The following is a 287,789-nucleotide window of genomic DNA, read 5'->3' on the forward strand; positions in this document are numbered from 1 at the left end:
ACGAAACTTGTATGAAAATTTTTTAAATCTGTGAAGGCAGTCGATGTCTGCTGTTATATTTTTGTACTTCAGGGCCAAATGAACATCAATTTATAAAATTTTTAGGTTATAAATTTTTCCCAAAAGCATATTTAAGAACCAAAAGTAGTTTTTGGTATATTTTTGCACCGATTAATATACTTACAAGCTCCTAAATACGATCAGCAAACATTTTGTTTGCTGTTATGCCTCAATTCGATAAATATTCAGATTTTTGGTCACATTCTATAGATATTCATAAAATATTGTTTTAATTATGTTAGGATAGCTCCTAAGTTGACATTTTTATTTGTTTTAGCCAAAATAAAACATATTTTAGAGTAATCGAGCTTCAAAAATAGCAAGAAATGTTTGCTATTTCAGCAAACAGTGACTGCTGTCCTTTTTTCAGCAGACTTTCTGCTGTTTTAGCAGACTTTTCTGCTGTCCCTACTAACAAATTTCTTTGGGTGTAAATACATATTCCAATATTTTAGCCATAAATTTAGCCGTTGGAAATAAAGGTAGTGAACAACAAATAATGGAAAACCTACAAAAAAGTATTGATGTTTTATTGAATTTACAAAACTGTGAACAAGTAAAAATTTTAGAATTTTCTATTGGTTAAAATTTAAAAAAAAAATAACGTAAATGTTTTAAAATGCGCTGAATTTTACTCTTTTAATTTAAAGTTTGTTGATGAAAATTGGTTAATTTTAGTTAAATTTTACCAAGTGTATATTTTAGTTAAAATTTCCTAAAATAAACCTACATGTCCTTTCATGGGTTCAATTTTTTTGGGTGTATGTTACCATAAACTACTAAGCATCGTGCGGACAGCTTTGTAATTAGGATTGCAAGCAGGAATTATTGTAAGTTGCACGAAATTTGTCTTTCTCATAGAACTAAAAATTAACTAAAAGTAAAGAAAAAATCATTAACACCAAATCATTACTATATTAATTCTTACTACTTTTGAGAAGTGTACGAAATGTTTTTCTGCTATAGTTAACAACGCGGTCATTGAAATTTATATCGATGTTTAGTTCATAATATGTTTACGACTTAAGGTGGGTACTATGTTCGGTTTTCGAGTTGAAAATCACTATATTTTCGCGATAACTTTTACTGAAGTAATCAAAATTATAAATGAAACATATTCCTGTAAAGTCTTCCCAAAATCTCGAGGAACAAGAAAATGCGCACCAATTGAGTTAATTTATCTGATTTATATTGAACGAACATTTCAAGTCGAAAAGCGAACGTAGTATTTATCTTTACTTGGAACAAAGAACATTTCATTAGACTGGGGAAAGTTTCTTCACAAATTTTGAAAATAAACTAAAACAAAATATCTTTTGCAGTACAAATAAGTACATTATAGCATCAGGTTACAGCAGATTTTTTTTCTTTGTAAAGACATTCTATCCTTGGAATGAGTGGATTCCGCTTTGAAATGGGTCAAAGTGAAACTGTCTTTCACAAATTTGTAACAAATCTTCAACATCATTGAGAATGTCTCAAATTTCAAATTAATTTATGTCGCAGAATTTCTTAATATCATTGATTAATTTTATACCCACCACCATAGAATGGTGACGGGGGTATAATAAGTTTGTCATTCCGTTTGTAACACATAGAAATATCGATTTCCGTCTATATAAAGTATATATATTCTTGATCAGGGAGAAATTCTAAGACGATGTAACGATGTCCGTCTGTCTGTCTGTCTGTCTGTCTGTCTGTCTGTCTGTTGTAATCACGCTACAGTCTTCAATATTGAAGCAATCGTGCTGAAATTTTGCACAAACTCGTCTTTTGTCTGCAGGCAGGTCAAGTTCGAAGATGGGCTATATCGGTCCAGGTTTTGATATAGGCCCCATATAAACCGACCTCCCGATTTGGGGTCTTGGGCTTATAGAAATCGAAGTTTTTATCCAATTTGCCTGAAATTTGAAATCTAGAGGTATTTTATGACCATAAAGAGGTGTGCCAAAAATGGTGAGTATCGGTCCTTGTTTTGGTATAGCCCTCATATTGACCGATCTCCCGATTTTACTTCTTGGGCTTATAGAAACCGCAGTTTTTATTCAATTTACCTGAAATAGGAAATCTAGAGGTATTGTAGGACCACAAATACGTGTGCCAAAAATTGTGAGTATCGGCCCATATTTTGGTATAGCCCCCATATAGACCGATTTCCCGATTTTACTTCTTGGGCTTATAGAAACCGCAGTTTTTATTCAATTTATCTGAAATTGGAAATCTAGAGGTATTGTAGGACCACAAATACGTGTGCCAAAAATTGTGAGTATCGGTCCATATTTTGGTATAGCCCCCATATAGACCGATCTCCCGATTTTGTTTCTTGGGCTTATAGAAACCGCAGTTTTTATTCAATTTACCTGAAATTGGAAATCTAGAGGTATTGTAGGACCACAAATACGTGTGCCGAAAATGGTGAGTATCGGTCCATATTTTAGTATAGCCCCCATATAGACCGATTTCCCGATTTTACTTCTTGGGCTTCTAGAATCCGAAGTTTTTATCCTATTTGCCTGAAATTGGAAATCTAGAGGTGTTTTCGGGTCATAAAGTGATGTGCCTAAAACGGTGAGTATCGGTCCATATTTTAGTATAGCTCCCATAAGATCGATCTCCCGATTTAACTCCTTGGATTTCTAGAAACCGTAGTTTTTATCTGATTTTCCTGAAATTGCAAATATTCTGGTATTTTAGGCTCACAAAAACGTGTATCGGATTAAGTTTTTATCGGTCCATTTGGTAATGCCTCCATATAGACCTACTTCACTTCTTGAGGGTGTAGAAGGCGCACTGATCATGAAAATTGCTTGAAACTGAAAATTTTCAGATTTTACTTCTACAGATTTAAGATTTCAAATCAAGACGTTATTTTATAATTTTCTTGCACACTTACAAGAGATGTTAATGATTTCTCTAAAACTCAAACAAAAATGGTTCTTATAAATCCAGAATCTGATATAGTCCTCATAGGTGAAATCTTTAAATTTATCTTCGGGAAGTGTCCTCAAGTCCTCAAGCCCTCCTGAAATTTCAAAGGAAACCCTAATATTTGGTTCATGGTGGTGGGTATTTAAGATTCGGCCTGGCCGAACTTACTGCTGTATATACTTGTTTAATATCATTTAGAGAACAAGTGGATGGTAACCTGTCCTCAATTTATCAATATCTATCATTCATTCAATGCCACCGATTCAAGTAATTCCTATCATATGGTCTCATTAAATAGTATCTACTTTGGCTTCAAGGATAAATGACCACCAAATTCAAGGCGCAATCCACAACGAAATATTTTTCCCACCATAAAAATGTTACAATTTAACAGGATATCGATTACACGGTGACACTTCTGCCAGTTATAAAAAGTGTCATGTGATATTCACTCACATGTCTTCAATGATTTATTTTCGTATTATACGAGTATTTCGATAAAAGTTCATAGTTTTTCGTCAATTGTTTTGTGTCGTGGTTGTGGTAGTGATAGTGCCGTTGGCCGCCCACTTACCACCCCCTTGGATGACATCTAATTTGTGTCAAATGTTTTCCACCGTTGTTTTCTGACAATTTAAATGTCAAACTTTTAATGACTGTATTTATCTTTGTGTGAGGGGCTGTGCTCATGCATATCACTATAACACCTGAATGTGATAGATTTCAATTCATTTATTTATGTTTGTTTGCTACATCTTGATTATTTTATTTAAAGGCTCATACCTCCGAAAATTTATTGGCCAAGTAAGCAGCTTTTGTTTTCAAAGACGAATAGAAGTTTGCATTCATGCAAATAAATAAAACTTTTGAAAAACGGGCGTCCAAACGTTGTTCTTTCGTTACAGAATTCAAGAATTAAAATTTTTACCACCAAAAAAAGGAAAGGAAAATGGTATCGGTCCATGTTTTAGTACAGCCCCCATATATACTGATCTCCCGAGTATACACAGTTTTACACAAGTTTACATACCCCTGAGTTTTTAACCTTCTAACTAAAAATGTTTCTTGTTGTTGGTTATAAACCACTCTTAAAATTTTTTCTTAAAAATTAACAAATATTTTGTTTTTGAAATTATTATACTAAAATTAAAGCATGTATATGCATAGTTTATAATATTTTATCATTTAAAGAAAATACAAATTCTGTAATCGTATGTAAACTTGTGTGAGACTGTGTACTTCTTGGGCTTCTAAAATTCTAGTTTTTATCCGATTTACCTGTATCGGATTTATTTTTTATCGGTACATTTGGAAAGGCCTCCTTATAGATCGATTTCACTTCTTGAGGGCATAGAAGGCGCACTAATCATGAACATTTATTGAAACTGAAAGAAAAATTTAAAGATTTTACTTCTCGTAATCATTTAAATAATGGCGGTAAAAATCTACAGTTTTAGATTCCAAATTAAGGCGTTATTTCGTCATTTTCTTTCACACTTACACGAGATGATTCTTCAAAAACTCGAACAAAAATTGTTCTTATAAATTCAGAATCTGATCGAATACTAGATAATCTAGGTATAATCCTTAAATTTCTCTCCCGGAGGCGTACTGGCTGAACTGATCTATTTGGGAGATTATCTGTCGTCAAACCGTCTTGAAATTCTACACGCAAAGAAAAAAAACGTTTGGAAAACGTGTACCGAAAACGTTTTTCTTTTGTTAGAGTTTTTTGAATTGCTTCGAAAATTTTAAACTTTTATCACCAAAAAAATTCGTTTGTTACAACATTTTTATTTTTTCAATAAAAAAAGTTATTTTTGAAACAACAACACAGTCCATTTCGTTTATATCAAACACTGTTCTTTTCTGACTTTTAGTCTTTAATAAGACACATTTTACAGTTCAAAATTTAATATACTACAATGTAATAATGAACATTTTTTCGGAATCTTCCGAACATATCTGGAATATATGTAAAAAAAAAAACAAAAACCAAAAAAAAAACTTTGGTCGAAGTAGGGATCGAACCCACGACCCTTGGCATGCAAGTCGGACGTAGCAACCACTGCTCCACGGTGCCAAACTAAATGTTTGTTTCTGTTAAATAAACTTTGTTTATTCGGTTCGTGGGCGCCGCAAGCTATGCTATATAAATATAACATATATGGATATTTATCTATTGATGACCATAACAGGTACATAGCTCAGTGGTTAGTGTGTTGGCTTACAAAGTGCATGGTCCGCGGTTCGATTCACCATCCAGGCGAAAGGTAAAATAATTTTAAAAATTTATAAAATCGTATAATTTCTTCTACATTGTTGGTATTACAGGAAAAGGTGTTAAGAACTAAAAAACCTCGTGGATGTGAGAAAGATGTGAGGGAAAATACAATTAGCAAGAAAACAATGTTTTTTTTTGAGTTTGTCTTTATGAAATCGTGGAAAAGAATAAACGTTTATCACAAAAAGTATATACTTTTCTTCCAAATACACTTCCTTACAGCGAAAAGCAAATTAGAAACGAACTTTGTTTGTCTAAAATTTCGTTTGGGAGGAAAGAATTATTTTTTTGCGTGTATATATTATTAAACTACCCGCTACAACGAAGGGTTTTCAAAGGAAACTATTATATTTGATTCACGATGGTGGGTATTTCAGATTCGACCCGGCCGAACTTACTGCTGTATATACTTGTTTTTAATTCATGTTAGTTTGGTCGAAGGGTGAGCGATTTCAATAGGAGTGTACCAATTTGACCTTTTACAGTGAAAACAGAATTTTGTAAGGAAGGAAATTTTATACAAACGAAGATAATAATTTTGAGTGTTTGAATACTTCGGCCGATGTTTTTTTCACTTCGAAGTGTTTGAGTTCATCAACATCTCAGACTCAAATTATTTTAATTACTTGTAAAAACTACACACAAAAAAAGTAATTCTTTCCTCCCAAACGAAATTTTAGACAAACAAAGATCGTTTCTCATTTGCTTTTCGCTGTAAGGATGTTTCTTTGGAAGAAAAGTATATACTTTTTGTGATAAACGTTTATTCTTTTCCAGGATGTAAAAACAATTTCATAAAGACTAACTCAAAAAAAACAATCTTTTTTGGCTAATTGCATTTTCATCTAACAAAAGAAAATCGTTTTTGGTACACGTTTTCCAAAAGTTTTTTTCTTTGCGTATGTGAGCTGGCAACAAAACACATATAATGTAGCTGTAATTTCTATTCTAACTGATATACCTATGTGAACTTGGTGACACTAACGTGTTAGAAACCCTATATGTACCGTTTGGTAAATACTGTTATTTGAACAATTTTTTTTGTTTAATTGTCTTAATATGTCACCTACACTGTATTTACGTTGAATAAAATGAACAGTTACAAAAAAATAACCTTGTTCCGCAAGCAACAAACAAAAACTCTCACACAATTTGTGGCTTCTCCCATATGACAGATCTTGGATGAGAAAATCGCTTGCGCTTAAAGGCTCTTAACCCAATGAAACATGCAACGCCTAAATAGTAATTCGTTAATACTTTTCTCACCTCACTACTCGTCCACTTTAAACCACAATTGTCCCTTAATAAGCATGTACTTATATTTGAGCTATACAGAGGAATCCCAAGGACCAGATGCATCCAACGTTTTTCTGCTTTTGTGGCTTGAGTCTCAACATGCCATTGGTAATGAAATAATAATGGTGTGAGGTAGAATGCCCGTTCATTTCGACATTGGATACCCAAACATTGATATTGGTAAGGACCCCTCAATTACTGATTGTGGTTTGTAGGAATCTAAAACTGCCGTTAAACCTGTCACCCCATGACGTTTTAATATATGCCTGATACACGTAGCCAACCTCATCTCCTATGCCACTGGAATATACTGAAATTAAAATATAACTTAACCTCGTCTGACTTACCAGAATATATATTTGGCCAAATATATTCGATATTATTAATTCTCTATATATTCCAGAATAAACTATAACACACAAAAGAAATTTGTTAGTAGACACAGCAGAGAGAACTGCTAAAAGAGCGAAAGGACTGCCAAATGGTGAAAAAACACGCAAGAGAGGAAGAGGTGTGACGCAACCATGTTACTTTCTCGGCAATTATGTATCTGATTTCCGCAAGTATTTTATGTTTGCGAGAAAAAAAACAAAATGTTCCATGTTTCAATCCAAAAACACCATTTTGCTCTCGAAGGGGATCGTATTCCCTCACTGCGTGTACTAATAAATAATGGCTTATTATTTAGTCCATTTACGAAATTCGTCCTTCACGATAAGCAAAAATGAACTAAATATAAAAAAAAAAACAAATCATAGGCGCCTGATCATTACCATTTTAAACACGCTGTAGTTCATTCTTACTAGAAAAGAAGAGTACGAAAAAATTATTCTGCTTCAGTTAGCGTTGAACTCATTTACACTCAACAAAAAGTTTACTTGGATCCAAAGGACTTTGGTATTGATTCCGAGACAAAGATGCGACTTCTTTAAAATAAAGACATTTTTTAGCGATCTATTTGGCTTTAAATCTAGGCCCCAATAAAATTAAAATTAAGATACAGATAACATTTATCGAATTTTCATTCTCTTTTCGCGGTAAATTAATAAAGCTATTCAGGTGCCAGTTTAAAAATCCAACTTATAACGGATACTACAAATTATTTTTTTTTTGTTTTGAAATCCAGAATAACTTTAAACCAAAGATGCTTAATCCTTCAAATAAGTCTAAGCCTATATTTGAAGGATTTTTATCTTAAATCTAAAGATTCAATATTTTAGTTAATTTAAGGACGATGTCTTTAAATCAAAAATGTGTTACTTTATTTTTAGCAAAATTGTCTTTAGTTTAAAGACATGCGACTTTAGCGGAGGGACAAGACAACAAACTTTACTTTAATTAAAATTTCATTGTTTTAAAGAATGTTGTCCCTAATATTTTGTAAAACAAGCACCCTTTAGGTTGTGTAATCATTAATATCACGTAAATATTTTTTTCGGTGTATGGTCACTGAAATTTCAGAGACATTTAGTTCATAAAATTTTTGATACATACTTGGGAATAGATTTTTTTGCAATATATATAAGTTAATTTTACCATCAGTTTAACAATGGACTTTTTTCGGTGTATCAGTACTGTTTTTTTATGGTATTATGGAAAGATAAAAATATTGTCCAAAGTGGTTGGAAAGACAGCCGTTTTGGATTCCCACATCCTCAACAGTTCCCTTTATTGGACGATCTACGACTTTAATTCTTAAACTATTAACAACAATTAGAAGAACTTATTACCAATATTGGGAAAGAACATTAAAATGTCAACGTTACCGTTGAAAATTTCTAGTAAGTGGCACAAAAAGTGTCATAAGCGTTAAACGCATTTATATCATTGTATTATATAGCGTAGTGAAATATTTTTATTTTGTTTAAAGATCTTATGCATTAATTATATCTCCATTTAGTTGAAAATCTTTGAAATTTAATTTCAAAAATCCGATTCGGATTATATTTTGGAGGTTTGGTTGATATTACAGAAGATTACCTAGTGCTAAATTTGGGTATAATCGGTTAATAAATGAGGCCACTATTGTCAACAATAAGGTTATTAGGGAAATTTTAAAAATCGGGCCATACAATTATATGGGAGCTGTATCTAAATCTGACTCAATTTGGATCATATTTTTCAGGTTTGGTTGATACCACAGAAGGTTACCTTGTTCTAAATTTGAATAAGATCGGTTAGTAAATAAGGCGATTATGACCAAATTTTAGAAAATCGGGTAATGATATATATGGGATCTATATCTAAATCTGAACCGGTTTCCATGATTTTTCGCACATATAGCACTAGCCAACAGTCGTTTTGTGAATTGGTTCTAGCATAATTTTTCTCATTGATTTTGACCTACTAAACACGAAAATGAGTTTTAAAAAATTTTCTGTCGATTGGTTTTCGAGATACGAATTTTTGAACTTTTTTTTTAAATGTTGGAGGCAGGTATGCCATGTGGAAAACCGCGTTGATTTGGTCTTTTCGGTCTTTTACCAAAAAAATTATAAGTCCGCTATTTGCTGTAAGATTTTGTTAAGTAAGGGCTTATTTTCTTTGTAAAAATTTCAACTATACGTTAAAAAAAATTGCTGTTAGCATCGTGTTTTATATTTTATATGAATTTTTATATGGTTTTTTTCTGCCACATTTTTACTAAAAAAACGCCGTTTTTTAACTTTTTAAGCCGCCAACATCCAAACTACTTACCCGATTTGAAAATTTTCTGAGAATGAGTTGTAGACGGCTCAATTTTCTTTAATTTGAGTAGCACTAGGATCAAATAGGTCAAAGAAGACGAAAGATATGCTCAAAATTGTAAGTGTACCCCCAACAATTAAAAAAAAAGTTCAAAAATTTGTATCTCGTAAACCAATCGACAGAAAATTTTTTAAAACTCATTTTTGTGTTTAGTAGGTCAAAATCAATAAGAAAAAATATGCTAGAAACAAATCACAGAGAAAATTTTGTTATTTGTTACCTAGTGTAGTTAGTACTATAATATATTAGATTAAGCCAACTTTGAGTAAGATCGGTTGATAATTAAGGGTTTTACTGCCAAATTTGGAAAATCGAGCGATACCTATATATGGGAGCTAGAACCGATTTCGATGATTTTTTGCACATATTGTTAGTACTATAGAAGATTAGAATAAGCCAAGTTTGAGTAAGATTGGGTGATAAATAACCGTTTTATGGCTAAATTTAGCAACATCGGGCGATACATATATGTATATGAGAGCTATATATAAATCTCAACAGATTTCGATGAAATTTTGCAGACTTGAAAGGTGATGAAAAATATTACTTTGTGCCTAATTTGACGACGATCGGTTGATAAAAACACGCAACGTGACCCCATTTGTCGAAATCGGGAGATACATATATATGGGAGCTATATCTAAATTTGATCCGATTTCTTCCAAATTCAATAGCATTCGTCCTTGTGCCCAAAAAACTCCTTGTACCAAATTTCATCAAAATCAGTTAATAATTGCGACCGAAATCCTGTGAGCATCAAATACATGGACAGACGAACGGACACCAAGCGCTAGATCGACTCAGGAGGTGGTTCTGAGCAGGGATCCGGAGCGATCCATTTTTTTCGCTCCGCTCCGGAGAAAAGAAAAACCGCTCCGCTCCACGGTCCGCTCCGAGAAAAAAAATCGCTCCGCTCCTCTTCGAGAAAATTATAGTACAAACATTGTATTATACTTTTAGACAAGGAAAAAACTTTATTTCAGAGAAATACGTCTTCTATTCTAAGCAAAATTCGTATTCGTATTTTAAGCATGTGAAATACTTGGCCTCCCGACAATATTCTTTGCGGTGCACCATCTACTATTTAATATGTGATAGAAACCAAATTTATGAAAATGGACCAAAATGGACCAAATTCTGTTTGGTCCGACCATCGGGCCAAATTTAAAAATTAGAAATCTTTTGGACCAAAATTGGTCCGATCGGACCAAAACGGCAACGCTGATTGGAATTGAAAGTCTATACACAGAGTAGAAGTAACTACTCTCCGAAAGTTTTTTTTGTTTTGCAACAGACGTAGAGAAGAGGTTTTGTTATATTTGTAATGTATGTGTGTATGTTTATGTTTGCAACAACCTCCATCGAAATCAGCCCGTGGTATACCTACGAATATTCTTTATTGTAAAAATACATTTTCGAACAGCGTTTTTAAGAAATGTTCGTTCTCAAAAAAAGTAGATAACATGCAATAATACAAATCAAGTCATTAGTTTTCAATGTGAGAAAAATTAAAATAAATGTATATGCGCACATGTTTCAACCAAAATTGAAACTATCCATAATTTTAATTAAATTTTCGAGAACTAATATCAGAAATAAGAGAATGCTAGGATATAGTACAATAGTAAAGCAAATATGAATGTCCTTACACTGAAAAAAAGCATGCCCGGTTCCAAAGATTTTGTCTTTACTTTAACAGTTTGGGTATTAATTCCGAGCCAAAGAAGCGGAGAATACAAGTAAGAATACTTTAAAGACGCAATTCTCTTTTAAATTTGGGAGTTACGTACTTGCTTCTAGGAAGCAAATGTTAATTTTTCATTTTTTAAATTTTTCGTATGTTGTTATCAAAATCCTTTAAAAACGAGTTAACGACAATTTTATTTTCCATATTAAGACTCGACTTCCAGTAGAAATTATGCTATGTTTCAAGTAAAAAGCGTCTTTAAAATAAAGTGTTGAAAAACATGTCTTATTTTTTAACGATTTTTTGCTTTGTAGGCAAGATGCAAAAAGGAAACAAATTTAAAGACAATTTTATTAATTTTAAAGAATTTTTCTTAATTATTAAAGTCACGTTGATCTTACCTCAAAAAATTTTTCTTTCATGTTATGATACACATTTTTAAGTAAAATCACTTAATTATAAGGACATTACAACTTCATTCAAAAGTTTATTGGCTTTTGGACAAGGAAAAAAACTTTATTTTAGAGAAATGCGTCTTCCATGTTAAGCAAAATTTTCATTCTTATTCTAAGGACATGAAATCTTTGACTTCACGACAATATTTTTTTCAGTGTAGAAAACTAAAAAATTAAATATAAATAAGATCGTTTAATTGCATTTATTTGACGTTTATTACAAACATCTTTGTAGTAATACGGGATGAAATTGATCGAAAGTACTGTTGTTACTTTTACAACACATACTAGAGATATATTTTGTCATTTGCCGTTTTTGAAAACAATTACTAAAAAAACACGTTGTGTTTTCCCCAATGTACGTACGTACAAAAATACATATCGTACATTTTAAACGTTTATTAACACTACGCTAAGTACTAGCTATATTTGAAATTACCTACACAGTGTAATTTCAAAGTTACACATTTCGTTCAAGTAATATTTTATTCGGAGCGGTTTTTCATTTGGAAACCGCTCCGCTCCGGATTTTAGAAATGCCGCTCCGGCAAAAAAAGGACTTGCTCCGCTCCGCTCCACGGTCCGGATCCCTGGTTCTGAGTGATCGGTATATATTTTATGGAGTCTAAAATCAATATTTCTGGTAGGCGCATTTTTTGGCAGATCAAAGTTATTATACCCTGACCACTATGTGGTTATTATGACAAAAAAGTGGCGCAACTAGTAAAAAGAATCACATATAGTGGCCCAAAAAACAAGTGGCACAAAAGTAGTGGCAAATATTGTAACACTGATTCGGGATTACCAGCATAAATGGCTTAATTCAAGTTATCCCAAACTTTGAATTAAGTACTCGGTTTCTTAACAAGTAGAAATAGAAAATTTGTAACACGGCTTCGGGATTAACACCAAATGGCTTAATTCAAGATATCCCAAACATTAAATTAAGTATTCGGAAGTTCACCTCTGCGGTATCACAATAGACCACGTAGGATAAAACCAACCCGAAAGAGAAAGGTGAAACTATACCTAACCTAACTTATATTCTTACGTTACGTTATGTATGTGTGTCTGTTTGTAGAAATAGGTTTACAATGTAGATTTTGTGGTGGATATAGTGTTGCACATAATCACTTTGTCGGGTTTGATTTTTTCCCCATAGCATAGACATAAACCATTATATTTGAATGATGGAGGAGCTAAAAACAGATTCGTTATAAACACAAATATTTGTTGTACAATTTCATTGAATATTTATTTGTGCCGAATCTCGCCGCCAGTTGTTACCGGTCGACGCTGCCGTCGAATATGTCGACTTAAATTTAGCCGCCAATTAATGAAAAATATTGATTTATATTAGAAAAATGTATTGCATTAAATCTCTGTATTTGTGTGTGTGAACTGTCCATTTCTCGGGCAGAAGAAAAAACTTTTGTATTTTGTATCAAATAAAAAATAGAGGCAATAGTAATGAATTGATTAATAAAAAATTAATACATATGTTTACCATATTACGCTGTAAAACTTGTTTAAGCTAAATTTAAATAAAGATCAGGCAATGACTATCACCTCACCCAAAGAAATTTGTTAGTAGGGACAGCAGAAAAGTATGCTAAAACAGCAGAAAGTCTGCTGAAAAAGGGACAGCAGTCATTGTTTGCTGAAATAGCAAACATTTCCTGCTATTTTTTAAGCTCAATTACACTAAACCATGTTTTATTTTGGCTAAACCAAATAAAAATGTCAACTTAGGAGCTATCCTAACATAATTAGCACAATATTTTATGCATATCAATAGTATTTGACCAAAAATCTGAATATTTGACGAATTAAGGCATAACAGCAAACAAAATGTTTGCTGATCGTATTTAGGAGCTTGTAAGTATATTACAGTGCAAAAATATACCAAAAACTACTCTTGGTTCTTAAATATGCTTTGGGGAAAAATTTACAACCTAAAATTTTATAAATTGTTGTTCATTAGGCCCTGAAGTACAAAAATATAACAGCAGACATCGACTGCTGTTTTTAGCAGACTTTTTTCTATGAGTGCTATTTTTGTCGGCGGCAGTTTTACGAACAGTTATGAGGTAAATTATCCAAAAATTAACAAGAATTGATTCAGAAATTGATATCCTCAATGGGGGATATATCAAAGTACAAAAATATAACAGCAGACATCGACTGCTGTTTTTAGCAGACTTTTTTCTATGAGTGCTATTTTTGTCGGCGGCAGTTTTACGAACAGTTATGAGGTAAATTATCCAAAAATTAACAAGAATTGATTCAGAAATTGATATCCTCAATGGGGGATATATCACAAATAAAACGCACTGTTGTCTTAAACATGACATTTTGTTTTTCGAATAAATTATTGACTTTATTGATAAATATTTTCGTATGTACCGTTCGAAGCCGAACGTACCGGTTGATTATATCCGTATATGCTATACCAAATACTTCGCTAAGTTATAGTGGGAAATTGCAAAATCGTTTTTTTTTTTTTTTTTTTTTATTCGTCTTCTTAAACCTTTTATCTTTTTCAATGTACGAGTCATTTGAATTCATATTGCTTTTTGGTTAGATGAAACAAATATTTTTGTTTATATATTAATGTAATTATTATTATTATTTAAGTAGATTTTTTTCTACATAAAGTGTGTGATATAGCGAGAGCGAGAGATTTATTGATTTAATGGTAATATATAGATATTATAGTCCTGGCAAAGAGAATGAATTATAACAGCGAAAAAAGATATCCTTAATAATTATGGTATATGCAGATGTGTGTGTGTGTGTTTGATCCATTACAAGAATTGTTGATTTTAACAATATTCTTCTTAGCATGTTTTAAACAGAGTTGAGTTGAGTCTACATACTAATCAACAAATGGTTAAACCCTTGGGGTTAGTATATACTTCAAATCTCATTCAATCATTGACTGAATGTTTCATTAATCTGCGGCTATCCAATATTTTAATTTAATACTTCTTTATAATTTCTATAACTTTGTTTTTCATGAACTAGCTTAATAATTGTGTGTGTGTTTCAAACGGAATCTCAGGTTTATACTCAGGAAGTTTTGATTTCTTTTATAAGAGATTAAAGTAGTATATATAACCTAATTCCGGCCTATTGTAAAAAAATTGCATTTCGGTTTGTAAATAGTTACAAAGCCAACATAATTTATACTATGGATATAGAAGTTGGAAGTGTGTGTGTGTGTAAGCCGACCATAAATTTTGGTTTTTCTATTTTAATCCTGAATGGGACCAATCACATATTGAAAAGACACGTAGTTAAAGGGCAACAGTACTGCCCTTTTCAGATTAATTGTTAAATACCTCTCATTAACGCTGATGACATTTCTGAGTATAGCAAAGCTTCTTTAAATGGATTTAAGAAACGAGATCAATTCACCATCTGAGTTATCACAATTAACGGACGATGTGTGTCTGGCATAATAATGTCTATGTACCGTTTAAAATAATACACATTGATATTAGTTCGTGCCACCATCACTATTTACGACTTACAAATTCACGAAAAACTGATAATTAGAATAAGCCATAGTTGACCAAGTTCATTTAACTGCACTATAAAACTGGCCACATAATGGGAGACCTTCTACTATCACAGACATTCAATTGACCTGTTTGCCATTGCAGTTTTCTTTTAATCAATGTTATCAAAGGAATCGACAATGATTGATTGAAATAATTCAACTTTAAAAGCGACAAATGGAATAAAGACAAACGTGGTATTCTTCACAACTTTCCATAGAAATGAGAGATTTTAAACTAATAAGGCCGGATTTTGCACAAAATGAAGAAAGTAATAAAACAAACAAAATAATAATTTTAATCATTTCAGAGGATTATAATTTCTTTTCGTATATATCTGTTCTTTTTTATAAATAATGTATATATATAGCGTATGTATACTAAACGAGCCGTAAACTGAAGTTCAGTTTTTTATTTAAATTAAAAAAATAATTTAACTATTAAACAATGATATTAACATTTTTGATTCATATACTTAAACCAAGAAGAAAATTAACTAAAGCTAATAAATTCCTATAAAGTCTCTGATGTTTGAATTTTTTTTCTTGATTTGTTTTTCCTAGTCAGAGATCAGAAAATAAAATTATATGCAATAAATTTATTATAAATACCGTCTATATAATTGTTCTAGTATGGATATGTGTTTTTTGTTTTTAATTTGATAAACTCTTTTTTGTTAGGCTAATCATAGTTAGTATTAATTCACAACGACTTAAGTTAAGGAGTGGGGGAAGGGATAGCTTAAATAAGATACTCGCGAATATAGTAGTATTATTATTAGATTATATAACTATTGTAAACTTAATTATCGTATCAACACTTTGGCTGCGAACATAATGTATATGCATGTATTTTTTTTTTTGCACTTCCATTTATTTGAATGCATTTCTTTAAGAAAGAAAGACAAAATGGTATAATCGAAGCTCACACTGAATCTGTAAGAGTAGTCAACATCTAGGACGTCTTTTACAAAATTTTAGTATTGAAACATATTCAAAAAATATTACAAAGAAAAAATATCAATAGCCCTACAATGAATATTACTCTCGCCAGAATGAAATGCGTAAAGGGTAATGGGCTATTGCCAGTAATGATATCTTTGCCTTTTCATTAGCAAAATCTTGTTATATTCTATTGTATGTTTAGCACATTCGACACGGCAAAAAGTAGCCCAATGTATGACTGATACAGAGTAATCCGAAAATAATTCGATTTAGGTATTTATTGTTTAGCATTTGTAAAGAAACCCCCGAGAACAACAATTATTAACTGAAGAATGGAAAAAGTATACACAACAGCAAAGATAAAGTGAAATTCGTTAAAAATTTTGTACGAAAAATACATCTGGCGAAGAAGCGAGAGATATAGTATAACACAGACTTTAAAAATGGTGGTTCCTTAACGGATTTACATACACACATGATGCATGGGAAAATATTCATTTTGATTCTGAATACACAGCCATCGAATAATAAAGCAACTTAGCATTGTAAAATCAATAGGCCCACGACGAATGAATATAATGGACGAACAGTGCTTGTTTTATATGAAATTTGGCAAACTTGCTATAAAATAATCTCAGTTGAACGTCTTTCCTGGGCGGCATTCAATAGGGGATCACAGTTGAATGCATCACCAGCCAAAGGAGAAAACTTGGAATTACGTTTCAATCGACCACTATTTGGTGCTGAGGTGGTAGTGGTTGTGATCACACTGGAACCATTAGTACCGCAGATGGCGGTGACGGCTGATAATGATTGCACCGATGAGGGATGGGAGGACTTCGATGAGAGCGATTGAGATTTTGCACCCTGCATGGACAGAGGAGGCGGGAATTTCGCTATGGTAATTATGGAAGTCAAAGTTGCGGAAGAACTGTCATTGCTTCCTGTACTTAGCTCTTGTGGCTGTGTTGGTAAACGCAGTTGCTGTTTTCTTTTGGTCATTGATTCCAAGCCGTCATCGTGATGTTGTGTGGTCTCCTGGAGTATGGCTGATTGGCGTATGGTCTGTTGTAGCAATGAATTCACATCAATCGCTGGCCACGTGACCAGCGATACGCTTCGTCATAAGTAGGAGTCTATGGGTGACTCGGACCTTTTATGTTTATGCCGTTTGCCGTAGTGTTTGCATGACTTTCGAGTCTTGTGATCGTCGGATTCTTGCGTTTGAGCCACTGCCTCCATTTTGGCCACCGGCTGATCATTCTGTAAACTAGGTACATGTTTTGGCGATTTAAAAGGCGTTCCTTGTGATTGCTGTTGATTCGATGATAGCGAATAGTAATCGGCAGAGTGACTCTGGGACGAATTCTCATCAGTCAAAGCCTGACTTAAACTTCTCATGGTAACGTCACCATCCACTGGTGTTGACACCGCTGATGATGGATTAGTTAATGGCGTCAAAGTACTTGAATGCTGCTCCTCTCCCTCCAAGCCACTCGGTTTACATGCGGAAAATGTTGTCGCCGTCACATCTCGCGCTGTGCAAAGAGCTGCTGAGTCATCGCAACAACAGTAAGTGTTGGAAGTGCACGAACAAAAACTGGCATTGACACTACTCCTCCGACTGGTGTTGGCGGAGCTATCGGTGGTTTCTTGGATTAGAGGTTGAGGAAGCACTTCCTCGTCCACATATAGAGGATCCTCTGTGCCCATATATCCCGAACTCGACGCAATAGAATGTCTTTTTGTACTACAATGATGACAGTCAACCGAAACTGTAAATGGACGAGAATTTGTAGTTGATCGTGGCCAATCTTCAAAACTGCTGCAGCTACTTGTATGGACATGTGAACACGAACAAGTGGAACACCTGGAACAACTGCTGCAGCAATCATCTGCAGCAATAAAACGCTTTCGCTTTATTTTCACGCACTCGTTTTTGGGCTGTGTTACCAAGCTCATAGCAAGGCTTTGATCTCCTTCCTCCAACGGATGGTCACAACATCGACAATATCCTCTCATGGGTAATTGATAATTATAATTTGGATGATGGTGGCCACATTTATCATCTAAATCCTCATTAGATAGTTCATCGGTCTCAACAGTTGTGTTTGATATGAGAGAGGAATGTCGCTTTAATCGTCTCCCATGATTGTCTACATCAGAGTCGACATGAATCGGTGCTCGAATAATGGGAGCGATTGTGTTATCAGTGGCCCCCTTGAAAGCAAAATTGGATGTGGCTGTAGTGCTATTATCTTCGGTCATTGTCGCGGCATCGATTTCTATTGCTATCTCGTGCAAAGCTGTCGAAGAAGACAATCGGAGATGATGATTTGGATCATCGCTAGAATCAAGGGAAGACTTGGTACATGTATTTGGAAGGTGGTCCATAGAGGAGCATTCTATTTTGTGCATTGGAAAATTCAAGTGTCGTCTATAATGGAAATGGGTATCGCCTGTACATCGCTTATGCTTCCGGCGAAGGCTACGCTCATTCGTATTTAGCGCTTGCTGATGATGTAAATCGACATGTTTTTTATGGTCTGCGGAACGCGATCGGGCACACCGGTTCTGATAATGCTGTGAAGATTGACAATGACAGCAATGTGAGGTAGAGGTAAAACGATGGCAGTGGCAAGTTGCTTCTTGCGGATTCATATTACCAGTAAAAACGCAACAGCCAAAATTTGTTCGCTTGGGGCAGCTGTGGTTGCAACAACAACTTAACCTATTTGTACGGCATGCTATTGGACGCTGTTCCCAATTAATCAGTGATGTTGGTGTCTGGGTGGCATTGTGGCGTTTTCTTGGTTCACTAATCGATTTATTAGATATCAACTGGTTTGTACAAGAGCACACTTGGGTTGTTGGTTCTGCCTCATCTCCTTGGGGAGGTTTCCTTAGACCTTGATGTACTATCACCACATCCAATTTATCACAAACATCTTCGATTTTATTGTCGATTCTTTTCTGACCAACCCCGTTGCTGGCTCCGGCTTTTTTACGGGTTAACGTATTATTGTTGTGGAATTGAAATGCTCGATTGTCGTGATAAGTTTTATATTCATCATCTGCGTGGGCAGTTAATAAGTGGTCATCACCACTGCCGCTACTCGTTATTGTGTTATGTATTGATTGACTAATACTGTCAGCTGAAATGTTGTTGGCGTGGGAACCTTGCTGTTGTGTTTGTGTCTGTTGTTCTTCGGGGGCAAACTGCTAATCTCCGCGGTGGGCATCTCGAGGTTTAGAATTATGACGATAAATCCATACTTGCATTAATATGGCCAAGTCCAAGCTCACCTGTAATAGTACATAAAAGTTAAGTTGGTAGGGAAATATCTCTTCAGCGGTTTTATGGTAAACGAAAATAAAAGAAAGACTGTGATAATGATTTTACAAAAAATTATTTTAGGTTTGAAAGTAGGTACATCCTGGCCTTTGGAAGGTGCATTCCGGCATCGAAATGATCCAAATCTTATAAACTCGAATTTTCTATCGGTAAAAAATTAACAGAATTGAACACTTTTATGAATTTTCAAAGTCATACGAATTGAAGGGAACAAGAGAAACGTTGAAATTACAATGATTGTCATAGCATGGTCGAGTTTTCGATTTTTCAATTTTTAAAATTTTGGATAAGTCCACCTTCGACTTTTGTAAAGATTTAGCTTTCGACTGTTCAATATTTTAAAGAACCGCGTTTTGTTGATAAAGCAAAATGTCAAGCATTCAACGTTAGTTACGGCCAGAAAACAAACAATTTGGTGAAATTTGTGAGTGCTTTATGATGGTTTCATACGCAACGTGAATATTTCACAAACGTTTAAGGATGATATGACGCAAGAGGACTTTATAAATTCTTTTTCAATGGTGGGTTGATAAAACAACATTGCTGACCGAAATATTGTGCTAAAAAAGTGAACACATTTATGTTAAAAAAGATTTGGTTTGAAGTTTCTGTATACATACTATGAACAATCTTAACTTATAAGGCCAAGGACCAAAACGTCGACCCACAATCTTTTACCGGAGAAAAATGTTTACAGTTTTTCGGTAACAATTAGACAACTTAGATTTAATCTTAAAATATGATGATTTGATATACCAACATGACTCACCTGTAGAGTTCCGCATATCCAAAATTGGGACGGCGCTTTTCTAGCAATAAAGTAACCAGTCTTAAACATATCCCCCAGGGTCCACATTAATACCATATGGATACTCATCCCATATGTCGATTTATTTTTGAAATTTCGAATAAACTGTGGTGCTCCTAAAACAGTTGTATATATTTTTAATTTGTTCATAAAATTAATTCGCTGGGTAAACCGATAAAATCTCATTTATACATTTGTTTCAATAAAATCACAAATATATTGCACTATACGTTTGGAAAATAGCAAATTAATTTTTATATATTACAATGTATGTTATATACAAGGAAATAATTTAAATATATTTTTAAAGGGTGATTTTTAAGAGCTATAGAAAAATTAACATAGCCCGAAAAAAATAGCAAAAGGCGTTGAATAGCACAATATGGGGCCAATTGAGCGGTCCCGAACGTGAAGTAAAATGTTCACAGAACTCGCCTCTCAATAACTCCATTGTTACGCTTCCTGTATGGCATGTGGCACCGTCTTGTTGGATATCATCTCATCATCTCATGGTAGTGCTCACCATTCACACTTACATTACGATTCAGATCATCTTTGCAGATGTACGGTCTAATGATGCCACCAGCCCATAATCCGCACCACACTGTGACTTTTTCTCGATGCATTGGTGACTTCTGCAATGCTTCTGGCTGATTTTCACACGCATTTTGATAATAAGACTCATGGTTAAATTATAGTCCAAACTGAAAATGTTTGACAATGAAACAAAACACGAAAAGTGCGTCAGCAGCTTAAACCCGTGTTGCCATAAATATAATAGATAAAAAATCACCCTTTATAAATGAGCCCTTTTTTGGCAAATTAGTTGAAAATGAATCAGGTTAAACCCAGGAATGTTACACATCAAGTAAAACTGATTATGACAAACCTAACATGGCTTCCGTAAATACGGCTACAAAACCCACGATCTCCATAAACCATTCTATGGAGAGCATTAGATACGTTATTGCAGCGCCAACAGCCCAAACAACCAGCATGAAATCCAAATATGACTGAAAATCTGTCCAATTCCAGAAGTATTTTAGGTCGAGATCTGAAATAAAAATTTTTCACATTTTTCTTAGAGAAACTTTTTATATTGCTGCATTTGTATTTGTATTACCACTTAAATAATGCCGCGACCGCGACCGCTTCAATGGTCCAGCTTCAGTGGATATGGATACTGATCCCGCGGTATCGGTATCCGTCAACATTGTTTTGGGTAGTCGGAGTTCATCATTTGCTGAAAAATTTGCCATACGTTAGAATTTCAATTAAAACTGTTATGTACTCTAGGCCTCCAGTCATTGCAAATAAACGACAAACAACAATGTATTAAAGAAGTTCCATATTGGTCAATTTTTCATTAAATTACAATGTAAAGGGTGATACGGTCAAAATTTGGTCAAGGGAAAACGCGTGTAAATCGGTTGTTGTTGTTGTTGTTGTAACAGTTTATTGTGATCTCATCCATTTCATGTTATACGCTTGGTACATCAGCTTGTTGGCAGATCAAGGAACTCTGCGACTAAGATGGGGTGTGTCCAGAGATCTGGTGGTAAGTCGGGTTGGTTTGGCTGGGCAAGAGAAAAGATGACGCGTGTCGTGTGGCCCTTGGTTGCAAATTGGACAAACGTCAGCTACGCTGCTATCAATCACCGATAAGTAGGAATTGAGTGTGTAAATCGGTGAAATCGTTTATTTAAAAAATCAAATTAAATTTCTTTTTCAAGTTCAATTAGTATAAAATTAAGGAAAAATATTCAGTTAGGCTTTCGCTTTTCCAAATCCGAATTGCCGGGCCTCACGCTTGACACCTGCCATCAGATTTTGTACAGCCACCTTGTCCACCTTCTTCGCCGCAGAAAGCCAGTTTGCCTTGAACTGTTGCTCGTCCTTAGCAGTTTTATTGGTCTTCTTTAGGTTCCGCTTGACAATAGCCCAGTATTTCTCAATTGGGCGGAGCTCTGGCGTGTTGGGAGGGTTCTTGTCCTTGGGAACCACCTGCACGTTGTTGGCGGCGTACCACTCCATGGCCTTTTTACCGTAATGGCAAGATGCCAAATCCGTCCAAAACAGTACTGAACAACCGTGTTTCTTCAGGAAAGGCAGCAGACGTTTATTCAAACACTCTTTCACGTAAATTTCTTGGTTGACAGTCCCGGAAGCTATGAAAATGCTGCTTTCAAGGTACAGATGGCTTGCCAAACCAGATATTTCTTTGCGAACTTTGACAGTTTTATGTGCTTGAAAATATCTGCTACCTTTCCCCTTCCTTTTGCCGTATAAAACTCCTGTCCCGGAAGCTGCTTGTAGTCGGCTTTGACGTAGGTTTCGTCGTCCATTACCACGCAGTCAAACTTCGTCAGCATCGTCGTGTACAGCCTCCGGGATCGCGCTTTGGCCGTCGTATTCTGTTTATCATCGCGATTTGGAGTCACTACCTTCTTGTAAGTCGATAGTCCGGCTCGTTTTTTGGCTCGATGCACGGTTGTAGACGATACGCCCAGCTTATTTGCGGCATCTCGGAGAGAGAGGTTAGGGTTTCGCTTGAAACTACCGCCAACTCTCTTTGTCGTCTCAGCGGCTTCCGGTTTTCGATTTCCCCCCGATCCAGACTTCCTGGCTGTCGACAAACGTTCCCCAAACACTTTAATTACATTTGTAACGGTTGATTTGGCAACTTTTAGCGATTTTGCCAGCTTTGCGTGCGAGTAGCTCGGATTTTCGCGATGCGCGAGCAAAATTTTGATACGCTGCTCTTCTTGCTTGGACGGCATTTTGACAACTGAAGAGTTAATTCCAAAATCAAAATGGGAGCAACATTCTACACATACACACCTTCAAAATGAGGGGTGTTCAGGTTTTTTAAATGCAAACTTATTGCTTCATACCTTACAGGTAGAAAGCAATATGTACAGATAAATGGAGAAAGATCAAATATTTTGTCGGTAAGGAGTGGAGTCCCACAAGGCTCAATTCTTGGGCCTATGCTTTTCATACTATTTCTTAATGATTTATTTACGAATCTTGATATGTTTTGCTCCCCTTTTTCGTACGCCGATGATGTTCAGTTGCTTTTTCGGGGGGATGTTAATAATATAGATGTCTTACAAGCCAAGATTGATTTTGTAACTAATAGTTTATACAGTTGGATGTGTCTCAATAATCTTTCCGTCAATGGATCTAAGACAAAGGCATTAATTTTTTCATCTCATCCTGATATTGGACTAACTCTTTCTTATAATGGGTGTGATATTGAAGTTGTTCACCATTTAAAATGTTTGGGGGTTACCATTGACGATAGACTTTCATTTGATCTACATATAGACAATGTTATTAGTCAAACGAATTTGACTCTACGCCAATTGTACAACTCTGATTTGATGCTGCCTTTTTCATTCAAAAAGAGACTTGTACATGCTTTGGCAATGCCCAATATTCTATATGGCATTGAGGTTTTTTGTGGCACAAATGCTGGTAACATAAGGAAAGTCAAACTAGCAATTCATAGAATAGTCCGTTATCTACATTCATTGCGTCGATATGACCATATATCTCCTCATGTCCAGGATTTCCTGGGGTGCCCATTTTCGAGTTTTATTGACTTCAGATCACTTGTTCTTTTCCACAAAATTTTCAGTGCTCAGTCACCTCGATTTCTCGTGGACTTATTTTCATTTGGCCGCTCGCGGCGAAATCAGATTGTTGTGCCACTTGCCAGAGGTCATATGGACAAGTCATTTCAGGCTAGAATCGCCAGATCTTATAATTGTCTCCCTGCTATTTTAAAGGATTTCTCGATTTCTGATTCGACATATCGTAAAAGATTACTCGATCATCTTGGATCACCTGCATGAAGCTTATCCAAACTCGAGTTAGTAGTGCGGCTTTGTTGTGCTTGGTTGAGTAAATAATGTTTTCTTTCGTCTTTTTCTTCAATTATAATGGGAACCAAAAATGTTTTGTCATATTTCATTTTTTATCATATTATTATTTATAATTGTTATATGTATTTCATTTTTTATCATATTATTAATTAATCTATTTTATACCATCTTATATACATATTTATACTTTTTATATACTCGCATATATTTTCATATTGCCATAACTTAAATTATACTTTAGTCACGGTTAGTAGTTCATTGTAATTTACATATATTGGCCGCTATGTGGCTTCAAATTACATAATGAAAATAAAATAAATAAATAAAATTGAAAGAAATACGTCAAGTTTATATTGACCAAATTTTGACCGTATCACCCTTTACTAATTCATGGCTATATAAAATCAGTCTTAAATTTAGATGTTAGACACCTGAAGAGGCTTAAGTTTAAGAAGCTATTGCGAAACTATTTTTATATCTCTTACGTATCCTAATGACGCACAAGTCATATTCAGCATTACTGAGGTGGGGCATGCTAACCCAGTTGTGGAGTTTATAATGAATTACTTTACTAAGCTTTATTGCAAATCACATTAGTTATACCCTGAACATTCTGTAAATTAGGATAATAAGTCTATTTATTTCCGTATAATCATTTTTGGTAAAATTTTCCTAATTTTATTTGCTCTTCCATATGGGTCATAGGTACAGAAGCTAGCTAGGTATGTCTATATAGAAGTTTCGAACAAAACAATGAAGTTCATGTCTGTATAGCATAGAAAAATTTTTTAGTTTCTTTCCTTATTTAAAAAAGAATTAACACTAATTAATGTTGTTAATTTTATCAAATAGCACATAGCCAATCTTAATCCTACAGATAAACCTGGTCCCGCACATCTGCACACGATTCAATGGTAACATCAACAATACAAACCTGATAAGGCGCGTTCTCTAGCATTCGCATTAACCCGTTTCACTTTGACGCATAAATGTATCATTAGGAACATTGTCACATTCATCACAACGCTTTGTACGAGAAGCGGAAGCTCATATCGTTTAGAAAACCTTAAAAGAGAATATAGAGAAGAAAAAAAAATAGAATTAAAAATAGAAAATGCAAGACTTAACGAAGGCATTTTAGAAAATTATTCCCTCCCATGGACATTTCCAATGTTCATACAGATAGACAAAAATTAGCGAACATCAGCAACATTCAAATCTGTGCAATATATCCAACTTTTCATTGCCTATTGAAGGAAAATGATTAGTTCCGTGCGTACTTTTAATGTAAATGACCATATTTTTTGGAGCAAATAAGATGTAAAGCATCATTCATTGATCACCTAGGTTAGGTTAGGTGGCATCCCGATGTATCGGGCTCACTTAGACTATTCAGTCCATTGTGATACCATATTGGTGAACTTCTCTCTTATCACTGAGTGCTGCCCGATTCCAATCTAAGCTCAATGACAAGGGACCTCCTTTTTATAGCCGAGCCCGAACGGCGTTCCACATTGCAGTGAAACCACTTAGAGAAGCTTTGAAACCCTCAGAAATGTCACCAGCATTACTGAGGTGGGATAATCCACCGCTGAAAAACTTTTTGGTGATCGGTCAAAGCAGGAATCGAACCCACGACCTTATGTATGCAAGGCGGGCATGCTAACCATTGCACCACGGTGGCTCCGTACTATAAGATAATAGAAGATTCGTAGCTTTGTTTATATATTCTTTCATTTAGCATTTGTATGATAAGTCATTTTATATTAATTTCATTAGATGGACCACAGCGACATTATAAACTAAAAATTATGCGTACATTCATTGTATACTGAGTGACCATCAATGTCAGTATACCCATAATGAATGCATTCATATAAGCTGTTGTCGGCTGAAACGCAAAAACGCAAAACCATTGTTTCATTTCATTGCTTTGTCCGCGTTTCCTTTGTATTGTCAGAGAAATGGGTATGCATCAAATCTTGCCATCACTAAATTATGTGATATAGGTCATTGAACCGTATGAGGAAGTTAAAGAAAACATTAAGTATTTTTTTATTTCAAGTTCCAACTTCGTAGTGCATCAAAATTGATATCGATTTGTGATAATAAATTGTGTGTCCCATAACAAGCAAGAAAGCTAAAATTTTCATGAAGCTCATGAATGGTTTAGAGTGGATGAATTAACCTTCTTAATACACATAATTCTACTAAGTATTACTGATTTTGCTAAATGTGGCAACATATGATTTTAATAATACGAGGGCAGTTCGGAAACTTCTTAGCCTAGAACAAAAAGCGCGGTATAAACAGAAAAAAGTTAAGTGTTTTGGAAACTTCCATCTCTGTTATGAACACATGTTAAATTTTGTTTCGATCTGGAAACTCCTTCATATAGAAACAGGTATTCAAAAAAGACGCATCCGCAATTTTTTTTACAATGGAAAAATTAGAAATGCGTGGTGTCATTAAGTATTTACATAAAAAAGGTTTATCGGGACAAGAAACTCATAATGATATGGTGAATGAGTTAGGTGAAGTGCTCCTTCATATGCAATAGTAAAAAATTGGGTTGCTGAATTTAAACGTGGTCGTACAAGCATTGAAGATGAACCACGTAGTGTACGTCCAAAAACAGCAACAACAACAGAAATTATGGCCAAAGTGCATGATATGGTTTTAAATGATCGACGAATAAAAGTGCGTGAAATTGCTAATATCGTGGCCATCTCAAATGATCGAGTACATTTAATTTTGCATGAAGAACTACAGATGAAAAAGCTTTCTGCAAGATGGGTGCCGCATTTGTTAACAGTCGATCAAAAACGCATAAGAATGAACATTTCTCAAGCTTGTTTGGATCGTTTTAAGCGAAATAAAATGGATTTTAAGCGTCGTTTCATAACTGTTGATGAGACATGGATCCTCCTCCAGAGACAAAAGAACAATCCAAACAATGGACTGAAGCTGGAGGAAGTCCCCCAAAGAAGGCAAAAACAATTCAATCGGCTGGTAACGTTATGGCAACGGTTTTTTGGGACTTCAAAGGTATTTTATTGATTGACTATCTGCAAAAGGGTAAAACAATAAATTCAGAGTACTATTGCAAACCTTTTGGATCAATTAAATGTACAAATTCGAGAAAAAAGTCCTGGCTTACAACACAAAAAAAATAATTTTTCATCAAGACAACGCACCAGCGCACAAGAGTGTTTTAACAATGGATAAAATCAACGAATTAAAGTACGAGTTGCTTGACCACCCACCTTATTCTCTTGATTTAGCTCCCAGTGACTTTTACTTGTTCCCAAATCTAAAAAAAAATCCTTACTGGCAAGAGTTTTACCTCAAATGAAGATGCAATTACAGTTGTAAACCACTATTTTGAAGACCTTGAGGAAAACTATTTTAATCAATGGATACAATTGCTAGAAAAGCGCTGGACAAAGTGTATTGAAGTTGCAGGAGATTATATTGAAAAATAAAAGTATTTTTGAAAAACTAACAATTCTCTTTCATTGATAGGCTAAGAAGTTTCCGAACCGCCCTCGTAAATAATAGTATGCTAAATGAGTATAGGACATTTTAACACCGCTATATTTGATAGCAGTATCTGCAGTACGTTTCCGGTAGGCATATTTTTAAAATTACCTAGACTGTTTGTTCTTGTACTCTTGTACACAGTGGCCGAAGCAATGTACTGGCGATAAGTGTCAAATAAGTGACTACAATCTGCCGTGTTTTTTTATTTTATTTTTATATATTAATTAGAGCAAGTTAAAAACACTGAGCACTGAAAATTATATACAGAATCCAACGAGTTTGCGAATAATCGATTTCGATCAATCACTCTACCTACAATGTGTAATCGATCTCGTTTTTGAAATCGATAAATTTGCGTCTATTGCACACTTATTTTACCAAATAATAGTATTTTTAGCATTGCTATCCTGCACGCGGTAGATATTGCCAAACCCTATCGCGATGGTGATGTATACTATTAATTTGGGCAATATTTAATTTTCTTGCTTCTATTTCCACGTATAGGTATTGTCAATCCTTTTGATTAATAGAACAAACAAATAGTTTTCTTCGCAGTATGCATGCTCAGCTAATTATGAAATAAAAAAAACAGTGGCACCGCATCCCTGGTCGTTCCATAGAAATGGTATTTTTCTACTTTTTGACCTCTACAAAATGTAGGAGTGCCCATGCGAAATGTTCCTATTAAACACGAAATCTTACATGACCAACATAACTTAGTGGACATGCCAAGTTGTGACGTATAGAACAAATAGCAATAAGAAAAATTATGTTCGATGTGAAAAGCGGCAAAATATATTCGTGGCCACTTGTTAATTTATGAATAAAAAGCAAATGAGACGCAGAAATGGAATCAGAATAGTATTTATTAGAAATGTATAACACTTCATCTCATAATATCCTATTTACATGTTTATCTATGTTAAAAAATAAATTGACAAAAAGAAATTTTCATTCCTATGGGATATTTGAGTGTATATATATTCAAATTAGATCACATTATAAAAATAATAATAATTATATTCTTTTGCAGTTCAACGTAGTAGTATAAGGAACTTATACTCAAGAAAATAAAAAAATGATAAAGTAATCAAACAACAGCACCTAAATGAAGCAAAATACAAATAAAATAAAATATGAAATTACAATAAAGCAAACACTTTGGATAGATAAAAACTAATAATCATCATATCGTTAGTAAAGGTGCTATCAAATTTTTGAAATTTTACAGGAGGGACAAAAAACTTAATAAATTGTGAAATAAACCTCTTCTCCAAAAACTGTAAATGTAGTTATCATAATTGCATCCCTGTTCAACATCAACACTCTAAAAAAAAATACAACAAAACAACTTTTATTGTCTTCGTTACAGTTGTTTTATAACTTAGCACTTTTTCTGATGTTAAAAACAATTTTTTTTTTGACTTAGCACTTCTTTATTGTCATTTTGGATCCAAAGATTTGGATTTTGAGCCAAAGATTCGGCTTCTTTAAAATAAAAACAGTTTTGAGGAACCTCTCCAAAGAAGTTTGTTAGTAGAAACAGCAGAAAAATCAGTAAAAGTCTGCTGAAAAAGGGAAAGCAGTCACTTTTTGCTGAAATAAGAAATATTGTCTGCTATTTTTTAAGCTCGATTACACTAAAACATGTTTTAGCTTGGGTGAAATAAGTAAAATGTCAACTTAGGGGCTATTGTGAGACAATTAAAACAATATTTTATGAATATCTGTAGTATTAGCCCAAAAATCTGAATATTAATCAAATTGGGGCATAACAGCAAACAAAATGTTTGTTTATCGCATTTAGGAGCTTGTAAGTATATTACAGTGCAAAAATATACCAAAACCTAATTTTGGGGGAAAAATTTATAACTTAAAAAATGTATAATTTGTTGCTCGTTAGACCCTGAAGTACAAAATTTTAAGATCGACGACTGTTTTTAGCAGACTTTTTTCTATGAGTGTAGGATCAATAAAATGAATATTGGATACATATCTCATAAATTGAATCTTCAATCTCTTTTTCCGATATATCCATAAAGCTATTCATGTATAAACAAATTACAGTTTAAAATCCAAATTATAAGATACTTCGAAGTCAACGGGGATTTTTTAATTCCTAAAAAACTTTAAAGTAAAGATCCAAATCCTTGAACAGAACATGTGCTTTAATTCATAGACCTCCGACCGAATTCAATGAAAAAAATGTTTGAAGCAAAGATTATAAACTTTCTTTTAATTAAAATATCTTTATTATAAAGGAACAAGTGAGTAAAGCAGAAAGTAGGGCGTGGCCGACTAAACCACCCCTACTGAATTAATAAACATTGTCTGTGGGGTATCAATGGTATAGGTTTGGGGAAAAACCGCATTTCCACATTTAAGAACATTAAGCGGTACATGGGAGTTATATCAGAATCTAAACAGAAATGTCTGATGGGAGCTATAGTTGATTCTGAGCCTACAGAGTTAGTATGCCACTAATATTGAGTCCATTATTAAAAAAAGATGAAATCGCTCAATTAGTGTGGGTAATTTCTGAAAATAGGATAATAGATTTATGTAAGAGCTACATGTAAGTCTAAACACGATCAGCTCGTACATGTACATTTGAAACTTGAGCAACATTGGTTAATAAATAAGAGTATTATGGCCAAATTTGGGAAAATCGATCGATGCATGTATATCGGAGCTATATCTAAATCTAAACCGATTTCGATGATATTTGCCAGATTTGGTTGATACCACAGAAGGTTACCTTGTGCTAAATTAGAGTAAGATCGGGTATTAAATAAGGCTATTATGGTTAAAAAAAAAATTTGTACGGGGTAATCTTTTAAAAACGGGAGCTATATCTAAATCTGAACCGATTTGGATTATATTTTGCAGGTTTTGTTGATATTACAGGAAATTACCTTGTGCTAAATTTGAGTAAAATCGGTTTATAAATGAGGCCACTACGGTCAAAAATAAGGTTATAAGGGGCAAATTTTTGAAAATTGGGCGCTACATATATATGGGAGCTATATCTAAATCTGAATAGATTTGGATGATATTTTGCACATATAGTAAGTACTATAGAAACTTAGATTTGGCAAACTTTGAGGCAGATCGGTTGATAAATAAGGGTTTTATGGCCAAATTTCTGAAAATCGGGCGATACATATATATGGGATCGGTATATATTTTATGGGGTCTAAAGTCAATATTTGTGGTAGGCATATTTTTTGGCAGATCAAAGTTATTATACCCTGACCACTATGTGGTTTAGAGTATAAAAATGCTTCAGTTTGGTCACGTCAGAGGCCGATCACGAATTTTTGTCCGAATGCTGAAGCCGGTCGTGTACAATAAATTAGGATTTCAAATGAAGACAATATCTTGACAGTATATGCCAAAACCGATGCCGTTAGAAAGATTCTAGGAAAATAACATTTGAACATAGCTTGTAAGGAGCAGGGCTGTGGAGCCGTAGTCGGAGTCGTAGTCTTGGAGTCGGAGTCGTAAAAATTTTGCTCGACACCGACTCCGGCTAAACCAAATTTTTTAAAACACTTCACATTTTTGTAACTAAGCAAGTTTTTACGCAAATTAGTTTCCATTGCGTTATTCATTCGATCAATGTACAGCATGATTGTAAATGAAAATCAACTTCCAATTACGGCTATCTTTTTATGTTTCCTAGAATGTTTGACTAGCAGATGGGCTGGATCGATCAATTTTAATGCCCATATCAGTTTATTTGAAATGTTTCGAACAATCGATATTATTTTTATTTTATTTTAAGGCAATATACATATGTGGAATATTGGCAGAAAATTTTTTCAAAGTTGTTTTTATAGAAAATTTTGTCAAAATGTTATTTCTATAAAAAGTTTTGTCAAAATTTTATTTCTATAGCAAATTTTGTCAAAATTTTAATTCTATGAAAATTTTATTCAAAATTTTATTACTATAGAAATAATTTTTTCTATAGAAAATTTAGTCAAAATTTTATTTCTATAGAAAATTGAGTCAAAATTTTGTTTCTATAGAATATTTTGCAAAATTTTATTTCTATAGAAAATTTTGCAAAATTTTGTTTGTTACACAAAATTTTTTTTTAAATTTTATTTCTATTGATAATTTTATTTCTATAAAAATTTAAGTCAAAATTGTATTTCTATAGAAAATTTTGCCAAAATTTTATTTCTATAGAAAATTTAGTCAAAATTTTGTTTCTGTAGAATATTTTGCAGAATTTTATTTACTACATAAAAATTTTTCTAAAATTGTATTTTTATTGATAATTTTTTCAAAATTTTATTTCTATAAGAAAAAATTGTCAAATTTTATTTCTATAGCAAATTTTCTCAATTTTTTTCTTACTGATGCTCACTGATACTCACTGCTATAAAAAATGTATTCAAAATTTTATTAATATAGAAATATTTTTTTCTATATAAAATTTAGTCAAAATTTTATTTCTATAGAAAATTTAGTCAAAATGTTGTTTATATAGAATATTTTGCAAAATTTTATTTCTATAGAAAATTTTGCAAAATTTTGTTTGCTACACAATTTTTTTTAAATTGTATTTCTATTGATAATTTTTTCAAACTTTTTTTCTATAAAAAATTTTGCCAAATTTTATTTCTACAAAAATTTTATTCAAAATTGTATTTGATTTCTATAGAAAATTTTGCCAAAATTTTATTTCTATAGAAAATTTTGTCAAAATTTTGTTACTGTAGAAAATTTTCCAAAATTTTATTTCTATATAAAATTTTGCAAAATTTTATTTACTAGACAAAAATTTTTCCAAAATTGTATTCAGTGAGCATACAATTTTGGAAAAATTGCTGCTAAGTCGAAAACTTGTAGAAATGATTCAAATTTTCAAATTTTTCAATGAATGAATCATAAATGCATTTTTGCGAAATTGTCGTAACAATTATAAATATTTCCCAAAAATTGCCCGAGTTTTGTGGAAGTCTGATTTGAGATCTAATACAAAGTTGCGCAGAGTATATTATAATCGGCCCGCCCGACTTTAGACTTTCCATGCATTTTTATTTTTCGTTAAAATTGTGTTACGTCCCATAACGTTAGATTTAAATTTTAAGTAAGAAGTAAATTTTAAGTAGAAGTATATACAATTTTGTCTAAATCGATTCAGATTCAAATTCATGCATATGGAAATATAAACCTTTATATAGCTCGCAACAAATTTAAAGGATTTGAAATAGTATCAATAATTTTGATCCACAAATACATATACAGTTGGTATATTCTCATATTATGATGGGTATTTATATCATTATTTTATTTTTTAAACATTGCCATAAATTTGAAATATAGAATTCAATTGGCATCTAATGTGAAATTAAGATCTTTTTTGGCACACATAAATAAACACGATACTTTATATCGTCCACTTACGGTACCCCCACAATAGAACTACAAATTAGTGGTATTAAAATGAGATTTAGTTATATTACCCGGAGTCGACTCCGGAGTCGGAGTCGAGCTGATGAAAAATGCTGGAGTCAGAGTCGGAGTCGAGCAAAATTGGCTCGACTCCACAGCCCTGGTAAGGAGGCGAGTTGATCTTACATCGATATTGGAAGCCGATATTTCCACACAGCTCCAAATACGAATATCATACAGAACGAATTTAAACTTCTACAAATGGCTTCATTTTGGAGAAAATTACCACTCAGAATGCTTTGGTCTCAGGGTATATTCCAAATTGCTTCACACATGAAAAACATTTTCAAAACGACCTCTGCAATGATTGATTGTCAGAAATGCTACTTGGGGAAGCATAAGAAACTTCACCCGACCTAGTTGTCGGCGTGTTATATTCTTCACAAACTCAATGACATACCTTCCAATATGCTGAATCAGCACAATCAACTTAAAGAATACTGTACGCAGCGCCGAGACATTGGAAATATCTTACCAACAGATAAAGTACTCACACATTGTTATATTAAATATAAATTGTGATAAGTGGCAATTAATTACCACAATTCGTAAGTAAGTGTGACATATCGACCACAGATAAGCAACTATAAATACACACACACACACTTGTGTTCATGGTGTTTGCGGAATAAATATGAAAACAAACCATTACCATAAAAAGCAAAACAGCTAAAGTAATTGCAATTTAAACTTTCAAAATGATTGATACAAAGGAATTTTGGTCCAATATGTATTTTTTCAAGCATTCACACAAAACAAATTTTGTAATTCAATCACGAAATTAATAGATCCAATTCATTTTTTAATTGAAATGTATCAATCACGATTTTAATTGGACATTAAAAAAACACTTGATTAAAAAATTGATTTCATTAGCAAAATTCAATTAATTTTTTAATTGATTCAATTAAAAATTAAATTGATGTTGATTGCAAACCTCAATTAATTTTTTCATTAAAAGCGTAACTATTTTCAATTACTTTCTTGTCTGACTTACCCCCATTTCCGTTAGTGCTACGTTAGCTAACGAACTTTTAAACCGTACTATGGACATGTCTGTCATCTTGTCTATATACTCCATATGCCAGGTAGGAACTTAACTGCTAAAAATGTTTCAGTTAAAGTTAACCGGAGAGAAGATATTTCGATTTTTCTTTCTGTTAACTGGGAGTTATAGTCTAACGGAGATACATGAAAATGGCCGTTAGTGTTTTTAGTTTCATTAAAAAATGAATTGTTTGATATAAATTTCTAGTTAAAAATAAAAAAATTTCCATCGCATTTTAATTGACTTAATATGATTAAAAAATTAATTGTGTAATTAAAAAATTTAAAATGCTCAATCATAGACTTAATCAAGATAATGTTTCTATCTTGATTAAAAAGTTAATTGTACCAATTAATTTATTAATTAACAAAATTTTCAACTTAATCAACATTGGAAATATCTTGGTGATATTTTACTGTGATTGTTTTAGGACATAGGTTAGATTAGGTGGCTGCCCGATTTATTGTTAGTCTATTCAGTCCATTGTGATAAAAAAAACATAAGAAGATTTCAATCTAGATAATAGTAATTTCCACTAATAAAATAAAAGTCTTGAAACTCTTTCTCTACATTTTGCACAAAATGCTACACACCGAAGACATATATGAGGGATTTTAACTTGACAGATATAATATCAAGTTAATACTCGTTTTTTAGTTAGAAATTCTTATGTGGCGAACAATTTTGCAATTAATTACTATCACATTGTGTTAATCATTTAAATGAGCTGAATCCTTGTCTCTGGGCCGACCTTTTAACATTTACAACGTACACAAATTAGTTTGCATATTAGTATGGGATATGTATCATAACGATCATATTATCAATTCAACTCTTAATCATGTAACATTGCTAAAAGAAGTCTTGTTTAACACCAATTCACTTCAACAGCAAGAATGCTTCATAAGAGAATCCAATGCAATTTTTGTAAATAATAAATCGCAACCCACTGTTGTGACAGAATTCCTAACTGACCTCATTTAATATAGCCAACATAATTGTAAAAGAGGAGAACATGCGCAGTCATTTCGCTGACGGGGAAATTTTGAAGAGAATAGAAAATAATCTGTGTTAATGCAACCGCTTGTTATGGGCTTTTCGTTTGTTCTCCATGCCTCGAAGATTTGTTTTCATCCCGCTACCTTGGATTCCCATTTGTTGTTTGCCTTGAAGGCATATAAACAAAGCGACATTATGGCATTTTGAATTGTCTATGGAAAGTGTACACAAGTGACATTGCACTTGACCGAACAAATCAACAACATTGTCATTGTATTTGATTACATCCAAATATTGCAGGCCAATAACTCAATTGACCAGTATAATGTATTTCACATATTTATATCGGCTCACAGCTACTTCCAATTTGCCTCCACCAGACACAACATATGTGCTAGCGTTGGCTATGTCTTGTATTTCTTTGCTACTCCATACCTACTACCGCTATTAAACTACGCTGACGCCACTTAATTCTAAGCAAGAAAAAGCAAAATGACCAATTATTTGTTATTCATTTAATATTCCGATTTCGGTTACCGGAATGTCGCGAAATAGAAAAAAAAACTCACACTCGCAAAAACTTGTTCATGTATCATACCTGTTCAACCACAGGGTATTAATTCAAAATATGTGTTTTTTGTGTCTTTCGATATAACCGACTATAGTCAAATTTGGTCAGTTAACAAAAGCTGTATGCAAAAAGCAACTACACAATATGAGACAACTTTGCAATAAAAAAAGATTTTTAATCTTCATTGAAGCAACTATGAAATTTCTTTTTCTGATCGATTTTGATTGCTTTGATTGTGTGCTTAGAGAGGTACAAAATCATCGGTATATTAATGATGGCAATATTTCGTGTACAGAATAATATATCGATTCTATCAAAATAAGGTGTCCAACTCGAACGGTTATAATTCGTAAGTGAAAATATATAAAAGAAGACATGTATTATTATTTGCGTTATATATGACAAAATTATATGTTTTAGAACTTCTACAGGGCACTGAAAGGAAATATTAACAAGTTGTGAATGTTGTAAAACATTCAAGGACTACACTCAACTGCATAATCGTAAAGCTGGTGTTGATAGGAGAAGAACACAAATATAGTGACGATGATTTTGTTTATTTTTAGAGGGTCCAGTAATGCCAAAGACATTTGTACTCACCTCAACACCATAAAAAGAAGACGTTTGTATGGTCACGACTATCAGAAAGAGCTTCCCATTATTGAACTAAATAATTATTCCTGCAAAACTTGTGGTGTCATAATAGTATGCTATTAATAGATTGGCAGGAATTTATATTTAGATAAATTATGCCACAGCCATTTATTCTTGAAACAAAAATGAAAACAAATTTGTTTATTTCTTTTAAACAAAAAGCAACCAAATGTTTACCAAATATTTGATTTGCTTGTTGCTTCTATATGCCATGCAATGTTGAGGATGTGCAAGACACGCTTCCGGCATATTTAAGCAGGACTAATGCATATGCCTCTAATTGGCTTCAATATTCATACACGCACATAGAACTTATAGACAAAGACATCCAAAATTATCAAACTCTCATGACGAAGGAATATCAAGTTCAATTCAGTGGTAAGCATATAATCACCTAAGGGTGACAGACAGTAAAAGTTATAATTGAATTATTGATTTTAAATATATTCCGGCAAAGCTTCACATGTTATTGTATTCAGTTCAATCACTGTCTGGTTTATGTCTACCAATGAAATAGACACAGTTGTTGAAAAGTAGGTTGTGTTGCCTTTTGATCGATTGAAACAAATGCACGACTTTTATGATGTACAAATTGGTGTATGGAAATCGATTTATATATATGAACATTTGTCTTATACTCGTACATTTACTCATCAAGGTGTTTATGCACGAAGAACTATGGTGAAAGAGCTAAGAAAGGGTACTCCCCTTTTTAGCAAATATTTAATCCCTAGCGAATATGACATTTACAATTCAATTGTCATTAACATTTACTTACCCTAATGACAGTAAACAACCACATTAACATTCTAATTGCATAGTATGCCAAATTGAAAAGGCTATAAGTTATTTAATGCAAAATGTTCCATTTATATTTTTGAGGCGGATGTGGCGCTCAATGAAATGCGAAGGTCTACGAGTCATCCAATTTTCGAAGATCCGTGGTTGTTAGACGACATAAGTTAGGTTTGAAAACAAAAGTTTTGTTTTGCTACGAGTGTTAACTTCACGTAGTGGATTATATCTAAGTATGAATCAATTTTCCGAGGGATTGCTAGAGTTTGAATACTATATCACTATATCCATGACTATGAACAAGAAATCAAATTTACAGACCGATATTCTTCAATTGCTACACCCAGCTGTATACTGCAATTGACATTGGCAACTTGCCTATTATTTGGAACTACAAATTTAGCTTAATAAACATTAAACAATTGATTTTAGATTTCATAGTATGGACAAAAATTTTGTTTCTAATAAAAATTAGAAATTCGTCAATTCAAAAAATAAGAGGAAAATACAATTACTTCAAGCAGTACTACAACAGGTTCAGATTGTTAAAAACTGCTTTGCTAAAATGTATACATTCCTCCATCTAAATTTCTTGCTTTGCATAAAATATACCATTCGTCATACACTAAAGCTCCTTATAGGTTGCTTGAAATACATTCAGTGCAAGTTTTTATTTTAACAAGCTTGATTCCCACTAAACGTACCCAGCAACGAAGCATATTTTTATGTTTCTAGTTAATATTATAAATATGTAGTGAAATGAATTAATTTCGTTATAATGCTGAACGAGAACTTTTAACATTCTATAGAAACAATGAAAGGAGTGTTATCAGAACCAATTCGATTATGTGGAATGGCCTTTTGATAACCCAACCGTATACTCTAGAATAGTGCGATTCATGGCATGTCATAAAGTGGATCATACCACTCGCCAAAAACAACTCCAAAAGGCATAATTGGAGCGAATATATTAGGGAAATATCTCGGATATTGCCTACATCTATACATACCATTAACTTTTGAAATGCAAAAAAGTTTTTTTTACTATTTTTGCAAATTAAATATAAAATTAGAAGGTGAACGGTTAGTATTTTATTTTCATTTAATTTCTTGCTATTGCGTTATTTTTTTTAAACAGTAAACAAATAAAATACCTTTGCTTTTGGAGTAAAGTACGTAATTTGTACCCACCTTAACATATATACTATAAAACAAGGAAATTGTGCTTGACTGGTACAATGTAATTTTTGTACAGCGTGATCAGCAAAACAAAAATGATAAGAACTGAAAACATTGATAGATAACAAGTTTATAGACTAACATAGTAAAATGTAAATTATGTTTATATTATTCAAAGAAACAAATGCTAAGAACCTCAGCACCATTAATATTTATTTTTCTAGTATTAGGCCGAAGGACGTGGCAAAAATTGGTTTTAATATATACATTTGCACTCAAAGAATTTTTTTGTAGACACAGCATGAAGTCTGCTGAAAAAATGGAACTGTTTGCTGAAATGCTATTTGTTAAACTCGATAACAATGAAACAAGCTACATTTTGGGGAAAATAAACAAATCTAAATAAATAAAATCTAATATTTATTTAAAAATAAACCTGCGTTGGTAGGCATTTGAGAGTTGTAACCAATTCCTATTTTTTATATTCATTATATCTGTAGGCAGTTAGATCGAGAATTAGAATCAAACAGATTCTTTTAATTGAGAAAAATAGAAGTTCGACTTTTGCCCGATTTAAATAACTATAAGTGCATTGTAAGCTTTGGTTTCATATGATAATAAATAATATAAAATTAATTAAACTTTTCCCGAAATGTTTTGGTTGACACCCCATTAATTTAGACAACTTTATTTTAATACATATATCTAACTTCTACCTCTTAGATGAGACCCAGGATTATAAGTTCGATGAGGTTAGGTTTAGTCACAGCCCATTATTTTTAACACAATTCGATTATTCAGTCCAATGTAATACCACAAAAGTAGAATTTCCTGATACTATGTTTAGCTCATTAACAAGGGAATTCATTTTCCGTATGGCGTTTCAAATTACGACGAAAATCTCAACATTGCTGAGAGGTGAAAATACTACCGAAAAACTTCTTGGTATTCGGTAGAAACTTGGACTGAACCCAAAGGGGTAATGCTAAGCATTCCTAGAATGTGTTGTTGGAGACCTAGAATGTGTTGTTGGAGAAGTATTTATATAGACTCGGTCAGCACCTTAGCAGACCCACGCCATTTATATCTTCATTAATACAGCAAGTGGGCTACTTGATACAGTAAACTACGGATAAATGCAACACGGATAAGTGCAAAAACCGCATAAGTGCACGACAACCTGAAGCCGTTTCATTTTTTGGTATTTTTTCATACAAAAACAGACGGATAAATGAAACACGCATAAATGCAAAAATTGCATAAATGCAACATTTTTTCAAGCCTGAAAGTACATCTTTAGTACCTCTTTGTGTGCATAAATGCACATTTCTAATTTCTCAGTTCTTTTCAACCACACTAGAAAGGAGCAACAAAAGGAAATGGAATCAGCTGATTTCATTTAAGAAAACAAAAAACATTCGCAAGACGTTTCTAGCGCTTGGTGGAGGTGGCATTTTTATATTGTGAAAGTTATTATTATTGTTTTTATTTACTTTTGATATTATAATGTTTTGTATATTTAACAGACAATCATGACCTCAAAAATCACACTAAGCGTAAAAGAAAAGATAAAATTAATTGATTGTTTTAATAACGGATCCAGTCGGAAGGCGCTTGCTGAAAAGTTTAAGATCAGCATTTCTACAGTTTCGCGAATCTTAAAAAATAAAGAGAAATATGAAGCAGTAAGGATCAGTCAAGAAAATATTACCCGGAAACGGTTTAGACCAGGTCAATATGAGCATATTAACAAGGCCGTTACATTGTAGTTTAAGGATATGAGGTCTAAAAATGCGGTGATCACTGGTCCTATGATTTGCGAAAAGGCTAAACAATTCGCTGTTTCAATGGACGTAAATGTTTTGAGGCAAACGATGGGTGGTTGCACCGCTGGAAAAAAAATCAAAACATTGCTTTTCGTAAAATCTGTGGTGAAAAGGCTGATGCTGATTATAGAGCTGGTGAAGGGTGGGTAAAGTCAACCCTCCCAAATATAATTAAAGACTTGCCTCCTGATCAAGTTTATAATGCCGATGAGGCAGGCCTATTTTATAAAGCTTTGCCTACAGGAACATTTGCTTCAAAAGGTGATCGAGTCTTTGGTGGAAAAATGTCAAAACAAAGAATAACATTACTATTTTTGCGTAATTGTGATGGGTCCGACAAGCGCGTTTATGCCATTGGAAAAGCAAAACAGCCACAATGTTTGAGAGGAAAGACCGTACCAATACCATATACCATATTACAGCAACAAGAATGCTTGGATGACTAGTTCAATATGGGCTGAAATTTTAGCCGATTTCGATAAAAGTCTACATAAGGACATTGTACTCATTGTTGACAACGCTAGTTGTCATAAAATATATAGTTGCTTGTTTAAACATATAACTATACATTTCTTGCCACATAATACCACCTCTCTTATCCAACCATTAGATCAGGGCATCATTCGAAACTTTAAAGTACATTATCGCACAGCTCTAGTAAGAAAGCAATTATTGGCCCTGGAGGCAGGGATGTCCATTGATGAGTTTGGTAAATCCATAAATGTGTTTCAAGCACTGAAAATAGTTAAGAGCCTGGTGGCTTGTAACCCCGACAGTTATCAATAACTGCTTTAGAAAAGCCGTATTTATAACCTGCCCATATGATTTCATTAATTCTGATAATCAGGACTTTGAAACTATTGAGGTACCTCCAATACCTGAAGAAATCTTCGCCCTTCTTGTAGAGTGCGATGATAGTTTAGAATGCAGTGGTACTCTTACAGAAAATGATATTTTAAATGAAATAGGTTGGGAAAACGAAGCATCAAATCCAAAAACAAATAATGAGCAAGATGAAGAACAAGAGGAAGATTTTGACTGTTTGGAAAATCCTTGTCCCACTCGCACAGAGGCTATTAAAGCGTATCATACTCTGAAGAGCTACGTTGAAGCTAAAAATTTAGACTGTGACTTAGACAAAATAGAGGAAATAATATACAAGGTAGAAACAGAAAATATGATACAAAAGAAAATTTCAGATTTTTTCACTACAAGGGAATCTGAATCAAACTGATTAATCATCGCTGTCGAACTTTTGAAACTAGTTTTCATATGATTTCCAGAGCTGTAAGCAAATCAAATTACAGGTCTAGCACTGAACTAATTTTTATATGCTATATATATATATATATTTTTTATTTTTCAATGTATAAAATACTGAAAAACTAAGCCAATGAATTTCATAATATCATACTTTAATTAATAAGTGCCTAATTAAAAATTTAATTTGAATTTGTTATTTTTTTTTTAATCCTGTAACCAAATATATCTACATATATAAAAATATAAAAAAAGACATTATTTTTTAAATTCTTTTGGAAAAATATTTTTAAGAACTGTTTTCACAGATTCATTAATAAATGCAATATGCTTAAATGCAACAGTTGTGCACTTATCCGAGGTTTCTGTAAATGCAAAAACCGCATAAGTGCACAAAAAGCTGGGAAAAAACGTATTGCATTTATCCGTTGTTTACTGTATAACACTTACCAGAATAATATCCTCAAAGAATTTGCAATGAGCAGAGCGAAGCATACGTGCAATGAGAATCCATCAGCATCTTGAGTCTTCTTGATTTCCAAGTACTGCGGGACGTAGGGAATAACACCACCAATCACCATAGCCGAAGCGGCCGCCCATCCCACCACATGCCCCACAGTCAAACCCATTTCATCATTAATTATCCAATCCATTTTGAAATGCGTGTGTTAGTCTGTTTTCACGTCTCTCTCTCAAATAGCCTTGCAAATTGATTGCTATCAACAAATTTTCCAATATGTTTGTAGTATTTTTCAACCGTTAGTGTTTATTGGGATGAAACAATTGGTTCATCGTGCAACCAATATAATAGCTAGCCCCTGCAACCTTTTTTGAATTTGACGGCACTACTGAGAATCTCCACCACGTCGATAACTATCATATACGACGATAATGAAGTGCTGAAAATATAGTTATTTCGTTTAGAATTGTGAAAGGTGATCTTAGTACTAGGCTTAAATACAAAAAATAAATGCTAAATGCCACACTGAAAACGACTAGTATTGGGAAAGTAACGACCCTATTGGAATTTCTCGAACTCACTCAAGATCAAACTAACTTCTTACTGACAAATTTGAGACGACTTTTAGCTAACTCAATACCCTGTCAACATTCATGATCAAACGTATCTCTCGTGCAAAATTTGAAGCAAGTCGGGCTTTAGAGGCCATATAAGTCCATATCGGACGAAAGATATATATCACAGCTATATATATGACAGCTATATCTAAATCTGAACCGATTTTTTCCAAAACCAATAGCGATTGTCTCTGTCCCAAAAAACGACCCTATGCCAAATTTTAGGACGATCGGACTTAAATTGCGAGCTGTACTACAAAATTACATATACAGTCAGACGGACAGACAACGGACATCGCTAAATCGACTCAGAATTTAATTCTAAGCCGATAGGTATACTAAACGATGGGTCTATGACTACTATAAAGGGTATAAAAACCTAGTTATGTCTTATAAATTTTCTTCAAATGGTCGAAAAATATTTACTTGCCTAATTTTAAATTTTACTGCCATTTGGTATAAAGAAAAAATCTTACATAATTCTAAAAATAAACTAAAACAAAATTTTTTACTTCATTTTAGCAGCACCAGTTTTAAAACTTTTGTGTTTTTGTGTGTAGTACAAAAAAATTGGCAGGTAATTAGTATTAAATAGAAATCTGGTAACCGACTTTTCAATTGAAAATAATTTGAACAATTTCGTTATTGAAGACAAATTTAACTATTGACTATTAATATTAATATGAAAGAAAAGAAAAGTTTTAGAAGAATTTTATAATGAAATATATATAGATTCATATATATAGATTATTATTTAATTGGTGGTAAATTAGTTTTTAGAAAAGAAAATGTTTAGAAATATAAACATAAAATAAAGAAATATAAAAACATAAAAATAAAGAATATTTACTTGGTTTTGATGTTTTGATGTACGGAGGAATTGTAAGAGATGATTTGGTTAATTGTTAATTTGGTTAATTGTTAATTGCCGATGTTATCTTGATGATGATCACAAAAAATGCGATTCCTCAAAAGCCGGACTAAAAAAAGTTTACGCCTTCAGAGAGAGAGATGAGAGAGCGGGACGATTGAGCCAAACAGGAAGATATAATCTATAATCTCGTCAACAATCTAAATTCTTATCTTGTATTTTACGTCAAATTTGCCGTTTGGAAAATGTCTTTCTTGAATTGTTCATTGGACAACGTCAAAAACATTTTTAACAAAATGCAAAATCAATATTTCATATTTTTTTCTTTTTGTTCTATTTTTGCACCGACACAATTTTTTGATTTTGCTACACACAAAGAAGAAGGAAGGGGAGATGTAACTGCGAAACTTGCAATAGGAAAAATTTGGAAATGCTATTGAAATGCAAATGTTATGGAAGCCTTTTCGAGAGTCATACTTGAATTCACATCATTATCATTATATACTTCCTCTGAAATCGACTTCTATATATATGTACATACAATTTTATTTTTTTTTTATTTTGTTTTCTTTTTCTTTCCTTCCACTTTTGACGTTTCAAGTTAATTGCATTGGTCGAATATCTTCTCAAGTCCCTTCAAATTATGTCTATTCGAGAGTTTCACATAGTCTTGGGCAAAATCGTTCACCATAGTGATTCGGACTCGTCGTTCCTTTTGTACAAAGGAACTAGTTCCTTCAAATCGTTCCATCGTTCCTTTTCGTTCCAGCTTTTTATATTTGTCATCACTGTCATCTACTAAAGACACAGATGACATTGTTTTACTTTGTGCAACGAAATTCGTGGTCAAATGAAAGATACAAAAAAATATTAAAAATTGAGTAAAATTACTCAAAATAGTTTATTGAAATATAGGAAGAAAAAATAATGAATGGAAAATTTAAAGAAGTAACTAAAGTCATTGCAAGAAATTAAGATTTTTTTGTGTATTGTGAAGAGCCTGAAATGGAACTAATGATTCTTTTGAATAGCAGCATACTAATCAATGATTTAATATACATACGCGCCAAAATGAATAAATTATCATATAGCTCAAACAAAAGTCAAAAAATCAAATTTCGATCCGCGGAACTATGGAGCGTAAGTTGAACATAAAACTAAATGACAAAAGGAACGATGAGGATGAAAGAGATGGAACTAGTGACAATCGTTCCTTTTAGTGAACCGTTCATTGGAACTAGTTCGTTCCGGAACGACACAAGACTAGTTTCACATTTCTTCGCATGAGATTATGCTACAAATTCAATATAATTTTTTGTTTTAAACACTTTTAATTTATTTACGCGTCGACTTCTTTATTTTCGAGACAATCCGGCCGCGAGGCCACTGCGATTCGGAATTGACTATACTGCGATAACTCGTAGGTTTAACTTTTGCTAGCTGTATGTGTTCTAAGTATTTTTTTTTTTTTTGACACCTCAATATCGATATTTGCTGATTCGATAATTGAATCGGTTTTTTGTGAAAAGACTACCCAATAAACACAGGATGAGCGTTTTTCAAATGCAACAACTTTTCAGTTTGAGGGTAAATATAATTTTCAACATAAATTCAACTTGACTTGAAATAGCTCATCTTCAATAAATCTTCAAACTGTTTGCGAATTACTTCCAATTTGCCAAAATGTTGACGAAATCTTTGAAAAGTTGTTGAAGATAATATGAGAAAACTTTGACAAAACACTACCCTAAAATGCAACGAAAAACCCATGTGCAACGAAGTTCGTGGTCAATTGCAAGAAATAAAAAAATGGAAAAATTTAGACAAATAACCAAATAGTTTATAAAAATAGGTAAGTGAAAATAAAAAATGAAATAAAACTTTAAGGAAGTCACTAAATGTATATCTCTTTGCAGAAAACTAAAATTATGGATTCTACGTTCTTGAAAACATTAAAAAGCAGACCGATGAAAAAATGGTGGACAATTAACTGGAACTGCTTCAAATAGTTTATAATAATTGGTACGTCAATATGAAAAATTAAATCAACACTTTAGAGAAGTCACTAAATTTAAATCTCTTTGCAGAAAACCAAAATCTTTGGATGCTACATTCTTGCAAACATTAAGAAGACGACCAATGAAAAATGAGTGGCTTATCGACAAGAAAAAGTTTCCAGAAACATTACAAGTGCAACCAATTAAAATTGTTAAAAACAACAAATTGTTGAAATCAACAACTTCTGGATGAAAATGGGCATCACATCGTCAGTTTAATTCATATGCTATTATCAGTTTAAAATGGATATTTTGTGAATTCCTTCTGCTGGAAATCAATTCTAACACGCGGTCCAGTACGTTCCTAATTTCAAATTGCCCGCTTGTTAATAAATTTTAATGCTGTTTTATGACACCAAAAGGAAGGAAAACGAATTATCAATGTAAAAGTGTTTACTAATAATGTTTAAGATATTTAAAGTTTTGTTGTTGTTTTTTTTTTGTTCTTATTTGTTGATATGTTTAATAAGATTATTATTTATCGATTGGTATTGTAGTGTATTATGTAGTGTAGTGTATTATTATATATTTTATTTTGATGAAAATGAATAAATTATTCAAAATTCATAGAATTTTGGCTTTGACTTTCAATTTGAAGTGGGGATATCATTCATACAAATTTAGGTTGAAAAGTATTTGCAACGATGTTAATTTTGAATTTGACTCGCATCGAAAATTGTTTGACAAATTATTGAGTAGCGATGCATTTCAATTTTAGGATAACACTTGAGATATTATTGCTAATGTGTTGAATTTCACTGTTGAGGGTAATGTCTGTTTTTTGTTGAGAACGCGATTTTCTCAACAATTTCTCAACTTGAATATTACACTAATCCTTTGAAAAAATGTTTGAAAAATTGTTGAAATTTAGCATTTTTCAAACGTTTGTGTTTATTGGGTAATTACTTTTTTTTGGAACCGGGTTTGTGTTTGCTACAAATGCCAAACTGATTCTTTATGCGCTTTAGTGTGTAAATATAACCATAGCGATAGGCGGTAGGCGAACACTTATTTACGTGTATTTCTTATTATTATTTTATTATTTTTTCTTGAAATAACTCTACGAATAACAAGCCATTGTATGTTTTTATTCAACTTCATTGTTTAATGTTGTCAAAGCATGCTGTATTGACAACAAAAACGCTAGGAAAAAACGTTAGTGTGTAAATATAACCATAGCGATAGGCGGTAGGCGAAACATTTTTGCCGCAACGGCAAATACCAAGCAAGGCATATTAATTAAAGGTAAAGTCACGAGCAAACGTGTGTACACCCCATGATATTTAGAAAGTCAAACTAAAATGGCAGGTCACTTAAGTTGACATTTTTTGTATGTGTAGTGTTCCCTGCCAACATTTTTTGAATTTGGGGACTCTTTTGAGAATCCCCACTACGTCGAAAACAATCATATACGACATCAAAAACTCGTCGGAAAAGCGCCGTCACTATTGAGAAGTTGTACCACGCCAAGTTACTACAAAAATGTTTCGCATGAGTGCAATTATTAGGTGCCTTTATAGATCAATTTAGAACGACGCCAATAAGAGACCCTCCAAACAATCAGAAAAAGCATATTTTAAGATAGTGGTAAAAGAATCGTTGTGGTCGAGTAAAACACGTTTGTTTAGATATTTATTAATTTGATTAATCATTTACAAATTTTTAAAAAATAACATTTATACCACTATCACATTACATTTAACATAATGTTTGGCATTAATGATGATGTTGAGTTACAAGTAGCGAGTTACATGTTGCTGCGTCTATCAACCAGTGTTTTTATTCCATGGAGGCAGCGTGTCTGTAAAATATCTGAAAAACAATCACTTTATTCCATTTGGAAAATCACCAAATTGTTCACCAATATACCTTTCACAATTTTAAGCGTATAATCTATGTTTTCAGAACTTTATTTTCGTTTTTATTTAATTAAAATATAACAAGCTGGTTGCGCTTGGCGTTTCACAAAAAAATGGCTTTTTTAACAGTAGGGATGGCAAATTACTTGCATGTACTTTTTGATGTACCTTTTCATGATGGTTGAAGTGACATTTACGAGTCTGTGGTAACGATGAGGTTGAAATGGAACTTTGAAATGCTGGCAGGGGTTGTTGTATTGTAATATTTTTGTACACAAAGAATGTAAACAAACCTACTAAACGTAAACAAAGCCTTTGACAAGATGAATGTCGATATTAGTCACCTGATTGCAAGACTTTACCTCTTTAATATGCCTTGAATACCAAGGAGTTAGAATAAGTTTTAATTTAGCGACACGCCGCTAGCCGTCACGTTATTCCGTCGCGGATTTTGAGCTTCCCATAAGAAATACACGCAAATAAGTGTTCGCCTACCGCCTATCGCTATGGTTATATTTACACACTTACAGATTATCAGTTATTCCGGACGGAATGTCGGTGGCGGTTATAAAGAGAAATATATCGATATAAACAACTTTTATCACATATTTGCACCAAAAAGCGTTAATCAATTTATCAATTATTAAGTTTTTCTCTATTTATGAATGCCTTTTTCTACAAAACGAAAGGTTTGTGCAAAGTGAGTGGATTTGACATTTCTGTTCGAAAAAATGCGAACGAATGGAGTTAGAGTAACCCAATTTTAGTGGTAACGTTACGTTTTCGTTCGCATTGATTTTCGTCTCACTTGTCGTTTGGATAGAGCTTAGAGAAACCGAAATCAGCTGATTTTCATTTTGTATGCGAACGAACAACAGAATTCGGATATCAGAAATAGGCTATAAGTTCGAGTTTAGCGGCTAATTTTCACTAAAGTCATAAAATTGCACATATTTGTTGGAGATTTCATTATAACTTGATGGGGAATATCCCAAAGCAAATTTTCACAAAGTTCCTTAAAATGGATTATTAAAGAGAAGTAATCGTGAAAAAATGACTATTTTAGCGGCTAAACTTGAACTTAATATCCACCTTTAAGGTAAATACTATATTCGCTTTTCGCGTTGAAATTTTCGTGGTTACTTTATTAAAACAGTTCAATATAAAGCAGATAAATTAACTCAATTGATGCGCAGTTTCTTGTTTATCTAGATTTTTACAAGACTTTACGGGAATAAGTTTGTTTTCATTTATAATTTTGATTATTTAAGCAAAAGTAATCGCGAAAATAAAGTGGTTTTCAACTCGAAAATCGAACATAGTACCCACCTTTACCATGGAAACTATAAATTCACATTTACTCTAAAATCACATATATGTCCAAATAATTACCGCGAGCGCGAAGGAAAAAAATTTTTATGTTATTTTCACATGTCCATGTTCTTAAAAGCCTATGTGTTTTCTTTTTTTCTATGAAACTCATTTCAATATTTTGACATATATTTTGAATATATTCCAAATTAGGTGGGTTCACAATCTAAAATTGTTGGTGGTTGTTGCTTGTTTTTACAAAATAACATTTTATTTTTCCTTGGGCAATTGATCTGCTATTCCTTTGATCCTTTGTATAGTTTCGGAACAAAAATATGGTCCGTGTTTGATTTATAAACCCGCACAAATAGTTTTTAATAAATAAATTATTTCTTAATTCACATTGCAAATGGCGCCGTGCTATAAACGCCAGTTTTTCAACACGAAAAAACAAAGTATCACAAATGGAAAAAATTTCGCAAATTTTTTGGTTGTGTATGGAGTTTCAACGCGAAAACCGAACAGAGTACCGGCCTTAAAGGGAAAACATCTCAATGGTACTCTGTCTACATGGCTGAATAAGGAGGTTGAATCACGATAACAAAAAAAAAACAAATTTCAATATGTTGTTTACAATTTTAAGAAGTCAAAATCAGCTGAAAAAAGAATCGTATGTCATTGGTAAAAGTGGCAATTATTTATTCTTTCAATTGTCCTGAAAAAATAATTCAAATCCAGAGAAAAATAAAGGTTCAAATTTAATTGCGTCACCTATGAGTTATTGTGAAGTGGATAATTCATCCGAGGAACGCCGATATGAGACCAAAGTTAAGAATGGAAGTCAGTCAAATGGATCTTCGCCATCTATTAACAAAAACAGTTTATGATGCAGTTTAAAAACTGATATGCGTGGTATTTTGGGTCTGGAATATGTTATCAAGATACTCAAGTCATCTTTGAACAATTCTCCAGCTATGAATGCGCGAGTTTGTTTGAGATGCATTTGCTATGCAGTGTCATTTGGAGAGCTGCAATCACCATAAACATATAATTTTGACATCTTAAAATTTTGTCGAAATAAAAAAATTGTAATCATATGGGGCCATGATTTAACCTTCTTGTTCAGCCATGTCTGTCTAAATATCGAAGTAGATTATCGACGGCTCAAGTGTTGCCAGGTGATTTTTGAACCTTCCCATCAAACCTTAAGAAAAAAAAAAACAAATTGTTCTAGATTTTTTCAGGTGATTTCTAGTGATACACTTCACAAATTCAATTCAACAAAAAAATATAATAATACAATATCTATATCAATTCAAAGAGCTAGTAAAACAAATTAATTCAATCAGTTTACAAAGTAGAAAAATAAATCATATACGTTATTCGCCAAATTGCAGTGTGTAAGTCGTTTAACATGTAGTTGTAAAATTATGACATCTATAATTTAAGAAATGTTTAAATATATACCCCTAAAAATCTCCCCAAACGTAAAAAAAAATTGGGGGAAAACCCCAAACCTGACAACACTGCCAAGAACAGCTGATTGGCCTTAACGCCTTTTGTACATCGTTCTAATTTTCTGTCGTCGTTACAACAAAGTGACCGGAACTGATGTCTCTCGCATCGCGAGGGGGGGTGTTGTATGAGAGGCAGTGTGCGGGGTACACGACCTGAGGCCGTGTGATCGTCGAAGGGAGGGTGTTGTACGAGAGGTGGTGCGCGGGGTACACGACCTGTGGTCGTGTGATCGTCGAAGGGAGGGTGTTGTTGAGAGCCACTTGCTCCTTCTCCACTTCACCCGTGTTTACTTGCTCCATCTCCACTACTTCACCCATGTCCACTTCCACCTTGTGCACAGCTTCAACGTATTCGATGCCTTCTGAAATTGCGCTCATTTTAATTAAACAAGTAAGAGAAGAAAGTAAGAGGTGTCTATCTTGCACCACCTTGTAGATCCATAGATCCACGTTTTCGAACTATTCAAACATGTTTGACCTTACAAAAATGTGTTCACAGCCAGACGGACAGACATGACCAGACGGACAGACAGGGACCGATTTTGGAGGACCATGTGCGCGTCTCCTGCACTAACTTATAATACCCTGTTGAGTATACATACCTCCTCCACAAGCGCCCTCATTGGCGTACTCACAAGCGCCAACGTCGTAGTCGTCCATGTACTCTACTTCCATTTTTTAAGTTTTTAATTATTTTTAAGTTTAAGTTTTTTTAAGTGAACGTTAATTCAACTGTCCAATTAAATTTCAACTTGCATTTACCGTTATCTCATAAAAACAAAAGGCGTTCCACCGCGTGTACCAATAAAAAAATCGATTTTCAATATTAATCGAAATTAATTAAATTTCGACAATCGCGAATAAAAATGTACATAAAATTGTACAGATTACACTTAGATGAAGACGCTATTGGTTTTCTTTTTAATCATTTTTGGTATTTTACAGTATTCTTTTGAAAAGTATTCCTCGTGAAATTTTAAATAGAAGTTCATACTCCCATGTTCTGATTTACGAATGCGCGAAACGCAAAACTTTGCATTTGAAATAACTTATGAACTATTCCAGGTTTTGTAGTGAAATTTCTTCCAAATAATTTTCTTATTAATAAGAACTATTTATACAAATGTCATATTATATATCATTATGGTTCACAAAATAGAGAAAATAGAAATAAAAGCGTGAAATTAATACACAAAGGTTTTTTTTGAGAGCATTCCCAACAAATACAAGGATGAGCATTTTTCACAGATAACGCCATATCAATTTGATAATGAATCCCTTATTCAACATTAATTCAAATAGCCTTGCAAATTCCTTGCTTCAATAAATTTTCCAATGGGTTTGAAGCATTAAAATGAAATTTAGATTGAAAAGTTGTTGCTAATATGTTGAAAAATCTTTGCTAAAGTGTTGAATTCCACCGTTGAGGGCAATGTCTGTTTTTTGTTTCTCAACAATTTCTAATATTGAATATTACCCTAATGCTTTGAAAGCATGTTTGAAAAATTATTGAAATTTAGTATTTTTCAAACGTTTGTGTTTATTGGGTTGAAAAATATTTTTGTGTGAAAACCCGACATTTTATTCACATTAGTTCTTTGAAAATTGTTTGAAACTACATTGAATACAAGCATTTTTCCAATCTGTGCGCTTAAATAAAAGTTGTAAAAAGAGACCCGGTTCGTTATTGTTAAAAAAGTAAACCGGTTTTAAGAAATTACTAAAATTTCGATAACTTTAATGATTCGATGATGCATACATCAGATTTTGTTTGTGGGAAAAAAGTATTAGTGTTGTAAATTTTGATTACTTTTGTCTGCTCGTTTTTACTCTATACTTTTGAATTGCGAAACGAACAGAGGAAGTATATCAGTCATTGAATAACTTAACAAAGGAACAAAGAGGTATCCCATCGATTTTTAACTCATGGGGCTGTAAGTAGAAAACTTTGATGTTATTTTCGTATATCAAGTTATCGTGTATACATTAGAGGTGGTAATACGAAAATCCGTACTCGCTCACAAAAAATATTTTACAGACTCCCACTCACGAGTGGAATTATTCACGCATACTCGCGATCAGCGTTGCCACTACGAAATTTTATTTTGGACCAAAATTTTTCCAAAATCGGACCAAAATTCCCTCCAGCGGACCAAATTTCCAATTTCGAAGAAAAATGCGTTAAAAAATAATTTCATTCTTCGTTGAGCCTTTGCTGTGTAGACATCGTTCCTTGCTTGTGAAGAGAAACCTTTTTGATTTTGTATTCAGTTCTAACTGTGTGCATTGATTTGAATACTGTTGGACAATTTCATTGTCTTGTTGGTGGTTGTTATTTTGTGTATCTGGTGTGAGTGGTTGTGCAAAATTAACCGCTGGCCTTAGTGGTGGCCATGGAAAGTGGTGTGGAGGAGAAGGCTGGGCCTTCTAAGTCCATGATTGTTTGTCATATTGATACTGACAAAAAATGTGACAATAAAAAGAAACTGACGAAACCTATAAAAGGCAGAAATGTTAGACCTGCGATTATTAATAATTGTGAAGTAGCTGAAACGGGGGTTGACGAGGCTATGAATGTTGATGTGATTGTTAATGATGGTGATGGTGGTATTGCGGCGAAAAATGCGAGACCGCGAGAAGAAATGGTGGTACATGAAAGCAAAAAAAGAAGAGTGAATGATTCGTTGGTGAGATATTCGAATAATCATAAAGGTGAGCCACACGTATTGGTAGACACCTCTGAGGTAGATAATGGTACTAACAAAAAAGTTAAAAATGGTCTCTATTTTGTACAGAAAATAAGAGACATTAAGTCTGACGAGTTTGACAAGATCAAGAAGATCGATGCAATTGGTGTTACGTTATATAAATTAACGTTTGAGGATGTTGAATCAGCCAATAAATTTTTAGACAATGAAGAGTTGAGGAAAAGAAAGTTGAGGGCCTTTGTCCCCAGAAACTTTGTTGAAACTTTCGGTGTCATTAGAAATGTGCCTTTATGCTATAGTGAACAAGAGATTTTAGAAAATGCAACTTCAAGTATCAATATTACTTCTGTTAAACGTTTTACCAGGCGCGATGAAAAAGAGGTGGGTGTTTTTCATCCAACTGAAACAGTCAAAATTGGCTTTGCGGGTGATGATCACCCTAGTTGGATAGTGTTTGAAAAGTCTGTTCTGGTTGTCAGCACATACTATCCTGCTATCAGACAGTGTTACAACTGTGGTCGCTTGGGCCATACTAAACTGGGTTGTCGGTCGAAGAAACGATGTATAAAATGTGGTGCTGATAGTGAAGTCTGCAATGGCCAATGTGGTGGTAAAAAATGCATTCTGTGTAAGGCTGAAGGCCATCTTGCTAGTGACAAGGAAATTTGTCCGAGCTGGATAAAAGAAATAGAAACCAACAAGATTATGACGCGTAAAAAGATGTCAAAACGTGAGGTACTTCAGAAATACAACAACCAAAATCGTTTTGATCTTTTAGCTGATGATGACAGTTTTCCGGAATTATCTAATGGAAGGAATAGAAAGAAGACTGCCCCAGTGAGGGAGGATATGAGAGACAGAGATGTTAATCAAATTTTAACCCCATACACTTATAGCTCTGTGGCTAAGAGGCAGAGAAAAGAATATGTTCATCGCACCGGTGTGCAAACTCATCCGAGGATGTTTCCGGAAACGCAGCCCTCATCGCCTGTTTATATGACAAGTGAGCTGAGAGTCAGTGAACTCGAGAAAGTCACCAGTGAGATGCTGGCTTTCATGATGGACTTTTTCAAGATGTCTGGTAACACTGTTGCTATAGATGCTGCTAATCATTTTAATTCGCGCCTGGTAAAATGTGGTTTGGTGCCTCAATCTTCTAATTCTAGTCTTTTATCTAATTCTTCATTTTATGGTAAAGATACTACAGTATAATGTGCAGTCGTTTACAAAAAACAAGAATTATCTAGAATTTTATGCGAATAACTACAACTTTGACATTTTAGTGCTGTCTGAAATTTTTTCTGAAAACAGAGATAATAGAAATAGAATGATTAATTTCAATCTTGTTCAGAAATTCAGACCTGATGGCTATGGGGGTGTAGCCATTGCTCTGAGGAAATATATAAAATTTTCCAGAATCGTATTTGAAACTGAATTTGACATAATAATTGTCAAAACCAGTAATCTTCATACAAATTTTACAATTGCGTCGGTTTACTTCCCTCCGTCTATGCCATTGTATATTCTGGCTGGTGAAGTAGGAAGACTATGCAATTTTTTAGATAGACATGAGAATGTTATTCTGATGGGAGACTTCAATGCTCGTAACACTGTTTGGGGAGATAATATCTCCAATAGAAAAGGGAAAGAACTGGAAACCATTTTTAGCTACTCTAGATTAAAATGCATCAATTCCAATAACATCACTTTCAGAAGGAATGACGAGTCTGATGGTTCGGTGCTCGATCTCACTTTCATTAGTACATGTTTGGAGGGAACATGGACTGTGAGCGACTGTTATCTTGGTGGCAGCAGACACTTTCCCATTACGGTTGTCATAGATTCAAGGAAAAAATCAAAGATGAAATTTCTATCCAAAAATAAACTTCTGATGTCGCTTTCGAAGTTGGAGCTTGAGCCGGATTTGGATAGTATACAAAAGTCTATGAAAGATGAAGTTGAGTATGCCTCATATGTTGTTCCAGATGGACGTAGCCCAAAGTTTTGGTGGAGTGAGGAACTCAAGGTTGGGTTTCGCAGGCAGTGGGCGGCTGCTAAGAAAGCCAGGCTTTTTCCCTCGTATAACAATCTTGAAGATGCTAGAAAAGCGACTGAGCACTGGAAGAATATGGTGGCTGAGGCCAAGAAAAAGTGTTATCTTGCCAAACTAGATGAAATCAACAAGTCTCCCAACACTAAAAATGCCTGGAAGTTTATTAATAACATCCGTGGAAGAAATAATCCTACTAGATCTATTTGGAATGATGAAAATAATGCTGTATACTTGGAGCACCTTAAAAATCAAGTTACTGGTGAGAATGTGATTATTGATTTTCCTTTGGTTAATCACTTCATTGAACCATTTGATTTTGAAGAGTTTATTTTGTGTCTATCTGGAAAAAGGTCTCAGTCGGCTGGAGGACATGATGGAATAACGTATAATATGATTAAATCTCTCTCGGGCATTTCCAAACGCGCTTTGTTAACAGCTATGAACAATGCTTTTTTGACTAACACCATTCGAGATGATTGGAGAATTATAAAAATTGTGCCTATACCAAAACCGAAAAAGAATCATAATGACCCTAAAAACTTTCGGCCAATATCATTGATATCGGTGTTTCTAAAATGTATTAATTTAATGGTGAAAGAAAGAATCTCAGTACACTTTGACAGTGTGGATATTATACCCAGAAGATCATTTGCATACAAAAAGAATTCTTCCACAAGTACATGTATTAATGAACTCTTGCATAGAGTTGCCTTGCTTAAGGCCAACAACTTCAAGGTTGTTATTCTGTCTCTTGATATATGTGATGCTTATAATTGTGTCAAGATTGATATGCTACAGAGAAAACTCATCCTTTCAGGTTTGGATACTGCGTACTGTAACTGGATCATTAATTTTCTCTCTCACAGAATACTGAAGTTGAGTAATTCGGAGGTGTCTGTGTACAATGGGTTGCCACAAGGTAGTTGTCTGTCGCCACTGCTGTTTAACTTATACACTGCCAGTCTTCATACCCTTGAGGATGGCAATACAACTATTTTTCAATATGCAGATGACTTCATCATAATGTCGTATCACCGTGATTTTGCTGAGGCTAGATCGAACCTTATTGACAAGGTAAGAGAATTCATGGACACCTGTAGAAATCTTAATTTATCCTTTAATCCATCCAAATCGAACACAATGTATTTTGCTAAAAATGGTTTTAAAAATATTGATATGGTTATCGATGGTACTAGAGTTGAGCAGACGAAAAAACTGCGATTTCTAGGCAGAATTGTCACGAATTCCTTGTCGATAAAGGACCATTATGATTCTATTTCAAAGGAGACGCAGAATTGTGTAAACATGCTTAAGTGCCTCACTTCTATTCGAGGGGGTTTGCATCCCAATGTTGCGTTGAATGTGTATAAAAGCATTGTTAGATCAAAGATAGAATATGTGAGAACCACAGCGGCAGATGCCCCGAAGAGTATTAATAAAAGAGTGGAAAGATTACAGACTGACATGTTAAGGAGAAGTCTAGGTGTTGCCAGATCTTCCCCCACACATATTGTTTATGCATTGGCTCATGAACTCCCCCCAGAGTTTAGAGCAGTGTACCTGACAGCGAAAGAACTCATTAAGGTGCAATCCAGAGATAAGGTGCTGTATGATCTAGTGTCTGATAATCCAAAAGTCAACTCCAGCTACAGTTACGTATATTATGAATTTCCTCAAATTTTTGATAGTATTGAGCACATTTCTAACTCCTTGACATCTAGAAAAGTTACTGTCAGACTCAACCTATTGCCTAATGGGAAGAATAACTATCCCATAGATATATTAAAGTCCATCTACCTCAGCGAAATTGATGGCTATAAAAATTTTAATTTTACTATTTTTGCTACTGATGCTTCTGTTTCTACTAACTCTATTGGCTGTGGTATTGTCAATGTATCCACAAATCAACGATTTCTTTTCAGAATTGGTTTTGCTGCCTCATCCACTTTTGGGGAACTATGGGCATTAGTCAAGGCTCTGGAGATTGCCATTGAACATGAAGATGACAAGTGTGTACTGTTCACGGATAGCCTTGCTGCATGCAAGATTATTGCCAGTGAAAACACCAACAACTACATTGCCGCTACATTTCATCAAAAACTTCAAGATTCTAACATCAATAAATGCCATATTGTCTGGATTCCTGGTCATAGAGGACTGAACATAAATGAGTTAGCAGATGAAACAGCCAAACTTGCTGCAGAGTGTGGGGCACCCCTTAACCCTAAACTCACTCCTGAAGAAGGCCTAAACAAAATCCGAACAGCTCTATGGAATAATTGGAATTTAGAATTCAAGAAAATTTCTCTCTGCAAAAGCATCAAAGCCAGCAAATTATTTGAAGATGTTAGAATAAAGCCGTGGTTTTCGAAGTATATGTTCAACCCCCAAGAAACCAAAATCATCAATCGATTGCACACAGCCCGTACGTATGACAAACCTTTTCTTTTAAAAATTGGAGCTATCAGCTCAGATGTCTGCAACGAATGTTTGGATGCGGAATCAACACATCATACAATTTTTGATTGTACAAAATTCGATGCTCTAAGACTGAAATACAATTTAACTAATCGTTTTACTGATGTTTATGACATCCTGGCTACAAAGGACATAGATTTATATAAATCTCTCGTTAATTTTATTATTGAAACTAACGTTTCAATTTAATTACTTGATTGAATCAACAAGACTGATATGGAATTCATCTGTGATATTTTATGGCTTACGCCTAATCGATTTAAACTAACAACAAACCTAACCTGTGATATTTATAAGCCTGATACATTTATGCCGTCGTCACATTTACAATAATAATTGACTAATTGACTATCATTTATATTTTGAATAACTGATCCTAAACTTTTGTCATGGCGAAACATATGCACTATTTATACCACTCACACCTGATAATTAGAGTCTACTCATATCGGGTTCGATAGCTTCTAATCGGGGCTTTTTTGGCTCAACGAAAGTGTTCATTTGTTTATTTCCGGTGTAGTTTGGGTCTACATCGATCGGTGTATATAACCTGGCCTTTTAATGTCGAAGAGACATTGCCATTAATTAATCAAAACCCAAAAAAAAAAAAAAAAAAAAAAAAAATAATTTATTGTTGTACATAGTGCTTTTATTAAAAAAGTTAAATACTTTTCAATTTAAAAAAATAGACTTTTTGAAAAGGTCGAAGTCAATTTTAGTTGACATCAACACAAAATTTTCATTCGATTTTCTGTGATTGAAATGGTATCTAATCCCACACTGAAAAAAAGCATTCACGGCTCCAAAGATTTTGTCTTTACGCTTATGATTTTGGGATCGATTCCGAGCCAAAGAAACAGGGAATAGAATACAAGTGAAAACTATTTTATGTTTCAAGTAAAAAACGACTTTAAAACGACTTCCTATTTTTAAAAGCTTTTAGTTTTAAAGTCAAGATACAAAACGTCAACAATGTTTAATTAATTTTGAATATTTTTTCAGGAGTATTAAAGCCATTTTGACTTTAGTAAAACGAAATTTTTCATTTTAGGATACCTAATTTTATGTCGAATCACTTAACTATAAGGACAAACCGACTTCATTGAAAAGTTTATAGACTTTTGGATAAGGAAAAAATTTTATTTCAGAGAAATACGTCTTCTATGCTAAACAAAATTCGCATTCGTATTTTAAGCACATGAAATCTTTGGCCTCCCGGCAATATTTTTATATTTATTATTGAATATGTGATAGATTTTTAAATACTAGAAAAAATTTATAAATTTTACCAAATTTATGAAAATGGACCAAAATGGGCCAAATTCCGTTTGGTCCGACCATCGGACCAATTTTAAAAATTAGAAATCTTTTGGACCAATTTTGGTCCGATCGGACCAAAACGGCAACGCTGCTCGCGATCCAAAATGCTCTCGCGTTTAGAACTGTTACTCACAAAAACTTAAAATCAGTTTTTGACCCCAAGGTAGTATTTTAGGGCCTTTACTTTTTATTTTATTTATTAATGACATAGGTAAATGTTTTCGTTTTGCTAAGTATTTGATCTACGCAGATGATATTAAGATATTTTTGAATGTATCATGTTTAGAGGACACGTTACTGCTTCAGGATGACTTGAATAGGCTTGTTGTTTGGTGTAGTGAGAATCATTTGCCGTTGAATGTTGAGAAGTGTTATTTTCTTCCTTATTGTCGGGGTAATATGCGCGTTTCTTCGAATTATTGCATTCATGATCAGTCTTCGAAAGTGATTGATAGGATCTTAGATCTAGGTGTTTATTTTGATAGTAAGCTAAATTTCAAATCCCATATTGATTATATCTTGCCTAAGGCATATTCTACTTTTGCATTTATTAAAAGGAATAGTAAGGATTTCATCAGTCCATATACCCTCAAGATTTTATATACTTCGTTTGTCAGATCAAAGTTGGAATATGCGTCAAAATTAGTACATTTTTAAGTAGAACATTTTAGAAGTATATATACAAATTAGAAATTAGCGAGTCTGTAAGGATTATATTGTGAATTATCCAAAGACTGAATAAATAAATATAGATGCGAATAAGGTATAAAAATGGTAAGTCGCCGTTAAATACAGGGTATACTTGGCGAACCTGATTAAAAACGTGTGTTTCAAATCGTGAGCGTTATTATTTGGAAGCGAATTGAGCGTGAGTATTTTCGTGAGCGAACAGATTATTTTCGCATTTGAAGAAGATTTAATATTAACAACACGCATAATCCACTGCGACCATCAGCGTGATTTGTTTAGGTTTTTATTACATAGAAGAAGATTTAATATTAACAAAACATTTTGAAAGATTCGGTTTCGGCCGAGTTTCGCCCAACGTCATTTCGGTTCGGTCACTAAAATCTACTTCGATCGAGATCTCACATTTCTAAATTTTCGGTATACCCACATTTCTAACTTTTAGTAGTATTAATAATATTAGAAAAATAGATTCGCGCAGTCATATCGAACAATAGTTTTTATTTGGAAAGCTCCAGAACAATTATTGAATGTATGGTGTTTACTGAGAGTTTCTTTACACTTTGAAACGAAGAAAAAATCTAACATCAGTAAGGAGTCTCCAGACACCCCAAGTCTGATTGAATCGAACTCAATTGAAAAATAAAATTAAAAATAGAAATTATGAAAATAATTGAAGTATTTATTAGTCGACTTTTGTGCCCCAAACGTTGACACCTTAGCGCCGATATGCATTGCAAAGGCATAGAATGCAAACCCACCTATTTTATTGAGTTGATTTTCTCGATTTCGTTAACTGTGAATCTATCGAATATCTATTAATTATAAATTAAATCTGGTTTAAATTTGTATTAATATTGTATTGTATTAATATTAATATATAATTGAATACGATTATTATATGGACATCAGAGAAAAGAAACAGTACACCGATACCTTCCGGTGAACTGGGTATTTACTTGCATTTGCAGTGAAAATGTTACTTCTTAGTTCCGATGTGAGTGACAACAACGGGGTAGGAAACCACCCTTTACAAAATACTTCGTGTTGCCCCAGATTTCTTTCTTTCTCTCTATCTGTCTATCAACTGATGACATTTCTGAGTGTTTCAAAGCTTCTCTAAGAGCTTCCACTGCAATGTGAAACGCCGTTCGGACTCGGCTATAAAAAGGAGGTCCCTGTTATTGAGCTTAACATAGAAACGGGCAGCAGACAGTGATATGAGAGAAGTTCATCACTGTGGTATCACAATGGACGAAGCCTGCAATGTCGGGCTGCCACTATACCTGACTTAACCCAATCTTATATTTATACTGCTGCGTATAGTACATTGAGTTAGAAAACAGATATAACTTTGATTGTTTCTGGCGAGCTGGAATTCGCCAATAGTGAAGTTATGTCAGGTTGCGGTTAAAAGTGCACGTTCAGTTTTAGATTAGTGGGGGATTGTTGAATGAACTCGTTATATTTAATATGCATGGCCGAGACAAATAGTGTGTATTAGATTAACTTTTTAACCTTATATTTTTTTTCAAATTTTGAATTAATATAATCGGAAAAATTTCATTTTATAGACATCTGGTGAGATGCGCCATCTAAGACTGAATACAACTTAACAACCATTGCCTACAGAGGAATCTTTAAAAGCACGTTTAAATCTAATAAATTTTAAGCTTATTTGCTTCTTGTAACCACCGACAGGCGTACGAAATTACTTCGTTTTATAGGAATTGACGTTTGGTTGTAGCAAATAATGTCACGATCAAAGGATAAGGTCGTATCTTCACTGCGAAAGATTTTTAAGAGCAATAACGTTTCCAAGGATGAAAACCCTGAAGAGAAGAAAAATATAGACGCCGACGCAACAGCTAAAAAACCAGCCCCATTTCCCGAATCTCCAGGAAAACGAATGCGTCGTATGGATAAAAAGTAATATGTTTTGTTATTGCAATGCAACACTGTTTAAACCTCCATGATATTTCAGAATTAAGCCAATGCCAATGAATCCTACACCGGATTTTAGTGTACGGGCTCGCAGACTCATGAAAGAATACAAGGAAATTCAAAAGGTTCAGAGTTCCAGAAACGATTCTGTTTTTACAGTAAGTGAACTTAATTTAAAATAAGCAATATTGAACGTGGTGCAATGCTTAGCATGCCCGCCTATCATACATAGGGTTGTGGGTTCAATCCCAGTTTGGACCAAAATACCATAAAGTTTTTTTTTGTGGATTATCCCCTCTCAGTAATGTAATACCATTTATTACTTACAATAATAGGAAAAATAAGTCTGACTTTTGGTCATATCTAACATATAATGTAATGCTTTTATTTATTGAAACTCTCCCCAAAAGTGTTATTTATTTGATTTGCATGCTAAATTTGTATTAAAACGAAACAATAAAACATTCCTCGCATCGGTATAGCTAAAGATACCATTGTGTAATTCTTAGAATTAAATGTTGTTGTTCCCAATTTAATCTTTACTTACCTTATTAACAGGTGGAACTAATTAATGATAACCTCTACGAATGGTATGCTTGTTTACATACCGTTGACCCGGACTCTAAGTTGGCAAAAGATATGGTAGAACTTAATGTACCATTCATATTGTTGCATTTGACATTTCCCGATAACTTCCCATTTGCCCCACCGTTTATGCGCGTTGTAGAACCGCATATAGAAAAAGGATATGTAATGGATGGCGGAGCTATTTGCATGGAACTTTTAACACCACGTGGATGGGCCAGTGCATATACAGTGGAAGCCTTGCTTATGCAGTTTGCAGCTAGCCTGGTAAAAGGACAAGGCCGCATTATGCGAAAAACCAAAAATACAAAGGAATTCAGCAGGTTCGTACAAAATCACTGATATTTAAAACAGCATATTTTACGTGTATTTTGTTTTTAGACGCAGAGCTGAAGAAGCTTTTCGTTCACTGGTAAAAACCCATGAAAAATACGGCTGGGTAACTCCATCATTATCCGATGGATAAATAATTTGAATTAATAAGGTTATGATTCATATACCAATGCTTTATGCGTGTAAACTTTTTTCTTTATGTCGCATAGGTTTTCACCCCAAATTTGTCCAATTCATTTCTTTATATTGTCATAGCTGTTTGAACATTCTTTTTATATTTATAAACCTGTTTCCTTCGATATAACCCTGTCATTTATCAACATCACGTGGCAATTCCACTAAGATCGCGTTCTTTCTCTCCCAGCCTAATGGCAAAGTTATTGAAGTTGAGTAGGAAATATTTTGTGCTTCCAGGCTGAGGCTGTGCGAAGCCTCCATATAGTACTGTTTTATCTAAACTCTCGCATTCACAAATATATATCTATATTTGTAAGCTTTTAATATAAGTAACATAATTTATATGACAGGTATTGGAATACCTCAACTTTCAATCAAAAGTTTCTTTTTCTCCATTTAGTGTGATATTAATGGAATATGTCTATGAATTCCAAACAAAAAAAAAAAACAAAGTGTGGATTGATTTGCTTCCCACAACTTGTTGAATCTCATATACCAAAAATATTAGTATATTAAGCGCCCTCCATGTCTTAGGTACATATATGTAAGTCATTTAGATAAAATTAAAAATCAAATGAAAAATCAAAATTGCTCACATTGCTTAGCCCACTCATTTTAGGATTGTCATGGGGCAATTATTTAAGGAACAATACCATTGCAGAAGTCCCTGAGATGGTTATTTCACATATAGCAGTATTTTAATTTAAGTTTCCACATTCATCAAACCAAAGAACGAATGAAATTGAAATTTTGTTTTCATTTACTCAGCATACCTTTTTAAATATCCACACTCATACGATTGCCAACATGACCAACAATTTGACACATTAACGTTGGAGTCTAATCAACTTATTCCAATGACCCTTACTAACGTTTGCGACCTTTTATAAGTATGAATATTCTGGAATTTACTGCAATTGCATTTTATGCAATTTTTTATTATTAAAAAATACGATAAAATTTACTCTTTCGAATAAAAAGTGAAGCCAGATTAATCAATAGCTGTTGAACTCACGTGGTTATATAATCATACTTAGTCAAATATTTAAAATAAAGAAGAAATTTCGAGAGAACATTTTGCGGATGTGGTTTCGACTCACGTAAATAATTTAAAGAGTGTAAGGTAGTACTTAAGGTATCTTTTTCTTTATTCTTACTGGAGTCTTTATTTTTTGTGATTAAAGTTTTAGTTTTGCAATAGAAAAATTGAAATGTAAAATATTTATTAATTTACTATATATGTTATGCAGATTCCATGTGAAATAAAACTTTTTGTAATAGAATAAAATGTGTGAAGTTTCAAACGAGTGTCTCCGATTACCTTCTCTCGTTCTGTAGAGAAATATAGGAAAAGGTTTGTATTTAAATTCCGATTTAATCTTTATTTTTACTTGGGCTTTTTGGTCAATTTGTTTTTTATTTTTTAGTAAATAAAACAAATTGTTTTCATTGTATTTTTCTCGACCTTTCGCTGCCGTGAATTTTCAGCTTCTTCATCAGGAGAGTGTTTATTTGGATTTTCTGGAGATAATCTCAAAGGAATGGAATAAATTCTGTGGACTTTTGACAAATGTCTTGTTTCTGTATGTCGAATAAAAGCTTTCTTTCGTATTTCAAACGAAAGAAAATTGATTTTGGTTTCTCTATGTCGAAAAGCAAGTCACTTCAAATTTTGTTGTCGAATTGGAAACGGACGTATATCATAGGTGTCAAGGAAAGAGTAAAAAAAAATGTATGGTAATTTTTTAAGAAAATACGATATAAGTCCTCTTGCAAGAAGTCCTAGCCTGAGTTTCGTAGAACTTGTGAGTATATCATAATCATTTTTTGATGTCATTTTTTGGCGATGCGTTTTTTTGTGTGATTTTTTTAACCTTTTTTGGTATGATTTTTTGAACCGTTTTTTAATGTGAATTTTTTTTTCGATGCGTTTTTTTTGTGTGATTTTGTTTGAACCGTTTCTTTAATGTGATTTTTTTCGATGCGTCAATCTAAGATATAATATCGTCTTCTCTTGTTGTTTGCACCGATTGTTATACAATCATTTTTTTCATTTTTATGAGTGTAAAGTATGTTCTCCTTTTTTGTTAGTATCGTGAGAGTACATAATTTTTAGTTTTCATCGTATGTCCTGAGATATATTTCATTCCCCCAAAAAAATTTATCATTTTTTTTATAAAATCTTTGATTAAAATAAGAAATTCAATTATTTGCTAACAATATCGTTGTTCCGAGAATTTGCAGCTAGCCTGGTAAAAGGACAAGGCCGCATTATGCGAAAAACCAAAAATACAAAGGAATTCAGCAGGTTCGTACAAAATCACTGATATTTAAAACAGCATATTTTACGTGTATTTTGTTTTTAGACGCAGAGCTGAAGAAGCTTTTCGTTCACTGGTAAAAACCCATGAAAAATACGGCTGGGTAACTCCATCATTATCCGATGGATAAATAATTTGAATTAATAAGGTTATGATTCATATACCAATGCTTTATGCGTGTAAACTTTTTTCTTTATGTCGCATAGGTTTTCACCCCAAATTTGTCCAATTCATTTCTTTATATTGTCATAGCTGTTTGAACATTCTTTTTATATTTATAAACCTGTTTCCTTCGATATAACCCTGTCATTTATCAACATCACGTGGCAATTCCACTAAGATCGCGTTCTTTCTCTCCCAGCCTAATGGCAAAGTTATTGAAGTTGAGTAGGAAATATTTTGTGCTTCCAGGCTGAGGCTGTGCGAAGCCTCCATATAGTACTGTTTTATCTAAACTCTCGCATTCACAAATATATATCTATATTTGTAAGCTTTTAATATAAGTAACATAATTTATATGACAGGTATTGGAATACCTCAACTTTCAATCAAAAGTTTCTTTTTCTCCATTTAGTGTGATATTAATGGAATATGTCTATGAATTCCAAACAAAAAAAAAACAAAGTGTGGATTGATTTGCTTCCCACAACTTGTTGAATCTCATATACCAAAAATATTAGTATATTAAGCGCCCTCCATGTCTTAGGTACATATATGTAAGTCATTTAGATAAAATTAAAAATCAAATGAAAAATCAAAATTGCTCACATTGCTTAGCCCACTCATTTTAGGATTGTCATGGGGCAATTATTTAAGGAACAATACCATTGCAGAAGTCCCTGAGATGGTTATTTCACATATAGCAGTATTTTAATTTAAGTTTCCACATTCATCAAACCAAAGAACGAATGAAATTGAAATTTTGTTTTCATTTACTCAGCATACCTTTTTAAATATCCACACTCATACGATTGCCAACATGACCAACAATTTGACACATTAACGTTGGAGTCTAATCAACTTATTCCAATGACCCTTACTAACGTTTGCGACCTTTTATAAGTATGAATATTCTGGAATTTACTGCAATTGCATTTTATGCAATTTTTTATTATTAAAAAATACGATAAAATTTACTCTTTCGAATAAAAAGTGAAGCCAGATTAATCAATAGCTGTTGAACTCACGTGGTTATATAATCATACTTAGTCAAATATTTAAAATAAAGAAGAAATTTCGAGAGAACATTTTGCGGATGTGGTTTCGACTCACGTAAATAATTTAAAGAGTGTAAGGTAGTACTTAAGGTATCTTTTTCTTTATTCTTACTGGAGTCTTTATTTTTTGTGATTAAAGTTTTAGTTTTGCAATAGAAAAATTGAAATGTAAAATATTTATTAATTTACTATATATGTTATGCAGATTCCATGTGAAATAAAACTTTTTGTAATAGAATAAAATGTGTGAAGTTTCAAACGAGTGTCTCCGATTACCTTCTCTCGTTCTGTAGAGAAATATAGGAAAAGGTTTGTATTTAAATTCCGATTTAATCTTTATTTTTACTTGGGCTTTTTGGTCAATTTGTTTTTTATTTTTTAGTAAATAAAACAAATTGTTTTCATTGTATTTTTCTCGACCTTTCGCTGCCGTGAATTTTCAGCTTCTTCATCAGGAGAGTGTTTATTTGGATTTTCTGGAGATAATCTCAAAGGAATGGAATAAATTCTGTGGACTTTTGACAAATGTCTTGTTTCTGTATGTCGAATAAAAGCTTTCTTTCGTATTTCAAACGAAAGAAAATTGATTTTGGTTTCTCTATGTCGAAAAGCAAGTCACTTCAAATTTTGTTGTCGAATTGGAAACGGACGTATATCATAGGTGTCAAGGAAAGAGTAAAAAAAAATGTATGGTAATTTTTTAAGAAAATACGATATAAGTCCTCTTGCAAGAAGTCCTAGCCTGAGTTTCGTAGAACTTGTGAGTATATCATAATCATTTTTTGATGTCATTTTTTGGCGATGCGTTTTTTTGTGTGATTTTTTTAACCTTTTTTGGTATGATTTTTTGAACCGTTTTTTAATGTGAATTTTTTTTTCGATGCGTTTTTTTGTGTGATTTTGTTTGAACCGTTTCTTTAATGTGATTTTTTTCGATGCGTCAATCTAAGATATAATATCGTCTTCTCTTGTTGTTTGCACCGATTGTTATACAATCATTTTTTTCATTTTTATCAGTGTAAAGTATGTTCTCCTTTTTTGTTAGTATCGTGAGAGTACATAATTTTTAGTTTTCATCGTATGTCCTGAGATATATTTCATTCCCCCAAAAAAATTTATCATTTTTTTTATAAAATCTTTGATTAAAATAAGAAATTCAATTATTTGCTAACAATATCGTTGTTCCGAGAATTTCCATGTGATTGGTTTTGTCAAAGGTCCACAGAATTCATCTAAAACAGATTAAACTTTCGTTTAATATCACAATTAAAATAGAAAGAAAAGTAATAAATGTAAATGTAATAAAGCCTTTATTTAATATAATGCGGTAAGGTAATTAATTAAAACACCATTAGGGCTGTTTTCTTTTAGCACTGGATACCCTAAGCCGTGAAGGACTAAAAGAAAACAGAGTACTCGTTTATCCAGGACATCTCCAAAAATATGCAACACTGTCATCAGCTGTTCAAAAACAATCACAGAAAATAAGTGAAATCTTGCATTTTTAATGTATGAAATGCTCCAATTAGTAATAAATATTTACTGCTGCGATTATTTATGACACTATACCACTTTGAATTTCATGTTTTTCGATTTCGTCGAGGAATCCGCAGATTATGATTCCGAAACTAACATCTGTATTAGAAAGATCATTCCAAGTGAGAATCGCCCGTACATACAACCGCCTACCCCTCTTTTTGAAACTATTTAATTGCAACTCGAAAACATATTAAAGTAAACTCCAAGAATACCTTATTCTTAAGTATTTGTAATTGATATCTCATGTTTTTTTAGTTGTTGTTATCTGGGATTAATAATAAATAAAATCAATTCATTTCATTAAATCGGTAAAAGTACAAATATAATTAAATTCATTATCTTCAAAAGTAATTGCCATAATTCTTTAATGTACATAATTGTTATTTATGCCCAATAATTTTTTAAATAAATTTTTAAATTTTTAGTTTTAGTTTATTAATGATTTAATTGTTTTTTTTTTCAATTTTTTATTAGTTTAATAATTTAGTGTCATGTAATCAAAATTTTTGTTTGTATTTTTATTATCATTGTTATTAGTTTTACTTTTAGAAACTTAGTAGTTTACATTAACGGTCTCATTACATTTTTTTAAGGTAAAATTGATTTGTCAGTAGGATATAGAGATACCTTATAGATATCATATTTATTTAATTTTTAATTATTATTATTAGTGTTTAAGAAATATTTGAAGTTTAACCAATAATATATTTTGTAACGAATAGGGCCTCTATGAGGCTATGTTACTAATAAAGTTGAAATAAATAAATTAGTCACAATAAAGTGCTATTGTGAATCGATGAAGCGTCACTTTATCAAAACACAATCTGGCAAGATCGGCGCGACTTGCACTGATGAGATGTTCTGGATAGAACACCAGTGCAACGATGTTCTGGATAGCCCATACAAATGTTGTATCCAGTGCAAAAAGAAAACAGCCCTATTATTATGAAACGTTACTTACCGTTACTTTAAATACTCTTTTCGAGTTTTTTAAGTAAACGCTCAATTATGTTAATATTTATACTTAATTGTGCTATAATGTATTATATTTTATTAAGCCATTAACGGTCAACCGCATTACATTTTGCGAATAATCTTCACATGCTAGCGAGAAGTATTTATTATTGTCATTATAAGTTAACCATTGTGTAATGTATCAGGCTCTCTTAGACTATTCAGTCCATTGTGATACCACACTGGTGAACTTCTCTCTTATCACTGAGTGCTGCCCGATTCCATGTTAAGCTCAATGACAAGGGACCTCCTTTTTATAGCCGAGTCCGAACAGCGTTCCACATTGCAGTGAAAGCTTTGAAACCCTCAGAAATGTCACCAGCATTACTGAGGTGGGATAATCAACCGCTGAAAAACTTTTTAATGTTCGGTCGAAGCAGGAATCGAACCCACGACCTTGTGTATGCAAGGCGGGCATGCTAACCATTGCACCACGGTGCTGAATTAGCAAAAGTGCTTGCTAAAAGAGCATTGGAAGAACATAGCTGCTGAAATAACAAACTGCATTAGTTGAATTAGACATTATGAAATAAAATAAATTATATAAAACAAGAACTTCTACATTTGTTTGTGTTTGCTAAAAGAGCATTGGAAGAACATAGCTGCTGAAATAGCAAACTGCATTAGTTGAATTAGACATTATGAAATAAAATAAATTATATAAAACAAGAACTTCTACATTCATTAAATATGTGAAATACGTAGAATTCCATCAAACCCAATAAAATAATTATTGACAGTTTAGTCGGCTCGCGGTATTATGTTCGATTTTAGTTGCTAGAATCCATTTTTCACAATTACTTTTCTCTAATAATCCATTATAAATAATAAAAAAAAACTTTATGAAAAGTTGCTTTAAGGCATTTCCCATCAAGTTTTAAAAAGAGGTATAATTTTATACGTTTTTACTGATTTGTTTTCGATTTTAGCGGCTTCGAACTTAATGCCCACCTTTAAGTTGCAAAAAAAAAAAATGTAAAAAAGGCTATAACCAGTTACCATGGTACCTTAATTTTTTCCAAATCTAGAAATTATTGAAATAATTTTCTCTAATGGGACTACGAAAGAAATGACAGATATATAACATATATCATTTGACTATTACTCATTTGACCGGAGGGAATTTATAATTTTATTCGGATCGATCAGCAGAAATTTTCAGCAAACTGCTGACTTTTCAGCGGTATGTCCGCTATTCCAAAATAACAGATTGTTTGCTGTTTTAGCCAAAAAATCTAAAAACGGGATTTTGTTTGCTGAAAAACAGCAGATAGCGTTTGCTATTAACTTCAGTCTTTTTTCTATGAGTGTAGTTTTTTGCTGGGATTTTAATAAAGGCCCCCAAGAAATAAAAGTCGTAGGTTTTTGTTTAATTATGAGTTTCATATGTACTTTTTATTTTTTAATTCAAGATTTTAACAAAAAAAAAGTAAAAAAATGAAAACAGTTTCTGTCAATTTACACAAAAATTCAAGATGGTGATACATGATTGCATTTATTTAAAAAAATTAAACAACGGTATTTTGTGACAAAAATACACATTTTGTAGTACCTTGAATTCGCCAATGATCCCAATGATGTGGCTTAAACAAACTGCCATCGATTTGAGTTTAAGGTGTTTTATTTCATATCATTGTTTAACAGCATTAAAACTAAGTAAATTGCTGACTTTCGACATGTTCTCTACATTAGATTTGGGTATGTATGCAAATACGGCAATGGGAAAAAGAGTATCATCCATTGCATAAGAAATATATAAATAATTATAAAATTACTAAAAAACATTACGAGATATAAAAATAGAGAATACTTATGTACAAGGGGACGAAGGGTGGAATACGGATTGGATGTAAACATTTCACTGAAGTTGCAAAGTCTGTGCTGTGCTTCTACGAGTACATTTGTAGTTGATTGTTACCCATTGCTAGATAATGGGTTGGCTTTCAAGTGGGTGTTGTGGAAAAAGTGAGACAGACAACTATGACTGATCAGTTCATACATATGAATGTCACATACTACTATTATTTGGTATAATGATTCTCTACTTTTTATTGTTTTGTGATATAATTTCGGCACATCGAGCACATTTAACGAAGGGCTATCGGAAGTGGCATGTACTGGAAATGTATGTAAATGTCGAAACGTTGAAGCTTATGACTACCATTGATTTAAATTCAATGTACCACAAAAACATTTTCTTTCAATTTTTAATTGAAACTTCTTCAATGGTTGGAATTACAGTATCAATGTCCTGCGTCAGTAACAATATTGATTGATTTTTACTTGAGAAAAAAATAATAGTTGCATTTAGTTATTTTTGAGAGATGTAACCTATTTTGACAATATTCCCTTTTTGGTTGTAGATGCGATAAAAGACTTTTTTAAGAAAAAAAAGAGTCCAATATTTAGAGATATTCTACATATGAACCACTCTAGCCTTTCATCGGTGCATCGATGCCGAATATTCTGTTTTTTGCAGTGCTACGCTCTTCATATTTTCTAAATAATTATTAAATAAATACTGAATTAAATTGTTTTTTTATGTTATTTTGTATATTTACTACTACACAAGCTCATTCTGATAACAATTTCGATTATTTTTATTACGATGATCTACTACTTCACTGTGTTTAATAACAATTTCGATTATTTTTATTACGATGATCTACTACTTCACTGTGTTTAATAACAAAAAAAAAAAATGGTTTTACCATAATCCCTATATGTAGTGGGGGTTAAGCACATAATCGATAGTATCAAATCTGATTGTTGGAGCTTGTTCCGAGATTGATTGATTGATTACTTGATTTCGTATCTTAGTATACAAATAGGGAGGAGTTTGTTTTTTTTAATCTTGTTGTTGTTGTAGTTTTTTTATAATATCTAAAAGTATACTTAATTTTACTTTTTGGTGTAAATATTTGTGTTGGTGTGTAAGTTTAAAGACAGGGGTTATGGTTGTTAGTTACGACAGAGTGCTTGCCTCCGCCCCACCTAGACGGAGGTGGTTTTCTCAATCTCACTGTATGTGCAAGGGGTCGGGAGGGGAGCTTCATTTCATTTATTTGATGAGTGCATTGGAATGCATCCACCACTCGTCGTCGAACGTTTTTGCGGGTTTCTTGAGAGATCGCTTCTTCAAGAACATTTCACAGATTGTTTTGCATCAAGCGCTTAGCATTATTCGGGGTTAGCAAGTGTTTTACACGGCACAATGGTTATTGGTTTTTGTAATAATGATTTGCTTTGCAAACTTCGATTTTAGCGTAATTCAAAATTCTTGCTGTAGAATATTTCGTTGTGTGGGCGAGTGATTGCATTAAATCGGCGATATTGAGAGGGGTGATGCAGCCACTTCCGGTACATACTCCTTGAGTAGATCCCTTAATCGTAGAATTTCTTTGCCCGCAGCAGCTAAATCACCTTGAAGTGAAAGTTCCCGTTCTCTGTAGCGTTTGATATCGCGTTGGCAGGTCTAAAGAAGATAAACAAAGATCAGTGAGATCAGTGAAACATATCCAAGAGGAATAGCGAAGTTTAGGTACTTACCACATTTTGACGCAGCAAATCCAATTTGTCGCATTTAAGGCGTGTAACCTCCTGTCGCAAATTTTCAATCACAACTATTGTCTCATTGCTGGGCGATGATCCCATCATAGTTTGGGAACCATCTAAACATAGAGAGCAAGCCTTGTTATTGGCTTCGGCCGATGACATGGACTCCAGACCGGTGTCGCTGTCGATGTAGGCAGCGCCACCATCCAGATGGCCCATCATTGGATCGAGATCAACACTATTAAGGCTAGAGTCGTCACTTGTCTCTGACATGGTGGCAGTCCCACCAGCTCCAGCATTTGCACCCGCATTAGAGTTCGGCACATTGGAAGTGGAATTATTTCCATTTTGTAAATCTTTGCCGGTGCAATGACCATTATTATTATTTGTGCTAGCATTATTGCCATTCTGGAGCGGGCCCCGTGAAGTAATATCGGGTGATGACGATGTCGATTCATTCGGCGATTTGGATTTCGAAGAGGATTTTGAAGAAGTAGTGCGACTACAAGTCTGAAGATTGAGAAAAGGAGGCTATTAGCATTTTGGCAGATTCACTGTAGATTGACTTTGTTACTTACGTTTAAGTTAGGCGTTTCCGTCAAACTGGAGTCCTTCTTCGAATGGGTGCTAGTTGCGGATGAATTCATTTTAGTTGATACACAAAATTTCTCTGCAGGGGCAATGGTGCTGGTGTCCACGCTTTGTGATCTTACGCGGGAAATCAAAGCTTTTTTGAATGTGTCAATAAAACGTGATCCCGCCGTGGTAGTGTCCGCCTTCGGCGTCTCTGGAGTAGGACTACTGACAGCAACAGTGCCAGAAAGATCTGCTCCCAGAAATTCTCTAGTCTTCTCCTTCAGCTCATCAACCAGATTTTGTAAAAGAGACGTTCGAGTCCGTAGTTCTAGTTTAGCAAATTTTTCTGCCTTGTAGCAGGCATTTTCAGCATTGATCAATTTCGTTAAAATGAATTCCTTAAATTCCTGACCCTTGCGGAATACAGCGGGATTGGGCAGAGTAGGCCCGAAGAATGGAACATCGTCACGGGCTGTTACGCTAACCTTGTATCGCGTATTGGGCGTATTCGGTTCCAGCGGCTGTATGACAATAAAGGCGTGCAGGAAGTGGCTAGCTATCATGTCCGGTGAGAATGGGGTATTCGATTCTTGGAAAACGATGGCCACAATATCGTTACCAATGTGACGTTTTCGTTGCAATTGCTGTGGATCACCCTCCGTGTGGGGCAACATTGTGGAAACGTGAAATATAACTTCGCGCTCTTTGAACACTTCATAGATGGCAGTGTCTCCGGTATGGCCATTCTGTATATCTAAGCCACCACGATAACCCTTATGGTCTTTCAGCCTGATACGTTGGCCTAGAACATCAAGGAACTCCTCGAAGGCTGGTGAGGACTTATTATTACTGAAGAGCTCTTCCTCGGTGGTTTGGCCATGTCTTTGGTATAGAACTCCGAATTTAAAATTAGATACTAACACATGTTCGTCATAAACGCCAATCAATTGGGAGGCTTTTGGGCATAATACGGGCATGAAACAGTCGACGCTTACATTGTCCTTCAGTAAACGAACCATCTTGTTGGGACTGGGATGAGGGCCCAGACAGGACATTGGAAGCAGTTCGTGCATGGTGCCCGTCTTTAGGCGCAATAGGATACGAATATGCTCCTGACTTGCAACATTCTCAGATTTGATGGAAATCAAAACAGGCCCCAACAGTTCATCGTATCCCACCAAGTTTGAATGTTCTCGTCCCACATAAAAGCGTCGATAGCATTTCGCCGTATCGTCCGTCTCAAATTTTGCCATCCATGTAGTCTGAGGCAACATTGGAACCCCGCGGGAATCATATGTGCACTCGTGTTCTGTACCATCCACCCAATAGCCATTGGCTGGCAATACAATCATAGGATAAGGAGCACCCTTCGAAAGGACTTCTTCCAGCAGCCTCTGAGAAGCCGGTATAGTAGAGACAATCGACGATTGCGACGATGATTGCGACTGGTAATGGTGGCCATTTGAAAGTAACTGACCCCCCGACGCTGTTATGATTCCACTCAATTGAGGCGATGCGGGAGTGCTACTCGACGTAGCCGATATGGAATGTCGCAAGCTTGTCCGCCCAGAATGTTGCAAACTGTGATGCGGGCCATGATGTGAGTGTCCTAGGCTGTTACTGATGTCATGTGCTGAATGTGGGTTGGGCACTCGCTCTTCATTGGTGCGATGGTGTGTCTGTAAAAGAAATACAAAAGGAGAAAAAAACAATTAGTCAGATGTAATTTACCGCAAAATACTAAAGATATTTCTTAATCTGAAATATCAACACATCTAATGTAGCTTCATTGTTTGCAAAACTCGTGTGAATCATTAGCCACATCTCCATGGTATGGAAACCTTCAAATACACCAATTCCATTGGCTGAGTGACTAATGCAACTATGTGCATCACTGGACCATTATTTAGTCTGGTGGTTGAAAAAATGTCGGTAATGGTGTACAATTGGACTTGCAGTAGTAATGTTTGCTATTGGAAAAGGCTGCTGATCAGCGGTGTTTTATGAACGATTACTTAGAAAAGAACTCAATATGGAAGGTATGATTTTTTATTGGGTCTTTGTCTGGAAAAGAGAAATCAAGATGAAAGTGATCGCTAAACACATGACATACTAACTTTTTATTTGCCAGTGTTTACTTTGGTGGACCCAATTGTCATCAAGCTAAGAAGTTTTACTCTAGTTTATTTGTGCGTTTCTACCAAAACAAATTGAACAAAAGAAGATGCCATTGATTCGTTCCAGAGAAAATCTAAAGCCCGCCTGGCATTTGTTGAGTTAAATGTTCTACTTGTTATCTTTGGGTTTGTCTTACTTTCATGAACTACGAAATAAATTAGAAAAATGATATAAATGCGGCAACTTAGGAGAAAACATATAATAGTTCGCTAAAAGAAAAAAATATGTTTCCAAGCGTATATTTTTAAGATGCAGGACGAATATTCTTGATCGTCATGAATTGATTAATTGAGTCCTATTCGGCATACAATCTTGTCAATGAAGTTATAGTGATACAGTGGGAGAAAATATAAGGCTAATACAAATAAATGGGCATTTTGAAACCGCCGGAGGCTTTTTGAGGTTTTTCTTCTTCAGCTATCTATTCGTAATAAGATTTTTTGAATGCTAGCTTCTCATAGTATGCCCCTTCGTAGCCATATCTTGTCATGGATTTATATCGGGGTGTACAAATTCACCAAGATCTTTTGAAAATCAAAGAAATTGGTTAGTCGAAACATCGGAAAGCAGCAGGTTTTTGATTTAGTTTGGGTCAAAATATTTTGGGCACTCAACATTCTACGAATTGTTGTTCGTCAAACCAAGAATGACAAAAATGTAACTGCATCGCCGACTGATGTTTTTTTGTTTGTTGTTTTTTTTTTTTTTTTTGGAGACAACAAATGTTTTTATTTTTCAGCAACAATTCCTTGTTTGGAAGAGAAGATCTTCAAAACAAAAATTGTAAATAATGATGATCGAATGTCCCAGGGCGTTATTCAATGCCCGCGTGTTTTTTCTTATCGCAAAATATGATTACTCCCCACCATATTTGACATATGGCCGCAATTTATCACAATAAACCTGGCCTATTTTGCCTATTTGTGGAGCAACTGTTTCATTCCGGTAGTCTCCGTTTTGAAGAGGATCTTCAGTCTGTATTAAAAATAAATGATGTCTAGCTATTTATAAAGATTTCAACGAGTTTCTTTATATTGACATTGCTGTGGGCGATGCAACAAAACCACACACATACCCAAACACCCATCGACGAAACGAGAACACCAGCAATAATTCCCTACCAAAAATAGTGTCTGTTGAAGATTATGCACACAGCATTCATTCCAAAGTTATATGGTGATTTTGTATCATTTGATTATCGATAGTTTTGTTTAAAATTAAAGTCTGTTGCTCCATTTTACAGGCGGGTGCCACCAGTTACAAAAAAAAAACTTCAAAAAAAAAGTCCATTGCATTTACGCAATTTGCAAAGCAATCAGATATCTGCAGCCTTTTTATCATCATAAAATCTCGTGGAAAATTTCGATTTCTTCTACTAGTTTGCTCGATGTCAATGACTTGGGATCAAAAATAAAAAAAAAAACATTTTAGTTTGCCAGAAACAGTAAACAACCTCACAAAGATGGTGCATCATTAGACCTACCCAATGTCGGCATGTCTGCAAAACACACGAAACCAACACCACGATATGGCACGTTGACTCCACTGCCAGCCACTTCATCTTCTTCACAAATTAAGTAAAAATAGATGAGAAAATAGATTGGGAAGTGCATGCACGAAATACGGAAGACTTTCTGTTCATAGCACTACATTTGGAGCTGCTACTACGAGGAATAATGGTCTTGGGGGTCAAAAGAAGATAATAAATAAAGATAAATCGTAAAGATAATGACAATAATTCTGCCTATAACAAATTTAGAACATTTAATTGTAAACAATATATTATCCACACTGTCTGCATGTCGTCCGTCTGCATTTAACCAAATAAGTCTGCTGCTCATAGTAGTGTAGTCTTTATCGTCTGAATCTGCTACATACGTTTTTGGCGAAATTAAAACAAAATGCTTTACATTTTTATCTTCAAATGCTTTAATAATGCATTTCTCAAAATTAGATATACACTCATGCAAAAAGTCTGCAAATAATGGCAGTCGATGTCTGTAGGTACACTATAAATATTTTGTTTTTGATGAATGATCTTCGTATTTTCAAATAATTTGTTTGATAAGGAATAAAAATTCCACAAATGTTTTTTTCGCTTTTCCAAACATTACAATTTTGTAAAAGCTACACCCAAAGAAGTTTATTGAAAGAATCAGCATAATCAAAAAGTAGCACAACCTTATCTATGTACTACTTCCTCGAAACGGTAGTAGAGAACATTCCATCAAAAGAAGCAAAAACCAAATTTGCAAACTGGTTAAAATGCGAAATTGCCAACACTTATAAACGTGTCAACGAATTAATTCATATGGGTGAACTTGAAATCATGGGGGTGTGGTTGAACGAACGAACGGAACAGACGTCTCACAACATCTTCCATGGGGCTATTCCACATGCCTTGACAGAGTGAGTTCTTTTAAAAGAGGTGTCTGAAAGTGAAATGACACAAACATGACCTAAATGTGTACAAAGAGTTGAAGCTGTCGTATACCATTTTTGATAAAATTCAATAAATTTATACAAATGTTATTAAAAAATAAAACAAAATATTTTTGGTACAGACAATAAACAAACAGTACACACTCAACACTGGGGAGCAAAAATGTAGAGATCAATTCCTTTAGAACCTAAAAAAAAACATTTTACAATTTACAAAGTGCAAACGGTTGCGACTATATTTCATGTCGATTCTCGGAGTAACCATAATTTAAAGTTTCCTAAGATTGCCTCGTTATATGGGAAAATCTTCCCATGTCACTTCTAACAGAGTATCTCGTTAATTCGAGCCCATTTGTCATTGTTCCACTTCAGTGCATTTTCCCTGTTATCTACTACCTACAGTCATTTAATTAATGTATCCAGAGTGGTATATGGAGAGTGGAAATATAATCTTAATTCACTTCCCATTTCTTAACCAACTAACCAGCAGGCAAGCAGAAATCAGACAGACACCACAGACGGATGGACGAGCAAGGAACACGAGAACTTTTTCACATGACTAAAGTTTTCCCATCGAGAAAAAGAGGAATTACAAACCGCATTACATATTGTTTGCGGTGGAGCAGTGAATTTTACTGTCCACCAATGTGAGAGCGAATAGCACCTTCCAACTCTGACAGTCCACCACATTTCAGGGAATTATCACAAGAAAAATGGATGTAAAATAATAACGACGCCAAAGTCCATCATGCAAAACGCTAAATAAACCAGGCAACAACGTCAAACGATCGACCCACCCATATTTGTGACGGCAGACTACCCACCAGCGAGCGGAACGGAATGGTTTACAAATGCCGTGGACGATTTTCTTCAAATTTTAATCATTGTTTTCAGAGTTGCAAAGTTATGATTACGTGAGGTTTAAATATTTTTCGGCTGACTTTGTTGTTACTCTTTTTTTCTGTGTGATTTTTATTTTCTTATTCGTAGATTTGACTTCATATTACGTGAGCCTTAACGCTTGGTTAATTTGTCAAGCGTACTACATATGGGGCATATACCATGTATATGGAGCTAACCAAGTGTAAGAATGCGAATATAGCCAGTGAGGAAATGTGAAAGGCCTTACGCCCACAAGGTAGAACAATCATATAAGATAGCTCTTTGTACCTACCTTTTGCGGACTTTCATGTGTATACTTGCACCCAAAGAAAATTTGTTAGTAAAACAACAAAAAGTTAGCTGAAAAACGGAAAGCGTTCACTGTTTGCTTATATGGTAAACATTCGTCCCTGTTCTGGTACACACATGTATCGTTTCGTGAGGTGTCACACTTAAGAGGTGTTCTGGACTACATTTTGCACCTTCACAAACCTGAAAAATGTACACGAACATTATTTCTGCATGGGCCAAGTGCACAGCCATCGTATGCAAAGTTGGAAGATTATTAACACAAAATAAATAACAGATATTGAAACTTTGATGTGTTTTTTAGTATATTTTGCACATTTTATTGAACAAAATCAGTTAAATATGCCACGAAATAAGGTTGTATAAAACTATCTAAAATTTTAACAAAAAAAAAAAAAATACTTCTAACTGGTGTATATTTTTACGGTTCATTTTTTCTTTTTTTCCACATTCTGCGGCTATTTTCTTGTAAAATGCAAATAAAATGTATTGCAGAAAAATCAGCTGTTTCAGAAATTCCAAAAAGCTTCCTCACGTGTGAGTTAGAACAACTAACTTTTTTAAAGGTGTGAAGAATGTGTGCTGTGTGATGTACAGTATGTTAAGTTGAGACTCAGAACAGGCATGATTGTCTGCTATTTTTTAAGCTCGATTCCACTAAAACATGTGAAACAAAATGAAATAATTGTTTACAATTTGTTACTACTGGCGAACATATTGACAAAGGCCTTGGTTGTAATGCCCTAATGTTCACGCAGTCATTGTCCCTCTGGGTGTTGTTGATATGTTTGAATATTTAGTATAATCGTTCTCATATGCAGACATTTTGATGGCGTAAATAAGAACACAGTGAACGCCAACAACATCACAGATGTTACCCGATATGACGAAAGGTACCAGTGACTGTGTGTGACCATGCCCATTCTGAACTCCATTAGCTAAGATAATAAAATGTACGTGCAAACCCAAAGGAGATGATGTAACGCCAACCAAAAAACATATCTAAACCGTCAGGGGGAAACAAAATAGATTTTTGATTAAAAATCCGATATATTTTTCCAAGAAATTTTACAGTGTCAGCTCATGATCTGCGGGAACCAGTGTGAACAAAAGATTCTTCATCACATTCATTGGATTTATATCGTTTGCTCGACCATTCCTTCATTCTTCAGTGAACACAAAAAAAGAGTTGGTAATTAATTGAATGTGTAAATTGTAACTAACCCATGATGATGATGATGGGTAATAAATGACTTCGTGTGCCTGTATGTCTCAAGTTTTGGAACGCACCCGCGCTCACAACTGAACGCGAATGACAAAACGAGGTCATCTTCCAAGCAATGTGCGTAGATGCGTGCAGACATCTATCGACTCCACCAGACGGAGGCCCATTGCAATGTTCCATATGTAGATTTATATTGAATGTTTACTCGATCCATGTATAAAATCATTCAACATATACAAGTATTTCGATTTTTAAAAACAAATTCGGTGAATAACATGGTATGCTATTGGAATCCAGCCAGCGAAAATCATTTGTCCTTAATGAGTCAATTAAATGACGCAAAAAAAACAACAACAAAAGAAAAAATCATAATACACAAAAATATATTTCCAATATGTAACCAAATGTTCGTAAACAACTCTAAAAATGTTACGAAAGTCATGTAAGAATTTCTGCATTTTTAAATGTCCATTGTTAGCTGAAGGAATAAATCAGACTATGAAACTCCCGTGAGGACAAAGGGGAAAATGAATGCCCGATTTCATTATTGTAACCGAGACCCCTTCTTCTACAATGTGGCATGCTACCATTGAGCCCAAGTCTACTGGAGCACAATTTAAAATATGTAGTATAGATGATATTAAGAAATTTAAAAAAATATTGGCATGCCGACGAAACTCTAACCTAATAAATTCAATCAAATGTATTTGGGATTTTAGCTGAATTGTTTTATATAAGTGTCAGCCGACATGCCAGATTTTCTATTCCAAGAGAAACATTTTATTGATGTTTTCCTCAAATCCCTTCCAATTAGAATGCGTTTGTATTTCAAATCCGTACATGCATATGGGTCAAGCATAATTCACCGCCATATTATGTATTTACTTGTTTTTATTTTTTTAATCCTTACAGGCTTTAGTGAACAGTTTTGTATTTCAGGTAATGACGGACATTAATGGGTTCCATACATTGACGATTGCTCATCCCTTGAATGAATGCCACTTCCTGTTTGCATATTATCGTCCCCAGACGATTTGTACCCTCTTCCAAGATACCAATGTGTTCCTACATCCATGTTTTAGTTCTTAGGAACCCATCTCGCCTCTCTGTTGTCATTTGCATTTATCGCCATTGTGTGGTGCTTATTTGCCTTTTTCTGTACCTCCTAAAGCAATTTTCCAAGCATAAATATAAAGAGTTTTTGCATAAATTTCCATTAAATCCGCTCTGAGACAGTGAACGCCACGGTGCCAAAGAAACTTTGCAATTGCAAGCTGTTTTTCAACGTCAAGCCGGCATTATTTGCAATACAACTACTACTGTGGTAAGGGGCGAGCGGAAAACTTGAGAAGGGGATCTAGAATACGAATTCATCAATGTGTCGAGGAACGTAGAAAACTACAAATAACATTTTCTTGTAATAAGATGAGGGAAGGCGAGTTGGTCGTGAAACGGGTGGGGGGTAATCATTTGTTTGACTCATTTCTATTTCCATCGATAGTAGCAATTGCACTTAAAAATTTGCAGCATTGAGTAGGTATTGAAAATATTGGAAATTTAAGCTACATTCGCCCATATTATTATTCATTTTTGCAGAACAGACAGTGGAACCAACTGCCGGGTATACGGAAGAATAGCGTTTTTTAACAACCTTATATACAGAAAATTTCCTCTAGTCGACAGATATGAATGGACAGGGACTGATAACCACCAGAAATATCTCGTTGAGATGGCTAAAAGAAAAAAAGTCTACATGAAATATAATATGGTCGCTAACATTCGAATATCGAATATGCAATAAAGAAGAGATGGCTAAACAATAGAGCTCGGTCATAAATTGATAATCGGTCACGAATCGGCCTTCGGCGTCTAGAGATTAACCGAAACCGACGCTTTTTGAATAATTAATTTCATATCGAATTATATCTCAACATACTTGGCATAAGAAAAATTGCATTGGAATTTGGAAATTTTCGAAGAATAAAACTATAAAATTAAATTTTTTCTTTGATTGCATAGACCAATAAATATTGGAAAATATTACTATATTACAAAAGAAAATAGAGCCATGTGTTGTGGACTGAGAAATGCTAATTCTCATGGGACGCTTGTATATTCCTTGGTCTATGGTAATAGAAAAACAAATTATGCAAAACTGCAAACAACTTCAGACTTCTCAACTAACAGTGAAACCTTCTGAAAATATTGGCACGATTATGAAAAATGTATTTTATTTGTTTATAAAAAAAAACATTTTTCATATTGCTGATTTCCTTATTTCTGGACAAAATGAGAAACGCCCCAAGAACATGGTCCCATTTGGTGGCAACGTTAACCAATATCTTTGAGTAGAAGTGTTGAAAGCAGACATTCCATACCAGCTGTCATCAATAAGCCAATGTAAGCAATTAACCATTAGCGTTTTTTTATAAACACTAGGTGAAAATAAAAATATATTTACAATAGGAAATATTTCTTTTTTGATAACAAAAATATGTGGATAAATCATATTTCTTTACAAGTAGGATGAAATGGTCTTGATATTTATAAATATCGAAAGTATGATATCATGAATAAAGATAATCATCTCTAAAATTGAAATTCAAAGAACAAAAGAAATAAAATCAAAATTATAATATAAATGTAACAATTTCGTAACTTCATCTTATGCTCTAGAAATATACGTTATATCCCATAAGAAACAAGGAAATACTGTCACATATCAATTTGTTCGAATGATTTTTATTATCTGAATAATTGTTGCTTGTTTGTAGGTGGATTGGGACCCATGAGCTCTGTTTGGAAAACAGCCATGCAGATATTCTATTAGCCGATTTAGACCTTCGACAAAGTTTAGTCTCTTATGTTACATCTTTGAATAAATCTGCTTTTGTTAATGCATTGATAGTTCTACTCAAAGTGAATAGAAGCCATCACTACTTTCCGATTAACACACTGTAAACGAGTGGATTTTACCGGATGTGGTTCAATTGATAGCAAAGTTAGCTTTTCGGTTTTTTGAGCTGGTAATAAAAACCTAACGGACAACATTTTCTTAGTCAAGATCGAAATGATCGACACATTAAATCTTCGTCAATAATGCCATTTAAGTGCCGTTAAACTCAAATTAATGACCTTGGAGCTGTAAACTGTAAAATATTTTTGACAACGAGATGATGGCTGGCTTTCTTATTAAAATTCGGCCTGAAAGTACCACACATTAGCATTTAAAACAACTTTCTTTTTCAATATCGAAATCGGTTTCACTTTCTATTTTCAGTCGGAAATCTTTTGCATTACTCTAAATGACAAGAAACAGCAACGTACCGCAGCACAAACAGACGAGGGCGAAGATGGTTAACAGGTTTTTACTCCAGCTAACACGATTATTGCCAGCGCCACTAAATTATTCAGCAAAATGGTATGGTTTGGCCAGCGCGTTTGCCGAATGGCCGACGAATGATGGCATCTAAAGAAAGCATATCCATCAACGGAATCTATTCAATTAGATTACAGCGAATAGGTGCTCTGAAGGTGAGGAGGGACGTAAGGCAAGACGCTTAGCGAATTACAATTGGCCATTGGCAATTTCATTGACTTCTTCGTAACCCTAGTGGTGGTGGCATATCTCTTAGATTGCCTTCAAAACTATTCGAGATGTTCCATGCCTTGAAGCATGAGCATCTCCATTGGCGTTGATTTTTAATTTTTTCATAGACTATGCCTTATTGTTTTTACTATTATTTTGTTTTGTTTTTGTTGTTTTGTTTAATGAATATTTTGCATATCTGTCTCTCTGGGTCTAGGTATCAGTGTCTATATGTCTCTTGGTCTAAACAATAAAAGTCGGATTTGCTTAATAGTTTATATGAAGGTTGTTAGCTTGACTTTTGTTTTGCGAAAATTAAAAAACAGAAAAAAAACCAAACGACACGCATTTGCAGCCATTGTAGAGACAAAGTCGCACTTGTTTCTTTTGTATTAAATTTTGTCATTGATTGTGATGCATCGATGAATCTTGGGAATAAGTTTTCCACTATCGGCGAACGACTGGCTAATTGATTGTGTTACTCTTTCATTGGCTGACCGAGTAACTGGCTTTTGTAAATGATGGTTGGCTGAATGTCAAAGTGCTCGGTAATCGGGTGAGATTCGAGCAGACGTCAATTAATATTATATATCAAAGTCAATTTGTTTAGACTCATTTAATTATCTAAACCATATAATTGTTTAGATTTTTTTCTTTCCAAGTGTGAGATCACGCACTTTAGCTCAGTCTAAGCTCGTTGTGTATACACGGTTGAAAAAGACTGTTTTTCATATGTTTGGCTATAAACATTATATGTTTGGAACACAAATTTTTAAACACAATATTTTTGAGTGCAAGCATATAATGTTCATAAACTAGCATAACATGTTTGGGACATATATGTTAATATGTTAGAACATATTATGTTTGGGACATAAAATGTTTGTAAATATAATATGCTTGAATGCAAACATATATTAATTTAGAAATAGCCTATAAACATATATGTGTTTAGTAGCTTGGAGCGCTATTTAACAGGGAGCGATATTGAATTAAGTTGGTGGTTGTTGCTTGTTATTACAAAATTAACATTTTATTTTTCCTTGGGCAATTGATCAGCTACTTCTTTGATCCTTACAAACTGTGTGGTCCGCTGTTCGAATCCCCGTCCGGCAAAAGGTAAAATTAAAATAGAAAAAATCATAAAATTGAATAATTTCTTCTACAATGTTTGTATTACAGAAAAAGGTGCTAAGAACTAAAAAATCTCGTGGAAGTCAGAAAGGTGTCGGGGAATATACAATTGGGCAGAAACAAAATTTTGAGCATTCAGGTCGAAAACCTATGTTGTTAGCACCTATATTACCTGTTTATTTTCATAATTCATTATGATTGTAAATATATAAATAAATAAATAAAATTTTGAGCACAATATTGTTTGGGAGAATTTTTTTTAAGCATATAATATTTTTGGGTGCAAAATGCTTCCAAACATATTATATGTTCACATAATAACATATTGTTTTTTGGAAGACAACATTATTGAATTTGGATGCAAAAATACAAACTGTTTGGAACTTAGACTACCCACACATATATTGTTTAGACCAATATGCTTTCAAACATATTATATATTGGTAGAGATCAAACATATAAATGTTTGGGCAATACCCAAAAATGTATATGCTTGAAGCAAAATATGTTTGGGAGTATATGTTACAGAAGCGATTTTTTGTGAGCGTGTATATAAATAAATATTTTATTTGCAGTGGTTTTAATATTTTACATAGTTTCCATAAAAAAATTTTGTGAGAATTAAATAAAATTAGTGTTTTAGAGACATGTCGGAAACAAGAATCTTCAATGGTTTTCTAAATTGGAAACAAACAAAAAAAAAACGCACACACACACACATGAAGCCAATTTGTATTATTTAGAAATATGGTAATTGGCCTCCCCTCTAAAGTAAAGGTGAACCCATCAAGTTTTAGAAATTCTTATCCGCAAGTTAATAAATTAATGCCGGGTTTCTCATCCTCGGATTAACACTTAACCATAGGATTATATAAATTAAAGGATAGTTTACTAATAAAATTTGATGCATCTCACTGTTAACTTAAAGAATTTGTATTCCCGCAGAATAGAATTTTTATTCTCATAGAGATTTTTATTTATTTTCTCTCTTATTCGAACATATCCAATTGTCTTTCAAATAATTTTAGAAATTTAAGGTTTTACGTCATTTTACAAAAAAAAAACAAAACTAAACACATTTAGTAATTGTAATATTTTCAAATATAAATGTTGTTGAGCATCAAGTAAGTAATCGTGAAGGTCACATTACTCAAGATAAACAAGTGGACGGGACGACATCACTGAAACATGTTAGGGAATAGAACTCTAGAACAACAAAATTATTGTAATGGGTAATGGGGCAAGTAATTAACAAAAAAAAAATATATATTAAATGAACAAAAAACACACACACACAAAAATTGAGAAACCGAAACTGGCTTATATTTTACGTATTATGCCTTGGCAGAATGAATTGTTTGCAAATTAAAATATGCTCGTCAAGCAGACAAGTGCAGATGTGAGTTTTGCATATAAATAAAATTAATGTAAAAAAGAAGAGTACATGTACGTTTTTTTTTAATAGCGTATCATATTACTGAGAATGGAAGTTCATTTTGTTTATTCGTACTTGAGTAATTGGAGCCGATTTAATGACCCACAAAAACGGTTGTATTGCTACATCAACTTGTCTATCAAGTCTGTGTGTCTTAAGCGCCTCAAGCTGTTAAATGATGGCGGACAATAGGCGAATGTCACATTTTCATCTGATACCGAATGGCAATGCTTACTTCTATGATGCTTCAACAACAAAGGCGTTCTTGAGGTAAAATATTAACAATGTCATTAAGAGTTGAATAAGAAGAAATGTTCAGTTAGTGGCGAAGACGATTATAAGTGCACAATAGTTGGTTGTCTGTCACTTATTATTATCCAAAATCCTGGATGAAGACATGGTTGGTAATGCCTTACCAATATTTTCTTCTGCCTCACACATTTTGGAGCGACACACCCTTAGGTTGGAATATATGTTTGTATCGTCATTTGTTATTTTATGGAGACGTCAGGCTATAAAACACTCCCTTTATTTGTTTGTGATTACTCAACCTTTCCCCTGCTTTGGAAATATTGATGATTGGGCAAAAATGAAGTGTTAGACGAGAATCTGCCCATTAAAACATGGTAGTATAGCTACCCTTCCAGACCATTAGGAAATCAACCATTCTTGCTCTCGTTTTAGTGGTGCCTAATTAATACAGACTACTACTCATCTTTCCCTAAAGTTCTCGCTCAATGAAAGACAAGTTCAAGGAGGTGACCTCATCACATCAGTTAGCTTCAGAAGATGATTCATAATCTACAGCTGTTTATAGGGGTGGCAAAGCAAACACAATTTTATGTCCTGGAACATTCGGATGCAGCTGTCTCTTTCAGATAGTGAGCAAAAAGCGAAATCAATAGCATAACTGTGGATGGTAGTGCAAAAAGTTTTTGTGGTTCTTATGCGGACACATGGATATATGGTGATATGGAACGAAACAGGAGCAGGAGCAGGTGGCAGGTGAAAACATACAACTTATTATCATACCATCACAACGGAACTAAGAACGTCCGGTGGTCATACTAGAAGGACGAGTCCGTTGCATGTACCCATGCATAAACAAAGTGTACACAACATTTCGGTTGTTATGTCTTGGACAGCCTTAGTGTCGTTCGTCTAGTCATACCAATAACTCGTTTGTCCTCCTGTAACAGTGCCCCCATCAGAATGGCCATTTGCTGGCCAAATGGGATACCGACAAGACACGACAAAATGTTGCACTTCTACACCAGAGGCATCTTGGCAACAATAATTGCAGTTATATGCAAATTTCTTACAACCAAACAACAGTTTGGGTGAGAGGCAGCATCTGCCTCTTCCCATGAAGGGAGACTTGACAACGGCGACAATGATGATGGCTACATTGAGATTCCCAAGAAAAACAAAAACTCTTGGGAAACAAAAAACACATACCCCAGCAGGTTATTAACTGAACAGATTACTTCAAACTCATTAGTTGACACTTGGAACGGGCTCTATCTTCGAGTTGCTTGTAAGTCACATCATCATTACAACAGGTAATGATGTGAATGCCATTTGCTAAGTTTATGATGCAGTTATTAACGGTAATTCAGAGCCACAGTGTAGGCAAATGGACAGATAAGAGGCCAGACCATCACAGTTTATTTGAGACGATTGCCTAATACCTCTCCAATTCCCAATGCGAATCACAAGCATAAATTTCTCATTACTGCTAATGTCTCCAACGGAAGAATGGAGTTTTAAATCCGTAGTTATCCAATAGCTACAAGTGCTGCTTATTCGGCATGTTTCTCTTTTAATTTCAGAAGACAATGGAGTGCTTACCACATACTACCATACCTGTCCAGGGCTAACTCCACAATTGTGGGAAAATTCGTCACCCCACCAACAGCAAACACTAAGTTATGTCTCAAAAACGACTTTCTAATTAATATTTTATGCCAGACTCAAAGGGTTTTTATTAGAATCCTCCCCCCTTCTGTGAACCATATTCTGGCTTGTTAAAGATACATGGGACGCATGAGCAAAGCAACAGCCAATTTGGTGAGTGGCTGTAGGTGATCTAATCTGGCGAGAAAAATAAAACTTGTTTCATGTGAATTGTGCCAAATTTTAGGTTGGTTAAGACACATTTCTTGTTCTGTAGTCCAACCACAAGTGGTTTCAAACAAATTGGTGTTATTCTCCTCATCCAAATTTAACCGTAGTCTCCCACAAAGTTCATGAAACTTGATTTGTGGCTTTGATTAACATCAGAGCAAAACCAAAACACAGTTCCCCTTAATTTTTCACCTGCTAAATGCCAGCGCTTACTGCATTAGTTACCCATAGGTGTAGCGCTATTATTTTGTGATCCAAAGTTCATTCATCCCCACGAATGCTTTCGCAAACCAAATGGAAATAGCAAGAAAGAAATCAACTGCGAACAAAAACTAGCTTTAATGCAACGACTGTGGTTTAATTGCACCATCACCACCAAATTGTGGCTCCTTTCTCCCATCAGCCAATGCTAAATGCACAAAAACGTTGTAAGTCAATAGCCTGTACGTGGAATGCAAGTTGATAAACCATAGCCAAACACAACGAATTAGTTGGAAAATCTTAATTAAAATTTCATTACGATTATCAATCATTGTTAAAAAGGCGACTCTTCGTCCTTTACAAATATGTTAATCGAATCGATACAATCGACAAATGAGTGTGTGTGTCATTAGTGTTAAGGGATGACTACCTACCAAAGTGGAAAATAATGTAAATGTTTCCAACGGAAATGGTGTCATTTTTCACAAGGCTTCCCTTTCCGTGTTTGCCTTGCAAAAAAAAAAAAAACGACTCGGTCATTAGTTAATTGTCTTTTAATGTGGATATCATGAGATATTCCTGGGAAGTTGTAAATGCCAGAGACTAATCTTCAATATTACGTCATTCTGTTCCATGGAAAACAGAAGAGCAAATTAAAGGACATAGAGTTCTACCACATTTCCAAGAGACATTTGTATTCATTAATTTGAAAAACTCTTTAATTGCCCTTGCAAAATATTTTTATGAAATAAAAAAAAATAATTACATATAACATTAATATTTTTTAAATTAACTCGAAACTTGTACAATTTCTAGTTGGATCGCTGTTAATTGGATTTTAGGAATTTAGAAAGCTGACAAACTAACCATGCCATTAATTTTAAATTGATTGCCTAGACGCAACTAAATCTGGCGAAGGTGTAATTAGCTAATCTCTCCTCTTTCTAATGGTTAGCAGTTTAGAAAATTGTGAGTTAAATTAATTTTATAAGGTATCTATACACATTGTATGGTTTTCGTTTTTAGCAAAACCAAATGGCTTAACATAGATGGGAAAATATCGAATACACTACTACAACCTCTTAAACAAAGATAATCCCATCAACAACACCACTTGAGCTGTTTTCATTACATTTCGTGTGTCCTTTGTCCATGCAGATTATCATTATGTAACTACAATGCTAGTTCTCTTGCACCTGCTAGTCTTTCAATTGTTCCAAATATTTCCCTTCAGGGGTTTGAAAGAATTTGAGAGGCATGGGAACTAAACACTATAGAAGGTTATCCATTCTAAAGAGGAGGCAGTGTGGAATAAGGGGTTTGAAGGAGGGATTTCTCTATGCATTAATACGTGGAAAAATCGGTTTTATCTGATTGCAGCTATTTCGAAGGAAGATTGCCTTTTATCACAAAACAATTCAGTTTTCCTTCTTTTAGCTTCTCAACTCCAACAAAATTGTGAATATTGATTTGTTTTATTAGAAACATTAGTTCACCAAAATTTTTCCAGTTTCCACCCCTCAAAATATTAGGAGCTTTGTATTAGTATTTAGTATTTCTTAAATAATGTAAAATATGACTTTCAATTAGAGGGATTGCTGACACATGTGGCATTTGGTATCGGAAAACACATTTTCACTCAATCCTCCTCCCTCCATCAGTATATTGAGGATACACTTTTCTCTTCATTATTTCGTGGTGATGTATGTTATGTATCATTATTGTGCCCCATATTTTGTGTACATCCATAGTTTTAGTTTAGTTTGAATTATTATCAAAGTATGTACAATGTCCGTCCATATCGGATTTTTGTGGTCATTGATAGAAAATTTACTCTGTTTAGCTTCTACAAATATTTACGAGACATGGCACCATTTCACTGGCACGTTTGAATTACCGAAAATATTTGTAACCTATTTTGGAGGGGGGAATATTTACAGAAATATTCATATATTATTTGTATATGAGGCTTATCGTTGAACGCCGCCCCGTGGAATCTATGACTTGAATGGCTTTGTCGGTTGGTCGATCTTTTGTTTGGTCGTTCTGAGGTCATCAAAAATCAAAATTAATAAATTGTTATCAAATGCAAACAATTAAATTGACAACGTCATCCCAATAATGCAGTAACGTTAGGTGCAGTGGTTCAGTTCAGATAGCAGATAAGTAGAGTTCCTAGAAGTACCGCATTTAGCTTTCTGTTTTGGTAATGAAACAAGTACACCAACAAGTTTTCCGGCGATGGTTTATCCCCTCTTAGGAATGCTGGTGACATTGCTAAGGGGTTTAAAGTTGTGGTTTCGCCGTAAAGTGAAACGCCCTTCGGAGTCGGCTATAAAACGGAAGTCCCTAAACATGGAATCGGGTATCACTCAGTGATAGGAGAGAGCATTGAGCTTAACATGGAATCGGGCAGCACTCAGTGATAAGAGAGAAGTTCACCAATGTGGTATCACAATGGACTGAATAGTCTAAGTGAGCCTGATACATCGGGCTGCCACATAACCTAACCTAACCTAGGAGAGAAGTTCACCACTATGGTATAACACTGGACTGTATAGGCTAAGTGAGCTTGATATAACAGGCTGCCACTATACCTAACCTACACACAAAGAAAAAGTACTCTCCTCCGAAACGAAGTTTTAGACAAATCAAATTTGTCTCTGTTAAAAAGTATTTTCTTTAAGAGTAAATAAAAACAAATTTACGAATGTACGTTTTTGTTAAGAATAATTCTTATACATGTCCTATAATTTCAAAAAGTGGGTTCTAATATACTGGCCCAAGTCAAAGAAATGTTTACCATTTGTTCTAGCACCAGGTACTTCTGCTCAATCTCACCAATAATGATGAACTAATATCAAGCAAAACAGAGACATGAATATACTGTTGCCGATGAGAAATAAAGAAAGAAATCTGGCGCCACTATACCTAAATGAGCTAGACATGTCGTACGTGATTTGTGTGTGATTTGTTTCCATAGATTTGCGGAGGCAAATCAATGGAGAACAACTCTACATCAGAGTTGACCAACAAACCAGAAGTTAGCGACAAAAGATGCGATACATTTTTGTAATAATAGAAACCTACATATGAACATGGTTTTTGGTTTTGTGTTGGGTTTTCTTTTTTTTTGTTGTAATTTTGTGGATATTATCAAATAAGCTGAGAATTAAAATCTAGTTTGAAGCTTTAAAAGCAGAATAAAAAGACAAACACAAATGGCAGACATAAAATCCGGTATTGAACGAAATAAAAAATATATTGAGAGTTGATTTGGTCTAGTTTGGAGGTTGCGATTGTTTAATCAAAGGTTTTAATTACTTGTAAAAACCATTTTGTCGGTTCTGTTATAATAGCTATTGACTCTACCCCTACCACGACTTCAGTAATTAAATTAATGATTAAACTATGGGTTTTCATACATAGAAATACACACAAAAAACTGTTGAAACAAATACCTCAGGATGCTAATGGATTGAAGCAGAAAAACCTATCTTTTTTCAGTTTGCCAATGATACAATTTTTTAAGAAACTCTTCAAAAATGAGCCATCATATACGAAGGGAGCCACCGTGGTGCAATGGTTAGCATGCCCGCCTTGCATACACAAGGTCGTGGGTTCGATTCCTGCTTCGACCGAACACCAAAAAGTTTTTCAGCGGTGGATTATCCCACCTCAGTAATGCTGGTGACATTTCTGAGGGTTTCTCTAAGTGGTTTCACTGCAATGTGGAACGCCGTTCGGACTCGGCTATAAAAAGGAGGTCCCTTGTCATTGAGCTTAACATGGAATCGGACAGCACTCAGTGATAAGAGAGAAGTTCACCAATGTGGTATCACAATGGACTGAATAGTCTAAGTGAGCCTGAAATATCGGGCTGCCACCTAACCTAACCTAACCTATCATATACGAATTACCCGAAATGTATACTTGTCTGATAAATGGACATTGGAATAAATTATTATAATAATAAGACAATACCGCTTTGAAGCAAAACTATGATGGATAGCAGATCCACTGTTGTGGAAATTTCTGTTAAAATTTTCCCTTGTGGTATTAGCCTATTGACGTTAACCTCTTGCCTTTATACTATTTCTAAAGGATATAACATCAATAGCTTCCCGTTCCATCCTTGCATGGACAGCAATCCTACACAGTCCGCTGTCATCTATGCGATCTCGTTTGCATACAAGTGGGAGAGAACAAATCTCCATGCTTCACTGAATCATTACTAAAATTGTTTCAATTTGAGGAAACAAAGTGTGTAGGTTGCCTCACAGGGCACACCTTTTACAATTTTGGTATGGTTGCTTGATTCGCTTCTCCTCCGACAACGAGAGCAAACAAGACGAGAAAAACAAACCTAGTCCAATTGCTTCAATCCTACTAAATTGTTTTAAACTAGATACATTCATGAATGTACATTTCCACATGGTTATGTACAAACTTACATACATATGCTATTTGTACATATGTACAGGGTTACGTGTACATAGCCTAAGTGTGTATTTGCAATGGCAAAATGAAAAACTCGTTTAAACTTGGCTTTTTTTTAATTTGAAATTTTCAAGTGACACAAAAATATCAAGCAGTGTAACAGTTGCGATTGCAATGGAGCAAACGGGTTTGGAATGTTCCGAGTCGAACCATTTAATTTAATTGACCTTTTGGGGGAACTACGAATATCTATGGGAGCTGCTACCACAGTTATTATACGTTCTCAATACCTTCTGAGATTGTAGCGTAGTTGTCAGCATATCTGTGTCGCATTTGTATTGAATGAATGAATAATGAAAATATGATAGATTTGATTCGAAGCGGAGTGTAGTGTAAATTATTCTATGTTATGTAATAAATTAAATTTAGAAAATTTTAATATTTCTATAAGTTTATTGATTGTAATGACATCGTAACATTTACATTCGTGTAAACGCACACATACACACAATTTGCGCTCCGAAACTAACTCTAATAATAAATCATAATCTAGTTATTCGATGTGACACTTTTTGATCTTTATATTTTAGTTGCAATTAGCTCATCGATTATTACTTTGTACGAGGAATGGTCTCTTATGGCTCTATAGTCGTTATGACGCATATATTTAAAGCACAAATTCTTTAAATCAAAGTTTAAAGCTTCTTTTCTAAAATAAACCATGATTATATCATAAATATAAATGCTGTGCTCTAAATCATAGATTGTACAATATCAAGTGAGTATCTCTGATATTTAATACGTACAAAGTCATACTGATGTGATGTTAAACATCCTGCCAGGAATCTTTGAACTATTTGAACGGAAATAAGCAGAACTCATTAATATAAGAGAGATTTTCCACTGTAATGGGTACATTGAACAGTGTAGTCAAATCTATATAAAATAATTTTAATTTCAAATTTGTCCCTTCTAAATGAAATGAAATGTCCTCCAAAACAACTTTTTGTTAGGTATTCATAATACTGCATTCACTGAAATGTTGAGTTACATAGTCTACAAGCGGTTTGGAGCCGTACTGAATGAATTGTAAAGCTGATTTGGGAATTGAAACTGGTCGAGGAATTATTATAGCTGAGTATGTCATGAGCAGTTTTTTAGCCATCATCATCATCATCACCAACAGCAGGTAATGCACACAAAATATGGTGGAGATTTTACTGTAAAAAGTCACAAATGCTGACGGTAACAACCAGTCGCCATGGCTGATGTCAGCCAGTTTTTCAGTTTTATGTCTGTCTATCTGTCCATCTGTATGTCTGTCCACATATATGCAAATACAAAATATTTGCAATTTTCTCTGTTTGCATACGAGTTTCTTTTTTGTTGCAAGCGATTTTTGTGGTGTTTCTTTAATCATTTTGTTTGGTTCTTCTGCATGCATACGACGACCTGGGCTCCATCCATCCATCCTAGCGTTAAGTATCTGATACTACGAGGCACTGAATATACAGCCAAAGGAGAATGACAGGAAAATTGTGCAAGATTTTATACAACTCGAAAAGTTCCAACAATCAACAAAATAGTAGCACTACTTATTCCATGTGGTTGTGGTGGTTATGGCTGCAATGGTGTTGGTTTTGCGACAAAACAAGTGCAGGCAAATTATTTGACAAAAGCCGTAATCCGGCAAACAAGTCATGAGACTTATTTCATAATCTCCGCTAGAATTTGCTAAATACAAAGAAGCTTCATAAGACTCATAACGTAGATTTTCCATAAGATATCGCGAATAGTTAGGTGCGTCAATCATTCAGCCAGTGTTGGCTTAGATAACATCCGTGTAATAGGCTCGAGCACACAACGAAGATTTTAACCAAGAGTGGAAGAAGAAAGCCGTCATAGCATTAACGTCATCTTCTACATCGTCATCCAGTGTGATCATCATCATCATTGTTACATTCTTCATAATTGCTTGCTTCACATGGGCTGTGTGGAAAAGAAAGTTTTCTGGGTCACCGGCGACACAGTTAACTGCAACCTCAGCATGAAACGAGCATGAAAATCTTTAAAAGCATTTTATTTTCTTTTTTATCTCCCCCTCCCACTTGGTACGATTTGAAAGTTTCCCCCTTGCAGAACGACACAACTACTTCCTGCTTTACAAATGCTTGGTGATGGCCCATCCCATGGCCAATTACCTGGGGCAACTCTTTCTTTACGCCATGAAAAGGTTCAATTAAAAATAAAACTGAATTGTTGGATTCATCTTAAATTCCCCAGCATTGGTGTGCGTACACAAATGAATGACATAATGCCAAAACTCCCCCTTCTTTGCGATGTGATATCGTAAGCTGTTGCATCATGGTGTCGAACCAAACGTGAAACTTCATAAAAGCTTCCAGCCAAAAACAAAATAACAAACAACCGATTAATTGAATAGAGTATTGTTCACAAACCGCCTTCATATCAACGCTTCCTCCAAAAAACAGAGATAATTTCACCTTTCGTTCGGAGTAGGCCCCTTCCGTTGCCCATCCATTCCACCGATGTCATTTATTCGTTCATTAATGAGTCTTACAATGGTGATTGCCGTCATTAGCAGAAATAACCCAGTGGAAGGAAGGCAAAGAAGAAAAATCTCATTTTATACGCGTTGTTGGCAAGATGAGTTACTACGTCACTCAATACCCATATTTGGGTACATCAAGCGGATTTATATTAGAGCTCCAAAAATCACATTTCATTTATTAGCAGTCTAATGGAGCGTTAATTAAAATACGTAAATTTGTTTTCAATATTAACTCCCACATCTTTCGGTTGAGCTATATAGACTCTAAAAACCGCTTCAATATTCATAGCGATCCTAATCAGTTTTCCCTGAAGTTTACAGGTTGGTAGACTGTTGGACGAATATGATTTCTTTCGATAGTCGGAACATCATGTGGCAACACATAGAGATAAAGGGTTTTCCACAAATCTCTGCCTAAGGTGGTTGTCATGCAAAACTAAATTTTTCAGTGAAATATCTGGGTATTGCAGTGGAAAATTGCAAACCAATCGTATTTGTGCCATACTCCAGCAATAACGTATTGAATAATGACATACCATCAAAATCAATATTTTAATATTGTCCATAAATTGTAAAATGCATCTCATTATTAATTGTTTATTGTCTCTATTCCTCTAATAAGCCAGAACTTGAGAAAAATATTTGCCATTTACTTGAATTTGTATTTAGCAAATAATTTTACTGAAATACCTAAAAACTGTTCCAACTGTTCCAGCATGAATTAGATCACAACCTAAATTGTTGTTATAAACCTATAACATGGCCAACAACTCCACCTTTTGGGGAGGGGAGAACCGATTTTTCATATTTTACTACGGCTCGAGTGGCACTCCCCCTTCCTTTCGGTGGGCCATTGAGGTCGCTAACAGTTTCTTTTAAATGCTCGCCCGACCCCAACAATTAGATATCGACCAGAAGTAGACAATGGAGAGTTGACCATACATGTAAGTTGAAAAGTGTTGTGCTTTAGATTAGCGCCTAGAGCGTTAAAGACCAACAACCATTAAGTATTTGGCATCGATTCATTGACGTTGGTAATTAAGTGGTATTAAGCATAATTATTGGAAAGGAAATCGTGTTTGTGTTTTTCTGGTTTTATTTTTTCAATACCACCTCGATAATAACGAATAAATGACACTGAGTTTTGCTAAGAAGTTAAGCTACAGCTACACGTAAGATCTAGCAAAACAGTTAGGAAGAAATAAAATCATTAGTCAACTGATGTCGGTTTAGGGCTAATGATTATTGATTTTGATATTTTGGGATATTTTCCAAGGGTCTGGTTCTGTTCCATACATATTCATTTACAACACTGCATGCGACGCCAATATTGACCAATTGTCATTTGGTGTATTTTATGGCCGGAAATGCAAAAGTATTTTCGATTTGAGCACCTCATCCTCATGCAATATTCCAAAATGGACACCTTCTGTGAAGTAATAGTGCATACACTTTTTGGATATCTACACCCATTGGTTGTCATATAAATTACGACGGCGAGCAGACAAATGTCCATAAACTTCAACTACGTCTTGGTCATAATTATTAGTATAATGGAAATGATTGTGTGTATAAAATATTATGGAATAATTGTTAATAATACATGTGTCTGCAGATACAGGCATATGAATGGCCATTGTGTGTAAGACACACAAATATATATCTGTCACCTGAGTTTGAGTTTTAAAAATGTACGGTCTGAGAAAACTGGGAGAAGTTTGAAGCCTATTCAAATATACAGATCGTGAAGGTCTAATAGCTTCAAACCTATACCAATGTTTGCTTTGTTATATAGTTGAAAAACATTTTGTTATTTTTCTTATAGACAAGGAAGGATGCAAAATCTTTGTAGAAAAAACTCCAACTGCTTTAGTTGGATATATGCATTTTTATCTTTATATACTTACTTACTTACACAAACTTCAAATGGTTAGGCTACCAGAATTATTTAGACTGACTATACCTTATATCAAGGACGGCAGTAGTCAGTCATCCTTTCTAAAACAAGGATCATAATTTTTGAACAACCTTGCGCGGTATTACACCTCTTAGATAGAGACCTTCACCTTAATTCCATATCTATGGCAGAAATATTTATGAACCAAAAACATTCAAGTACACAAGTAATTTTTTTTTTATTATCTTAAAGTGACGAAATGTCTTATTTGGTCAAACAAAGGTTAACAAAGAAGATCTAAATATAAATGGAATCTTAGGCATGTAGATATATTTAAATGCTCCCTATTGTTCTTTAACTTTAGTATCAGAGAGCGATAAGGCTTTGCATTAACACCGCAGCTGCAAGATAAAAACGTCTATTTGTACATATGCTTCTGTTAAAATATACCACGCAAACAGCGCGACGCAATTGAGTTTTAAGGGATCTGTAGAATGTTTCATCTAGTGTTGCTCATCACCAAGTCATGGCCACATGTATGCCTCGGAATTGTGGAGAACTAACTCCAAAATTGTTAAGATAAAGGTAAAATAAGTATATATTGTGTCAAATTGATAACTCAAAATAATGATTATTAAAAAACTGACAGCCAGAACTTTTCTTATATATTTTTATTATTTCATTACGATTAATCCTATGACGATTGCCTAGTCCAAATTAGTTTAATTAATTTCATTAAAAATTTGCACTGACATGAGTCTTTATATTCAATAGTTTATTAGGAATGTATTCGATTATAGATGGGAACTATCATTTAGCTTGTCGAAAAAGCACTTATCGAAGTTCCCTGCGAAATACCGGAATCATTTTATGTTAATATAATATGAGAAAAATAAAATGAAATTTTGAAAACGTAAACATTTTTCTGTACATACAGTTAAAAATCGATTCTTCAGGTAATCGGATTTCTATTAACATCGACTCAATTCAGAAAGGTTGGCTTTTTTCTTTAATATAATATGAGAAAAATAAAATGAAATTTTGAAAACGTTAAATTTTTTCTGTACATACAGTTAAAAATCGATTCTTCAAGTAATCGGATTTCTATCAACATCGACTCAAGTCAGAAAGTTTGGCCTTTTTCTTTTGGATTACAGTCTCTAGTTGGAGTAGATTAGTAATACTTTTAAATCCTTTTACTCTTCACCACAATGTCCTGCAAACCCTTCAAAAGGGGTAATACATTAATATGAAGTATATAATCTAGATATGGTGAAAAATTCTTCCAATAACTATCTACCACTATAACTATTACTTGTTTCTTACAACAAGCACATGCGACATTTCAAACACTTCGATTCAGCGGCACCCCATACATTTAATGAGGTCATCAATGGTATTGACAAAAAAAGTGTAAATATAATGCTTGCCATTTTATTAGACCTATTTTTGTTGTGTCCATGGATAAATAACGACCACACAAATTAAATATTTATTCAGTAATCATGTGTGAACGAAACTTATAAGACAACAATTGAAAATATTCAATTATTCAAAACACGTTGTGAGCTGACACCTCCTCCCTTCTCATATAGATTTTGATTGTTCGAATAAGTACACAATCATCCAAGGAAATAATATAGGGGGTGTATAGGAGAAAATGGAAATGCATACAATATGCATTTGGGTATAAAATGATCTTCTTGTTTGAACTTTTTTGAAGTAGATGTAAGTTCTCATACACTTGAATCAATTTCTGATGTTCAATGAAAGGTGGTAATACCAGAAAACTTCACATTGATCACATTTAATGTAAATGTTACAGAAACGACATTAGTTAAATTCTTATAATTTTCTATGAATTCGATAACGTTTTTATTGTGAATAAAAAATAAATCATCCTTAGCTTAAGTGTCATATGACTCGATTTGTATTTTCTGCATCCATATCAATTAAGGATAGACATAAGGCCCACATCGACTTTTACGTATCCAAAGCGTAGATGACTTGTAGTTGCTGTTGCAGTTTGTTTATGGTGGGCGATTGGCGTGGAAGTGATCAATTTCATGTTTACTTTTGGCATAATGAAATTTAAAATGTTTAAATAAATAAATATTTATGCATTGAATGGGTGGATAGAGGAACGTACGCCAATGTACTGGTCGTTGCTTTGTTACAGACACATCGAAGGGGAAAACTAAGGATAGTGCGATGTACTCACGTAAAGACATTGTACAAAAAAAGTACGTAAATTTATAATAAATGAATGCTCAACTGGGTGTTGAAATCGTTTGATTGGTATATAAGGCCCTCACGTAGATACTATGACAGTACAAACAAATGTATCTTTGTGTATATATACAACACACACAGATACAATTGATATATTAATGTTATATATACATACATAAATACATTCGTGCACCATTGACTATAAGGTAGGTAGATGACGTGGAGGCGTAAAAAGACCAAAAGCAAAGACAAGCAATATAGGAAGATACTTATCCAGGTAACCTTATGAAAAGTTTCGAATCTTATAGTACTGTGTTTCGGTATTGTTAAGCCGGAATTCCTCAAACTCGATTGTTTGGATAAATTAGCCAACACTGAATACCTGAAGAAAAATGGAAAATACATTTGGCAAAGACCAATTGGTAAGATCAATAGTAATTTTTCTCCGATAGAAGGTTTATATCAGATTTTTATTTATTTTAATGCGCTGTTTGGATCAATATGTATAAATTCAAATAAAACAACTTTATCTTCATCTTTTGTATTAATCTACAAATGAAGTTCAAATGAAAGAACGTTGTAAATGTGCAATTCAATTATCATTCAGATATCAATACCCAATATTAGGTACATCAGTTCAATTTTAAACCAGATGCATGGTTTAAATCTGAACTGTAGTTTAGCCAGATTTCACAAGTTAGCAATTAAATAAGTAATAATTTTACGAATTATTTACATTTATTAATAGCTCTGCTGAGGGAAGGCCTTCAAGGGCAAGGCCTTAAAAATTCCATCAAATTCAATATAAGTATCTCGGATGCTATTCCAATAACACCAATGCCACCATAACCTTCCTTAATCTTTCACACAGCATATGGCAAATGTTCAAAATATGTTCTTGTCGAGAAACCGAAAATTGGTAATAGAATTCTCTAACACCGCATCCACTGATGATACTGGCCCCTTGCTGGTTGTGTTGATAACAACATTGAGAAGATTCTTTCAAATCTTACATGGATTTACCAAACATACATATGAAGAGATTGATTATGAAATTGCCACAGTGCTCACAAGGGTATTGGTGACACTGATAAAGGCATACACATGCACACAGTATTCTCCTAAAGCGAAAATGTCGTAAAATAATTTCTTTGATAGAAACAACAACAAATAGAAAAATAATTATTATTTTGAATACAAACACATCCAATGGACGAATAAAACAATTGTGCGTGCGTGAAGAGATCATGAGTGGTTGAATGGGTGGGGTGAGGGGAAGGTGGGCTGTGTGTTCCTCTCGCGACTTGTAAAAAATATCCATATACCAAAATAGAATTTTCACTAGTAAGGGAGGAAGTGAACGGGGGAGTAGTTGCCATGGACGAACAATAAAATCTTTAAATGGGCATGGCTCATTCGAAAAACTTATTACAAGTGGATGAACGATGTGCACCTCTTCTCCACCTTTGGAAAAGTTGAGTTGAGAAGGGCGTTAATGATGGAAAGCATTTGTCGGCGAAGAATCCAGCTGGAGGTGGTTGCCTTTTGTTTTAGTTTTGGTTGCTTGGCAAACCAACTTGGCGTGAAAATGATTAAACAACTTTTCATTTCTTTTATCCCAGATTGCGGTAGCAGGAAAACAGAGCTAACAATGTACATACCACGTTCATATGTATATCTGGATGCGGGATAAGGGAGAGCTGGTTAGTAAATTAATTAGCCCCTTAACCCAATCTCCAGAAAACACTTCAACACAAATGCATCCATTGTTTGCCACACAAGCATCATGAATATCGAAATGAGGGAATATTGATATTATTATACAGAGTTATTAGCAGAATAATCTGTTCAAATGTACATATTTATGTTCACAAATGTGTACACACATATATGAATGTGCAAGAGAAACTTGTTATTGTTATTTTGGAGCGAATCACTCGAGATTAAGTCACGACGCGGAATGAAACAAAAGAGAAAGTTTCATGGATTTCTCTGTGAGGCTACAGCGATTAAAATCATCAAGATGTTGGGGTAGGGGTTAATGTTGCGATTGCTGCATCTCACCTTTTGCTAAGTGTGGTGCGTAGGCTGTAAAGAGTCATTCTTACGAAATGAAGTACTTGGGCTATCTGTTACAACTCTTAATGAATTTGCCAAGAAAATTTTCTCCAAGTTAACGGCGTATAATGATGACAATAATGGTCCATGATTATGTGTATTGGCTTTCATCATCTCCCATCAAATATAACATACGGGCCGGGCCTTATGCCTTCTTCGCCAATCTTCCGTAAATATTAAAAAATTAGTAAATTAAAAAACAAAAACATTCAAAATTGTTTCAAACGAAATGTGATCGCTTAATCGAAGACATTGAAAAAAACCAACGTGATTTTTGGATTGTTCTACGCTTATTTATTAAAACTCACTATTTCACTAAAGCCAATTTAACTATATTTTAGTTCATGAACGTTGGTGAAAGCTTCATTTACTCTAATAATTTTTTGCGTACGTTAGTTAAATGAACTAAAAGACGGGACAAATTATACACAAGTTAAGGACAGAGATTTACTAAATTCGTATTTGTCATAAAATAGTTCATTATTTCTTCAAATTTGTAAATTTTACTACAAAAGCGTCCATTATGAACTTCGTATGTCACTAAAGACATTCTTGCAATTTTGAACTCCAATTTTTTCCTTCAAACTACAAAATTTTCTTTAAAAAGTGAAAAAAAAATTATTTATGTCTAATAAATTTTCTTGAATTTGTCGAAAAATATTTACTTATTTTTGTGATATCCAAAAATAAGTAAATATTTGTGATGCCAGCGCTTGTAATACTGTTTAGTTAAAAATTTCTAAAAATATTCAAAATTTTCTAAAATTAATCAAAAGTTTTCTTCCTGGTGGGTTCACTGTTTTTTCAGTGTATTACTATCATGTTCACAACAGAATTTTGTGTTGATAACAACACTTAATTAATCTAAACATTCGACTCCCATATTTTCGGAGCGTATATTTTCCACAATCGAAAATATTAAAATCTTCTATATACTCCAGTTTTCACAAATTGTGATAAGTGGGTTAGAATAAGATTTAAGGCGAGACAACCAAATATGACACATCTTGATGTTTCGTGATAAAAATGTAATATACACGGACGAAAACTTCTTTTCATATGTTTGGGTGTAAAAGTTATATGTTTGGAACTTAATTTGTTTAACACAATATTTTTAAGTGCAAGCATACAATGTGCATAAAGTAGGTTAGGTTATGTGGCAGCCCGATGTATCAGGCTCACTTAGACTATTCAGTCCATTGTGATACCACAGTGGTGAACTTCTCTCCTATCACTGAGCGCTGCCCGATTCCATGTTAAGCTCAATGACAAGGGACCTCCTTTTTATAGCCGAGTCCGAACGGCGTTCCACATTCCAGTGAAACCACTTAGAGAAGCTTTGAAACCCTCAGAAATGTCACCAGCATTACTGAGGTGGGATAATCCACCGCTGAAAAACTTTTTGGTGTTCGGTCGTAGCAGGAATCGAACCCACGACCTTGTGTATGCAAGGCGGGCATGCTAACCATTGCACCACGGTGGCGGTGTTTGTAAATATCATATGCTTAGATGCATAAACATATATGTGTTTAGAAATAGAGAGACCTATTGAACATGCTGCAAGTAAAAGAATGGAAGTAACCAATTGACGCCTTAAAAATATATATACACAAATAAAATTTCATTAATTTTTTTTTCTAAGAGTGCTAAGGTGAAATATAATGTGCTTGAACAATACAAACAATATTTTGTTTGGACCAATCCTGAAAATATATATGCTTGAAGCAGAACGTGTTTGGGGTATATATTACAGAAGCGATTTTTTTGAGGCTGTAGCACGAATTGTCTGAACGAACTTCGTTGGTCTAATATTGCGTTTGAAAGAAAGAATTTATTTTTGCATGAATATGCCTACTTCTCTAATCCGTCCGAATACTAGCGCATCTAGATCCTTGAGATAGAAGAATTGTTAAAATATTATGTTCTAATCAATGTAACAATACCCAATGAATGAGCTACACTGAACAAAGTGATTTCTTTTCTGAGGGACGAAATTTTAGACAGTCGTTGCATCGTTAGTCATAGGTTTATTTGTTCTCAACGAAAATAGTTTATAAGAAAGAGGAATTTCGTTTGTCTTAGAATATTTTTCTTTGAGTGTAGATTCTTACATTTTAGTAATAAATGTAAAAAAAGAAACTAAATATTTATATCGATTTTACATTTGTTTGCATAAGGTTTCGTCAAAATTGAATCAAATTGAATTTAGGTTGCAATCGAAATTTTACCTAGATTATGTTAAATCAATTTTGTATTTTTATCGGAGTATTCTTTCTTATAAGAAAATATATATTTAGAAAGTCGCACTGAAAATCAGTGTAAACTCCTAAAGAAAAATTCTATATTCTGTGTTGAACAATTAAACACCCTCAAAAAAATCGCTTCTGTAACATATGCCCCAAGCACATTTTGCTTCAAGCATATATATTTTCAGGATTGGTCCAAACAAAATATTGTTTGTATTGTTAAAACATATTATGTTTCACCTCAGGAATACACTGGTAGAAAAACATTTTAATGAAATTTTCTTTGTGTATATATATTTTTAAGGCCAATTGGTTACTTACATTATTTTATTTGCAGCATACTCTCTAGGCCTCTCTTTCTACACACATATATTTTTATAGGCTATTTCTAAATTAATATATGTTTGCATCCAAGCATATTATATTTATAAACATTTTATGTCCCAAACATAATATGTTCTAACATATTAACATATATGTCCCAAACATGTTATGCTAGTTTATGCTTGCACTTAAAAATATTGTGTTAAAAAATTTTAGTTCCAAACATATAATTTTTACACCCAAACATATGAAAAACAGTCTTTTTCGTCCGTGTAGAAACATTAGTTATTGTCATCAAGCAATTTCGGTGCACTGGCATATTTTAGAAATATTGCGGTACCTAAGGTGCATCTATAGACGATTTAGAATATTAGGGAATATAGAACAATTAATGTTAGCAATTTGATTAAGAGAAAATTTGTGAAAGCTGATAGCCTCGAGAATTTGGCGGTGATATCCGGGATCAATATTTATTCAATAAATTTCATTTATAATAGATATTTGTGTGGATAAATGCACATGAACGTACATTCGTACATACACACTTACAATTGTTCGAAATTGTTTAAGGTATGTTTGATTCGCAATATTTTGCCATGGGCGAAGGGGTATTGTGGTGCTGAAAAGTTTACATTGCGACTCACCTCAACTCGATTATTATTGTTGTTGTTTGTGTGATTATTAGTGGTGTTGCCGCCGACAGATATGCGCGATCCAGGATCGCGCCATCTTAGTACCCCCATAACGGCCTGTCGCACCCAACGACGTTCAGCTCCTTCAGTATAAAATGCCACTTTTAACTAAAACGCCAACTATTCTTTGTCTGCCCGATGGAGTTTGGCAACCTTCCAGGGTGGTTGAAAAGACCACACGGCAATTGGGGAGTACACGCGGTACACTAAAACCAGAAAAAGCAAGGTTGGCCAAGGAGGGGGGAGAGGGGACCTTTGCGGAAGGTCTCAGGATTCTCTCAATGTATACAAGCAAAGTTTGTACAACAATGCATTTGTGTCCCAATGTTGTTGGCTGCTCAAGTGGGCGTCGAAAAAGCAAAAAAAAATCACTCCAGTTTGATAAATATGCCAGAGGGACGAACGTGTGAGGCAGATTATAAGGAGGGGTGGAGGGAGGTAGATAGATATGATTCGCCTTTAAAGACTTGATTTCGTACACGGCGTTTCTTTCCGCTGCTGGCAGAAATGGATTTTGTAGAAGGTGGTTGTACACAGACCAAAGTTTTGCTTTGGATGTGCTTTTGTGAGTTGGCTGCTTGACTGGGTATAAGGTTGTTTTTTTGTTTTAAATTATTTTTTTTTTTAATTTTTTATTTTTTCGTTTTCCAGTTTACTTGTTTGACTGGTTTTGAGAACTTTGCATCGCAGACAAACAACGAGAAATCACAAAAATTATTAACAAGCTTTGTTTATACATTGTGTGTCTTAAATGTCGGTTGCTTGGCGTCTTAAGCTTTGACTTTTTAAAGCTCTGGCCCAGAAGAAACACTTGGGGTAAGGCAATGATGGTGATGATTCTTAAATGTGAATGTGTTGTTGTTTATTTATTATTGTTATTAATTTTGTTTTTTTTTTAATATTTCTCAAAAATTTTTTGAAGCAATTTTGTAGCTTTTATACACAACTAACATTTTGGTTGTTATGTTTTGGGGATTTTCGTTATTTATGTTGTTGTACACACACATTCACTTTTGTCACTCACTTTATTCCTTGTTTCCTTTCGAAGTACTTGCTTCATTCCTCTTTTCGCGTCTGTGGGGTATTCCGTAATACAACTCTCTGTGACTGGGGAAGATTCGAGCAAATGAGAACTCAGTTTCAATAGCTCATCGTTCGCGACGATTTTTATTTGTGGGGATTCCGTTTCGAGTTTAACCACAAAACTTTGATTTGTCATCCATTACCAACCGATGTGGAATGAACCATCACTGGTGCACATCTTGGTTATTTTAATGCATTTAGAATTTTCACTTTGTCACTATGGCAAGTTTTCAATTCTTATTTTTTGATATTTTTTACAAATTGGCTTTCCTCTTTCTACTGCACGTATTTCAATAATAATAACTCTTTTTCTGTTATGTTAGTGTATTTTTGTTAATGTAATTTTCACTTAATATTATAGGTGTTCGAAGAGAGAGAGGGAGGAAGTTGAAAAATAAATTCAAAAACTGTTTGACTGGTTTCCGTTGACGAACAAACACGAATCACGTCTCACAAACGAATGATTTGATGTTAACATATTTTTGTTTGAAGGCGTCAATTTTTGTTCCACCGGCTTTTAATGTGTCTCTGCTGAGAGAAGAGAGATGCGAAGAGAACCAACCAAACGTAAAAAGTGTTGCCAGAGTGTTAATTGCATCGAAATTTATTACCATATGTCTGTGTGGCATTTACGCGAAGAATGGTTGGGATTTGGTATTGAACATTAAAGCGGGTACTAAATTAGTCTTTCACTAGTTAAAAACTAAAAATTGAAAGCATATTAGTTAATGGATATACGAAAATCAGAAAAAAATTTTTTTCTTATACACTAAAAAAAGTAAACCGTCTATTTAACTAAAGCCAATTCAACTTTACTTTAGTTCATGGAATTATTATGTTTGAGGAAGTTTCCTTTACTCTAATAATTGTTGGCGTACGTTAGTTAAATGAACTAAAAACCGTGAAAACCATATACGCAAATGAAACATGCAGATTTATTTCTTTAAATTTGTAAATTTTGCTACAAATACGCCCTTCCTGAATTTCGTATGGCACTAAAGACATTTTTCCAATTTTGAACTCCAAACTACCAAATTTTCTTTAACAATTGAAAAAATTGATTTAAAACTAATCCATTTTGAACTTTTCGAAAAATATTTACTTGTGTTTGTGATATTGGCGTGATATCAGCGTTTGTAATACTGTTTAGTCACAATTTTCTAAAATTAACCAAAATTTTTCTTCTTGGTGGGTTCACAGTTTTTACAGTGTATTCTTTATACGAAAAAGTTTATTTTATGCATGCATATTAATATAAGAAAATTGTTCCTAATATGTGTGATATCTCTACTTCTATTTCTTCCAACTCCTGATCTTATATTGGACTTATTACCAACAATTAAGAGAAATGCATTTTTCATAGCCATTAAATATTTTTCGCACCAACAAGACGCTGTGTTTCGATAAAATTTTCTTATATGCGCTTGTTTTTTCTTACATGAGGTGTGCTTATATCCGTTCTCGTTCTCCGATTAATACTTAAGCGGAAGATAGACCACCGGTTAGAATTTTGTTTTGTATGGGATCAGCTTTTTATCGACACGATAAATAATAGAAACACATTGAGAAATAGGACCTTTGTATAAACAGAGAATAAAAACACAAGAGAACGAAACTGTGAAGCGAAACTGTGTCAGTAGGTGGCACCCATGAGGAAAATTTCTCTAATATCATACAGTTTTTGTCGGCGCTTCTCTCAAATATGATACAGTTCGCGTCGGCGTCACCCAATTCAGTTCTCTGCTGACTTTACGAAACGTAAAGAAAATAGGATTTACTACTTTGTAGTAACAAATGTTCTTTTTTATAAATGTTTTCATTCCATTAAATTTTTTGGCAGACAATTTGAAATTATAACTGCCGATGCCTTTATAAACAATTTATCAAAACAGCGCTTCGACCGCAAGGTCAGTAATACCAAAGCTGGAGGCATTGTGCGACATCTATACGGTTGACGTTTGTTGTTTTTGTTGAAGAGAAATTGTTGTCCTCTTGTTTTTTATTCTCTCTGATATTAATTTTTTCAGCAAAATACACCCTCTATGACACTTTAAGATATTGGTAACTCTGGTTGATTACAATATTATTAACTTTTGTAGCATAATTTTTGGCTCTTATTTTAATTCCATTTGCTATGGAGTGTGTCTCCGATAAATGCACATAAGCGTTGTATTTGGTGCCATTTTTGTTCGACAGTCGATTTGAAATGTTTTTTTTTAATTATATTTGTATTAGTGTTTAGAACAGCGCTTCCCAAATTGGAAAGCGCGTCCCCCTAAGGGGGGAGAGAGCGTTTTGTATCATTAAAAACAACACAAATTGTTAAGTTCAACGAAATATCAATAATATACTACAAAAGAGCGTATTATTCGTACATTTCGAAATGTTAATTTATAACCACAGTAAGAAAAGAGTAGAAGTTAGGATCTATGTCTATGAAATATTAACTTATATAAGCTACGAATTTTAAAAGTAGTAATGTAATAAAGTAAATAAAGAGCAATAAAATTGTGTTTAGAATTTGGCGGGAAAACTCAGGTTAAAAATAATCAGACGATTTGCAATATTTCTTCTACAATATGAATGCAACTCTGGAGTTATTCCTTTCTACAACAAAAAGCGACATCTATGTTATTTCAATGCCTTTATGATTCACGTCTTTGATAAAATCCAACATATATTGCAACACAGCCAATTATAAATGTATTTCTACAATAATGTCGCTATTGAACTTTTCAAGACAAATCACAAATGATGGCCGTACCATAATTAATGTTTGGCGACATAATGGATACATCAGCGTAAAAATGTGGTCGATGATACATTTTTCGATTTTTAACTTACAGCGGACAATTCTTAGCGTTAGACTGATTACAAACGCAGACACTTTTATGATAGGTGCATAAAACATCACATAAGAAATTCTAAACACATAGCATGTTATCTAATCTAAACATTTTTAATTGTTTTTAGAAATGTTTATAGTATACTGCGACATCGCGACATCCAACGGTGAGTAGTTCCTTCGAGTTACCTACAAGGTGTATGCGAATCGCCACCCATAGGCGGCGCAACACAAATTTCAAGCCCATCATATTACCATGGTTGATTCGCAGGGAAATACGCCACATGTTGCGTTAAGTACAGACACAAACCATAATTATTGGAAGGTGTTATATCTACTCGAGTATTGTTTGAGAAATACTTGAGTTGAAAACATATCTTACCAATAGTTACACGGATTGTTTGAATACAAATGTATCTCAAATCTTTGGATTACACTCACATTTTATGTTGTAAATGCATGTTAGATATATATTTATATTTAATTTTAACGGCTAAACTCGAACTTAGCTCATTTGGACCAATATCCTTACCCAGCTAGAAGACTTTTTAGTTTATTTTGAAAAAACAAATGTCCGAAAAGTAATTATATTTCAAACTTCTATTAGCAAAGTTGTCTCTTTAGTGGAAAGTAATTATTTTACGATAACTTAATTCAATTGTAATTACTTTTCACTAAAGATATTTGTTCCTTTACACTTTGTCTTGCTTTGTGATTCCTATTGGATTCTTAGACATCAAACTATGCAAATATGTACTCACAACTGTGTAGGAGATGTGCATGCTTAGCACTTGTGTTACTGCTATGAAAATTATAAAATATTTCGGCTCAACTCTTCAGGGTATTGCACATTTCATTCTACAACTACTTTTTCATGTTTTCGGGGCCCGGTTTCATATGACACAATTCCAGCCTTAATAAAGGGTGATTCTTTTGAGGTTAGGATTTTCATGCATTAGTATTTGACAGATCACGTGGGATTTCAGACATGGTGTCAAAGAGAAAGATGCTCAGTATGCTTTGACATTTCATCATGAATAGACGAACGATCTGCCACAACGTCGAATTTTCAGTGAATGGGCCCTAGAAAAGTTGGCAGAAAATCCGCTTTTTTATCGACAAATTTTGTTCAGCGATGAGGCTCATTTCTGGTTGAATGGCTACGTAAATAAGCAAAATTGCCGCATTTGGAGTGAAGAGCAACCAGAAGCCGTTCAAGAACTGCCCATGCATCCCGAAAAATGCACTGTTTGGTGTGGTTTGTACGCTGGTGGAATCATTGGACCGTATTTTTTCAAAGATGCTGTTGGACGCAACGTTACGGTGAATGGCGATCGCTATCGTTCGATGCTAACAAACTTTTTGTTGCCAAAAATGGAAGAACTGAACTTGGTTGACATGTGGTTTCAACAAGATGGCGCTACATGCCACACAGCTCGCGATTCTATGGCCATTTTGAGGGAAAACTTCGGAGAACAATTCATCTCAAGAAATGGACCGGTAAGTTGGCCACCAAGATCATGCGATTTGACGCCTTTAGACTATTTTTTGTGGGGCTACGTCAAGTCTAAAGTCTACAGAAATAAGCCAGCAACTATTCCAGCTTTGGAAGACAACATTTCCGAAGAAATTCGGGCTATTCCGGCCGAAATGCTCGAAAAAGTTGCCCAAAATTGGACTTTCCGAATGGACCACCTAAGACGCAGCCGCGGTCAACATTTAAATGAAATTATCTTCAAAAAGTAAATGTCATGGACCAATCTAACGTTTCAAATAAAGAACCGATGAGATTTTGCAAATTTTATGCGTTTTTTTTAAAAAAAAGTTATCAAGCTCTTAACAAATCACCCTTTACTACATGAAGGCACATCATGTTGAGTGATTGAATGAATGTCGTCGTCAGACTTCATCATCTTCTGGTGTTAGCTCAAGGAATGCAAGGAAAGAGACACGCAGCTGGATTGACGTAGCAGCTTACAACTCAAAGAGACTACGCTAGGTAGTTGGGTTCTGCCACAAAGAAGACGAAGGGGGTGAATGTGAACACATCGTTTGTAGGCCATATGGAATTGTGTCATAACTAATTTTGGAGATTTCTTGGCTGCGGGCATTGATTGTTTTGGAGGCGAAAATGACAGATTTTTCATTTTTTGATCTATGAACAGCATTTTAAGGCCACAGTCGATAAATATAACATGTCCAATGTACTCAAGCATAAATGTTGGTGTGGCCCACCAAGTGCGACCAACTTATAGAAGTTTCCAACTTTTTAAGTTGGTCTAATAAGATGTGGATAGGTTTTGAACTTACCTGGGAGAAGTAGGCTGGCAGCTCACATCTCTGGTCTTCTAAGCGCGAACACTGCACTCTCTCCAACAATTCAAAGAGGTCATGTGTAGCACCCCGTAATCTTTCAGGACTGTGGGTCAGACTGCCACCACCATTTGATTTCTGTGTACTACCATTTGCCATAAAGGCATGTTGACGCCTGTAACGAGAGACCATAAAAGAACAATGTCAGATGAGATTGAATGTAAGGATCCGACGTCCGACAAGAAAAGAAACACACGAGCAGTGCCTTATATAACCATCGTAGTGGAAACAAAAACCGACATAAAGGGTTTGCTTTTTTCCTTAAATCGTAAGCGTTAACCTGCCACCACATTGCTACACATCAACATTAATGCAGTACTCTGTCATAATTTTCGAGTGGCACATTTTCAAGTGACTTCTGATTTTTTGCTATCGGAATGATTGTGGTTGTTTTTGTCATTGGCTGTCTTTGTTCCAATTCCTTGCCATGTGGATGGACGGATGAAATCTTTTTGTTTTTCTGGGTTAACGCTTCACTGACAGCCCCTTAGGGAAGTAGCTGATGGATGGATCTTCGGCTACTCCATAATTTGTACCTAAGCAAGAAAAATGGGGTAGAATTGTTTACCACAACATTTGCTATGAACCGATCCCAGTGTTTGCGATTTCGTACTGTGTTATTAAGCCAAGAGTATTTCATTCGAACTTCCATGCAGAGGAAAAGGAAGCCCTCAACTAATATTTGATGTAATATTGAATGTCCTAAGAGAAACTGTTTTTACGCAAGCGGGGAAATATTGACAAAAAGTCAACACCATTACTAAAACGACGATGTTGATGATGGCTCCTCTTCCATCATCCACATAGAATTAAAGGATATTGTCAACAGTGCATTTTCCAAGCAGAGTTTCTGTGTATCAGCTGCAAGTTTGTTGTTTCAGCAGCGACACTCGCTCTCTGATACCCAATACTCATGTTTGGGAGGAAACTAATAAATTAACACCTCGAAGCCATTGTCTAAGATGACAAAATGACATAAGGATATTGAAGGAAATTGGATAAAAACAGATACACGCATGCGCTCTTAGGATCTTACCCAAGCAAGAAAATATATAAGGCTTTCGCCAGAGTTCTGGATATTTCGGAAGAAAATGAGATTCCTCAATTCGAATTACAATGCATAGTAATTCTACATAAATGAGCAAAAATGACGAATAAAGTCAACTCTAGTGTGTATATCTTAGAGGATATCAATACAAGATGTCACAGATTATAAGTACAGGGACAACCAGGGTAGCAGGATTAGCACTTAGCCTAGAATCGGAATATCGTATAATCGGTTAGCAACCTAAAAGGTGAGGAGGTTATTGGATGTCAAACTTTATTTATTATTGCTCCCATAGCATGTGTCAACACTTCTAACATGTGCTCTGCTTTATATGTGAGATGAAGTTTTTGAAGTAATCTGGTTGGACATACAGGTAGATAAAACTAAACGTCGGAGTGAATTTTGAATAGCATATTTTCACTTTAACTTGTGTCCTCTTCCCGAAATTATGTCATCAATATCACATACAAGAAAAACAAAGTTCCTGTAGTATCAGCTGCTACTTTATTTTTTCAGTATCGATACTCCCCCTCTGATCTATACAGTTTCCTCTACATCTCTCCCATATTGTGTTCCGACCACTTAGAAGTAGACTAATAAATTAACACCTCCAACTAAAAAAGAAGTGACATAGGAAGAATTTGGTATGGAGAATAACAGATTCACGCTTGCGTTCATGCGTTGTAAACCAAGCAATCATCTTGAGCATGAGCACTTTTAAGAGTACCAGCGATAGGATATGCTATGGATGGAGGACGTGTTAACATGAGATGTCGATGACATGTTAGCTAAATATGAATCAAAAAATATGAAATTCGATTCTTCAAACAATTCCATGAGATCACTTTGTCCCCATTCCTCTTTCCTCTCATAACAACTATGTGATTGCTACCCATTAAACGAACATTGGATGTATGACAGACAGGCCCCTCATGGAGAGGCAACAACAAATGCCAACCCTACAACTTCCGCGCAAGACCACGTCATATCCCCCATACCGAATATGGAACAGCTTCACATCCACCCACCCATTCTTTAGTGATACAAGCAGCTTATTAATATGCTAATTTATGCCTTCAATTGGCCAATGTGTACAAAAAGGCAAAATGATACTCTTTTGTCTAGAATGTAAATGTTACATCAGTACATTGGCCATCATTCCTCGGCGGATTTGCAAAGACTTGGAGTTTTCGTTTCCACGCAGTCGTGGCGGTCTTATCGGCAAAAAGTGATGATATTAAGTGAAGATAAATTAAGCTTTGTCTGTCACTTTAGCACCAAGCCAAGCATGAAGCCACGATCCAGAATATCTTTCTCCATTCAAATGAAAATGTGAGAACTCTGGGAAATATGTGGTACTGGGAGCCGCAAGTGTAGCAATTCCTGCTATGAAGCTGAAATATTGGCCACACATGTTTCCCATTTCCCACCGTGTAAAAAGTAAAACAAAGGGGGCGTTATTTTGAAAAGGAAGTGATTTTAGTCGTTTGCAATGAGAAAAATTCAAATGAGTCCACATTATTCCATGGGGAATCACGCGTACCAAGATCTTGCTTCAACATTAATGCCAGCAACCTAATCAGATGTACGTAGAGGCATTCCTAAGTATTCCCCCAGTAGTCAGAATACAAACTTTTAAATAGCTTGTCAAAAATTCCCAAGGCTACACTTCCAAATTCGGGCGAAAAATAACCTTAATAATGGGTTACAAACAAATCAAAGGAAGCAACATCTCATTCCACCAACAAAAAAATCTAGAGTAATTTTCAAAAATTTTATACAACAATCAAACGAAAAATGGGACAATAATGGAAATGCCATTTGCTCAACACACATGTGCAGGCATCATTGGAACAATACAAAGGTAAGCGAGTACACAGCACTAACATCCTGCTGGGGAATATTGTTCAAAAACTGATCTACTGTTGCAGATAACAACAGAACAAAGAAGGACGAAGGGATTGTAGTCCATTGAAAGTGTATCAACCTCTCACAAAGTCAAGACATTCCCCAAGGCCTTTTAATGAAATAGTGTTCATGAATATAGAAAATGCATTTTAGAAAATTAACGACATAATTATCACTTTGCTACTAGAGCAACATAAACGAATGATTGTGAATGGCCAACTGTCACGCTGGGTTGAAGGATATTCCTAGATGTTCAAATATGCCAGTAGAAAAGTGGAAAAGAACAGATCGTAAAAAATGATTGTGAAATGGTGCACTCACAGTCATAGTTTTCCTCCAGTGTGCTTGTTTGTGTTCATTGGAACAATGAATGATAAATCATTATAACTGAAAATCCTTATAAGCCTATTCACATTCTGCCAACTTTGGAAAAGTGTGAGAAAATCTAAGGCATAGCAAGCGTACAGACGCAGAGAGAGAGAGAGAGAGCGCGCAACCGTTTAATGTCCGCACATTAAAATATGCTAAATAGCGAAGAAGCCAACGAAGATTGTCATCATTACATGGCCACCTTCTTTCTCTTGTACTGATATTGCATAATAGGGAACACCTCTACCAGTCTTTTGAGCGGAAATGGGGTGGAACTTGGTTTTTTTACATTTCGCCAAGACCATTCATAGATTCCATGAGGACCGACCAAGATAGACAATGCAGAGAGATGATGCATGACAATAATACCAAGACAATGAACATTGAATCAAGTCCCAAAATGCAGTTGCACAACAGTTTAAGGAATATTAGAAACTACCATTTAAAGGATGGTTTTGTGGTAGGGGGAAACTCAATAGAGGATCATTTGCAGAAACCACGTACATTGTTTTCGATTTCAAACTCTCAGCTCGAAGACAAATAGAAGATGACCGGACAAAGTTCGGAGGAATGTTGAATGATGGAAGCAAATTTATAGCTTAAACCATGGGCTTTCTTAAGGGTGGCTTTTCCAAATACCTTCAGCCATGAAATCTCCAAAAGAAACTCGTTATGCTTTTCTTTACGATAAAAAAATGTTTCCTTACAAAAAGGAAATGTCATTCTTGCCATCCTGAGGATTTCTTATGATCAACGCCGGAAAAAGGTGCAGACATGAATTTTGTCACGCACAAGTCCATAATTTATGTGCAGAATTACTGAAATTGTACCCCTTTTTCTTGTATGTTTTACAACTTTTCAGGGCAAATAAGAAGGATTAAAAATGGGCGAAGACCATAGGAAACAAGTTCATAAAACCTAGCACTACACCAATGCAGCAGCTGCTTAACTGTCAATCGACTTAATACATTGAGCGTATCCTCATCCTACGTCCATTGATACGTTCACGCTCCTTAATGGGCCACAATATATTTCCTTGCAAGTGACCTAGAAAATTACTTAACATTTGATCATAGCTCAGCATGAAGTCAATATTGTGTGAATAAAGCTTACGATATTGATGATTCTAGGCTGAATACATGCCCCCCTTGGAATATTGGACGTTGATTTGCCATTTTATCTAGTCGGGTATTGAGCGGGTTAACCACTGCCTCATCTTTTGGGTTAAAGTTTAATGAGTAAAAATCAACGCCACCGTGGTGCAATGGTTAGCATGCCCGCCTTGCATACACAAGGTCGTGGGTTCGATTCCTGCTTCGACCGAACACCAAAAAGTTTTTCAGCGGTGGATTATCCCACCTCAGTAATGCTGGTGACATTTCTGAGGGTTTCAAGGCTTCTCTAAGTGATTTCACTGTAATGTGGAACACCGTTCGGACTCGGCTATAAAAAGGAGGTCCCTTGTCATTGAGCTTAACATGGAATCGGGCAGCACTCAGTGATAAGAGAGAAGTTCACCAATGTGGTATCACAATGGACTGAATAGTCTAAGTGAGCCTGATACATCGGGCTGCCACCTAACCTAACCTAACATCAACACACCTTTTTGTAGAAAGATCCAATTCCACTCATGGGAAAGAAACTACTAAAAGAGTGTTAAGATATATACGAATCGAGGTGAAATACTAAGACAATCTAACAAAGTCCTTCGCGCTGATTTTCCTGCTTAAGCATAAAAACCACATTGTAAAACGGTCTTGTCGGTAAAACTTTTTTAAAAATTTTCATAATAAAGAAATATAAATTTCATAATAAAGAAATATAAATTTGATGCAAAAAAAAAACAGATTCGCCATGTACCGCTTCACACACGAAGTTCTTACAGTTCATCATCTATTTTACGGAGCATAGTTCTGAGGCACACAATTAAAAAAAGTGATCTTGAAAATGATAGCCATTACGTATTCATAATTTCATTTTGGTTTGCAATTACCTATAATAATTGACCAACTTTTCAATATATGGAGTTGACTCAATTGCCCTCACATTAGCTCATTTACAATCAAGACCAATGGCTTATAATCATATGGTGTTAGGTTGGGTGGGCGTGTTTCCATCATTGGAGACGATGACGGCGACAACGTGTGTTCTTGGTTTCGTCTACTCGCTGGAGCTGTAAGCACTTCACAGAGTGACAAGGTTGTGAGCAGACTTTTTTATCCAATTAGCTATGGAGTTCATTTGGACATTTATCTTCCGTCGCATTATGAACAGAATAATCATTTCTTTCATCGGTTCTGTGAAATTCATTTGGCAGTGACGGTTTTCTACATTCGTTACCGTTCCATTCCAAATGGCCTCTCATTAAATTTTACAGAACAATCTTTTATGTGTTGCTATCGCCAATTGTGGCCAAATGGTTATTATTACCACAATTTGATTTCTTCAACAGATTGCACAACAATCGTACGATGCAACGCCCGCGATGGATTCGTTTTTCAATTGACGTGTAGCCCCCATTCCACTGCGAACCCCTCTTGAAAAGTGGCCGTGATCATATATAGGCAATTGTTGTAAAGTGAATTGGCCATTTTCATCGTTTGCTTCGAGCACCAGCAACAGAGACATTCATTGAGGCAGCTAAGGCCAGAATAAACGCTTGCAATGGAGTGATTATCAAATGTCAGATTTGTTATTGGTCTATTCCAAAAATTGTGAGCAGAGATTTTTTAATATATATGGGAAATGCCTACCTACACAGGTTTGTGTTTAGTAGTGTATCCTAAATTTTGTTTGTCATACAGGTAGAAATAACCAAGATTTCCCATGTATTCTAAGAATATACGAAAAAAATAGGGATGCCAATTCATGCTTCGTCCCATTGTTTTGGGGAAGAAATATTGCAAAAATATCATCACTGGTGTCTTTCAAAAATATAACAAAAGTTAAAACCAAATCGTCTTGGCGAACAGGTTTTCCGAGCCCTTAAAATTATATCAAAAAATAATATTTGTTTTTAGTTATTTAACTACGACAATTCGGTTACTTTTTAATTCCTTATGCAATCCTCATATGGAAGTAGTTTGTAAGACTATGTGAGTTAAGTGCCATAGTATGTGGGGTAAGTTTCTAAAAATATTTAGGCGTTTTGAAATGTCTTACATTTCCTTTAATTTAATATAATAATAAAACTTTCCCAAACTCCAGAAGATCTAACATGATTGTATTTGTATACTCTTTGTAAACCCCAATCTAAATCTTTAACTAAAACTTAAACTTAAAAATGTTATCCATCAACAAATTTTTTAATTAAAACAAAAAACAATCATAATAATTAATAGTATCAATTAATTTTTTAATTGTCTTCGGTGATTTGTGATACTATCATTTCTGTGATTGAAACATTTCAATTAAAAAATAATTGGTTCAATTTATTTCGTTATTGAATCCCAAAATATTTTTTTTGTGTGTAACTGGATTTGCTAGTATTGGTTAGCCAGTATGGTCATTTGACATTGTTATTATAACCAATGAATGGTGACTTATTGGACATTTCTTTAGTTTGTCATCGGAAGATTTTGGAATGATAGGTTAGGTTAGGTTATGTGGCAGCCCGATGTATCGGGCTCACTTAGACTATTCAGTCCATTGTGATACCACAGTGGTGAACTTCTCTCTTATCACTGAGTGCTGCCCGATTCCATGTTAAGCTCAATGACAAGGGACCTCCTTTTTATAGCCGAGTCCGAACGGCGTTCCACATTGTGGTGAAACCAATTAGAGAAGCTTTGAAACCCTCAGAAATGTCACCAGCATTACTGAGGAGGGATAATCCACCGCTGAAAAACTTTTTGGTGTTCGGTCGTAGCAGGAATCGAACCCACGACCTTGTGTATTCAAGGCGGGCATGCTAACCATTGCACCACGGTGGCTCCCTTGGAATGATAGGGCAAAAACCCTTTTTTATTTCAAGCTACTTAAATCCACTACCTGAGATGGAATAAATGTTGATAATTAGATAACTCCAACGACATCCCTAATCCTTTCCTCTCAGAGTACTATGGCGATATTATCAATTCAGGACAATTAAAAAGGTACAGGTGTATTATACTCATAGGTCCCTACTTGTCGTTTACGTGTTTGACTCGACACACTAAAATTAAAAGGAGGATTTTGTACTTATTCCCCAACAATTAACATTGTGTTTATCAGAAAAGTTGTTAAAAAATGGGAATAAAAATAGCTTGGGAATGACCCATTTCCCACTTTCTTTCCTCTATTGTCTTTGATTAAGGCTTAACTAAAAAATCTTGAAAACTATCCATCGTTGATATTAAAAAGTGTTTTTTTATCGCCAAGCCTCTTCAGTCTATCTAGGTTTCCAAAAGACTGATTACCATTTTACATCGTATTCACAAAGATGAATTTAACGTTTCCATGAATGCTAATTCGTCTCGTACAAGAGGTGTGTGTATTCTAAGATTAAGCGCGTGCTAAATTAGGAGTTCCAGTTGGCAGGCTAAAATTTGCATATTTCATGTTTTCCAACCCCATTTCCTGCGCTAAGTGACAAAGCTACTTATTATGACCATTTTAACCGAATTAAATTCAATTTTCGCAAGATAAACAATGAGGTACTTGAATAACCTTGCTCGAATTACCCTTGTGGTTTTTTGTCGCAATAATATTACGGAACAAGTTGGCAGGTTTGTATACAAAAGTAAATCAGTTGAAATTTTTAAAACTACATTTATAACACAAACAAAACAACAGTGATACATACAACAATTTTTTCATATATCTCTTGCGGGCCACTAGAGTGTAGGACTCCTTGTGTCCACTACTGATGTATTTCATTTTATCTCGATGGCTCTCTTCCTGCTGTTTAATCCAATAACCAATATTGTTCCTTGTTTTGGGTTGAGATCAACGTATTTATGTTTGGGTGTCTGTGTGTGTATGGTTCCTTAGAACTACTTAGGACTAATATAAAAATCAGGTACTTTTTGTGTATATTCTTTTCGATGGTTTCACTTGACTTCAATCTTTCTCTGTTTCCCTTTTTCACTTATGATTTGTTTTTTAATGTTTGATTATTAAATATTTTACATTTGTATACTGATTGCACTGTTCTGTTGTATTATTAAGCCCGTTTCATTGATCTAATGTGACATTACTGCTCGTTTCGAATTTCACTTCAATCTTTTCTATTTTCTTCAGATAAGAGACATTTGTCGGTTGATTGAATAAATGCGATTTGCTTTACAACGCGATGTTACGGAAAACACGGAATATAAGGAAAATTTCGATATTTTAATATGCGGTGATCGTACGGACGCACCTCTCGTTACGACGCCAACTTCAATACAATTGAATTAAAACTACAGCAAACAATTGAGTTTTGTTGTCATATTGTCAAACACGTTCATCCCTTTGCTTGGGTAATTCTATGGTTCTCAGAGAAAGAAATGATAATGAGAGAGAAACAGAGTGTTAGGTTATGGCATGAGATAAAACACAATAGAAGTCGCTCTACGCTATGGCTTAAATGAATTCTAGCGATTAGAACAGAAAGCAAAACAAAATGATTACAAATGTGAGTTAGTTCTCTAGTCAATGAAAGATTAAGCAAATTAGTTAGACTGAATGGTCGGATAGTGGAAATTAGGGATTAACCCTGCCAAGTTTCAATATTTTGCGAGACTAGGACATTATTTCGTAGTAATCCTTCTTAAACTCTCTTAACTTTAGATAAGAGAGTAACTACGAAGAGTATCGACAATTGAAAAGGGTGGTAGAAACTTTGCAACTTATCGCTCAATAATTTGTTTCCCATATACTCTCTTCAATATCATAGTCATTCATCCCAGGGATGAAATGTCGATTTGTCAAATGTACCAACGAGAACAAAAAGTGTACAGAGTGCACAGACAAGAAATTCATCGTTAAACTGAGGCAAAATGTAACTTATTTTTGTTTAGAAAAATTATTTCTTAACAGTTTTAATTTAAGAGGTAGTTTATTTTTCCCATAAAAGAGTTTTCTTTTTTATGTAGTCAATATTCTACTAGATTTACTGCCTGTTCGTATCATTGTACTTTTTGCATTTGGAATGAACCCAATTTAGTACAATTATATGAACGTTTGCATCCCTGATTCACCCCCTGCTGCTGCGTAAACAAGGAATAATTCATGTTGGGTTTGTTATTGTACATGGATCTCAGACATGGACATGTCGTATCGAACCTTTTGTTTTAGCATGATGAAGGAATCAAAAATGCGAAATTATCATAAAATTCGATAAATTAATTGCATTTATATGTTTAAGCGGGGACTCTAGCAAAACAATAAAAAATATTTTTCCATTTTAATATCTCCGTAACTCTGGCGACTACTTTTTGGTTAAGGCCGGTATGCACCTCTAGCGAAATTTTCGGTAGCAAAAATTTATTTAAGTCTACAACAAAAAAACAGGGCTGTGTACACAAATTTTAAACCAGCTAATCGCTTTTAAAAATTGTTAATATATGTTCCAAATATTCCTCAAATAAATTGTTTATTATTTACAGACCTTTTAAAAGTTTTACGCACACAATGATTGTAATACATTAAATGTTTGCTGCCAAAATATGCTTTTGACAACCCTGTTATTTTCATTAGAGGTGCGTACCAGCTTACGAACGCTACCGAAAATTTCATTAGCATAAATAGCAATGCATTTCTTATGGGAATGCAATTTTTCGCTAGAGGTGCATACCGGCCTTTAGGGTACAATTTGGTTCAAAATATGTAATGCCAAGAAGAAAACGAGTTGGACCCATCTCTCCTTTGAAAATTTTCTCAGTATTACTTTCTAATGTTTTCGAGTGCATACATAGAGGTGGCCACATTTAAATTGAAGTATCTCAGAAACCACTTGCGAATACCAATTTTCTCTTATATTTCTGAGAGATATAACTAAATTTTCTACATTTTGACGTATTCTGCAATACGTCAGCAAATAACCCCGATTATCTTTAATCTCTTTTATTTGATTAATAAAGAACACTTTTTAAAGTTAAAAGCCAGTACTATGTTCGCTTTTCGCGTTGAAATTTTCGCAGTTACTTTATTAAAACAGTTAAACATAAAGCAGATAAATGAACTCGGCAAGACCTTACACGAATATGTTTGTTTTCATTTATAATTTTGATTACTTAAGGAAAAGTAATCGCGAAAAGTAAGTGGTTTTCAACTCGAAAACCGAACCTAGTAGCAACCTTAAAAGAAAACTTCGTTCCTTTCAGGTTAGCATACAAGAGTCAAATAATTTCAATGTTCTTATGATACTTTAAAAGGGTTCTTCTACCCTGCGCATAGTTCTCAAGAGTCAATGAAAAAAAAAAAAAAACGATGAGCTCCTTCGTTGCTTCATTATAGAACGTATTTGCCTCTTCGATATATGATGTCCTAATCATCATATATCGAATCATGATACTTGATATACTCTGAGTCACCATAAACATCGATTTAGTAAGTCATACTGTGGGTCTAACATATTCCAATGGTAGGACTCATTCTGTAATTTGTACATTCGCTGTTATTTAGACAATGTTTCTCTATGAATTTAAATAATGCATTTAAATTTAATAGAAACATTTCTATGCTTTTCATTTAAGAGAACAATGGCAGAGGGAGAACTTTGAAAGCACGAGCCTCGACAATGCCACTCACCAATCTTTTCATAACAGCTCCTACATAAATACAATTGTATGCATATTCCTGTACACACAAGTCTACATAAATGCATATATACCTAGTATTCTATGCATACGTACTTAGTCCATTTGAATACTCGCAAGGAGTAGAAATGCAAACATGCAAAAAGTATATGGTTTCTGCTAGCACTCATCCCAAACAATCTGCATACGGGCGAAGTACACCGTAAACACAGACGAAGAACACACAAACACACGCACACAGATTGTGTATGTTTATGCACTTCGGCACGGAGTGTGATGTGCAATGTGTAACAGGGGAGCTGTTGTAGGAGACTCAGAGTACGTTAACCTATTTGGAGTTTCCTTTTCCTATTGTGTGTCGTCACAACATGGTAATTTAATACAACACATTTGCAATCACACTCACACCAACACTAGCATGTACACTTCTACAGACGCTTTGTCGGCAAACGTAGAACCTTCGTTCTCAAATACGAGGAGATGCCTAAAATGTCTAAGAAATAGGCAATCAGAATAGCGAAAGCCTATTTTGTGGATAAAAAGACTAACGGTATTATTTAAAAAAAATGTGTTTTTTTACCATTTCAATAATGATTAAGGAGCCCTGCAAGCGGTATATGTTGCGATACGGAAAAGTCTCAATGACGTGGCAAATTTCTGCCGAGACATGGGAATCGGTTTCTGTATTTAGAAACCGACTTTGAAATTACGGTTAGACTAGAAGGCAATGTGATGTAATGTTTTTGGGAGTAACTTAGGGTGATTTCGTTTTACAAAAAAATATGTTGCCTTTGTGTTACACTACTATTTCCCTCATTGTATTTTCACCAAAATTATAGTGTCATTCCAAAGTTATTATTAATTCATAATATTTTAGGGATAGAGAACCCAAAATCTATGACAGTGTCTTTCATATTTTGCAAAAAATTGGAAGAATGTTGCACCTTTTTTCAATCTAAATCGCCATTAATTTTCGTTTAAGGATTTGTTTGCATAAACTGCAATGTTTCAAATCAAAATTGTCCTTAACTGAGAATCTGTTTTCGAGTGAGGCTTATTTCCGTTTTTTCATTGGTGGAAACTATACATCTTTTTCCGAATAGCATTCTATTGCTTCAGATTAATATTTTGCACCATACGAGTGCGGGGAGAAACTGCAATTTACGTGACTTTCATCTTTTACACAGAATTTAGTGTGCGCTATCGGGATTACAAAACTATATAAGAACTATAAAACTATATAAGAACAGACTCCAAATATGGCCAACGCGGTTTAAAAGTGGCAAGGATGGTCGAACCTCGGCCACGTGGTTCAATTTTAATAAGGACAAATGTATTACCATCTACACCCAAAAAAAAGTGACCCCACCGTGGAAGAAAATGTAGGTTTATTTTAAAAAATTTTAACTAATTGCAACATGTTACAAATAAGTTAAAATTGAAGAAAATTTTTTAAAAATAATAAATTTTTTTCTGTTGTTTAAGAAAATTTCATATGTTGGAAGAAAAAATTGGATTTAAAAATTGTTAAAATGTGTTTAGCGCTGTACGAAGTTCGAGACAGTTACAATTTTAGTAAAATTTACTCATTTGAGAGACTTATGAACTCAATTTAAGCAAACTCTGCCATTTTAGGAAAATATGAACTATTTTATTTTTTAGTAAAATTGTGCACTATATTTGTATACAACTTTGTTTCTGATTTTTAGTTCACATCCAGTGTTGCCATTATTTTTCTGGCTCTTGTCCCCAAATTATGATGTTTTCGTCCCCAAAAATCCCCAATACATTTGTGACAAGTTTTTTTTTTTTTTTTTTCTTTTTTTTTAAAGTAAAAGGCTCCAGCAAGCTGTAATAAGATTTCGAAACACAACACCAAGAGACTGGTGATCGTCTTCCAAATGCTGGAGATATGAAAATGGGAGTCGGTCACCTTGTCTTTATGAACGAAAAATTACTTCTAAATATTCAAGTAGTAAAATTGGGTTCCCAAAGTTGGTAGAATTCTACAAGAAATAGTAAATTTTTTATTATTTGGTAGATTGGTAGAATTTTTTATATTTTGGTAGATTTTGCAAAGAGGTAAATTTTCTATAGAAATAAACTTCTGACAAAATTTTCTCTGTAGAAATAAAATTTTGAGAAATTTCTTATATACAAAAAAATAGAGAATTTTTTCTACATAGAAATACAATTTTGACAAAATTTTCTATATAGAAATAAAATTTTGACAAAATTTTCCATTGAAATAAAATTTTGACAAAATTTTCTATATAAAAAAAAATTGACAAAATTTTCTATATAAAATAAAATTTTGACAAAATTTTCTATATAAAATAAAATTTTGACAAAATTTTCTATAGAAAAAAAAAAATATTGACAAAAAATTTCTATAGAAATAAAATGTTGAAAAATTTTCTATAGAAATAAAAGTTTGGCAAAATTTCCTATAGAAATAAAATTTTGACAACATTTTCTATAGAAATAAAATTTTGACAAAAATTTCTAAAGAAATAAAATTTTTGCGAATTTTTCTATAGAAATAAAATTTTGACAAAATTTTCCATCGAAATAAAATTTTGACAAAATTTTTTATATAAAATAAAATTTTGACAAAATTCTCTATACAAATAAAATTTTGAAAAAAATTTCTATAGAAATAAAATTTTGGCGGAATTTTCTACAGAAATAAAATATTGAAAAAATTTTCTATATAAATAAAATTTTGACAAAATATTCTAGAGAAATAAACTTCTGACAAAATTTTCTCTATAGAAATAAAATTTTGGCAAAATTTTCTATAGAAAAAAAAATTTACAAAATTTTCGATAGAAATAAAATTTTATTTATAAAAAGATTAAACCGATTTCTCGGAAAATTCCCCACAAAAATCCCCAAATTTATGGAAATTCCCCACCAAATCCCCAAGTCCCCAACTCAGAAATTTCGTCCCCATTCATGAAAAAATATCCCCAATTTGGGGAAAAATTCCCAATACTGGCAACACTGTTCAAATCATTAAAGTTAGCAAAACATTATTCAAATAAGGAACATTTACTCATATAGTGCAAAATTTAACTAAAATCAACTAATCTTCATGAACTAAAATAAAGTTCAGTTGGCATTAGAGCCCCTTTTTTCTGGGTGTATGGTTAATTTTCACGGAGTCTTATTAGTCAGACTAAGACCTATTGTTTTCATGCTTCAGTTCATATTAGTCATGAAGAATCGGCCCTTATTTAGGGTCCTGTTTCATTTGAATGTTAGGGCTAATTTTCCTGTTAGGGCTAATTATAATAAAATAATGTTTGAAGATGGCAAACAATTCCAAGCCTTGGAATCCAAACTCACACGCAGAAAAAAATCACCAAAATATTTTCAATTAAAATGTTGATTGAAGCTGAAAACATTAAAAAAAATGAATTGATACAATTAAATTTTTAATCAAACTAGAAACATTACGTCAATTAAGTCAATGATTGAAAATTCTCAAATTTTTAATTAATTGATACAATTGCATTTTAATCAATCTCGGAAGACTAAGTCAGCTAAAAACAATCTATGAATCTTTTTTAATTGTTAATACACAAAAATTATTTCAAGCAATAAATTCTTTAATCAAACTAAAAACACAAACTAGTTTAAAAAAGTGATTGAGAATAGTTACGTTTTTATTAAAAAAATGGATTTACACATCAACATCAATTCATTTGATGCCCAATTAAAACTATGATTAATAATATCATTTTTGTGATTAAAGACATTTCAATTACAAAATTGTTATAAAAAAACATATGTTGGAGTATTTTCACGTTGACGGCTGGAGTACGCCGTTCCTCGTATTTTCACTTTTTTCCTCACTACTCATCAAATATAGAAACGTCAGAAGCGTTTACAACCATTTGTGCAATAAGGAAACTTTGAAAAGAGAGGGCAAGAAAGAAAACAAAGTTGAAGCTGGCAAAAATGAACGATGAACTGAAGTTGCGCAAAATGCAGACTGCTTGCATGCATAGGGTCTTAGGGAAACATGCCGAAAATAATTGTAGGACGTTACAAGAGCCTTACAAGAATTGAGTTGGGGCAATCGTAGGCAGTATACACTGAAAAAATACTGATTAATATGAAAGATTATAGAACAGTTTGACAATTTCATTAATGTTTGGATACGTATCCTTGTATTATGGACTGAATAGTCTAAGTGAGCCTATACTTAACCTAACCTTGGCTCGGAATAAGTACCAAAACAAGTCAAAATCTTGGCTCCAAATAAACTTTTTTTGAATGTAGCTAACACTCTACGATTTTACACGATACAAACAATTATGCAAATCATTTGGATGACCAAATTATGATTGAAAATATCTTACTTGGCATTTTTCCAAACATGATTTAAATTTTGTTAGCAAAAATTCCTTTTGCTGTGTTATTACCGATGTCTGGAATTGTATCTCGACTCGATAATTAGAATAATTTCCTGTTATTGGAAACATTGGCTTTGGATTTCACATCCACCAAATTATTTAATGATGCCATAAAAATTGTTGACTTTTTAAGCAAAGAAATTTGACACCATTGCGATCGCTTTTGCTGATTGGATTAGAGAATGATGAAGAGGTCTTGCTTTTGAGTGTCACCTTCAGCATGGCAAACAGGGTGCAGGCAAATGCGCTTTTGTGGCAGCAAAAGAAGTGAATTAACAAAATGTGTTAGTCGAGGTCTGCATAAATTAAAATGAATTGAAAATACATCCCATCCAAGCATGAATGCCCGAGTTTCCAGAGTATATTTTCCTTTTTTATTTTGAAGTTGAACGAGATTATTAAAAACACATAATTAACCTTTTTCCCTGGAAAACAGAGTCCTATGTCATTTTCATTAGAAAAAAAACGAGATTTTAAAAAGAGAAAATCAGATAAGTATGTCTACGCGTATTATTGCATAAGCAGACACAGAAGAAAGGGTTCGGGCATGCAAAGATCCTTTTTCACACTTATGTAGGCTCGTGCGACACTTCATAACTTAAACATATACGACGCAAGAGGGAGTGTGACATCATGTTGATGAATTTATGGGATGGAGGAAATGTAAAAGTTTGTTTTTGGTCTTGGACAGATTACCCTAAGGATATTTCTGCCGCAAATACCTGAGGTATCAATTGATAATAACCTTTAATCCTGTTCACTTTGACATGGGCTGAAAGGTAAAAGAAAATAGTTACATAAATATTATCTCGAGGTCAGATAGAATTATTGATTGGATTTGAAAGTATTCACTTAGATAGTCGCATTACTGAGGAAACGTTTGAAATGTTAGAAGTTTGAAGCATACACTGAAAAAAATATTGTTACAATGATTTTTTGTTTTTAAATAGGATGTTAAAGTATTAACATAGATAGTCATGAATATTCCTGACGAAACATTTGCAGAGTTTTCAATGCATACAACAAAACATAAACGAATGGTTGTGAAGTTTTTGTGAACACAAAAGGGACATTCTTCTCAGTGACCCTATTTTGTCCTCAGAATTTAGTATTGGACATGCAAAAATAATATTGATGAAAAGTGAGTTGCGTCATATAAATGTCCCCAGTGACTTTGAATCAATATCAAAACCATTCAAATAAAGAGAAAGTCTTTGGATCATGGTAAGACATTTTCAGTGTATAATGTTTAGTTGTTTCAACATAAGTCATAGGTATCCGAATGATGGGGTCATAACGGGCACTACCATTCGCTTAATGGATGTTCTCACAAATTTCCCAACCACCCTTTCTTTGGCCAATAAAGTGTCAAATTTAAACATACAAAATTCCAATGTCTCACACCTCTTGTCCACTTGTAAGGCTAATAGGCACAGCTGTTTGACACCTGATAGAGAATAGGCATTCACGCACGTTTTTGGGATATAAGGATAAGGATACAAAAACACTTGATGAAATGCATAAATCGATTAGCCCAAAAATTGATTAGTCGCTCATTGGTACTATATTGTGGAAGATGAGCCCTTCTAACGACCCAGACATATGGCATCATTCCACAATTTGTGCTGGTGACTCCTTGGATATCTATCAATGATTGTACATGTGTTAAATGACTCTACCTATCATTAATTATTTCACTTGGAATACTTTTAGACGGTTTCCAAGATACCTAAGTTCGCGAAGTAAATGGGTACTCGAACAAACAAATGATGGTTCGCCAAGGAATTGCTGAGTGAGGGTTTTCTGTCAACTCAGACTTTATTTCATTTCAACATTTATTTTTCCATACCAATTCTGTGAAATGGTATTGGATGCTTTCTTACTGCCACATGAATTAGATAATATCACCCGTCAAATATAAAACGTGAGTTTTGCGGAATTGATTTCACTTCCTAAGCCAATTGGATGTCCTCACCAGCTGAAAATAGGCTGCTTGTCATAATTTCATCATTGACAAAGACACGTCCTCTTAATTCCAATCTCATAAAATATCAGAAACTCGTCTCCTGCTTGCAAATTTTCTATGGGAATATTGTTTAGCCCTTTGTTGCTTACAAGAGAAGAAAATTCAAATATTTGCAATGTCAATTCGGTTCGGTGGTTCAGCAACCACAAGATTCGATAATAATAGCTGCAAGTAATCCATGAAATATGTACTTGCCGTTGCAACCAATAAGGATTGGCATTTTATTCCAAATCATATGCGGAACAAAGAGGTCTGTGCGGTTCAGCTGTGCAAGCGAATAGGCTCTTATGAATAACGCTTATCGAAGGCGTCTTCAGAAATTCTCACGATTTAAAAAGAGGATCTGCTAGTCTAAGTCATTGCTGCGCTGATGATAATCATTTGTGAAACAATGTTATAGGGCATGGGGAGGGGCGTATGAATATCTCTTGTCATTTCGCCCATGCAATTTTTTTCCTTTGCCACTGATATTGTGGCACGAAGATGTAGAAGGCTGCTGTATTTTATAATGTGGGACAATGGAAGAATTTAAATAATATTTGATATCTATCATTTCAATAATTTTGTTCAAAGAAAATGAACGCTTAGAAAAAAGTTAACTAAATTTGTTACAGCCGATTTAACTTTAGTTTAATTCATGAAAATTAGCTGGTTTTAGTTTAATTTATATATACCCTGCCAACATTTCAATGTTCCATTTCATCCTCATCGCTATCACAGACTCGTAAATGACACAACAACAATCGCCAACTGTGATGGGGAAGCATATCAAAAAGTACTAAGTGTACATGAAAGTATTTTGCCATCACTATTCTTAGAAGAGCCATTTTATATTTGTGAAACGCCAAGAGCAACTAGCTTATTATAATTTATTTAAATAAAAAGGGAAATGAAGTGCTGAAAACATTGTTACTCTGCTTAAAATTGTGAAAGGTATATTGGTGAACCATTTTTGACTTTCCAAATGGAGTAAAGTGATTGTTTTTCAGATATTTTTCCAGACACGCTGCCTCCATCGAGAATAAAAACACTGGTTGATAGACGCTGCAACATGTAACTTGTTACTTGTAACTCAACATCATTCTTTTATTAATGCAAAAAAAAAAATGTTAAATGTGAAGTGATAGTCGTATAAATGTTATATTTACGAGAATTTATAAATGTTTAATCAAAAAATAAACATCTAAACAATCGTGTTTTACTTGACCACAATGATTCTTTTACAACTTGAAGGGGCTCTTATTGGCGTCGTTCTAAATTTATCTAAAAAGGCACCTAATAATTGCACTCATGCGAAACTTTTTTGTAGTAACATGGTGTGGTACAACTTCTCAATAGTGACGGCGCTTTTCCGACGAGTTTTGGACGTCGTATACGATTGTTTTCGACGTGGTGGGGAAGTGCCGTCAGATTCAAAAAAATGTTGGCATGGTAGTTCCAATTTTCCTAAAATGGGTGTAGTTTTCTTAAATTACGTTCATAAGTTTCTGAAGTGAGTAAATTTTCCATAAATTGTGTCTGTCGTGAACGTCATATAGCGCTAAAGACATTTTAACAACTTTTAACTCCATATTTTCCTTCATAATATGAAATTTTCTTAAACAACAGAAAAATAAAAGATTATTTTACATAAATTGTCTTCAATTCGACTAAAATTATAACCTTATTTCTGTCATGTTACAATTACTAAAATATTTTAGTTAAACTTTTCTAAAAGTAACCTACATTTTCGTTCATGGTGGGTTCACTTTTTTCCTGGGTGTATGAAATAATTTAAAATTGGAATTATAAAGACAAGTCTCTCTTTTAAAAATATATACTCCGGAACGAGCATCGCAACATTTTGAAAAGGGATTAATAAAACGGACCATTTAATTTTATACCATAACGACATTATGGTCAGGGTTTAATAACATTATTTTGTAGGAAAATGTGGCTTACAAAAATATTGATCATGGATTCCACAAATTTGAATTAAATGTCGATAAAAATAACAAGGCTTATTGCTAAGACGGAAAAATTGAAAGCATTTTCATGTTTTGCAGCGATGTCTGTCCAAATCTTGATTGCACGAGAACTGTGTGTAAATCGGTGCCGAGATTTATATATGTGGATTTCGATATTGATTTCGAGGCCTCGATGTCACATTTACAAACATTTTAATTTTTGAGTATCTCAAATGATACATTTTACTTTAAAATCCAAATTATATACAACATTTTAAAGTAAAAGATGATTAAAATAAAAAAGTTTAAATCAAGGGTGCCACATACTTAATGCAACTAAGCATACCCAATTTTTGAAAATATGTATTTATAATCCCAAGATTCAAACTCTAAACTTTCTTTAAGCCGCAATGTTTTCAGTCGTAAAAAATGGACGTACATTTAATATAAAGGTTGTAAACACTGTTCTAACTTTACATGCAAAAATTGTGTCCATTAATATAGATTGCATAATCTTTTTGATCAAGTCAATATTTTGTTGCTGTTTTTTGTGTGTAGACAAATCAGATATTGGAAAGGGGTATCTTATATATGACTGAGTTGATGAGGGAGTTTCTCCCACTGTTCCTTAATTTCAAATTGATTGAATTCTCGAAATCGAAGTTATAATGAAAATATTTCGAAAAATCGTTTGGCTTTTTACTATTCTAAGCTATGTTAAATTGCTACTACCATTTGTGTGAGACCAAATGCAGCGAAACTTTTCAAACATCAACTTCTCTGCCGTCCCTCTACCCTCAATATACCAATCATTCGTTTGAATACAAGTGTTTGTCGGAGGAAATATTTCCACAAATTATTGGCAATTTTAAGTAGAGAGCGAATGGTGTTGAAAACCACAAAACAAATGTTTCACTTTAGGCTGGTTGTTCATTGTGAGTGGTACTATTGGGTGAATTACCCCATGCCTGCCACCACATTACCATTATGTGAGTTCGCAATCAGAGCTCCGAAATCGTTGTCAGCCAACCATCAGCTGCGCCAGCGAAACAGGGCATTACCACCAAAAACGCCACTGCAACCGAGATAATAACCGCAGGCCAAAGTTGGGGTTTCTGTTTCTCTTGGTCGAAAAACAATTCAGCAGTAAACTACAAACACCAACGATTAATTAGACATTTCCCTTTGTCAAGTTATTAGCAAATCAAACAAAATCAGATCTGCCATGTCTATTAGAGTATCGAGACAATGACGACTTTTGTCTCAAAAAGGCCAAGACAAAATTAGCAAAGGTTTTGTCTCAATGCCCACCATTGGGTGGTTGGGCCAGTGTTTTCTTCTTTTTCTTTTGTGGAGAATTATCATAACAATTCCATTACATTGAGAGAGACAGAGACCATATGCGGAACAAACCGATGGCCGCTTTGACCCAATTTACTGGTCTATGTCGCCTATATTGTGTGGCTGGATGTGCATGCGTCATTGTTTGGAGTGGACCATGAAGCGAGTGAATTTTTGGGTACATTCACCCAGACAAAGCCCAAATGGGAGTCAGTTCGAAATGTGGCCTTTGTTGTGACTGACAATATGGATGAATATTTCTTTGCTTAGAGTTGACCTACATTTTTTGTTTGATTTAAAAATTTGTCAGAATCAAAAGAAAGGTGATCGTTTGAATTGATTTAATTTTTGTTGCAATAACATTTAGAAGGTTATGCTGTAGACGTGATCAAAATGTTTGTGAACCCATCGTTGTACGATTTAATTTTCGCAACAATATAAATTTTTTTGGAATATTATGTATATTTATGAAACCAAAATATATGTTTGGGGCCCAATTTTTTAGCACATTACTCTTGAATGCAAGCATATAATGTCCATAAACTAGTATAACATGTTTGGGACATACAGTAGCGTGCAACACTTAGCATATAATCTGTACTTTTCAGTTAAAATACCAGTAAAAATATAACCACCCAACCAAACTCAATATAGCTTTTTGGACACTTTTAATACTCTTGGACATACTTCTAATACGATTTTGTATAAAACTAAATCACGTTGTTGCATTGTTTCGTGCAAATTTATCAGAGCCTTTATTGGGTATTTTCTTAGCCGTCTTTTTAGAATCGATCACGAATTTTCGATGGGATTGAATTTTGTACTAATTGTCAGCGGAAACAAAAATCTGCGGAAGAAGTACTTAGGTTAGGTTAGGTTAGGTTAGGTTAGGTGGCAGCCCGATGTATCAGGCTCACTTAGACTATTCAGTCCATTGTGATACCGCATTGGTGAACTTCTGTCTTATCACTGAGTGCTGCCCGATTCCATGTTAAGCTCAATGACAAGGGACCTACTTTTTATAGCCGAGTCCGAACGGCGTTCCACATTGCAGTGAAACCACTTAGAGAAGCTTTGAAACCCTCAGAAATGTCACCAGCATTACTGAGGTGGGATAATCCACCACTGAAAAACTTTTTGGTGTTCGGTCGAAGCAGGAATCGAACCCACGACCTTGTGTATGCAAGTACGGAAGAAGGACTAATAAAATAATTAGTTCATAAGTATTTGTTTAATGAATTTGCACAGCAGTTTTGTTAGAATTTCGTAAAGAGTAAAATGCAAAAAGAAAATATCAGTTGGGTTGGTTATGGTTTTATAGGCACATCAACTCAAAAGTATAAAACATGTACTCGATTCTGCACGTTACTGTATATGTTAAAATGTTTGAACATATTATGTTTGATATACAACTCTTAGATATAATATGTATGGATGCAAACATATATTAATTTAGAAATGCGTCTAAAGATATATTTAATTAGAAAGAGTGAGCGAGAGAGTATTGAGGAAAAATAAGAATGACGAATGAGATATAGAATAAATCCTGAAAATAAATATGCTTCATGCCGAATGTGTTTGGCTGAATATGTTACAGAAACGATGTTTTTCAGCGAGTATTTCTGTTATATTCTAACTAATTAATTATTTGCCTTTCAAGGAGAAACTCTTACATCATACGAATAAAAAGAAAAAGATAACGGTAAAATTTACAAATGAGTAGTGCAGATATAACAAAAATGCTAAAAATGCCATACAGCGAAGGGTTAATTTAATATTTTTTCATTCAACCAATATTTTTTTAACATAACAGGTTGGCTGATAAGTCCCCGGTCTGACACATAGATGGCGTCGCTAGTATTAAATGCATATTATTTTTATATAGTACCAACCTTCAAATGATTCGTGTCAAAATTTGACGTCTGTAAATCAATTAGATTGTGAGATAGAGCGTCTTTTGTGAAGCAACTTTTGTTATTGTGAAAAAAAGGAAAAAAAGGAATTTCGTGTTTTGATAAAATACTGTTTTCTGAAGGGTAAAAATACGGTGGAAGCGAAAACTTGGCTTGATAATGAGTTTCCGGACTCTGTCCCAGGGAAATCAACAATAATTGATTGGTATGCAAAATTCAATCGTGGTGAAATGAGCACGGAGGACGGTAACGCAGTGGACGCCCGAAAGAGGTGGTTACAGACGAAAACATCAAAAAACTCCACAAAATGATTTCGAATGACCGTAAAATGAAGTTGATCGAGACAGCAGAGGCCTTAAAGATATCAAAGGAGCGTGTTGGTCATATCATTCATCAATATTTGGATATGCGGAAGCTCTGTGCAAAATGGGTGCCGCTCGAGCTCACATTTGATCAAAAACAACAACGTGTTGATGATTCCGAGCGGTGTTTGCAGCTGCGAACTCGTAATACACCCGAGTTTTTCCGTCGATATGTGACAATGGATGAAACATGGCTCCATCACTACACTCCTGAGTCCAATCGACAGTCGGCTGAGTGGACAGCGACCGGTGAACCGTCTCCGAAGCGTGGAAAGACTCAAAAATCCGCTGGCAAAGAAATGGCCTCTGTTTTTGGGATGCGCATGGAATCATTTTTATCGATCATTTTGAGAAGGGAAACACCATCAACAGTGACTATTATATGGCGTTATTGGAGCGTTTGAAGGTCGAAATCGCGGCAAAACGCACCGTGCCACAAGTCATTGAGAACGATGGCAAAAATTCGTCAATTGGGCTTCGAATTGCTTCCCCACCCACCGTATTCTCCAGATCTGGCCCCCAGCGACTTTTTCTTGTTCTCAGATCTCAAAAGGATGCTCGCAGGGAAAAAATTTGGCTGCAATGAAGAGGTGATCGCCGAAACTGAGGCCTATTTTGAGGCAAAACCGAAGGAGTACTAACAAAATGGCATCAAAAAATTGGAAGGTCGTTGTATCGCTCTTGAAGGGAACTATGTTGAATAATAAAAACGAATTTTGACAAAAAAATGTGTTTTTCTTTGTTAGACCGGGGACTTATCAGCCAACCTGTTATGAACAGTTCGCTTTAAATACACACAAAAAAATTTAACGAAAATTTTTTCAATTAAAATTTTAATTGACTTTTAAAAAATATTCAATTAAAAATTTAATTGATTCAACAAATTTTTTAATTGAAACAAAAATCAATCACAAAAATAATAGTATCAATTAATTTTTTGGAATTAACTTTTTAATTGATCTTCAATTAATTTTTTAATTGATACTATCATTTCTGTTATTGAAGACATTTCAATTAAAAATTAATTGGATCAATTAATTTCGTGATTGAATCAGAAAAAAAATTTTGTGTGTAGTTGATACTGGACATGAAATAATGAAAGTTTTAAAGAGACTAGTATCATACACACAAAAAAATTTCACGAAAATTTTTCCAATTAAAATTTTAATTGATTTTTAAAAAATATTCAATTAAACATTTAATGGATTCAACAATTTTTTTAATTGAAACAAAAATCATTCACAAAAATAATAGTATCAATTAATTTTTTAATTGGATCAATTAACTTTTTAATTGACCTTCAATTAATTTTTTAATTGATACTACCATTTCCGTGATTGAAGACATTTCAATTAAAAATTAATTGGATCAATTAATTTCGTGATTGAATCAGAAAATTTTTTTTTTGTGTGTAAGTTTAACGAAAAAATTTCATTTAATCTTAAATTACCTTCAAGATTTATGGAATAATTTTTGTAATATTCTTTTTATTTTTTTTTCTCTCTTTTTGATTTTTTAATTTTGTTCTTATATTTTTTGACAATTATAATATATTAAAAACATTTACCTTTGTCACGCATTTGCCAACTTGCCTCAAAAATGCCGTAAGGCGCTGAGACCTTAACATTATTGTAAAGTTTTTAATAGAATAATAAATGACATGAATAAAAAGAGGATCTTTATATCAATTGGGTCTTAATTATGTGTCTTTAAATGTTTGAGAATCTTCAATATTTAGTTTGTACTTACTTTTTGTAATTAAAAATTGATATTTAATTTCGCAATAACATCACTTTTTATTCCCTTGCTTTACAATTCAGAGTATTACTTTTTCAATATGATATGCATATATATGAGCCAACTTTTCGTATCACAGTGCCACCGGTCAGTAGCTTTCGAATTTCAAATAGCGTTAAATAGATAACAAGCCTAATATATCCATCATTAGAAAGATCATCTCTCTCGGTTCCATAAAAAAATTTTCACATATGCGCTAGTCTATATATCATTTTGTATTTTCATAAAAAGTGTTTCAAAATTATAAAAAATCATTATGAAGTGAAATGCGTCTCGGCAAACCAAGAGCAAAGAAAGACTACATAGTCGATTTAAAGCCATTGAAAGATTATTAACCTTACGACAATAAATGAGACGAAAAATTACCAAACAGAAATTTGCCTTAATGATTGTAGCAAAGGTGAGATCATTAATCTCTATTCCACCAGTGTCACTAATGAAATCTGTTCACAAGGCGTACGACGCTAAGGAGAGTACTACATCTCGCAGCCTCTGTGTATTCATTTAAACGTTAAAAGGGAAAATTTCAGCGACCCACTCTTTTACACGAATGGGTTTTTTTTTCAAATTCTACTCCACTCACCATTCAGGCTAGGTGACACAATCTATGGACCATTTTAGTCTTCCGTACAGCGAAATTCCCTTTCTAAAATTGAGTAGAGAAAAAGTAAAAAATAAAAAAATCCATATAAGTGTTCATAAATTACACTCGCTCTACACATTATGCCACCAGCTATTATGGGCCAAAGGCACGAAATGTCAACAAGAAATGGGAAAATACCACAGCCTCCAATAGATAGTTCGACTGTAGTGATTGAAGATCTGACTATCTCTAAATCTTTCATACAACGATTTGTAACAATTGGGAGCGAACAGCTAATATGGTGGCTCCCAAGCAGCAAACGGAAGCCACATCGTCAATTCACCCGCACATAATTGGTGTCATTAAAGTGGCCGGCGACTTTATTTCCATCTTTCTTTGAATCATCGTCTGTGGAGATATTAACAAAGTGGTGACTTTTGGTTGGAAACCATCAGCCCCATCAAATATTTGTCTGTCTGTCTGTCTATCTATCATCTCTCAAGAAGTTAACATTTTAAGAACTTAGATTGAAGTTGTATTTCTTATTTATGGTGCACAATTAATTAAATGAAAAAGCAACTAATTCAGAAAGCTGAACACTGGCTAATATTTCAAATGGTATTCATATATGAGGGGGAAACTTCCATTAAAAGTATTTTAGCCAAATCGAAGCGCCATTGCTTTATATGACCATGCTGTAATACTAGATTATGTATTTACACACTGGAAATTATATTATTAAAAAATAAACTCGTATTTAGTAAAATCAAAACAAATTTAAACCTTAAAAAATCTTTTACTTCTTCTCACCAAGATTATTTAAAAGTAAAACAATCGAACTCACATACATCTACGTTTGTCAAACAATTGTTCGGTTGAAATTAATTCACATTTAAGCCTAGTACTAAGATCACGTTTTCGCACCAAAAACTGTTATACTCCATATAAAAAACGTTAGCGCGGAATAAATGCGGAATCTTTGTTTTGAGTATTTGTAAATATATATTTATACAACCCTGAATTTTTCACACGAAAAAATAGGCAGGCATATTATTTCGCATAAATAAGTTAGCATCCCTGGGCATGAGGCCCTATTTATGGATATAGATGAAGATATTCGGTATTTGCAGAAACGAACTTAGACTAAGTATTATACAAAACAATTTTGTATAAACATTTCGCATCTACCAAATTTATTTTTTTCCGTTCCCCCACATTGGATCCTATTTTGGCATTTCTCGCATTTACTCTTTATACTACGCGCAAAGCGTAGTATAAAGATTGTAACATAAAAATTTTGGAGATGCGACAATTCAAGCTTTCTTTGGAGTTATGGGAAATTTGTATATACATATATATTTCTCTCGGTGTATACTCTAGCATGCAAATATGCAATATGTCTAGAATATTGTCTTTTATAGATTTTATATTATTAGTTCTATATATGTGTGCCTTATTAATAAGATAAGCTAAATTGGTTTGAATCACAATCACTTTCTTCTAAATTTAAAATTAAATGCCTTTAGCTAAACAATTTATGCAGATCTCTGTTGCCTCAGCTTTTGGCCTTTGTTGGGAAGAATTCTCTCCGATATGTCTTCAGCAACAAAGGAAATCGGTGTCAAAATAACAGATTAATATTAACGAGACTCAGTAACGTTGATATCAATCACAGATAGAAATCTAGAAACCGGTATTGATGGAATAACAAAAGGGAACGAGAACCTTTCTTTTGCAGCATTCAATTGTTGGAGGGTTTTACGAAAACAAAGACGTCAGTACTTAAAAAACATAAGCAAGTATACGTATTGGGAGCACAGTGGAGGAAAGTTCGTTTTTATTATTGAAGTCAAAACTGTATAAACAAAATGTTTCGAAGAAAAGTGTTTAATTAAATTAGACATTAGCAAAATTTTTTTCAAATTACAAGAATATTGCTACACTGGAAATAATATCTAAAGTGCTATGATTCTGGAGCAAAGATTTTTTTATTAAATTACAAGAACATTGCTATACTGAAAAAAAACATGCCCGTTTCCGAAGGTTTTGTCTTTAGAGTAATGATTTTGGTATTGATTCCGAGCCAAAGAAGCGAAGAATTGAAGTAAGGACAAATTTAAGACACAATTCTCTTTTAAATTTAAGTTTTGCGTACTTGATTCTAGGAAACGAATTTATTCGTTTTTTCAGCTATTTTCCTGTGATATCACAGTCTTTTAAAATCATGTTAACGACACCTAAAATTTCCAAATTCAGGCTAGATAATAAGAGAAATTATGCTTTGTTTCAAGTAAAAAAGTCTTTAAAATAAAGTGTAGGAAATCTCCAATTTTTAAACGTTTTTTTGCTTTGTAGTCAAGATGCAAAACGTCAACAAATTCAAGAATGGTTTCATTAATTTTAAAGAAATTTTCAAGTTTAAATCGCATCACTTAACTTTAAGGATAAAACGACTTCATTGAAAAGTTTTTCGACGTTTGGACGAGGACGAAATCTTTATATCAGAGAAATGCGTTTCCTGTGCTAAGAAAAATTTGGATTCGTATTTTAAGGACAGGAAATGTGTGGGCTCAAGACAATATTTTTAGTCTGTGTACCGTCTAAAAGGTTATGATCTCAAGGAAAAATATTTTTTTTTTGCATAGAACATGGCTACTGTCTGAAATGATATGATCTCAAAAAACAGACCACGTAAAAAATTTTGCAAAATTGTTTACTTAACTAATGTTTCATTTATACGATAGAAATAATCACCGCTTTACTACATACTGTATTTTTTTAAAGACACCCTATTAATATTGAATTATCGATTTTTCGTATTCTGTTTTCGATATATCAACAAAAGTATTCATTTACAAATAAATATAAGTTAGAAAACCAAATTACAATATATACATCAAAGCACAAATTGTTTTAATTTCAAACAAAAAACTATAGGCCAAATATTCAAAATCCTCAAAAAGATTATTTTTTTAATTCAAAAAATTTGATGCAGTGCAGATTCAGCCATTTATATATTGTAAAGGGTTCGTTTACTTTTTAGCTATTATGTTTTTGGCAACACTGATTTAAACAGCTAACGCACGTTTTATGGTGAAACAGTAAAACATCTTCAGTTTGATCCATAATTTAACCTTAATCTTAAAAAAACGAACAATGCTTGCAAATTATTGATTTTTTTTTATCAAAATGCATGTTCTGTAAAGAAAGTTCATTGGCGATTTCGGTGAAAATTTTATATCACCTTCGGGAGTGGTGACTTGGCCCTAGAACGTACAATTTAACGCCTTTAGACTATTTTTTGTGGATCTATGTTTAACCCCATGCCCGCTCCAATTGACTTAAGTAAAGAGTTCATGCATTTTTCTAAATTTTGTGTTTTTTTTTCTAATGTTCCTTAAAAATCACCCTTTAGTAGAAAATCTGCATTCTTTTCATGTTTTTTCTACAATTAATTATCTAAATAAGCATTCAATGATTGTTATGGTCATTGTATTGTATCTTCTCTACAGCTTTTATTGGTCTCCTTTTTCCCTCAATGAAGCATAAATATATCCCATTGTGCAAAAATACATATGTTCCAGTATGTTTGACAATCATCACAATCACATATCCATACCTAAGTTTTTGTTCCCTGTTCATGTACTCGATTGTGTTCAGGTACTTCTTCAACAAAAACATTAAGATTGATGTTGAAGGGATGATCAAGAGACGTCTAAAAAGAAATGAAAAAAAAAGAAAGGCGCTGCGAAGCCTCAAAAGCCTTAACTTATAAACGCTCAACAAAAATCGGCTTTTATTGGCGTAATACACTTGAAACCACGACATGGTTGCCTTGACTATCGATTGTTGGAATAAATGATGACTGTGACATTTGGAGTGAAACATTTTTGCTCGATTAAGTCCCCATAACGCTGTACATAGACACTAGCCTAAAGGCTAAATCGCGAAAGAATCACGTTTCCGTTTAACTCCCACTTATGTAGCTAGAAGCTGGCGCATACAAGAATGGCTCGATGTAACAATGAAAATGGCCCCATTCTATATTGTGTTCCCCTTAAGATATTCAGAATAAGTCTTCATTGTAGTATACTGGTGTTGGACATAAGAGACTTTTCTTTGCCTTATGATTGAAATGAAGATATAAAAAAGGGTAAAGCCGATAATCTTTGCCAAGGGCTTGACGCGTAAGTGAAAATTGTGGTTAATGTCAAGAACTGTGGGTTGCTGTCAAATACGTAAGAGAAGTTCATGATGTTTGAGATTGCTGTTAGATTTTTTTAAGGAACATCAAAAGAAAAGCTTGCCTAATAGTTGGTCTTTACACGTGGATGCGTGGAATTACACTAAGGATGGATTTGAGGCTCAAAACTTTTTTAAAAGAGAACTCTGGAAACAAAAATGAATTTATTCGTATTCTTTATAAAAGCGCTAACCACAGAATAAATTCCCATGTTGAAAGTAAAGAGCGTTTTCCAAACGAAATCTTTAAAGGTATAGGGAGTAGCTAAAACCATCGAATTTAAGGACGATATGAAAAACTATTTATTTTCGGTTTTTAGGAAATGTTTTAAAGTAATTATAGGAGATTATATACGCAACAAAATTATGTCACATTCTATTCGACATTCTTATACATAGAAAATGGTTTACATGACTTTTGACCATCCCACATATTTATGAGGAATGAAAAACGTTCATTCCGTAGGCTTGTTTTTAATTTAAAGATTCTAAAATCCATTTAATTTAAATATTATTATTTCTTTGCCTCAATGCAAAGATGTGTATCTTATTTTAATTAAAATATTTTTAGCATACACAGAAAAAAATTTCACCAAAATATTTCCAATTAAAAAGTTAATTGAAGTTGAAAATTTTTTCAATTATTAAATTAATTGATACAATTAACTTTTTAATCATGATAGAAACATTAAGTTAATAAAGTCAATGATTGAAAATTTTAAAATTTTTAATTAAAAAATTAATTGATACAATTAACTTTTTAATCAAATTTGGAAGACTAATTCAGTTAAAAAAAAGTGCTGTTTTTTTTTAATTTTTAATTAAAAATGTATTTCAAACAATCATTTGTTAATCCAAATAAAAATTCTAAGCCAATTCAGAAAGTAATTAAAAATAGTTACCTTTTTTAATTAATAAATTAATTGAGTTTTGCAATCAACATCAATTAAATTTTTAATTGAATCAATTAAAAAATTAATTGAAATTTGCTGAAAAAATCAATTAATTTTTTAATCAAGAATTTTTTCTATGCCCAATTAAAACTGTGATTGATACTATCATTTTCATGATTGAAGACATTTCAATTAAAAAATTAATTGGATCAATTAATTTGGTGATTGAATTAGAAAAAAAATTTTTTGTGTGTATGTGCTATACACTTTGTTTTAATTAACATTTTTATTTTGAGAGAAATTTGTCCTTAATGTTGTGTAAAATTTGCGGTATTTTATGTTGATTGTAATTAATTTTTTATTATAACATATTCTGCATCAAGGTCGGACTTATTCGGATATTTGATATTCGAATTAAGGTTTGCAATCAGAATCAAAAGATCGAGTTTTTCAAACGATGGAAAAATTGACTTTTCGACTTTTTGAAATTTTTGAGTTGCAGTTAAATCGGATAAGTTTACACATAAGTATTCTTATATACTTAACCTGGAAGATATAACATATTTGGATCATATTCCTCTTTTAATCGAATATCAACTTTTCCTATTTTCGATTAGTGGATTTTCAAAAATATCGACTTCGACTTTATTGGTAAATAGTCGGTCTTCGACTTTCTATCAATCAGTTTTAATTGAGAATAATTTCTAGGTGTCCCAGCTTTTAAGATTTGTTTACACATAAGTATTCTTATATACTTAACCTGGAAGATATAACATATTTGGATCATATTCCTCTTTTAATCGAATATCAACTTTTCCTATTTTCGATTAGTGGATTTTCAAAAATATCGACCTCGACTTTATTGGTAAATAGTCGGTCTTCGACTTTCTATCAATCAGTTTTAATTGAGAATAATTTCTAGGTGTCCCAGCTTTTAAGATTTGTCAGAACACCAATATCTTTTTGCACCAATGTAATATGGTCTTGGAAGTCAAATAAGGTTTTATGGTCGAGTTGATACCATTATGGGGAATCAGAAATCGATAAATAATAGCAAACTCACTTGAGTTCTTGAAAATAAATGAGTTATTTCACAATGCTGCCAACTTCTAGCGCGAATTTAAAAAAAATCTAGTCAGTGATATCTAGACATTCAAATCTCAAGATGAATATTATATGCACAAATTTATACTTTAAATTGAATATGCGTTCATGCACACACAGTGTTCTGGGTCATATTCAAAATTGAAGAATACCAAATCAGAATCACTTCAGAATAGAATCGATTACTTCTATTTCAAACAGCTATGAAATATCAAAAAATTGTGTAAACAATTTTTTAGAATATGAACAAGGCGAAGGCGAAATCCATTTCGTGGAGAGACACTTATCATAAAAATGAAATCGTTCCAAACAATGAAAAATTTATGGATTCCAAAATGGAAATAGGCCTTATTGTTCTATTTCTCTAGAAATAAACAAACGGGATGACGTATGTTATGATTCCTAGAGCAATACGCTCACACATATACCTCCAGATCTGAGGCTGATGTCTATTTTTAAGATGTGTTTTCCTTTGCCATTAACCATGTGGCCAAGTTTTCATTTTCCCCCAAATGGAAAGAAAAGGTGCCCATAGTAATTTCTCTTGAATGATATTTGATTTATTTGGACATTGTTTATAGTTTGTCCAAATGGCTTAAGACATCTCGTAATTTTCTTATTTGGGGTTGAAGGGGGGAACGGGTGGCAGAGACTATTTGTCGGCGATAATCCAAGTCGCGACATTTGCTCAAATCCTTTAAAATATGAACCTCTTGCCTTCAGTGAAACATCATTCAGCACCAGTACCTGATACAGTCTACGGTGACGGAAGACAAGAACACAGAGTAGGCGTATATCCCATTCGTTGGCTGGATGCATGAGGGGCATAAGGAAACACACAGTGATTACGCCACCCTGATATGAATACGGGAGTGTGTTGAATGGTATGATCCAATTTATTGAATTCAATTGGAAACTAATGATTTGTTATGGAATTATGACTCCAGGGATGGACGGAGAAGAAGTTGTGGTAGATTTGGTGCGGCAAAAAAAAAACTAGTTTGTATTCAGAAGATATTCATAATGAAATGAAAATGATTAGAAAAGATTTATTTCTATGACCAGTGATTGTGCGAAACGTGACAGGTTTTGCTAATGGTATTTAAGACAAAAGGTGATTTTGTTTCCAATATTGATATGGTATAGGTGTCTCAATAGTTGTGCCACAAAGACGTTTTATTCCCGGGAAACAAAACAAACGAACCCATTGATCTTGCATAGAAAATAGCCGTAAGTAACTCGAAGGAGTATGTGCTCTATGCTCTATTGTATCTTTGGAAAAATTTCAAAAACAAAAATATTTGTAAACTTGGTCTCAATATGAATCTGAAGAGTGAACATGTGAACTACAATTCAATGTCATGAACTATTAACGATTTCTAGAATTGTAAACAAGTCGTCAGTGGATGGAATTATACCAAAAAATCTATTAAATCTTGGATACATACCCAGCTGGTGATGAGCCCTGACTAGCGGACTTGATACTGCCAGTTGTCGTTTGTCTTTGTGATAATTGCGGGCACTGGTGCAGGGGCGACGATGTAGGTGTTGTGCAGTCATCATCATCATTACTGTCGCTCAATCCCCTCGGTGAAGTTTCCCGGTGGACAGATTGACGTTTGGGAGAATTGTCGTTGTTACCGAGATTTTCAAGCATTTGAACTTTAAGCATTTTTTGGTTTTCGTATACAAGCACTCCACTCCTCTGCGCTCTTAGATTTAATGACTATTATTAATATTTGGCATAACAAGGATTTGGTTTTTATTTTGGGAAGGTTCTACAGCGACTTCATAATCAATCTCACTCTCACACTACCATTGTTTTCTGGTTATTTAGGATCTCTTTTTTTTTCATATACTTAAATATTTTTTTTCTTCGATTTCTTTTGTTTTCCTTCTTGATGCTCTAGCACTTTTCCAAATGAATTAGGAAAAAACAAAAACATTTGGTTAAATCAATTTTTCTTGTAGTTTTATTATCCATTTCTTCAAACAACAACAACAAGGATATTTGATAAGAACAACAACATTGCAAATATATGTCCTTAATCAGTGTTTATGGTTCGTTTCACAATCTCAATCCGATATGGCAATAAAAACAAGCTACTTTATTGTGGTACTAATTCTCTACGGCAACGGAGCAGACTATACGGCACCAGCAATGTCCAATGTTGTCTCGATACGTTAGCATAAATTCGAATTCAAATGTACAGTCAAAGACAATAGTCAAAAATACCACCTCCGAATGAGGGAATTTTCTTATTTCAGTCGAAAGACAATATTATGTAGACTTATTTTGTATTCTTATGGCCGGTTTCTCATCCTCCGATTAGTACTTAGCCGGAGGATAAAATCAGAAGCGGACAAGACATTTGCCATTAAAATGGATCTCTCATATATGGACACCTACCAAATGTAGACGAAATATAGGCGATAACATTGATAAAATATAAAATAGTGCACAAAATAAAATATTCTTGGATTTTTGAAATTTATTTGTAATTTTAAAGCGCAACACCCAATCAGCGAAAATTATTGTAAAGAGACTAGACACGCTTTAAGCTAGTGTAGCTCAGCAAAGGAAAAATTACTATTTGGAATTGATGCTATTATTTTCATCGTAACTGTAAATTTAAAGGCAGAATTTAAATATTCCAAGATTTGTAATCGAAATATTTCGAGGAAACTTTAGAACGTAATTTTTTTCAGTTTTATAGCAAATGTTAACTTTTTGTTTGTTTAGCCAAACTAAAATATGTTTCATTGTAATCAAGCTTAAAAAAATTAAAATGTGTGCTATTTCAGTAAAGAGACTTGTTAGGTTAGGTTAGGTTAAGTTAGGTGGCAGCCCGATGTATCAGGCTCACTTAGACTATTCAGTCCATTGTGATACCACATTGGTGAACTTCTCTCTTATCACTGAGTGCTGCCCGATTCCATGTTAAGCTCAATGACAAGGGACCTCCTTTTTATAGCCGAGTCCGAACGGCGTTCCACATTACAGTGAAACCACTTAGAGAAGCTTTGAAACCAGGGATCCGGAGCGGAGCGGAGCGGAGCGTGGAGCGGAGCGGAGCGTGGAGCGGAGCGGAGCAAGCCCTTTTTTTGCCGGAGCGGGAGCGGCATTTCTAAAATCCGGAGCGGAGCGGGAGCGGAGCGGGAGCGGAGCGGTTTCCAAATGAAAAACCGCTCCGCTCCGAATAAAATATTACTTGAATGAAATGTGTAACTTTGAAATTACACTGTGTAGGTAATTTCAAATTTAGTTAGTACTTAGCGTAGTGTGAGTAAACGTTTAAAATGTACGATATGTATTTTTGTACGTACGTACATTGGGGAAAACACAACGTGTTTTTTAGTAATTGTTTTCAAAAACGGCAAATGTCAAAATATATATCTAGTATGTGTTGTAAAAGTAACAACAGTACTTTCGATCAATTTCATCCCGTATTACTACAAAGATGTTTGTAATGAACGTCAAATAAATGCAATTAAACGATCTTATTTATATTTAATTTTTTAGTTTTCTACACTGAAAAAAATATTGTCGTGAAGTCAAAGATTCCATGTCCTTAGAATAAAATGCAAATTTTGCTTAACATGGAAGACGCATTTCTCTAAAATAAAGTTTTTTTTCTTGTCCAAAAGGCAATAAACTTTTGAATGAAGTTGTAATGTCATTATAATTAAGTGATTTTACTTAAAAATGTGTATCATAACATGAAAGATACAATTTTTGAGGTAAGGTCAACATGACTTTAATAATTAAGAAAAATTCTTTAAAATTAATAAAATTGTCTTTAAATTTGTTTCCTTTTTGCATCTTGCCTACAAAGAAAAAATCGTTAAAAAATAAGACATGTTTTTCAACAATTTATTTTAAAGACGCTTTTTACTTGAAACATAGCATAATTTCTACTGGAAGTCGAGTCTTAATATGGAAAAAAATAACTCGTTAACTCGTTTTTAAAGGATTTTGATAACAACTGACGAAAAAATCTAAAAAAATAAAAATTAACATTTGCTTCCTAGAACCCCCAAATTTAAAAGAGAATTACGTCTTTAAAGTATCCTTACTTGTATTCTCCGCTTCTTTGGCTCGGAATTAATACCCAAACTGTTAAAGTAAAGACAAAATCGTTGGAACCGGGCATGCTTTTTTTCATTCACATTTGCTTTACTATTGTACTATATCCTAGCATTCTCTTATTTCTGATATTAGTTCTCGAAAATTTAATTAAAATTATGGCTAGTTTCAATTTTGGTTGAAAAATATGCGCATATACATTTATTATACAATAAAGGGGAAAAAAGCGAAATTAGGTAACACTAGATCTGAGTAAGAATATTCGTAGGTATACCACGGACTGATGTCGATGGAGGTTGTTGCAAACATAAACATAAACATACACACACACATTACAAATATAACAAAACCTCTTCTCTACGTCTGTTGCAAAACAAAAAAAACTTTCGGAGAGTAGTTACTTATACTCTGTGTATAGACTTTCAATTCCAATCAGCGTTGCCGTTTTGGTCCGATCGGACCAAAATTGGTCCAAAAGATTTCTAATTTTTAAATTTAGTCCGATGGTCAGACCAAACAGAATTTGGTCCATTTTGGTCCATTTTCATAAATTTGGTTTCTATCACATATTAAATAGTAGATGGTGCACCGCAAAGAATATTGTCGGGAGGTCAAATATTTCACATGCTTAAAATACGAATACGAATTTTGCTTAGAATAGAAGACGTATTTCTCTGAAAAAAAGTTTTTCCTTGTCTAAAAGTCTCTAAACTTTTCAATGAAGTCTGTTTGTCCTTATAGCTAAGTGATTCGACATAAAAATGTGTATCCTAACATGAATGCAAATTTCGTTTTAATGAAGTCAAATTGGATTTAATATTTCTGAAAAAATCTTCAAAATTAATAAAATATTTCAACACATTGTTTTAAAGTCATTATACCCTAAACCACATAGTGGTTAGGGTATAATAAGTTTGATCTGTCAAAAAATGTGCCTACAAGAAATATTGATTTTAGACCCCATAAAATATATACCGATCGACTCAGAATCACCTCCTGAGTCGATCTAGCGCTTGGCGTCCGTCCGTCCGTCTGTCCATGTATTTGTTGTTCACAGGATTTCGGTCGCAATTATTAACCGATTTTGATGAAATTTGGTACAGGGAGTTTTTTTTTGGGCACAAGGACGAACGTTATTGAATTTGGAAGAAATCGGATCAAATTTAGATATAGCTCCCATATATATGTATTGCCCGATTTCGACAAATGGGGTCACGTTGCACTTTTTTTACTAACCGATCGTCGTCAAATTTAGCACAAAATAATCTTCTGTATCACCCTTTAAGTCTGAAAATTTCATCGAAATCGGTTCAGATTTAGATATAGGTCCCATATATATATGTATCGCCCGATTTTGTCAAATTAGGTCATAAAACCCTTATTTATCAAGCGATCTTACTCAAAGTTGGCGAAATGTAATCTTCTATAGCAGTAACTATATGTGCAAAAAATCATCGAAATCGGTTCAGATTTAGCTATAGCTCCCATATATGTACCGCCCGATTTTTCTAAATAAAATAAAACTGAATTGAACAAATAATACAATGTTTGTACTATAATTTTCTCGAAGAGGAGCGGAGCGATTTTTTTTTTCTCGGAGCGGAGCGAGGAGCGGAGCGGTTTTTTTTCTCCGGAGCGGGAGCGGAGCGGAGCGGAAAAAATGGACCGCTCCGGATCCCTGTTTGAAACCCTCAGAAATGTCACCAGCATGACTGAGGTGGGCTAATCCACCGCTGAAAAACTTTTTGGTGTTCGGTCGAAGCAGGAATCGAACCCACGACCTTGTGTATGTAAGGCGGGCATGCTAACCATTGCACCACGGTGGCTCCCAAAGAGACCTGTTGCTGTATTAGCAGAATTTTCTACTTAGTTGAATTTTATGACAAAATAATCAATCATGATTTGTAAAATTCAAAATATATCGAGCTAGTTCCAGGGACCCACCGTGGTACAATGGTTACCATGCCCGCCTTGCATACACAGGGTCCTGGGTTCAATCCTGCTCTCTGTAATGCTGATGACATTTTTTAGTTTTTCAAAGCTTCAAAGCAATGTGAAACAACCTTCGGACTCGGCTATAAAAAGTCCGTCATTGAGCTAAACATGGAATCGGTCGATATAGTTCGACGTACCATATATGCGTGTTGTAGCAGGCATTGGGTCACCGCAACGAAGTTCAGCATCATACTACAATGCCATCGGTCTTTCACCCCATTTACTATCGAGCAATTCCATCAACTTGCCATTGTGGTTAATTTTATTTAGCTTGGATCTGATTAAATTCAAACGATTTTACACTCGGACCTTAGAACGTCCGTCAGTTGATCAATTTGAATGTGTAACAGTTTTATTTTATTCTATTATTGAATGACTGTTTCTGTCCCCTTCCAACGACTACAATTAAGACACAGCAATAAATTGAAATGTTTCATTCGGTGCAAAATTATACAGGAAATGTACAATTGCTGAAAAATAAATCTGATGGAGATACATCTACCTGCTCAACACTTCCTTCCCAAGTCATGAGGGGCCAATTACATGGCGATTGCCAAAAGTGAGTGCGATCCACAAAAAATGGTCCCAAAAATCTCAAATCCTAACAATTGACACCAACCATACAAGTGACAGACTGTTTAGTTTTCGGAGTTAAACACTAATGGCAGAGATAAGATAGCAGACTGGGTGTATCGATAAAATTGTTTATCAGCATGACGTCAAGCAGCAGCAAATCGATTGTAAAAGCAAGGGCGAATTATTTGAAATTATTTAGTTTCTCTACTTTATACTTGTACAAATATTTAATTTATTTGCTATTGCTTATTTGCTAAAGATCTTATTGTGGAATGTAATAAATGAGGATTCACCACGTGACTATGAATTAAAGAGTTGATCTCCTTTATAGTACTCCACGATTCTATAGGGCGCCATCATCAAATAAAATGCCATAGTAGATGGCCAACAAACCAAAAATTAGTTTAACAAGTTCGATAATTGTTATTGAATCACTTTTTTAACGTTTTCAAATTTAATCAACTCCACGTAGTTAGGCAAATTTGAATCTAAAAATTAATGTGGGTAATCTTTACAACTTAATTTTGCATTTCCTTTGTATTGTAAAATACGCACTTTGCTGCTGACTCAATTGTGGGTTTCCCATCAGAAACCACAATATAATTTCGCATGTATCATTATGGTGTTTCTAAATGCCGTACAATCATCTCTTTCAAGTTCATCTGAATGTTGAATACACCCATAAAAAACATGTGGTGTGGTGCTGACATACACATTTAAGATATTTTCCATTATCTCATTTAAAATTTGGGGGAGGATTTCTCACATCATCAAATGCATATTTGACCGCATTTGTTATTTTTGGTTTGTTTTGTTTGATGTCAAATCCAAATATTAGTTCACGTGCAGCAAATGTCTTGTGGGGTTGGCGATGCAAGGAGCATATCACGTTCCACTATGGATCGATGATGGTACGGGACAGAAAAGTCACAACCAACATGAAACCTTTAACCCTAAAGATATAGACAATTGAAATATAAGAAGACAACTGGACTGATCTCTTTTCCAGGAATATGTGAAAATAGATTTTATTACTTTTTCTGGTACTTTTGTTGAGTTGACTTTATTAGCGTTTGTTGGAAATGGAAATTTTTAACTGAAGACCAAATTGAAGCATAAACTGATCATGTTAAGTAGCATTAACCGATTCCTACTGTAGACTTTCAAAACTAGAAAAGTTGGAATTGAAAAAGGTCATTACGTGTGGTTTCACGTACAATTTGTTCATTTACAACGATATTTCCGAATATAGCCCGATTCAGTGTGTTAGCAGTAAAGACCAGCTCAAAAACGGATGTTTTCTAATGACACATTTTTTACGCTTAGATGAGCATTTATATAAAATAGCTTTATATCCCAATAATTCGCCTTGATGATAATGTAGTTTTTTTTTTCTCCAAAAAAATATAATCTTTCTTAATACGCCAATATTTTGTTCGGCTGAACTTTTTAAACATTCAAATGTTTTGATGATCAAAGGAAGTGTTGGATGCAGTTATTGAAAGGCATTCTAAAAAACCAATCAATCAACAGGAACTACTCTCGACATTATTAAATTTAATACTCTTAACCAGAAATCCCACCGTAGATAAGAAATTTCTACTAAAATATAATCAGGTGGAAAATTCAAGGGCGATTCAATTAGTCATCGTTATCAGTGCATGCAATTAAATTCAATCTAATCAAACGGAAAAGTTTTCTGTTAATGTGCAACAAACAACAAAAAATAAAATAAATTGTATTCCTATTACTGGGCATTGAAGGAATACCTCTTAATCCTATAAAAAAATCCATCTTGTCAATATCCATAATGAGTGTACACTTTTCACTACCGAAATAAACTTTATGTTAAAAACTTTTATTTTTCTTCTGTTTTGTACTAACAGCATGTAGAACAAAAATTTTCATTTTGAAAACCTACCTCAATTACTTCAAGAGCTATATGAGCTAGTTCTGAAAATTTGATTCTTGAATTGTGACCAAATTACGAAAATAAGCGCTATTTGGCCTATATTATTTTTCAAAGTGTGAAAAAAAATACAAAAAAGAACCCGAAAAAGTATCAGCTATAGTTTTTGTATAAATGTCCATTTACTAGAAACTTACAGTAGAAAAATTGTCTCAAATTTTCTTATCGTTTATTGTTAATGAAGATTATATAAATCTATTTTAGACCTCACCAATATGGACAATATTTATAGCTTATTTAGATTAAAGCTTCTACTTTAAAATAACATCGAGAAGTAAATCGAAACTAAGTGGGAAAATAGAATTTGGTGTCTTTTTTGAATGTCCTTCTAAGTGGACATCGGTAGTGAATGGGTTAAAGGATAGTTATAAATGTCGAACCGAAAAAGTGTTTAGCTTTGTCCACACGAATTGTTAAACTGAAAGTCATTAATTGTCTGTACGAAATCAAGCAAACTAAATATTAAAGTGTTATATTCTCCCGTACTTACGAAAATACAAGAAGCTAATAATTTTACTCTCAGTAATGATGATAACGTTTAAAAATGTCGAAATTCGTATAAGTAGTACGAGGAAATTCGTCTAAGTATACCCAGCAAAAAAATTGGAAGTTGTTTCACAAACATAACTTTTTAAGAGCATCCCGGGATCCTCAATCAATTTTTTACACTTCGAATGAAGTTATTTTGAACCAGTCTTAGAAAAGACGCTATTTGTCGGTTTAAAGTTAACATTTAAATTTTGGGCAATGAAATGTCACAGAAATGAATAGAAAAAGTATAAATAAAATTTAAAATGTCACCCCCGCGGAGATTTGAACCTGTGCCGTTTGACTTTTTCACTCTCTCTGGTGAGAATTGAACCTGTGTTCTTTAATTTTTCATTCAAACTCAAATAACACCTCGAGAAGTAGTTAGAATGTTACGCATTGGTGTCATATTACAATTTTACAATAAACATTTGAATTGACGTTTCGACGGTTCATGTTCAATGGCTTTTGTGGCTGAGTGTGCTAAGGCGTTCTGTTATGGTGCCAACAAACTCAGGTTCAAGGAAAAGGTTTCTCAATTTCTAAAAATTAGATAATTAGAATATAAATGTATAATAAAAAATATTGATACAAATAAAAAGTGGAATTGGTGAAAAAACCTTTTTTAGTTTTTTTTTTTTAATTTCTTAATTTAAATGAACTTCCAAGTTCCGGATCATAAGTTTCGGATTCAAGCTACTTTCTTGGAAGCTCGTTTTTGATGGGTAGTACTGAAATTGACGATTGGAAATGTGATTAACATTTATTTCAGAGAAACAAATTATGCAAGACATTTCCTTAAGTGTTCAGTTGTTGGGATATGTCCACTAGTTATAGTCGGTCTACAGTAGTAATATTTTCAACATCACATACAAGTCGGTCAATTGACCTCTCCACAGCATTATTATTGCAAAATGTCCGGTGTTATACGAGTGGCTGGGGTACAACACTAAAGAATTTTAAGAGAAATTGCAAATAGCTGTACTCAGGCAAATGAGTTCTTTGATTACCGGTGTCTGGCAATTAAGTCTCTACGTTTTGATGTTCTTTATCTGCTTTCTCCCAAACCACTTTAGCGTGTACTAAAATACGACCGGACACACCTCCTTGCCTCATTCGACACTGGTAAGGCAACAACAACGACCGGTCTGCCATGGAGACACATTTTAGCTATGCAAATTGTGAGAGTTATATTTTTGCCAATTTCAAGCATCAGTAAGAGAACTGGGCTCAATAGAAATTAGGTTTCAATGAGGCCCATGAGATTGAGTAGATTGTTGTCGAAGTTTAGTTGTTGTTGCAGTTGATCCGGATTTTGGTTACTGTTTGTGTACTCTAGAACCGTTATGAAAAGATAGCTTTGTAAGTGAGTACACTGCCAAAAAGTGATTTTGTTGCACTTGTTTTACAATAATCATCATACTATTTTCCATTTTCACGAATACTTTTTTATATCGCATTTATTATATTTTTTCAACATATTGAATCGATACATTTGTATTTTCATTGTTTTTTCACGTTCGTTTTAGATTTCCACATACTATTCTTATCTACACCCAGAGATCACCTCCTAGAGCAAAATGTCATTTTTGGACGCTGAACATGTAACATTTTTGTCGCAACCACGTTATTATCATTACATCACATTATATCATAGGTTTGGCAACGAAACCAATATTTTTGCGGCAAAAATGTTCCATGTTCCCCATCCAAAATTAACATTATGCACTTTCATAATAATTTGGTTTTCGGAAAGAGAACCGAACATAGTACTCATCTTCATATCGATACCCTCATTCCAGAGTACGCTAAGTCGACTTAGCATGTTTTGATGTTGTTCGTTGTTTTTTATTCGGATTGATGTGAATTACATCTTGTCAAAAGTTCGCATTTATTGGACAATTCTATCAAAAGTTATGGTTAATATTGTACTTAGCCTGTGACTAAAGTTTTAAAAAATGTCCAATCCAAAAAGGGCAAAAAGCTTTGTTCGGTCTAAAGTGGTCTAAGTCATTTTTAGCCATGTTCTATTATCACTATTTTAAGTTCGTACATATTAAAAAAAATCTATAATACATATGATTTTAAGACCGAAAAAAGGGATTTTCTATCTTATTTCCTGTACAATTCACTTTTTAGACTTAGCTTACTTTGGAATGTAGACATAGACATGTGCAAGTAAATGCCACATGGACACTTCTATAAAAATATTCCTGTAATTCAATTTAAATCCATTCTTTATTAATACTACTGCTTGGGAACCACCGTGATGCAATGGTTAGCATGCCCGCCTTGCATACACAAGGTCGTGGGTTCGATTCCTGCTTTGACCGAACACCAAAAATTTTTTCAGCGGTGGATTATCCCACCTCAGTAATGCTGGTGTCATTTCTGAGGGTTTCAAAGCTTCTCTAAGTGGTTTCACTGCAATGTGGAACGCCGTTCGGACTCGGCTATAAAAAGGGGGTCCCTTGTCATTGAGCTTAACATGGAATCGGGCAGCACTCAGTGATAAGAGAGAAGTTCACCAATGTGGTATCACAATGGACTGAATAGTCTAAGTGAGCCTGATACATCGGGCTGCCACCTAACCTAACCTAATACTACTGCTTCAAATCCGTTTTGATACCATTGTATCATGTATAAAAAATTTTCAAATTTTGTTTTGTGTAATGATATTGTTATTAAAAAATGGTTTTAAAGATTTTGTTTTTGCTATAATGATGTTTAGCGACATTATGATAAAGATAAAAGGTCGGGTTGTTGTTACGAAAGTCTGTAGATTACGTCAAACAAGTAACAGGTAAAAATCCTGTGCAGTAATTGAGTACAAGAGGTAACTGATATTAGTACAACTCATAAGAAAATTGTATCGAAACTCCATGCCTTTTTGGAGTTTTTTGATACGAAAAATGTTTCTTATAAGAAGCATAACTAATTAAAGAATAATTTTAGAATCACACTAGATAACAATGATATTAAAAGTAAAATTCCTATATGAAACTTTGGTTATGAGACGCAACTATTCATTGTTCTTTTTTAAGAAAAAATTTCTTATATCCGTATATATGATTAAAAGAAAATCTTTCTCATAAACAATAATTCCATATAATGCTTCGTACTAAGTTCGTTTCTGCGAAAATCAAATATCTTCATCTATCTCCGTAAATAGAGTCTCAAACCCAGGGATGTTAACTTATTTATGCGAAATAATATGCCTGCCTATTTTGTCGTGCGAAAAATCCAGGGTTGTATAAATATGTGTCTGAAAATACTCAAAAGAAAGATTTCGCATATTTCGAGTATAAAAATTTTTCGTGCGAAAACGTGATCTTAGTACTAGGCTTAAGAAAAAACACATATAAAAAATGTGTGTTTTTTCTGACTTTCCTACATTCGTCACCTACTGTAAAAGTTCGTGTTTTGAAATTAATTATTTAAAATAAACAATCTTTTAACACACATTTTCGCATCGAAATCCGAACACTGTGAAACACCATAACAGCAAAGCATTTTCTATACATATAAATGCTTATTTTTCGTTGAATTGCTTTGTAATTTACTTTTTAATATTTATAACATACAAAACATGGACGGTCGTTAGAAAACATACATTTTAAATTATTTGTTATATTATTTTTTTAGTGTACTTGTGCTTTATGGCAAACTTGATCGTTTTGTCGTAGTAATTTTTTCTGCTTTGAAAATATTTTCACTGTCGGTAGGCTAAACAATAGAATTCACTTTGTTTGGAGCAGAAAAGTAATTAGTCTACTCTTGTTTTTGTTGGATTCAATGAAAATGTGGTACACTTTTGCAAATCTGTGTTGTTGTAGGTTGGATTGGTGCCCAATGGAAATTGTTAGACACACTGCCAAGACTCGATGATGTTGTGAAAACGGTGAAAATCCCTCAATTAAAATTCATCGCGCGTTGTGAACGAAACCTATGTACAAATTATATACACACACGCACGCACCTGCATACCATACATCGGTATGGTTTATGTAAAAATGTTGCATGCATTGCCCGATACAAGCATTGGGGTTTGTTGTTGTCATATATAGATGTTGTTGTTGCCTTAAGAAAGGTCAGTTAGTTTTAATTGCATTTGAATTGGAACACAAATCACGTCTTATGTTAGTTATTTCGACACAATGCCGAAAACACACACAAACAGGTCCACTTATATGCTATATTTCTCCCAATTGAAGTAGTTGGGGTTAAATAATTTGCTAATCGCCCTTTATAGGCATTTTAACAAAAAATAAATAGCTTTTCGCCGGTAGTGACAGATACCCAAAAATAAATTGACAATGTTGTATGATGGGGTGGCGCAGTTTTGGTGTATAGCTGGGTTACATTCATACAACAACCAACCAATTATTTTATCAATGCAACTGCAATGCTTTCGTAATTTTTGAGGTTTTTGGTGCAGTGGTTGTTTCGTTTTTCTTGTACATATACCGTTATTTTTACGCACTTTTGCCAAACGAACGCTCAATAAACAACGGATAATCGTTCAACGATTCCGTGATTTTAGCACTTTTGGATATATATTTAAAATTTGAATTAATTAACTCCTTTTTCTACTCTCACTCTTCATTAAATTTCTATTTTTTTATGTATTTGCAAATTCTTCGGTATTTGGTTAGGTAGCACACAATTTTTGGATGTTTTCTCTTAATAAAGCGAGACGAAATCACGATTTCAACCGACCGGTCAACATCTCTGTTAGGTTCATCAAATGGAACTAAAGCGAGAAATTCAAATGCAACCGCAAAATGTAAAGCACCAGCAAACCAACCCAAATGGGTACAACAATAAGACATGGACCCGACCCGAGCAACCATGTGCTCTGAGATTAAAATGTTATATGAGAGCGAATACTACCGCTAGTCGCTCTTAATCAAACATAGCTATACGCTCACATGTTCCACAAACGTACGATTCCGCACCGGTATATTTTACTTTGTGTTCTTCCATTGGTATCATGCAGTACTGCTATGTAAGTTTCTTTCGTGTGTGTGCTCAGCCGCAGAATATGAATGAAAAAGTAAACAAAACACAGTAAAAATATGGCTACAACAGTGGAAATCTCCAAATCTTCCCCCATATGGTAACATTACTGCCACACTCTTAAATTTAAAGAGTAATAAAGGCAGTGGTCGTCGATTGGCTCTCGAAAAATGCAGAAAAACAAACCAAAACAAAATGTAAACAATTCACTGTGCTGAAAGCGCTTGGCCACTCAGAACGTGCGGAAATGATGCGGATTTGTGATTTCGGAGCGGAAAATGGGATCGTATATTACAGTGGTTGTAGTTTGAACTTAACGGCCCGCTTTGCATTCTCTACACTGAAAAAAATATTTATGAGATATTAAAGATTACGCAACCTAAGTTTGAGAATGCGTAATTTACAAAATATTAAAGACAAATGTCTTTAAAATAATGAAATTTTAATTAAAATAAACTTTATATCTTTGCAAATTGTGTAAATTTGCGTCCCTCCGTTAAAGTCGCATGTCTTTGAACTAAGGCTAATTTCCTTAAAGTAAAGAAACACATTCTTGATTTAAAGAAATTGTCCTTAAATTAACGGAAATATTAAATCTTTACATTTAAGATAAAAACGCTTTAAATATAGGCTAATATTTTTTGGAGGGTTAAGCATCTTTGGTTTAAAGTTTTTTTGGGAATTAAGAAAACATTTTATACTTTGAAGTATCTGCAATAATTTCGATTTTTAAACTGTCATTTGTTTGTTACCGCGAAAAGAAAATTCGATAAATGAGATCTGTATCCTAATTTTAATTTTATTGATCCTAGATTTAAAACCAGATAAGTCACTAAAAAATGCCTTTATTTTAAAGAAGCCGCATCTTTGCCTCGAAATCAATACCAAAATTCTTATTGGAAGGTCAAAATCTTTGGATCCGAGTAAACTTTTTTTGAGTGTTTGATATGGAGAAGTAAAATGAACTGCGTAATTTGTAAGAAAATTTAAGAAAACAATTTAATGCGGCGTTACTATGTTCAGATTCCTCTCACCATTACGCCAACTGTGATGGTGAAATGTACCAAAAAAAAGTTGAAAGCATTTTGCAATCATTATTGTTAGATAACTTATTTTGATATTTTGTGAAACACCACGTCTAAATAGGGTCTTATAAATTATTAAAAAAAATGTCATTGTTTTAAAGTTTAAAATTGTGAAAGGTACATTGGTGAAAAATTTAAAATTCACTTTGTCTAACAGTTCTATGGGGCTCTCATTGGATTCGCTCTAAATTTATCTGAAAAGGCAACTAATAATTGCACTCAAACGATGCTTTAACTTGGCGTTGTACAACTTCTCAATAATGTTTCAAATTGTATATCAAAACTATTTCTTTTTTCCAAAAAATGTTATTTTTGCCGAAAGGTCAGACAATTAATTTTTGGAACTGACACACGCAAAAAAATAATTCTTTCCTCCCAAACGAAATTTTAGACAAACAAAGTTCGTTTCTCATTTGCTTTTCGCTGTAAGGAAGTGTATTTGGAAGAAAAGTATATACTTTTGGTGATAAATGTTTATTCTTTTCCAGGATGTAAAGACAATTTCATAAAGACAAACTAAAAAAACATTGTTTTCTAGCTAATTGCATTTTCCCTCACATCTCTCTCACATCCACGAGGTTTTTTAGTTCTTTACACCTTTTCCTGTAATACCAACAATGTAGAAGAAATTATACGATTTTATAAATTTTTAAAATTTGTTTGCCTTTCGCCTGGACGGAGAATCGAACCGCGGACCATGCACTTTGTGGGCGCTTGCGGCGCCCACGAACTGAATAAACAAAGTTTATTTAACAGAAACAAACATTTAGTTTGGCACCGTGGAGCAGTGGTTGCTACGTCCGACTTGCATGGCAAGGGTCGTGGGTTCGATCCCTGCTTCGACCAAAGTTTTTTTTGTTTTATTTTTTTACATATATTCCAGATATGTTCGGCAGATTCCGAAAAAATGTTCAACATTACATTATAGTATATTAAATTTTGAACTGTAAAATGTGTCTTACTAAAGACCAAAAATCAGAAAAGAACAGTGTTTGATATAAACGAAATGGACTGTGTTGTTGTTTCAAAAATAACTTTTTTTATTGAAAAAATAAAAATTTTGTAACAAACAATTTTTGTTGGTGATAAAAGTTTAAAATTTTCGAAGCAATTCAAAAAACTCTAACAAAAGAAAAAGTTTTCACATTTTTTTAAGAGAATAGTGGATCATCTATGTATTATAAGGTCTATGGGTCCATGCATAGACCTTATAATACATAGATGAGTCATGGGTGTCAAACTATGTTTGACAGTTCCGAAGATTAAGAATAAACGAGAAAAATAAGAGCACGCTTACAATCTCTTTCGTTTTCCTTTTTGTTGTTTGCCAATTTTACACAAAATTAGAACGTTTATGATGCAACAGAGGATTTATAAATAAATAAATATATTAAAAGTTCATATTTGAACAAAAAATTGTGACCAAAACCGCGAATTACGAAATTTAATTTTGAACAGCATTGCTCTTTACGAACAACACAAAAGCAAATGCGCGAAAATTAATGTTTGGGACTGACTCTTTACGAAAATAAATATATTAAAAGTTCATATTTGAACAAAAAATTGTGACCAAAACCGCGAATTACGAAATTTAATTTTGAACAGCATTGCTCATTACGAACAACACAAAAGCAAATGCGCGAAAATTAATGTTTGGGACTGACTCTTTACGAAAAAATCAAAGCGAAATGTCAGAAAATTAATTTTTGGAACTGACACATTTTTTTAAAGAGAATAGTGGATCATCTATGTATTATAAGGTCTATGGCAGTGCTGCCGCTACTACTTCAATCGAAGTATTTTGCTTCATTTTCACAAAATTTACTTCGTCACTCCTTCTTTCAAAAATCTGCTTCACTTTTTGTTCTGCTTCAAATTTTTAAATTTTTCCCCATATTACCTAATTGTTTTTCCTATTCCTTTAATTACGATGAACATAGCGGTTTTAATCATTGAATTATTAACCGATGTGGATCAATTTTTGCATAGTTGGTTCTCTTAGAGGCTCCGCAAGCCAAATCGGGGGATCAGTTAATATGGGGGCTATATATAACTATGGACCGATGTGGACCAATTTTTGCATGGTTGTTAGAGATCATATGCTGAAGCCATGTACCAAATTTCAGCTGGATCGGATGAAATTTGCTTCTCTTAGAGTCCCCGCAAGCCAAATTTGGGGGTCCGTTTATATGGGAGCTATACGTAAAAGTGGACCGATATATCCCATTTGCAATACCATCCGACCTACATAAATAACAACTACTTGTGCCAAGTTTCAAGTCCATAGCTTCTTTCGTTCGGAAGTTAGCGTTTTTCAACAGACGGACGGACATGCTCAGATATATACACTTTATGGGGTCTTAGAGCAATATTTTGATGTGTTACAAACGGAATGACAAAGTTAATATACCCCCCATCCTATGGTGGAGGGTATAATAAAATGAATTCTATTGTTTGTTTTCAAAAATGTATGCTACTTCAATTTTATTCAATCTACTCCACTTTTTTCCAAAATCTACTTCACTCAATTTGTCACTAGCGGCAGCACTGGTCTATGGTCTATGATTTACAAAGCTCTCAAGTGGATGTTATTTACAGAGCATGTGGATACCATGTTTCGCTCAATTCCTCAACATAACAGTTTCTCTCTGAGAAGTGTGCCCACAACAGTTCACCCTCCCCCAACCAAATCCGTCTTAATCGTCTGTCTGATAAAGTTGTTGTGTTTATTGTGTTGGTGTCATGCATTTAATATTTTGCATTCCCATGTGCCATGTGGGGACATTGTTTCGAAGCCGGAGTAGAAAACTGCTGCTGATAACGAAGCAATGATGAACATATAAAACATCATTAATTTTAGTTTTTGTGCTGATTTCTTCATTTGTTCTTTGATTTGGGTTGCATGTCATGCAATTCTCGTTTGGATACACTATGCTTAGACAATGACACCTTGGTGGCCATAGAAAAGTGTGGCACACGACGGATGAGCAACGTCATTTTTTAAATAACTCTGCTAGATTTAAACCAATGACAATGACTACGTTCATAAATCAATAAGCCATTTATCGAGTATTTACTCCGCTGAAAATATGCAAACTATTGAGTAATTCTCCGAGTGAGGCATTTATACTTGCTTGCTTAATTACCTCATAGAAGCAAATAAGTACTTCAAGTGGCCAATTATCCCATGGTTTAAAAGGAAGATTTATACCACTGTAGAAAATTTAGATAAATTTCAAAGCATTTGGACCTATTTTCTCATATTCTCAGTTTTTCGCACGTCAAAATTTCTGCTTCTAGAAACCGGAGTGTAACACCAAGAGCCAATGTATCATCCTCAACATTCCAATGTTTAACTCAGTTAATGATTTATTCATGGAATTACTTACGACTGTGGCGGCGGCGGCCGAACGGTTATGAGATTAGTTGTCCAACCAATTATAAAGTAATTTTGGTTATAGACTCTGATATGCGTCCGTAGTACATATGGCTTTGGTTGTTCTTGATACCATCCTTTGTTTGCACAATAATGATAAAATTAAAAAAAAATCGATTTCTTAATTGGCGTCAAAAGTTGATTTAAAAACAAGTTGGGTCTTAAATATGTCGTTAGTAGAGTAAGCTTCCTTTCAGTGCATCTAATTTCAGTTTCCAGGATTACCCTTACCACCAACCAAAAATCTTTTCATATTTAAATAACACTGAAGTCAAAATAAATATTGGGTTTGGAATATGAACTCAATGCCGCAACAGATGCTTTTATCTCTCACTTACACCTTCTCGTATACCCATTCAGTATTTACCTATTTACGATTGAAAATTAACCAATATTTAGTATGCGGGAAGAATATCTTTATGTGGATCCCAGTATGTCTGCTTACTTAGGAGGATATCTTTGAGAAAAGCGCTGTGCCAACAGACCAAAATCAACAAAACAAACACAGATGTTCTGGTTGGATTTTTGGTTATATTTCTAAAGGCATTTCAAAGACAATAGATTAGGGTGGCATCAAGAAAAATAGTATAACAACTAAAGTAAATTAATACAAACATATTGATAAGATATATTTACTTTTTGTTTACAAAAAGTAAAATTTCAATTAATTTTGTATATTTATAATCAAATTGTTTAACCAAATAGGTATCATTTTGGTTGATCACCTTTTGCATTTTTTTTTCGCAAGAGACATTATTCCACCAGTGTAGAAAGGTGGAGTTTTGATTATCATATAGTCGAAATATGCCAAACCACTTTGAACTTGATAATGAGTTTCCGGACTCTGCCCCAGGGAAATCAACAATAATTGATTGGTATGCAAAATTCAAGCGTGGTGAAATGAGCACGGAGGACGGTGAACGCAGTGGATGCATGAAAGAAGTGGTTACCGACGAAGACATCAAAAAAATCCACAAAATGATTTTGAATGACCGTAAAATGAAGTTAATCGAGATAGCAGAGGCCTTAAAGATATCAAAGGAACGTGTTGGTCATATCATTAATCAATACTTGGATATGCGGAAGCTCTGTGAAAAATGGGTGCCGCGCGAGCTCACATTTGACCAAAAACAACAACGTGTTGATGATTCTGAGCGGTGTTTGCCGCTGTTAACTCGTAATACACCCGAGTTTTTCCGTCAATATGTGACAATGTATCAAACATGGCTCCATCATTACACTCCTGAGTCCAATCGAGTCGGCTGAGTGGACAGCGACCGGTGAACCGTCTCCGAAGCGTGGAAAGACTCAAAAGTCCGCTGGCAAAGTAATGGCCTCTATTTTTTGGGATACGCATGGAATAATTTTTATCGATTATCTTGAGAAGGGAAAAATCATCAACAGTGATTATTATATGGCGTTATTGGAGCGTTTGAAGGTCGAAATCGCGGCAAAACCGTTCCATATGAAGAAGAAAAAAGTGTTGTTCCACCAAGACAACGCAACGTGCCACAAGTCATTGAGAACGATGGCAAAAATTCATGAATTGGGCTTCGAATTGCTTCCCCACCCACCGTATTCTCCAGATCTGGCCCCCAGCGACTTTTTCTTGTTCTCAGACCTCAAAAGGGAAAAAATTTGGCTGCAAGGAAGAGGTGATCGCCGAAACTGAGGCCTATTTTGAGGCAAAACCGAAGGAGTACTACCAAAATGGTATCAAAAAATTGGAAGGTCTTTATAATCGTTGTATCGCTCTTGAAGGGAACTATGTTGAATAATAAAAACGAATTTTGAAAAAATGTGTTTTTCTTTGTTAGACCGGGAACTTATCAGCCAACCTGTTAAAATGAGAGATATTAAGCTTTCACATGGTATTGATTGGCAGAGATCAAAGGTCATATTGTATTTGACTCGAACAAAAAACAAAAAAAAACAACGCTCTTTGTAATAAAATATTTATAAAATTTTACAAATAGCAATTCTGATAAGACTCAGAGTCTGAAAATTCCCCAAAAACACACAATAAGTCTGGCAACACTTAACCATTGCTAATCAAATCGGAAATAACTTGCATTGTTTACTCTGTTTTGATACGCCGATGTATGATTAATCCGCAAAAAAAAAAATTTCTTCGTCTTACCTTAGCCTTTCTAATTTGGATTCATCAAAACTTTCAAGTCTCTGATAGAGCACATTCGATTGATTTTTCCTATATTCAATGAAGCTGGAACTTTTCCTAAGGCCATCTACGGATTTCGGAGAATTGCGCCAGTACTTTATCATGCGATGGAATGTCCCACTCTTCGATAAACCTTCCGAATTGGTCTGCTGATAATCCGAATTCGATAAAGTATCATAAGAAGTCATTGTAAATTCCGAATTCCGACAATCCCGACTAAGCGCGGGTCAAACAAAGACTGGTGGCATAGAAGCTTTCCCAGCTGTTCGAAACTGATACCAGTTATGGGAACAACGAATGATTACTGATTGTGAACACAAAACAAAAACAAGTGCTAATCATGCCCCGAAAGCGCAGACAGAACAGAGCCAGTAAGCAAAACCACAACCACACTTCAATCCCATACGATGTTGTTTCATTCTTATTAAGATAAACAGCAAAAGAATGCATCGCGAACGAACCGCCTGAGATGCTGGGGAGAACCCGAACTCACTCGTACATCCATGGAAACGGCTCTTATGCACGTACAGATAGGCCAATAGCAACTATCAATTATATTGCATTTAAAGTGATGCCAACTGTTGACCGATCCCATTCATCGTGTTCACATGCAAATACAAATCTAAACGCTAAATAAAATCGATATGGGATACAGTCAAATGGGAGAGTGAAGTCTTTTTAAAATATCTTTATTACATTAAAAACTAAGTACAACTGCTACTCCATGAATTGGTATCAATTTAAATTGTAAAACTACAAAAATCACTTTTTTCACGAAAAAACAAATACAAAGAAAACATTTGGCACAATGACACGGAACAAAATAGCAGAATATTTGTCAAAATAGCATTTGTCGATCTCCATAACCGTGGTAGTGAGCAGAAACGATTGTAAAAAATGCATGCGAAAAAGATAAATATTGAGGTACAGTGTTGGATTGGTCACAATTAAGTTCTTAAACTATCCAGCAACAAAAACGTAGCCAAAACAGGTAAGGAAAGTCTAAAGTCGGGCTGGGCCACCTATATTATACCCTGCACCACTTTGTAAATCCACATTTTCGATACTATATCAAATCCGTCAAATGTGTTGGGTGCTATATATGTATAAATGTTTTTGTCCCAAATACATACTTTTAAATCTGAATCCATCTGAACAAAATTTATAATCTATAGACTTACAATTTAAGTCGGCCAATGCCCTGGGACGGTACACTATGTTAGTAAAAAATATGGCAAACATTTAATCTGAACCAATTTTGAGGCAACTTCGCAAAAGTGTATTTATGATTTATCGGTCGATAGATATGTATTAGAAATAAAGGAAAATTTGAGTGACTTTTATAAGTTTTCGACTTAGCAGTATCGATTTTATAAGGAAAATGTGGGTATTATGGTCATTTTTGCCCAAATCGGAAAAGCATATGTATGGAAGCTATATAGAAATCTGAACCGATTTCAACTAAATTTGACATGCATACTTAGTATTTTAATTCTACTCCCTGTGCAAAATTTCACGTAAATCGGACTACAATTTTGAACTCTGTGGTCATATGACGGAAAATAGGGCGAAAGATATATACGGGAGCTATATCTAAATCTGAACCGATTTCAACCGGATTAGAACACTTGACTACACTACTAATTGTACTCCTAGTGCAAAATTTCAACCAAATTGGGTTAAAACTCTGGCTTCTGGGGCCATATAAGTCCATATCGGACGAAAGATATATATGTGAGCTATATCTAAATCTGAACCGATTTCAATCAAATTTTGCACACTTGACTTACGACCAAGTGTTATGTTTGTGCAAAGTTTCAAGCAAATCAGTGCATATCGGGCGAAAGGTATATATGGGAGCTATATCTAAATCTGAATCGATTTCTTCCGAAATCAATAGGGTTCTATTCTGACCCAAAACACGAAAGTTTTGCAAATTTAAAGGTGATTGGACTTAAACTGCGACCTAGACTTTGATCACAAAAATGTGTTCACAGACAGACGTCTCCTTGTGGGTGTTGCAAACATATGCACTAACTTATAAGTACCCTGTTCCACAGTGTTGCGCAGGGTATAAAAAGCAATGCTTTCGCATTAGTCCTTTCGATGTGATTCTGTTTCAGTATTTCGGTTTTAATAAAAACAAATATATGCGGCCCTAAGTGCGGCCAGGCCGAATCTTATTTACCCTCCACCATGGATTGCGTATAAACTTCTACTACCCTGCCAGCATTTCAAAGTTCCATTTCAACCTCATCGTTACCACAGACTCGTAAATGTCACTTCAACCATCATGAAAAGGTACATCAAAAAGTACATGCAAGTAATTTGCCATCCCTACTGTTAAAAAAGCCATTTTTTTTTGTGAAACGCCAAGCGCAACCAGCTTGTTATATTTTAATTAAATAAAAACGAAAATAAAGTTCTGAAAACATAGATTATACGCTTAAAATTGGCAAATGGAATAAAGTGATTGTTTTTCAGATATTTTACAGACACGCTGCCTCCATGGAATAAAAACACTGGTTGATAGACGCAGCAACATGTAACTCGCTACTTGTAACTCAACATCATCATTAATGCCAAAAATTATGTTAAATGTAATGTGATAGTGATATAAATGTTATATTTTTAAGAATTTGTAAATGTTTAATCAAATTAATAAATATCTAAACAAACGTGTTTTACTCGACCACAATGATTCTTTTACAACTATCTTAAAATGCACTTTTTCTGATTGTTTGGAGGGTCCCTTATTGGCGTCGTTCTAAATTGATCTATAAAGGCACCTAATAATTGCACTCATGCGAAACATTTTTGTAGTAACTTGGCGTGGTACAACTTCTCAATAGTGACGGCGCTTTTCCGACGAGTTTTTGATGTCGTATATGATTGTTTTCGACGTAGTGGGGATTCTCAAAAGAGTCCCCAAATTCAAAAAATGTTGGCAGGGTAAAGACTGTCCTCCACAATCGAATTACTTGGGTTGTGGCAATATTTACCGATGGCAAGGATTCTTAAAACTTCTTAACATCGTCTTCTAAATTGTAAGTTAGTCCATACGTGGTATATATTAGACAAAAAAGGCAGATTAAATACTTATATAATTCAGTTCTTGACCGATATATACAGCAAAGTCTACAAATAATTACGAACCGATATGAACTTTTGCGCGGTAATTAGAGATCCGGAATCGAAATCGCTTTATATGGGGGATATATACAATTATGAACCCACCCCCAAATCTGGGGGTCGGTTTATATGGAGGCTATATAATTATGGATCTGGGGATCGGTTTATGTGGTGGCTCTATATATATATGAGGACCGATACGGAGCAATTTTTGCATTATTGTATGAGCTGTCATGATGCGGAGGAAAAGGAATCAATTAAACACCTCTTGTGTGAGTGGCCTGCATTTTGTGTAAGGCGTAAGCAAATTTTAAGGGAATATAGCTTTAGATTACTAGCGGACCTGGAAAACGTTAACGTAAGCAGTCTGCTAATGTTTTTGGAACAATCTAGTTGGTTCAACAGAAGAAAATAATCGAGAAGGTTCAGCGGTTAAAACTAGAAGTGCCCATATGTAATGGGTACTTTTAGTTAATGTGGTATCACAATGGACTGAATAGTCTAAGTGAGCCTGAAACTTAATCGGGCTGCCACTTTAACCTAACCTAACCTAACCTAACCTTGCATTGTTGTTAGAGACCGGACCTCGTACCAAATGTCAACCGGATCGGATGAATTTAACAACTACTTGTGCCAAGTTTCAAGTCGATAGCTTATTTCGTTCGGAAGTTAGCGTGGTTTCAACAGAAGGACGGTCGGACGTGGCTAGATCGACTCAGAATTTATCCACGACCCAATATTTCGGTGTGTTACACGGGCTAAAAACACTGTTTTTCATATGTTTGGGTGTAAAAATTATATGTTTGGAACTAAAATTTTTAACACAATATTTTTAAGTGCAAGCATATAATGTTCATAAACTAGCATAACATGTTTGGGACATATATGTTAATACGTTAGAACATATTATGTTTGGGACATAAAGTGTTTGTAAATATAATATGCTTAGATGCAAACATATATTAATTTAGAAATAGTCTATAAAAATGTATGTGTTTGGAAAGAGAGACCTAGAGAGTATGCTGCAAGTAAAATAATGGAAGTAACCAATTGGCGCCTTACAAATATAACCACACAAAGAAAATTTCATTAAATTTTTTTCTACCAGTGTATACCCTAAGGTGAAACAAAATATGTTTGAACAATAACAATAAACAATATTTTGTTTGGACCAAACGTACAAACGGAATGACAAAATTAATAAAAAAATAAATAAGGAAAAAAAACTTGAAAAAAAAAATATTTTTTATTTAATCTTCCAAGTTGTATCTGTTCATAGAAACGTTTTTTGTCGCAAATCACACGTCTACCGAGAAATGTATCGGCACACTTTTCACATATATTTTGGAAATGGCCATTATATACTTATCCTTACTGTGTTTTATACAGAGTAAAAAATTGAATTTTAGCTGCCTAAAAACGGATTTATATATACCACCTCAAGAGAAATTATTTGGAAGTGAAAATTATGTTCATCTCTAGAAAAAAATATCCATTAAAAGTAATGACTCAGGAATAATTTCCAATTTGTTTGCTGGGGATATAAAGATCCATACATCAATTTTGAAATTTAAGAGTCAATATCATTCATTAAAGTGTAGTTTTCCTGGACAGAATATTGTCGTCAGTGTGATGTTACTACACCCTCAAAAAAATCGCTTCTCTAACATATGTTCCAAATATATTTTGCAGGAAGCACATATATTATTGGGTATTGCCGAAACATTATTATGTTTGTTTTATGTGAACATATTATATGTTTGGAAGTATTTTGAGCCCAACAATATTATATGCTTGGAAGAATTTTCTCCTCAAGAAGATTGTGCTCATTCCCTCACATAATTTTCACTTCCACGAATTTTTTTAGTTCTTGGCACCTTTTTCTGTAATATAAATAATGCTGAAGAAATTATTAAATTTTATAATTTTTTTTAAATTTTACCTTTCGGCTGGACGGAGAATCGAACCGAGGACCATACAATTTGTAAGCCAACACACTATCCTCTGGGCTACGTAGCTATTAACATATAGTCACCAATAGACAATTATCGTGATAACTTACTTTTATATAGCATAGTTTGCAGCGCCCACGAGCCTTGCATGCAAAGGGTCCTGGGTTCAATCCCTATCTTTGTATTTATATTTATATATTATTAAATTAAATTTTTACAATGAAACTTCGAAATGTGTGTTATTAAAGATTTACAGTCAGAAATGTGCTTGATATAAACGAATGGACTCATATTCCTGTAAACCGACATTCCGATAGACTGGTAGACTGAGTAAACCTTTAAAAACAACGGGACATTTTACCTTATATAACCCACGTTGGCAATTGCATAATTTTAAAATTTCATAATTATTGCAAGGATGTTTTTATGAAATAAGAAAATTCCAACCTTGTTTAAGATAGTTACATTAATTTCAAATTTATACCTTATACACATTAGGCTTGAAATATATTCAATTTGGGGTTTAAAGCCTTTATTTATAGGGCATATGACAACTGAAATCTAGTTAAAGTGGATTTTGGAAGTGTAATGTGAATGTCGTATAACATGGTTGTGTTTCCCTTTTGGGAATATTGACTGAACATGTGCATTTATTGACCCCGTATAACTATGGTGAAATCGAAATAAGTTTCTTTCCTTTCCAAACAATTTTTTTAGTATTCCGAAACAGTTTTTTTATATCCGAAAACTATACCGCAAGAGACTGCCAAAATGTTTTGTATTACAAAATTTTAGTATGATTTATGGCTCATGTAAGAGAACAACATAATATATATTGTTAGATGTGCACAGAGCGCCTTATAACCGTAGATTTAGGTTATTTCTAATTTATGTCTAAATGTATTCCACATCCAAGCAGGTGTCCCTTTGACCGGGATCCCGGGAAATTTGAAAAAAAAATTCCCGCTTTCCCGGGAATCAAAAAGTCCGGGAAAAAGAAAACCCTAATCACAACATATATATGTATACTCAAAATTTGTACATTTATATATGTTTACATTCACACATATTATTGTTATGAAACATTCTTGTCCTAAACATAATATATTCTAACATATTAACATATGTGTCCCAAACATTTAATGCTAGCTGAGGAACATTACATTTTTGCACTTAAATATATTGTGTTTAAAATTGTGCCCGAAACACATTTTGTTATATCGGAACATATGAAAAACATATTTTTCTAACAGTGTAGGTGAATGTGGGAGAGTATGAACTTTTCTTTCGAGAATGACCGAGAACTGTTACGTTAAATGTCGTACGTGAATGGAAATTTTCTTCCATCAGTGTGAGTGGAATACACATCTCATACTCCCATCCATTATCAGTGCACAACATTGTCAACGCTACATTAGCATCACTATTGTGCATCGAAATAAATTTCGATTTATTTATTCTCTTGCTTCGCTATCAGCAAAGTAATGAATTCCGTCAATGTTTGACACCCATTGCTGTTATTCATCTCGTAATTCTTTTAGTCTGCAGTTAACTCTCAACAATCCCAAACACAATGCGGATCTCATATAAATGAATTTCGAATTTGTAAGATGCTGTTAATGAAGTATAAATCAATGAAAATTTCTACATCCAATTTAAAGTTTTCCACAGTTTTACTAAACTCGAATTTCTTACAAAATAGTTGATAATTTTCGAAAACGAGTAAATTTTACATAAATATTAATTTTAACATGGAATGCCGCTACTTCAGTTCAATATTATTTATTTATATAAAATGTCAAAAATGAACATACATTTTCTTTCATTGTATGTTCACTTTCTTGGATGTAAAGCATTAGATAAAAAATGTTCACCTGTTGTGTGTCTGCTCTCAATTTCATTCGAATTCATTAAAGGAAACTGCTTTTAGCGAACATAGGGATTCCACCTCGGGAAAATTCATTACCTGCGATAATGTGGATAATTTTAAAAGGTAAAGTTATACGCGATTAAGTTGCAAGTGTTCCATCCAATTTTTAACAAAATGTTATACAAATAGAATTGTCTTCATGAATATATTTGCCTTTTTGTGTTTGTGATTTTGTTAAAATCCGAACATATTACCCGCCAACTTTCAAAATTTTCCTACGGCTATTATTTGCTTGGTATTTGTTTTTGGATCCACTATGGTAGAATAATACGTTTACCTTGTTGACGTTTGTAATGAAAATTAGTGGTCCAAATTTCAGCGACGGGTCTCAGGTTTCGGATCACGGACGGTAATGTACAAAATAGATTCAGTGATGCAGATGTCAGTGCTGTGTTTACTTGTTCTTTGTATAAAGTAACCAACTTTATTATTCGGTAAATTCGGTTTTTTGACGAGCTGATAGCGATGTATAGATAGCGCTCGATTTTAACAAATGTGGTCAAGTTAATGCCACATATTACGCCATATTATTCCGATCTGACACAAGATATTTAATTAATATCTCTCAAAAATCTCAAATATCGGCAATAAAATAGTGTCAATAAAATATATTCCCAGGACATTTTCTTCACTCGGCATAGAATATTATTTAGTTTTCTGTTGAGCCATCCCTAACCAAAGAAATGATATACTGTTCATGGCCATAAGCTGCCAAGTACCTGTTTTATTTTACCCCGGTGTCCTGTTTCCGCAATGATAGATTGCTCAAACATAATTGCCAATGGGAGACATGTAAACACGTCATGATGGCATTTGACAAATTCGTCACACACCTATTTAAACAAACGGCTGACTTACATAGGTGATTTCTTCGACGAAAAAATGGAAGGTTCCTGGCAAGTGAATTTATTACCACATTGCTGTAAATATCGGTGCTTTAAGGTCGTTCCTTTGGTTTGTGATGACATTCCTCATTCCAAAAGGTGGCTATTATACTCTCGATATATTTCTTTACTTTTGTAACTGACATCCAAATGTATGGCTAAATGTTGGTTTTGAGACTGGAGCAATTTGAATACATATTTTTGGAAAACGTTTGATGATCGCCAAACATATTTTGAAGTTAGTGGTGAAATACGTATGAAATATACATCTTTGAATAAAATAATCCGAGTGCTAATAATATCACATGGTTAGAGAAAATTCGCGAGTGTGGAATATGGCGAGCCTGGTTAAAAAAGATATTATAGTGAACCTGTTTAAAAAAGTGGACACGACTATAAAAGTGAGCGAAATTGAAATCATAAGATTGAGTGACCGGAAACTCACAAATCTTGTATGGGTTACACTCACGCTTGACATTTGAGATTTGACCATGATCCAGCATCATCAAGCGATTGAGTTCGAGTGTGTCTCACGACCCAACACACTTTTCTTAGTCACGACAAATCAACTGAAGGATTAAAATATGACCGATTAATAGCATCGATGCTAAAACAAAACTGAAAGCTGATTATAAAATGGTCAAAAGTCCAACATCTGTTTTAATGACAAAAACCTAAAACTGCTGACGTATCCTACGATTAGAATGTTTCCTAAAGAATTGTCTCCTTCGTATCATCAACGAAGGCAACAAAGTGGTGGCTAATAACATCTTTACTCTTTCTTCTTTCCGAAATGCTCTTATCGCCCATACGGTGCTAGCCAAATGGAAAAGTCAAAGTCTTCATTGACACCATGTGATTGACCTATTTCTGGCCATGCTGTGAATGGTCAAATGGGCTACATTGCGCTACAGGAGCACTACGCCAGATGTTTCATTTAGTTGTGAGAAATGATTTGTTGGCTTCAAATGAGCATCCCCCTGATTCTCATGCAGATGTGATCGTGATTGCGATGAAGATTTGGGTCGATGATAGCTAGAAGGATGTGTGGTTGGTTTGCTCGTCAATTAATTTTACCTTTATGTGCCACGTGCCGTATGTTCATGACATATAAATAAGACATTAGGGCATAATCTTTTTCTATTGTAATAAGTGAAAGTAGGATAAATCTTTAAAAATATTAACAAAATATAACATTGGTGTTAATTTAGAAGAAATTACTGAAGTTACATTTAAATTAAATGCCATTCCCTCTGCAAATGAACTCGTTAGTAATGAGGAATATAAGCTAATTTACATTGAGTTAGCTGTACTCAACAAAACTAAACTCAAAGTCCCGTTAAATGAAATTAATAATAAAATACATTAAAAATATATGCATTGAGTAACTACAGGTTTCCCCATTACGGTTGTAATTAAGGGACTAATAATTGCCAACGTGTTTCTATTCTGTTGCTAACGTCTACTGTTCTATATACGATTCCAAAATATGCTCTACTGTTCTATATACGATTCCAAAATCTGCTTACAATAAACAAAGTTGATTGAAATTAGATTAAGGGATTGTAACTGTATGGAAAAGACTTACCGTGGAGGAAGCGATGGTTCCGTTTGCACACAAAAAATTTTTTTCTGATTCAATAGCGAAATTAATTGATCCAATTAATTGAAATGTCTACAATCACGAAAATGATAGTATGAATCACAGTTTTAATTGGGCATAAAAAATATTTGATTAAAAAATTAATTGATTTGATTTGAAAATTTCAATTAATTCAATTAAAAATGTTGATTGATGTTGATTGCAAAACTCAATTTATTTCTTGAATTAAAAACGTGACTATTTTCAATTATTTTCTTATCTGACTTTGCGTTTTTAGTTTGATTAAAAAATTGATTGCTTTAAATAAATTTTTCCATCACTTTTTTAAGTGACTTGGTTTGATTAAAAAGTTAATTGTATCTATTAATTTTTCAATTAAAAATGTAAACGTTTTTAATCATTGACTTAATTAATTTAATGTTTCTATCTTGATTAAAAAGTTAATTGTATCAATTAATTTATTAATTGAAAAATTTCAACTTCAATCAATTTTTTAATTGGAAATATTTGTTTCTGTGGGGAATAGAAATGTTATATACTTTAGGAGTATTCATAAAATACCCTATATAAATCTGTCGCCCGGCATTTTGCTCATATCTGGTATTTTCTTATGAAATCAATTCCTACAACTCGAATATAATTTTAATTATATATAGATCCAATTTAGTTTGATAAAGTGAACACACACATCTTGTATGTGTGTGCGTGTGTATTTATGGGGAATATTGAGATGTTCTTCAACATATATGGTAGGAATTTAAATAAAACTAAAACAATACCATGGTAGCACAAGATCATTTTAAATTAAAGAAGTGTCAACTATTACTTCCCTATTGACGTCAAACTCATCCATATTAGTAAGTAAATAAAAGTACCTAACTAAAGTACTGTTGGCAGCTGCTTTCAATTCCATTGTCATCTTTCTACATTTAAAAGGACGCTTGCGCACACAATATAGCCAGGACATGCATTGTCAACAGCACCCAAATAGAAAACAAAGTGAACTAATCCCGTGGTCACGCAATAAAATTGTTATGTCTTTCTATTGTTGTTATATGGAAGAGTCCCTCTTTTTTAAATCCATAATTGATGGTCACCTTAGTCTACACATCAGTCATTGGCAGGATACGGAAGTTATGCTTAACGCCATTAAGCGCCACTCAGAGTCCTTGTTAATGCACATGGCCAGTAAACTGTGGAGATGTACCTTACGTCTATGATCCCAAAAAGGGGCGTGAAAGCACTTTAGCCACGTGATACTTTTCTGAAGTCGTTAATTTTTTCACTAACATTTTTTATTGTCTTGTGCTAAATTGTTAAACAGTGAATTGAAATGAACTGGAAATATTTAATTTAAATTAGAGTTCGGTTTGGGGCCACTCCTGTTAAATGTTAACATATCTCTTTTTGTGGAATATACTTTACCGAGCCCAATTTTTTTTATTGCTAATTTGAATCGTTAGTACGTGTATAGAGGAGTTGAGTGAGACAATTCGATACATTAATGACATTTTATCTTAAAAATGGTACTAACTGCTGTTTTTAAAAAAATCGGTCTCAATTCCACAAACCGATGATATTTTTTTCCAATACCCTGGTGTTTTATTTTGTCCCAATTGCATTGGCATTTTTTATTTTGTGACTATAACATTGTTGTTAATGTCTTACGTATATAATTTCTCCAATGCAGAAATAATATTTTAATTACTACGTGAACTAATGAGTTCAATAAAATTCGTTTTTGGCCACATTGCAAAAGTTTGGGATGCACACATATCTGCATCCATCTATATCTGACACAAAAACAAATGTTTAGAAATAGGTTAATGTTTTGCAAAACAGCTCCATCATCAAAACAAAATCTTTGGAAATATATGAAGCAAACTTCCCCTTAACCAAAATATCCAATTTGCAATGAAGGATAAAAACAATGACGATTGATAGAAGTCTGAATGGCGCCACTTATTTATCAGTCATCAAGGACGATTCCCTAAACAACCCCCACCACTACAATGGACGATGTGGGGGACTCGCGATAGAGGGTGATATGTTGAACAATGTTTTCGAATTGGAAGATGAGAGATAATGGATGTCTCTATAGATAAATTCATCTCAATTGTAAAGATATTTCCGATTGAGACAGGAATATTAAACCAAGTTCCATGTGACTAACTGACATGACTCAGTTTTTATTGGAATTTCAGGATTTTGTAGTTGCAAAATACAAAATTGAATAAAATTCGGTTTTTAGGGGTTTTAACGAAATTATATTTTATGTATCTGATAAGAACAAAGCAAAAATAATGAATGGCGAATTGTATATGAAAATCTTTGTTTAACAAACTTTCAATTCAAATCTATAATGTGTCCTGCAGCCACGATTGTCACTCCGTCCAAAATAATCTACCAAAATTTTACCAAATTTAAAAAATTGTTGATACATTTTTATGGTTAGTATGAAAGTATTTGTTATTCTTTTATTTTAGAATTTTATTTCAGTAGTTGTAATATTATGATATCTCCTATTGGCGTCAATTTTTTTTGGTGTATAAACATCGCTAGAATTGTAAATGTATCGAATCTTAAAAATTTGAAGAAATTTTTGAAAGATATTCTATTTATAGAAAATGTTGTCAAAGTGTTATTTCTATAAATTTTTTTTATCAAAATTTTGTTTCTATTGAAAATTTTCTTAAAAGTTTATTTCATTCAAAAATTTTCTCAAAATTTTATTTTTTAGAAATTTTTCACAAAATTTTTGTTTCCTTAGAAAATTTTACCATTTTTGAACCATTTGAGAATTCTATCAACTATGGCAACCGTGCCTGCAAAACCTTCAGTACTCCCCTCCTTAAAATTAAATGTTGCTGTTTTCTTTTATCAGGTGGCAAAAAATGTTGATTGTTAAGGGCGAAATATTGTCACTTACTACTGTTACCTACTTTTATATCACACAGTGAGTGCAACCCGATTCTACATTAAGCTCAATGGCAAATGTCCTGCTATTTACAGCCGGGTCGAAACAATGTGTTGCACTACTTGCGAAACCACTTGGAGAAGCTATTGAAACACTCAGAAATTACCTTCTGTATTCAAATCGGGTTAAGCTCACCATTACAACAATGCGGCAATGCTCACCAATATCCTTTATATCGAATGTGACACTATTACATGCAGTTCTAGACATCAAATGGTAATACAATTGGTTACATTCCCATGACAATGTCTATTGTTGCCATTCTACTTTAAGGGGAAACGCTCCAGTATTCACGAAAAGACGTAACACTTTTTACAAAGAAGTTGATTTATTGGAAAAAAAAGCCATTCGATACATTCCACCCCAAGTTGTTGCCAGGCGATTATGTCACAATGTCGCAATGTTTCTATTGAAGATTTGTCAAAGGCGCTATGGTTTTCTCAACCTTTCTTAAATGATTGTCTTTGTTTTGAACATAAGAGCGGAGATTCCCAATGGTAGGGCTGTTTTGTCTGGCCTTTCTAAAGCCATTTGCTCCTTTCAACAAAGAATTGCTGAGCAGGAGATTGAATGACAACTAGAAAAATGAAGAAAGATTAACAAAAGAAAAATACACTCAGAGATGCAATTTGAAACCAATTTAGACCCTGCCCCAATAGAGCGGAGATATGCACTACAAAAAGAGGATGTCGTAATTGCGACTGTCCATGGACCAATATTCCCTGTGATTCAAAAAAAAGAAAAAAATCCATTTAAAGTTTGACATTTACAATTTAATGGGCTCATTAGCAGTTACTCCCAGATTCCAGAAATGATGAGTGAGCAAAAAGGAAACTCACCCCATATTACGGAAGGAAGAAACGTCTGTCCCATATGCAAATCTCGGTGCAACGAGAGAAATGTGTTTTTGCAAACATTTGCATATGTTTATTGGCGAGGGGTGGATCCGTGCAAATATTTACGAGTTTTTCCTCAATTTCCCTATTGTTAGCATCAATGGGATGGTACGGGATGACATTTGCGCCAACATAAATTTAATATTGACAGAGTCCATTAACACCGATTCCTTCACATAACGCCAGCCAACCTTTGGGCCCAAAAGTGGGCATGAAAAATTGCATTTTTTATGGTTTCAAGGACGAGAATAGCACATTTGCATATTTAATTATGCCAACGTTCAAGAACGAGAACTAATTGCAAAAAAATTTTCCTGCAAAATAGGCCAAATATACTACTGCAATGTAGTTAGGGACAATGGACGAATCACTCTCTGCCTATGCACGTGCAATTTATTTTTTTTGTGCGAAATCATAAATTTTCGATTAGTTTTTGTGGTGGCAGCATTCGTGCGTTCTTCTCATGCAATGGGGAGAAATGATTTTCGACGTGAAATAATTATTTTTAAATGAATAGGCTCTAAAAGAATATTATTCTTTTTTTAGCAATGCTAAATTTTAATTAATGACACGCTTTACATAAACTTCCCACTCATGGAGTGTAATAAGGAGGGTCGATAGTTTAAGAAAATGTTTTTTTATGTTCATTTCTGAAACTAACAAATTGATACGTATACTAAACTATGAGTTAAAACCAATCCTGAATGTTACATACAAGTGCACGAACGTATTACTCCAACTAAAACTAATATATTTTTATGTTAGCCTGATAACAATGGGACTGGTTCTTCGTCCAAATTAATTACTTTACATATTATTACAATTCTAATACGAGCTTATTGGACATGCAAAATTAAGGAATTGATTGATTATGAAGTCATTGAAAAGAAAACGTTAGATACCAATCCACAAGCCTGACTGGACATATATTTCTTTGTAGGCTAATGCAAGTTGCCATAGCCTTTAGATCTGGCGAAATGATTTTATCTGCGTCTTATATTTGCTTCATAGTCAATCAATTCCTCAATCTTTCATGTCCAATAAGCTCGTATTAGAATTGTAATAATATGTAAAGAACTAATATATTTGAAATTTTGAGGATCGAATAATGCTAAAGTTAGCTGCGAAAATGCTAAAATATTTTGATTCAAGAATCATTGGTCATTTATGCGAACTAATGATACATTTTCCTTTAACATCACCCAAATGCCTTGTGCTAATATCTCGAATGCACAATGGATTAAATTAATTCTCGTAAAGAGCAAATGCCAAACAAATATGTAACTTCAAGTTGGCCATTGGCAGAGTACCGGAGGAACAAAGAATAAAACTGTCCATAGCACAAACACCCTCATGTGACATGTGACCATTGCAAACAAAGCCTCATTCGTGGGCTGGGTACTGCACTTGTTGCGATTAACATTTTTTGTGGCGCAATTCATTCGGGTGGGTGCACCATGTCATAATGCCGTCATGCCACGCTATAAAATCACGCTTGTTCCATTACCTTTGTTGTTTAGCGCGCTGCAAGACGCAACGAAAACCACATTTGGAGCACCATTGGATTGATGGTGTTAGCAATGGCGGTGGCGGTTTCAAGTCAGTGTCATTCCTTTAAAAGTAATTAATTAATCTTAATATTGTCAATAAGACCTGGTACAGCAGGTCGGTATTTGCTATGAGGGGAAGTAGAAGTAATTTTCATGTACTGAGATCTGATACACCAAAGAAGCAATGACAAACACCGGTCTGAGATTACAAATAAATGTGTACTCGCAACAACCACTCACAAGCTAATGTCTACCAATGTTGGTATCAACTTTCATCAAAGATAAATTTTCGAAGAAATTAACACCCAAGACTTGTATTTAATAATTAAATTAGGTTTGGTTAGGAATAGTGGCAGACCGATATTTCAGACTCATTTAGACTACTCAATCCATTGCGCTGCCACAGTGGTGAACTCCTCTCTTATCACTGAGTGCTGCCCGATTGTATGTTAAACTCAATGACAAGCGACCGAGTCCGAACGGCATTCCACATGGCAGTGAAACCACTTAGAGAAGCTTAGAAACACTCCGAAATGCCACAACTTTACTGAGATGACCCTGTGTATGCATAGCTCCCAAATTTAAATTACAAACTTGATAATGGTTGTCATTGAAATAAAATAGATTAGATTTGAAGCATGTTAGACCAATATTATATCGACAATCTGCTAACTCTATTTAGGTCCACAACAGTGCAAGGTCCAGTGTCACAAGGTTGCGGGTTTAGGCTTTTTTTCATGTTTTGGTGGATTCTCTATCAACAATTCTGACATGAATTTGGAGAAAAAAGGATGTTGGAGGCCAACTTAAGTTCCACAATATAAGGAATCATGCATTAGCATTATTTTCGCTACCCTCTTTAAATGCTCTTTTTGAAAGGGCATTTTCAACGTTCCACATGATGATGAAATCGTAAACAATATAAAATATTTGGCACATATATATTATTAAAATGTTCTCAAAAACACGCAGGGGAGGATTATGATCATCCCAAACTGGTTTCAAGAGCAAAATGTTATTTTTGGACGGGGAACATTTCAGTCACAAAAATTTGGTTTTCTCGTCAAACATGTACATGGTTATCGAAATCAGATACATAATTTTAGAGACAATAACATGGTTGCGACAAAAGTGTTACCTGTTCCCCGCAAAAAATTGCTCTATAAACACATATGTGGTAATCATATAAGAAAGAGAAAATCATACCAATATAGCCCTGCTATTAAATATTTCAGAATATCTTTTCTTTCGGGGCTTTTAAGGCTAATTAATTTAATGGAATTCGTCCGTTGTCATCGTTCGCCATTTAATAGATATCGACAGAAATTGAAATTTTTAATTAGATTTTAGCTATTGAGTATAATTGAAAAAAAAAACTACATTCTCTTTCGAAAAAGTGTTGTGGCAAGGGGAGAGTTGTAAACCAACATAGCGCCTGAATGTCCTTTGTTCTGACATGCGTGTTACAAATTGGTGAAATGTGCAGTTGCGTACGACAAATGACACCAGAATTTGCATATTCCGAGTTTATCTCCGATTACTCTTGTAAATTTTGAGAGCAACTTGGCTTCGAACCCCTGGATTTAAGAACCGTTTGAGTATATCGATGCCTCACCTTTTTTGTGATGCTTGGAAATTAGGCATGTTCAAAGTTTCTGGTAGATTTGGATTGATGATCATTTCTCTAGGGAAATAAATCCTAATGCCCATGACGAATCTTCCAAACTGATTTTTTGGAAAGTTTACACAAAAAAGCGTGACAAATTGCAATGAAATCTCGAACCGTGTGTAATGGGCTGAATATTGCCATAGAATAAGTTTGACTGCTTTTTGGATGGATGTTTGAATACAAATTCATGTTGCACGGAAATTGATGGATTCACGTCACAAACGTCAGACATTCGTTATTCATTTCAATGAGCAAAAGAATCGTTGCCAAGGAGAATCATACGTAGGTAGATGTGTTACGAGGCATGCGATTGAAGGGGTGCGCATGCGCAACGTGTGCTAGTGTGGAAATGATAACAGCAAGACCAAAAAGGGGTGAGTTTATGTTGTGTATGCTCCGCTTTTAATCAAATATGTGCGTTTCGAAACCGTTGGCAATCGTTGGCGTTATGCTCATGTAGTTGTTGATGAGCATGGCACGATCCGTGCAAGCAGAAGAGCAATAAGAGCCTCTTGTTAACTGTCACAATGTTGATGTATCGCAGGATGAAAAATGTTTTGTTCTTCTATCATTTTGGGTCTGCTACAGTATTTTTTTAAATATAACCCACCAAAAAAACAAGATAAATGAACTTGCTCCGTAAATCAAAATTATTGCTCAAAAAAGGACACATGTTTACTTGAACTAAATATTTTTACCGCAGTTAACTCTGAAAACGTTAGATATTGGATTGGGATAGCCAAATCGGATGTTTCTCTTCAGCTTTGCACCCGCCCCTTGATTTTCTCTTAGTGTTTTCTCCATTGGTTATGGAGAAATTTCAACCGATAGTGCCACGTGGTGTTGTATGTTATTTCTCATTTCTCATTCTCATTTCCATTAAAAAATACGTGCATAAAGAAAATGTAGTATTCTCAAAAATAATAAAAAACCGACAAACCGTTATTTTTGGCTCACTTTTAATCACTCAAAAAAAGTGAACTCTCTATTTCACTAAAGCCAATTTAACTTTATATTAGTTCATAGATTTGTTGTGTTTAGAAAAATTTCCTTTACTCTAGTAACAGTAGTTTACACTGAAAATGTACACTTGATGAGGATTCGAAAAAATAATGTTTAAAATTTTTTTATGGAACAGTTTTTGAGATATCCCGTTATTTTTAGTTTTCGCTCTTTTTTCACTAAACAAATTATATCTAGAGTTATATCGTTGTTGGTACTTAAATAAACGGTATTAAGATAACGAATAAGGTGAGAATAATCCACATGGCTAATATATATCACGTCAAAGAGGTATAATAAAGATTACCTTGAGCCGAATTTGGCATAATGTGGCAATCTATTATAAAATATATATAATATGAATATAATATAAAATTTATGAAATCATTTATAGACAAAATTCCGTCCTTTATGTTTTATGACATGAAATGAATTAACATTTGTAAGTTTGTCTGGGAAAAATCTCCAGGAAAAATTTGCAAATTCCCTATTTCTCACATGTATAAATTTGATCTCTGTCTTTTTGGAGAAAACGAAACGCTTTTTGGAGAAAACGAACGACTTCCAGTAAAAATTTGTGCTAATTATCAAGAAGACCGCTCTATAGAATATAAAAATAACCCATTCTCTTCATTTCTGGCATCTTTCATCACTGTAGCCGATTGAAGATAGCTCAGTATCATAACGCATTGTCGCATTCGGTTAGGCTTGAGGGAACCATTACTGACATACCTCATGGATCCCCATCATTGTATGGATAACCACAATCAGAGGATGCTTGATTGTTAACAATCAATCAATTTTCGCTAAGACCCAATCAAACATCCATCCAAATTGCGCCCTGAATAATTTCAATGTGTCGATAAAATTTATTCATCATCATCGGTGACAAAACGCCTAAGCGAGCCATTTGTATTTGCCCCAGGTTTGTTTTGAATATAAAACTCATTTATCAAAATATAGGTGCAAATGAAAAAAAATCCGCTTTGTAATCATCACTTCAGGAAGGTTAAGTTTGTGTTTCTTCCATTTTGAATCGTCATGCCGTTTTAAACCCTTGCCAAAAGAAGACATCGTAGACATGGCATTATTAATGAATGTCGCAATTGAATTATTTGTTCTCTACGAACAAGGACATGAACAATTCCTTTACCTCAGAGGAAGGCACTATTTCATCAAACACAATTCTGGGTATGAAAAATCATTGTCAGAACGCTGATCGATAATTTATACACTGAAAAAAAACGATTCACTCATTTTAAATAAACTATTAACGATTTTTTTTTAATAGACTATTGACGAATTCGAAAAAATATTCAAACAAACAATATTTAATGTGAAAAAATCTTTACGAGATTTACTCTTCGAAATGTAATAGGACATAATTCAATTAACTACAACGAAATCGAAACTGCATTTAGGACATTTTAACTCAAATTTTGAATGCTGGAAAACTGAGTGATAATACATCACACTTGCACGGAACAGCAAATCCAGAAGATATATATGCTTGAAACAATATTTTTAAGTGTGAAAAAACATATAACTACAGTTTTTATTATCGACTTTTCGCACTATAGAATGAAGTCTCCGTTTTGGAGTCATTATTAAAATTAAGTGCAAACATTGATCGATATTTCAATCTCTGTAGTGTAAGTTACAGGCTCCGATGTTTGCGCACCCAAATGATGGATTGCAAATCTCTGAGGCAAGTAACCTACATAGATTGTTCTTGCACCCTTATTTCTGTTTGAACAATTGACGTAATAACACGCGATTTGCATGAGTATCTGGTCGTGTTGGGAAGGAAATTTTTTTATGGGGATTACAATGTGAGCCGTGTATGTCGTGTACATTTTAGTTGAGATTTCAATTCGCTGTTTATCATTTAAGCAAATATACGCACTGTGATATTGTGTTTGCATCAAGGATTAGTCCTTGTCATATGCTGAGCTATGATTAATAGCTCCTGCTTCGTGGGCTTTAGATGGCATGTCCTGATGCCAAATGGACAATGGCTAGTCTCGGCAGGGTTATACAACGAAACACCCCATTTTATTCAATTCTGGTTTTTCAACAGACAAACATTGTCACATAGCTCGATTAATACAGATTATATGATGCAATGAATGAATTTTATTTTAATTATTATGAAATTCTGCATTTATATCAATATTTTGTCAAGAGAAAAGGATGTAACAAATTCCTTTTTTTATATAATAAAAATCTGTCTCTCATAATTCAAAATACCATTTTTCCACATGTGCGTGAAGATAAATTGTAAATGTAACTTGCCGAGACAAAAACCAGGTAGTTTTTGCCTTCGCACCTAATGGGTTAATTAAAATTTGGGGAGATGAAATATTTAATAAAATTCAGCACTTTCCACTATACTTGTGCAACGAAAGATCTTGAAGAGTACTATAAAATGTTAGTTTTGCTGCTATATTTTAAAAGTTAGTTTGTCCTACCTCAAATAAAGTTTAACTGCGCCCACCATGCAAAACCTGCTGTATTAAATGAAAGCTCTCGATACTGGTTGCTGTATTTAACAGATTTTATGACGAAGGATATTAAAATTAATAAAATTATCTTTTTAATGAATAAGCATACATTGTACTTACTTAATAAACTTTAAAGTAAGTTGTGTATTGTGTATATCTTATAAATAAAAAAAACCGAGAAATCTCCATTAAACGTGGCAATTTAATCTGTGAAACCTCTGAAAGGTGGACACCCACGGTCGCCTACATTTTGTCCACCTTTGAGAGGTGTCCAGGTTTGAGAGGTTAATTTTAATATTCCAGTGTCCAGTTTTCAGAGCGTTTATGTTGGAGAGGTTTCACTATATGAACATAACATTGTTGTGTTCTTTTACATCTTTTATTATTATTTTATTTTATTTTATTTTTTATGCACATGAATATATAATAAGCAATTTTTTTCCGTTTCGTACTCATCGTCCCCTAGATTTCGTAATAAATAAGGGGAGTTAAAAAAACAAAATTTATTCATTGAAAAAGCATTGAAATAATTCATTTCACAGAAAATCTAATATATTTTCTTTTAAAATCTGTCACCTGTCAAAATCCCCACCGCTTACTAATCCAACTACTGAAAAAACTACACCAATGGGAATTCCTTGCTTTTCAAACCACCATACCGACGTTAGTTCTCTATTTCAAACAGCGTTGCCAGAATTGTTTCACCAAAAACCGCTAGATTTGCCCAAAAACAAAAAAAATAGTTAAAAAAAGCTAAACAATATTTTAAAAAAAGCTAGAAAGAAAGCTAAATTTTGTTGTATCAAAAGTCACATTTTTGATTAAAATTTAACAAACTTAAAGGCTTTATTTCACTTAAAATGCATATTATTTTAATTGTATTCATTTTAATTCTACTTCGGTGAGACTGTAACATATGAGTTATGTTTGCGTACTCGATACATTTCGATTACTTTCACAAATTTTTACTGCAAGTCCGTCTTTTACATTTCCCAGTAAAAACTTGCAATTATCAGCTGGTTAATTATCAACAAATCCAATGTTCGATATATTGCACAATTTTACATAGAAGTGCATTAGAAAATGTCAATATATTTCGTTTTAATTGGTTTAAACCGCTGAATTAATGATAAATTCGTGAACACTTACACTTCTTCTAATTTTACCCAAGAGCATAAAACCCATTCATACTGTCTTGCAAGTTTATACTGAATAACTTTTATTGGAAAATTACCCAAATAAACCTATTGTTGTCCAATTTTCGTAAATGTAAATCCGTTCCATTAATAAATAACAGATTTGTTTTATCGCGCGTTTAAAAATGTTTTGATCATATCATTACGATTTTATTAATTGTATTTTTTGATGTTAAAAAACAATACGACATTCAAAACTTTATTTCCCTAATTATTTCTTATATACACGGAAAAAAGCATGTCCGGTTCCAAAGATTGCATACACAAGGTCGTGTGTTCGATTCCTGCTTCAACCGAACACCAAAAAGTTTTTCAGCGGTGGATTATCCCAAATGCTGGTGACATTTCTGAGGGTTTCAAAACTTCTCTGCAATGTGGAATGCCGTTCGGACTCGGCTATAAAAAGGAGGTCCCTTGTCATTGAGCTTAATATGGAATCGGGCAGCACTCAGTGATAAGATAGAAGTTCACCAATGTGGTATCACAATGGACTGAATAGTCTAAGTGAGCCTGATACATCGGGCTGCCACCTAACCTATGATACAAAAACTACGCAAATTTAAAGACTATTTCATTAATTTTAAGAATTTTTTAGAATTGACCCTAGCCTTCTTTCATGTAAAAGAAGGACAAAACGACTTTATCGGCTTTTGGACAAGGAAAAGAATTTATATAAGAGAAATTCACAAATGCTATTATAACCAAAATTCGCGTTTGTATTTTAAATCCATGAAATCTTTGGTCTCACGACAATATTTTTTCAGTGTACAAAGCAATTCATATCTACTATATTAATATAATAATATAATAATACCTTTAGAATATTATAATAGCTTAAAAAGGATAAACGAGTCAAATGCTAATATTCCTAATAACTTTGTGACAGTTTATGTAAGGAATCTGTATCTACCATTAGATTTAAAGTTTACGATAACTTTTATGAATATGAGGAAAAAAACTTTACAACAAGGTGTATTTGATGCAAAAATGCCCGCATAATGGCTGGAATCATTATTAATGTTTCAATTGAGCTTTGAAATATGTGGAAAACCTTATTCTGACAGCAAGGCTTAGATAAAAACGCCGTTTTATCTATATTTCAATAGAAACATGTCGAAAATAAAAAAAGCTAAAAGGGTCATGAAAAAAACCAGAAAAAAGCTAAATGCATTTTTCCCCGCTAAACGACTTAAAAAAAACCAAGTCTAGCGGGAAAATAGCTAAATTGGCAACGCTGATTTCAAAGGAAATATTAGTTTCCCAGCCATACCATGCTCGGTTCATATCAAAAATGTTATTTTTTTGTGAAAAAATATTCATGTCATTAGTCTTCGACAATAATTTATAATGTCAACTCCGATTTCGATAGTTTACTAATGCAGAATTTTTGTTTCTTCCATTTGGGTGTTGCATTCGATTGGTATCTATGTGGTATAAAAGCTGTTAACAATTTTTGATATGCGTAACAAACTTTTAGTTAAGTTTATTTTCGAGCAACTAGTGTTGTAAAAAGTATTGCTCAAAACGCCGGTTACAGATACTCGAAGGATATGGGTTGACTGGTGCAAGGTTTGGTTCATCAGTGTGTTAAGGAAATACTAAATTATGTTAGAATAGGAACATCATCACACTCAGTACAGAACATCAAACAGATAAGCGGCATCAGTAGCTGGTAGGTAGTTTAATTAAAAGTATTTGGTGCGTGTTGCATATCATATCGAAAATTCCATTAATATATGCTGCATTCTTTCGCTCGCCGAGCTATTTGAGGTGTGTTTGGATTTTTTGTGGACCACAACATTTACCATATTTTCAGTATCATTATAATCATTTGTATGCGATACTCTCTGAGGTCTTTTTCACGATATATCCTATCAAATTTTAATATTTTTCATAAAATACGTACGTACAATTTAAAGGCATTTTGACCCCAAGGGAAAAATTAGCAGTTTGAAAAGACAGCGAGTTCTGGCACCCTAAAAAAAATCGCTTCTGTAACAAACACATTTTGCTTCAAGCATATATATTTTCCGGTTTGGTCCAAGCAAAATATTGTTTGTATTGTTCAAACATATTATGTTTCACCTAAGGGCATACACAGGTAATAAAAATATTTAATTAAATTTTCTGTGGATATATTTTTAAGGCGCCAATTGGTTACTTCCATTCTTTTACTTGCAGCATAATCTCTAGGTCTCTCTTTCTAAACACATATATGTTTATAAGCTATTTCCAAAATAATATATGTTTGCATCTAAGCATATTATATTTACAAACATTTAATATCCCAAACATAATATGTTATTATTTGAGTTCCAAACATATTTTTACACCCAAACATGTGAAAAGCAGTCTTTTTCGTCCGTGTGGGTATTGAAATTTCATAATATGAATTCACATTTCTTTCATACCCGGTTGAGCGGTTCTTAACTGCACATACATTAGCGATGGCTTGCGGTTACCCACAGCCAATTCATTAGAAACTCGCATGCATCTCCGGTTTCATAGGCTCACTGCTTATGAATGGCAATTAAACACTCATCACGCTGAAAATAATACATATTATAGAGCACAGGGCCACCTACACACATGTATGTAAACTAACCACGAAGTACACTAAACTGCGAAAGTATTCCTATAGTAATAAAAAAATTGTTTGAAAAATTTCCTAAACATGTAGTGTCAAGTATAAATTTAAAAAAATATATTTTGAATATTCAGTAACGGTGGAATTACATACACCTAGAGAAGGATATGATCACCTCAAACATGCTTCAAGAGCAAAATGTTATTTTTGGACGGGGATCATGTAACAGTTTTAGCGACCATGTATATGTATCTGATTTCGCAACCATGTATATGTTTGGCGAGAAAACAATATTTTCCCGACTAAAATGTTCCGTGTTCACAATCCAAAAATAACATTTTGCTCTTGAAACATGTTTGAGGTGATCATATTCCTTCTCTTGGTGTACCATGCGAGCATACGTTGTAACATATTCGAATGCGTTGACGAATACGATTTTTCAATTGACTTACACATCATGCGTGTTTTTTTTTAAATTCCTCAATAATTTCCTGTCCATATTTTTGATTGTTTTTGTTTACATGTCAACGCATCCGACGCATTGAAAAGTGAAAAGTTCGTCAACTTCAAGCGGTCATTTGCGTCCGTTACGTTGTTGTGTAACCATAACAATAGTATTTCCCACATTTTAACTTTTTTGACAATTGCATATAACGTACGCATGCATGAGCGCATGGTATGTAATTTCATCTTAAATCGTATACGGAGAACAAGATGTATGTTCAAGACAGCGCTTATATAATAACTAGGAACTTTATTCGAATAATGAGCTATATTGTCACTAAAAATTACATTATTTTTTATCGACGTGATGTGATTTAGTCGTGTTCGGCCGTTTGGATAGGATTCTGCAGAATAAAGAACGTTTGCAATGATTGGACATTATTCACCTATCTACACACATTTGCTATTAACTGTTAAATTTACATGTTCGCATTTGTAGATTAGGATGGTTCGACAATGTTGGAAGATAAGTGTAGCACAGGAATGTTGAATCTATTGGATTGAAACAGTTTACAATAGTGTTTCTAAATAAAAAAATCTCGTAATTAAGGATTCAAGCTGAAATTTAAATCGTTTCTCTGCAAAATCAGATTTTGAATTTTAATCTTACATACATTATGACTATTTACCAACTCATGAGATGCGGTATATTTTGGATACTAATAACACAAGTTTGGTGTCGAACATATTAATTTAGTATTGATTTTCATATTAAAGGAAGTTTCCAGATGTTGATGGTTTTTGTTTACATTTAGGATATCAAGATATTCGATTTTAAAGGAAATAGGACTCTTAGGACATTTAAAGGACTCAAATAACCCATAAGAAAGTAATATACATTTTAAATAAAGGGAACGATTATTATATATGCTGACCTGATAACACATTGATTCCTCTTTCTGGAGCTTTCTTCGAGAGGATTTATTCCAGTTATTGTAAAGAAAATGTCAGATTAAAATGAAACGACTATGGAATTTTACAATTTTTATGAGGCGTCTCCAAAATCAATTCTGTCAACTATGTGATTTGGTAAAAACGAACAATCTGCTGGCCCATTTTTTATTTTATACATATTTAAAAATGAAAATTAATATTTTCCCTACCCTAACGTCCATACATCCCTCCTAAGATAATGTCACATTTTTCGATTTGTGAACCACTCGACCATTGGACATACCGCCAAGATTGGGACTAACGTATGGGAGTCTGAGCATTGTAAGATACACAGACTAACGTATGAGAGTCTGAGCATAGTAAGATACACAGACTACGTCAAATGAATAATAAAAAGAAAAATACCAAATCGCTATCTGCATGAATTACTACAACCTCACATTCTCAGCACTTCGCCAATCATTTCTCTAAGGGGTTACTGCAGTTGTGGGATAAACGGCTCTAAACGGGGGGGTGTCGTAGTGTTGACGATACGCTTGCTTGTTCGGAGGCTCAAATGAGTCCCATAAAACACATTTGAGACCATCAGGCTAATATGCACGAATGAATATATTATGAGTGTTTCGAGTAGTGTTGCCAATTTTATTGTTAAGATTTTGTTTTGGGCGAATGAGGACTCTATCATTATAGGATGAGGCATTGAATTGGTATACAGTGAAACCTCTCAAACTTGCGCACTCTGAAAACCGGATACCTCTCAAAAGTGACAGTTGTCAGGAGACGTTTGCTATTTTAATGCATTAACATTAACGCCTCATAACCGGATACCTCCCAATTCTGGACAACATTTAGTCGACAATGGGTGTCCACTTCTCAGAGGTTTCACTGTTACAAGTTTTCCATTCTTTTTGTAACATTTCGTTATATTCATTTTTTGCCTGCACAAATTTATTTTTGGGTGGTGACCATGTAACATGGGGATATGGAAAATATGCTTATTAATTTTGTAGTTTGAAGCAAAAAATTGAAGTTTAAAATTACAAAAATGTATTTAGTGGCACACGAAGATGATGTACATCTTATTGGTAAAATGTTCAAATTTTAAGAAATTCCGATCTATTTTGTGGGAGACACGAATTTGGTAAATCTTTATGCTTCATTTGTGCAAAATTTCCCCTTTTCCTATCTATTTTGTTGGAGACACGAATTTGGTAAATCTTTATGCTTCATTTGTGCAAAATTTCCCCATTTTTTATTTCATTTGACTAACGCACGAACAAATTATTAAAGTCAAGGACACTTTCCCAAAACATAGTAATTGCATGAACTAAAAGTGACTGACCGTGGTGCAATGGTTAGCACGCCCACCTTGCATACACAAGGTCGTGGGTTCGATTCCTGCTTCGATCGAACACCAAAAGTTTTTGAGCGGTGGATTATCACACCTCAGTAATGTTGGTGAATTTCTGAGGGTTTCAAAGCTTCTCTAAGTGGTTTCACTGCAATGTGGAACGCCGTTCGGACTCGGCTACAAAATATCAATTGTCATTGAGCTTAACATGGAATCGGGCAGCACTCAGTGATAAGAGAGAAGTTCACCAATGTGGTATCACAATGGACTGAATAGTCTAAGTGAGCCTCATACCTAACCTAAAATAGACTTAAATTGGCTTTAGTGAGTGTAGATTCTAAAAATTTAAGAATTTCCCTTACTTTCAGCAATATACCCAAAGAACTTCCTTATGATTTTTTTTTTGTTCAATTTGTTTATTTATTTAATTATTTCTCATAAGTATAAACTACCAATAAACAAAGTAGGTAAATATAGTACTTCAAATACACAGGTCCGACATCGAACTCTCTAGTACATTATATATATGTTTTCCACATTCATTCTTGTTTTTATCAATTACTTATATGTTATAAAGTTTACATTGAAACTACTTAATATAGTGTGTAATATAATGAAAAGCTGTACAAAAACATTATTTTATTTGCATTGTAAAGAGAAGTCAAGGATTAAAAAAGAAGTAATTTTATTATGGTTTATACCACCAAAATTTGAGTATCTTACACGCAAAGAAAAAAAACGTTTGGAAAACGTGTACCGAAAACGTTTTTCTTTTGTTAGAGTTTTTTGAATTGCTTCGAAAATTTTAAACTTTTATCACCAAAAAAATTCGTTTGTTACAAAGTTTTTATTTTTTCAATAAAAAAAGTTATTTTTGAAACAACAACAGAGTCCATTTCGTTTATATCAAACACTCTTTTTTTCTGACTTTTGGTCTTTAATAAAACACATTTTACAGTTCAAAATTTAATATAGTACAATGTAATGTTGAACATTTTTTTCGGAATCTTCCGAACATATGTAGAATGTATGTAAAAAAAAAAAAAAAAAAAAAACTTTGGTCGAAGCAGGGATCGAACCCACGACCCTTGGCATGAGAGTCAGACGTAGCAACCACTGCTCCACGGTGCCAAACTAAATGTTTGTTTCTGTTAAATAAACTTTGTTTATTCGGTTCGTGGGCGCCGCAAGCTATGCTATATAAATATAACTTATATGGATATTTATCTCTTGATGACCATAACAGGTACATAGCTCAGTGGTTAGTGTGTTGGCTTACAAAGTGCATGGTCCGCGGTTCGATTCTCCGTCCAGGCAAAAGGTAAAAAAATTTTAAAAATTTATAAAATCGTATAATTTCTTCTACATTGTTTGTATTACAGAAAAAGGTGCTAAGAACTAAAAATCTTCGTGGAAGTGAGAAAGATGTGAGGGAAAATGCAATTAGCCAGAAAAAAAATTTTTTTGAGTTAGTCTTTATGAAATTGTTTTTACATCCTGGAAAAGAATAAACGTTTATCACAAAAAGTATATACTTTTCTTCCAAATACACTTCCTTACAGCGAAAAGCAAATGAGAAACGAACTTTGTTTGTCTAAAATTTCGTTTGGGAGGAAAGAATTATTTTTTTGCGTGTACTAAAGTCTATTCTATCCTTTTTAGTTATTGTTGTATCAAATCGTAGTTCGTTACTATTTCTGAGGTTAATGTCGAAAGATTTTACATTAGGTCTTCTCAATAAATGATAAAACTGTGGAACACCTTCACTGTTTTGTATGTAGCCCATTTTGTCTAAATACAGAAAGGCTTCTGGAGGGACATATCCCTTTTCAAGTGTATTACATATATATGATTCATCAGCATAATACGGAGCCAATATTAAATTATTTGTATCATTATTTGTACATTTGAGGATATGATTCCTTATTGTTTTAATTAAAAAGTTATCTATTCTGTTAACATTCGCTGAATCATAGAGAATTTTATTGGATACAAAGTGTGTATAGTTTGTGTGGGCTGATCTGAAAAGATTTGTACATGATCTCAAACATTTTCTGTCAAATTTTCGGAGCCTTTCCATAGAAGCGGGAGAAATATTGAACCAGATTGGTGCACCATAGCTTAAAATAGATCGAACCATTGACTTATATAACAATAACTTTACATCTTTATTAACATGTTTAGAAAAAAATATTGATTTGTGCGCAAAGAAAGAGTTTCTGGCTTTTGTTATTTGGTATTCAATATGATAATTGAAGTACAAGAATTTATCTAATATTAATCCCAAATATTTTACTTCTTCTTTTACAGGTATTTTTATGTCTCTCAAGTTAGACTCAATTCCGAATTTTCTCCAGTTTTTTCTAATATTCCAGTTACATTTATTAATGGAACTTCCTTATGATTGATTTTGAAGGCGCAAAAGGACACAACGACTTTAAAATGTTTTTTTTTTTTTTTGTATTTTCTAAAGACTATCAAAAACAAAATATATACATTGCAAAAAAAATATTGTCGTGAGACCAAAGATTTCCTGTTCTTAAAATACGAATGCAAATTTTGCTTAGTATAAAAAACGCATTTCTCTGATATAAAGTTTTTTTGCTTTGCCCAAAAGTCGATAAACTTTTCAATGAAGTATTGCTAGATGATTCGACTTAAAACTGGATATCTATAATAATTATTATGGATAATAATTATGAAAAATTAATAAAATCGTATTTAAATTTGTTGATTTTTTGCGCCTTGACTACAAAGCAAAAAAGCGTTACAAAATATGAGATAACTCTCAATAATTTATTTTAAAGAAGTTTTTTACTTGAAACATAGGATGATTTCTGAATTTGGAAATATAAGTTGTAATTGACACGTTTTTAAAGGATTTGAAAACACACGTAGAAAACGCTGAAAAAACGAATATATTAAATTTTGTTTCTTAGAAGCAAGTACGCAAAACTCAAATTTAAAAGAGAATTGTTTCTTAAAGGTACCCATACTTCAATTCTCCGTTTCTTTGGCTCGGAAAGACAAAATCTTTGGAACCGGGCATGTTTTTTTTCAGTGTAGGGAGTACAACAATCGGCCAAAACCACTCAGGAAGTATGTACATATTTGCATCAGCTTCCAATTTTGTAACGATATTTTTTTTGAAACAGTAGGCAATACTGCTGTCGACTTTATGAATATTCAGTGCTATGGAGTCAGAATGTACAAGATTGAATATCGATGCGATCGATGCAGACTAACAAATCGCAAAGAAATACGAAGTAAAGAAATGCTAATCTGTCTGAGACACTCGAATCGTTGTTAGTCGGTCGGCCATAACTTTAGCTGGATGATTTTGGTTGTGGCACAGCGATCGTCATGTGAAACACTGAGCCATTGGCAACCACTTCGGTATGTAAGAACGGACGGACATACATAAATAAATACATGACCAGCGGTATAAGCAAACTTAATACGGAGTCAAACGAATTGTCTAGTTTGATTTTGAACAGGAGGCTAACCCGCTCCTCACATACAGCAGAGCACAAAACAAAAAAACAAAACAAAAACTAGCTTTACTAACAAAAATCCAAGGATCACCCACTAAAACAATGAAAGCGAAATTTTTGGAGGGACGGTTATAGCACGTAGTGAATGCACGCCGACAGTGTGGGAAATTTTGGAAACCAAACATCTGAAGACGAATTTACATTTGTTTGGTTTTGTGAAAATCTTTCAATATCTACTAATACACTGAAAAAAGGCTTACTCAGTACGAACAAAATTGTTTCAATTATTTTGGTATTGACTCCGAGCCTAAAAAGCAAGAAATTACTCTAAGGATACATACAGTCAGCAAAAAAAGTTGTAAATTGTGAAACGATATAAATATATATTTATTATATCTTAAATTATAGCTTGAGATCCGAGCTTTAATTTAAGTTATAATAAATACATATTTACTGCCAATATTTCATATCTGTTCTCAATTTATTTCAATTTGGAGTACAATTTTTTTTGCTCACCGTATATGAAGCAATTCACTTTTAAATTTAGATTGTGTGTACTTGATACTAGGACACAAATCTTAATTGATTGGTTTTTTGGTCTGTTTTCTTTATGTCCTTCATAAACCGCAACTTTAAATTCATAGAGATCCGAGCTTTAATTTAAGTTATAATAAATACATATTTACTGCCAATATTTCATATCTGTTCTCAATTTATTTCAATTTGGAGTACAATTTTTTTTGCTCACCGTATATGAAGCAATTCACTTTTAAATTTAGATTGTGTGTACTTGATACTAGGACACAAATCTTAATTGATTGGTTTTTTGGTCTGTTTTCTTGATGTCCTTCATAAACCGCAACTTTAAATTCATATATATATATTTAAATTCATATATATCAATTTGGAGTACAATTTTTTTTTGCTCACCGTATATGAAGCAATTCACTTTTAAATTTAGATTGTGTGTACTTGATACTAGTACACAAATCTTAATTGATTGGTTTTTTGGTCTGTTTTCTTGATGTCCTTCATAAACCGCAACTTTAAATTCATATATATATATTTAAATTCATATATATCAATTTGGAGTACAATTTTTTTTTGCTCACCGTATATGAAGCAATTCACTTTTAAATTTAGATTGTGTGTACTTGATACTAGGACACAAATCTTAATTGATTGGTTTTTTGGTCTGTTTTCTTTATGTCCTTCATAAACCGCAACTTTAAATTCATATATATATATATATATATATATATATATATATATATATATATATATATATATATATATATATATATATATATATATATATATATATATATATATATATATATATATATATATATATATATATATATATATATATATATATATATATATATATATATATATATATATATATATATATATATATATATATATATATACGTGCCACACACAAAGAAAATTTCATTAAAAGTCAGCCAACGAAAAATTTTCATTCATATAACGAAACATTTTCATTCATACAATGAAAATATTCATTAATAGTACCAAACGTTACGTTAATTTGCAGAAAATTCGTTATATTAACGAAAAATTTTGTTGTATTAACGAATTTATTTCATTGGCTGACTTTTAACGACACATTTCGTTAATATAACGAAACTTTTTCTATTAGTGCACTTCTGAATAAATAAATTAACACAAAACACAGTAAATCCGTATTCTCCGTCCATTCCAAGAAACAATCAACACACGACTATATATATATATATATATATATATATATATATATATATATATATATATATATATATATATATATATATATATATATATATATATATATATATATATATATATATATATATATAATATATATATATATATATATATATATATATATATATATATATATATATATATATATATATATATATATATATATATATATATATAATATATATATATATATATATATATATATATATATATATATATATATATATATATATATATATATTCATTGTTTATTTGTATTTATAATGCCGTCCAAGCAAACATCATATATTTTTACACACTCTATTTTATTTCAATTTCAACAATAAGTAATTATTCCATATTTACATCGTGCCCAACAAATGTACCAACGCAGTCATCATGTAACTGCAAATAGAAATAAATTATACAATATTTCAAAATTCAGAACAAAAAACAGGTACATTTTTCAATTACACTTTCCTTTTTTGTGTTCACATAAAACCACGTGCCACACACAAAGAAAATTTCATTAAAAGTCGGCCAACGAAAAATTTTCATTCATATAACGAAACATTTTCATTCATACAATGAAAATATTCATTAATAGTACCAAACGTTACGTTAATTTGCAGAAAATTCGTTATATTAACGAAAAATTTTGTTGTATTAACGAATTTATTTCATTGGCTGACTTTTAACGACACATTTCGTTAATATAACGAAACTTTTTCTATTAGTGCACTTCTGAATAAATAAATTAACACAAAACACAGTAAATCCGTATTCTCCGCCCATTCCAAGAAACAATCAACACACGACTGACGCGCAAAATGAAAATCGTGTGTACCAGCTCAATGTTTTTATGAAATTATTTTCGCTGCAAAAAATTAAATGGTCACGAAAATAACGTACATGGTCTTTATGGCCATGTAAAGGTTCTAGACATGTCTATACCTATAAAAATATTTTTTTCCATGTAAAAAAGTCAAAAAATTGAATGGTCTCAAATTCTATCATTTAAATGATAGAACATGTTTGTGGTATTTGAGAACCATTCAAATGCTTATTGCCACCATACATTTTTCTCCGCTCGAAAACTATTTTTACAAAGACAAAATACATGGTTTCCGCGGCAATTACATGATCTAGATAAGCATTAAATGAATGCGGCAACCATGTCCAAACATGGTTTTTCTGTGCGTGTATTTTGAACATTTTTTAGCTTTATAGTCGAGATATATATTCATTCAACTTCGAGAAAGAACATGAAAGAAGTCTTATTTATTTTATTTATTGATAATTAAATATGTACTAACATACACAGAAAAAAAATTTCATCAAATTTTTTCCAATTAGAGTCTTAATTGAGTTTTAAAAAATATTCAATTAACAATTTAATTGATTCAACCAATTTTATAATTGAAAAAAAAAATCAATCACAAAAATTAATATCAATTAATTTTTTAATTGGATCAGTTAATTTTTTAATTGACTTTTAATTAATTTTTTAATTGATACTATCATTTCTGTGATTGAAGACATTTCAATTAAAAATTAATTGGATCAATTAATTACGTGATTGAAGTCAAAAAATATTTTTTTGTGTGTAATAGAATACTTTTCGACTTAGCAACAATTTATAAAAAGAGTATGATATTACTATCTATACATGAAAGAGGTCCTCACATACGTAAATTGTAATTTGAAACTAATGTCCCAAAAGGGGGAATATATCTAATTATCAAGGCGTACACCCTCAAAAAATCGCTTCTGTTACATATACCCCAAACATATTTTGCTTCAAACATATATATTTTCAGGATTGGTCCAAACAAAATATTGTTTGTATTGTTCAAACATATTATGTTTCACCTTGGGCATACGCTGGTAGAAAAAAAATTTAATGATATTTTCTTTGTTTATATATTTTTAAGGCGCCAATTGGTTACTTCCATTCTTTTACTTGCAGCATACTTTCTAGGTCTCTCTTTCTAAACACATATATGTTTATAGGGTATTTGCAAATTAATACATGTTTGCATCCAAGCATAATATATTTACAAACATTTTATGTCCCAAACATTACATGTTCTAACATATTAACATATATGTCCCCAATATGAACATTGTATGCTTGCACTTAAAAATATTGTGTTAGAAAATTTGAGTTCCAAACATATATTGAGATATTGACGCATTGGATTAAATATAGACAATGCTTATTTTGAGGATTTTGCAACGTCTGGTTAATTTTTTGAAATAAAGAAACCTTTTTTTAAACTGACATTTATTAGTACGTGTCTGGCTTTGTTGTTATATACCAAAAATAGAATCAAATTTCGATAAATGAGATATGTTTCTGTTTTATTTTATAGATCCTAAAGTTAAAACGAGATAGCGGAATTAATATCAAAATCCTTTTTTTAGTGTATTTTCATAGCCATATTGCAAGTAGAAAAATAAGTTTTCCATTGACTTACTTTTCAAATCGGTCCTCGTAACAGAAAACGAGCTCAAAACAACCCCATCCTTTATATGAGCCAGTAAGTTAGTAGTCGTACTTTAAGCCAGAGTTTGAGTTGAATTGAGGTGAACTTTAAGTTGCCAGTCGCAACGCAGAGTTAACTGCTGCCGCCGCCGACTATTATCCATTCAACATGAATGTCTTTCGTGAGCGAGAGTGTAAGAAACTTGGATTTTGTAAATATCGCCAATTCATAGTCGAATAAAAGAGCTTTGCTTTCTGGCTTGATTAAGTCTCGCGGAAGGTTTAGTTGCGATTTTGCCAGCTTCAAAAGCGGTTCGCCATCCAATCACGGCTCGATTAATCGGTACCCGAGACAATTCCATTAAAACTTACAACTTAAAAGAAAAAAAAAACTCGAAAACAAAAAAGATACAAACAAAGAATAAAAAGACATTCATATTCACAAGGCAGTCGCACAGGCCAATGTAAGATCATAAATTACTTTTATTAAACTTGCATTAAGAGTAGAGTGATACAGTCGTACGTCCCCTCGGTAGCTCGGTCCCTGTTGGCTGACTAAAATCGAGAAATGTGGTTGTGAAATCAGTTGAAATAGAAAACAGAAACTGCAAATCAGAATTCAACAGATTTATCCGCGTTCTCCTCGTGGTGCCTTCAAAATAAACAAAATGTTCAAAGTGCGCGCATGCGCGAATGCCTCACCATAGGTCCGTTTGACCGTAAAAAAAAACAACAAAATAACAAAATATTTGCAAGCAGTGTAATTGGGTATCAAAAATGATCTGAGATCAGAGGGAAACATTTTTTGCACCAGTTACTATTATTGGAAATGGGCCATAATCTTGTCCCATATTGTGTGGGGGAGTAGATATGTTGGTCAATGGGTAATTGGATTATGTGGGTGCGGTTTTTGGATATCCGTACTAACTTTGCAAATTATTCCATTTTAAATAATCACATATGAAGTAGGCAAAGTTAATATGCATGGACGTTTAGTCAATTTTTAAAATATTATCTATTGTTGCTTGCCATGACATGCCAGCAAAAAGGGAGTGGTAGAAGAAATGCTAATGAAATACAAGTATAAACAATGAAGCTTAATTGCTAACTCAATTACATCGTCATTAGTCATCGGCAATACTTTGTGTAAGATTTCAGCATTGTGTTAACCAAGGATCCATTAGATTTTCGGATACAAAACTGAGCTTTAAATGGCCATTAATTTTACTCTCCTTCTGCTACTCTGGTTGACATGGAGATTTAAACTTCGAATTAAAAACATATTTAATAATTGTTATGTGTTCACAATTTGTTTATGGAAGATTAAATAACATATTTGTTAGATGATTTCCATTCAACTGATAAGTGGCTTTAATAACACCTGCATCAGTGATTCTCAATAAGTAGAACATGATCACCTCAGTAATGCTGTGATCTTCGAATAATTAACTTACAATAGTTTTTCATAGAAAAAGTGTATACAATAGGAAAATGTGTACTAACTACACACAAAGTTAATCGTTAAGGTGATGCTAAATTAAATTTATGTTTATTGCAAAAATTGCAATAATATTATTTTTTTTGGAAGTTTTCCTCAGCCCAATACAATTTTCCTTGTTCCAAGTATGTCCAAAGAATTTTATGAACTAAACGTGGATATAATATTCACTTACCGGAAAAATAAGTTCAGTGTAAACTAAAATAAGTTCAGTGTAAACTAAACTAGGAAATTTGGTACGATTCCCACAAATAGTAAGAATGAAGAACGATTCATATGGTAATGATTTAGCGTCGATTAATTTTTTCTTCACTTTCATTTTTTTATTTATGATAAATGTCCATTTAGCTATACAACAGTTTACTTTTGTTCTGTGTACCATGTATAAATTAAGTGATCGTTAAGAAAAATCGTGTGAAACAAGAAAATATTTAACATCCTTAACACGTACAAAGTTTAAATTCGGTTAGGCCGATACTCATAAACACTCCATCACGAATTTAAATCCTTTACAGGTTAAAACACTGCAATGAAAAAACAGTGAAAACTTTTGATTAATTTTAGAAAATTTTGAATATTTTTAGAAAATATTAACTAAACAGTATTACAAGCGCTGGCATCACGACGATATGACAAAAATAAGTAAATTGAAGAAAATTTATTTGACATAATTAATTGGTTCACTTGTTAAAGAAAATTTTGTAGTTTGAAGGAAAAAGTTGGAGTTAAAAATTGCAAGAATGTCTTTAGTGACATACGAAGTTCATGATGGACGCTTTTGTAGTAAAAATTCCAAACTTAAAGAAATAATGAACTAGTTTGTGAGAAATATGAATTTAGTAAATATTTATGCTTAATTATTATAATTATTTATGCTTTTGTATATTTCTCCAAACATAATAATTCATGAAGAAAAAAATAGTTAAATTGGCTTTAGTGAAATATGCAAAATGCACACTCCAAAAAAAGTGAACTCTTTTTTTGAGTGTGCGTTTTGCAGGACGAAATAAGAGACATATAGAGGTAAAACTGAAAGATACCGATCTATAAGATTGTGCGATTTAACAATTGTAAACGTATCATATTACTGGTCACTACACATAAAAAGTATATATATTACATCATTATATTATGTAATATCTTTATCAGTTACTGAAGAAAATCGACTTTAATATACATTGTTATAGAAGGTAGTTTTCCTTCATGTAAATCAACCATATTAAATTTTTATATTATGAAATATATACTCTAATACCTCATTCACATTAGGCTCGAAATCTATTAAAAGTTGATTTGAAATCCCTTATTTATAAGGCAAATGACAGTTGAAATCTAGTTAAAGTGGATTTTGGAAGTGTAATGTGAGTGAGGTAACATATAAGGCTGAGCCGAATCTGTGCAATTTTTTGTAGTTCATAAGTTGAAATGTATATCTTTTCTATTTATTAAAGTGCTATGTTATGTTACTGTAACGATCGAAAGGTTTGTCAGTTGTACACAGGTTTGTTGTACATCTTCCTTACTTTGTTGACAAATACATATACTGGTAAATAGTTTAATTGAAATCAATTTCTTATTATGAGTTTCCTACAATGCAATACATGAACCATGTTATTTTCTCGGAAAGTATGTATCTGATTTCGGCAAGCACGTTATGTTTGGCGAGAAAACAACATTTTTGTGACAAACATGTTAAATGGTCATCATCCAAACATGTTTGAGGTGATCATATTCCTTCCTTGCGTGTATATAAATAAAGGGTGGTTAAAATTTCAAGGGCCGATGTTGATTTTGAATAAAATGCCGTTAATGTGCCGAATTATCTCATCCTTTAGCTCTTGAATTGTTGCTGGCTTATTGACGTACACCTTTTCTTTCAAATAACCCCAAAGAAAAAAGTCCAACGGTGTCAAATCACATGATCTTGGCGGCCAATTGACATCGCCATTACGTGAGATAACACGGCCATTGAATTTGTAGCGCAAAAGAGCCATTGTTTCGTTAGCTGTGTGGCAAGTGGCACCGTCCTGCTGAAACCGTCCACATCCATATCTTCCAATTCGGGCCATAAAAAGTTCGTTATCATCTCACGATAGCGAACACCATTCACAGTAACTGCCTGACAAAATACGGCTCGATGATGCCGCCAGCCCATAAACCGCTCCAAACAGTCACTCTTTGTGGGTGCATTGGTTTTTCGATAATCACTCTTGGATTCTCATTCGCCCAAATGCGGCAATTCTGTTTATTGACGAATCCACTGAGGTGAAAATGTGCCTCATCACTGAAATGATTTTCTTCGAAAATTGATCATCCACTGTTGTCATTTCTTGGAACCATTCTGCCCATTCACGACGTCCATGGTTCAAATTGAGTAAGTCTGAAATAGAGAAATGTCAAATAAAATTCGAAATTCGGAAAAAAACTTGGCGTTTAGGTGTGGTTCACATTCAACATCGGCGCTTACAATGTATAGTTTACTATGTATAGTTGAAACCCACAATGAATCAAAAGGCAATTGTCAACTTTTATTTTGTTGTGGGAAGTTTATATCTGAGTCAAAGAGAATAGTATATTCTTAAAGCAAGTTAGAAAATCGTAGACTTCGGATCCAAACCTGAATAAAATTGCATCACGGCAATAACTATTATTACGAGGTATTCGCTGTATAGAAATACTCCAAATCAGGTAATGCGTCAATGTTTATGTCGTAAGCGCAAAAAAATATTTTATAATATTTTTTTTGCCTCGCAAAATTAAAAATGATCTACCTGAAAATTTATGATCGTTGGAAATATGGATGTCCAAATTTAATAGAACTTCTATTATGTAATCTAGAGAAGAATACAGGATTCAACATTACGGATTGATATTAGAGTGAGCGCTAAGTAAATTTCGAAGTGCTTCATATCGTAGAACAACACGGGTTCGAGTTGCGGTCGCGGAAATCTTTTTTTAAACTTTGTTTATAAATTCGTAGCCATTACGTTTTCAGATTATGAACGCTGGTTTTTATTTTCACAACGCATGACTTCATTTTATCGTTGTCAGATTGACACCGCCTATACATATATCTGAACCGAATCTGTTCAAGAAGCAATGCTTGCATCGTGTAAACATGTTATGCTGCCCCACACTAGTTCATAAGCTTGAAAGTTTAATTATAAATTTACAAAAAACTGATTTGAATTTTCAACAGTTTTTGACCAACAATTTAAGAATCCCTGATTGATAGGGTAAAGACCATGTCAAAAGGTAAGGCATATTCAATGCGATAGTGGAATGGAGTCTATGTTAAATCTATTGAAACACTAGTATTCCAGGCTCGCAACTACTTACTGTTTCGTTTTCTTAGTAAAACAAAGTACGCAGTCAATAGCCATATGGACCGATAAGAAGAAGACGCTGAGGCATTGATGTGGCAAAGTGGTGGCGGTGGTGTCCATTGAAACGCCATCTCGAAAGGTCAGAAGATTATTTGTTAGTTTTGCATTGCTTTGGTTTTTGCTCTTTTGTTATAGCCATGGTGTTCTTACTTGTTACTGATGTTGTCGGTTTGTTGCTGTTAAAAAGCCAACAATTTATTCGATATCGCAGTGGATGTTTTATACACTTTTAACAAGTTGAGTTCATTGCATGATGACGACGACGATGCTGATGATGAGGGTTTATGATGATGATTAAATCTCATGGTTTTTTTATTAGCCAATAGCAGAGAAGACCATGGAGTATTTACCAAGTCATCATCTGCTCGGCTATTTCGCAAGTGGGAATATGGAACTGTGGTTGCTGGCTACCACAGAAAGACGTTGGGGGCTACCCGATTGAAAAATTGTTTAAATTGTTGGGGCATTTCTCAAATGCGGTTGCAGATTTCGCCGATTAGGGTGATCTGCCAAGCTGCGATTAGCAGTGGGAAACTGGTTAATTTCATTTTGATAACCTAATGTAATTGCTAAAATATTCGCATCGATCACAGTAGAGATAAGGCAGCACATTTCTGTGAGCAGCCAAAAGAACTTTAGTGCAAAACTGCTTTCCCGAAAATTGTATATGTTTGCCGAGAATAAATGTTTGTGACAAAAATGGTCCCTGTTCACGGTATAAAAATAACATTTTACTCTTGAAACACGTTTGGGGTGATCATATTCCTTCTCTGCGTGTATATAGTACTATGCAATATATATAACAAAACATTATTTCCTATTCTGTTTGATTTTATATAATATTGAGCAAGTATTTATGAAATAAAACTGTGGTTGAACTTATGATTTAAGTTCCTAAATTTATGTTTGGTTTAATAACTAATGTAACATATTCATAATAATTTACTGACCGTTTATCAGAGGAATTTGTATGGTAACAGTAGGTTTAAAGTTGGCATTAACTTTTATGAATAAGGGGGTAAAGCTCTTTTATTATTTTGTTTAGTCTGATTTTTCGTCGATTTAATTAAAATAATAGTAATTGATATTAAAATTATACTTTCATAAATGAATATTATAATAACGCTGCAAAAAAGCATCGGAAGTGGTGCAGAAGCGATGAATTTAACGTGGGCATGTCATAGAATGGATGTCCACCATTTCAACACCCGTTGCACTGAATTTTCATCACTCTTAAGGCGGCGAGATCCCAATTCAGTGTTTTAATGCATTCTAGGGCTATGGTCACATTAGGCAAATATTTGACCAAAATGAGTGTCAAACATTTTTCCAGAACGATTTTCCAAATATCTGGTTTTTGGAAATAACCCCACCATGATGTTATATATTCAATATTAGCTAAATAAGTTTTCTGGTTTGGCTGTGGCGACGGATTCTTTTTTGATTTCTGTCAAATATTTGCCCAGCATAACGCTTGTCTGAAACGTTTGACCAGGATTATTTGCAAAAATAATCGATTTTTTCTAGAATGGGTTTAGCATTTTTGCGGCAAAATTTGTATAAATTGTACCATTTTATTATTTCTTACACTTTTTTAACCTATTTAAAAAAATACAAAAAATTACCCATTAACAATATAAAAAAACGAGTTATAAAATTTTTAATTAAAAAACTTCCTATGTAGTTAAAATAATTAACTACTTTGTGAGGATATTTTTGGAAGTGCTTTAAAAGTTGTGCTTTTTGCTGGGAAAAAGTGTGGAACTACTTTTATGCCCTGTTCCTGTATATCGAACGAAGGCCCATTCGAAAGAAAGGCGGCCACTCGAATTCGGATGAATTTGGGTTTGCCTATTTTTGAAAGTTCGTTTCGTTTGTATGAGAAAACATTGATTATCGAAAATGAATATTTTCAAATTTTTTGGGAATGTGAGAATTCATTTAACAATGTTTTTACTTTTTTCATGACACATATGTTTGTTTATTACTCGGCAACAAAATATGAAGTGACATACCTTTCGAAATAGAGGAAACAAAATCAAATTTCTTTCGTTTGGAATACGAAAGAAATCTTTCGTTCGATTTACAGGACCAGGGCATTAGTTGCTTTATTAAAAATTAATTGTGTATTTTGTTGTGTATGTTGAAGTCTGATTTTTTATTCATTTGTATAAAATAAAGCATAAAGTGAACCTGTAAATTCAGTCTATTAATTTTTGCTAGGAAAATTGTCTAGCTACGCTAATGCCAGGGGCGTCAACGGTTGCTATTAACGTTGTTTGTTTTCTTTAAACGAAGTTTCTTCAAATGAGCTTTATGCACTCAAAAAAAAGTGAACTCTCTATTTCACTAAAGCCAATTTAACTTTATTTTAGTTCATAGAAATATTATGTTTGGAGAAAGTTTTCTTTACTCTAATACTTTTTTGTGTACGTTAGTTAAATTAACTAAACCCGAGGAAAAAAATATACTCAAATGAAGCATAAAGATTAACTAAATTCGTGTCTTCCACAAAATAGTTCAGAATTTCTTTAAATTTGTAAATTTTACCAAAAATGCGTCCATCGTGAACTTCGTATGTCACTAAAGACATTCTTGCAATTTGAACTCCAAGTTTTTTCTTCAAACTACAAAATTTTCTTTAACAAGTGAAAAAACTTAGTTATGTCTAATAAATTTTCTTGTATTTGTCGAAAAAAAATTTATTTATTTTTATGACATGGGCGTGATGCCAACGTTTGTAATACTGTTTAGTTAAAATTTTCTACAAATATTCAAAATTTTCTAAAATTAACCGAAAGTTTTCTTCCTGGTGGGTTCCCTGTTGTTTCAGTGTGTGTGTACTACACATTGGTTTATAAATAAATGCGAATGCGTTACTAATGTGCTAATGACTACAGCGATATTCCTTTTCATTTAATTTATTGTTAAATGATGCTTAAAATGTGTCCTTCCATGAACCTTAAAATGTCACCTGGTATAACCCTATTTCGTTGTTAGCACTGGAGATAGACGACGTCAATGACATCTATTGGCAAAATACGAAAAGCTGTTTTTCGACTACCCAATATAATGTGAGGTCTACGACCGACATTACGATAACTTTTTATTGTTATTATAATCGAATCAAATGATCTCGACCATAGATTTTCAAAAGAAGCTTACAAATAAATACCGTGTGATAGTTAGATCCATAACGAGATTTCCCATTAATTACACACTTTGATCTGGGTTATTGAGTAATATGCCAAATGCATGCATGTCTACTTCTAATGGAATAAGAAATTTCCATCATTGTTTTACAGCAATATTGAAGCTCCATTCCAATCTCATCTAATCTGAGAAGAATTGGCAATTAATTCCAATATACTAAAGAAGATCGCTGTTCAACATTCAAAGAGCAACAGCGGAGTTGCAGCACAGCAGTTGACAAACAGTGAAATAATTTAAGTCTACCCCGAAACCGGAGCTTGTGAAGCTGACATTAAAGAAACGAAAATACCTCAGAGACAATAGAGTACGGGGTGCGCAACGGCCAAAAGCCAATTACATTCAATACAAGACAGACCAATGAAAAGTGGAAAAACGGCAAGCATGTAAGAAAATCTGCCACAGTGACTGATCAGCCAGCAGCTCAGATCGTAGACTGAACGAAACAGATGCTAAACAACCACGACAGGCGATAGACGATGTTTATGTAATCCATCCGGGCGAGTTGATACAAGCGACCACAACCATTCACCACTTCAATCTACAGAGTCCGATCGACGATTATTTTAAACAACACAAGCTAATCCTTTACAGACTCTAACCGGAGAGGCCTGTAACATCCAACAACAATTTCGAACAGTGCAGTTGGTTGTTACTACAATAAAACATTGGCTACATCGAATGGAGAGAGGAGGATCTGTGGAAATAGACTGTGGCAAGCCAAACCGTGATGCAAAGCAAGTAGCGGCGGCCAACGTCAAAGTGTTCAATTCCAATGATTACATGGCTACGCACGCTTCGCAGCAACAGCAGGAAATAAATTTACTGAGTGGTAGATCGCTAGGTTTACGCCGTCAACCAACCAAATATCCCCACGGCCTGCCAGTTTGTGTGCAGACGATATGCGATGACGACCACCAGCCGCCAACACCAGATTACTCACGAGCCTCCACATTGCGCAGCACTAGCTGGGATGGAAAAGAAGATGTGAAATGTCACTTGGAAGAGATGCAGCAATCACAGCAACATCGCAAATGCCAAATTGCTGGCATGTTCAACAGTCCCGAGAATTTGGCCGAACTACAGGTGCGCCGCTACAAGTACCCTCTCACCGGTAACTATTACCTCGATGCGCCAGAAACCTCTGCCAAATCGACACTGATGCAACTGGGTGATGCACGACGATTTTGCAAATGGAAGTACATACGATGGCCTCTGATATTTGCTGCTAGCGTCTTGGTATTTTTTGGCTTGATCACCTACAGCATCTGGCTTCATGACATCAGCGTGTCCAGGGAGCGGTATCTACAACAGAGAAAAATCAGCTATGAAGATGATGCAAGAGAACCAAATGATAATGTGAGTGCTGCAACCCTTGAAGTGAACACAGAGCGAGCGGCAACGACTGAAAGTAGCCAACTATTACGGGAGTCAACAATCTTGCGAGCACTAAGCACGACTAGGTACAGAAATCGACCTAAAGAACAAAAGCTCTCCACTGTGGAGTATGCAGTTTCGAAAGGGTCTGATGGATGGGATAAATATCGCAAGGACACCCACACTTATTACGAAGAGACCACTGTTATGGCATCTGAAGAGGCGGTCCTAATCCCCTCTAATGCTGTACGATTCACATCGGGACATCAAAATAGTTTCGGAATACCAATAGAAGATGATGAGCGAATCCTTAGGCTTATTAACGGGGTAAGTGTGTTGATGCACTACGTGTGTGTGTATTTGTTTTTATTCTGATCTTGCCCTTATAGCTCTTCTCTGACCATGAACCTACTTCAACTGTTGCTGCAGTGGCATCTGCAGCTAAAGTTTCACCCACCATACCACCAGTGATAAGTAGTAAACCCACCATTCCAATGGCAAATATCAATGCCAAGTCAACATCTTTGGATAACCGATGTTATTCTACCTCTTTGGCGATGTGCCAGGGAGTGCTCGAATACGATCTCACATACAATATTTCAATGCAGGTGCTTCAGACGGAACTCAACGACTATCAGATGTTGGTGCAGTCAAACTGTTCTGCTCGATCGGTAGAGTTCATATGTGCTGTCCTCGAACCTGAGTGTAGGCCATCCCATATAGGCATTCTTCCACCTTGTAGAAGGATATGTAAAGGTAAGAGCAGAAAATTGTTCAGTTATCGGTTAGATAACAGGGATACTAAAACAACTTATATTTCAACTCGAGATTCGGTACCACAGCCCAAGTAATTCGATTGCGGATGACGGTCTATAGTAGAAGCTTCTATGCAATCCGTGGTGGAGACATAAGATTCGGCCTGGCCGAACTTTTGCTCTTTTGAATTGTTTAGCTTCAAGAATTGAATGGAGTTCTTTACTTCATTTTAGCCATTCAAGAGGCGTGTTCAGAAGTCATAACAAATTCGGATGTGTTAACAGCAACCTTTGATTGCAATCTATATCCAGATTCGAACGACCCTCACCGCTGCGAGGATCCTACAAGGAGAAAAGGATACTGCTATGACAATGAATTCGAGTGTTACGATCGCTCGTGCATTCCCAATCAATGGCAATGTGACAACATTAAAGATTGTGCAGCAGGCGAGGACGAGGACAATTGTCTTGTATGCGATCAGGCAGACGAATTTAGATGTCGCTCAAATGAAAAATGCGTTCCCGATTCAGCACGATGTGATTTGAAATATGACTGCTTTGATGGTTCCGATGAAGATGATTGCAGCGAGAACAACAATGAGGGCTCTAATGTTGATGGCCTTCGTTTCGACGAGGGTGATATCAATGCCTTCCCTCGGGTTTTTTCTTACGCTAGTATCCTGTCACCAAACCAAACTAAAGATGGTCTATACACCTACATCACTGCAGCAACTGATGAACAGGCCTCATCAAATGTTTTCCAACTGCATAGTGTTACTAATCGAACCAGTGGAGTATCGAAGGAAGAAGTCACCAACTCTGTTCCCCCAGAGGGACCAAGGGGATTTGGTAAGTATATGTGAAACATATTTGGCTTTATTTAAGGACTTTTTTGTAGTAAACTTTCGGGACAGTAAGGAAATAATGATGACCAGTGATACCGAGAATAACTTTAAAATATCGGCTGCAGCTCGCGAAAATCGATCCACTAGTACAACACCACTTCAACCAGCGGCTTCAATTTTGATAGCCGTTAGCACAGAACCACCGAATAGGAAAGTGATTTCGACTCCATGCGCCCCACATGAATTGCGATGTGTTAGCGGGAAATGTATAACCGTGGAACAACTCTGTGATAAGGTAAGGAAATTGAAATGAATTGAGTCCTATAACTCAGTCGACCCTACACACAAAAAGTAATTTCATTTCTTGAAAACGAAGTTGTTTTTTGTTAAAATTGTTCCTTTCGGGCCAAACAAAGGACAAACGTCGCAACGATTAGTATAAGTAAAGATTTTTTTCGGTGGTCTAAACTTTCGATACGGGGAAAACGAAGGAACGAATATTTTTTTTGTGTGTACTCAAGCCTTCGAATTAATTTCCTACATTGGTTTTATGAAGTATTCTTCGTTAAAGTTTGTTTGTAAAATGGTCATACCTTCAACGGAGTTTTCTTCTTACTTGGTATTTTTTTTGTAACAAATGATACGATTATAGGAATATGTAGCGAAACATTTTCCATTAAAATTTCATCGTAGAAAATACGGAGCACTTAGGTATAAATTACGGAAAAATTTAGTGAATTTTATAAAATATACATCTGAAGCATGGACACGTCCTTACATCCAATGGAATTTGTTTGTAGACCCAGCAGAAAAATCAGCTAAATTACGGAAAAATTTAGTGAATTTTATAAAATATACATCCTTACATCCAATGGAATTTGTTTGTAGACCCAGCAGAAAAATCAGCTAAAAGTCTGCTGAAAAAAGTCGTCGCTTTCGCCATCGCTTTTTGTCGTCGTTCCGACATTAACTTGGTATTCCTAAGCAGAGGCGACACGGACTCCGAAGATTACTTTCTGCTCCAAATGCAATGTTCAATAAAAAATAGCCTACATCACAAGAAAACTATCAGTTGATGTACAAAAATTTATTTGAATAATTTCACCTTAAATTTTTTTATTTCTGACGCAATACCTAAAAATTATGTCTTCAGTGGATAAAACTTTAAATGTCACAAAGTTCTTCATTGTCAAATTCAATTCACGACGAAAAACGCCACCAGGAATTACTTCGTTGATAACAAACGGTAACTGAATCTACAAACAGAGTACCAATTAGTGGCGACAGCGGCCTCAAGGTGTCATTCAACCTTATCCTTGAGGTCGCTCTAGTTTTTTAGCAGAAAATTTTGTTTTTTAAATGAGGAGAAATTATTTCGTGTTCCCCTAATCTATAGACCAGACCCCATTCTTATAAGCATTACTAATTTCCATACAAATATAGGACAAACATTACTAATTTTCATAAAAATATATCTTTTGATTGTTCCGATTTCACTTATTTCTGTAGATAAAAGATTGTCCTGATGGCTTTGATGAACTGATGTGTGTTTACAAAGATCGTACAACTACAGTGCGCAGCCGTGGTACCACTATCTTGCCGAACCCATTCATCACACCAAGCCACAACAATACCACCCGATCTGACAAACGGACAATGAGAACCACAATCAAACGTAAAGTCAAGCCGTAGAAAAACTCCAAGACTTCTAGCTGATTGGGTCAATCGGCCGATTCCATCTGCAAAGTATTTGCTGTCAGAGATAATTGTAAAGTTTGTTAAGTTTCATCACTCTTTCTATTTTATACAATAATAAATAAAACCATATTCCATAAGTCCTGCTCATTTTGTGTCTCATTTTATGCAGTGCTTTGTTTTCTCGTGAGACAATCAGATTATGATGTGATTAAAACGGGGATAAGCTTTTAAAATTTGGTGATCTTTCACTGGTGCCTGGGAGAAGCTATAAGTAGTTCAACAGTGACTAAGAGTACCAAATTAAGCTTGAGAAATAAGATAGTACCATGGGTGAATGGTAACTTAAAGAAGCTGCTGTTATATAAGGATCGTCTACTAAGGCTTCGGAAGAAGAATTCACGACCTGACATTGAGATACGTTTGAAAAGGAAGGTTAGCAAGGTAATCAAAAAGGCTTATAGGGACTCAATGAATAATTATTATGCTGATACTCTTTCTGATGTGGGGAATGATTCCAAGAAGACATGGAGTTTTTTGAACAAAACCCTAGGGAGAGGTCGAGTTGATGATGTATGTATTAGTGACAGTGTTGGGAATCCAGTTGAATGTGATCAAGCTAAAAGTGATGTGTTGAATACTTATTTTGTGGAGTCGGTTCAGAAAGTCAAATCAGATATTGAAGAGTTCCCGGGCGATGATCTCAATGATTTGCGAACATTGAGTACATGTAATTATAGATTTTATTATTGTTACACGTCTATTGAGGAAATGCATAGTGTTATTTGTGGCTTATCTCCTACCAAGAGTAGTGGACATAATGGTATATATCCTAAAGTTCATTTAACTTGTGTTGGCATATTAACACCATACTTAGTACGGATTTTTAATGATGTGGTAAGGACATTAATTTATCCACAAATACTTAAGATACATAAGGTCATTCCAATACCTAAGAAAAGTAATGCAGGAGAATTGAAGGATTTTCGTCCTATATCAATATTACCTATAATTGGAATTATTTTTGAGCGTTTATTACATAAACAACTGTATATGTATTTGTCGGAAAATCGTTTATTGAATGTGAAGTTCTATGATGGAGGTCAAGTACGGAGTACCCCAAGGCAGTGTTTTGGGGCCTCTTCTGTTTTCTCTTTATATTAACGACCTGGGGAATCTTACTTTGGATGGGAAAATGTTTATTTATGCAGACGACATTTGAATATACATAGAATAGAATATCCAACCGTTTTACCCATTTATGGAATTCATAAATGCCAAATGATTGTATATATATTTAAATGTTTACATAATATTGGACATCACACCATACGTTTAGGAGAAATCAAGAGGTGGTTAATACACGTAATAATAACCTTTTAAAAGTTGCATTTTGTCAATCTGAAACAACCAGGCAGAGTATTGATCATCTTGGTTGTAAATATTTTGATGATCTACCTCTTAATTTAAAAGAGATTGAAATTTTTTCTGTTTTTAAAACTAGTCTGAAAAAATACTTACTAGAACGCATTGATGAGCTCTGATATAATGAATTTTTGTTAAATGATTTGTAGTCTTTGATAATATTTATTAGTTAATGAACACATAAACATATGTATATATTACCAAGTCAGTCTCTATAATGCCTAATGGCGCAGAGACGAAGTAGAGTTATGTTTTGTAATTATTTTCTCAAAAATACTAATAAATACAAAAAAAAGTACAAAATGTGGGAGCATCGGGGGATTCATTAAATCAATTACATATACAGCAAACCCTCGATTTACGTCGCCTCGGTTTACGTTGTTTCGATTTACGTCGTCAAAATTTTCGTTCCATCCAACTTCGATTTACGTCGTCGATTTTTTGCCAACTTTTTCAGAAACGGAACTACATCGAAGGAAGAATTTTCTTTTCTGAGGAGCGAAGTTTTCTTTTGACACTAAACAAGCTAGTTTAGAGACAGTCGTTGCATCGCTAGTCTCCAAAAACATATTTTTTGGCAATATAATGAACATATTATGTGAATCATATAATCGTCTCAATGTCCAGAACAAGAGGACATTTTTGTCGTGCTTGATAATCATTTGACTCCTATCGATTTCATAACTATCTCTCGAATAAAAAATATATTCACCAAAAAATTCACGTCCAAGTAGACATGAAGATACCAAAACAAGCTTTTCGATGCTTTCCACTTCTGAGTGATTAATGCAAATAATTTTGTTATGAAGGTACTGCAGCTTGTGCCCTCCATCACCATCACAATTTATTTATTTTGTTTTTTCAAGTATGCTATTGGAAAAATTACGCCACTATGAACTATTTTCACCCATTGGTCTGAGGATTGAATCCAAACGATTAAGCAATTAATTTCATCACAAAGCGTTTTTACGAGTACCAATTTCAAGCCCGAAAGAATAAAAAGACTCTTTTTTTCGTATAAAAACTCGGAGCAAATCACAAACAAAGATAAATTGGAAACAAATCTAAAAAAGGTTTTCTCAAGCGCACATAAACAATAGGGGAAACATTGATTTAACCTTTTGTGCTATGGACCGTTTAGTCATCGGGGATGATTTTTCATTGTTTTCGCATAGATTTGCCAAAAAAAATCATTTTTACTAATGTGTTGAAATTGGTATTTCATCGTTTTATTAAGCACAGTGGGAAAGCAATAAAATAAAAAGCATTTCTTTCTAACTAAATACCCTTTTTATAATATTACAAATGAGACATTCTTTTTCTAAAACATATCATAGAAAATATCCTGTTCGGAAGCATACGTGACGAAGTGTTCAAGGCTCCTATTGCAGGTTCAATTCTAAAATCGAATATCCTCAGTATAAAAAACATCTTTAAAAAAGATGGATCCACAACCTTCTATAAATGAATCCACAACCTTCTATAAATTTTGAGTCCAAAAATATATGTGGAAGACGCCATTTGTTTATTCTAATGAGCTTGAGAAGTAAATCGAGTAATTTTAGTTTCGGTCAATTTGAATGATAAGTGATGCTTCTAGATTTCCAATTTCAGGCCAAACTGATAAAAATTGCTGTTTCGATATCAAAAATTCGAATCAGGAGATCGGTCTATATGGGAACTACAAAACATTGACCGATACACACCATATTCAGCACACTGATTTGTGGGACCAAAATACCTATAGATTTGCAATTTCAAACAATTTAGGGAAAAATGAGGGTGTATAGATGGTATATGGAGGCTATACCAAACCATTGACCGATAACACAACATATTCGACACACCTACTTGTGGACCTGCCTCTAGAGTTTAGTTCTAGTTCTAGCGGTAACAAAATCCGTGTTTCAAAATGTTGAATTTGTTCTTCTTTAATTACGTACACAATATAAAGTACGTATAATGTTAATAATTCAATTCAATTGAAAATGTTTACTGTACAATCGAACTGATTGTTTATAATAAAATATTTTGATACCACTGTGCCAACTTCATCATCCTAAAAAGGTAAAAGTAGCCGACTTGTCGACCGAAAACCGCCAATCGGCTTTGAATTCTTATTTGGCATATAAACATGCGTTGCGAATTTTCCACAAGTTATCCCCAGCTTCTAACCAACCCCTTAAGTAGACAATAGTCACCATTGTTTCATGTGATTTCATCCAATTTTTTCTCTGACAAAAAAGGCAAAAATACCCTAAATTCCTAGGTAGCATCATTGTTTTTCGTTTTCTAACTGGCGATTAGAATTGTCACTTGAACCATTACACTATAGGGATTTGGTGTTCGATTTCATGTTGATTGATTTACCATTGTCGATGACAGCTGTGGTTGATAGTCAGTCAGTCATTTTCAAGCTTATCCAAGTCCAAGCGCATTAAAGACTTCCATGCAATTAAAAGTCATTAAACGGTTATTGATTGTTTCAGAAAACGTCGTTGTTTTTATCGTCGAAGGCCAAGAAAATGGCTCCATATTTTACTAATCGGGTATTGATGTTTACAAATTCAGCAAATGTAAAAAAACGGCAAAGGCACTTATAATGACCAGCTGCACAGAGGCCGGAACAAAGTCAACATGGCCTTGAGGATTTTCATCCAGCCATTTGTAAGATTACATGGCACAATTACATGGCCGCAATCCTCCTTTTTGAAAGGATTGGTTTTATGTTATTTTTATTAAAAATATTTTGGATGAATCCTTTCCGGATTTTTCTGAAAACCATTTTTTTCCTACAACCACCTTTCGAGTGTTTGTTGACGTCATAATACTAGCAAAAAGAATGGTCAAATATTGCTGGAAAAGGTCGGAATAAGCGGACGAAACGTCGAGAAAAAAGATGTAATAGACTTGTTTTATTTACATTTATATACATTGACCTAAACAAAAATCTGATAAAAACTAAGTGGTCATAAAAAGAAAACAGAAAATTGCTACACTGAAAAAAATATTGTCGTGAGTTCAAAGATTTCATGTCTTTAAAATACGAATGGAAATTTTGCTTAGCATAGAAAACGCATTTCTCTAATATTAAGTTTTTTTCCTTGTCCAAAAGTCGATAAACTTTTCAATGAAGTCGTATTGTCCTCGTAATTAAGTGATTTCAACTTGATTTTATTAATTCAGAAAAATTCTTTAAATTTAATGAAATTGTCTTTAAATTTATTGTCTTTTTGCATCTTGACTACAAAGAAAAAAATCGTTCAAATATAGGACATGTTTTTCAACGCTTAATTTTAAAGTCGTTTTTTACTTGAAACATAGCATAATTTCTACTGGAAGTCGAGTCTTAATTTGGAAAAAAAAGTTGTCGTTAACTCGTTTTAAAGGACTTTGATAGCATATGAAGAAAAAAGCAAATTAAAATTTGCTTCCTAGAAAAATTTATAAATTTATACATTTATAAATTAACTCTGTTCTATCTGATAAGAGAATTACTGTTGCAGTTATCCCAAAACAGTCAAACATTAGAAGATTATTACAGTTGTAAAAAAAGTCGTCCTTTTTCATATCTGACCCACCCAGAGATCGTAATCTATATTTCATATACTAAACTTCTATGAAAATGTGGCTACCAGAAATATTTGTCCAAGGCCCTACACCCATAGAAAATATCATGAACGACGTGGTCATTTCGAAACGATCCGTTCATGAAAGTGAATCAACACACATGTGTTGTCAAACTGAGAACAGATGGAGTCAATCTGACAACGTGAAAATGACACCATAGGTTGTCAAAACAATAACCAGCGTTCATGATCTGAAAACGAATTTATAAACAAAATTAAAAAAGATTCCCGATACCATGACTCGAACCTGTGTTTCCTGTACGATACGCGTTAACAGTCGCCTTTGCGCTTTACAGACTATCAGTTATTCCGGACGGAATGTCGGTGTTTGTAAAGAATTTTACAGTGTGTCGGATCGATATGACTTGTCGGCGATGACTAAATAATCGGTAAATGTGTTATCGATCCCATAAACATGCAGCAGTATCGATTATGGCTTCGGACTTCGCATTAGCACATTGCATCAACTTTGGAGTTGCCATAACAACGTCTAGCGATTATTTTAAGACTTTTCATGGCCAAAGAAAAACGAATGTCGTTCATGAAATCGTGAACGCCCGTGGACGAAATCGTGAACATTCCGTTTTGATTTTTTGTGAACGTTGCACCAACGTTGGAGTTGCCATAACAACGTCTAGCGATTATTTTAAGACTTTTCATGGCCAAAGAAAAACGAATGTCTTTCATGAAATCGTGAACGCCCGTGGACGAAATCGTGAACATTCCGTTTTGATTTTTTGTGAACGTTTCCGTTCCATTTTGACAACCTCCGTTCACGATTGTGAAACGCAATTTTTTCTATTAGTGTAGGCCAACTCATATTATAGCTTTCCCTCCCCGCCATTTTAGTAAACTTTCCTGCTATTATGAATAACATTTTGGTTTTCCATAGATATAAAAGAGAGGAAAGAATGTTTATGTCAAATCATGATAAAAATAATGTTCCTTGTGATAAAGTAGTTATTTTCGTCTTCGTGTATACCGACAATGAAGTTGTTAGTGAATTATGCACACGGTTTCCAAGAGTTTTTGCTGGGTACCTAATGTTGAGAAACCGAAGACGGAAATCCCGCGAGTTATATAATTTATTTTGTTAAAGTTATAAATAATAGTGCCGTCATTGGTATCAGCGTTACCGTTGATAATTTCTAAAAAGTGACACAAAACGTGTCACACGCAATAAACGGAGGCACAATCATTTTAAAAAAGTGAAACAAAACAAAGTGAAAAGCAGCACATTTTTCATAAAGAAAATGTACAAATCCGGTTTTCTAAATAGAATTGAGGAATCACTTTTTTCAAATTAACACTCGAACTAGACACTTCGGGAGGAGCCACCGTGGTGCAATGGTTAGCATGCCCGCCTTGCATACACCAACCAGTTTTTCAGCGGTGGAGTATCCCCTTTTAGTTATGCTGTTGGCATTTCTGAGTGTTTCAATACTTCTCTAAGTGCTTTCACTGCAATGTGGAACGCCGTTCGGGCTCGGCTATAAAATGTAGGTCCCTTGTCATTGAGCTAAACATACAATGCGGCAGCACTCAGCGATAAGAGAGAAGTTCGCTACTGTGGTATTACAATGGAACCTGAAAATATCGGACTGCCACTAACCTAATCTAACCTAGACACATCGGGAGTGTATCATAATTTACATACTGTAACCATGGTATGCGAAGGAAATTGGCAAAAAATATAGTATGTGAAAAAAAAGGTGGCACAAAAAAAGTGCCACAAAAGTATCAACACATCAAAAGACTGTGAAAATTGCTACTAAAGTGGTACAACGGTAACAGTGATTGGTATACAAGGTTAAGAAAATTCATTGCACACCACTGTGCATAAACATTCGTAATTGTATCATTGGAAATTAATTTAATTAAAACAAATAAAACATACAACAAATTTCTGAAATAGCTACAATTTTTTCAAGAATGCTGAAGCACTTACTCAAAATAACATTTGTAATTCAAATTCAATGTGCGGAAAATAGCACCGTCTATGAGAACTGTGAACATGAATGATAACGACAGTACCAGTCTGGTTAACCAAACTGCTCGAGTGCAGTTTGTTAAGCAACTGTGCTCACACGGTGGTTCTTTGCACTGTAGTGATTGCAGTTGTCTTGAGAAAAAGCTCATATCAATTTTGAAGTTTTTCAATTAAGCCACCGAAATTGGCATCACACGTGAATTGTTCGACCTTCACTTACGGTATTTTGTTGCAAGAATGCGTAGTAACTGTGTGACATTTCATTACAATTGCCAGCGTTTTGTCATTATTCTAATTTATTAAATTTCAAATCTGAATATTAATTCCATTTGCTGCCGTTTCAATTGCGCCTGCATGTAAATATTTTATTGAGTAGTGAGAAACCGGTAATGGATTAAGATATAGCAATTCATCGAGCACACAAAATTCGTGTATTAGAAGAGGTAGCAACATCTTAGCCAAACTCCAAAATAAATTCAATACGTAAATTTCATAGGCAATTGATTTTAGACTTCATACTCGTATAAACAAACTTCAGATTCATATTACAAGTTCTAACTCTTCAAAGTAAACCCTGTTTTTTTATTACAACTGAAATATATAGCAGCATTAGTGTGACTACAATATTCGGCTTTTATAGATGTAAGTTGCATTAGTTTTATAATTAAGACAATATTTTCCATATTTACATTCGAAAAAATCATCTGTGTGCACACATATTTTCGGTGAACATTCAAGAAGAGACTAGAAAAATTACGTTCATAGCAATGAATGCAGCTTGATATAAAACTCAACGCGTGGTCGTGGTAAATGGCGGCTATGGTTAATTTACACATTCTTATTCTTTGTTCTTTTTAAATCACTTGATTTCTATGTTTTTATCCACCTCCATACGATGAGAATATACAAATTTCCCTGAAATTGGAAAAATGTATACCAAATGTGGCTCATATGCGTACACCCTATATAGACCAATCTCCCAATTGCCAGGGATGGCCTGTCACAACCTGTGACTTTTGCGACATTCGTTTACGACGGTATAAAACCTAATTTTTAATTAAAAAATTGCTTTATATTGTATTTATTCAAAACTCTACTAGTTTTACATCTCTCATTCGCAACTTCAAACTATATAATTTTATAAAATACTCTTTAAACAGCAATTCACTTATCCAAAACATAAGTAGTTTTCCTTCCTTCCAGTTTCTGTAGAAATTTGTGAAAGGTTCATTATGAGCGAATACAGACCGTCAAGTTTACTGCACCATCGAGTAGTTCATAGTAGTTTTGGCTTGAAGTCTCCAATAGAAAGAACGACTTTTACTACTTTTTCTACATTTACGACGTTTACAACTTTGCGACAGTCGCAAACCTAAAAAAGTTTGATACAGACCATCTCTGCCAATTGCTTTGGTGACAAAAGATCGAACTTTTCGAAGAAAGTTGTAACAAAAAAAAAAAAGTTGTAAAAAAAACAATGTTTGCGATAACCGATTTACATTCGAATTGCCTGAAATAAATGTAAAATTCCCTAATTTTACTTTTAGGGTAAAAATCTGCCGAATTCAGATCTCAAATCATCTTAAAGTTGTTATTTCATAATAAAATGGGATAACACGTTTACACGATAAATTTAACTCAAATTCATATAGAACTTGTTGTTATAAATCTACAATCTGATGTCGTTTCCATATATGGAAATTTTAAAATAAACTTTGCGAAACCTACCATTTAAAGTATATTGTATTTCATCGTACCCACACTGAAGAAGAAATTTTAGGCAAGCAAAGTGTTCTTTTGACACTACAAAATTTACCTTAAAGGCAAATAAAAAAGATTAGAAACAATCTTTTCAACGTTTGTGATGAAGTCGGTTTTTTTTTTTTGTTTGTTTTTTTTAAAGAATTATAGAGTATTTTCGTTTGTCTAAAATTTTGTTGTTCTTTGGCTGCACCAGAAATTCAATATACTATCAATTTGATTCGGTAGTGGTGGTTACTTAAGAATAGGTCGGCTGTATAAACTTGTTTATCAGATATGAAAATGCACTGAAAAAAATATTTACGTGATATCAAAGATTACGCAACTTCAATTTTACGATGCGCAATTTACACACTATTAAGGACAAATTTCTTTAAAATAATGAAATTTTAATTAAAAGATAGTTTATAAGCTTTGCTTCAAAATTTTGTTTCATTAAATTTAGGACACACATTTTGAAAATTTGCGTCCCTTCGCTAAAGTTGCATGTCTTTAAACTAAGGCAAATTTTCCTTAAAATAAAAAAGCACATTTTTTGATTTAAGGAAATCGTCCTTAAATTAACTGAAATATTGAATCTTTAGATTTAAGATAAAAACGCTTCAAATATAGGCCAAGACTTATTTTGAGGATTTAGCATCTTTGGTTTAAAGTTTTTTTGGAATTAAGAAAATATTGTTTACTTCGAAGTATCCGTCATAATTTTATTGGATTTTTAAACTGGCATTTGTTTGTACGTGAATAGCTTTATTAATATACCGGAAAAATAGAATGAAAATTCTATAAATGAGATTTGCATCCTAATTTTGATTTTATAGATCCTAGATTTTAAGTCAGATAGGTCACCAAAAAAAAATTTCCTTATTTTAAAGAACCCTCATCTTTGGCTCGGAATCAATACCAAAATCCTTAAAGGAAGGTCAAAATCTTTGGATCCAAGTAAACTTTTTTTTGAGTGTGTCCATACAACATTTTCACTAATGCACATGAGTACAAAAATGAGCCATTTTAATATTCAACAATCTCAATAAAACGACGACACGACCAAAACATGCTAATTCGACTTGAATTAAAAATAAATAAACTCACATGCTTGAAGTTTACACCAAGATTGCACCAATCCTAAGATATGGATAAACATCAAAGTCATTTTTGTCAATTTTGAAGATTCCAATAGGTCGACTCCATTGTTTTGGCGAATAGACAATTTTTGGTTTTCAACTCTAGACTGGATTGATACTTAATTCGGATGTCATTCATTGTTGGCTTAGCATACTATGATTTGGAGGTAGACTAATACTTTTTTATTCAAATGAAACTCATTTTGATTGCGATCGAAGCTGGAAATCATAAAATCAGGCCGACATTGCTCCCAATTCCTTCAGTGACGAAGTGTGACAGGTCGCTTAAATTGAACTTGCTGAATCATTTGCTCTGAAATTGAATTGTGATTAAACAAATTCTATTCAATTCTATCAATAATAACTTCAGCGAAACATGAATAAGCCAATATTGATGGGAAAATTTAACACTAATTTGAAGTCAACTGAAGCCGTTACACTCAAAAAAAGTTTACTTGGATCCAAAGATTTGGACCTTCCCTTAAGGATTTTGGTATTGATTCCGAGCCAAAGATGCGGATTCTTTAAAATAAAGACATTTTTTACGGACCTCCCTGTCTTTAAATCTATGATCAATAAAATCAAAATTGGAAAGATATCGCATTCATCGAATTTTTATTTTCTTTTTGCGATATTTTAATAAAGGTATTTATGTACAAACAAATTCCAATTTCAAAATCCAAATTATGCCAGGTACTTCAAAGTAAAACTTTAAACCAAAGATGCAAATTTTTAAAATAAGTCTTAGCCTATATTGGAAGCGTTTTTTTATCTCAAATTTAAAAATTCAATATGTCACTTAAGTTAAAGACGATTTCTTTACATTAAACATGTTTTCCTTTATTGTAAGGAAAATTTGCCTTACTTTAAAGATCTACAACTTCAACAGAGAGACGGAAAATTTCAAGATTTGTGTCCTAAATTTAATGAAGAAATTTTTTGAAGCAAGGATTATAAACTTTCTTTTAATTAAAATGTCATAGTTTTAAAGAATTTTGTCCTTACATTGCGTAAATTTTGGGTCCTAAAACTTAAGTTGCATAATCTTCCATATTAGGTCAATATTTTTTTCAGAGTAGCTCGCCACGAAAAATATTCTAGTCATATCTATGCAAACATTTGAGCAAAATGCTGTTTTGCCTCTTCTACCATAAAATAAGACAATAGACGTAAGACGAAAACTTCAATCAAAAATATTAACAGCATTGACTGTAATACGAGCTATAATTTTCTAATGTCATCTGAACGTTGGTAATTGAATGAATTACTACCTACACTGCAAAGAAACAAAGAGATTTGTTTAAATAGTATGCTGAATAAATGTTGGCATTATCCTCACTTGCAATCAATGTCGACACTAACAAACAAGAAACGAAAAATTCGGGGCTCTGTAGGCTTTCTCCAATATACATGAGATTAATTAATCATCTTGCAAGCAGAGAAGGAATATGATCACCTCAAACATGTTTCAAGAACAAAAATTTCCGAATTATGCTCTTGAAACATGTTGGAGGTGGTCATATTCTTCTCTGGTATGGATGTAGTACATTTTAGAGTTCATTGAATTTCAAATTTTAAATTATAATACTAAAAAGAAAGTTATTAAATTTTACAACTATTGGACACAGGCTGCAGCTATTTATCACAAATCCTACGTAGTAACATTGCATTCACCTTTCCTACCTTTAAAAAGGACATCTGCTTTCAGAACATGACTTGGAAGTTTTCATATTACTTCCTCTCATACGTCCAATGAAGCGTGTAGCACTACTCTTTAGTTGAAGTGCTATAATTTCACGCAAATACCATTCCTTAATGTGATCGCCGCCTCTTATGAATTCTCCTTTATTTTGCGATGGGATCATTTATTTACTGAAACTCCCGCTATGGCCGCCCATTTACTATCAATACCACAATTTGCACGGTGGATGAATACAACCGCAGAAACTCGATTACTTAGCAGAATTTTTTTTTTTTGATGACCATGACATAAAGGCAATTTATTAAATGAAAAATTAGGCAATTATCAACCGCAGGAAAACTTCAGAAATGCTTCGAAACATATGACGTTTATGGTAAACATAGTACGACCATCATAATAGTTCTTGCACACATTGCGTCTTCATCCATGAAAATCGGTAAATTGGTTTTATATAACAAAAGGTGTTACATGATTATGCTGAAGCTAAAAAGACGGGTTCTTGTGTCCTAGTCTAATCTGTCTGTCTAATCTATTGTTAGTTTTTTTTTTACATTTATAGGTTACGTATACACATGTCTAGAACCATTACATGTACATTGTTTTCGTGACCATTTAATTTTTTAAGTTTTTGCAGCCAAAAGAATTTTATTAAAACATTGAACAGGTACGCACGATTTTCATTTTGCGCGTCAGTCGTGTGTTGATTATTTCTTGGAATGGACGGAGAATACGGAATTACTGTGCTTTGTGTTAATTTATTTATTCGGAAGTGGCACGTGGTTTTATGTTAATACAAAAAAGGAAAGTGTAATTGAAAAAAATGTACCTGTTTTTGTTCTGCATTTTAATATATGATATAATTTATTTTTATTTGCAGTTACGTGATGGCGTTGGTACATTTGATGGGCACGAAGTAAATATGGAACGATTACTTATTGTTGAAATTGAACCAAAATAGAGTGTGTAAAAATATCTGATGTATGCTTGCACGACATTATAAATACAAATAAACAATGCATTAGTTTATAAATAAATAAAAACAAATAAATAAAGTTAATTTTGTATTTTCTTTTCTCAAGTGGCGTCCCTTTTTCGACGACGAAAGAAGTTTTTTCATAAAGATCAAAACATTTTAGGTTTTGATCATGTTCTTTTAAGTGGAAGAAAAACATTTTTGACGAATACCATAACATTTTAGATCGTGACCATTGTATTTTAATGGAAACAAAATTCTTTGTATCAATATAATAACATTTTATATGAGGACAATTTTATTTTTCTTAGAATATATGTTTTTTCTTTTGTATCACCATCATAATGCCCAACTGATGAGCCCTCGTCTATATAATGTATACTAGCTGGGAATCGCTGTGGGGTTCTCTTAAAGCAATAGCGTCAGTTCAAACTTTGACAAGTTCTGGTCTATACAGTTCTTCCTAGAATTCGACGAAGTCAAGGTGACTAATTTATTTTTAAATCATCTATGCAATTTCTAACCTGAAATGATTAGAAATTCAATAGGCGTAGTGACCATAATATCTGCAATTTGTGCACAATATATCGTTTCATACACTGAAAAAAATATTGTCATGAGGCCAAAAATTTCATGTCCTTAAAATACGAATGCTATAATTTTCGAAAGCAAATTTTACTTAGCATAAAAGGCACATTTCTCTAATATAAAGTTTTTTTCTTTGTCCAAAAGTAGATAAACTTTTCAATGTAGTCGTATTGTCCTTATAATTAAGTGATTTGACTTAAAAATGGGTATCATAACATGAAAAAAATTTTTTTGGGGTAAGGTCAACTCGACTTTAACAATTTAGAAAAATTCTTTAAAATTAATGAAATTGTCTTTAATTTAGAGGTGTACGCTTGACACGAATCACGTGAGTCGTGAACAAAATTTTAAAGAACTCTAGTGAATGTGCGTGAATGGGACTAAAATGAGTATGTCGTGCGCGAACGTGCGTGAGAAATAAAATCGGTTCGTGAGTGTGCGAGAATAAAATTTCTTCAAAATCAAGCTCACGAAAAAAATCAATATTTAATTAATACTCGTATGTAAACTGAAATTAATTTAGCTCTCGAACTATATTCTATTTTTGAATTTTGTTACCTTTGATGATTTCCGTTTGGAAAATGTCATGAGTCTCGTGAATTTCTCGTGAATTGTCGTGAATCGTGCGTGGGTGTTAGTCTTTAAAAGTAGTTCGTGCGTGAGCGTGCGTGAGTACTTGTTTTCATTTCGTGAATGTGCGTGAGTGGGATTGGCTACCACACGTATCGTGCGTGAATAAACATTTTGCTTCGTGAATGTGCGTGAGTGTGAGTGAAATTTCAGTTACGCGCACACCTCTACTTTAAATTTGTTGTCTTTTTGCATCTTAACTACAAAGCAAAAAATCTTTCAAAACTAGGACATGTTTTCCAACATTTAATTTTAAAGACGTTTTTTATTTGAAACATAGCATAATTTTTACTGGAGTCTGAATTTGGAAAATAAAGTTGTCGTTAACTCGTTTTTAAAAGACTTTGATAGCATATGAAGAAATAAAGCTGAAACAACGAAAAATTAGAAGCAAGAATACAAAACCTAAATTTAAAAGAGAATTGTGTCTTAAAAAGTAGCCTTACTTGTATTCTTCGTTTCTTTGGCTTGGAATAGTTTGATAGTTTTGCTGCAAGTAGAGGATGCTGATGAAGAATGTGCGCTTTTTTGATTTACAGTTTTTTTTAATATATTATTTATTTTTATTGGAAGATCTATTCGAAAATATTTTTTTATTCGAGATGGTAATATTTTAGACCATGTTCGTTGATCAGTTATAATCTCGTTTTCTCTGAGATCACATAATTCTTTAAAATTCTCTTCGTCAAAATCGTACACCCAAAAAAATAATTCTTTCCTCCGAAACAAATTGTAGACAAGCAACTATCGTTTACCATTTGCTTTTTGCTGTAAGGACAGTTTGGAAGAAACGTATATTTTTGTGTGATAAACGTTGATTCATTGAAAACGGATTCATAGAACCTAACTCAAAAACTTGTTGTTAAATTTTCTGCCTAATTGCATCTAATCCCACATCTTTCTCACTTTCAAGAGGTTTATTCAGTTTTTATTCGATTTTAGAAATTATTCGATTTTATAATTGTTTTAAATTTTACCTTTAGTCGGATGGGGCCACACTGAAACAAATATTGTCGTGAGGTCAAAGATTTCATGTCTTTAAAATACGAATGCAAATTTTGCTTAGCATAGAAGACGCATTTCTCTAATATAAAGTTTTTTCCCTTGTCCAAAAGTCGATAAACTTGTCAATGAAGTCGTAATGTTCTTATTATTAAGTGATTTGACTTAAAAATGGGTATCATAACATGAAAGATAAAATGTTTGGGCTAAGGTCAACTTGACTTTAATAATTCAGAAAAATTCTTTAAATTTAATGAATTTGTCTTTAAATTTGTTGCCTTTTTGCGTCTTGACTATAAAGCAAAAAATCGTTCAAATTTAGGACATGTTTTTCAAAACTTTATTTTAAAGACGTTTTTTACTTGAAACATAGCATAATTTCTACTGGATGTCGAGTCTTAATTTGGAAAATAAAGTTGTCCTTAACTCGTGTTTAAAGGACTTTGATAGCATATGAAGAAAATAAGCTGAGAAAGCGAAAAATTAATCCTAGAAGCAAGTACACAAAACCCAAATTTAAAAGAGAATTGTGTCTTAAAAGTATCCTTACTTGTATTCTCCGCTTCATTGGCTCGGAATCAATACCAAATTTTTTAAAGTAAAGACAAAATCTTTGGAACCGGGCATGCTTTTTTTTCAGTGCACGTTATAAATTCTTTGCATTTTGTTATTAAAATTATTATTTTTATAAAAACAATTTATTATTAATATTATTTCTATAAAAATAAAGTACTGGAATCTTGTGTAACATATATGTGTTTTTTTCTATCGACACGGTGGCAATATATGAAAATAAGATATTAAAACGGTGGCAAATATCTAAAATTCCCAAAATTCAATCATTCAATCGATCAACTAAACCCAAATTCATGGTATGCTATTCAACGATTATCTCTAATCTTTATTATTTGCCCTTAAAGAAAATAGAAAAGAGAAAAGAAAACTCTTCTTTCAGTGTATAATGTATAGTATATTTATATGAAGTAAAATTTTACACTAATATTTCTTCCATACAATTCGAATGACTTGGGGTTGAATATCTTGATATATAACTTGCAATTTAACAGAGGATATTCTTAACTACATCCATGATATCCCACTGATATCTTCCCTGCATCAAATGCATTTAATTGCAAAAAAGCTGTTGAGTCTTTTCTAGCGATAAGAAACATTTGCAATTTCTTTAGAAAATGTTCATTTCCTACTCCCGCTGTTATGCGCAAATTATATGATTCAAGATTTTTTTTTATAAAATCAACCTTTAGTGATGATAATTAAGGCATACTTTAGAAAGATCTTAGAAAATTCAACTGCAGTTAAAGGATTGCATCCATTATAACAAACTGTAGTGTGAGTGACCATCTAAAAAAGGGAGGGTTTCAGAATTTTGTAAAAAAAAATATTTTTGATGTTGGGTTCTGTTCTTTGAAAATAAAAAGAGATATATTCAAGCTTTATGTACAAATGGTAATATCATAACTTTTTAGTATTTGGGGGTAATTATTCAAGGATAAATTTCGTAATTTTTCTTTTGCATATTAAACGCCACTACTTATTAAGCATTATTAAAATTATACCCGTACAAAGATTTCTGGTATTTGCATACAAGCTTACGGAATTCGGCCTTAGTCTACGACTTGATTCGAATTCCATCGCCATAGAATGCCTACAAGCATGTGCAGTTAGAAACAAACAAAAACGCAATGAAGCACTAATCATCGATCAATGACAACGAGCCACAATTAAATTCGACTGCAATAGTGCCGTTTTAAGTCAACCCTTGACTGCGCTCTCCATCGAATCTCCTTACACATTCCATTCCAAAGTTATACCAAGTAGGCGCCAGTTTAAGTAAAGTGCACTTTCGATCGTGAGGGGGCAGCCGAACAACGGACGGACTCGGAGAAAAACTAATAAATGAATATCGAAGTCATAATCAATTAATTGAGACCATAAATCAGATCTGTACGCACAACAAATTTGTAATTTAGATTAAGACTCCGTAACACGTTCATAAATTTTCGATATAAATAAGAAAAGCAACAACACCCAAATGCAGAGCATGCTCATGTGTTTGTATGTGATCTCCTTGCTCCTGCCATCTACATTTATACAGATCATTATGATTTATTAAAAACTATATATATACATTTATATTTATGTAAATTTCTATGGTTTTGGTTTTACTCATTTTTGTATTTTTTTTTTAATTGAAAAAGTTGCTGGGTTGTTTCACTACCCACAAAAAAGAGCATACTTTTTTCCATAAAAAAACGTATCGGTGATTTTTTGTTCTTGTAGTGGAGGGAAACTGTGTGATACACTTTTTCATTTACGTTCCATCAACATTTAGCGAGGTTGCCCATAAAAATACTCTTCCTAATTATATGTACGCCCCTCATGCTCTTCGAAGGATTAATAGTTTTTGTTTGTTCATATACCATTTTGTGTTTTGTTATTTCTTACAAAAAATATAAATGTTTGACAATTTATGATAAAAAGTGATGCGCAGAGAAGCAGCTGCTTTTCTTAATGAATGAGCGCATACGCTGTACATGTGACAAATACACCTTTAATTGGACATTTTTGTTGTTTGTTGTTAATAAACGGGTAATAAAAGAGGGTTACAAGCATCAACATCCTCGCCCTGGTTAAATGCAAGGGATTGTTCCCAATACTGAATATCGTAGTTTATTTAATAGTAATATTTTTTACCGAGGCGAAAATTCTATAAATTTCCGAATCATGAACGATTTTCACCAAGAACATTTTCATTATTTTCCTTCTTGCTTGGTTCCTTCGAGTGTGCATTTTAAATAATTATTTACTCCGTGAAACCAATATTCCAAATCCTATTTAAGTTTTTAAGCCCTTAAAGTAATGACATGAATGGGATAATTCTCGATTTCATGTGTATCTCTTGTCTTACATTAGCAATAAGGTACATGTCAAAACCACAGCAACAGACAATTTAAACTTATGCAATGTTTACTCGCAGAGCTGGTGATAGTTTGAAATAACCCAAACACCACAATAACTTGGGCAACTTTTGCACTAGTGGCCCATTTATCTAGTTCTGTTTCCATAATTATGGTTTATGACTGAGTTTGCAACCGGTGTTGGAGCCTCATTCATTCCATACCACATTTCACACAATGAAATGCCGCAACCAATAAACAAGATCACTTCATATCACAGTAAACATCAAGGTGATCATCATGGTTTATTGTCAGTCACTCTATAGTCATTGGTCTGTGTAATACATGAACTTGGATTGTGCGACCGTAATTTTCTTAACTTTGTAACGAATTTTAAGATGACCTATTAAAAAGTAGGGACAATTTCGAAAATATGTGTATAAAATAATGATATATTGAAAATAAAAAATAAGGGTACATTTTCTTCACTACAACATTGGGAGCCACCGTTGTACAATAGTTAGCATGTCCGCTTTGCATACACAGGGTCGTGGATTCAAACCCAGCCTCGACAAAACACCAAAAAGTTTTTCAGCGGTGGTAATGCTGGTGACATTTCGGAGTGTTTCATCGCTTCTCTAAGTGGTTTAACTGGAATGTGGAACGCCGTTCGGATTAGGCTATAACAAGGAGGTCCTTTGTCATTGAGCTTAACATAGAATCGGGCAGCACTCAGTGATAAGAGAGCAGTTCACCACTGTGGTATCACAATGAACTTAATATCGGGCTTCCAGTATACCTAACCTAACCTTCACTATAACAAAGAACCACCTTTAAAAATTGGTGAAAAGTTTTTAACGAAGCGCATAATTTAAGCAGGAATTTTGAATAAATCATTGTTAGCATCATAATTTTATTAAAAAATTATGATTTGAATAACATGTTTATGTTGGTCCATGTGTTCATGAGGGCTCACCTACTGCCCTGAATCGAATGAAAGTGCAAACTCGTTTTATGTTTAAATTTGGCTCTCTCAACCCTTTGTGAGAATTTAAATTCTTTGCATTCGATATGCTTCAGCCAAGAGTGCAAAAACTGAAATTTATCGCAACATTACCTCGGCGTCCTTTGAGGTAGGCTGTCTACATAAAACTGCTGCAATTAATAAATTATGAATATGACTTTTGCAAAATACCATGGAAGCGTTACTGATCGCACACGCATTTGAATACGAATTGTGGCGCCCGGAAGGGGGATGTAAAGCAATGACTAGCATATATTATGGTCGGGATGCATATGTAGGGGTGTTTTTTCAACATGCGTCTGGCACGAGAGTACAAAAATTGACTTCATGAAAGATATCATAAGTTAGGTTAGGATAGGTGGCAGCCCGATGTATCAGGCTCACTTAGACTATTCAGTCCATTGTGATACCACATTGGTGAACTTCTCTCTTATCACTGACTGCTGCCGATTCCAAGTTAAGCCCCTTTTTATAGCCGAGTCCGAACGGCGCTCCACACTACAGTGAACTCACTTAGAGAAGCTTTGAAACTCTCATGAAACCAGGACAGTATTCAGTGCCATTGTTTTAAGACATCCTGGTAAGCCATATGTGATGTATACAAATAATTTGGAGCAATAATCTAATACAGGGATCCTAACTCGTTCCTTAAATCAGATCAAGGGTATTCAAACAAAAGTTGCATATCGAGTAAATTTCTTGTAGAAAAAATTATCTTTTTGAAAAATATGCATGTTTGACCAGGGTTTAAATCATATTTCGGATGAAAAAGTGAATTCAAGAATTTGTGTATGCGTAACATCTATCAATTAGGGCTGCCGATTTGACTCGGAATCATACAAAGCTGCGGTACCAGATACCTGTTAATGCCCGAATCCCGTTAATTAACTATGGCTAATGCGGTCCACTTATCGGTCAGTGTATAGGAATTCGTAAATTTTAATTAAAATAAAATAGTTGTCTTATACTACACCCTCAAAAAAATCGCTTCTGTAACATATACTCCCAAACATATTTTGCTTCAAGCATATAAATTTTTGGGTATTGCCCAAACATTTATATGTTTGATTTCTTCCAATATATAATATGTTTGAAAGCATATTGGTCTAAAAATATAATATGTTTGGGTAGTCTAAGTTCCAAACATTTTGTATTTTTCCATTCAAATTCAATAATGTTGTCTTCCAAAAAAACTATATGTTCTTATGTGAACATATAATATGTTTGGAAACATTTTGAACCCAAAAATATTATATGCTTAGAAGAATTTTCTCCCAAAGAAGATGGTGCTCAAATTTTTTTTTCTGCTTAATTGTATATTTCATCACATTTTTCTCACTTCCACAAGTTTTTTAGTTTTTAGCACCTTTTTCTGTAATACAAACATTTTAGAAGAAATTATTATATTTTATAATTTTTTTTTAATTTTACCTTTTGCCGGACGGGGATTCGAACAGCGGACCACACAGTTTGTAAGCCAGCACACTAACCACTGGCCTACGTAGCTGTTATGGTTATCAAGAGATAATTATCGTTATAAGTTATATTTATATAGCATAGCTTGCGGCGCCCACGAGCCGATGCAAACATAACATTGTTAAACATACATTTGTTGGCAGCGTGGAGCAGTGGTTGGTCGTCCGCCTTGCGTGACAGGGACCTGGGTTCGATCCCTGCTTCGACCAACACCATTTTTTTATTTTTTATTTAAATATATTTTTTAACATATAAAGGTGTTCAGCATTACATACTATTATATTAAATTTTTACTACGAAATTGTAAAGTGTGTTTTATAAAAGACTTAAAGTCAGAAAAGAAAAGTGCTTGATATAAACGAAATGGACTGAGTTCTAATCAAATATTATTTTTTTATTGCAACAATAAAAATTGTGTAACAAATAAAGGTTTTTGTATACAAGTTTAAAATTTTCGAACAAATTCAAAAACTCTTACAAAAGAAGAACGTGAAGTCGAGTAATTTTAAAACAGCACAAATTTATTTTGGTGTGAACAATTGTTTGCTAGCATGTAACACCATTAATTTAGAAATACAAATAAATATGAATTTTTTTATTAACGAATAATTTTGTACTTAATTTAATTCTTAAGGCCGGTATAAATAGGCATTATCACGTTAAAATGGCCCTATTACTTTCCTTTAATAATTTCTTTTAAAGAAAATAAACTTATTCAATTGTTGCTTTGGATCTTTCCCCAACATGTTATAATACAATTTACCGGAAAAAGTTGTAATGTTATTCTGGTTTTGCCGCTAAAATGAGAAATAATTTTAGCGGCAAAACTCGAACTCAATGCCCGCTTTTATTTTCGAAAAAATCCGTCAACTCCTCTTGGACTACTCATTAATAAAGAGGAACTAATCTTTGTTTTTATAGATCTTACTGTTTAATTTTTCACTGTTTCCCCCTGTTTTCATTTTACTTTCACAACTCTAAAAAGAGTGCACTGAAAAAATATCGTCGTGAGGCCAAAGAGTTTTTTTTTCATGTTAAAAGGTCGATACTTTCAATGTAGTAGTGTTGTCGTTATAATTAAGTGATTTGACTTAAAAATGGGTATCATAACATGAAAGAACAAATTTTGGACTAAGGTCAACTTGACTTTAATAATTCAGAAAAATTCTTTAAAATTAATGAAACTGTCTTTAAATTTGTTGCATTTTTGCATCTTGACTACAAGGCAAAAATCATTCAAAAATAGGATATGTTTTTCAATACTTTATTTTAAAGACATTTTTTACTTGAAACATAGCATAATTTCTACTGGAAGTCTTGTTTTTAACGGAATTTTATAGCATATGAAAAAAAGCTGAAAAAGCGAAAAATTGAAATGTGCTTCGTAGAGTCAAGTACACAAAACCCCATTTAATAGAGAATTGTGTCTTAAAAGCATCCTTACTTGTATTCTCCGCTTCTTTGGTTCGGAATCAATATCAAAATTATTAATGTGGAGACACAATCTTTGAAAACGGACATGCTTTTTGTTCAGTGTATAGTGCCCTTTCGTTAGTTTTTATGAAGATCCCTTTAATTACCTTTGTTTGAATATTTTGACTTACTCGTCCTACGTTCCGATTTGTTTTGACGAAACAAAAAAATTGTGCCCGTAATGCGAAAATGATAAACAAAACTCATGCTCTTTTTTTCAAATATATTTTATCTTGGTTCCGAATGAATTTTCTCTCCGAATACTCATTTTAATATTTTACTTAAGCATATGCAATTTTTGGCGAAGTCTTATATCACAACATATATATGTTTACTCATAATATGTAAATTTATACTTGTTTATATTCACACATAGTATGTTTCCTATATTTAATGAAATTTTCTTTGTGTATATATATTTGTAATGCGCCAATTGGTTACTTTCATTATTTTACTTCCAGCATACACTTTGTCTCTCTTTGTAAACACATATATGTTTATGGGCTATTTCTAAATTAATATATGTTTGCATCCAAGCATATTATATTTACACGCATTTTATGTCCCAAACATAATATGTTCTAACATATTAACATATATGTCCCAAACATGTTGCTAGTTTATGAACATTATATGTTTGCACTAAAAAATATTGTGTTTAAAAATTTGAGTTCCAAACATATAATGTTTATACCCAAACATATGAAAAACAGTCTTTTTCGTCCGTGTATCATGGAGATACCAAAATCCTTAAGTGAAGGTCAAATCTTTGGATCCAAGTAAGTTTTTGGTTTAATACTATCGGCAAATAGGTGTTTTTCTAACTTAATGTCGTTTCAGTTTAATTTCTAATAACAAAAATCTTCTCATTACTGTGTTTACATACCACATTTTGAAATTAATAGAAAAATGATCACCAATGAAGTTTTTTTTTACAAATTGTCTCATTGTCAATTCCAATCTAAATCTCTTTTATAGACAATGTGTTCACTTACATCCCTCATGACATCAGTTATGGTAATGGCTGGAGCACGATACTTTTACATTAGAAAATCAAAGCTAATATTTGTGTTGGTTTTATTCAAATCAACCTTGGATTATTAATGTACACTTCAAAAAGGGTTCGCATTCACCTCACCTAATTTGAATATTTGATGAGCATCCTCTCGTCTCGTTCCCGAAAAGGAAAATGTAACAAATTTTGGCTTAATTTCCAATAAAAATGCATTTATAAAAACAACAGAAAATCGTTTGTTTTTTATTTTGGGGGAGATTGAAAGCACCACTAGATATTGTCGAGATCTCTTGAGTGTCCCAAATTAGCTTGTTAAAACAACAAAACTTAATTACAGCTGCATTGCAGTCAAAAGGGATGATTCTTGGCGCACAAACAAAATCCAAACGTTCGCCCTTGAACCACAAATACAAAATATTAGAATAATTACAAACAAAACTATAAAAAATCATTTGTTTAGCTTATATTTTTTTATTGTATATAGATCAACATACATAATACAAAGGAATTTAATTTAAAATTTTTTTAATTCGTTGTATTACAAATATTGGCAATTAAATTTAGAGTACTCGTCTTCGAAATTTGCGTATTTCAGTTAATCTCCTTAAAGTAAGGCAAAATGTTAAAATTAACTAATTTAGATTACAGATAATAGACCAAATATTTATTTTGAGGATATCGTTTCAAATGCAGGACATATCGTTTACTTTTAAATTCCTTAAAAGTTGAGCTTCGATTCATTATGTCAACCAATTTTTGAATTGTGGTGTAAATATTTTTAGAGGATAATCGATTATTTGTCATTTTGTAAAAACTTTTTAGAAAACTACTGAAATATCTGTTCAGGTCATAGCAAGAACAAAAAAAAGTAGACAAGTCCTCAAATATGTATCTTTAATAATAAGAATATTTTTATATGGATTCTTGTATATTTGCGGAAGTGAACTAGAACAAAGGCTTGAGGGAAAATGTGTTTGCCTGCAAGCACTAGGCGAATCAAACCGCATCACACAGAAGCTACCACCGCACACATATTGTTTCGCCAGACACCAGATTCGGGCTATATACGTGCCTTTTGTTGTTCGGTTTAGGTGCTAGTCATTGTTCAGCAAATACAAAGAAAACATACATACATGCATTCGAGCGCCTGCGCACACGTCTAAGAACAGATATAAATCCCTCGGATGGATCCATGCAAAAAACCAATGTGTATGATTACGCAATGGCTTTGTTATCACTGGTGGTTGTTCCTCTGCCAACTCACTATCCAACTGTCTGCGATCGCTCATCCTTTCGATGTCCTTCTATCGGCCACATATCATTCCATAGTGGGGTGGGTAGGACAATCGTATTTGTTTATTCGAGTGTTTCTTGTCTATTATTGTTATTTTGTAATTACACTACCCAAATACGACAAGTCAGCCAGGCAGTCCAATCATGAGTTAAGGGAGATATAAGATTGAATTTGGTCTAATGGCGAATGCGTATCACGTTTTATTAAAACATAAATTATTACGGTAGATCCGCAATCTATACGGAAGAATTAGCTAGCAGAAACAGCCACACAATGGGCGAATGTTCCAGAAAATAATTTGAAATGAACTCTATACATAAGTGCATGTTCCGTGTCAATATGAAATAGTTCACACATTATCATCCCAGTAAAAAATCATCAATTGAATACTACTATAGATAACGCATAACAAAGTCACAAATATTTTTCTTATATGCTTTTTTTACTTATAGGCAATTATCGTTTATAAGAAACAAAATTATCTCCGCGTTAGGCCATTCTTGTAGGAAAACTCCGATCTTGGAAAGGAAATCTGGTTTTATAATTTTAATATATTTTTTATTAAAGAAAATGAAAATTTATTTATTCTGCCTTAAAATAGAAATAAAATAAGTGAAAACTAAAACTGTGTATAACATTTTTCAAAAACGAATTAAAAGATTTTAATTGTTTAACACCATTTTTATTTAATTCCTCTGCTTGACTTACTTATAGCGTCCATTTTCTCTGCACCCAGAAAAAAGTGAACCCTTCTTTAAGTTAAAATGAATTGATTGTGAAGAAAGTTGAATTTCGTATAGCGCTAAAGACATTCTTATATATTTGTACGATGTGATTTTCGTAGAAATTAGGTAGAATGCATTCCATATTTTAGTTAACATTTTCGTATATTTATGTACCACTATACTACAGAATGAAAAAATTTAACTGAATTGATATGGAATGATTTATTGAATTTTTTTCATTCATTTGGACAACTCTTACATATTTGTGGTAAACCTTTTACTTCAAAATTAGAACTGCTTACCTTCCTTTTTAAATACAATTTTATTTATATTGACAATTTTTTCTTCAATACTTTTATTAATATATTTTATTAATATATTTATTAAGAATCAACAGCATCGAAATATTTTATTATTACACTATTTCCAATTTCCATGTAATGTTATCAAGTTGCTGCCTAACGATTGTATCCTCCATTTCAATGCCTACAAATATAAAAAATCATAAACCAATTTTTTCACAAAAGGTTATCGTCCTGAATGTTACCTGATGAATGAAGGGGTTGTTATTCTGTTAGTGTTTTCTTTCTTTGTACACCATGACGAATATAGATAGACTTATAGTTTGTTATTTATTTTTAATAATTTTCAAAAAACGAACATTTTTCTCACTAATTTGTTTTTTATTATATTGTTTTACTATATTATTTTTTAACAATCTCTCCGTATACCATAACAACGCGATTCCAACTAAAAAACAACTCAAGCGCAAACATATCGACTATATCGATGACAGGTATCGATTAAAGGGTGATACGGTAAAAATTTGGTCAATATAAACTTGACGTATTTCTTTCAATTTTGCATTTAAAAAACCTGAACACCCCTCATTTTGAAGGTGTGTGTGTAAAATGTTGCTCCTATTTTGATTTTGGAATTCACTCTTCAGTTGTCAAAATGACGTCCAAGCAAGAAGAGCAGCGTATCAAAATTTTGCTCGCGCATCGCGAAAATCCGAGCTACTCGCACGCAAAGCTGGCAAATCGCTAAAAGTTGCCAAATCAACTGTTACAAATGTAATTAAAGTGTTTGGGGAACGTTTGTCGACAGCCAGGAAGTCTGGATCGGGGGGAAATCGACAACCGGAAGCCGCTGAGACGACAAAGAGAGTTGCCGGTAGTTTCAAGCGATACCCTAACCTCTCTCTCCGAGATGCCGCAAATAAGCTGGGTGTATCGTCTACAACCGTGCATCGAGCCAAAAAACGAGCCGGAATATCAACTTACAAGAATGTAGTGACTCCAAATCGCGATGATAAACAAAATACGACGGCCAAAGCGCGATCCCGGAGGCTGTACACGACGATGCTGACGAAGTTCGACTGCGTGGTAATGGACGACGAAACCTGCGTCAAAGCCGACTACAAGCAGCTTCCGGGACAGGAGTTTTATACGGCAAAAGGAAGGGGAAAGGTAGCAGATATTTTCAAGCACATAAAACTGTCAAAGTTCGCAAAGAAATATCTGGTTTGGCAAGCCATCTGTACCTGTGGCTTGAAAAGCAGCATTTTCATAGCTTCCGGGACTGTCAACCAAGAAATTTACGTGAAAGAGTGTTTGAATAAACGTCTGCTGCCTTTCCTGAAGAAACACGGTTGTTCCGTACTATTTTGGCCGGATTTGGCATCTTGCCATTACGGTAAAAAGGCCATGGAGTGGTACGCCGCCAACAACGTGCAGGTGGTTCCCAAGGACAAGAACCCTCCCAACACGCCAAAGCTCCGCCCAATTGAGAAATACTGGGCTATTGTCAAGCGGAACCTAAAGAAGACCAAAAAGACTGCTAAGGACGAGCAGCAGTTCAAGGCAAACTGGCTTTATGCGGCGACGAAGAAAGCCAGGCAATTTTTCTAAACTTTCTTATATGCGTTTTTCTATATATGAGATGTGCTTATAACACTTAACAGGTTGGTTGATAAGTCCCCTGTCTAACAAAGAAAAACACATTTCTTTGTCAAAATTCGTTTTTATTATTCAACGTAGTTCCCTTCAAGAGCGATACAACGATTATAATGACCTTCCAATTTTTTGATACCATTTTGGTAGTACTCCTTCGGTTTTGCCTCAAAATAGGCCTCAGTTTCGGCGATCACCTCTTCATTGCAGCCAAATTTTTTCCCTGCGAGCATCCTTTTGAGGTCTGAGAACAAGAAAAAGTCGCTGGGGCCAAATCTGGAGAATACGGTGGGTGGGGAAGCAATTCGAAGCCGAATTCATGAATTTTTGCCATCGTTCTCAATGACTTGTGGCACGGTGCGTTGTCTTGGTGGAACAACACTTTTTTCTTCTTCATATGGGTCCGTTTTGCCGCGATTTCGACGCTCCAATAACGCCATATAATAGTCACTGTTGATGGTTTTTCCCTTCTCAAGATAATCGATAAAAATTATTCCATGCGCATCCCAAAAAAACAGAGGCCATTACTTTGCCAGCGGACTTTTGAGTCTTTCCACACTTCGGAGACGGTTCACCGGTCGCTGTCCACTCAGCCGACTGTCGATTGGACTCAGGAGTGTAGTGATGGAGCCATGTTTCATCCATTGTCACATATCGACGGAAAAACTCGGGTGTATTACGACTTAACAGCTGCAAACACCGCTCAGAATCATCAACACGTTGTTGTTTTTGGTCAAATGTGAGCTCGCGCGACACAACACGTTCATTTGATATCTTTAAGGCATCTGCTATCTCGATCAACTTAATTCAAAATAATTTTGTGGATTTTTTTGATGTTTTCGTCGGTAACCACCTCTTTCGGGCGTCCACTGCGTTCACCGCCCTCCGTGCTCATTTCACCACGCTTGAATTTTGCATACCAATCAATTATTGTTGATTTCCCTGGGGCAGAGTCCGGCAACTCATTATCAAGCCAAGTTTTTGCTTCCACCGTAATTTTTCCCTTCAGAAAACAGTATTTTATCAAAACACGAAATTCCTTTTTTTCCATTTTTTTTCACAATAACAAAAGTTGATTCACAAAAGACGCTCTATCTCACAAACTAATTGACTTACAGACGTCAAATTTTGACACGAATCGTTTGAAGGTTGGTACTATATAAAAGTACACACAAAAAAATATTTTTCTGATTCAATCACGAAATTAATTGATCCAATTAATTTTTTAATTGAAATGTCTTCAATCACGAAAATGATAGTATCAATCACAGTTTTAATAGGGCATAGAAAAAATCCTTGATTAAAAAAATAATTGATGTCATTAGCAATTTTCAATTAATTTTTTAATTGATTCAATTAAAAAATTAATTGATTTTGAATGCAAACCCCAATTAATTTTTTATTTAAAAAGGTAACTATTTTTAACTACTTTCTGAATTGGCTTAGAGTTTTTATTTTGATCAAGAAATGTTCATCACTTTTTTAACTGACTTAGTCTTCTGAATTTGATTAAAAAGTTAATTCTATCAATTAATTTTTTAATTAAAAATTTTAAAATGTTCAATCATTGACTTAATTAACCTAATGTTTCTACCTTGATTAAAAAGTTAATTGTATCAATTAATTTTTTAATTGAAAAAACATTCAACTTCAATTAACTTTTTAATTGGAAATATTCTGGTGATATTTTTTTCTGTGTAATATGCATTTAATACTAGCGACGCCATCTATGTGTCAGACCGGGGACTTATCAGCCAACCTGTTACAGTCAGCAAAGAAAAAAAGTTGTACACCAATATGAGATATATTGTGAAACTATATTGAAAATATGAAGTAAATATATATATTTGTTAAATTAAAGCTTGAGATCCGAGCTTTAATTTAAGTTATAATAAATTGATATGTACTTAATATTTTTTTATCCTTCCCCAATTTATTTCAAATTGGTGTACAACTTTTTTTGCTCACTTTTTTCTGTATACTTCAAACATTTATCTATTTACAAAAAATAAAACTACATAGATAATATTTGAGGAGCACATCGAAGGTAGGATGGATTTTTTCCCAAGCAAGTTATTTACACAGTCGTGTTTCTGCACGCTCACAAGTGTTTTACTCACGTATGGAAGAAATTGTCTTAAAAAGAATAATTCTGACAATCCAGAAAAAATCCTTAAAGTTTTCATTTATGAATTACATTAATGATTTTGGTATCCGAGCCAAAGTATAAAAGAATTGCACCAAGGATGCATTTAAGAGCAATTCTCTTTCAACTGTGTGTTTTGAGTACTTGATACACAGTTGCCACAGTTTGTAGAATTCTACCAAAAATTTGAGATTTTTTAGTATTTGGTAGAATTCTTGATGTTTTGGTAGATTTTCCAAAATATTCGAGCCACCATGGTGCAATGCCTGCTTCGATCGAACACCAAAAAGTTTTTCAGCGGTGGATTATCCCACCTCAGTAATGCTGGTTATATTTCTGAGTGTTTTAAAGCTTCTCTAAGTGGTTTCACTGCAATGTGGAAGGACGTTCGAACTCGACCATAAAAAGGAGGTCCGTTGTCATTGTCGGTGATAAGAGAGAAGTTCACCACTGAATATTCTAAGTGAGCCTGATAAATCGGGTTGCCACATAAACTAATATAATCTTCACCAACTAAATTTGGAAAAATTTCTATAGAAATAAAATGTTGACAAAAATTTTGAAATAAAATTTTGAATAGTTTTGATTTTTTTTGTCACCGTCCGTTCACGACTATGGAACGTAATTTTTTGTATTAGTGTAAAACCAAGTACGCAAAACTGAAATTTAAAAGAGAATTGTGTCTGAAAGATGTCCTTACTTCAATTCTCCGCTTCTTTGCCTCGCAATCGAAACCAAAATCATTAGTGTAAAGACAAAATCTTTGGAACCGGACATGCATTTTTTCTCTGCTTATTACCCAGCTAATGTCTCACCACAAGAGGAATTTTCGCATGACCATGATCCAATCATTCACGAAAGTTACTTAATTTGCCTAAATTACATTGATTTGTTTTTATACTTATTTGGAGATAAAAAGGAACCAGGTGTACGTACGATTTAGGCTAAATCATTGACAACCTACATCCTAATTAAAATGTCATGAGTACTCACGCGTAGAACGCAAACTCCTAGATAAATATCGTCCATGCATAGACAGTATTAAATCTCATTGTCCTTCGAACTAGGTGTATAATTAGTTACCACATGCACAAATCGCTCATATTAAATTATGGTGAGCCAACTGCCCGTCAATGAGAACATCCTGGACAATCAGCAATCATTGTGGCCTTTTCAAAATGGTAACGAACAATGGTCGTTACATTGTTTTCGGTTTGATTTCATAATTTACAGCCCCCTTGTCAGCAATGCATTTCAATAAAACTGAAAATTAATCGCATTTATGGAAAATGACCAACAATAGTCATAGGGATAATGGTATTAGTGGCCGAAGGATGACGGACACGTTCCGCCGTATTGAAGTTAGTTTTACTTGTATTTCGAACATTTTAATTGCCCGGGGCGTTCTATGTCTGACCCTTTTGGCTATGTTGTGTTTTCAGCGAGTGAGAGAGTGGTCAGTGCGTAGTGGAAAACCTTTAAACTGATGCAGCTGTCAACAAGTCGATTGTGGCGAGCATTATGATGCGTACGGCAGCAGCGGATGTACTAATTTCAAATACCTTTCTTTGGGATATGCCGCAGACGGATTTGACTATTGCGACTTTTACTAAACTCACATGATAACTTTGTAGCCATTCGACAGTTTTAGCGGAGGGCTTTTCAAAATCCAAGTGCTCTTCAGAATATCCCACTGTGATATATATCACCACCTCACCTCTTTTGTTTGATATAGTGCATTTGAAAGAGGGGCGTTCCTAGGAACGCTTAAAAGGTAATGCGCGCATGCTCATTGAATTTTTTATGAATTGGAGTGCATTTACATGTGCGCTAGCGCCCAATTCATTTCCACAAAGAACCAACTCTATAAAGGACAAAGGGCGTCGTTGGTATTCTGGTGGTTTCACCGCATCCTTTTTTCTCCAATTTTGTTTTTGGCTTATCGTATCTGTGGTTTTTATTGTTCGCACCCAATTTACCGGAAAAATCCATTCGTTCGATTAGCCATGGATGTGAATTGTTTCCTTTTTTGGTGTATAAATGACAAATTTCCAATTGTTTTTTGTTCGATTTATGGATTGCAATTTATTGGGTGACAAAAAGGATCAGTCGCCGGAAGCTAACTCCAATCGAAAAGGGTTACTAATGGCAGGCAATTGAATAAAAGGGTTGGGAAGACCAACAAAAAGGAATTACGTTTTTCCTTTTTGTTTTACTGCAATGCAAGATTTCTTAGATGTTGTCCATTTATGGACTCAATGCATAAGGTCACCATGCGAATCGCAATAACCGTGAATTTTGGAAGGGACTTGGCTTCAGAGAATGAAGCCGAACCATTTTGTCAATTTGAACCATTATAAAAGCAATTTGAAGTTATCCAAATGGTAAAGAGATTAGTTGTACAACCAATCTTAAAATAAATGTACATTTCAATCAAATTTTTTAAACTAAATTTTTGCAAAGTTATACAAGTTGATGCTGATTGATTGTGGGTGAAGGTTCAACATTTTGGAAAAGCTACAACAATTATTAATAAATTTTTCTGATATATTTTTGATTAATTTGCGGCTAAATTTGAGACGAGATGAGTCGACATATTTTGCGGCGGCGTCGGTAAAATGTACCAACCTAGCAAAAATAAAATGGCCAAACTAGGTGTACGGGGAACTTGTTACATGTTCCCCGTCCAAAAATAACATTTCCCTCTTGAAACATGTGTTGATCATATTCCTTCTCTGGCTACTTGAATGACAGAGATATTTTTTGGTATGTCATAGGCAGCATGCAGAAGCAGGGTTGGCCTGTCGCAAACTGTGACTTTTGCGACACACATGACGGTATATATGTAGAAACCCTATTTTTGAACAAAAAAATTTAAACTTTTTTAATTTAATTTGGTTCCATTCGCAACTTCAAACTATTCGCATTTTGCGTGGTTCATAATGTTCATCCAAGCTTTCGTTTCATCAGCGAATGACTAGCCAGAGTTTTGACAATTTTTAATTAGTAAATATTTAATAAGTCAAAAAGTGAATTTATAAAATTCACTCTTAAGTAGAGGTTTTCTTTCTGCAGGAATTTGTGGAAGGCTAATATGAGCATGAGCGTGTACGGATCGTCACGTTTACTGCACCATCGAGTAGAACATAGTAATTTTGGCGTTTGTTACTTTCTCTACATTTACGACGCGAATGTGACATTTAGGAAGTTCACAACTTTGCGACAGTCACAAACTATTCGCATTTTGCGTGGTTCATAATGTTCATCCAAGCTTTCGTTTCATCAGCGAATGACTAGCCAGAGTTTTGACAATTTTTAATTAGTATAGAAATAATAAGTCAAAAAGTGAATTAATAAAATTCACTCTTAAGTAGAGGTTTTCTTTCTGCAGGAATTTGTGGAAGGTTAATATGAGCATGAACGTGTACAGATCGTCACGTTTACTGCACCATCGAGTAGAACATAGTAATATTGGCGTTTGTTACTTTCTCTACATTTACGACGCGAATGTGACATTTACGACATTCACAACTTTGCGACAGTCACAAACCTAAAAAAGTTTGATACAGACCTCTGTGCAGCAGCAGTGTTATTGTATTGCGACTTTATTCGTATTTTACAATCTTTTTGAATCCATTCGACTTTTGCAAAATATCCGAAAAAGGTGACTTTAGTCACACGCATGCTACTTAAGATGTTCACATTTGCATCATTTTTTACAAATGGGAATACGCCGAACTCCTTACGCGGGAGCAACCGTTGTGCAAGGGTTAGAACTCACGGTTCAATCTACGATGAGTACCCCCTTGCTTATTATCTATTTTGACATTTGATTACTTGAAAATTAATTAGACATAATCAACTATGTTTTTTTAACAAAATTTGATATTATAAAGGTAAAAAATTCAGTTCGGAATTGCATAAATGTCTTTAGCGCCATACGAAGTCCAAGATCGGCGCATTTGCTGTAAATTAACAAGTTTTAAGAAATTCTGAACTATTTTGTAAGTCTTTTCTTCATTTCCCATTTTTTAGTTAATTTAACTGACGTTCACGTTTAATTTAACTGGTCCGTTCCCTTTTTTACACCACACTTTTGTATTTGGGATATTGTTTCGGGAAAAAGAAATAGATTCTGAAATTAATGGAATACAAAGAGTTTGGGAGGACACTCTTTATGAACCGTAAATATAGTCCAGTCTTTATAACCCAGTAATGTCTGAAATTAATTCATAACCGCCAGATTACAATGTAAACATTGTCATTATCTCCAATCATAGAGTACTTATCACACAAAGCACTCAATGATGGGCGTGCTTCCTATAGCGCATAAACACTCTAGTGCGTCAGATTACGATCAAATGATCTTGGGCGTTGTTATCTGTGGAATATGGCATAAAAAGGGCATTCACTTTAGCCAGGAACAAAATCTCTTTTTTACAACAGGACCTGACAAACCCCTAGACAGCTGCGCCCAATCATAAGCGAGACCAACGTAACTAGGATACAACATAATCAAATATTGGACATTATCATTGTCATTCCTTATGCATTTGTCTGCGTTTACAAAGCAAGGGTATCCACAAAATGCCATAAAATCATTCGGCAGCATCCCTGCAGTGAACCAGTTTATAACGCATGGACAAAAAATAACCATTTTTCGTTGTTGTTTTGTGACAATTCCTCATCGAAAAAATCAACAAACATGCAGATTTTTTGTGAATAACAAAAAATAGCATCTTGCCCAATTCAAAATTTAGGGGTGGGTACTACTCTTGGTCGTTGCATCCATCAACACAGCATCGAGCAGGAGTCGTGTTCAAATCTGAGATAATGGCGAAACGTTTTGACCCTAATTTTGAAACAACAAAACAAACACAAACATTTTATCGGACGGACATTTCTCAATAGTGAGCATAGCTCTATACATCGATGGACAAGAAATTATTTATAGTTGTTTTTCCATTACTTTCGAGTGTTATTTTGACAGAGGTTTAAAGGCGATAACATCTCGAGTGCCAGCGATGTCAAGAATTAAAGCTTAAATATGTACACTTGTGTTTGTTTTATCTGACATCCAGTGATGTATACTTCACTAACGATAAACCGTAGTGATAAATTTGAGGTTTGGCGAGCTAAAATCTGCATTCATGGTTGCGCGTAAATTTGGATCCAAAGAATTGTGGTACAGAGCCAAAGATACGGCTTCTTTAAGTCTTAGCCTATATTTGAAGCTTTTTTATCTTTAATTCAAAAATTTAATATTTCACTTAGCTTAAAGATTTCTTCTTAAACCAACAACATTTTCCTATACTTTAAGGAACAATTGTCTTAAGACACACGACTTTAAGGGAAGGACTCAAGTTTCAAAGATTCGTGTCCTAGGGATGTTAAAAATGAAAGCTTAAATATGTACACTTGTTGTGTTTATATTAGTTGACATCCACTGATAAACCGAACACTGAAAAAAATATATCTGTGGATTTATGACAAAAACCCCATAAGTCTAAAAACTCAATTTTACAGTAGAGCGTAAATACACCTTTAAGGGGCCACAAAAACTTCTGTTGAAAAGATTTGGAAAATGTTTAATATTTATGTGATAGACCTTTTCGATAGCTCATTTTTAGACTTTGCCAAAACCACCTAGCACCCCCGATTCAGAGAAAATTAGGAATGAGCGACTTATATTGTTTTGTCATATGATATTTTATTAAAAAAAAAAACACAAAAAAAGCAAGTATATACGGCCAGGCCGAATCTTATGTACCCTCCACCATAGATTGCGTAGAAACTTCTAGTAAAGACTCTCATCCACAATCGAATTACTTGGGTTGTGGTAATAATTACCGATGGCCGATCTCAAAACTTCTTAACATCGTCTTCTAATTTGTAAGTTAGTCCATACGTTAGACACAAAAGGTATATGTAGATAAGTCTACAAATAATTACGAACCGATATGGATTTTTGCGCGGTAATTAGAGAGCCAGAATTTAAAAATGGGGGTCGCTTTATATGTGGGCTATATGCAATTATGAACCGATATGAACCACTTTTTGTGTGATTTAGGATTGGTTTATGTGAGGGCTATATATAACTACACTGCACTATGGGCGGAAATTGAAAATTTGCGGCAAAAATTATTTACAATCAATCTAGTATCGCCAAACATCGTATATCGATATATCTTATCAAAGTCAAATGTTACCAACAAAAAGGGAGTCAATCCCCCTTATTCCAGGTGCGTTACTATAGAGGGGTCGAAATAGTAATTCAGCTTGGAATACTATAGAATATACTCTTAGATGGAGTTTAATTTATATTTGCTTATTTTCCTTATTAAGAAAGCGCCTTATCCCCATAACTTGATGTAAATAGTATAAACCAGTTGTCATTTTATTAAATTAATTTTATTAATTAAAATTAAACAAATATTTACCATCAAAATCACATTCTTCGGTATCTAACTCGAATTCCGTCCCTCTGTGTTTGTTGTTCGCAGGATTCCGGTCGCAATTATTAACCGCTTTTGATAAAATTTGGTACAACATGTTTTCTTGGTTAAAGGACAAACATGGTTGAATTTTGAAAAAAATGGATCAAAGTTACATATAGCCCCCATATATATGTATTGCCCGATTTCGACAAATTAGACCATACTGCGCTTATTTACTTCCCGATTGTCTTCAAATTTAACACAAAGTAATTTTTTATATTACCCTTAAAGTAAGCAAAATGTTATCAAGTTCGGTTCAGATTTAGATATAGCTACCATATATATCGCCCGATTTTCCCAAATATGACTATAAAACCCTTACATTTATTTTAGTATGGGCAAGTTTGGGCAGACAAACTTTACAGCACGTAAAAGTATACTTGCTCACGAACAATAATAAGCAAAAATTGTCATTAACAATTGTTAACATTTCTAGTTCTACTCCTCGTAAATATACGTATGTGTTACAATTTTCACATATAAACCGCACTTTTTAATCCATAAATTCAAGTTCAAAAACAAAAATATTTTGTAAAGCCTTTACAACATTTTGAACTACTAAACCTCCTCTTAGAATCTACATTTAAAAATTTTCTTTATTCACTTTTATCGCGAAAAAAATTAAGCACGAAATTTTTCAATTTTTGTTCGCCTTGATTAAACGCAACTGGCATAAATTTTGGTAAACATTGGCAGCCTTTTTCTCGTGAACAGGGTTGCCAAGTTTTAAATTATCTTTCGATTTTTTACTTTCCAAGATGTTCTATAGTAATTTCAATTGGAATATCCAATAATTTTTCATTTTGAAAATTTGACTTTTTGCCGCTGTTTTGCGATTTCCGCCCATAGTGCACTGTTAGAAAAATATGTTTTTCTTATGTTCCGATATAAACAAAATGTGTTTCGGGCACAATTTTTAAACACAATATACTTAAGTGCGAAAATGTAATGTTCCTAAACTAGCATTAAATGTTTGGGACACATACAAGGGCGGTTCGGAAACTTCTTAGCCTATCAATGACAGAGAATAGTTAGTTTTTCAAAAATATTTTTATTTTTCAATATAATCTCCTGAAACATCAATACACTTAGTCCAACGCTTTTCTAGCAATTCTATCCCTTGATTAAAATAGTTTTCCTCAAAGTCTTCAAAATAGTGGTTTACAACTGTATTTACATCCTCAAGTTCGGTTCAGATTTAGATATAGCTACCATATATATCGCCCGATTTTCCCAAATATGACTATAAAACCCTTACATTTATTTTAGTATGGGCAAGTTTGGGCAGACAAACTTTACAGCACGTAAAAGTATACTTGCTCACGAACAATAATAAGCAAAAATTGTCATTAACAATTGTTAACATTTCTAGTTCTACTCCTCGTAAATATACGTATGTGTTACAATTTTCACATATAAACCGCACTTTTTAATCCATAAATTCAAGTTCAAAAACAAAAATATTTTGTAAAGCCTTTACAACATTTTGAACTACTAAACCTCCTCTTAGAATCTACATTTAAAAATTTTCTTTATTCACTTTTATCGCGAAAAAAATTAAGCACGAAATTTTTCAATTTTTGTTCGCCTTGATTAAACGCAACTGGCATAAATTTTGGTAAACATTGGCAGCCTTTTTCTCGTGAACAGGGTTGCCAAGTTTTAAATTATCTTTCGATTTTTTACTTTCCAAGATGTTCTATAGTAATTTCAATTGGAATATCCAATAATTTTTCATTTTGAAAATTTGACTTTTTGCCGCTGTTTTGCGATTTCCGCCCATAGTGCACTGTTAGAAAAATATGTTTTTCTTATGTTCCGATATAAACAAAATGTGTTTCGGGCACAATTTTTAAACACAATATACTTAAGTGCGAAAATGTAATGTTCCTAAACTAGCATTAAATGTTTGGGACACATACAAGGGCGGTTCGGAAACTTCTTAGCCTATCAATGACAGAGAATAGTTAGTTTTTCAAAAATATTTTTATTTTTCAATATAATCTCCTGAAACATCAATACACTTAGTCCAACGCTTTTCTAGCAATTCTATCCCTTGATTAAAATAGTTTTCCTCAAAGTCTTCAAAATAGTGGTTTACAACTGTATTTACATCCTCATTTGAGGTAAAACGCTTGCCAGCAAGGATTTTTTTTAGATTTAGGAACAAGTAAAAGTCACTGGGAGCTAAATCAGGAGAATAAGGTGGGTGGTCAAGCAACTCGTACTTTAATTCGTTGATTTTAGCCATTGTTAAAACACTTTTGTGCGCTGGTGCGTTGTCTTGATGAAAAATTATTTTTTTGTGTTGTAATCCATTACGTTTTTCTCGAATTTGTACATTTAATTGATCCAAAAGGTTACAATAGTACTCTGAATTTATTGTTTTACCCTTTTGCAGATAGTCAATCAATAAAATACCTTTGAAGTCCCAAAAAACCGTTGCCATAACCTTACCAGCCGACTGAATTTTTTTTGCCTTCTTTGGAGCACTTCCTCCAGCTTCAGTCCATTGTTTGGATTGTTTTTTTGTCTCTGGAGTATAGTGGTCGATCCAAGTCTCATCAACAGTTATGAAACGACGCTTAAAATCCATTTTATTTCGCTTAAAACGATCCAAACTGATCGACTGTTAGCAAATGCGGCACCCAACTTGCAGAAAGCATTTTCATCTGTAGTTCTTCATGCAAAATTTAATGGACTCGATCATTTGAGATGCTCATGATATTAGCAATTTCACGCACTTTTATTCGTCGATCAGTTAACCCTCTCTTAAATTTTAGTTCATGTATAACATTGTAGTTTAGTTCATTTTTACAACACCATAAGATTTATATACCCCTACCAAGTTAAAAGGTCAGTATTATTTTGGTTTACTTGCTTATTTTATAGGAAACCCGATAATAAAAATTGGTTAACAGTCTCTTTAAAATGTCGACGACTAAACTATTTTTAAATCAATCATTCCTCTTTACAGAGAAATTAAATAATTAAAGGAACAACAAACCGTTTTACTATTATGAAAATTTTCACATATTAATATTAAACTTTCTTTAAGCAAAAGTACTTTATTAATGTTTTTTGTGAATAAAAATTATGACCACGTGGAACAGAGAGTAGTTCATTTGAACACGCTGTTTGGACATTTTGACTTATCCTTTTTTTATTCATCGTAGATAATTTTTTCACATATCTTGCTGGAAAAAATGGGAGCAATAATGAAAATTGTTAAAAATTAACACCATGTAATGAAATATAATTTTTTAATTCTTCATTTTAGCTTGTAACTTACCATATTTAGGGACATTTTATCAAATGGTGTAAGGAATTCAACTTTTCTTTGGAAAACGTATCTGATAAAATTTGTACCTGAAACAATTAGAGAAATAATGAAGTATTCTAAATAAACTCATAAAACTGTGTTGTTATTGATGTGAAGGATATAATAAAATGAATATTCTAGTTGAAAGAAAGCCAAAGTTTTAATATAAAACTTACCAATTCTCTATTAAATTCTACGCTGAGGGGAAATATAAAAAGTTGGTCAAATTTATTTGGGTTACTCTGAAATTAAATATTTATTTTTTACATTAAATAAAATTATTAAATAGGTTTTCAAAAAATCTAATGAAACAATAATAATATGCATAAAAAACCAAATATTCTTGATAACCCTAGACAGCCATCATTCGTCAAAATGACGACACGTAATTTCATTTTCGATTTAAAATGCATTTTAGTCTATTGGGAAATGGTAAATTTAAGTTATACTAATTTATAATAATTTATGAATTTTTGTTTTATACTAATTAAAACCATAATGAATAAGAAAATAAATTCAAGTTTGGTTCACTTTTTCGCTCACGTAGTCAAAATGACAAAGGATGACGTTAATGTACAAAAAATAAGGATGACTGTCCAGGGTTAAAAGAAAGTTAAATAACCCTTACCAATTCACTATTAAATTACAGGCAAAGGATTACTAAAAATTTGTCCAAATTTTTAAGGGGTTGTTCTGAAATTAAATATTTGTTTTTACATTAAAAATATTACATTGGTTTCAAAAAAATTTGATTAAAGAAATACTAAAACAAGGTATTAAAACCTGTAGTTTTGATGATAAAAAGGTCACAAAAACGTAAATATTCTAGTTGAAATAAAGCCAATTTTTAAAAGAAAACTTACCAATTCTCTATTTTTTAAATTTGTTCGAATCCATCTGGAGTTCTGAAATTAAATATTGTTTTTACAACAAAGAAAAACATTAAACTGGTTTCCAAAAAAATTAATTAACAAATAATAATAAACATAAAAAATATTCTTTTTAAAAGAAAGTCATATTAAAAAATACTTACCAATTTATGAATAAACTATACGCTGAGATATATCAAAAATTTTCCAAATTCATCTGGAATTGAATATTAATTTTTTACATAGAATAATAAAAATTTCAATACACTTTCAATTTCAACATATTTTTCTAAATATTCTTAATAACTTTTTTCTAAACTACCGATCAAATATTAATAACTTTCATTTAAAAGGTTTAATAAACAAACACCAATATATGTCTCAAAAATCCAAAATATTCCATGCCTTTATACTCCCTTGTTGCATACCTACTTAAAAGATGCAACAGCCCACGACAACGCCAACTATACAACTGAAGCATGCCAAACAAAACCAAGCAAAGCCAAAACATTCTTACAACAACAAAAACACATGTGCCTTTATTGAAAACAACACCTCATCCAGCCAAATAAACCATCCGCGAATAACAAACACACACACAAACCACTAAATGAACAAAAATAAAAACAACCCCACGCTCATGTATACACAACAAAACTCAAGTAACATCATCTTTACATTAATCACATTCCACTATGCCGATAAAGATCTCTGTACTAAGAATTAGTTCATCGCATCTGCTGACAGTTTACTCTAAGAATAATATTCGTAATGGCACACCAGTTTATGAACGATGAAACGTTTAACTTAAAATTTGCATGAAATGTTATCTACCATTTTTGACGAAAATGTCTATAAATTTAATTACATGTGAACTAAAAATATTTCATTGGGTAATTTTTTACCAACAATTAGTAACTATAGGAATTGTCAGTAAGAAATTGCTATCCACTTTTAAGTTCATTTTTCGTAAAAAAATATTTTCTCATACAAAAAAATCATATAGTAAATTGCACTTATTGTTTAGAAAATACCTTACATTTCACAAGTAGTTTTATAGCATGACAAACGAATTTTTAACTACCAGTTAAGAAATTTTTTAAGGATATTTCCATCGTATTTTGTAGGCCATGAACTAAACGACTGCTACTTAGAATTTGTAAAATTTCCTTTCGAGTAGTTAATTTTCGTTGAAGATACGAAAAATGAACTAAAATTCTGGAAAATTCTTGTAATAAATTATTGTAAAAATCTTCTTAAATTTACGAGACACTTTTTTTCTGTGTATGTTGCAAAGCCTCTTGAATAGTTTCAAATAAGTTTTCGTTTTATTTTGCCCATTTTTGTAGTCTTAAGGTGTGTTTTACTAAAAGCTTTCTTATTAAATGCATCCCGACCACGTTTAAATTCAGCAACCCAATTGTTTACTGTTGCATATGAAGGAGCACTTCCACCTAACACATTCACCATATCATTATGAATTTCTTGTCCCTATAAACTTTTTTTATGTAAATACTTAATGACAGCACGCATTTCTAATTTTTCCATTGTAAAAAAATTACGGATACGTCTTTTTGAACACCTGTTTCTATATGAAGGAGTTGCCAGATCGAAACAAAATTTAACAACAGTGGAAAATATATAAAAATTACAAAAGGATCTTCAGAAAAAAATAAGTTTAGTTCCTCTTTATTAATAAGTAGTCCAAGATAAGTTGACGTACACTTTTAAAAATAAAAGCGGGCATTAAGTTCGAGCTTTGCCGCTAAAATTATTTTTCATTTTAGCGGCAAAACTCGATCCAAAGCAACAATTGAAAAAGTTTATTTACTTTAAAATGAATTATTAAAGACAAGAAAACGTGAAAACATGGCCATTTTAGAGCGATAATGCCAGCCCTAAAGGTAAAAATGAAATTAAGTACAAAATTATTCGTTAATAAACACTCATATTTATTTGTATTTCAAAATAAGAGAAATCTTATATGCATTTAAAATGGTGTTAAATGCTAGTAAAAAGTAGTTCACGCCTAAATAAATTTATGTGTATAGTGTAAAATTATGTATGTTTATACTCGACTTCCTTTGGTAGAGTTTTTGAATTTCTTCGTTACAAAATTGTTATTTTTGCAATTACAAAATAATATTTTATCCAAAAGCTCAGAACATTTCGTTTATATCAAGCACTGTTCTTTTCTGATTGTAAATCTTTAATAACACACATTTCGAAGTTTCATTGTAACAATTTAATTTAATAATATATAAATATAAATACAAAAATAAAAACTAAAAAAATTAGGTGTTCGGTCGGAGCATGCTAACCACTATGCTAACCACTGCATCCCTAATGCTAACCACTGCATGCAGAAAAAGGTGCCAAGAACTAAAAAATTTCGTGGAAGTGAAAATTATATAAGGGAATGAGCACAATCTTCTTGAGGAGAAAATTCTTCCAAGCATATAATATTTTTGGGCTCAAAATGCTTCCAAACATATAATATGTTCACATAAAACAAACATAATAATGTTTCGGCAATATCCAGTAATATATGTGCTTCCTGCAAAATATGTTTGGAACATATGCTAGAGAAGCGAATTTTTTTTGAGGGTGTATAGACCGAAATGGACCTAGTTTGGCATGGGGGCTATATATAATTTTTGCATGATTCTTAGTGTCCACATACTTACACAAAACACAAAATTTCAACTGAATCGGTTGAAATTTGCTCCTCTAAGAGGCTCCGGAGGTCAAATCTGGGGACCGATTTATATGGTGGCTATATATGTTTATGGAGCGATATGGACAAATTTTTGTAAGGTTATTAGAGACTATGTATTTTCACCATGTACCAAATTTCAACCGGATCGTATGAAATTTTCTACTCCAAGAGGCTCCGGAGGTCAAATCTGGGGATCGGTATATATGGGGGCTATATATAATTATGAACCGATATGGACAAATGTTTGCATGATTGTTAGATACCATATACTAACATCACGTACCAAATTTCAACCGGATCGTATGAAATTAACTCCTCCAAGAGGCTCCGGAGGTCATATCTATATATAAATATGAACCGATATGGACCAGTTTTTGCGTGGTTGTTAGAGACCATATACTAACACCACGAACCAAGTTTCAACCGGATCAGATGAGTTTTGCTTCTCTAAGAGGCTCCGAAAAAGTGGTCCAATATGGTCCTATTTGTATATGTACACACAGAGAAGAGGTTGGTTGTATATCGGTTATAGTTATGAAAATTCTATGTTAACAATTATTTATCAATTGTGTCAACCTTATTGCTATATTCAAAAGCATTTTGCGATCTTCACTACCATATGGCGAACATGTCAATAGATTATAAATTCTCATAATAATCAAATAGTTGTAGCAACCAAATGTCTCACCTATAAACAATTTTAGTTTAAATCGGTTGATACGACCAACCATAAATAAATTCTATAACAGTCATTCAGTAGTCATAAGGTACATACGGTCTTCATAACCGAATGACATGTGAAATATTTTTCAAATGTCATTTTGTTATTTCCAATTTATATAAGTTGAAGAAGACGTGTAGACATTACACATTTTAATTCAAATCAAAAAAATACGGCTAGAGGTACAGACAGGAAGAACATAAAGCGCAGGAATTAAATTAGCTGCACGGATGAAAAAGACTGTTTTTCATATGTTTGGCTATAAACATTATATATTTGGAACACAAATTTTTAAACACAATATTTTTGAGTGCAAGCATATAATGTTCATAAACTAGCATAACATGTTTGGGACATATATGTTAATATGTTAGAACATATTATGTTTGGGACATAAAATGTTTGTAAATATAATATGCTTGGATGCAAACATATATTAATTTAGAAATAGCCTATAAACATATATGTGTTTAGTAGCTTGGAGCGCTATTTAACAGGGAGCGATATTGAATTAAGTTGGTGGTTGTTGCTTGTTATTACAAAATTAACATTTCACTTTTCCTTGGGCAATTGATCAGCTACTTCTTTGATCCTTACAAACGCTGTTCGAATCCCCGTCCGGCAAAAGGTAAAATTAAAATAAAAAAAATCATAAAATTGAATAATTTCTTCTACAATGTTTGTATTACAGAAAAAGGTGCTAAGAACTAAAAAATCTCGTGGAAGTGAGAAAGATGTGGGGGAATATACAATTAGGCAGAAACAAAATTTTGAGCATTCAGGTCGAAAACCTATGTTGTTATATATATAGCACCTGTTTATTTTCGTAATTCATTATGATTGTAAATATATAAATAAATAAATAAAATTTTGAGCACAATATTGTTTGGGAGAATTTTTTTAAGCATATAATATTTTTGGGTGCAAAATGCTTCCAAACATATTATATGTTCACATAATAACATATTGTTTTTTGGAAGACTACATTATTGAATTTGGATGCAAAAATACAAAATGTTTGGAACTTAGACTACCCAAACATATATTGTTTAGACCAATATGCTTTCAAACATATTATATATTGGAAGAGATCAAACATATAAATGTTTGGGCAATACCCAAAAATATATATGCTTGAAGCAAAATATGTTTGGGAGTATATGTTACAGAAGCGATTTTTTGTGAGCGTGTGGACTGTTATCCATATCATTTATCGCTCAATGAACAATATTCAATAGAAATGTTGAACAAATCGCTCGGAATTTATAAGCTGCACTTTCTTTATTTGATTAATAATATGTATGTATGTGTAGATTAATATATTTAAAATATATTTTATGAGGAGAAAAAGTGCATTCTAATACGGTTTCCAGTATTAATAAGTTTGGATAACGCAACTGAATTGTAAAGGTAGCAGCAACCTATGCCATCGGTTTACACAACCAATACCTTATATTGTATTAGTTGTATTGACCGAATTAGTTGGGAGACTACTGCCTTTTGATAGTTGCTGCACCCTCACAAAAAATCGCTTCTGTAACATATACTCCCAAACATATTTTGCTTCAAGCATATACATTTTTGGGTATTGCCCAAACATTTATATGTTTGATCTCTTCCAATATATAATATGTTTGAAAGCATATTGGTCTAAACAATATATGTTTGGGTAGTCTAAGTTCCAAACATTTTGTATTTTTGCATCCAAATTCAATAATGTTGTCTTCCAAAAAACAATATGTTATTATGTGAACATATAATATGTTTGGAAGCATTTTGCACCCAAAAATATTATATGCTTAAAAAAATTCTCCCAAACAATATTGTGCTCAAAATTTTATTTATTTATTTATATATTTACAATCATAATGAATTATGAAAATAAACAGGTAATATAGGTGCTAACAACATAGGTTTTCGACCTGAATGCTCAAAATTTTGTTTCTGCCCAATTGTATATTCCCCCATATCTTTCTCACTTCCACGAGATTTTTTAGTTCTTAGCACCTTTTTCTGTAATACAAACATTGTAGAAGAAATTATTCAATTGTATGATTTTTTTATTTTAATCTTACCTTTTGCCGGACGGGGATTCGAACAGCGGACCACACAGTTTGTAAGGATCAAAGAAGTAGCTGATCAATTGCCCAAGGAAAAATAAAATGTTAATTTTGTAATAACAAGCAACAACCACCAACTTAATTCAATATCGCTCCCTGTTAAATAGCGCTCCAAGCTACTAAACACATATATGTTTATAGGCTATTTCTAAATTAATATATGTTTGCATCCAAGCATATTATATTTACAAACATTTTATGTCCCAAACATAATATGTTCTAACATATTAACATATATGTCCCAAACATGTTATGCTAGTTTATGAACATTATATGCTTGCACTCAAAAATATTGTGTTTAAAAATTTGTGTTCCAAACATATAATGTTTATAGCCAAACATATGAAAAACAGTCTTTTTCAACCGTGTGTAACTGCCAAAAGGAGGTTGGCAATAAATTCGGTTGCTACAATCTGAATTCTTTGTGTAAAGTTTCAAGTCAATAGCTTGTTTCGTTCGGAAGTTAGCGTGATTCCAGCAGACGGACGGACGGACATGCTCAGATATATAATATATAATATAATAATATAAAATATATATTATATATTTTATGGGGTCTTAGAGCAATATTTCGATGTGTTACAAACAGAATGAAAAAGTTAATATACCCACATCCTATGGTGGAGGGTATAATAACATATCTCTCTTTACGGTGTTTTCTTACATTGCATCCTGATCATATTCTGACTAAAAAACAACACATCTGAAGCTAAATATGCGTTTATTTTTATTTTTTCGACAAAATACCATGTCTCGAAATACGTTGTTTTGTAAAAAAAATTGGTCAATTACACAAACCTTATGTGGACTTATGTTGTTTTGCCAAAAAGTATCATACAAGTATTTTTATCTATAATTCAATACGGTTTTCTGATATAATGCAAGCTGAATATTCTTCAGCTTTTTTGTTTCGAATTTTGAAGCACCCATATCCGGATATATCCTTTATTGTTTGCATTATGACCCCGGAAGGAAAACCAGACTATTGCATTAGCACACGTCATTAAAAACCATACACTAGCCACGCCATCCTGTCCCTCCGGGCATCGCATAAAACACATCACAATGAAACTGACAAAAATGTCACCATTATGCGGGTTAAGGCGATTTTTCAGCGACGCCCAATACATACCAATGGCATCAAATCACCAAGACCACATCATCAACACTAAATATTGTTCTTATCGTCCTCACGAGTATCGGTGAAATTAGAATTTCTGGTCAGCCCTTGAGTTTGAGGGTGCAATCAACAATCAACCACTTTATGACCGAAACATAAATCCGTTTGTTTTCATACAGTTTGTATACAAGTAACAAAAGGATTATGCCTACACATATAGGTCTCATTTGCATTTTGCAGGACTCCATGGGCATGGATTTCCAGTACAGAGAGTCACTCTTCGCCATGCTCACTCGATAGCTTTGGCGAAGCTAACGAAAACACGAGTGGCTCTCGAGAAGGTCGCTGACGCGAAACAACCCCCATCAAGATGTAATTTATGCATTCCTCAGATCCCATGGGCTTGAATGACAGCTAAGCAATGCCGCACCACGAACCATTCTGGATCCTGCCATCAACCATTCTGGATTGAATTGCAGTAACGTAACTCACAATTAAATGTTTAAAAGGCTTAACGAACTTGAAAAGCACCATTCGATATGCGCACATAATTTCAACTCTTGATTCGAATCCTTTACCCAAAGGAGGGTCTCATATCGGTCCACAGATAACATGCACACCAACATACCCATCGCTCCTGGCTAACGTATTTGCATTGAATATTAACTCTTTTGTGCTTTGTTAATTGTTACGTTTGTCCCAAGTGGACACAATGAATATATCACCCTCCTGCTGTTACATGGTATTGTACTGCGAAGAAACCCAATAATATGGGTTTTAATAACGGCAAGTTATCAATTAAATTCATTTAACACTGACCACCATATTAGCAAAGTCGTCTGGCCTAGCCCTATATAACTTATTTTCGGAAAACATGGATTTTATGGATTTGTTTTAATCAAGGCTACGGCAGGCGTTTTTATTTTGCAAGTAGTATTGCATGTGCTACTTTATTCTGGCAAATTTAGTTTGTTTATTGTGCTCTTGTGAAGAGCAATTCTTATAGATGGGAAGAAACCAGAATATATTGCATGATATTTGGTAGGGGGAGATGACAAACCCATAAACCCCCTTTAGCTACGCTTATGCCATTAAGCTAATACCGACAATCAAAGGTCTGCTCAAATGAAAAATTGTAATCACCTAATATCAAGAAACTGAATGGAATATCTAAACTATATTGATGACATTTTTTGCTTATTTTCGAAGGCACTTGTTTCTGGGTGTAACGTTATATAAGAAAAAATTGGATGACAACGATTATAACGACCTTCCAATTTTTTGATACCATTTTGGTAGTACTACTTCGGTTTTGCCTCAAAATATGCCTCAGTTTGGGCGATCACCTCTTCATTGTAGTCAATTTTTTTCCCTGCGAGCATCCTTTTTAGGTCTGAGAACAAGAAAAAGTCGCTGGGGCCAGATCTGGAGAATACGGTGGGTGGGGAAGCAATTCGAAGCCCAATTCATGAATTTTTGCCATCGTTCTCAATGACTTGTGGCACGGTGGAACAACATTTTTTTTTCTTCATATGGGGCCGTTTTGCCGCGATTTCGACCTTCAAACGCTCCAATAACGCCATATAATAGTCACTGTTGATGGTTTTTCCCTTCTCAAGATAATCGATAAAAATTATTCCATGCGCATCCCGAAAAAACAGAGGCCATTACTTTGCCAGCGGACTTTTGAGTCTTTCCACGCTTCGGAGACGGTTCACCGGCAGAGAATGAACCCGACCCATTTTTGTCGGCGGCGGCTGACACTAAATATTTGCCTCCGGCGGCGGCTTGACGGCTAAGCCGATAAAAAATTATCTATTCGGCGCCGCAAAATTATCTATTATAAAATCAATTTGAAGTTTTCCGAATTGTAATGATATTAGTTGTACAACCAATCCTACAATCAAATTTACATTTCATTCAAATTTTTTGAGCTAAATTTTTGTAAAACAATATAGCAACTTGATACTAATTCATTGAAGGTGGAAAGTTCAAAATTTTGGCAAAAACTATAACAAATATTATTAAATTTTTCTGATATAAATCAATATTTTAGATTAATTGGCGGCTAAATTTGAGTCGAGATGAGTCGACACATTCGGCGGCGGCGCCGACTGCTAAAAACGGGTCGGCGACGACTAAAATCGGCGGCGCGACTCGGCGGCTTCATTCTCTGTTCACCGGTCGCTGTCTACTCAGCCGACTGTCGATTGGACTCAGGAGTGTAGTGATGTTTCATCCATTATCGACGGAAAAACTCGGGTGTATTGCGAGTTAAAAGCTGCAAACACAGCTTAGAATCATCAACACGTTGTTGTTGTTTTTGGTCAAATGTGAGCTCGCGCGGCATTCAATTTGGCACAGAGCTTCCGCATATCCAAATATTGATGAATGATATTACCAACACGTTCCTTTGATATCTTTAAGGCCTCTGCTATCTCGATCAACTTCATTTTACGGTCATTCAAAATCATTTTGTGGATTTTTTTGATGTTTTCGTCGGTAACCACCTCTTTCGGGCGTCCACTGCGTTCACCGTCCTCCGTGCTCATTTCACCAAGCTTGAATTTTGCATACCAATCAATTATTGTTGATTTCCCTGGGGTAGAGTCCGGCAACTCATTATCAAGCCAAGTTTTTGCTTCCACCGTAATTTTTCCCTTCAGAAAACAGTATTTTATCAAAACACGAAATTCCTTTATTTTCCATTTTTTTCACAATAACAAAAGTTGCTTCACAAAAGACGCTCTATCTCACAAAATAATTGACTTACAGACGTCAAATTTTGACACGAATCATTTGAAGGTTGGTACTATGTAAAAATAATATGCATTTATCAGCCAACCTGTTACATGTGACCTTTTTCAAAAATGACAACAAAAAGGTTGGACGTATTTATTAAATCTGCTGTAGTACATATCAAATAAAATATTTGTGGAAGTCAATGGATGTAATGGAATTTAAACTAAATCTCGTGAATGTGCGTGAACGGGACTAAACAAAAATGTGTCGAGCGTGAGTAAAAACAAATTGTGTTCGTGAGTAAAATTTCTCCGAAATCACGCTCACGATTAAAACCCACGTTCACGATAAATTTCATGTTCACGATAAAATACACGTTCACGATACACGTCACACTCATGGTAAAACAGAGACACAAAAAAATCACACTCACGAACAAATTCACGTTATCACGCTTAAGATTTCAATGGCGTCCATTGTTTGCTTGTGAAACATATTTTTTTATACCCTGCGCCACACTGTGGAACAAGGTATTATAATTTAGTGCAACAACCAGAAGGAAACGAGATAAACATATGTTGTCTTTGGCAATATTGCTCAGGGCGGGTCCCTGAGTCGATATAGTCATGTCCGTCTGTCTGTGAACACGTTTTTGTGATCAAAGTCTAGGTCGCCGTTTTAGTCCGACCGACTTCAAGTATGTGTTTTGTGTTACAATAAACCCTATCGATTTTGGAAGAAATCGGTTCAGATTTAGATATAGCTCCCATATATACCATTCGTCCGATATGCACTTATAAGCCCCAGAAGCCAGAGTTCTACCCCAATTTGTACTATTGGGGTAGTGCAATCAATCTGATTTAAATCAGTTCAGATTTAGATATAGCTCCCGTTTCGCCCAATTTAGACTAATATGACCACAGAGACCAAAGTTGTACTCTGATTTACGTGAAATTTTGCACTGGGAGTAGAATTAACATAGTTACTATACATGTAAAATTTGGTTGTAATCGGTTCAGAATTATATACATACATATATGTTTTTCCGATTCCGACAAAAATGGACAAAATACCCAAATTTTTCTTATAAAATCGCCACTGCTAAGTCGAAAATTTGTAAAAATAACTGCAGTTTCCCTATACTTCTAATACATATTTATCGATAAATAAATGGGAACATAAGCTTTTATATATATCATCCAACACATTGGGCTGATTTGATCTATTATAGAAAATGTGGATCTACAAAGTGGTGCAGGGTATAATATAGTCGGGTCCAGTTACTTACTCATCAGTGATTGCAGCGAGTAATGAGATTTGTCGTAAATCACAAGATTTTTTGTGAATGCTAACAAAAAACATTTTCGTGAATCAAGAATATTGTCGTGAGTTACGAGACTGAATAGTCTAAGTGAGCCTGATACATCGGGCTGCCACCTAACCTAACCTAAGAGAAATTTCGTAAATTACGAGAATTTTATTGCGCCACGAAAATGTTCGCGTTCCGAAAATATTCGTGAATCACGAGATTTGTCGTGAATTACGAAAATTGTAGTGATTCGTGCGGGAGCGTGAGGCATAAATGTTGTTCGTGCGCGAGCGTGCACGAGTATTTCGTAAATTACGAGAATTTTATTGAGCCACGAAAATTTTCGCGTTCCGAAAATATTCATGAATCACGAGATTTGTCGTGAATTACGAAAATTGTAGTGATTCGTGCGGGAGCGTGAGGCATAAACGTTGTTCGTGCGCGAGCGTGCACGAGTATGATCTTCATTTCGTGAATTTGCGTGAGTACAAATATTTCTTCGTGAATGTACATGAACTCGAGTGAAGTTTCATATATTTACTGTAAAACTAACAACAAATTTAAAAAATCCAATAAAACGTAACAACGTATTACGAAACACACTATTTTATAGCCACAATTGCCCACAGGCAACATTCTGTACCGCCTAAACGAATGGGAGTAACGCTTCTCAAATCATTTCAACTTCATTAAAAGTAAAAAGATTAGCGATACCAAAAAAATTCGGGGTCGAGAGGTTTAAGCACATTTTTGTGTTCGCTATTAAAAGATCGTCATCGAATTCTCCCACTTAAACCAGTTTAACATATTTTGCACAGTGTTGTCACAAGGAAATTTTATTTTGGAGTCGGACCAAAATTTTCCACCAGCTGACCTTTTTTCACTTTTAAGGAAAAACATTTAAAAATTAATTTTTAGATGCACGATGTACACTAAAAGAAAGTTTACTTGGATCCAAAGATTTTGACCTTCCTTTAAGGATTTTGGTATTGATTCCAAGGCAAAGATGCGGATTCTTTAAAATAATGAAAATTTTTTGCGACCTATCTGGCCTTAAATCTAGGATCTATAAAATTAGAATTAGGATGCAGATCTCATTTATCAAATTCTCTTTCTACTTTTCCCGGTATATTAATAAAGCTATTCACGTACAACAAATGCCAGCTTAAAAATCCAAATTATGACAGATACTTCGAAGTATATATTTGAAGCGTTTTTATCTTAAATCTAAAGATTCAATATTTCAATTAATTTAAGGACGATTTCTTTAAATCAAAACTGCGTTTTTTACTTTAAGGAAAATCTTAGTTTAAAGACATGCAACCTTAACGAAGGGACGCAAATTTTTAAAATGTGTCCTGTATTTAATGAAAAAATGTTTGAAGCAAAGATTATAAACTTTCTTTTAATTAACATTTCATTATTTTAAAGAAATTTGTCCTTAATAGTGTGTAAATTGTAATAGTGTGTAAATATATCTACCACATATATAAATAACATAAAAAAACAAAAAAAAAATAAATCTAACGATGTCCGTCCATATGTCTTTTGTAATCATGCTGCATTCTCTAATAATGAAGCTTTCGGGTTGACAGACTTGCCCCAATATACACCGATCTCCCCATTAAGTTTCTTGTGCACATTCGAGTATAGGGGTTAAAATGGCCACACTAATTGAAGCTTACAGGTTCACGGCTTCAAATATACACATCTACGAAGAAATAAAACGAATTACAAAAGCTTTGGAAATGGTCGACGTTAAAAAACGAACCAAGAATAAATCTGAATACAATGAAAAAGTCTAATTGAACTTGTTTGACAAAAAACGTATTTCGCATTACTAGTACTAGTTTCATTTGCGGTCTAAGGTGAACTTTTTAACTTTAACATCCTGCTTAACAAGTTTTCGATATGTAATAGGATCTTATCTAATGGTTTTTATAGAAATTTAATATTTTGGGTAGCCATGCACACGCGCTATGTCCAAACGGTGGTCATTATGTTATTAAACAAAGCATTGTCAATACTGTGGCCGTAGGATAACAATAAATGTTAATATGAAAACGTACGAAGATTATACGAAAAACCAACAGTGTGACACCAGGGTTTGGACTGGAGAGTCGTCCATTGAAATTGCTCGCTACTGTATGCTTGGATGGATGAGTGCGTTATTTTACTTTCTTCTCTTTCACAGTGACAGATGCCGCCAAAGAACATTCATCACTGCCACAATTGGAACTTGTTCTCTCGCAAAAGCTAATAAAATCCCAAAAAGATGAGCATTTTTGTTTTTTGGGTGAAAATCCTAAACAATGAAGCAGCAGGGGGATGTGACCTTTAAAAAACTATTGACCTCCTACAAACCTCCTTTGTTTTGTATTCATTTTGGGTGGTGGTGTTTTTGGTTATACCGAAAGTAATGAATTTGATTTGATGGATGTGTGACAGTGGATGGATGAATGGATGGGTAGATAGACAATGCAATGGATTGATGAATCGGGGCATTAGAGCCTTTCCTCTCGGAATCGTGTTGACAATTGCAGTGATAACAGCCAAGGCCGTATTCAGGGGGGGGATGAGGGGGATCAAACCCCCCCCGAAATGAATGAATATTTTTATATAAATAAATATATATTTTTAGCTGCATAGAAAAATCTTATCGAAGATGTTGAAGAAAAGCTGGAGGTTTTATTTTGAAGAACGCTTACCTATAAAACTTGCACAAATCATAGAATACTAGTTGAAAAGCCCGTCAAAGGACGGTCGAAAAAAACAAATTATTTTTGTTCTCGCACCACAAATTTCATTTTTGGAAAATGTATTTGTGCTTTTTATGTGTGTTTGTTGTTCTTTTTGTCAACATGACTCGCTTTGTTTGGCCATAGCAACAACAACGAAACAGCCAAACATACATGTGCAAATGAAATGGCGCAAAACCCGCGAAAAGAAACTGCCTAATTCAGCGATGGAAGCAATAAAGAGATTTTTCCAAACGTGCATATTCTTTTAAAAATTTTGGTCACTTTGCCAGTTACTCAGGGATGGAAAATATAATTTTTAAGAAAGTACAAAAAAGGTATTTTTTGAGCGGAAAGGTACTTTTTACTAAATTTCAACAAAAATTTCACTGGAAGATTATTGTCAAGAGACTGAATTTTAAAAAAATAAAATTTTGACAAAATTTTCTATAGAAATAAAATTTGGCAAAAATTTCCTATAGAAATAAAATTTTTACAAAATTTTCAATTGAAATAAAATTTTGACAAAATTTTCTATAAAAATAAAATTTTGCAAAAATTCTATATAGAAATAAAATGTTGACAACTATTTCTACTATTTCGATAATATAGAATCGCATTCTTTTTTCGACTAAAACTTTATTGAAGTTCAATAAAATCCTGTTTTTGACTATGTCTTTTACAAAATCTAGATTTTCTTCCCACATGAACATGTCTGTTTTGCCATATTTGTAAAAGACTATTAGCAAATAAGGTTGATAAAGACTTTCTCAAAATATTAAAATATTTTGTCAAAGCCATTGTACCATAAATCTGATATCGACTCAAAAATGTCTACACAAAAGGTACTAAATCATTCGCGGGGGTACTACGGTACTGACCGGGGTGAAAAAGGTTTGAAAAAAGTACTATAGTACTGCATTTTCCATCCCTGCAGTTACTACGTGCTCATCCGAACGTTCATTTTCAACAATGAAGAGATTAAAGACGTATCTTAGAAATTCGACTAGCGAGAGTAGACTCAAAGGATTGGCATTAATGTCGGTTCATCGCCGAATAAATGTGCCGACTGAAGAAGTCATTGATTTATTTGCTGCCCAAAAAGCCCGTCGGCTCAATTTAATATTATAACAAGTATATACAGCACTAAGTTCGGCCGGGCCGAATCTTCAATACCCACCACCATGAACCAAATATTAGGGTTTCCTTTGAAATTTCAGGAGGGCTTGAGGACTTGAGAACACTTCCCGAAGATAAATTTAAAGATTTCACCTATGAGGACTATATCAGATTCTGGATTTATAAGAACCATTTTTGTTTGAGTTTTAAAGGAATCATTAACATCTCTTGTAAGTGTGCAAGAAAATTATAAAATAAAGTCTTGATTTGAAATCTTAAATCTGTAGAAGTAAAATCTGGAAATTTTACATTGAGTTTCAAGCAATTTTCATGATCAGTGCGCCTTCTACACCCTCAAGAAGTGAAGTCGGTCTATATGGAGGCATTACCAAATGGATCGATAAAAACTTAATCCGATACACGTTTTTGTGAGCCTAAAATGCCAGAATATTTACAATTTCAAGCAAATCAGATAAAAACTACGGTTTCTAGAAACCCAAGGAGTTAAATCGGGAGATCGTTCTTATGGGGGCTTACTTAAATATGGACCGATACTCACCGTTTTCGGCACACCTATTTATGACCCGAAAATACCTATCGGTCCATATGGGGGCTATACCAAAATATGGACCGATACTCACAATTTTTGGCACACGTATTTGTGGTCCTACAATACCTCTAGATTTCCAATTTCAGGTAAATTGAATAAAAACTGCGGTTTCTATAAGCCCAAGAAGTAAAATCGGGAGATCGGTCTATATGGGGGCTATACCAAAACATAGACCGATAATCACCATTTTTGCACACCTCTTCATGGCCATAAAATACCTCTAGGTTTCAAATTTCAGGCAAATTGGATAAAAACTACGATTTCTATAAGCCCAAGACCCCAAATCGGGAGGTCGGTTTATATGGGGACTATATCAAAACCTGGACCGATATAGCCCATCTTCGAACTTGACCTGCCTGCAGACAAAAGACGAGTTTGTGCAAAATGTCAGTACGATTGCTTCATTATTGAAGACTGTAGAGTGATTACAACAGACAGACAGCCAGACAGACAGACGGACATGGTTATATCGTCTTAGAATTTCTCCCCGATCAAGAATATATATACTTTATATAGTCGGAAATCGATATTTCGATGTGTTACAAACGGAATGACAAACTTATTATAACCCCGTCACCATTCTATGGTGGTGGGTATAAAAATATTGTATACATACCTATGCATAAATAAAATTTTCTACACATGAGATTATATGAATATTTTTTTTTAAAGTTGAACCCCCCCCCGAATTAAAATCCTGGCTACGGCCTTGATAACAGCTGCTAAATTTCTTCAAACACACCTTAATAACATTAACTATGTTTGTGCTACTACTTTACGACACTTGTTCATAACTCATTTCAATACATTTATGAAAAATTTACTTAGAAATTATGTAGCAGAAATTCATATAAGATTGGAAAGTTAACAGATATAACAATGGATATTATTGTTATTTGTATAAGGAGGATCGTGACGAAAACAATGAGGGGCTGTGGAGATGTGTGTCCTTAATTGATTCATCTAATAAAAGGAAGGACGAGTATGGTTTAATAAAAAGTATAATTAAATTTCAGTTCATTTTTGGATAATTAGATAATTAAAAAAAATGTTCACAAAAAATATTCATTATTGCATGGATTATTTCTTTTTATAAACACTTTTACCATTTGCTGTTGATCAGATTTTTCTTATCATTACTGCAATATAACTTCAAGACCTTTCCCTCCCTATGGCCGTTTACAATAATGTTCTCCACGGTAGTAATGATCTTGCATCAGATGATTAGGCTAGGTACTTAATGGACCATCCACGTTTAAAATAATATAATGTCCCAGGCAAAATATATGTTCTAACAAATTAATATACCTATTATATGTTACAAATATTTTTAACATTAATGACAGTCAGAAAAACAAACCTGCTTCTAGTTTCTTATCCCAGACGACTTTTGTGGAAATTTGGTCATTTACGATTAGGTCACCCCGCCATTTCTTTCGGAGACATAAATTTCAAATTTATGGTACAACGAACTTGACACACCGTTGCATGATTAAAAAAATAATAAAAAAAAAACAGACAATGGAATTCAAACGGGCCATGTGTACATTCATGAATTCCAAATATTGATGTTAAAATTTATTATTGCTTTTATTTAGATCATGCTGTTGTTGTTGGTGGTTTGAGAGCATAAAGACTAAAAAATCAAAACGTGAGGCTCATTGTGGAGTACCAGTTCATAGTTTGAAGTGCGAAAAGGATTTTCCACTTCCTTTGATTAAAAAAGGGTTTAGGCATTCTATACCAAGTGCGAAATATCTACCAAACAATCCTACCCTTACTCCCAAGACCTAAAATAAAACTACCTAACTATCGAGACTCAAATGGGATAATGCGTTTTTCGCATTTCCACATAGCCTCCCAACTGTTTCAAGTAGCAATGATATGACACATTGTTAGATCAAATGAATGTGTATGCCACATTCATTGTTTTCCTGGCCAACCATCCAAAAAAGACTCAAAAAAAATGGATAACCACCCCATCGTTCGACAGCGCTTGCTGTGGTGGCTTATCTGAAATTTTGGCTTCTTCAAATTTGCACATTTATGCCAATTTTCAATGTATTGCGATTAAGATCTAACTTTGAATGGAGTGAGAAGATAGTAACCCATAAAATACACCTACCACGTTCTTTCATCAAACGTTTGCGGACACATACACGGGAAACAATTGTACGCAAATTAAGGATCTACATAAGGCTTCATAATACACGTGTGCTCATAAAAATGTGAACTGCATGTCCCACACGCATCTGCATTATTTAGCTTGGAAATCGGAGTTCGCCTTTGTATGCATGTTCAATTTAAACTCGATATATGTGGTTGCTCTATTGTCTTACTTCATTGTCTTTATTGTTTTCGATTTGCATTGGAATAAATGAAATTAAATAAACATTTTTGCTATGGAACACAATGATCCAGAACAATGCCCAAATAATTGATATGTCCAAATGCCGCATTAGCAATACAAGAAAAAGTGAAATGAATTTCATTTAAATCTATTCTAATATGAAAGATGTATGCAATATTAAGGACATTTTTTTATATATAATGAAATTTTAATTAAAGGGGAGTTTCTTCAAACAGCCTGTGTTTCATATTTGCATTTCGGTGTAAAAATTATATGTTCAGAACTCAAAATTTTAGCACATTATTTTTGAGTGCAAGCATATACATAATATGTTAGAACATATTCTGTTTAGGGCATTACATTTTCTTAAATATGTCTCTGGATGAAAACATGTATTAATTTATAATAATTTATAAATTTCGTATAAACATATATCATATTACAAACGTCAAAAAAGATAGATGAGGACGAAGATAGATAGCGAAGGAATATATATAAAAGTGTAGATTACTGAGTAAACGTTCATGATTACTGTATGATAAAATAATTCCCTGGTACTTGTATTACAAAAAAATAAAAACAACAAAATTCAAGTACACCCAAATGTCAGTTTTGTTTACAAATTTAATGTTAGTAAGCAAAAGATACCCAGCAAAAAAGCGTCACCAAAAAAGTACTGGAAATGTTCTTTTTGGATCCGGAAGTGTTGCAAAATTGGCGCAGAAGCGATGAATTTAACATGGGCATGTCATAGGACGGATGTCCACCATTTCACCGTTGCACTGACTATGCATCGCTTCTTAAGGTGTGATCCGAATTTAGTGTTTTGGATATGATTTGAAAAATTTTGTGATATTTTGATAAATAAATGCTCTTTAAACTTTTTTTATGATTTTTAATGCATTCTAACGCTTGTCTGCAGCGCGTGACCTCAAATATTTTCAAAAATGCACAATTTTTCTAGAATGGATTTAGCAATGTTTTCGACAAAATTTAAATAATTTGCACCATTTTATTAATACTTCCTATGCTCCTAACCTATTTGAAACAGAAAAGTTAAAATTACTTTTTAAAAATATGAAAAAAGCGAGTTATAAAAAATTGAATTAAAAGAACTTCCTGAGTAGTTAAAATAATACATCTCTGGAAGAACATTTTTGGAAGTGCATTTAAAGTTGTGCCTTTAGAAGAACTTCCAATTTTTTTTTGCTGGGATAATGGCATAAATTTTAATGTTCATTACCAATAGTAACCTGTGTACCCTGTGGAATGTAAAATGTAACCAATAGTAACAAGGCATGTTTTTGACAATTGGTTGTACTCAGCTGTGAACAGCTGACTGTGATATAGTACCTTTAGTAGTTTTATCATGTGATTATTTATCGACTTTTGCGCCGTCCAGGCTATAAGTCATTCCGGACGGAATGTCTGTGTTTGAAAAGAATCTTAAGGGGACCTTATACGGTAAGGGGATGTTCGCCAAACATAAAAACAAATTTATTTTCACAATAAAAACAGGCATTTCTGCAATGAAATTAGAGGGACCGCAAATTCTGGTAGAAAATTTAAGAAATATATAAATCTCAAGGAGAATTGTGGCAAAAACGTAGAAAAATTCCACTTCCATTCAATGGAAAACCAGGCGAGAAGTAATTTGAAATTCATCAAGTAATTTGTAATTTATGAAATTTAGATTACTGCCGGAATCATTGTTTTGCCACAAAAACCCGGATTTTTATTGTTTTCTTCCATTTTTTTTAGTAGAAAATGGCTTCATCCATAACTTTTTGTACATCTTCTTTGTTTATGTTTATGCTTCTTTTTATTTTTTTCATGTTGTCATAATATTTGTTCGTGCAGTCTAAAGCCTAGTACTAAGAACGTTATCGCGAAATAAATGCGAAATCTTCGTTGTGAGCATTTTCCAACAAATATTTATACAACCCTGAATTTTTCGCCCGAAAAAATAGGCAGGCATATTATTTCGCATAAATGAGTTAAAATCCCTGGGTTTGAGATCCTATTTACATAGATAGATGAAGACATTCGTTTTTGTCAGAAACGAACTTAGTACTAAGCATGGCTGAACAAGATTACAATTTTTTTATTTCGACAAAATTTTAAGATGTCAAAATCATATGTTTATGGTGATTGCAGCTCTCTAAATGACACTGCATAGCAAATGCATCTCAAACAAACTCGCGCATTCATAGCTGGAGAATTGTTCAAAGATGACTTGAGTATCTTGATAAGATATTCCAGACCCAAAATACCACGCACATAAGATTTTAAACTGCATCATAAACTGTTTTTGTTAATAGATGGCGAAGATCCATTTGACTGACTTCCATTCTTAACTTTGGTGGGTATTATAGTCTTATTTGTCTCATATCGGCGTTCCTCGGATGAATTATCCACTTCACAATCACTCATAGGTGACGCAATTAAATTTGAACCTTTATTTTTCTCTGGATTTTAATTATTTTTTCAGGACAAATGAAAGAATAAATAATTGCCACTTTTACCAATGCCATACGATTCTTCTATCAGCTGATTTTGACTTCTTAAAATTGTAAACAACATATTGAAATTTGTTGTTTTTGTTATCGTGATTCAACCTCCTTTTTCAGCCATGGTACTAAGCATAAGGGCAAAACTTGAACGAACACCCCTGCCAACATTTTTTGAATTTGACGGCGCTTCTGAGAATCCCCACCACGTCGAAAACAATTGTATACGACATCCAAAACTCGTCCGAAAAGCGCCGTCACTATTGAGAAGTTGTACCACGCCAAGTTACTACAAAAAAGTATCGCATAAGTGCAATTATTAGGTGCCTTTTTTAATAAATTTAGAACGACGCCAATAAGAGCCCCTTCAAACAATCACAAAAAGTGTATTTTAAGATAGTTGTAAAAGAATAATTGTGGTCAAGTAAAACACGATTGCTCAGATGTTTATTAATTTGATTAAACCTTTATAAATTCTTACAAATCTAAAATTTATACCACTATCACAAAACATTTAACATAATTTTTTCATTAATAATAGAATGATGTTGATTTACAAGTGGCAAGTTAAATGTTGCAGCTATCAGCCAGTGTTTTTATTCTCGATGGAGGCAGCGTGTCTGTAAAATATCTGAAAAACAATCACTTTATTCTATTTGGAAAGTCAAAAAATGTTCACCAATAAACCTTTTACAATTTTAAGCGAAATAACTATGTTTTCAGCATTTCATTATCGACTTTAATTAAATAAATTATAAGAAGCTAGATGCGCTTGGTGTTTCACAAAATATAAAGTGGATCTTGTAACAATAGTGATGGCAAAATACTTTCATGTATATTTCATACGCTTCCCCTATCACAGTTGGCGATTGTTGCAGTGTCACTTACGAGTCTGTGGTAGTTATGAGGATGAAATGGAACTTTGAAATGCTGGCAGGGACACAAAAAATAGACGAACCTCTGTCGTAGTGTTTATCCGACTTTGTAAGGTCCGCTTTACAGTGTGGCCAATCGATACGAATTGTCGACGATGAATAAATAATCGATAAATGTGTTATCGATCCCATAAACAAGCATCAATATTGATTACGTCTTCGAGCATAACTTATAGTGTAGCCAACATTTGGCATATGTGCGATACGAACACTGTCGTCCGGATAAACTTATAGTCTGGATGGATCATTACATATTTTGTATATAAAGAAACTTTTGGGTGTAATATAATCAAAAAATTGCAAATATATGTTTTTATTTGTATAAATATAGTATATGAGACATTTTGCTGGAAGCAGACAAATGTTTAGAAACTGAATTTGGGGGCCTTTCAATGTTTAGAAACTGGAATTGGGAGCCTTATTGGGGCCTTCCAAAAATATGTTTAAGTTTTTGTTTGAACAAATTCTAAAAAAAATATGCTTGAAGCAGAATATGTTGGGACTATACACTCAAAACAGTGAACTCTCTATTTCACAAAAGCCAATTTAACCTTATTTTAGTTCATGGAATTATTTTGTTTGGAGAAAGTTTCCTTTCCATTTGTTTGTACGTGAATAGCGTTATTAATATATCGCAATAAGAGAAAGCAAATTCCATAAATAAGACCTGTATCCTAAGTTTAATTTTATTGATCCTATTTTTAATGCTATATAGGTCCCTAAAATATGCATTTACTTTGTATTGACACTGACACTATTGACAAAGAAGCGGAGAATACAAGTAAGGATACTTTTAAGACACAATTCTCTTTTAAATTTGGGTTTTGTGTACTTGCTTCTAGGAAGCAAATTTTAATTTTTCGCTTTTTTCTTCATATGCTATCAAAGACCTTTAAAAGCGAGTTAACGACAACTTTATTTTCCAAATTAAAACTCGACTTCCAGTAGAAATTATGCTATTTTTCAAGTAAAAAACGTCGTTAAAATAAAGTGTTGAAAAACGTGTCCTATATTTGAACGATTTTTTGCTTTGTAGTCAAGATGCGAAATAACAACAAATTTAACGACAATTTCATTAAATTTAAAGATTTTTTCTGAATTATTAAAGTTGACCTTAGCCCAAACATATTTTCTTTCATGTAATGATACCCATTTTTAAGTCAAATCACTTAATTATAAGGACAATACGACTTCATTGAAAAGTTTATCGACTTTTGGACAAGAAAAAACTTTATATTAGAGAAATGCGTCTTCTACACTATGCAAAATATGCCTTCGTATTTTAAAGACATGAAATCTTTGGCCTCACGACAATATTTTTTTCAGTGCAAGTAAACTTTTTTAAGTGTGGGAAAGGTAAACCATTAGATAGGAAAAATAATAAAGTAGATAGGAAAAAGATGCGAAATAACAACAAATTTAACGACAATTTCATTAAATTTAAAGATTTTTTTCTGAATTATTAAAGTTGACCTTAGCCCAAACATATTTTCTTTCATGTAATGATACCCATTTTTAAGTCAAATCACTTAATTATAAGGACAATACGACTTCATTGAAAAGTTTATCGACTTTTGGACAAGGAAAAAACTTTATATTAGAGAAATGCGTCTTCTACACTAAGCAAAATATGCATTCGTATTTTAAAGACATGAAATCTTTGGCCTCACGACCATATTTTTTCAGTGCAAGTAAACTTTTTTAAGTGTGGGAAAGGTAAACCATTAGATAGGAAAAATAATAAAGTAGATAGGAAAAATAATAAATAAATTTGAAAAAAGTATAACGATATTTATTTTCTTGATTCCAATGAACTTTGTATGTTATTATTTACACCGCATTTTGATATGAAATGCGTATTGTTTTTTAAAATCCGGCTTAGTTTTCAAACCATTCTTAAATTCGGTTATTTTTTAAGATTTACCTTAAACGTGGGTATTAAGTTCGAGTTTAGCAGCTAAAATTGAAAATAAATCTGTAAAAGCAGAATCAAATTATGACTTTTTAGGATTTTTTTTTAATTGATGGAAATGATTCAAAGCAAAACAAGTAACTTTGAAAATTGCAATTTTAGCGTGATAATGCATACTTAATAAAGGCCTTAACGTTGCGAATATGTGAGGTTAAGACTTTTAACACGATGAAAAACCTTAAAAATCGAATTGTTTCCATTGGTTAGTCAGTGTTAAAAATATTGTCACACATATTATTGTTAGAGGTAAATTGGGACTTGAGACCTATAGATCTAACAATGACAAAACAAGCGTAAATGGAAAAGCTGCAAGAAAGCCCAGAACCTGACGAGACACAACAGGAATCCACACTGGGGCTTATCACAAAACCCAAAGACGAATAGAATACACCAGAAGAATCCAATAGTACACAGGATGAGAAAATGTACAAGACCACACCTAAAGGAAATAAGACAGGTCATACAAGAGCTTGGAAATGCAAAAAATCCACTCAAAAAAAGTTTACTTGGATCCAAAGATTTTGACCTTCCCTTAAGGATTTTGGTATTGATTCTTTAAAATAAAGACATTTTTAGCGACCTATCTGGCTTTAAATCTAGGAAATAAATTTAAAATTAGGATATGGATCTCATTTATCAAATTTTCATTCCCTTTTCGAGGTTTATTAATAAAGGTACTGACGTACAAACAAATGCCAATTTAAAAATCCAAATTAATTCAAAGATGCTAAATCCTCAAAATAAGTCTTAGCCTATATTTCAAGCGTTTTTATCTTAAATCTAAAATTACAATATTTCAGTTAATTTAAGGACAATTTCTTTAATTCAAAAATGTGTTCAAAGACATGCGACTTTAACGAAGGGACGTAAATTTACAAAACTAGTGTCCTAAATTTGATGAAGTAAAGATTATATACTTTAATTTAATTAAAATTTCATTATTTTAAAGAAATTTGTCCTTAATACTTTGTAAATCTCGCATCCTAAAAATTAGGTTGCGTAATGTTTAATATCACGTAAATATTTTTTTCAGTGTGACTGCCGACATAAAACGACTAACAACATTGGATAAATTTCCCGAACATAGGAAAAGCGACACAATGTTAAGATCTTCCTCACGCCCAAAACACGCATCATACGTATATGAAAATCGTTGTACGTTTTTTCTTTATGGTGGGTACTAAGTTCGAGTTTAGCCGCTAAAATCAAAAACCAATCAGCAAAAACTGAATAAAATTATACTTCTTTGATGCACATTTTATTACAGATTGATGAGGAATAGCACAAAGCAACTATTCATAAAGTTATTATTCTTTGAAATGGATTATTAAAGAAAGGTAATCTTGAAATCTTCGGAGGGTTTCTTTTATTTTGGGAGAGAACAATAATCGGCCATCATCTGGCAGAGGAAATCAGATTTAACAAGCTGGCATAAGAAGCGACTGTAAAAGAGAAGGAAACCCACAGGAAATGAATAACCCACCAGCTACAATTATGCCCCAAGGGTCTCCGGAATATAAGGAATCACCATATAAAGTAGGATAAGAAGGAGACTCAGCTTCATCATCCAAGGGAAACTCACGCGAAATCCAGTTGGCGAATTCGTCGACCAATAACTACTAGTCGTCAACAAGACGGAATCACCCTGTGATACAGAAGGATCCAATAGCGAAGCAGTATTCAACAAGGCCATATTACCATCTGAAAATGTTTAGGTTGATGGGTTAACCACACAAAAAACAGCAAAGACCACGAGTAATCCTTGCAATCAATCTTTTCTTATCCCAGGACATTTTGAAATGTTTGATTCAAAAATTTTAATGAAAAAAAGTTGGCGTGATTAATAAAATTATACGAACATAATAATTTATAGCGAGACTATCAAAAAACCGTACTAAGATTAGCATAAGCTAGATCCTTTTTGGAAGTGGAGCCCGGGACAAAGGTATATATATTTTCCCTAAATGCGGTTACTAAGTTCGATTTTAGTCGCTAAAATTAAAAAAATAATCAGTAAAAGCAGAATATGATTATATAAAAATTACTATTACGCCAGATTAAAGGTGAGTACTCTGTTCGGGTTTTCCACCTAAACACTTATGAAATAAAAGCAGAGTAATATATTTAGTTTTCAAGCTGAAAACCAGCTTGTTTTCACGATTACTTTTTTTAATTAATGAATTTAGATATATAAAATGATTTGCAATCAATTCCTTGAATCTTTTCCATCCATTATTTGGCAAGACTTGATCCAAATATAATCGCCTTCATAAATATATTTGTACTTTTAATTTAGTGTTTTGGTGAAAAACCCGAACATAGTACTCACCTCAAAAGTGTAAAAATATATACATATGACGACGATTATATTTTTACCTATTCTTGCCAAATTATGAACGAAAAAGATCCAAGGCATTGATTGCGAAACATTTTATATATTAAAAATGTAAGATTTTGTAACGTATAAATCAAATAACTAAAGGCTTTTGCATATACAAAGCTATGTACATGATAGTAATGTTCGAATTAAAAACTACGGCTAAACATATTTTACCCCTAGGACCCAGTGTACACTTAGTGTGTTTCCAGATTGCATTTTGATAAAGTGGCGTTTCTTCGATTAATAATATCTAAAAAGACACCTATTAATTGCCCTCATCTTTACAACGAATACTTTTTTTTACTGATTTATTTTTGATTAAAAAAAATTGTGGTAGCAACTAGAGTTGCTCCCTTATTTTTGGTTTTAATGTGGGTACTATGATTTTCGAGTTGAAAACCATTATATTTTTTCGATTACCTTTACCTAAATAATAAAAATTATAATTGAAAACAAACTTATTCCTGTAAAGTCTTGTCGAAATCTAGAGGAACAAGAAACTACGCATCAATTGAGTTAATTTATCTACAGTGAAACCTCTGAAAGGTGGACACTCACGGTCGCCTAAATTTTGTCCATATTTGGGAGGTGTCCACTTATGAGAGGTTAATTTTAATGTGTTAATATAGCAAACGTCCCCAGACAATTGTCCACATTTGAGAGATGTCCGGTTTTCAGAGTGTCCAAGTTTGAGAGGTTTCACTGTACTTTAAATTGAAGTGTTTTAATAAAGTAACCACAAAAATTTCAACGCGAAAAGCGAACGTAGTACTTACCTTAAGGTGGGCATTAGTTCGAGTTTATAATAATAATAATAAACACAAAACATAATTTATAATAATAAACACAAAACATAATTTTGAACAAAAGGAGGCACAGCAATTGATGTTGCAAAACAAGTATTAGCAGTTCAACCAACATGTATAGTACCTGAGTAGAAATGAATGGAATCACAAGAATTAATTGCTATGTTCCAAAAAATAAAATGCAGCAAATTAGATTTTTTTAAATCCAAAGTTATTTGTAAAATAACTTCTGATTCTTCTTTTTCAATTTAATTATTATGTATGTATGTGTGTAAATCGAACCACTAGTTGCATATGTAATCATTTCGTGACATTTTGCGATGTTGTCAGTACATTTCGATGAAATAAACGCGAAAATGTTCCAAAATGGCTGTTTTTTCCTTCAAAATGTATTGTCAACACTATCATTATTCAACGCGAAACAATGATTGAGGGGGACTTTTTTCGCACCAACAAATAGAGTACCGGCCTTTAAGCGAAACAACTATGTTTTCAGCACTTCATTATCGATTGTATTTAAATAAATTATAAGAAGCTAGTTGCGCTTGGTGTTTTATAAAATATACACCCAGAAAAAAAGGGACTCTAATGCCAACTGAACTTTATTTTAGTTCATGAAGATTAGTTGATTTTAGTTAAATTTTGCACAATATGAGTAAATGTTCCTTATTTGAATAATTCTTTGCTAACTTTAATGACGTGAACTACAAATAAGAAAAAAGTTGTATACAAATATAGTGCACAATTTTACTAAAAAATAAAATAGTTCATATTTTCCTAAAATGGCAGAAGTTTGCTTAAATTTTTATTTTTAAATCCAATTTTTTCTTTCGACATATGAAATTTTGTTAAACAAGAGAATAAAATTAATTATTTTTAATAAATTTTCTTCAATTTGACAAAAAGTATTAACTTATTTGTAACAAGTTGCAATTAGAAAACTATTTTAGTTAAAATTTTCTAAAATAAACCTACATTTTCTTCCACTGTGGGTTCACATTTTTTGGGTGTAAAATGGCTCTTGTAACAACATGTTAGTGATGGCAAAATACTTTCATGTACATTTCATACGCTTCCCCATCACAGTTGGTGATTGTTGCAGTGTCACTTACGAGTCTGTGGTAGCGATGAGGATGAAATGGAACTTTGAAATGGTGGCAGGGAATCCTCCTAGATCTCAGTAGAGATAGGCAAATATCAGCTGGCTCGTAGAGGATTTCAACAAAATCACTTTCGAAATCGTCTATACTGCCTTGTACAACTGTGATTTTAGTACTAAAAATGCGCTTTTTGCAACCCTGCCCCGATTTTACTTCTAGATGAATGTGTGCGTGCGTGTGCACATATGGGGTTGTGTTTGTATTGATATATTTACAAACAGCAGTTAAATCCTCAAATCTACGAAATCTAGTTATTTTGCCAGTCCGAACACTTGTAAAGAGATTTTGGTTCTAAATAGTGTCTAGTGCGAACGTAGTATAAAATCAATTACCGCATTCATAGCTGGAGAATTATTCGAAGATGACTTCAGTATCTTAATTTTTGTACTAACTCCCTGGGGAGAGGAGGAAACAGGTAGACGTTCTATACACAGATTTTAGCAAGGCATTTGATAAATTGCCACATAATATATTAATTGCTAAACTTCAAAAGTTAAGTATTCATTCAAATTTATTATCTTGGATAACGTCATACATTTTGTAAAGGTTGGCAAATGTATTACGGTGTTCTCACCAAGCATGTTTTGGGGTTGGAAATGTTTTCCCTTTATAAGCTCTTCAAAACGAGTCGTTTTCGCCATACTAAAAAACAAGTTGAAAACACAAGTTTTCCTCCAAAACACGTCAATTTTAGAATGTGAACCCACCTAATTTGGAATATACCCCGAATAACATACCCTATTCAAAATATATGTCAAAATATTGATATAATTTTCATAGAAAAAAAGAATAAACAAAGGCTTTTAAGAACATGGACATGTGAAAATAACATAAAATTGTTTTCCCTTTGCGCTCGCGATAATTATTGGACATAGGTTGTATATATGTGAATTTCGAATAAATGTGAATTTCTAGTTTCCATGGTAAGTGTCAAACTAAAACATCTCAACTCGGTGTGAACGGTGAAATGTTTTGGAAAAACGAATGAGGAAAACGAGTCAGTGGGAACATAGCATTATACGTATGCAATCATATATAGAACAATGTAGAATTCATGGCATTCAGCAACTTCATTTTAGGAGAAAGCTCCAAGGTATTGTTTTTATAAAAGATCTTATGGATACAAATATATATTGCCCAGAATTATTGTCTTTCTTGCCATTCAACGTTCCTTATCGATTTTAAGGGAACATCATTTATTTAATATTCCTTTTCATAGAACAAGCTACGGGATAAATGAACCCTTAGGTTTGGTTAGGTGGCAGCCCGATGTATAAGGCTCACTTAGACTATTCAGTCCATTGTGATACCACATTGGTGAAATTCTCTCTTATCACTGAGTGCTGCCCGATTCCATTCCATTCCAATGAATCCTTAACACGATGCCTCAATTTATTTAATTCCATTACAAACCGAATAGGTTATCACACAGAACGACACATTTTCAAGAGAATGCTTAGAATTTTGTTTGATAATGATAACGTAAATTTTGTATAATTTGTTTGCAATGTATAAATCATATTTCAACATTATTATGAAAATTTAATGTAATCTTCAAGAGCATAGCTCGGTAGATGTAAATAAATAAATAAATGATAACGTGTTTCTGTCCCAAAATACCACGCACATCAGTTTTCAAACTGCATCATGAACTGTTTTTGTTAATAGCTTGCGAAGAGAAGACTGACTTCCATTCTTAACTTGGCTGAGTATTATAGTCTTATTTGTTTCATATCGACGCTCCTCGGATGAATTATCCACTTCACAATCACTCATAGGTGACGCAATTAAATGTGAACCTCTCACTAATTAGGACTAATCGCACCGCATATATATATGTGTAACAGCTGATTCGTCATTACGATACGTCTTTCACTAATTCAGAATGTAGATGTCAACAAAAGTTGACAGTACGGGTCTGTGAAATAACTTGGAACAAAAACTTAAGTCCATGAGTCTCTACGAAGCGAGAAGCAAAGAAAAATACTGCATTTTCTGAGAACGTGTTATGTGTAATGTTGCCTAAAACTCCTAAAAGTGTATTCTGGAAATTTGTCAAAGGCAGCGCCAAGACTCTTTTTGTAGTTGAAGCTGTTTGTTTTGCAGCATCGTATGCTGTTTATTACCGCATGAATACAAATCGAGGTAGGTGACCATTTATATAATAAAAATACATTACGTTGTACTTCTTTGGTTAATTTCGGGAATCGGAGTATCATAAAAAGACAAGTATAACAATAAGAATACCAATAACATTCATATCAAACTTGCGAAGCCAACAACGCAATATAGCAAAATCTTACTCTGCTGGTGGTGACAAGTGATGACTCACAAATATGGTTTTGTTTGTACAACTGGCACATCTGCCGGAAGAACAAGTAAGAAAAGGAGTAAACACTTTATTATTGGGATAGTAATTGACTTTAAAAACAGGCTCCAAAGAAAAGAAATGGTTTTTTAAATTTTAATAGCTAACTACGATGTTTTCGTGCATAATGCAAATGTGGGAGGATTATGCATGAAAACATCGTAGTTAGCTATTAACATTTAAAAAATCATTTCTCGTTTTAGCATACAAACTAAACAACGCTATTACAAATATTTTATCGCAATCTTATTGAAAAATTTTGCTTTCAGAATTTCGCCAATACGTCAACCAAAACTATCCGTTCGTCTTGGACTATTATTATAAACTTGGAGAAGTGTTAGGAAATAGCAACTTACGAGAAATAGATTCCACAATTTGGCGCACCCAACAAAAAAAGGAAAACTAAAGTAATACGCTATACCAAACACTCACCCAACAAGAAACTCATTAAAAGGTATTAGTAACAAGTAAATGGCTTCAAATCCCTACGTTAAGTCCTTAATATGGTTGGTAGCATTTGGCGGCATTGGTTATGGTCTATTGCGCTTAACTGAGCCATCGGAAGAAAAAATTGCAAAAATACGATCAACTACAGCTCGAGTTCATCTTAGTGAGGACGAACAAAAGAAAATTCAGTTCCTACAGAAATTGCAATCGAGCGTCTCCGACACGACCCCGATATATCTAAAAAAGAAAGAAGAGTAGAAGTTTATTTATATTCTACACAAGTTTTAGAGAAGCAAAAATGAATAGCACGCGGTTTTCGACGAAACATTTGGATGATGATGTTGGCGATGGTGATGGAATTGCTTCGATCAAAAAAGACCAGGTAATGGAACGTTTAAATAAACGCAATAAGGAAAGACAAAACTATTTGGATGTAAAACTGGAGCAAAGGCATAAAGAGACACAAGATAGTGAGGGAGCGGACTATTTCTCTCAAGCTTTTGCGGACAAAGTCAGAGATATTGAAGTCCGCGTCAATAACCTAAGTGAAATATCATGCAAAAAATCCATTGGGGAAGGTACAAGCTTAGATCTTGCTCGCCACTTTACAGAAATTGCTATAGAAATCCAAGAACTGCAAAGATATCTTACTAATTCGACGATGTTTTTAACAGACTTCAAAATCAAAGCTTGTCAGAGTATAGTTAATGACTTAATGCAAACCTGCGAAGAAGCCAAACTTAAACTTATGCCAAAGAAGAAATTCGGATTTAGTGGTCGAAAAGTAACACCTAGACCATCACTAAACCCCAAATTGGCAAAGGGCGACAATATTGATGGGACGGAAGGTGCTGAAATTCCAAATGCTGTGGCAAGCAGCAAAATTAACTGGACCCTTTGTAATAGAAGCAACGAGTATATTTGTCTACAAGGAGATGAAGTGCATAGTAAGGACATAACCATTGCAAATTTACAAAATTGTTTTGTCGAATTACAGGGACCAGCAGGGTCGGTGCAGATTTCCCATTGCTCTGACTGTACATTCCTCTGTGGCCCAGTTGCCCGTTCACTCTTTGCAGATTTTTGTAACAAATGCTCGCTCGGTGCTGCTTGTCAGCAAATGAGATTACACTCCTCTGCTCAATGCCAAATATATTTGCATGTCACCTGTCGTGCCATTATTGAGGATTGTAAGCAAATTGAAATAGCACCTTACAATTATGCTTACTCTAATATAGAAGACGATTTCGAAACATCAAACCTCAGTAGGGAAATTAACAACTACAAGGACGTTGCCGACTTTAATTGGTTGTCTCCAGATGTACCCTCACCCAATTGGCATTTGGTCAAAGACTCTCCTACCAATTGGATAGAAAAGAGACAAGAATTCCTTTCGAGAAACTCTGACAATTCATCCTTATAGTCCTCGGATTATGCAAAGCAACACCGAGTCAAGCTTTTCTCCAAATATATAAGAAAGATTATTATAATATTGGTTCTTGTCGGAAGCATATATTGCTTTGATAAGTCCCAGCATCTTGTATCTTTTTAGAATTCATCTACATGTGTTTATTGCCAATTATAATAACATATAGTTGTATATCTGGAAAATTAATGGATCTAACCATATTTAGTTTTAAATACATTTTTCCCCTACAAATACTAATCATAATATTTTGCAATACACAATTTAAATAAAACAAATAGAATGCAATTACTTACGGAATTTATGAATGTTTTGAATATCATATAAAAATTACGGATTTGTTCTGCGAATATTGTGTTTGTTATATCGAATTCATAATATCATCAAATGAATCACTTAAGCTGTACTTCTCTCAGGTGTTACCCACCTGAGAGAATGGTTAATTGCTTCAATCTCATCAGTTATTGGAAGCATAATGTAGAATCAGCTCACCGAACAGTTTAAGGCATTAATCCTGGTTTTGTGAACATTTTATGAGCCTCGACACACTTGCGCTTGTTCATCGTTTATTTTCGTATTTAGTGCAATTTCGTCTGTTACAGGTCACTTTAGAAATTGTTCGATTTCATTTCGTTTCCAATTCAAAGACGTAAATTGAAAAATTACCAAAAGGCTTTCAGGGACTACCCTATATTGGAAGTTACTACTATCTGTTTTTTTCATAGGAAAAACATAAAGCAAACTTTGAGAACTTTCTAGTAACAGAAAGAGAAATACTATCAATTACAAATAAAGAAGCCGTATTCAACAATTTTAAATCACCAATCATCATCAAGATGTTGAACAACTTTTTTATTACAGCTTAAAAAGCAGGGGAGAATCCTAAACTCTCAATTGTTGCCTTGTCCCCATAAAGTTATAATAAAATTGGCAAAAAAAGTTATAATTTTATTCTGCTTTTACAGATTCATTTTCGATTTGTCAGCGGCTAAAAGTAACGTGGTGCACACCTCCACTCAATGGCGACGAACGCACACGGAAAAAGCTATTGGATGGGCGCAGTCCGCCAAATCCGTCCGTATCTCCTGTATATGTTATCCGATGTCTAGGGTATTATGTACACATACACGGGCTGTTTAAAAAAAAAATGCACCCAAAAATTAGATTATTGGACTGGCGGCCCGCACCGATGGTGATAAACAAAATTTTTATTACAGCTGATAACACAAAGGAGAATCCAACAAATAACATTGTCTTCTTATAATAATGCACGTCTGTCTTGCCTACAAAGGTGTTTGTGTGTTCTCAGTTCGACCGGAAATCAAAAAGTTTATCAGTGTCAGATTATTCACTATCAGTAATGCTGGGTATATTTATGGGTGTTCAAAAACGCCGTTCAGAATCGGCTAGAAAAGGAAGTCCCCTGTCGTTGATCTAAACATAGAATCGAGCAACACTCATTGATAAGGGAAAAATTTTCCACCTATAGTGTGACAATGGAATAGTCTAATTGATTGATCAAATATCTAATAACAACTACATTATTTTCGTCGGTGTTTTTTTTTTGAACTCTTATTGGCATCTACGCACTATCAAATATAAGATTTTATAGTTATGTGGTTTTAGTTAGTTATACGATTTTGAAAAAATATATGATATTCTCTCCCGTAGTGAAATTCTAAGAATTTTATGTCCTTGTTGTGCGGGTGTTATTCAATAAATGTAATTGTAAAAATAAAATTTAAACGTAACATACCTGATCATCTTCTTGAGTAAGGTCATTTTTGTGTGTCACTAGAATGTATGCGAGTCTCCAGAGGTTTCGTGAATCACGACATTTCTATTAAAGTTTCCGTGCGAGACTACGGATTTTTTATTTCGTGAGTGTATGTGAGTCCTGGGGTCTAATCACGGCATTCGATATCGAGAATTTTTCGAAATCTTAATATCTGGGATCACGGGAGTCGATATCGAGCAAAATCGTCAAAATCACGACTACTTTTCTTTAATAATCCACTTTAAGGAATACAAACTTTGTGAAAGATGAATACCCACCTTTAAGGTGAGTATTAAGTTCGAGTTTAGCCGCTAAAATCGCCAAAGTGAAAACTAAATCAGTAAGAAAAATGCATGAAATTATACATATTTGTTGCAACTTTTTTTATAACTTGATGGGGAAAAGCCCAAAGCAAATTTTCACAAAGTTTGTATTCCTTAAAATGGATTATTAAAGAAAACTAATCGTGAAAAAATTACGTTTTTAGCGGCTAAACTCGATCTTAATACCCACCTTAAGAAAAAAAGTAATCATGAAAAAATTAAAATTTTAATTCATTGGATCTTTTCCATCCATTATTTGATAAGACTTGATAAAAATATAATAGTCTTCATAACTATTTTTGGACTTTTAATTTAGTGTTTTGGTGAAAAAACCGAACATAGTATTCACCTTTAGCCGTTAAAATGAAAACTAAATCAGTAAAAAAGGCATGAAATTATACGTATTTGTTGCAAATTTTATTATAACTTGATGGGGAAAAGCCCAAAGCAAATTTTAACAAAGTTTGTATTCCTTAAAATGGATTATTAAAGAAAAGTAATCGTGAAAAAATGACGTTTTTAGCGGCTAAACTCAAACTTAATACCCACCTTAAAGTGAAAACTAAATCAGTAAAAAACGTCATAAAATTATACATATTTGTTGCAGATTTATTTATAACTTGATGGGAAATATCCAAAAGAAAATTTTCACAAAGTTTATATTCCTTAAAATGGATTATTAAAGAAAATTAATCGTAAAAGAAACGACGTTTTTAGCGGCTAAAGGTGAGTAATAATTTCGAGTTTAGCCGCTAAAGGTGGGTATTAAGTTCGAGTTTAGCCGCTAAAAACGTCATTTTTTCACAATTACTTTTCTTTAATAATCCATTTTAAGGAACACAAACTTTGTGAAAATTTGCTTTGGGCTTTTCCCCATCAAGTTATAATAAAATTTGCAACAAATATGTATAATTTCATGCATTTTTCTTACTGATTTAGTTTTCACTTTAGCGATTTTAGCGGCTAAACTCGAACGTAATACTCACCTTAAAAACGTAATTTTTTCACGATTACTTTTCTCTAATAATCCATTTTAAGAATACAAACTTTGTGAAAATTTGCTTTGGGCTTTTCCCCATCAAGTTAAAATAAAATTTGCAACAAATATGTATACTTTCATGCATTTTTCTTACTGATTTAGTTTTCACTTTAGCGATTTTAGCGGCTAAACTCGAACTTAATAACCACCTTAAACTCGAACTGAATACTCACCTGAAAAGTGTAGTAAATATCTTAGTTTTACCTCGAATTGTTGCTAATTTGTAGTAAATTTAAATATAATAAACATATTTTGAATAGTTAGGACTGATGCAACTCCAATAAAAGTTAAACAAAAATTGGTCATAGTCGTGTTCGGGAGCGAGCATCATAACTTGGCAAAGAACAATATAAAAGTGCACAGACAAGAGAGATATGCAAGAAATTGTAGTCAACCAATTACCGTACCATTCCATGACAACATAATGCTTCTGGACAACCTTGTAAGAATAGTGAATGATGAAAGCTTCCACTGGCCAAAAGTTTAAAGTCGGCAGACAATTGCATATCGATAGAAGTGGCGTTGACATGCCACAATTGTTACCTCCAAGTAACAATTGAACGCCTCCTTTGTCGAAGGAGGAAATCGTCCATTGAGCCTGCAAAAAGGTGACTTTCTAACAGTGCCCACAATTTCAAACCCATGTACTTACACCAGACAATGGGTACTCTTATCCATTATTTGTCGCCGTATTATTTTATATTTATCTTATCCTCCAATTCGGAAGGAGGAATGTAAAAAAAGATATGGGTCCATATCTTATATAATGCAATACAATTCACTTCAGAACATATTTTTTCTACATTCTACTTTGTGGCGCTAACTTAATTTAGTCATTTCATTTTGTTCTACTTCGTTTGGTGCTGTTGGCAATGTTAGAGAAACTGCATCAAATTTCGATCGAATGCTGTGATCCAAACTTTTAATAGTATCGGCAATTTTTTTTCGATGCGATTATTAATTCGATATCGAATGCCGTGATTAGCCCCCTGGATTTTAAAAGAAATTGCAATGAAACGAGGCTTCCAAAGCATTATTCAAAATGTTTTATTTTTTTACATAAATTCCCGTTAATCACAAACAAACTGACGAAATTAAGTGGTCGGGAATTATTTAAACTTTCCGAATTATTCACAGCAAATTTCGACGGTATTGCCAGACTAACAGATTTATTTCCTAGATTATTAACAGTACCCCAATAAACACAGGATGAGCGTTTTTCAAATGCAATAACTTTTCAGTTTGAGGGTAAATATAATTTTCAACATAAATTCAACTTGACTTAAAATAGCTCATCTTCAATACATCTTCAAATTGTTTGCGAATTACTTCCAATTTGCCAAAATGTTGACGAAATCTTTGAAAAGGTGTTGAAGATAATATGAGAAAACTGTGACAAAACACTACCCTAAATTGCAACGAAAAAACCATGTGGTTTTCAATACTTATTTGTGCAACGAAGTTCGTGGTCAATTGCAAGAAATTAAAAAAATGGAAAATTTTAGACAATTAACCAAATAATTTATAAAAATAGGTAAGAAAAAATGAAATAAAACTTTAAGGAAGTCACTAAATGTATATCTCTTTGCAAACTAAAACTAAAATTATGGATTCTACGTTCTTGAAAACAATAAAAAGCTGACCGATGCAAAAATGGTGGACAATTAACTGGAACTCAAGGCATATTAATTAACCTCTTTACTATAACCCTCAACAGTGAAATTCAACACATTAGCAATAATATTTCAAGTGTTATTCTCAAATTGAAATGCATCGCTACTCAATAATTTGTCAAACAATTTTCGATGCGAGTCAAATTCAAAATTAACATCGTTGCAAATACTTCTCAACCTAAATTTGTTTGAATGGTATACCCACTTCAAATTGAAAGTCAAAGCCAAAATTCTATGAATTTTGTATAATTTATTCATTTTAATCAAAATAAAACATACAATAATACACTGCACTACATAATACACTACAATACCAATTTATAAATAATAATCATAAAACATATCAACAAATAAGAATAAAAAAAAAAAAACAAACAATAAAACTTTAAATATCTTAAACATTATTAGTAAACACTTTTGAATTGATAATTCGATTTCCTTCCTTTTGGTGTCATAAAACAGCATTAAAATTTATTAACATGCGGGCAATTTGAAATTAGGAACGTACTGGACCGCGTGTTAAGCTGAGTACTATGTTCAGTTTTCAAGCTGAAAACCAGCTATTTTTCACGGTTACTTTTCTTAATTAATTAATTTAGAAATATAAAATGATTATCAATCAATTCATTGGATCTTTTCCATCCATTATTTGATAAGACTTGACAAAAATATAATAGTCTTCATAAATATTTTTGTACTTTTAATTTAGTGTTTTAGTGAAAAAACCGAACATAGTACTCACCTGTAGAATTGATTTCCAGCAGAAGGAATTCACAAAATATCCATTTTAAACTGTTAATAGCATATGAATTAAACTGACGAGGTGATGCAAATTTTCATCCAGAAGTTGTTGATTTCAACAATTTGTTGTTTTTAACAATTTTAATTGGTTGAACTTGTAATGTTTCTGGAAACTTTTTCTTGTCGATAAGCCACTCATTTTTCATTGGTCAGCTTCTTAATGTTTGCAAGAATGTAGCATCCAAAGGTTTTAGTTTTCTGCAAAGAGATTTAAATTTAGTGACTTCTCTAAAGTGTTGTTTAGTTTTCATATTGACGTACCAATTATTATAAACTATTTGAAGCAGTTCCAGTTAATTGTCCACCATTTTTTCATCGGTCAGCTTTTTAATGTTTTCAAGAACGTAGAATCCATAATTTTAGTTTTCTGCAAAGAGATATACATTTAGTGATTTCCTTAAAGTTTTATTTCATTTTTTTATTTTCACTTACCTATTTTTATAAACTATTTGGTTATTTGTCTAAAATTTTCCATTTTTTTTATTTCTTGCAATTGACCACG

General features: G+C 33.5%; 8 protein-coding genes and 4 long non-coding RNA genes across 25 annotated transcripts; 8 read left to right on the top strand and 4 right to left on the bottom strand.

Annotated features, from left to right (window-relative positions):
* Positions 1-13,814: 13,814 nt before the first annotated feature.
* On the bottom strand, positions 13,815-43,989 carry LOC142227431 (uncharacterized). The gene is given in 7 exon segments (XM_075297985.1): positions 13,815-19,274; positions 20,093-20,247; positions 21,021-21,185; positions 21,255-21,374; positions 24,956-25,086; positions 41,816-42,264; positions 43,855-43,989. Coding segments are annotated over 6 exon segments (3,459 nt in total). The 5' UTR covers positions 42,019-42,264; positions 43,855-43,989; the 3' UTR covers positions 13,815-16,589.
* A 120-nt stretch (positions 43,990-44,109) lies between these two features.
* Positions 44,110-45,942, top strand: LOC142227432 (uncharacterized). Its single transcript, XR_012719833.1, has 3 exons — positions 44,110-45,165; positions 45,230-45,335; positions 45,401-45,942. It is a non-coding gene; the product is annotated as an uncharacterized LOC142227432 (long non-coding RNA).
* A 1,087-nt stretch (positions 45,943-47,029) lies between these two features.
* LOC142225407 (uncharacterized) lies at positions 47,030-47,468 on the bottom strand. The gene is made up of 2 exons (XR_012719270.1): positions 47,240-47,468; positions 47,030-47,182 (listed from the first exon to the last, which is right to left on the bottom strand). It is a non-coding gene; the product is annotated as an uncharacterized LOC142225407 (long non-coding RNA).
* Positions 47,469-51,814: 4,346 nt separating this feature from the next.
* Positions 51,815-63,646, top strand: LOC142227434 (ubiquitin-conjugating enzyme E2Q-like protein 1). 3 transcript variants are annotated; one of them, XM_075297991.1, is made up of 5 exons: positions 51,815-51,961; positions 60,878-61,232; positions 61,288-61,405; positions 61,806-62,155; positions 62,214-63,646. In XM_075297991.1, exons 2-5 carry the CDS (start codon positions 61,057-61,059, stop codon positions 62,296-62,298), a joined length of 729 nt encoding a protein of 242 aa, XP_075154106.1. In that variant the 5' UTR covers positions 51,815-51,961; positions 60,878-61,056; the 3' UTR covers positions 62,299-63,646. The 3 variants fall into 3 exon arrangements, with proteins under 3 accessions (XP_075154106.1, XP_075154104.1, XP_075154105.1); XM_075297989.1 differs by having other exon boundaries at positions 51,828-51,991; XM_075297990.1 differs by lacking the exon at positions 51,815-51,961 and adding an exon at positions 58,759-58,779.
* On the top strand, positions 52,633-57,940 carry LOC142227433 (uncharacterized). Of its 3 annotated transcripts, none has more exons than XM_075297986.1 (2): positions 52,633-52,769; positions 54,479-57,940. In XM_075297986.1, the coding sequence occupies exon 2, from the start codon at positions 54,627-54,629 to the stop codon at positions 57,483-57,485; it is 2,859 nt and encodes a 952-aa protein (XP_075154101.1). In that variant the 5' UTR covers positions 52,633-52,769; positions 54,479-54,626; the 3' UTR covers positions 57,486-57,940. The 3 variants fall into 3 exon arrangements, with proteins under 3 accessions (XP_075154101.1, XP_075154102.1, XP_075154103.1); XM_075297987.1 differs by having other exon boundaries at positions 52,667-52,769; positions 54,482-57,940; XM_075297988.1 differs by lacking the exon at positions 52,633-52,769 and having other exon boundaries at positions 54,093-55,077; positions 55,636-57,940.
* A 775-nt stretch (positions 63,647-64,421) lies between the features above and the next one.
* LOC142227435 (uncharacterized) lies at positions 64,422-66,139 on the top strand. The gene is made up of 2 exons (XR_012719834.1): positions 64,422-64,650; positions 64,709-66,139. It is a non-coding gene; the product is annotated as an uncharacterized LOC142227435 (long non-coding RNA).
* A 3,897-nt stretch (positions 66,140-70,036) lies between these two features.
* On the bottom strand, positions 70,037-163,711 carry RapGAP1 (Rap GTPase activating protein 1). 9 transcript variants are annotated; one of them, XM_075297995.1, is made up of 6 exons: positions 156,224-156,485; positions 144,034-144,497; positions 110,846-111,023; positions 72,567-74,243; positions 71,983-72,498; positions 70,037-71,908 (listed from the first exon to the last, which is right to left on the bottom strand). In XM_075297995.1, the coding sequence occupies exons 2-6, from the start codon at positions 144,255-144,257 to the stop codon at positions 71,753-71,755; spliced, it is 2,751 nt and encodes a 916-aa protein (XP_075154110.1). In that variant the 5' UTR covers positions 144,258-144,497; positions 156,224-156,485; the 3' UTR covers positions 70,037-71,752. The 9 variants fall into 9 exon arrangements, with proteins under 9 accessions (XP_075154110.1, XP_075154111.1, XP_075154109.1 ...); XM_075297996.1 differs by having other exon boundaries at positions 156,208-156,485; XM_075297994.1 differs by having other exon boundaries at positions 156,040-156,485.
* Positions 163,712-198,086: 34,375 nt separating this feature from the next.
* Positions 198,087-210,727, top strand: LOC142227438 (uncharacterized). Of its 2 annotated transcripts, none has more exons than XM_075298002.1 (6): positions 198,087-198,285; positions 206,011-207,619; positions 207,682-208,048; positions 208,282-208,896; positions 208,946-209,187; positions 210,402-210,727. In XM_075298002.1, exons 2-6 carry the CDS (start codon positions 206,597-206,599, stop codon positions 210,582-210,584), a joined length of 2,430 nt encoding a protein of 809 aa, XP_075154117.1. In that variant the 5' UTR covers positions 198,087-198,285; positions 206,011-206,596; the 3' UTR covers positions 210,585-210,727. The 2 variants fall into 2 exon arrangements, with proteins under 2 accessions (XP_075154117.1, XP_075154118.1); XM_075298003.1 differs by lacking the exon at positions 198,087-198,285 and adding an exon at positions 198,320-198,528.
* LOC142225401 (uncharacterized) lies at positions 199,617-202,984 on the bottom strand. The gene is made up of 3 exons (XR_012719265.1): positions 202,856-202,984; positions 202,659-202,776; positions 199,617-199,843 (listed from the first exon to the last, which is right to left on the bottom strand). It is a non-coding gene; the product is annotated as an uncharacterized LOC142225401 (long non-coding RNA).
* A 68,610-nt stretch (positions 210,728-279,337) lies between the features above and the next one.
* LOC142227440 (protein CEBPZOS) lies at positions 279,338-280,449 on the top strand. Its single transcript, XM_075298006.1, has 2 exons — positions 279,338-279,578; positions 280,071-280,449. The coding sequence occupies exons 1-2, from the start codon at positions 279,449-279,451 to the stop codon at positions 280,205-280,207; spliced, it is 267 nt and encodes an 88-aa protein (XP_075154121.1). The 5' UTR covers positions 279,338-279,448; the 3' UTR covers positions 280,208-280,449.
* LOC142227441 (uncharacterized) lies at positions 280,273-280,506 on the top strand. Its single transcript, XM_075298007.1, has one exon. The coding sequence runs from the start codon at positions 280,273-280,275 to the stop codon at positions 280,504-280,506; it is 234 nt and encodes a 77-aa protein (XP_075154122.1).
* A 40-nt stretch (positions 280,507-280,546) lies between these two features.
* Tbcc (Tubulin-binding cofactor C) lies at positions 280,547-281,974 on the top strand. Its single transcript, XM_075298004.1, has one exon. The coding sequence runs from the start codon at positions 280,547-280,549 to the stop codon at positions 281,669-281,671; it is 1,125 nt and encodes a 374-aa protein (XP_075154119.1). The 3' UTR covers positions 281,672-281,974.
* The last annotated feature ends 5,815 nt before the right edge of the window (positions 281,975-287,789 follow it).

This window comes from Haematobia irritans, chromosome 2 (genome assembly GCF_050003625.1).
Source record: "Haematobia irritans isolate KBUSLIRL chromosome 2, ASM5000362v1, whole genome shotgun sequence".
NCBI lineage: Eukaryota > Metazoa > Arthropoda > Insecta > Diptera > Muscidae > Haematobia > Haematobia irritans.

Excerpts from the sequence above, each read along its gene's own strand:
- LOC142227433 (XM_075297986.1), top strand. The coding sequence starts at position 54,627 with ATGAAATTTCTATCCAAAAATAAACTTCTGATGTCGCTTTCGAAGTTG.
- LOC142227434 (XM_075297991.1), top strand. The coding sequence starts at position 61,057 with ATGTCACGATCAAAGGATAAGGTCGTATCTTCACTGCGAAAGATTTTT. Across the intron at positions 61,233-61,287 it reads ATGCGTCGTATGGATAAAAA|AATTAAGCCAATGCCAATGA; the intron begins GTAATATGTTTT and ends ATGATATTTCAG. Across the intron at positions 62,156-62,213 it reads AATACAAAGGAATTCAGCAG|ACGCAGAGCTGAAGAAGCTT; the intron begins GTTCGTACAAAA and ends TTTTGTTTTTAG.
- RapGAP1 (XM_075297993.1), bottom strand. The coding sequence starts at position 163,647 with ATGACTTCTTATGATACTTTATCGAATTCGGATTATCAGCAGACCAAT. Across the intron at positions 74,244-110,845 it reads TGCCAGCCTACTTCTCCCAG|ACACACCATCGCACCAATGA; the intron begins GTAAGTTCAAAA and ends TTTCTTTTACAG. Across the intron at positions 72,499-72,566 it reads CGGAAACGCCTAACTTAAAC|ACTTGTAGTCGCACTACTTC; the intron begins GTAAGTAACAAA and ends CTCAATCTTCAG.
- LOC142227438 (XM_075298002.1), top strand. The coding sequence starts at position 206,597 with ATGGAGAGAGGAGGATCTGTGGAAATAGACTGTGGCAAGCCAAACCGT. Across the intron at positions 207,620-207,681 it reads TCCTTAGGCTTATTAACGGG|CTCTTCTCTGACCATGAACC; the intron begins GTAAGTGTGTTG and ends TTGCCCTTATAG. Across the intron at positions 209,188-210,401 it reads TGGAACAACTCTGTGATAAG|ATAAAAGATTGTCCTGATGG; the intron begins GTAAGGAAATTG and ends TTATTTCTGTAG.
- LOC142227440 (XM_075298006.1), top strand. The coding sequence starts at position 279,449 with ATGTTGCCTAAAACTCCTAAAAGTGTATTCTGGAAATTTGTCAAAGGC. Across the intron at positions 279,579-280,070 it reads CCGCATGAATACAAATCGAG|AATTTCGCCAATACGTCAAC; the intron begins GTAGGTGACCAT and ends TTTTGCTTTCAG.
- LOC142227441 (XM_075298007.1), top strand. The coding sequence starts at position 280,273 with ATGGCTTCAAATCCCTACGTTAAGTCCTTAATATGGTTGGTAGCATTT.
- Tbcc (XM_075298004.1), top strand. The coding sequence starts at position 280,547 with ATGAATAGCACGCGGTTTTCGACGAAACATTTGGATGATGATGTTGGC.